Here is a 284,828-nt window from a genome sequence, read left to right as displayed (position 1 = left end):
CCTCTCCTCTTTTTACGGTTCCTGTAAGTCAACCGAAAACTCTATCAAAGTTTAGTTTCTACATCCGCCAGTTTAGCGAAAGGGAAGATGCATGTAAGAGACGTTAAAACTTTTGCTCCCGGGAGGGGTTAAACTCTAACCCGGCACACACAAAACTTTCGCGTGTGCATCTTGTACAGGTGAAAATTCTTTTCGCACCGTTTCCTCTGTTTCTTGTTCCGTTTCAAGAGGTAATTCTTTAACATTTGCGCCATTTATATGCGGGCAGACGCGACACGTTGCAAAACTGTCGAACGTTGAAGGGTAGTTTGTTGGAAAAGTGCGCTGTAACTACCGAGCCCCCATCCATTGCCTTTCTCGAGACCCTGATTGGCAAAATCAATAGCCATTTCCAAGTAATCTTTTGTGTTTCTTCGCCACCATGATTTCGTCAGCATAATTCTCGGGACAAGTTTTGCGAACCAGCCCCAAACTTGATCGCCAAACTACGCCTTGCAATTTGAACAGGAAGGGTAAGGAACAATCAATAGTTCTCCTCTGTGCTCAGCATCTCCCAGCACATCCTGCCGAGTACAAAGACTCGATTGAGGAAAATATCGATTTAACCCCTTTTGGAATGATTTATGACCTTTCATTACGAGTGCACACAGCACATTGACCATGCGGGATGTGGGCACGTGTTTGCGTGTGTTGTTGTTTCATGCTCTCCATGGCTTGAGGCCATTCCCCGGGGCTTGCCCTCGTCCTTCCAGCACCAGCCGGAGAGAATGTTGATTGAATCTTCGATGGTGCTGGTATAGTCGACGAGAGGAATTTTAAGCCGAACCGGCAACAGATTCCGGAAGATATTTGGGCTGTGTTAGAATCTGGCTCAGCACATACCGAACTTGCCAGCAGGCCCTGCTCATGGGAATCCGAGCTCCACCCGGGGTCCGATCAATCTCCGACACGAGCAATACTGTCTGTCGAACCGGTATCGATCTCAAATCATCAAATATGCAAAGGCTATAACTTTCAAGCCACACCATCGGTGGGAGGGGGGGGGGAGTTGAGCAGAGCACGCATCCAATCGGTGGTGAAAGCATGTGGGATGGCAGTTGACAAATAGAAGGTGCCATGTTTTCCTTGCTTGCTTGATTACTACATGGGGCTTTGTTTCTTTTGCCCGTTTCCCCCGGTCCAAACGGGGTGTTGTTGGGGGAAGTCGTTTGTTTCGTTTCAATAATCAGGATTTCCAATGACGTTTTGAATATGTAAGACAAACACGCAGATAGTGAGAAAGGATTAGCATGGGACATGGGTGATGGAGCGTGTGTTGTTGATGGAAGCGATCTAATATACGGTATGCATACCTTTTGGTAGTGGCTCTTTTCTGATTATTTTACCCTGGTACCGTCATCGTTTGTTTTTGGGATTAGCACTTTGTGCGTTTCTAAAAGTTGATGTGAAGGTGGTCATGAGTAAACTTAATATAGAAGCTGTAAATGGGAGACAAGTTTGTAATTAGAACAATGTTTTTTTTTAAACCTACGTGATTTTTAAACTTTTTTATTTTATTTGAGCACTCTAGTATTTTGTTTTGTGTGAACAAAATATAAGAAAAAACACAGAAACCAACCGTTCATTGACCTGTATGAAGTCCCAGGGCAGAATGGTCCCAGGGATCGGCCATTAGGCAGTTTGCCAACATTGACACATTGAGCCATAAAATCGCTATGGTTTGTGTTGCAGACACATAGGGAGAAGTCGTTGTACCACGTGAAGGTTGAAAATAGCATTGTAGAGGAACCCCGCATTTAGATGGTTGAACGCTTTTGAAATAGTGTTTCTATTTTATTCAAATGCTAGTCTATAAGAACAAATTTAATAAATACCAATTATTGCGTATTTTCCTAGCTCACTCATAACCACGGTTTCTTCGGTTTGTGTAAAATGACAATATTTTCCACATTCGTCATGTTTTATTCTTTTCAAAGTTGAAGGTCACAAGATGGAGGGTGGAAAAACAATGCCTTTTCTAAACATCGGAAACAGGACGTGGTTTGTAGAACAGATTCTCTTTGCGCTTCAAATTAACTCAGCCAACGCAATGGAGACGCATGGTACGTCACGATCAAAGGCACGGAACGGAACCAGCTACAAAACTTATCGCAGCAATGCATTCTTTGAGTCACGTTCAACCCTGAGGCTACTCCGTTAACCCGTTCATGCGAAGAGACCGGTGAAGAAAAGCACCGCTCATGCGTTATTGCCTCAACGAAGGTAGTGCCTTGCTTACACCCAACGACTTGGGGTCGGCGCAGAGGACGAATGGAAGCTGTCCCGTTTTTCCGGCCCATTCTTAGCCAACGGGGAAACGAGAATGCCGGTCCTCAGATCAAAGATCATTCGTTTGCACCAGAACAATAACATTATACTTCAAGCCAACATTGTAGGGATGGAAAAAGGGGACCGTTTGGTTCGGCTACCACGGCAAGCAATTAAGGTGAGCAGTTATAGTTATTTCTGGGTTATTTCATGACCTCCACTGGGTTTCATCGTGTTGTGAGGCTGCAAAAGAGAAAGATAAAAACAAGAGTAAGGGGATGTCTCCCGTAGGCTCGTATTCGACCCTATCCTGATCGTTTTCAAAAGGGAACAAAGTGGCCATTGTTCGCGCTGCCATGTCATTCGTACGGATTTATCTTGCCTGCTTTTGGAACAGGCTTTGAAACGGTGGCGGCTTTCGCTGTAAGGATATGTTGGACTATGGTTTGCTTTTGGCACGACTCATCCGTACGCTGCTGAATGTGTGCAGCTCTTTTCAAGAGGAAACGGTTATTAGGACAAGCAGTAGCAGCAACCATAGCTGTTCACTAGGCCAGCTTAAAATAACAAGTCGGTTCATATTTATGTGACATGCGGCAGTTGAGAAGGGTGACATAGAAACATCGTCCAAATTACGTCATAATGGCACAAGGTTGAGCTGTTTTTTGGCAATCAAGAAATGAATGCAGTCTACATTGTTAGTGTCACTATCAGCCAAAAGCAGACGAACAAAACAAGGGCGGCAAGAGAGTGTAAGAGGGATGGGCGCTTTAAATGAGTTGAGTACACTTAAACTCTGAATAAAATGTTTTATCATAAGAGTTTTAATTGATATTACGATACAATATTACAAAGATACGGAAAGAACTAAATATTCGAAACAGAATATTCCTTTTCAAATCTACTTGTACCGTTCTTACCTTTCTTGCTATTGGAGATGATACCTCTCTTGATGAAAACCGGTGTCGAGTTCCTCACAAAAAAATAAAAATAAATAAATAAAAGGCCAAGGCCAAAGATTCTTTCACAGATCTTTTTGAAAATTGAAACCAATGCAAATCCTCGCTGGCAGACGTCGTTTTTCTGTTCGCGTTTGCCAGCTTATCGCACCTGAAAACACCTGAAGCACATAAAGCATCATCCTTAATTCCTCTATCGTCGAAAGGTCATCGTTTGACTGGAAGAAATGTCGAGAACCCCCATACCAACACACCGTGGATGGAACGAAAATCAGTTTATCACAGCGAATCAACATGAATTTGTGGCAATAAAAACGACTGAATGCGAAAAACAAAGTGAACCCAAAGCAGCACGACGACGATTGATATCGTAGGATATCAAGGGTGGTAGATAAGCCAGTTTCTTTCACCAAGCAGCGTACCTGCAATGTGGGATAGAAGTAAAAAAAAAAAAGAACGCAACAGAATCTGCCATAGTGGAAAGCATTTCTCTCGCGTTGGGTTTGTGGTTTCATGTTTGTCTGGTTTGAGATAATCTCAAGTTTATTTCTCAAATAAATAGCTTTAATGCTGCTATGCTGCCTCCTCCTCGAAAGAAAATATAAGGATGAGGTGATGGGTGAGGGGTCCTGTACCGAACTGCAGGTCTTAAAAATTCTTCTACTATTTGGATTTGAGTTCAGTAATGACAATCGAGGGTATGGAAAATGAGAGTGGTTGGAAGGAAGAGTGCTAAATACCTTTTCGTAAAGTCTGGTATCATTTCTAATGACGATTCAAATGTACACGCGTTAAGCGAGCTTTCCTCTTCTCACTCTTGACTCCACTTGGCTTTCAAACTCGGTATGGGTGTTGATGCACTTGCGCTTAAATACTTGTCACTCATGTTCTACCACTATAAGTGCAGACGGTTGGTTTGATGAAATAAAATGTGTGTTTCGTATCGTTTTCTGTCAAACTGTTTTTGTTTCAAACACCACATGCAGATTTCGCTCTGCTTGGCGCCTTGTTTGCTAGTACCTACACTTATCCCTCTTAGTACTATAATCGTTCTAAAGACGCCTCGTCCGACGCTTATTATGTTCTGGTTGTCAAAGATGAACTACAATCTAATGATCAAACGCTGCAATGATGATTACTAAACATGATTTCCGTACCTTTCCATTCCATCTAACGGTCTCATAAGTGTCAACGAAGATGAACAAATCGACGGATATTTCACCTCACAAAAAAAAACGTTTTGCTGTTTTTGTCCATGTCATAAAATCAGCTCAAGTCGAGCTTTTCTCGTACTGCTGAAGAGTAAAAACTTCTTTGAAGCTTTTCAGCACTTGCCCAGCTCGTTTTATTTACCTTATTGCTTCCCACCATTTCAGTCACTCGTCCTACCCCTTTAAAACAATCAAACTCCAACGTCAAATCGGTTCGCTTTTGTTCTTCCGTCGGTTCGTTGCTACATTGGATCCGGTTGGATCTCGGTGATTGTGACGTGTTATAACTAGCTTTTGCACCGGAATTGCACCGGAACACCGTGGGAGTGACTCTTGCTCGAGCAAAATCCTTTGAGATTTTCTCTCCCTTCTTTTCAGTTTCTTTCTTTTTTTCTACGGTAAGACAAAAAGGGAGGAAGTGGAGTGGTATCCGGGTAGCGCATCACTTCATCTTACACTATTCGTTTTTATGCGTTCTTCTCTTGCATCTACGATTGGTGCACTTGGAATACATTGCACTTGCAACGAAACGAGAATGTCGCCCTTTTTTCGGTTTTCTCGTTGCATTATGGAAAATGCGTTAAGAGTCCTTTGCTTCCTTTGCTTTGTATACTCCATTCGGTGTGACTGTGGTTTGGAATTGATTTCTGTAATCGGTGTCGTATTTCTCACTACTGGCTTTTAAACGTCGATCCATCTTCTTCTCCCTCATCATCACACCCGTACACACACAACATCACTTTCATAACTGCGATGCTTTTGTAAAACATTGTACAAGTGCAAAGTGATAACTTTTAACCAGCGTTTGTGGTTTCAAGCTTTTCTACCTTCCACCCGAGAGTATCTTGTAGCACCTGTGAGTTAAAGTATTTGCAAAGTCCTGTCGTCTGCCACTGTGTTGGCCTGCCTCGCGAACATTACGAACAGCAGGAAGACGTTAATGTGCCGGTGGGACCGTTATCCGTTATCACCGTTCGCTGTGCCCCAGTCCGCTCGAGGGTGGTTGTGCTGGGTCGCCGGCTTGAACACTCCACCGCTCGACCGGGTGCTGTCAGGCAGGTGTTGAGATCGGTTCGATGCCAGCCGAACGTTAGCAGCACCAGCGCCAGCATCGTCATCAGCAGCTGCACACTCTGGTGTTGATCTTTGTCAGCGGTCGTAGCGCAGCCACGTTGCATTGCCGCAGGATGCTCTCCTAGAAGGAAACAGAAAGCGGGAAGAGAAAGCAAATCGAGATGGATGAGTGGCGAGGATCGAGAATAATCGAAAGCAAATTTTCGCTTGTGCAAACTGGAAAGATAAGACGCTTTTGTTGCAATGTCCCGCGGTAAGGCAATATCCTCCAGGAGCAAGCACAACCGTACCGTTAGTTGCTACACTGGTGTCAGCGAGCTTAAAAGGCATTCATCAATCAGTGCGGGAATAAAGTGGTGGTGAGCTTTTTGTTGCGAAACAAATCGATGCAAATCCCCAACAAGCAGAAAGAATGTTTGAAATGTAATCAATCGCTGCAGCAGGATCAAAAGACGTTAAGTTTAGTTTTGATTAAAATGTAGATGTTTTTCTAGCTACTACTCAAGCTAAAGTAGATAGCTTTTCCATAGAAAAAATCCTACCTTAAAATCCATTTCTCAACACCTATAATTGCATAACTTCAGGCGTACACTTCCGGAGAGCCCTGTTACATTTGTATAGTTCCACAGAAGCACATCTTATTATTGTAATGGTGTTGTTTTGCTGGCATAAGCCACGGTGAAAATGCCCTCTCCTTAACGACGTTGTCGAGTATCGCGCTTCTTTCGCATTAATGTTGCATCTGTGTCCTGCTGCAGTGCAACGAACCGGTACCAATCTCTTGCCTTGCTCAACCCCAGCGCGTGCATTAAGTACAACCGGCAGGCACAGATTGCAGATGTAAAGGATTTTTACCCTCCCGGCCGTTTCATTGCTCCAAATCCCTGCAAAATCCCTCGGAAAAGTCATTCCTCGAAACGAAAATCATTTAGTGTTGTGAGTGCGTTGGTACTGCTATCTACTAGCAGCATTCTCACCCACAGCTAAACAACGACATTCTTTGCGCGTTAAAGAACGCCCGGCGTTACATAAATATGTTCTTACTTAAGCAGCTCAACTTTGCATTGACTCCATACACTGTTGCCTCGCTTTCGCACTCGTCACATTCATGTGCAGGATCGTACGGTACTGGGAGATAACAATTATGGATGTTTTTTTATCTGCGTTTTGCAACTACTGCTTGTAGAAGCCAACTTGTAGGTTGCTGAATTCGCCTCGCTTCCTGGGTGTTCACCGCCCGAGCGCAAATTGCATGGGCATGGGGCTTCTTAACAGTATCATCATCATTATGAAGCCTGATGCTCGGGCGTACAGGACGACCTCACTCGACCATTTTTATTAGGCAAAAAAAAAACCAGCGAGAAATCCTTGCTCTGGCGCTCAAGTTCACCGTTCCACTTCGCTGTTGTTAACTACAAAAGATATTATCATCTTTTCAACGATGTGTGTCTCGGAGTGCTGCTTGTGAAGAAACAGCCGTGAACAAAACGCCATCATTTCACGGTCTGCGTCGAGTACGGGTGCAGAAAGCTGTGCATTTTGTAGCTCCCAAAAGATGGATCATCAAAATTATTCAGTTTCTAACAAAAAGGCATGAAAAACTGTACTGCTCATTGTCTCTTGAAAGCCATCAGCATTCCGTTTGTTTCTATTAATAATGTCAGGTTTCACGTTTGTTAAGAAATGTGAACCGTTAAAGATGATGTGGTATGGGCATGGCATAATGAACCTAATTGGCAATTATTTGGCATCGCTTTAACACGTAGAATCTAATTTTCGGTTATTTTTTTTAACAAAATGATCTATTTTGGCACAAAACACGGCATATGCTATGCAAATGCACAAATATAAACCAGTAAAATCAATTTAACGCATTACAAGCCGCGACACAACGTGTAATGCAGTGATGTATGCGGCATTAAGCTTTTAATTCGACGAAACACAACATCACTCAATTAGCTTCGGCTGTCTGCTGACGAGCAGATAGAACTGGCATGAGCATCAATTTCAATCGACGAGTGTAACAGAGAAACACCAATGAGCAGCATTTCCATTCCAACGTGTTGGATTAATTTTCACCCTTAACTTTGCACAGTAAATAATATGCTCAATTGGGTGAATTCAATTCAAGCTCCTTTCAGCGTGTGTAATGTTATTAAACTTTTGGCAGTTGGGCCGTGCTCGGTAGGAATCGGGGAAAGCAAATATGAGCAACGGGAGCTTTTGATTGAAACTTACCGTTTATCACATGCACCATCACGCTCGTACCCTCTGCCGACGTCGGCAGACACGTGTAGTTGCCCGAGTCGGACAGTTTGGCATCGAGGATTTTCAACCTGTAAGCAGCAAAAACAAAAAAAAAAGAGCAGACACGTCCGTCGTTTCAAAGGCGTTTCATCAGTGTGAGTTATTTTTGAACGGTATTTTCCGAACCATCCATCACAGCGTGGTGATTGATGGTGGGGAATAACAGATGCAATGCATGAAAACGTAATATTATTGAGGCTACCATCAGGAAGGCGGAGCAAGTGCCAGGTGGCGAGGACACACTTACCGTGACGTGAGGGCCTCGGTCCACTTCAGCTCAACTGATATTCGATGTGGATATGCTAATGAAGGGTCGTTGGGGTGCAGCTCTATGGGCTGCACGAGATTTGACCCTAGGATGATAAAAAGGTCAGTTCGAGAGAGACGGAGTGAAAAGAAGAATTGAAATTGAAATTAATTATCACGCATGATAGGGCGCGTGAAACGTTATTGCTTTCACTGTCCTTCGATAGAATGGAGAATGCAACATTGAGCAATAATTAGATCGCCATAGAACGTGACCTGCGTCCGCATACTTACCTCTGTACCAGTATATTGTCCCTAGATCATGTGGTCCCTGGCTAATTATGCACGTGAGCGTCACAACACTGCCCATCTTTACGTATAGGTCCGTTGGTCCGAGGATAATCGCTTTAGCCTCTGGTGGAGCGCGTGGAGAGAGAAAGGAAATAAAAAATCATTATTGAAGCTAATTGCATATTGAAAGCTCAAAAGTAATACTATGTTACTTACCTACAACGTTCAGTCGAAATGCCATTGACATCTTTGGTTCTGTGTTCACCTGACACTCGTATATGCCCGAGTCTCGCTGCTGGGCGAACTTTATTTGCAGTGTCCAATTTTCTGCCTTATCTGAGCGTATCACCTATGCCGAGGATGAAGGGGAACATTTCGTGGAGTGGATAAAAATACGTTACCAATCGGTTTTTTTTTTCTCGGAAAGCTTTTCCTATGGAATTTATACCGTGAACAAGGTTTTCAGAATGCTTTGTCCGTTACTTCATTGTGAGGATTTCTATATATTTGCTACGACATTGCTACGTTTTGGCCGATAATTTGGAACCTATTCTTTAAAAAACAAGCTTTTGTCTGGCGCTTGGCTACATTTAGTTGTTGGTTTTTTAGAAGAAACCACAAGTTAGTATTTATTTCTAGCTAAATTATTACATTAAATACATTGTCTTCTAGACAGCTTCTGACAAAAAGTGTTTTGTGTGTCAATTTGTGTAAAAGCGTAATAAGAAAATCATAAAATATTCCTTCATCAGCTCGTGCTCCCAGTCAAAACAACAAAACAATAAGAACGAATCGATTGCACAACTCAAAATTCACCTGAAATCGTTCATCCGACGTGTAGACTGCGGTGCCCGCCGACAGGATGTGTAGATCTCGTTTCCGAATCCAGGAGACCTGTTGGTAGCAGCAAGCGGAAACGGTGTCGAAGGTTTCGGGTCGTTTTGTTATTTCAATGATCGTTCGTTTGATTGTGTGAGGTCGTATTCCCAAAATGGAAAACCAAGAACAGAGTGGAGAAGAGAGAAATGAGAACAAATTGAAACAGAATTTAAAGCGAACACGAAACACGATCACACCAAACAAGTGAGTAGAACACCATCGAAAGACGATTGTCGAGGCCGGTCTGTCGGTTGGAACGTGTTATGGAGGGGCATGCTATCGAACCGTTCATTGAATTTTATTTACACAGAGAAGCACGAATAAAAGCAAGACAAATGCAAATCAACGCACCGAAGGAGACCTTGTTGGTCGCGTTGTGTCACTGTCTTTTGCACGTTTTGAGGATTTCAGAAGTGTTCCATACCACACCCGAAAAGCGATACAATCTGAAAGCTTCCCCCGGGAGGTGCGTGAGTGTTTACATGCTTTCGCGGCCCCGAACACATCATCACACACCGTCCTGACAGATAAATACGTGCCAGTGATGATTGATGTGTTTATAAGAGTTGATACATTCTCTCTTTTCCTCCGTGCTGCCACCAATTTGCTGTCTTTAGGGAAATATTGAGAAATGTTTGGTTTGGTTCAGGGAGATCGAAAGATAACTTTTCCACGAATGTCGGGATGTAAATTCGTAGTCACAAATGACTTTGCGTAGCGAAGTTATGTGCTTGATGTACGTCATTAATTATCCGCCACAGTGGTGAAATGGTGGATGTGGAGAAGCGAGAAACGCTCATTTGCATTTGATTTGGAAAATCACTTTAAATTTACATGATGCACATAGTCCTTGTATATCATTTTGTTGAAATTGTGTGTGTATTTAGCCAGAAATTATGAAAATACATCTTGAACATGTGTGAATGGTGTAGTTGAAAGACACGTCAATTAGAATCGTTTTTATGATGGAGTCATTATCGTTATATTTCTATATACAAACAGCCTGCCGATGGCTGGAAAGTGAAATTACTTTCACAAAACGCCAATTCGACATGTGCTCTTCCACCGCAGAACATCAGCGTCACCTTTCGGAGGCAACAAAGCAAGCAAGGCAAACAGCCGCCATACTCACCGATTTGTCACCCATTTGCTCGACCCGGCAGTTGATGAAAGCGGTCTGACCGACGCGGGTCGTTATGTTCCGAGGCACATCGAAGTCAAAGTAGGGATGGGGTGAGAATTTTTTGATGATTCTGTTTTCCTGCGGTGCTGGCAGATGATTAGCTACACCTGCGAGTGGGGAAGAGGGAAGAGAAGAAAAACAGCATGGTGAAAACGAGCAGCAGAGCTAAAAAAGCAATCCTGTTGAATTCAATAGCACGTGTAAAAAAGGTAGACAAATTCCCCTCCCGAGAGTGTTTTCAAAGAGGAACTCGTTAGGATTTTGGAGGAGTTGAGAAATTGGATTACAGGGGCGTGCAACTCTGTGTGTGTGTGTGTGTGTGTTTGCGTGTCACAATAACTTTTTCTGCGAATGACAAGTAGAATAGGCCGCTGCTACGAGCAATTTCAAAATTCACTTTCTATTATACGGTGTTTTGAATACGCTTCCTGGATGTGATATGAACCGTACCTGTACGCAAAACAAAACAAACCTTATCATTCTATCTCGTCCTTTTGATGGGTTGAAAAATTGGTGTTTTGTAATTGACATCTCGACATGACGCGCAGCTTGAGACAACACGTGCTGATTAAGGTGTGCCAGTGCCGTTAGAAGGCGTGGAATACTTCAAAGAAATTGGATTTAATAAACATGGAATTTGGGTAATGCGTCATTGACGAGTCGAGTAAGCTGGAAGTCATATACTTGTACTATTTTGAATTTATATTTTACCAGGAAAATGTATCCTATGTACAACATTTAAACGATACATAATACGATACAGCATCGATTTTCACGTGCTCAAAGTAAATTTGCTTCTAACGAAGTGATTACGAAGTGCGTCCTTTCACAATCACATTAATCAAACTAGCGCCGCTCTCTGTGTTGTACTCTCTCGCACATTCACAAATATATTTGATCAAAACAAGCATAACACCACAACCAAACTATGCTCAGGGCTCGCTGCAGGCTGGTTGCGTACTGGAAATTTAATTATCCTTGCCCCTGCCGTTACCACCAACCCCTGGCATACTGCCAACGGTGCCACCATCGCCGGGGAGCTATCGATCTCGGGAGCAATTTATTTTATCATGTTTTGTGCCTAGCTACGGGTCCAAATTAGACCCTCTACCACTAGTGCTTGTGTGATTTTGAGGTGCGGTGCGGTAAAAGTTTCTCATGCCCGAAAACTCCCCCCCCCCTCCGTCTCAAATTTCCCCATATCCAAGGAGAAGAACGCTTTTAAAGCGATGGTAAGTGCCTTGAGTGTAGCATCTCTCTCGACCAGATAAATGTCCACTGCAGCGGGATTAGGAGTGAATGCTTGATGGTTTGTGAAACTTTGCTCAACATAGGATAGGATGAGTAGAAGTAAGAATGTTCGTGTGTGTGTGTGTGTATGATGTGGTTGAACTTTGTCAAGAAGCTGTGTTGCTATTAGATGAACTCTGAAAAAGTCATTCAAACCGCTAATTAAACGTACTTCAAATGGGACAAAGTTCAAATATCACATATTCGTGGTCAGCGAGCGAAGCATTGAAATTAGTTTTTTAACTTAAAGCACATTTATTTAGTTGAATTAAACTAAAAGAAAATCATTGTCGTTCATTTTCCAAAAACAGGAGGCTTATCAAAAAGCTAGAAAATATTTCATATTTTTCTGGTTTCTTCAACTATAAAAAGAAAAGCTATAAAACATTCGCCTTATACATCCGCGGCTGAGGTTGCAGCTGAGTTTATTCCGTACCAGTTGTCTCATGTTGTGTGTGTTTAACATTTTTTTTGCCTGACCGCGCCGGAGTGAAGGAGCATTCCGCAGAATCTGTAAGTTATGTTCGTGCAGTGGAATTTTATTCGCTTGTATTCGCTTGGTCATAAACCACTTAATAGGCAAACATGAAATGGAAGCGCACTGGCGCGCTAAAACCAGTTACTTTAGCGCTAGACGAGCTGAGGTTCATTTCCCGACATTCCCGTCTGCTTTTCATTGAGTGGAATTATGGGCATTTCTCCTATTTCTTTACATGATTGGGCAGTGTGTTTTATTGCATATGATTTTTCCTTCAGCCAATCCTCTCTGGCGTGTGTACAGGAAACAAATTTCAATCTGATTAAATGTATGTTGGGTAATCATCGGAAACAGAATAAAGGAAACAATATTTTTAATCTACATTAACTTTGCTCTAACGAAACTCCAGTACCAAACGCGGAACACATCACATCATTGCCCTCGACATCGTTCATTATAATTTCACAATCACAGCGAGAGTTTTAATGAAACTTCTGTTTGGACTTAATCTCACGCTCGATTGACGACAACTAATTGATTGATGATTATGAAAAGTAAGTAATAATGGCACAAACCAGCCGCTACTATAAATCTGAAACGATGACAGAGTAAACCACTGTTTCTGCAAGCAAATAAGACAGCGCACAACAAGATTAGATTGATTGATACAATTAATTGATTAATTTTCCAAGCCATTGCGTCGCAGTCTCTCGGAAAATTTGCAACAAAAGCACTGACCATTGCGAATCATTGATAATGGTTTATTTCTATCTGTGAATGATGACGAAAAATGGTATTTAATGCTTCAAATTGTGTTTTTGACAACTATCTAGTCTTTCTCTAGTTATATGGTAAGATATTTGTTTCCTTTCTTGTCAATCTATAAAATCTATCGGATGAAAGGAAGCTTTATTCACAACCTTTTTTATAATTCATAGAACAAGTTACCCGTGCGGATGTCCTATTCAGAAACCATTATACCGTTTCATTAGATATTGCTGTAAGTGATTGCTTTTAGACGATTGAATGATCAAACTTACCATGAAAAGCGTATCAAAAAGCATGTCTATGGAAGGATGGTTTCCCATTTTCTTGACATTGAAATAACATCCCTTCAAATCACAAGAAAGAGTTTTTAGTAGGTAAATCAATCGAATCTAAAACAGTGGTAGCCTGTTTTTTTTATTTTGCTCTAATGTACTGGTAATTTTGTAGGCAATGTTTTTGTTACCTCGTCTACTCTAAAAACACGACGCTCTTCCTAGCATGTGTCACCAACATTACGAGCCACTGCGTGTGTTTATGGTTCCACAAAAAGTAAAACCCCCCAACCTCATTCACAAGATCTTACTCTAATATGCAAAATCCTCGCCAGACGATGCTTGAGACGAGGCTCCATGTTAATGTCCCGTGACGGATGGTTCTCATGCAATAAATCCTGCTGCAGGATGTACCGGGTCGGTGAAAAACTCCCGTCCATCCACACAACCTTCCCATCCAAACGGCACACTGTCATTTAGCCGACCCCTCCGTGTTAAGGGCGTTGCAAGACAGCATGCTACGCAGCAGACGAAACCCATTACCACCCTACACACCAGCACCACCCGAGATGATGCAGCAACGGTGCTTTGCGCCACTAAGCTTGCCCGGCTCGGCTATGGATGGGCTTGAATGAAATGCACTCCTCAGTTGAAGGTGAAGGATGTACTTTTGAGCTTTGAGCCACTTGCTTCTTGGCATCTCATGGCAGCCCGGGCCGCGTTTAAGCCCCGGACTCTTTCGAGCGAGGAGCTAAAATAACACTTGAGCTGCTGAAGAGTACTCGCTACTGACATGATGGTAGCGGAAATTCCGTCAGCCCAGTCGCTGGGACCGAGGATGAAATTTACGATGCAAAGTAAACACAGGGCAGGAGTTGGTTGATGCATTTGTTTATATTTATGTCTGTAGTATTTTGGCTGGTAAGGAATCTTCCTCTGAGCTTGAAATAAAACAAAAACGGAAAGAAAAATATGAAAAAATATGAGCTGTCGTCGTACATTCGGGATAGGAAATTTTTATGTTAAGCCTATGTTTTTTAGGTTCCATTTTGGTATTAAGCATGATGCTTTTATACGCACGATATCGATAATATCAATTGAGAGAACTAACATTGCGGATATGACAATGCGTCAGCTGGTCGACACAGATTCATGGTTCAGAAGACGTAGAACTGCCGACAAAATCATCTTCAATAATGCTTGAGTTAATCGTGTAGACAACCGTGTACTCTATTAACAACCACCGTTAGAGATATATTGTGATAGGGTTACCACTTTAAGTTTGTTCTCCATGAATGTAAGACAAAAACTTTCAAAGACTACAGCTTTTCAAAGCTTTTCAAACTCCTTTGTTTTTCTCACATCAAATCATCAAATACCATTCAATTACATCTTATTGGGGCTTCGTTAACATTTATTCCGATTTGGTTGCGATATCATCTTTAATTTGAATAGAACAGCTTTAGGCAAAATCCAATCGAATCCCTATTTACGACGATTGTCGCCTGGCTAATGGATTTTAGATCCTATCGGCAGTCGATAATACACCGAACAGCTCTACCCTGCCAAATGCGGGTTTTGCTGATCATAGACCAAAAATGGGATGAATAATGACAATTGGGGGGATGGAAATAAATATTGGAATGCTTATGGTTTGGAAGGTATTGGCAATAAGGCAATCAGAAATTTTCAGAAAGTCAATAACAATAGCTTTTGACGTTTGATCCGGAAGCTTTGTGACACTTACCCATTGCGTTGTGATGGTTGAAATGTAGATTTGCCAGTACGAATATTCCACCAACGATGATAAACTGCATTTTTATCTTCGATTGGACACTGTACGGATATTCATTTTACTATTTCACACACACACATACACACGCACATGTACACAAACATCTAGTGAAGCTCAGGCGCAGGAAATCACTAATTCCACCTAACAGAGAAGATTACCACTCGATCGCTCGGTAGGCTTTTGTGACCACTAATTTGAAATTATGTTAACAACTTCACACACGTTTCACTATTCATTGTAGCGTACGGCATTCCATCACCGAGTAGTGAGTCCAATATGCATCCAACCGTGTAGAAAGATCCGATGATGCAACATACCACAGTAACAGCTCTGCACATCCTCTGGAATTCTTGAAAAAAGACAGAAAAACACCACACATGCAGTGGTTAGATGTGAGTACAATTAGTGCGGAGGAAAGATGCGCTGGGATTATGATCGTTTGGTTAATGATTCATAGCACAATGGTACTGTGTTATAAATAATTTAAAATGAATGACACCTCGGCTCGACAGGTGAGTGTAAACATGTTGTTTTGCTGTTTGGGCACATCAAACCGGATTCGACAGCTGGCAGCACGATGCAGAATTAATCATCCAGAGCAGAACAAAAACATTCGTTTGAATAAATTATAAAGCAAGAGTTCCTCTCCTGCAACCTGGTGAGATGAAACATGCTCTCCGAATACAATGGCCTCGATTGTCGGAGAAAGAAAAAAAATAAACCAGAGAAATGAGAACAGTGTGAATCTCTGCATCACAACAAGCAATCAAAGAAACAAAACTTTCTACCGCACTGAATTAATCAGAGCATGCAAAAATAGGTAGCCTAAGATACAACCTTGTTTTGGCTCTTGCCGTTCGTCTCGAAAACATGCTCGCCTTTCGTTTTGTTTGGAAAGATCTTTGCTTTCATTCCTCGTGGACTTGTGGGTCGTCGGTCGATGCGAAAGTTTGTGGAAAGGGATTATCGGTTGCTAGGATACACTTCTTGATCACTCAGCCATGTTTGGCTAAGTGTTGATCGTCGTTCATATAATTAGACAACTTTTGACCATTAACATAATGCAAAGAAAAAGGGAAATAAAACGAACACAAACAAAACGGGCACAGTATCGCCAAGGGCACTATGTCGCTATTTTCAATGGCTTTGTTTTTGCGCCCAACTTTGCCCACGATGTGCAACCTTTGGCACTGCGACTTAGTAACACAACGGTCTAAACAAGCCTCGAACAGGCGAAACATTCAAATAATTTCGAATAAACATCGGGAAAGCTGGCTCCAGGGCAAAGGGATCGGTTTTCTATTCTGTTTTTTTTTTTATACATTATGGACTCTAAACAGACCGAATTTCTAAGCTGACCTTTGTGCCTTCTTTCTTTCCCTTCCATGAGCACAGCACCATTCGCACCTTATGACGACGCCAAAGATATGCACCCAGCTCTAAATTAGTACTTTTTATAGTAAACTTTCTCCAACACTGAAGCGGCAAGGCGTACGAACACATCACACACACACACACACAATATGCTCTGAGGCGTTTTGGGGGGAAAGGGTGTGTTGGATTGTGTTTTCTGGGCAAGAAACTTTCCAAAAACCGTTATCATTGCCAAAACAACACTCACACACATAGAAAAACACAGGAGCAAAGTCCCAGTGACGGTTGGAAAGCAATACTCCAAATAAGTTGTTGATTTTATCACTCCCGAATCAGCGCACGTGGGACTTGGCGCATTCGTTTGTCCTGCGGTGGTTCGCCGTTTCCTCCAAACTTTCGATTGTTGAAGTTCCGCTTTTTTATTGGTAGATGGCAAAAATTTAAAACTGTGATTAACGGAGGAAAACCTTCGCAACCTGCCCCTTTTAGCTTGGGGCGAGAAGTTTACTTCTGGTGGGAAGGGGTATCTGTCTCTTCCCCTTGTGCTTCCAATCAGTGGCAGATTAAAACACCACCAATGAATTGATAAATTAATGCCATCGATTCTGCGGAATAGGACTGAAATGAGAGTTAATCTTTAAGCTCTGTGGCGCTAATCTTCGCATCAACTTTGATCACAGCTGCAGCTTAAGAGATGACGGCAGTTATTAATTTCCCATTTTGCCAGTGTTTTCAATGAATGCTTGCTGATGGTGTTTAAATAAAGCACGAATAAAAAGCATGAACTCTTTGATGCAAATGATTTTGCGCAAGACACATGTACTGAAACACAAAATTGTATTTTTCGAGCACACTTCACTTACGATGAATTAAAGATTAGCACATGCAAGCGGAATGATTAAACAACACTCTCATGTGGAGCAGGCAACAACTGTCATACCTGGCGCAGTAATTCGAGAACCGGGACCGAATCCTCGACCAGCCGTGCGGTCGTAACGACTACGCTGCTGTGCGTCGGGTATCCACTAGTACATGGTTTTCGTCGTCCGCATTTGCATATGACTGCAACGTACTGGGCCGGTTTGATGCTTTTTGGGCGTCTGTTTCGCCGGGTTTTTTTTGCACTACCCCCTAGCCAGCATCAGCGTAGTGTCGAGGGCGCCTGCTGGGTAGACATGCCACATTTTATTCCTGCTGTCGGATGGGTAAGACAGGCAGGCAGCTGGTGCTCACACGATATCCGTAATTCGAGCGGGAAAGAGCTACCATACACACAGCCAGAGAAAAAGGCAGTATAATCCATTCATGGAAAACGCACCGAGAAAGTGTATCCGAACAGAAACAGATGTGAAGCTCGTTTAAGTGGTATGTGATAGACATGTGGATGGGCAGTGTTGTGCTTAAGGCATCGATCGAACATATCGGTTACGCGCAGAGGGATCTGATTTCTTTAAAGTGATTTAATGTTTAATCTTATATTGAATCTTTAATAGAGAAATAGAAACAATCAAGAAAAACGAAAAAATTTAAGGAGTTGTTTGTTCAATAAAAAAAGCCAGTTGTTTCAGCATACTATACCATAAACAAGCATGCAGTGGATTATCCCAAAATATTACAAACCATATACGGTTACGGTTTATCGTTCGATAATTTATGCTAATTTGATTCCTCACAATTTCCATAGCTTCATTCGCCTTGTTGAAAATCATTTGTATCCAATCATAACGCCCACGAGCGGCACCTTTATCTGTCGCATAGGACACGACAGCCGCTGCTGTTGCTGCAAACAAATAGTAGTTCAAACTGGCTCATACACACACACACACTCACTGACAAACATACACATCTACACGCTCCACCTTGGAATTGTCCTTCGGCTGGGAAGAAACATCAATAGAAACTCTTATAGAGTACGTGCCCGCATTAACATAACATAATCAATTTGCTCTTTCAGCGAACTTGTAGTTTCCGTTATCCCACCGAATGTTTCGGATGGATGCTTAAAGGGACGGGAGGGAAAATTTCATCGAAAATATGCTAATCGAAAAGAAATAAAAGTTGAACATCAATAACAAATAACGCTGTTAGACTTTAGTGTCCTACTTAGTGGATTTGACGGAAATTGGTTTTAAAATGGTTTTATGGGATTGTTAGTTAGCGCTACTTACTTGCTGTGTGTTATCCAATATGTTTTCCGTCGTTGAAACTATGTTTTAGTACTGAAAATCTTGCATGATTTTTATCTGTTGCAAAATACAACACGGAGTCGAGAAATTACTAGTGCAAACGTAACGCATTCTGTACAGATAGATTGTCAAATGCGGACGATTCAAAATTTATCATTAATATATCAATCCTGTTGTTCAATGCGATTGTAAAACTTCAACACAATATAATCACTTGGTACAATTATTAACTGGACTTTTCACGTAAGCACAACACTGGAGTACGCTTTTATGTATTTATAAGATTAGGTGTGAATTTATAGCTTTTTTCATGAAGTAAATGAATTGACCTCACCTCACCTCACCAACACTGCTATTCATTGGTAAAACAATCCGCGTAAAATATTGCACGAACTGCTTGACAACACTGCCTCAATTGTTGTTGTTTATTCCATCGATAATTTCATGCAGCTCATCAGCAATCCGCGACTAGACGCTGCTGATAATTGATGATCTAGTAACCTTAATGTATTGCCTTAAACCGTTTTACCACCGATATCGAACTGATGTTTGATCCACTTTAACAACGATTTGACAAGACAGTAATCCAACATCAATGCCAGCACCACCGTTTCCGGTAAACAACCTTCGCGCCGAGGACAATCGTTAAGCCGGAACCGTAGCAGCTCACCGCTTTCACCTTCCAGCGCTTTAAGCCAAACCGAAAAAAAAACAACCGCTCGTTACTATGCCGCTTGCTTGAAGGAATACGTTGCGTACGGAGACCGAATTTGCAAACATCGACAGAAACCGCTCGATTCGCACTGACGGTACTCTGCGCTAGGATCAAATCGTTTAGGTACCGATTCCTACTTCACTGGGTGCTCAACAGGCACTCACGGTAGGTCCCGCGCATTTTCCACGACCACGGTGAGTGTCGGTGTTGTACTAAAAGTGTGTGAGTGCGTACCTTTAAAAATCAGCTGACAGTTTCGTGACGGTGGTAGCTGGGGCTTCACGCATAAACACTCACGAGAGACACGAGGCAGTGTTTTGTGGAATAGTTGTACTAAACATAAATGAGTGAGCGTCAGCTGACGATGATGGTTTGTTAGCAAAAGTGCTGCTGTAGCACGTGCTGTGTAGCGAGTAAAGCTTTCAGGAATAGACATGTAATGGGGCTTGATGGATGTTGATTAAACGAACTCGCTGTTTGTTACGTTTTCTTCCTTTTTTCGTAAAGGCAAAGGTATATATTTTTATGAAACAACATTAGTTCAATGTACCTGGCGTCTCCATCTTCTTTTCCGCTGATTTTGAAAATTATTATTCCCAGCACTCGTTCTCGTTCTTACTGTAAATTCTCTTTTGTTCTTTCCGTTTTTAGGAAATAACCATTTACCTTTTTTTTGCTATTCATGCTCTATGAAAGAAAAGATCATAGGAGCATTCAAATCAAAATATTCAAACCATGACACAATTCAACGAATTTCAAATGCAGCATCGGATTTTTTAATCAGATAGATTATGAATAAACCGCCACGGCATGGAAATGATTATCCTTATTCCCTTTTTTGTTGTTCCCGATAGCAAAGGTCATGGGTATATTAAAAAAAAACACAGAATGACTGTATTTGGAAAGCATAATTAAACAGAAACATTTCTAACATATCAGTATGTGTTAAGAAGACGCATTTTTTAAATATATATTTGTGATAAGAATTGAAAATAAAGGAAAATCTCATGCAACACCGAATCAATTATCGCGCAAGTATGCACAACTGCACCAAACACAACCACAGAGATGTGCTCGAAGGAAGTTTCCGGCACTTCTAGCGTTGGTCTTCATCCGCAGGCTTTTCCGTGTTGGCCAATTTCATAAAATTGCTTGGGCGAAACCACATCGTCATGTCCCCCGGGGCGTGTAACGGAAGAAAAGAAATGAGGCGAGAGAAAGAGAGAGAGAGAGAAGAGAGAGAGAGAGAGAGAGAGTAGAGAGAGAGAGAGAGAGAGAGAGAGAAAGGAAACCATTCCCATCCTGAGATCGACACTTACAATTCATAACGATGGTCAACAAACACTTCGGCAGTAAGCAGCAAAATATGGGCCAAACAGCGACACACGTTCCGTGAATACCGTAGCGCCGCACAGACGTGGTCGTCGAAATAAATCACTGTTTGACGGTTTCCGCCTCACTGGGCAATATTTCGCATTTCATTTCGACAGCGCTCGGGCAGCAATGGTGAATCGTATTGTTCTCGTTTTGCGTTGTGTCTGCGGTGTGATTTTCGGGAGGGTTTACAACCGCACAGGAAAATCATCACCAAAACAGTGAGACGAAGAAGAAGAAGTAGAACAAGGAAGCCGAAAAAAACCCAAATGTGTAATCCCCTTTTTTTCGGAAGCACATGCTAGTGGCGACACAGCAGTAGCAGTATCGATATTCTAGAAGGGACGTTTCGCTCGACTGAAGTCAAGCGTTCAAGCTGACAACGGTAAACGCGGAACAACAGGGGCAGATCTGCCGAAACCGGAAACCGAAGACGATGGCAGCCGCTACTGGAAAGGCGACAGATGGACAGTTACTGTGCTGGCTATCGAATGCGCACGTCATGTCCGCAGTCACCAGTGGCCTAGTTTTGGTGTAGGGGGGAGGAGGATCCAGCATACACGCTCGGAAAGCCTACCAGATCGCACTCGAAACTGCTGACGTGGGCTAAACATGAACCGGGAGCTACTCCGCCAGACCCTCCGAACGCGATCCCCCTTAACGAAGGGGAAGCCAATTTTTATGCCACCAGCACCGTAATGTACTCCCGGCCAATGTCCAATTGGATTAGTCGGCGTCAGTTCTGGCTGATGTCCGAAGCTGGCGGCAGAATTGGGAAACTCGGTACTCACGCGGGTGCCCTCAACAAGTTCTGACTTTACGTTCGGCGTTCGTGGAACGATGCATCGTCCCATCCTGTCTCGCAGTCTCTGATTAGTATCGGTCGATCACATTGCCCATGTGCTCGCTGAACTTTCCCGTTTCGCTGTCGCTCGACTTTCGCTAAGCCAGCGAATAAAGTTTTCCCCCGATTGAGGGAGGGTGGCTTTGATACTGACGTAGAGCTGTGCCAATGTTCCAATTACCCTTAGGAAGCGAGGGACACCGGTTCAATTGACTGAGAGATTGTTGTTTAGTCCCGCAACCAAACGGCGATGTTTGGACAGACGAGACCTAGGTCCGGACGCGTAATTCTGTGATTGTAGTTTGGCCTTCATAATGTCACACTCCCGGACATCTGGTGTGCAGGGCAGTGCCAAGTCGGACACCTTTTCGCGAGCAGTTCAAAGTATCCAGATGGAAGGATGCGTTATTTACAATTCTGTACTGAGGGATAACTGTGAGTACTTCAATTTGTCATTCAGGTTACCTATATTTAGATGCTAAGAGTGCATGAGCTGTATCGAGAGACACTCAAATGTATGCTATGTACATTGCGTGATGGCATCTGTTAATAACTTTAATAAATGGCTTCTGAAGCAATGAACTACATCGATTATGAAGAATAAATAAATGAATAAATGAACAATTCTCTCAAAAAGTACGACATTATTCTTACCACGAAATTTTCATCTACTAAGGGCACTTATTAAAAAGCATCAACGTCAACAAAAGAGATAAAACCATCTTTATCTGAATCACTTTACTCACCTACAAAAATATTTTCTCTGCGAATGTTGATTTATCAGAAGCAAACAATCAGCCAGACAAGAGGTTCAGCTAAGAGACAATCAACCAATTCAACAGAAACACTCGAATGTTTGATTTCATTGAGAAATCGTTCTTCTCTAGCAATAGCAATGCAACCCTTGATAGCCTTTATTTCCGCGAATGCAAATGCTTTCTCAACATGGCTAGTGTTGCTTTCGTGCCCAACTAATGCTAATGTTCACACTTTTCTTTTGCTTACCGGAAACATTATCCCTAAAACCAAAGAAGAAACTTTACAGACAACCACAACCGTCACACGACACGTTTGCATTTGCGCCTACAAATGTCGTTCCGCGAGCAGCACATAAATAATAAATAAAAAATTAAGGTTCGCGGCGAAAAGTCACCGAGGAGCGCACAAACGTCGGTGGCAGATTTTCATAAAGCAAGTCCTACGGATGATATATGCCACACGTTCGCTCTGCCGTTTTCCCTTTTTTTTGCTGTCCTTTCTGCCATTTTGCTCGTACCTTTCGGCTTTTATTCAAATCTCAACAGGCCCAAAACCAGCCACTGTTACTGTTATTTCGGTGTTTCGCAGTGACACCGGTAACCGTTTGATTGCGTCACCATGATCATAGGGAAGAGAGGTCGGTTTGTCGCGGTGCCTGGGTAAGAGGCGAAAGAAAACGAAACCCAGTCCTGGGACCGCATGCGAGCAGGGAATGATTCCCGGCTCACATAAATGGTGGTTTTATGCCATCGAGAGACCGCGGTACGCGTTTGGGTACGCTTAATTAAATGTGTTAGAAATGGCAAGCAAGAATATATGTTAGTGCGGTGTCGTACTGGGGGAGAGAAGGACCCGGCCACTTTTATAAGGCGAAATGTGTTTTTGTGCACGAGTGTTTTTTCAAGCGCTCAACAACGAAAAATCACGGACTATTTCCTCCGATTCGGGGGTCTCGAGTGGGATAGAGGAAAATTAAATGGCCCGGTTCACTTCACGTTCACGGCGTTCGGTACTGGATAGCTGGCGGAAAAAATGTCAATGAATCTGTCGAGTGGGGTACACAAAGTGCAAGCTTTCGTGAAAATTAATTTGATGCTCGGGACAACATTTTTATGACACAGTGGGACGGTAGTGTGCACGGTTCAGAGCGAGGCAATGGCAAATGGACCAGTACCGGCGAAAGATATGTTTAGAGTTATTGCATATTCTATGCTTGTTTTAATTTATGACGGTATGGTTGAGGTTTTGGGCTGCCGGCGCTCGTAATAAAAATGGGAAATAATGCATGGGGAAAGGGAAGGGCTAGGTTTATGAACCTGTTAGACGTTACTTTCTGCGCGGTAAGGTTGATCTACAGTCATCACTTTAATTTGACAATGCTTTCATGATGATTAATTATGTCCATTCATACAACTTTTTTTTAAAGTATCTCTCGGCTCTTCTTCCATGCCTTTTCCGTATCTCATATGTTTCTAATTGAAACAAATCTGATTCATCTAAATTACCAATAAATACATATAAGCACAAAAAATGGCCACTTATCTCGCCGGAATTGATTTTAGTCTAGCAAAGCTAATTAAGCTGGTCGTTTTGCTGAGGAAAATATAAACTTACACACACATGCACATACACGAGCTCAAAACGGACTCAGACTTCGTAAAAGCGAAAGCTCACATTGCCCTTTAAGTGGCATAAATCGTCTTTATGGAGGAAATTTGTTGCACAGCTGCTATTGTAATTTGCCATTATCTTTCCCTCTCTTTCCCCTTTTTCCTTTGCCGGCCTTATCGTTGTTGTTAATGCCTTTCGAGAAGCGGAAAACGCCACCACTTGGTGCCGTCTTAATCGGTTGTGAGTGCTCTCTTGCTTTTGCGCTGCTCGCTGAAGGAATTTTTCCGATGTATGTGTAAGGTTTTTTCTCGCCTCTTTCGCACTTTGCATAAGACGCTTTAATGGGCGTTTAACCCGTGGAGCGGTACTCCAAAAGCGAGCGCTAATCCGAAAACACTTGTCGTGCGGCTTGTGAACGTATCGAAGCACCGGAATCGCCCCAAGTGGGAGGACCCCGTTTTCGCCCCCTTTCGAACACTTCTTCTCCCTTATCCCCTCGCTCTATTTTGCAGAATGCTGTCGTTAAATGCCTTTGCATATTTAATGCTTTTCAATCGATTCCGTCGTCGAACGGTGCTGGTGGTAGTGCTGCTGCTGTCCGATGCCGATATTGAAGCACGCTCCTGCCTCGTTGATCATGGATGGCAAGTGATGCGATGGATGGTTTTACATTTTCGCCCGTCCTCCCAACACTTATTTCACCGTGTTGGGAAAGTTGAAATTGTAACAAAAGCACAGACACACACACACGCGTACCTGACACTGCGGTCCTCTGTCGAGTTCGTGGAGTCGTTCCGTCGTCAGGAGATGTTTTTATATACACTTCGACAAGCATTACAACTCCCTTCCCCTGCCAGAATCGCCATCGCTCAAGATTAGTACGATCAATGATTTTTCGATTACGTATCGAGCGTCACACGTCATTAAAGGGAAGTGAAGGGAAAGGTTGCAAGGTTTGGTTGCAAGGTTGCAATAAAAAAAACACACGCTCACTCATAGAAATGGCATGGTGGATCGATTTTTACTGTTAAACGACGCCTGAATGACGCCAAAGTGGGTTGAAAAAACTTGGCGAAATTAGTTTTGGGTTCCCTTCAGACGGGACAAACGTGCTTGTGAGAATGAACGATCTGAGTGAACGTGTTGATTTTTGACCAAAACGTGTATGGTGTGATTAAATTTGTTTACAAAAACTCATAAAACAATATTAGCGAAAGAATGAGACGGACACGAAATAATATTATGTTGCTTTCAATTCCCGAACATCATCAACAAAGCTAATAAATGGTCAACGTTAATATCGCATCAACATATCACTCATTGGGTCGACTTAATCCAACCAAACACGAATTGGGAACCTTTCTTACAATGGCACACGCTTACAACGTGCCCATTCCTTGCCTCAGATAGGTTGACACGGTTCATTGGAATAAAGGAACATTGGTCGACGATTGGATTAGGTTCCACTCCCACCGAAGTGAGTTCCGGTTCGGTTTCGGGCCGCATGCTATTTGTTATCCATTTAGGGCTCACCACATAAATGGCTATTGAGTTGTTGCTTTTACTCCACGCGTTGTGAAGGGAAAGGTTTCCACAAACAGGAAAATTAAGGGCAAGCAGCAAAAGGATCGTTACTTCAAACAAAGCATAACCACACTGGGCATAGGAATGCTTTGACAGGGTATCATATTTGTGTTACTCCTTCCCGGTACGCTTATGTAGCCGAGCGATGTACACAATGATGTGCAAAGGAAAAGATGGATCTGGAAACCGTTTCGACTCGATGACAAAGCTAATCCCAAGATGCATGTTATGAATGATGTCATTCTGTAGATAGTAATAACGTCATATTAATGTGTCACACAATAATGATGATATAAAAATAGGCTGGAAATTAATATTGTGTTTTTATGCTTGACTGGGTCCTTGTATTGTAAACTTAATTTCCTTTGAACAGTAAAACTCCTCAGACTAATGCGATATCAACTTGATTGTTTCCTTAAATACTATACGGGAGTATATTCAATAAAATGATAAATTGAACATAAAGACGGTTCTGCGAAAAGACTTGACAAAGTACGGCGTCGGTTGCACACGTGGCTGCTCGTCAGATTATTAAAATTAAAGGCAAAATGCTTAGCAATAAGCTTTATATTCTGTTCGTCTTTTGTTCGGTGCGATTTACTTCAGCGTCTACTATGTACAACCCAACAAACAAAGAAAACTCTTCTGTAAAGAGTCGGTAAAAAAACTGTACTGAACGATTCGGTTCGTGGTAGGATAACATTTTCTGTTAGTAATTCACTGAAATACCATGCCTTCTTGTTAGTTCAAATCTTGGAAGGATTTTGGTGGTTATTCGCGAACGTTTGAAATCTGCAAACCATCGCTTCTTGGAACAATGTTCAAACGATCGATCTAGGTGTGTGCCTTAAAAGAAAGCATTTGATTGAACCTTTCCAATTTGTATCAACAGTTCTATCAATTTTGCAAGCAATCACTTTTTTTTATTCAGGAGGAACCGTTCAAAAAGGCCGTATTGCTTACAATAAGATCAATATTGTGGATGTGTCTAATGAACAAATGTTTCACTTAAAGTATGAATTTAAAGCTTACCCTGCTAATACGATCGTTCGTCTTTCCCCTATTGTTCCCATTAATGGCACACTTCTTCCGGCTGTAGTCCGGTCATGGTCATAAAGTTGAAAAGTTAATATTTTAACCATTGGAAACACGGGTTCCGTTCGTTATCGTGTTTGCTTTTGTGTTTTGTGCACCCTGCCCGGGCAGTGTTACCAAGCAATCGTCTGCAAAAGATGGCAACAAGATGGCAAACAAACCAGTAGGCTCACCGTTGCTCCCCCTTCAAAGGCTTGTCGAGAGCTTCCTGCCCGTGAGGTTCCATTTCCTGCTCCCGAAAGACTTGCCACCCACCCAAAAGCAACCGGAAGCAATGCTGTTATTGAAATAAATTGCGCCATTTTCCCTCGCACTTCTCCGCAAGGGAGGCACTGACACTATTTATTTTGCCCCATGCCTTGGGGTTGGAGGCTGCAGGTTGCAGGCGAACGAATGGTCGTCACATCCCGGACGAAAACTACCAAACTCAAGTGGTTGTTTGTTGAGGCTGTATATTTTTGATAGCACCAATAAGGGAAGATGCCGACACTGTGATTAGGGGTAGGAGCGTTTCCCGTTTCGTCGGGCGGGAATGATTACGCTTTCCTGTCAATAAAATCAGGTCGCCAAATCCGAATGGTACACACAGACGCTTCCACCGAGCTTTCCGATGGACAAAACAAACACATCGGCTGGCCAGCTCGAGCAAACATGCGAACGAAAAGATGCTTTGCCATTTTCTAGCGTCGGTTGGATTGTTGGCTAGTCGTGCTGGAGAGCAGTGGGCGATAGGAGTTTATTGTCAACCAAAAATGAGCTGAATTAGTGTTACGGCAGAACAATAACGATTAATTTGTGGATAAACTTCTGACGCTTGCAGTTTGTGTGAGAAACTCGTTTTGTTTAGGGGGAATATGTTGGGTAGTTCTGATGTAAAAATAGATCAAATCTTGCTTCATTTAGAACATTAGCGCTTAGAACAACATATTTCATCAGTTATATGAAACTAACGATGTTTAAAGCTATAAGCTTGTTTCTCTTACTTTATTTTTGATCAATATTTGTCATACTCATTCTTCACCCCGATCAATAACAAGAACATTCGCAAATTCCCAAAAGACGAAAAAAGTGAAAACTCATCCCGGTTCACTATCGTACGCTTTTCGCAATCAGAGCTTCCGCTTCTCGATGTGCGAAGAATGTTGTGAAACTTTATTTCGGCCCTAACATGGCCAGACTTCCAGTACCCAATTGTCGTCCTATAATCATTGAAATATGATTCGGCTTTAGTTCAATGATCTACGGAAGATCTCTTTTTCTCGTGCTCTTCGGGTGTCACGATGGAATGAGAACATCAACACAACGACGCATTCACCGAAATGCTGTGTATCATTGATTGGCCTCGCTTTCTAGGTTTCCATGGAGGATTTGGTGAAGCCAAGTGAATGAGTCGAGATTTTTTCGCCGAATTTCGTACCAATTGCCGGTCGATCATTGAAAGCTATCGATCGGACTATGCCAAGAAAGGGCACGGTGTGCGGAGAGCAACGAAACGAAAGCGAGACATGACGTTCGTGTCATAAATCCATTATGCTCCAATTTCCTAGTTGTCTGGTCTATATCTTTCTCACTATGGATAGCAAACATATGGCGCAATGTAGATTGATATGAAGGGTTTTCTACATAAAAAAAGATTTGCAGCTTGAAAAGGTTTTCTTGGATTGCTTTAACGACATCGTTCCATTTCAGGTGTCATAGAGAAAGGTACGAAAATAAAACCAAATTAATATACTTATTGCGTTTCACTCAATCTCATCAGACTCACGTGCAGAGCTCGAGGTGAAGTCAATTTTAATAATCTTTCTAAATTGGACCTCCTTGCCATCACTCAATCGATGCAATAAATCTTTCCTCATACATTACACATCTTAAATCTCGCTGACGACTGTCTGAGACTTCTTCTGTCAACGAGACGCGTTTCGAAGCCTCGGCAAATCGATTGACAGCCACAATTACGATACACCGACGACGATGATGATGTTGATGATAACGATAAAGTTGATTATGATAGTAATAGCGATGGTGCTGCCGTTGCAAACTGACGATCTGTGTTCTCGAGGAGTTCGCTCTGTTCGGCTTCCTCATCTGGGGACAACCCAAGGCGAAAAGGGGCAATAAAAAGTCGCACGTACCAGCCAACCGAAGGCGTGCTTCTGATTTCATGAATGGAACGCTGACCGAGAGAATGTCATCGAAACATGTTACGTGTGGCGAAGAATTGAAAAAAAAACACACACACACACACACACACACACACACACACACACACACACACACACTTTTGGCCATTGCTGGTCAATGAAGATAGAACGGAACATCGGTCCAATCGAAAGCCGGAAGGAAGCCGGAAGAGAAAGCTAAAAGGTGACCATGAAAAGCCAATCAAAGCGTACCTCCCTTCGGAACAGAGGCAGACCAGGCTTGAGCAGGACGAACTTTGACCATAGTAAATAGATAGAAAATTGTGCACGTTGCAACTAAAAAGAAGAACGACAAATAAACAAGTATCAAACGGAGCTGGACTGTTGCTGTTGTGGGTTTGAATGAGATCTTTTTACCCGCACCGAGGATAGTTGTTTTCTAACGGTTTGTTGAATATGCAATGGAAGTTTCGTTTCACTGAAACTCTACTGCAATGACACTGTAAAGTGGTGTTGTTGGTAAGTTGTAGAGTTTTAGCAGCATCAATGAATTGGTGTGCAAATGTGTATATAGGTTGAGTTGTGTTTTGAGTTACGAAACGAAGCTAAATAAACATTTATTGCAAACCATATTTACTCTTCATAGAATGCTTTATGAGTATCGTGAGTAATTTTATTTAAAAGTGAGCTTCCCCAGACTATTATTGTGGCATGTCGGTACAAGGACAAAGTCCGTCCCATTTAGTATGTATTACAGCTGCAGTTTTGGCTGTGGATATGTCTCAGACAACATAAAACCCTTCCGTCTTGATCCATCATGCGCAAAAAGGTGCAACATGGACGACATTGCTTGCGGGTCACGCATAGGTTAGCGCGAAGGAAGGCCGTCCGGGTCCTAATGTTGATCGTGCCCCACAATGTATTTCCACAGCACCCCATCAAACCCCTGCTCCTAAGACATCAGACACATGTACGATTGATTTCCGATAATGGTTTGCAAACATCAGCAGTCGTTTGAAATCCTGTCCTGTTCGATGGAATAAATTTCGACGAAGTAAACTCCTACTTTCTATGGTGCTGACGCGTGTCTCGTGGAACTGAACCGATCGGCTGAACATAGAAGAATAGCCAACAAAGGTATCGTGTCGAATGACGTCCCTCGGAAACAAATGTGCCGACCTTCTACATCCAGCGTCATCGTAAAGCTGTATCACTGAACAGCGGGTGGTGATCCGGTGGCGTATAGCTCGAAAGGTCATCAGCGTTAAGTTAGGTGCAAATTGTGGATCTGACACTTCCGTGCATCGGTGTACTACAATATATTTGCTGAAAATTGTGCGGAAAGGCGTGAAATGGGAAGCTGCAATTTAAATAAATATTCTCGGAAGTATGATGGTTTGATGAACGTGCAAAATGACGAAATCCAAAAGGCGTTTCAAGAGGATCTTGGTTGAGTAAAATGAGATACCTTCTGAAAAGTTCAGTTATAATATGTGTACGAAAGACTGGGTTATATTAGTGTACGATGAATAATTGTTCTTTTACTAGTATATAAGATCAAGTGGTATTTTATTAATTCCAATATTTATTTTAAAAAGAGCAATGATTTATTTTTTCCTCATACGTTAGTAATATGTCTTCAGGACCTGTTTTATCTTTCAAAGATGTACTTTTCTCAGTAGTATTTTCTCGTTCATATCTCTTCAGTTCAATCACAACCTTTCCATCGTTATTCTCAAAGCCTAGCCCGTAGCACTTTTCCAATCCCCGGAAGGATTTATCATTACTGACGAATGAATGTCACCTGCGTCAGAAACATACACAAGCACACGTTAAGGGCCGAATGCGTACCGTTCCGGATCCTGTGCGGTGAAATTTGTTGCTCGACAAATTAAACCGGTCCCAAAGCAGGTGAAAAGGACCACCGACGTGACGATAAATCTTTACCGACCCGACTGTGTCACGTTCCGGTCTGACGTACCGGAGCCCTTCCGCGCGAGAATCAGGGACCGAAGATCCTAAACACCACGAACACAAGGCATCCCCATCTCTGACCAAAAAAGGGGGTCGGAAGTGATGGAAAAGGATTTGCTTGCACCATGTCAACGCAACAACTCTGTTCGCTCTTGCAACAACAACAACAACAACAATGGCTTCGTAGCCACGTACGGGGGTTTGTAATCTGCAAAATATTCTATCGATTTCCTGGACTCAAAACAGCGGACAGCTCAGCACAGACTTTGGCAAAGGTAAGCGGCCATTGTGCGACGCGGTGGTATCACACATTTCATTATCATCCTTTCCGGTTACGTCGGTCCCAAGATTGAAGCCTCGTTTTACGGAAAGGTACACAGATTCATCTCACAAAAGCGCAGTATAATCGCTAGCAAGTTCTGAGCAACGGGGTCGAGGGATCCGAGGGAAGGTAGGCACGCACCTAAGGTTAATTAATAAACGCCATGACGCATCCTTACGGATGTGTATGCACCGTTCTCAACCATCATCGTTCGTCAGTCAGCCTATCGGTAAGTTGTGATCAGTAAAGTGTGGTAAAGATGAAAGCTTTTCTGTGGGGTGGTTTGTTTAGGACTGTGCAATGGGAAAGACCTTACATCAGTAGGTAAAAATTTACTGTGCAATGCATGAAAGGTGCTCAGGAAAAGAGAATTAATGTGTGTATAGTTATGGAAGGAATTTGTACCCAGAATTCTCTATTTTATTAACTCGTTATAAAACGGTTTAGTTCTCTAGTAATAATTAAAAATTGGCAAACAACCACCATCTTTAAAGCTGATGGACAAAACGCGGAAGTGAAACGAATGCCTGAATGCCAGCAAAAGAATGAGTCTTATTTATGTTAATGCTAGACGAACATCTTGCTGAGTGCGTAATGTGAACCATCCGTGACGACTGTACGTTCCACTGCCATCGTCCATTATCTTTCCCACAGTGTGTGAATATGCTACGTACGCATTTTCACCAACAATATCAAGCATTCTGGGAATGTCTGCCGGAAAGTATTCTGTGCCAAAATATTTTCCTCACCTATCATATCCCTCCCCACCCTTTTTAATGTGTTTGAGGCTCGATCGGGCACCTTAGTTTTGGGCTGGAATCACACTAAACTCCATTTGTGCCTTTTGTTTGCACAATTATACAGCCGAGCGCAACGTGCCGGAATACTGGAAAGACGTGTTTGCCTGTGAATGTTGTTGAGTCGTTAAGAAGTGTCGAGGCGTACGTGAAGTGAAAGTCATTTGAGTATTTTGAACGCAAGAATGTTAGACTCCACATGGAACGCTTCCTGTGCGTTGCTTGAGCGTTGCTCGAATCTGGTTAACTGTTTTGCTGCTTAATTCTTATCTAGAACACCGATGAAAACGTTTTGTATAGTCTTGTTTTCATGCTCATAGTAACAAACGCGATAATACATTTAAAACATAAAAACCCACCCATAATGTCAGTTTTTTCTTCCCTCACTCATATCCGGACAATTTTCCACCTGAATTGATTTGCAGTTTGTTTTAATTAAAATTAAACGTAACCTATCAACCTCTCTTTTTGTATGCGCCCGGCATTACAAATTGAACGGTAAAAAATGAGCACATAACACACAGCTGCTGATGCGTTGCTACTTTCGCACGTTCGTAAATGAAAAATTAGCTAACGATTCCAATTATCAACAGCGATCCATCATCATTAGCCATGCACAAAACCGTTTCGCATATTTAAATGGTTGCGTCCCATCATCACACTCGATTTCCCCGAACGCTAGGCCATACAAAACTGAATCCAATAAATTCGTGACAAATTGCAATCATATTGTCGATTTCGATTTTTATCTACCCTTTCTGGCAAGCATACACATACCCAGTAATTGATACGACTTAATGGAGAATATCAAACTTGTCATCGCTTTAGAATAGGACTAATAAACATTGTACATAATGAAATTAATTCGTGGAAAATGAGGTAAAAGTAAATCAGATCATACAATTTCCTTATTTTTAATACTACCGATTAATTTAGCTCCATTCCACAATCGAGCTCCACACGCTCACTATTTCTATCAGCTAACTCCTAAATGATAAACGATAGGAAAAATCGATCGAAAACTTTTCGTATTAGTCCACGCTGAGCCGACCGTCGCATGGTCTTTCAGAGATTCTTCTATTTTTGCTCCCTTTCTTTTCCTTCATCAGCGATGAAATCATTTGAGGTCAAACTTACTACCCAATCCTGAATATTGCAAGATTGATGGAATACATGTGAGTTCTTGTAATTAGTTTAGCTATCTGCAGAAAGCAGTTCTGTCTATTTTCTTAACGAAATTATTGATCCTATTTAAGATGGAAATGATTCCATGAGTTTTTGGATGAATCTCGTTCTTTAGCTATGGCCGTTTAGAAGGGCAGTATAGATATAATTAATAGCTTAAGCTAACACGATATATACCCAAGAACCTGGAAATACTATAAATATTTAAAAACTTTGTCCAAAATACATCCATTTCTCTAATGTGTTTACCATTAATGGTAAAGGTATTTGTCACTATAAATACCTCTACCTTCAAATGATAAACAACTTTACCGAACAAAAAACCTTCACCACCCACAATGGGGCCCAGCTTGATGATGCTACTCTGGTCCTTGTGATGAAACTGTTTGATTTATCAATAAACCAGCAACAGCTCAATCATTGTAAAATGAGCCACTGCGGCTGGTCCCACGTGTAAAAACGTCGACTTAACAAACAGAGGGAAGGGAAAATTAATGTCCCCATCATGGGGCATCCGCATCGACGGTTGGATTGGACTATCCGTCAACGCACTGAAGCAGTTGCTGTCTTGTAAAACCACGGAATGAATGAAGGAATAGCGGATGTTTGCCTTTTTTTGGACGTAGGTGTATTTATCAGCTTGAATTTCACAACTCTATAGTATGGACAATGTAATATTGATCAGGTTTGGATACTAAATTGCTTGTTTTTGGAGAAAAATTTTCATAGAAAACCCTTAGTTAATTAGTTACAGAAGTCAAATAGCATATACCGTATAGAAACAAGCTGAAACCAGCTGTAAATGAACGTAACATCCGAATCGTACAAATCAATATTTCATTAGCTCGCTACACCTCGTTGCCAATGGAACGGAAAGAGACACACTCACACACAACCACACCAATACCGTGCACATGGGTGCCGTGATTTATCTTGAAAGATGATTTATGAAAAGTTCTCCAAGTAAGACAAATTAAGTAATATTCCGCCCCGGAATCCGATAATGAAACGCGCTGCATCATCCTCTGTCCCAAACTCCAAACCTCCCTCAGCCCATCCCGCTCGATAATGGATGTTAATTTTATCGGAAAAGCACACCACGACAAAAGGACCAGCTTCCAGCTTCCATTTTCCACCACCACTCGGTGAGCGTAATTTGAGTCGTTAGCTACACACAATGTACGAACGAATCCGCCTCGGTTGTGGAGCCGATTTTAGATTAGCCTGCAGCTTCGAAATTTCGCATGACGCGACAACTTTCAAGGTTCGAATCTGATCGACCGATCCAAATCGAAAAGGGGCTCCGTTATCGATGCGAAAACTCAAGCTGCCAAGCCAAACCAGTTTGCTTCCGCTGCCTAATTGAATTTTCATTTTCATATGTAACAGTGCTTGCAAGAGGTTTGGGGCGGACGATGGATAAAACATTGACTCCCTTGAAGGTTATTTTTGGATTCCGGACGACACGAGCAACAAACAAACAAACAAACTGTAGCCAAACTTCCGGCAGTCCGAGCCCGAGACTGATGATTGATAGTTTTGCGTAGTTGGGCCGGGAAGTTCTACAGCAACTTCCATAATTCCGCAGCAGCGTCGTACCATAATTTCTTGATCAAATCATGGTCAAACCGTTTATTAAACTATTAGCCTCACCGCACCGGAAGTAGCAGTTCGCCGAACAGCGGAATGAGTCGGTCAAATTTTACGGAGCTTTATGTGGGGGTTTGTTTCGAACCATGTCTCGACAATAGTGTCGGTTAGTGTCGTTAAAGAACGACCAAACGACCGACACTAATTTGGTCCGTCTGTGGAGAAAGCGATAAAAGCATGGCAATAAAAGAGGGATGAGCAAAAGCAGTACCAAATGGGTTTGCTGTTTTACATATTTTAATGGTGTTTTAATGATTTTCGATGTACTTTCGATATTATTTTGTACATGTCTTGATGGCTTTTTAATAATCACAAATGATTCATATGTGGTAAAGACTATCTGCTAATCAACAGCTTCAGGATTACTCACAAGCCACTTATTGGAAATGAAACAACACTTCTCTCTTGAACAATTGATAAAACTCTCGCTCGCTCGATGCAAATTGATAAATGAATTTTGTTTAGAAATTTCTAATTAACTCCCAGGCACATGGCATTTTGTTACAAAGAGCGCGTCTTTATGTACCTTTTTTGCCTCGTCCGTTTGTACGCATTTTTTTGTTCCAGGAAATGCGAATGACACTTAGCATAACTCACTGTGAAGCTTTCGGAGAAAACAAAAGTTTCCTTTAAAAGCCATTACAAATGCATTGTGCCAGCTGTGATGACGGTTGAGTAGAAATTTAATTAAGTTAAAACAAAACGTTCGATTGCTGCCAAACCAGCGTGTGGCCGGAAAAGTTTAAAAAGTTTATTCAAAGCAGAACGATGGAGATTCATAGAGCAGCCTAACAGTTCAACCCGGGTTTTCCAACATTTAAAAAGGATTTCCGTTATTTTGGCAATTATTTGTCTTTTGAATGAATAGTTCGTTTAAAAAAGTGTTAAATATAATCCCCATCATTAAACTCCGAACCGCATTTGCGTTTACTCCGAACCGCATTTACGCGCGCATAAACGAACAGATCACCTGCTTTTTTATCCAGTTTTACGACCTGAAACCTTTATGTCACTGTCAAGGGCTTTAGAGCTATGGAACAAAATGAACTTTCATAAATAAAAACAAACTACACTTCCCACTTCACTTAAAATCAATATTTATACATTTCTGTTCCACTTTGCATAACTATTTACACTCGCGCGCGCGTCCCGCACACTAGGGCATTAGTAAAACCCTCAGGATTTGGCCGGATGATGGCAGGTGCGCTGTAATGTTTATGCATTTAGCCGGTAACGCTACAAAATACTGGGTTTTTCGAGCTGCACTAGTTTCAGGGAGGATTTAGTTTCCTTTTTTTCGTGGAATAATTTCCACCGTACTTGACGCACACGGTGTGTGCACACGGAACGTAAAAATGTTGCAGAAAGTTTACCAGCTGCCTTGTGGAAGAAAATGTACCGCATTACGCAAGGGAAGGTAAGGACGGCATCCCCAAAGGCACAACCCCATTACCAGTGTGTGTGAAGGAAAAGTTGCGTTTTTCCTATTCCCAAAACGCAAAGATACATTTTCAAACTAGTGCACAGCTGTAAATGGAATTTAATGTTCTCTCTTCGTTTGAAACAATTTTCTGTAATGAAACGCTCCTGCTCTGCTGTGCTTGTGATTGAAGAGCATCTTGTTTTTAAATAAATATCACAGCCACAACGACTCGTAAGCGCTTGATGAAACAAAAATTTATTCAATTATCAAAACAACCAAAGGCGCTTAAGTTGTCGACACGGTGTGCCGAAAAGCTAAACCGAAAAGCTACACCTCCACCGTTCCAAGGCAGCCCGGACTCATCAGCGCACTAGTTAGGTGGTTTCCTTCTACTGGCCGGTGCAGTAATACCGTCCTGAAAGTGTGCTTGTCTTTGCATTGCAATAACATCACCTCAGATGCCGAAAACCTTCGAGAACGGCACGAAGCTTTTCGTCAGTTTTTGGGCCGAGTGGCCGAAATATGGGCACAAGACAGAGATCCATTGCAAGAAGAATGAGTACCGGTTAAGCAAGGAGGGAAATTTATGGATTCAATTAAAAGTTCCCGGGCAACTATCGTTACCTTGTAATGAGGTTGGAAAGTTTTTGCGGTAAAGTATCACTTCGTTATAGGAACGTTTTGTGTGAACGCACGAGGTTGGAGATGCGCTTAACCTGATGGCTGAAGGTTGCGGAGATTCTCTCTTCAATTGTACCCATTCCAAGTGACACGCGAAGATGGTTCGATGGCATCTATACAGGTGAGCATGCGAATAGTTGGTAAGTGTCTCTTTCGCGGTGTGCCCCAGAAGTATAATAGATTTAAGCTTTCTTGGCTTGACAAATTAAAGCACATGGCCAGGAAAAGTGCTGTTTGTGAGATAAAGTCTATTTTTGGAAACATTGTTTACAGGAACATTCAGGTATGGGTTGGACCCTTTGTAAACATCCCGAAAGTATCACTCTTCAATCTCTGTAAACAACAGGAATCGAGCATCGCGTCCTACCACTTCTTAGGACAGTAAAGACGAAAAGTCAACATGGAAAGTGTCGCAGCGATCAAACGACAGACAAAAGGGTTAAGGAACGACACGGCATTTCCCATCTTTAAATATTGCTTCATATGACACTTCCGGATGGCCGCAGAACGAGTCACTGATCGCTCCACTCCGAACACAAACAACAAATCCGCCACGCCCGTTGGTAGAAAATGGCCAACGTGGCAGTGCGATTCTCTCTCTCTCCCCTTTCTTGAAGATTGTTTGCACATTCCACCCATCATATCTTTGTTGGCCCTTGGCGTCAGGATTGTGTTGTTTTCTTTTAAAGGCACATTTCATCTTACAGTCAGCTTCCAGCGGGCGTTCGAGCGCCAATAATCAATTCAAGTTATTTGCACCCTGTCACCCATCTTGACGCATTCAAACCCGTCCCGAGGCTGGTGAATAAAGGTCCTGCAACACACACACAAACGTCGAGTCAATGTGGGAAAATGATAATTTTATCACGCCCGAGGCTAGATAAGCTTGTGATTATGTTTATGCATAGGCTCATCCTTGCTTCATTGCGTATTGCTTGCTTCGCTGGAATTCGATCCTGGTGTGGTCGAAGGTGTTCAGGCAGCGTGCCAATCCTTTAGTAGAATGGACAGAATTAAGTGTAGATGGATTCGTCACACTGAATAGCAGAACGGCTAAAATGAAGGTTTTTTATTTCTTCTATTTGTTTTGCGCTGACCAGGAAGGAAAAGCTGTAAATTGGGCTCTATTACCTTTCCTGCATGCCATTATTGTACCTCCTTTGAAGCAATTTTCTACTATTTATTAAACCCTAAATGAATTAATTTTTTCACCCTTCTCGAGTGCTTTTCCAACTTTCCACTCTGTTGCAAAATCATCTTAAATTCCACTGTTTCCACTGCAATTTTCCATCCGTTTTTGTGCTTGATGCAACTCTCGGACTACACGTGAGTGGTTTTTCTCTCTATTTCCTCCCACGTTTTCTTGAAACAACGTGTGCATCGCAGGACTATCATTTCCGCATGCCAAGCCAATTGTATTAGTAGCATTCCGTTGCAGCCCAGTGGTACGTTGGGCTCAGCTTCGTGGAAGAATTTTTCATCTTCTACGCATCGTCCGTTGGCTGGAATTGAAATATTCTCACTCTCTTTCCCGTGCACTGGCCTCCGTGAACTCTTTCCGAGGGCTGCAACGGGCTGCGTATGTTTGTTTGTTATTCATAGAACGGCGTGCGGCGTGTCGTGGTTGACATCATAATGAAAATGTGTTTCTTTTTTCCCGGAGGGTCGAGCTGGAATAGCCCAAAGCCCCCCCCACACACACACACACACACACACACAATCCCTTCGTCCTACGTTGGCGAGTACGAGGCCAACAGGAAAAAGGGGGCGCCACTGTGCTTGGGATTGGAATGTAGTTTTCGTGCAAAGCGTGATGTCATTCCGACCGTTTGTCTTTCAGGCGTTTCTTTTTTAAGCTTAAAGCGGCTGAAGAAATTGGAGTTTTCAAAGGAGGGTTGGCTTTGGCTGTGCAGAAAAGCGATCGGAAGACAATAAATAAGAAATCGAAACTACGAAAAAGAGGTTTGTTTCATGCTGAGGACCCCTTTTTGAACTAGTTTTAGTAAAACACCATCATATAACTAGTTCTAACCTTGGAATCGTTTGTATGAAAAATACAACATTGTTTCGGCAACACCGTTTTCCCTATTCACCTTCCTTCTTTTATTAAGAACACATGAAAACTCATAAAAAACTTCTAACGAAAACGGATGAATTTTCACTCACACATCCGTAGCACTTTGGGCTCTCATTTCGGCTCGCTCCTGTTTGATAACTGTCTCGCATGTCTGGCCATAAATTCATCTTGGAAAGTCATCACACTCCTCCTGCTGCCGGCACATGCAGCTGGCAAGTGGAACTGAAAGGCTGGTTTAATTTTACCTCGCAAGCAGGATTGTCCCTTTTTTGCTTCAATAACAACCCATACACTCTAAGAGCTTCCAGAGCTCTAGGTCGGTGCAGGTACTGATGAAATTTCTTCTAAACTTTTCCACACAGGCATCTGAATGTGTTTGTGTGTGATCGCAAGACACCTGCCTGCTCGAAAAAAGTCTTATTTTCCTTGTCCGCTACTTCTCTTCTTCAAGTGATATATTCTGGGAACTATTTTTCCACACTGTCGCATACAAACAGCCGCATCAGCCACATGCTCATGGAAAGCTCTTCACCAGTGAGTCGCTGAAGTGCTGGTGAAACATATTTGTCTATCGTTTTTTCCTCTGTTTACTGCCCCGCTAATTTTCCCTCTATGCTAAGCGCCTTCTTTAAGCGAAGCATAATTCACAGCCGACCGGGGAAAGTGACAAAAACCTGGAACAATAAATGCTTCAACATACACCATCACAGACATACAGACTTTCTACTTCAGAGTTTAATCAGCTTTTCGGTGCTTAAATACTGCTAGTGCTCGCAAAACTCTGCATATGATAGATTTAAAGGTCGATACTCAAACACCGCCATCTGATCATGCCCAATAGTGTGTGTGCGTGTATTTTGAGTCGCTTTGCAGTCATGATGCTGTTGCCCATTACCCTGAAGGGACAGCTGCTCCAACGGGCTAGAATGCTAAGTGCCAAAAAGTAATTTTCCACTTTCCGTTGAGCACTAACACATGTGTTTTTATTAAACAGGCACAGTTTTGAAAGTTTTAACGCATTTTTGCTTCGAATTTGATTTGAATTTGATTCGAGATAATCAATAAGGATAGTTGAGCCTAGAGCACATTATTCATTAGCTTTATGGTTGATTTTAACAAATTGTATTAAAGTTAGAAACAATGTTCAAACGTTTTTATCGTTTATTCATAAGCTATGTTTTCTCAACAAACCTATAAAAAATTAACACTAAGTGACACTATTGAATAAATCCGAAAAATTAAATTGATTCTATTAAGCTGAACAAAGGGCGTGCTTTCAAATGCGTACTCTTTTTCTATTTGTTTAACCAAAAAAGGGGAATTCTCCGTGCGATTTTATTTTCAAATTTTGAGTTTTACGCTATCCGCACACACACACTAATAGCACCGAATCGAAAGGCATTTACATTCGCACGCACACATAAACACACACACACACACACACACACACACACACACACACACACACACACACACACACACACACACACACACACACATAAACACACACACACACTTAACACAACAGCAACCAGCAGTGAATAATCAGCACGATCGCATTGCCTTTTGCGAGCAGCTCAATCCAGATCCCGGTACACTTTTTCGGTGCGGTTGATAATCTTTCAATTTGTGATATTATTTTATCTGGCAGACCGATTCCAGGCAATCCGCTCACCTATGCATTCATAAAAAGTGGGAGGGAAAAAAGGGCCTTCCACCTCCGACCATTCCCGATTCAAACTCCATCCGAGATAATCGACCGGAAATTGAAAATTGTATTCGTTTGTAGTGTGTCGCAGTTCTTCTCGTCGGTAGTTTTTGTTTTGTTTTCTTTGTGGCCGGTTAAGCCAGCGACAAAAACTGATAATCTTTGCACATTTGCAGATGCAATTCAATAAATGTGATTAATGTTGATTGCATTCCGAGGCGGCTGACACTAGTCGAGCAAGAAGAGTTTTTTTTTGCGAGCTCATTCGGTAATTTGAAATAAAATGATCTTTTATGATTGATTTTGCAAGGAATTTGGTGGATAGAGTGAAGTTTTATCATTTTTTAAATTACTGAAATTTGTCAAACATTGTTATTTGTATTGAGTGGTAATGGTTCTACAGTGCAATAGCTCGTTCTTCATTCGATAACAATCTCGTGTTGGAAATCGTCTTTACAATCTCATGCGTAAATATATTTCATTTGTGATTTGAAGGTGTCTAGATGCGACCCTATCGAATCAAAGTCATTTGATTGTAAAATTTATCTTTAGAGCACTCGAGTATGAAAATAAGTATCAGTCAATCGTCAACGAATGTGAAAAATGGTTTCCACATGAACGCAATTCACTTGACTCAAGCATTGCTTCATACGAAAAATAGTTAGGTATTTTTATATGCGTTCATATACGATCTAATGCTGCACATTGCGTCTACCGAATTGCTCAGAAAAGCTAAACGTGTACATCTCCACTCGCTTAGCGAAGAGTGATGGCATAGGGGAGTTTACACAGTTCCCTCAGTGGGCCACCAGCCACTAAGCAAAAGCATCAGGAGGTACCGTTTTTTGTCCTCATCCCGTAAACAGTCGTAAACCCTGATTATGATAAATTATAATGGCGAAAGAAAGGATTTTTCGCACAGCACCGGATGCTTTTCACTTCGGTCGGAACCACCCGTAGAGTGCTTTTGTGTTACTGGACCATAAAGGCGGAACAATGATGAGACTGAAATTCACACATGAACGTACCCCTTAATCTTTACCACGGAAAACCGCCGGGTGCATTCGACCCAAACTAACCACCAGCTGTGGAGGCTACTTTTCGGCATTCGGCAGATCCTTATTTTTATGACCACAACTTAAAGAGATCCGGCCGCTCTACACTCGTCTCCATTTTGCTGTGTGGCCAGGATTGGGTGAAAAAATCAATTGTAAGTAACTCTGGAAACGATCCTCCTGTGAAAGGATACTGCACAATCTATTCATCGTTTTAGAATCTGGAAGAGCTAGGATTATCTAAGCTTGCTTTAAGCAAACCATACACGCAAACCCATATCCAAACACCGCCTGTAACCGACCAACGAGCTCAAGTGCTGTCGATTTCGACAGTCCGTTACCAGTAGTTCCGCCAGTATACAGGTTGGGGAGATTGCTCCGGCGGGATAAATGAATAACTCGAATTAATTAGATTCGATGATTATGGTCGGTGATAATCCAGGGTTGCCTCCAACCATGTGGTCTGCAACGAATACTTATATGTCAAATTGGGCGGAAATTGTTCTAGCGTATAACAGTGTATGCGAGGATGTTCACATACGAGTCGCACAGCTTTAACAAGTTCACCTATTGCTTCGCTTCCGTTCGTAACCGTTCCCATGCGGCAGAGTGTATGTGTGTGTTATCTTACCTGCCGGCGTTGGAAATTACCATTTCTAAATTAAACAAAAGATCGTCGTATTCCACAACGTTCCATACCGCCCTTCTCCCTCCCTAATAGACACTCTCGCTCAATTGCCAATATCGAGATTGAACGGACGCCCCAATCGATATGCTTCGGAATCCGTGGAACTGTGTGTTGGGAGGAAAGAGGAAGAAAGGGAGATGAACAAAGCAACAACAAAAAAAGACGACCCTTACCCATCATCCCTTCGTGACTGAGGCTTTTTTGTAACTGTGTAAGCGCACTTATAGTGTAGGAAAGAAACAAACTTACCCTTGAGCTCTAGAGCACACCAAATATTAGGCAAAAAACGTCCTTTACCCCTTGGGTAAAATGGAAGTGAAGCTGGCAAAAAGGCACACACACACACACACACACACACACACACACAAAGAACACCAACAAGTCCCATATGCTTGTTAGAGTTTTCGTATGTGTGTGATGCTATTACTGTATTTACCCCATGAAAGGTAGGAGTCGAGCGCCCAATCAAAGTTTATCGATTTCTGTATTAAAGTATTGTAGGATGACTAAATTCGTACAGTCTATTTATGCAACAATTTAAGAAAGCGGTTTGAATGGACAACTATTCAACAGAACTTGCAAAGGAAAAGTATAGCCACTGCACACACGCAAAGCCGGCTGTAAATTTTGGCAGGCCTAACGGAAATGGACAGGAAATTGAATAATTTCTCGTCTAGACGCAATGTTTGGATTGCATGTTGGTTTGTTTTTTTTCTTCATCACTTCCCAAATAAAGTTGTTTATTTTTGCCATCACTATCTGCCATCTCTGTTTCAAAATTGAAGTAATTCCTACCTTTCCTATCTCCTAATCGGAAACAAATGGATAAAATCGGCTCTTGTCAGGTACTTCTCAAAACATGCTAGAATCAAATATAGCTACGCCTGTCATCTCAAACTCTACTCCAAACGAAAGGGTTTGTCGCGGCGGAAAGCATGAACACGACATATTTGTCCTATATCACATAATACCGTGCTGCAGTTCGATTTGTATGTAACTACCTGGTACGTGCGCCCATTACCATAATTTTCAATTTTCGGTACCCTTTTCGCGAAAACTAGGACGCTTGCCTGCCGTACGGGCATGCCATTGAGTCGATAAAAATGCACTTCACGAAATCGATACACCGCCCAACCGGCGAACTGGCTACACCTACCATCCCTACACCCGTTTCTAACTGCATCGCACACACAATTGCACTTCCGCGTGAATGATTATACCCATTTCCCTGGTTGTGCTTCATTGCATCCAGTATCAATCAAACGCGTACTGCTTCATCCACCACAGTTTGGTTCCCTTCTTCCCAAACCAACGATTCTGGATGCTGGTTGGATGCTACTATTTATGGTCACAATGCCGCCGACACCACCACCACCACTGAAACTGTACCGAATCTTCCATCACTCGGTGCGATCGGTGCAAACCGACTGACATCTCTTTTTCTGCACCAAAGCACGCCGCTCGATTGTCAGGACAGGATGGTTCTATTTCTCCACCGGGATGGAAACTACTTGGCCTAGCCATCCTAGAAACTCAAGGCCTGGAGAGCGGTAGGGTCCGAGGGTTTTGTGGAAGCGTTCACTTCATAAATCCATTATGAACGAGCTCCAATTTCCTACGATGGTGCAACGATTTCCGATACTTCGAGCAGAAACCAACTGAAGTCAACACCGGAAAGAAGGGATTTTCGGGAAAGGGAGCTTCAGCCTTGATTTTCCTTGATACCAGAACGGGGTGGTATTTGCTTGTTGCAATGTACAGGTAAAGATCGAACCTTCATTCATTGTAGGAATTGCTTTACTCGTGGTCGTGGGATGAAATAACATGTGGTGCGGTTGTAGTTGTGTTTCACATTTCATGTAACTGATGACCTGTTTTATAATGTTTGGCTTTGCGACAGGCACTTTTAAAACTTGAACCTTGACTGTTTCATCAATCAAACGAATAAAAATCAATTAACATAGCAACTCAATTATCTTTGTATAGTTTTTTCTCCACCTTCTACCATATACCAAATTGTTGTCCACCAGCAAACCGATGCGTCACAGCTATTTTACAATTTCTTTTTCTTGTGATTGACACTTAAAACCGCAGCTTACTGCACTTTTTCTTCTTCTTTGGCACAACAACAGCTGTCGGTCAAGCCCATACGATATGATGTGAAAACAATTTCTCAACTTTTTTATCAACGCCGAGTGTATTAGTATACTAAAAATTACCTTAGTTGAAGTGACTCGAGCATATTCAGAACGTTTCGAGTGCACATTCTCCCCTTAAACTCATACAAACACTTGCAAAAAAGCGACTGAGCATTTAGGCTGGCTGTACAGTAACTTTTTGGACCCTATTTCATTGAGCATAATTTATAGCTAACTAAAAAGCACCCACAGCACAACTTCTACGTGAATGCACGCGCGTAATGTGCACTGAGTGCACCAACCAATCATACCCTGCAACCGAAACGATGATGCATGGGGTGTGCATTTTCGTACACTGGTAGAATACAATGAAATCCATCTTCGCAAGCTAGAGTTGCCAAAAGTGCCTTAAATACCTTAGTTTTGCCACAGAAGAAGAAATAATTTCTGCATTTCTGAACAATTTTTTGGTTAATGTTTACTTTATATTGCTTCTTGCTCACCTTCTCACGCGTGCATGTAAGTGTCGGTTGAGGAATTGAAAAGTCAATTATTAACATCCTTCTTGGCACCGTTCACCTTCTCTAGACGGTAACAGCAACCGACACCAAACGCATGAAATAATTTAAACTAGTAAGGAACCACCCACTATCTTCCCGGAACTCACACACACACACACGTTACCAATTTTGTAGCTCCGTCGTTGGTGAAACTTTATCACCTAATATCTTCCGATAACATTACCGCATAATTAGATTATGACGTTGTTGCTGCAACGTCGAAGTGCACCCTGCTTAAAACAGCTCAGCGGAGGTGGGCCACCAACGAGACCGCCTGCCACCAGGCATAAATTGATTAAAACCACCACCACCATTTCAAAAACGCCGCGTGCAAGCTTCAGGAAGTTGTGTTCCCTGATGCACGCGATAAGATTTACGAAACGGACACTGAAGGTGCGTAATTTGAAAGTCCTTTAATGGAAAATAAATGTCAAACCTTTAATTACCAACGCAAGGAGAAAAGCATTAAAAAGGAAAAGATTTCTTCTCAATATTTTACAAGTAAAACATACAAACTACATGAAATAAGTTTTTACTTTTAACAGTCATGATACAGCAAACTCTAAGCAACACAATGCTTTTTAGAATTAAATATCATTATTGATTATCGTTGCCATGCTGCTATCTCTGTTGGCATAGCGCCTTCGTTCAACACCGTACGATCGCCGGTGGAATTTTGCAATAATAAACATAATCATTCCCATCATGAGACACATCACAACCAACATTGCAATAATCAGCCCATAGCCATTTCCGCTGCTAACTTCAACTTGTGCTGCACTCGGATGGATTGGCAGCCTATCATGACCCAGCATACCAGCAGCACCTCCCGAGCTCACAATGTTGCTGATCCACTGCTCGACTCGTTTCGCTAGAACTACAATCTTATCGCTATTTTCCCTTGCCAACTCCAACGCCTTATCCACCTTGAACGTCTGCTCGTATATCTTAAACTCGAGTGTTTTGGCACTCAGCTCCTGCTTGTCCAGCGTCAGATTGTTTGCCGTCTCGATCATACGCCGTAGCTCGTCGTTATCCGCCCCAACGCTTCCGTTCGTACGGTTTGCCATCAATGCAAGCCGTATCTCGAATAGTGACTGTCTCAAACTGTTCACATCCTTCTGGATGTTGAACTGATTCTTCGTCAGATCGTACACAGCACCATCCAGCTTGCTGGTTTGATTCGCTACGTCCGCATGGTTCTCACTAAACCGTTTCACGTCATCCAGCACACTTTGCAGCAACGTTTGCAGGGCACTATCCTCGGTGGTGCTGTTCAGATGAGGATGCAGCGCCTGCACATGTTGCAATGTGTTGTTCCAGTTGGCCAGCGGATTCTTGTCGTCGAAACAATAGATACCCTTGACGTTGGTCTGATTCTGTACCGCTTGGGACTTGAACAGTTCGATTGAATGTTCGTTACAATAGCGCACAAGCTGGATCAGATATGTACAGTTCCAGTTGTTTTCCGACAAGCCGATTTTTACCAGCGCCGGGAACGTTTTCTTCAGATGCTCATAGTTCAGCGACTTTAGCCGATTACCGTCCAGAAAGATCTGCTGAAGCGCTGCAGATGACGTAAGAATGTCAAAGTCAAACCGATCGAGGTTGTTGTAGGATATATCCAACCATTTGAGAGATTGTTGCTGTGCAAAGGTTCCGTGCTGGAGGTTGGAAATGAACGTCCGTTCTAGTCCCAATTGCTGAAGATTGGCTAGCTTTGCAAGGCTAGTGATGTTCAATGGTCCGATGTGATTATTGGACAGATCCAGGTCGACGAGCGAATGGAATTGCTGAATTGATTCTAGAGATGTGATCGAATTATTTGCCAACCTTAACGTTTTTAGTTGCATGTTTGTCACATCACTCACTGTAACATTCGATATTATATTGTTTTCCGCGTAAACCGTTCCAATCCACGGCGATAGATTAAGAGTATCCAGCGTATTATTGGTGAGATATAAGTGAGTAACTTTTATCTTTTCCAGATTCAATTTCCTTAGCTTGTTATTGCTTAAAGAAACTATCGACTCTGTAGATATGAAGATTCCTAAAGCTCCCTCTTCTACCATACTGATGTGGTTGTTTTGCAAAAGCATATTTTCCAATTTAGAATTTTCGACAAAGAGACCTGCTTCAATGACCTGCAGCTCGTTGGAGTTGAGATAAATCGTATGTAACGATTTAAGCGGTTCAAATACTTTGTTATCTAACGATCGAAGCTTGTTTCCAGTCAACCGAAGCAATTCCAGATTTGACAATGTATTGAACGCCATTCTATCAATTGAGCTGATTTTGTTGAACGAAAGATTAAGCTCAAGAAGGGCAGTCGCTCCCGAAAAACAATTTGCATTGAGCTGTTCGATTGCATTGCTAGACAAATCCAGGTTTTGAAGATTTCTTGCCCTGTCCAGACTGTATCGATTGATGAATTTGATTCCACTGCTGGTAAAGTTTACCAACACCAAATTAGGAAATGTGTCGAATAACTGTTTGGGCACCTCTTCCAATGATGACATCTCAAACTGCACATATTGAACGTTATAATGGTAATTACATGAAAAATTAGGCACTGTTGATCCATTGAGGATTACATTGGCAAATGAGGTTTGTGAGGAGTAATCAGGATCGCAATAATACTGGTCTTCATATCCATTTGTACCAACGATGGACCATCTGTAAGTAATGTAAATATAAGAGATTGTGAGGAAACAAAACTACAGTATTCGAAACATTCTACTTACAATAGAATTAAATAAAACACCCGCTGCCCTTGCATAATGTAGCTTTAACAGAACCACACTCGTACACCGCTGAAGCAAAACTGAGTCAAATCGGTTCGAAACAGCTGCTGTAGACCGGCTCTTGAGTGTGAGATAAGGCTTGATAAAATGTTTCCGCTTTCTTTGCTTTCCGCAAGTCAGGTTAGGTCAATTACATTTGCTACACCAGTAAGCCAAGTTAGCTTGGCAAGTTCCCATCACTGCGTGACGACGAACCGCGATTAGAGAAAGACAGTAAAACGTCGCATAGTGCAAGGCAAATTTTGCATATACAACAATTCCCGTTAGCCCAAGAATTCGCGGTAATAACTTTCAGCTATTCCTGACCAAATGCAAAATTTAAGAAATAATCTTATCCTCTAACTATAAATAAAAATAAAAAAGCAAAGCAGTTGCAAAAATGAGTTTAATTATAATTATAAAAAAGCATATCGTCCCATATGCCCAAACTTTACTCTTCAAGCAAATGATTAAAATTTTACTAGAAGGACTCGCGTTTCAGATCAGATCTCAATCAGATTTAGACTCAAATAAAAATAATCATTTTCACATAGAAATAAATATTCATCCAAAACAGTATATGATGAAATGACGCAATATCATGCAAATGTCATGTTTATATTTTAGTTTACTATCGCATTTTTTAGATCAAAATAAACTATCGAAGCATAAAATACATCTGTATATTGGATCCATATCATTATTCAATGATCATTCCCACGCTGTTGTCCCTGTTGTCATAGGGATTGCTTTCAACACTACACGACCTACGATGATATTTCACAAGGAAATACACATTCACTCCCAGTATGAGACACACTATAACCAATACTGCAATAATTAGGGTGAACTGATTCCTTGTAAAGTCATGTATTATCCAATCCAGCATGCTGGTTTGGTTCCCTACGTCTGTATGATTTTCACTGAACCGTTTCGTGTCATCCATCATACTTGGCAGCAACGTTTGCAGAACACTATCCTCGGAGGTACCGTTCAGATGAGAATCAAGTGCCTGCACCTGGTGAAGTGTGTTGTTCCAGTTGGTCACCGGATTCTTGTCGTCGAAACAATAGATACCGTTGATGTTCGTCTGAATCTGTATTGCTTGAGACTTGAACAGTCTAATTGCGTGATCGTTACAATAGCTTACTAGGCGAGTCAGATATGTACAGTTCCAGTTGTTTTCCGACAAGCCGATTTTTACCAGCGCCGGGAACGTTTTCTTCAGATGCTCATAGTTCAGCGACTTTAGCCGATTGCCGTCCAGAAAGATCTGCTGAAGCGTTGCAGATGATGTAAGAATGTCAAAGTCAAACCGATCGAGGTTGTTGTAGGATATATCCAACCATTTGAGAGATTGTTGCTGTGCGAAGGTTCCGTGCTGGAGGTTGGAAATGAACGTTCGCTGTAGTCTCAATTCTTTTAGGAAGACTAGCTTTGTTAGACAAGTGATGTTCAATGGACCGATATAATTATTTGATAAATCCAGTTCGTTTAGTGAATGAAATAATTGTATCGATTCTAGAGATGTGATCGAGTTATTTGCCAACCTCAATGTTTTTAGTTGCATGTTTGTCACATCACTCACTGTAACATTCGATATTCTATTGTTTTCCGCGTAAAGTGTTTGAACCCATGGCGATAGGAGAATTGCCTCCAGCGTATTGTTTGTAAGATACAGCTGAATTATTTTAACTTTTTCCACATTCAATTTCGTTAGCTTATTATTGCTCAGAGACAGTATGAGCAGTGCTGTCGATGACTCTGTAGATTTTTCGTCTCTAAATGCTCCTTCTTCAATCACACTGATGTGATTGCTATGCAAAAGAATATTTTTCAATTTATGGTTTGCGACAAACAGACCTGCTTCAATGACCTGGAGCTCATTAGAGTTGAGATAAATTGTACGTATCGATTGGAGTGGCTCGAATACTCTACTATCCAACGATCGTAGCTTGTTTCCAGACATCCAAAGTACCAACAGCTTGGACAGTGTATTGAACGCCATTCTATCAATTGAGCTGATATTGTTGAACGAAAGATCAAGGTCAAGAAGTGCTACTGCTCCATAAAAACAATCCGCGTTCAACTCTTGCAATTCGTTGCTTTTTAAATAAAGATTTTTAAGATGTACTGCTCTGTTCAGACTGTATCGATTGATACGTTTGATTCCACTCCTGGTGAAGTTTGCCACCACTAAATTAGGAAAAGTAGCAAACAACTGTTTGGGCACCTCTTCCAATAATGACATCTTGAATATAAGATCTGCAATGTTATCGCTGTTACTACACGAGAAGCGAGGCATTGCTGATCCTTCGACGACTACATTGGAAAATGACACAACATGGGAATAGTATTCAACATTGCAATGGTATTCCTCTGCTACACATCCATTTGTACCAACGATGAACCATCTGTTTGTAAAGTAAATGTTACAGCTTGTGTGGAAGCAAACTACACCATTCAAAACATTCTACTTACAATAGTATCAAATGAATCACACATTTCCGTTGCATGATGAAGTACACGATCACAGAGCCACACTCGAATACTGTTGAAGCAAAACTGAATTTAATCGATTCGGCATAAGTAATAGACTGCTGCTCTAGACCGGATTGCAAATGAGAGATAAGCATGCATGATCAATTGTTTTCGTTTTCTTTGCTTTGCTTTCGATTCTAGAAACTGTTTGATGAGGCTACGGCAGCTATGTTTATTACCAGTAAGTCAAGTTCATGGCGATCAATCTTCAACGAAGTTTACTTCGAGGCGTTATTGAATAGCAACGTTAATCACTGAATCCGTTAGCATGAATCTTGATACCAGAAGATCAACATCTTTTAGACGAAGTTAAACATAAAAGAACGCAGTTTGATTCTTGGAAGCCTAAACTATGTAATGAGTAGCATATAATTATATCACAGTGAAAAAAATCAAATGTCTCCAAACGACTTATCTTACAACAAGTCACAATTATGGATTCAAAAACGGCCCTTTATGAACGTATAGTCTTTAAACGTATAAACGTTTCAATGTATAGTCTCCCATACGTAAGTATCCTAAAATGAAATGTGATTTTAAAAGAAATGTCATTTTGTAACGCCTGTTCCATGGTTACTGTCATTGGACTGTCATTGGAGGGTTTTTTGCTGCTCGAATTCCCCTTTAATAGGGTAAAAGGTTGCTGGATGGTAGATTTTTGAGTCTATCTATGATTGCTATCGATCGCGGCTTATCGACCGAAAGCAGTTGTAAAACAAATAAAAACAAATCAATATACAAATTAAAATATCAGAACTCATGATGAAATGACCTATAACAAATGTGTGTGTTTTTTTATTTATAAACGCGACATGCTACTCTTTGTAACGTGTTTGAAAATAGAGTTCTCATGCGTTGATATTGATTGTTTCTTCGTCATAACCGCACAGCGTTTTTCTTCTCGGTGGTGCTGTTCAGATGAGGATGCAGCGCCTGCACATGTTAATGTTGATTGGCAGCGTTCATGCAATCGGTAACAATGATACCCTTGACGTTGGTTCGATTCTGTACCGCTTGGGACGAACGGTTGAATGACTAGTTTCAATAGCGCACAAGCTGGATCAGATAACTCTTCAGTTCGTTGTTTTCCGACGACGTTTTATCCAACGCCGGGCATTTTCTTCAGATGCTCACTTGGTTCAGCGACTTTGGCGATTACCGTCGAAGATCTGCTGAAGCGCTGCAGATGACGTAAGAATGTCAAAGTCAAACCGATCGAGGTTGTTGGCAAGTATATCCAACCATTTGAGAGATTGTTGCTGTGCGAAGGTTCCGTGCTGGGTTGACCAAACGTCGATTCCCATTGCTGAAGTTGGCTAGCTGCAAACTATTCAATGGGTAGATCCAGGATCGACAGATGGAATTGCTGAATTGATTCTAAGTGTGATCAATTATTTGCCAACCTTAACGTTTTTAGTTGCATGTTTGTCACATCACTCACTGTAACATTCGATATTATATTGTTTTCCGCGTAAACCGTTCCAATCCACGGCGATAGATGAAGCGCCTCTAGCGTATTGTTCGTAAGATACAACTGATTGACTTTTATCGTTCCCAAATTCAATTTCGTTAGCTTGTTATTGCTTAAAGAGACAATGGTCAAATTTGACGAAGATGCTTCCAAATTTTCAACTAAAAATGCTCCTTCTTCGACCATATTGATGTGGTTGTTTTGCAGAAGAAGAAATTGCAGTTTAGTATTTTTAGCAATTATGCCCGACTCAATGACCTGCAGCTCGTTGGAGTTGAGATAAATCGTACGCAATGATTTAAGTGGTTCAAATACTTTGTTATCCAACGATCGAAGCTTGTTTCCAGTCAATCGAAGCAATATCAGATTTAATAGTGTGTTGAATGCCAATTTATCGATTGAGCTGATATTGTTGAACGAAAGATTCAGCTCAAGAAGGGCAGTCGCTCCCGAAAAACAATTTGCATTGAGCTGTTCGATTGCATTGCTAGACAAATCCAGCTTTTGAAGATTGACTGCCCTGTCCAAACTGTATCGATTGATGTATTTGATTCCACTACGGGTAAAGTTGGCCACCAATAAATTGGAAAATGTGTCGAACAACTTTTTGGGTACTTCTTGGATTGATGACATTTCGAATTTCACTGTTTGTTTCTGTGATGTAGAATCACATGTGAATAGTGGTATTGTTGATTCGTCGATGATTACATTGGAAAATTTTGCTTCAGAATAATAATAGCCTTGTGTTGTACAACGATAGTGTATTTTATTGGCACTCGATGAGGGTGTTGTCGTTTCAGCTGTTGTGCAATACACACAGTACCTGTTTGTAATGGAAATTAAAGAGCTTGTTCATACAAAACTATAGCTTTTCGGAGCATTATACTTACAACAGAGTCAAATAAATCACACATTTCACTTTCATGTTGAAGAACTATTTTACAGGACCACACCCGAGCACTGCTGAAGCAAAACTGAGTTTAAACCATAGCTCCCTTAGACCTGCTTGTGGTTGTAAGATAAGCATGTTTGATAAATAATTTCCGCTTTCTTTCCTTTGTTTCTGTTTTTTTTTTTTGCAGAGATGCAAGTATAATGTCACTGAAACTCTCAAACGATGGCTTATGTACGACTTGGAACTAGTTTATCTAAGCTTTAATACTTGATAGCGTATGAAAACAAAGCAAATGCACCCTTGACTTCAGATTTATCTTACGATTCTTTTGTTGGCATCTATTTATGAAGATATTATAAAGAGATCACATCACTATCATTTGAAGATCAAGCAGATAGAATGATTCTTTCAGCTGCTTAGCTTAGTATGAACTTTGAGCATTAGTTATTGCCTTTTTCATACAACCCTAAATAAAGTGGGCCTGCTTGCAGTAGTATGTGATTATAATATAATCAATTAATCTTCTTCATATGAAATGACATATGAGGGTACATCAATTCTTCCAATGAAGTCTTTTTATTTATTTCATTGGTTGTAACTCTTGGTTGCAATGCCTCGTCGAAAGGTATTCGCATGGAGCATCAGTCTACAAAACGCCATTATACCGCTCTATATCATTTCCAAAGTGTGCTGCTTAAATGCTTTCACATATTTACCACTTTGTCATTTTCTCGATACGTATGCTGGATGTAAAAGTGACAAATGTGTTAAAATAGGAACAGCAGATATTCCAGTTAAGCACCTCAAAGGAAAGGATGGCAAACCGTTGGCATTTTCTTTTATTGGTGTGCTGCATGCTTTGGGATGCAGCTTAGCTTATGCTTCGTATCACATCCTGTCCTCGCTGAGCCAGTCGGGTAAGCTGACCGATTCCAACTTGGTGCGTGTGGCGATCGACCTTAAGAATCAGTACATCGGTTGTATACTGGTGTTGGGTATAGTGACGGTATCTCTCGTTCGTCAGCCAGCATTTAGCCGCCTTATTCAGGTGTTGCTGAATGTCGATCGGGCAATACCGGAGATGGTTCGAACTGCTGGACTATCGGCCATCACGAAGGTTAAAGTCAACAATATTGTCTGGCTACGGTAAGTTATTCAACAACTTTTTTCCAACATAATTCAGCGTTACTTCATCTCTCCCACTAACAGGAACGTACTGCTAATGCTAATCCTGGGTGTCGGTGTGAAGGCAGTGCTGGAGGTAACCAACTGCCTCATGTACATCCGTGACAGTGGTTCCCCATTCTCTTCCAACTGCCTGCTGCTTTGCATCATACCTCAAACGCTTTGCGTTATCAGCGAGCTACAGTTTGTGGCGTTTGCGCTGCTAATCAGCGAGCGGTTGAAACTGCTTAACCGCTGGCTGCTACATCGGACGAGTCATCCGTCAGATCCAGGCTTGCTTAACTGCTGTTTCGGAGTGCAAAACACGATCCTGCTGCTTTACCAGTTCGTGACACTGGTGGAGCTGGGGTATAACACATGCATGATGTCCGTCCGGTATGCGGAGGCCGAGGTTCAGCAGGGCGACAGTACGGAAGACTTTCTTGAAACCGTGTACTGGGTGGTTTGGTTTTTAGTAGAGATATTTGTACTGTGCTACTTCAGTCACGATACAGTGGAGGAGGCACGTCGGACAGTTCATCTTCTAAGGATGCCAAATATTTACGGACCATGCCAACGAATCAACTTTCGCACGGTAACATTAGCTCTCTTGTTTTCCACATTTCTTTTCTATTCGAATTCCAATGCACTTTTTATAGATTTCTCAAGAACAACTAGTGTTTCGGAATGTCAAGACGAGCATCTCCTGTTGTGGACTCTTCACCATCGATCTGACATTATTCCATGCGGTACTGGTTTCATTTCCGCGCCAACAGCTGCCAGATCTAATTATGTGTTGCTCTATCTTTCAGATTATTGGTGCTACAACAACGTACCTAATCATTTTGATTCAATTCGATCAATCGTTTAACGGTGATTAAGCCGTTCGATTGTTGTACACTCGGCCATAGCCAAACGCCTGCCACACATAGGTTTTTCAGGAAAAATCATACAAACAACGTTGTTTCGCATTCGACGCGTTTCGGCATTGCCCTTTAATTACCCGATTTAAATGCATATGCTACGGAATTGCCCATGTGGAGGACCGAACGTGGTGATCAGTGAACGGGAAATTTATGCAATCATGATTATAATCATCGCGCTCGATGCCAACTCAGCGCCCCAACCCGGTCCTTCACTGACCGTCCGTTATGGTACCATTGCGGGCGCAGCGGGGCGTTCATGAATGTGAATGATCAATAAACGCTCCGGGAAAGCATCATTATGTGACCGAATCGTATCACGATGAGTGTCATTTCTAGCATGGTTGGAGCAAATGGTTCTGAATTGCCGTACAACAAGCGCTTAAGCACCTTTTGTAATGTCAAATTGCATAACTTCAGAGGCATGCAACGCTGTACAATCATCGGGAGAAAACCACCGTTTCAGTAAAAGTAAAAGAGCTAAACTTTACCTTCCCACTACATCTCTACAATCACTGCTCAACGGTGCCAGAACCAATCAAATTAACACTTACGCATGTATTAATAAACCATCCCACCCGAAGCGTGAACTGCGTTCTAACACACGCTCAATTATGACTCACTTTACTTTGAGGTTAATTGCAAGCCATCAGGCAAGAACATTAATCATGTTTGGTTCGCGTCGGAGTGGCTTGTACCAATCGCTATAACCGTACCAATCGCTATAACCAGTCCAGTAACACAGTGTGCCGTGCTCGATGAAAAGAATTCTCCTCCCGCTTCGAAGTTGCAAGGGTGCACTTTCTTGCTTGTACTTGAGGAAATAAAGTCTTTTCGCAGTTCCACTCCCACTTCGATCCCACGGCTACGACTGCACTGAAGAAGCTGCTTATCCGATGAATGGAATAAACACCGGAAAGCCGCCAAGTGCCGCCTCTCCCCCGGACTACTCACGACAGCAGTTCCTGCGATGCTTCCGACCACTTCACATTCTATCAAGCACGTTCGCTTTGTGGCCGTTCGGTGGCTGGTCCTCACGTTTTAGCCGTTGCAGCACACTGTACGTGCTGGCAGTCGTGACAGCGTACAGTGCGTTTCATCTTTACATTAACTACACGGACGCGTACAGCGTTGGAACGGGCGAGGATGGTGGCAAACCCGGGCCCGATTCAACGCCAACGGTCGACCGGCAGCAACAGGTCGAAGCGAACTTTGTATCGATAGTCATCGATGTCTACAACCGGTACTCGGGCTTGATACTGTTTTGGTTGCTCACTGCTGACGCTGGATGCTGACGGCCATTGTGTTGCGACTGTCAATTCGCTGTGTGTGTGCATTCAATCACGCTTCCCCGAAAATTTGCCAGATTTATCTGCCTGCACATGACATTCGTTTTTCTCTGCATCGGATTTGCCGAATGGTACAACTGCATCATGTACATGAGCGATTTCATCCACCATTGCATCTTTTTGACAAAAACCGTCTCCAGCTGATCAACGATCTGCTCGTCGAGCTGACCGCTTACGGCACCGACGAGGAGCAGGCCCATTACGAGCGCTTTCGACGTGACGCGAAGCCTCCGGATAGGGGCGAAACCGTCTCCACCACGCTGGAGCTGTTGAGTGAAATCAGTTCAGCCACCGCCAAGCCGCATCATCAATCGCGAACCGGCCCAATCGAACGCGCGGCCAATGCAAACACGACCGCGCCGCATGAACCATCCATCCCTCGGGGTGGTGGGCGATGGCATAAAATCAAGCGGCAGCAGCATAAAATAATTACGGTCAACCAGGCTGCTCCATCGGTGGTGATGCCGCCGCGAACGCAAAAAACACCACTACCGGACCAATTTCCGCTGCTCGTTGCCAGCCTGCTCCGAGCGGCGGACCACTTGCAGCCAACAGCGTGCGAGCGCCACATCAGAGCGAAAATAATTAATGACATAAAAAATTTATACACACATTTGCATTTATTATCGCTGAATATTAATAAAGCGTACGGGGCGCAGTTGATTTTCATCCTGATGACGCTGTTCGTAACGCTCACGACGCTGCTCTACTACTGCACGATGAAACTTTTTCGGCAAGTATTGTAGTGTGTTTCTTTTATTTTCATTTGCTCTTCTCTTCTCTTCAGCCATTTCGCTTGCATTCGCACTTTCTGCTGCAGTTGCATTCCCACTGCACTGTTGCTCATTAAACCGTGCATAATGGTTCAACGATTAAAACTTCAACTTTAGCCAGCGCGCTCTGTGAGAGAGAAAATGGGAATGGGAACCCTTTACAGTCAATTTCTTTTACTGTGGTGTGGAGGCAGGATAGGTTTATGTGGTGTTTAATGTCCATACACACACTCACACTTCAAGAGATGAAAGCGGTACAATTTATTTTTATACTTTTGCTATTGCTTTATTAATTGCATGTTTTATGGGGAGGGGGGATGTAGTGAGTGAAATAAATTAAAAATTGCCATAATACAGATAAGGGAAAATTATGAAACTTTGGTAGTTTTATTCTCCTTGATTGTAACAATTATATAATATTAAATTCAACAGTGAATAGGGTATTAACTACTCTTGCCATGTCACTCGCTCGTGAACTCATGAAATAGCTCCAGATAACAAGAGAATAAAAAAATTCAGATATATTGCAAAAGTTTAATTGCTATTCCCCATTACATTAAACAATATTCTGGCAAATTCTTGCTGTGGCTGTGTGTTGCAAATTACATAACTGCCTATCTCCGAATCAACGTCCGTGCGTGGACGTGGAATCTTTCCAAAAATCCATAACTTATTCGCACATACTCTCAAATCACCCGCGTTCATACCAAGCGATTGATTTTATTATTTATTTACATTTTAAAACGTGTGTATGCGTGATTACCCGTTACTGTGAAAGGCTCGATGGCGTTGCAATTCCCAACCATCTGACCATGGCACACCTACTCTCTAACGCTGTCCATTTGTTTCCCTTTTTTCGCATTCCATCCCACCAGTATGCTGTGGTTGGGTCAGTGGGTAACACCGGCCGAGCTGCTGCCAACCTTCTGGGAGGTCTTGAGTACGCTCTCGTGGGCATTCATATCGACGTTTCGCATTCTGCGCATCTGCAACGTGTGTAATTCGGCAAAAAACGAGGTAATTGAGGAAAAACATTCCACGCAGAAGGGATCCCTAGTCCGTTGCTGGTGTGATTTTGTGTCGTATTTTTTCCAGTTTCTGCATACGTGTATGTGTGTCTGCCTAATCCTTTCCCTTTTTTGCGATACCCCTACTCCCCTATCCGACCATGTTGAGATGGATGGATATGGTAGAGCACGGCAAACGGCATGATGCATTTTCCCCCCACCCTTCCATGGACACACACACACACACACACACACACACACACACACACACACACACATACGCTGGGCTTTATGCACATCCTATGAAGAGGATGCACTCAGCTGCAGCTACAGTTTTTTCTTCTCTTTCACCGAATGCACAGCAATCACAGCACTTGGTTCACAGCATAAGCACTCATCTCGCAGGCACAACCACCACGCCACAGGGTTCGACACAGCACAGACAAACGTTGTTTCGATCTATGCAAAGATATGCTAATTAAGTGACACCCCGGTTTTGGAAAATAGTTGCACACTCGGTTACGGATGCACAATTGCAAGCCGTTTCTCTTGCTTCCGGTTGCTTCATCGCTCTAACAACAAATCCCTTGCCACACTGGAAGTCTATTTGATTTGTAAAACAGAATGCCCAGAGCACAGTTTCACTCTACATATTCTGTGGACCAGTAGCAACAAAGCAGGTGGCTTAGCATGTTGGTGCAAATGGTCACACCAAACTTAGAAGAAGATAAAACAAGTAGGTGAAAGCATTCTGCACATTCGCTATCCTGCAGAAATGTAGCAAAAGCTTTTTTGTAACATTGGATTTCAATCAAATTGGTATACACATTTTCCACGAAATTCGGTATCTCTACACGAGTAATTATTACGGAAAATTCATCAAACTTAATAATTATTATTCCATACCATAAATTCTACAGCGCAAGCAACCAACATACCCATTAAAGGGTAAACAGCATTTTCCTGATGCCAAAGGCGTGGCAGATAATGATCGTTACGATTTCCTCTCGAATCAATGACGACGCCGCCAACGATGATGATGATTATTATTATGAATAATATAGCATATCTTTTGCAATTGCACCAATGATTGCACGTTTATTTCACAAATTAAGTAGTGCTTTCCTTCCCTTTCGCCACACATTCATCTCTTTTAAGCCCAAAAGCACTTGTCTTAACGTTATTTTTTCTGGTGTACGTTCAACGTTTTTTTTTTTTTTTCATTATAGATCAGACACATAGAGACTCCCAAAAATATTGTTTCTGGCATTTTCCTCTCTTGCTTGTGTTGCTTGCTTGTGCCCATACACCTACCGATGCCGTTAAATGATTGCACTTTCGGTACGGCACTGAAATTGCGGCACATAAAATCCTGCTTTTCACTTTTCCACCCGGGGTGTTTTCCGTTTGACCACTGGGGTGCGCGCCCAGGCTTCTTGTTTTATTGTCGTACGTTTCATTATCGGTCACCAACGCTCTCTCTCTCTCTATTTCTCTCTACAATGCTCCAACGGCACATGGCAGGCCCAAAAAATAGGCAGCCTCATACATGGACTGGGCTGGAAAACAAATTGCCCCGACACGAAATCGATGGTAAGCCTTGTTCAGTGGGACGAGGTGTGAAAAGAGGAGGGGGGCGGGAGGGTAGAGTAGAGAATGCGTGAGTACAAAAGTGCGTTTTAGGTTGGGAGGTAAGGCTCCTGTTTTTATTTGAGCGTCATTCCGTTTTGTTAATGGCGCATTGCACTCCCCTTCAAGCGATGGATTTTTTGTTTGTTTTGCCCTTCACCCTTCCTCTTTCTCCCATTTGTCACTCAGGAGGAAAAGTTATGTTTTTAATATGCCATACTATACTGACCCGGATCTGACAGACCCTCTGCTCCCTTTTCCTCGTGTGCAGTGCGCGTTTGCATATTTTGTGGTTTTCCCACCCATAACACACACGTACACGTACGCACATTCGATTCAACTGCCCAATAGAATCTCTGGTGTGCGTGGTTCTGGTTGTCCGGAACGCACAACCGCACCGCGTGATCGCGTGCTGGTGGTTGGACGCGAAACTATGACACTCCAGCAGTAGCAGCAACAGCAGCACCGGCAGCATCACCAGCAATTTGCATTAGAATGTACAACCACCCCGAATGTGTTATGAATTATGTAACGCCCCATTGTTGCAACTTTCCGGTAAATTGATTCGATATCCGTCTTTTTGTGTACAAGCATGTATGTGTGTGTGTGGGTGTGCATGTGTGTTTTAGGCCGAAACTCTTCTCACAGAACATAACCGGTCTGGACCACCCGAATAGCCGAATTGTTTCACACGAGATGGCGATGATTTGTGGTCAATATTGGGACTGCCTGCTAGGTCCGGTTTTAGTAGACCCACTACGCGCAACACACCGGATGTGAAGCAGAACCATTGGCTGCAGCAGTAGCTACGTTTACGCTGTCCGCCTCGCTTGCTAATGAATGGTCATAATTTCCACCCTCCTCCGGATATTTCTATTTGAACGCAATCGCTTATTTCTTAGCACGATGGGTGTTCTACAATTCGGACATCGTTTATGTGTTATTTTTTCGTACTTGCTTTCAGGTCCTTTGGGCACAATGAATGTAGGCACTTACCGAACTGCTGGCCAATTATATGCAGCAGTTTTGTTAAAGGCTTATTTTGGAGCATGTTTTCGAGGTGCACCCGTATAGGGCGAGCATCCATCCGACCATTTTGATTGTGTTTCGAAATTTGCATAATTGTGATACGGAATGAGGATTCAATTATGTTTCAAACTTTTGGAGTGTATGGATTTGTTGGAAGAAAATCCAACAAGCACATGAGCACAATTAGAACTACATGAAGTTCGAAATCGAAACCGTCCAGTCTTAGTTTATAACATTCGTTTGGAGAATAGTACAATCCTTTTGAGGTTAAATTCCTGTACATGAAGCTTCTTGTCTTATCGACGACCATACAGCACCATGTCACAGAAACCTATATTTATGAGAAGGACCAACTATTTGAAACTGATAACCACTGTAAAGTGGATATTAATTATAATAACATTCGAATCCAATTCAATTAATCATCGAATAACAGACTGAGGAAAGTATCACACTCTTTCTATTTCCTGGATAAAGAACTAAAAAGACTTTGACAGGATTGAAAATGCCGTATTATGAGGTGGAAATAGTATTAATCATCCATACTGTGTGATTCATGGAAACAATTTGATTTAATCCTCATGTAATGCAAATTATCGTGAACCACTCACTGTTTTCACAAACCAACTTGTCTACCTTCCCAAAACATCGCTGGCGTGGGTTTTTTTCAAACACGTATCGTCGTATTGCCTGGCGTATGTTCTCCCCATAGCCTTCCTTCACACCATAATCGGAACGGAATCGACTAAATGGGGCGCGCTAGCAAAACATCATAATTTATAAACGCTCACACTAAAACTAATTACAAACTACAAACACACGTACACAACTAATGCATCTCCTATCCTCCTTCACGATACACGTGCTGCCGTGGCCGTGGATGCGTATACAACAGGTGCGTCTGCTTTCGCTGCAGCTACATCAACAGCGGATCGAATTCACCGCCAGTGGTCTGTTCACCATCGATCATGGGCTAATGTTTAATGTGAGTATTAGATGCTATCCTCCAGGCTTGCCCAGTCCTTGCCACAACCACCGGGTGTGTGGGGTAAAATATTTACCATCGGTAATTGTTTCTATTTGCTACACGCCGTTGCGCCAGATCGTCGGGTCGCTTGCAACGTACCTTCTGATATTGATACAATTCGATATCGCACAAAACGGCGCCAAATGGAAGACGGAACTGCGGGCTCCACTAGTCTGAAAGCGGCCACCCCTCGTCATTGTTTCGGTGCAATACGAACATTGGAGATGTTACGAAGCTCCCCAAACAGTACCTCCCTATCCCTATCACCACCTGTCATTGTGATAAACGACACCAAGGATCAAAGCACCAGCCGCATCGGAATTCATAATCCATACCAAACCTCCGGCCACGGGATCTTTGCATTGTATGTGTACTTGTACCGAAGCGTGTACCGTACAAACTATTTGTTGTCCATCTAGAAATACCAGCGCAACAACGGCGTTTGCCTTTGCTGGCAGCGGCAAATACTCCAACGTCCGGATAAGATGCGATTTTATCCAGCCCGAATGCGCACTACAGCACACGCACCCGCACACAGGCAAACCAATGCACATTGTGGCGGATTTAATCTCGATGATAAACGTTTGACCCGTGGTACGTTCGCCTTTCACCTCGATTCCCGCACTGTGCAACCAACTGCCCTTTGGTGATATTCTATTGATATTCTCTTCTCTCTGAAGCGTTCCCGGTGACCGCCAAGCAAACGCCAGGGCCAGGGCCCTCAGAGGGAGCTTCGTGGGGTGTTTGTGTAAACTGGCGCAGCATTGAAAGGAGATGCCCGATGTTTCAAGCGACACCAATTTACGAGGAATGTTTTGAAGAAGTTTGCAAACGCTTTGTGCTGTCAACGGTATCACGTTTTATAATCGTACGATTTAGGACGTGTCAAAGGTGGAACGGGAAAGTAGATAACTCTTTCTAACAGTTTGTTATTGTTTATTTTATTGCACAGCTGTTTGCAAATGGGAATAATATAGGCGCTTTTTGCTTAAAATTTCATGTGCATTGGTCGTAATATGAAGGAGAAATATATTAAATTTGCTAACACCAGTCTCCTTTCGTTGTTTGCTTTATGATCCCCCACTTTACCTCCCTTTATCCTAGTTAATCACATCTTTACATACTAGAATGGCCCATCCTACCTTTTTCGACGTGAGTTAATTTAGTTGCCCTTTTGCTGCCACTCGATCGAACACACGCAAAAACACACACAGTACACGCCCGGCTACTCTTTGCGCTCATAAATCATCGTGTGAATAACACACACTTCCGCGACGATAAGAGCCTACCGCTCCCCCCGAGTTGACCTGTGCACAGTCCAGTATGCCCGGTTGCCATCGCCAAGTGGTGATCCGGATCACGACCCCGGGGGCCCTCCCGGAAGTTGTCTCCGTAAGCTTCATCCACCCCCTCGTAACCCCTTGCGCAAGACAAGAACATCGAAAAAGCATCATAAAAATTAGCCCTAACGTGCGCTTTCTCGGTAGCATAATTAATTATGTTTTATTGTTATTGCTGATAGAAAACGGACTGCCCGGCTCAGGAGTGCACGCGCGTACTCTTGTCTTTCACACCCCGTTGATTGGATCCTATGTTCGTGGCCGGTGCCTCGGAAACTGTGTCCGAGATTTGACCACATCTGTACTCTTGTCTTTCACACCCCGTTGATTGGATCCTATGTTCGTGGCCGGTGCCTCGGAAACTGTGTCCGAGATTTTACCACATCTGTGAAGGATCCATTGCCGCGGTAATTAAGTATTTGGCATTAAACCATCTTCGTAGTTAGGTGGCTGATCGTATGCACAATGATGGTGTAGTTTTAACTAGATCAGTAAATTTACTATTTTGGAATGGTATTTCCCAATGATGTTTCCTTTTCGGAGCGTTGACGTCCAACCAGTTAGCAGAAAAACTGTTCCACATTGCATGAGATATGGTGCGTTTTTTAAATAATTTTAAACTTATTGTTATTGATGCAAGAAGTGTAATTATAATTGTTTATGGTGTATCACTATCAACACATGCAAAAACACAACAAAATTCGACCGATTTAATCACAAAGAACAGGCGATAGCGGAGCTATTCAAATATACGCGCTTTAGCTATCAGACGCTAGATGGCGGCATATGCCACGGCGAAGTCACTGCCACAGGGTAACTCGCTGCTTTTAGTTTATTTGGAAATTATTTTTGTTTGCCGTTTCATAAAAAGTAGCCCATTTTAATATAGTAAATTACAACTGACAAATTTTACCATCAACTTAAGTGTTTATTACTAATACTAATTCATCCGAAGACAATGCACAGAAACAATCAAACAACAATCAAAAGCTCTTTGAGTGAAATTCAGATTTCCAAAACGTTCATCAATAATGTACAGCAACTAAGCGGCTTTGCGAACGTCAACATACTATCCCAATTTTCCTTTCCTGTTGGTGAAGTATTACGCACAAACTTCCTAAAACAGAACATCCCGATGCGTTTACCGGATTCAAAATCCAGCACACCTCTCCCTCATCACTGCCACAAAGAGACACGAACACACAACCCCGCATAGAACAACAAATGATGAACACACACTTGCCGAAATCGTTAGGCACCCCAAACCCCCTGCTAAAGGCACAAAGCCCTGACGGATGGCTGATGCTGTCCGGTCGTTGCCGGACGGTGCATAAATCAAAACCCAAAGACAGTGTAAACTGGCCACACGGGCCGCGCGTAAGCAGAGTGAACAACTCGGGCCCTGCGGCCAGCTGTTTATCAGAGTAAACACCGCCACAGATAGACTGCCAGTGCTCGGCAAGACGGGCTGGCAGCCTAACTCCAAAGCTTCATCGACGACGCGGGTGTAGTAGCCCGCGAGCGCACCAGGACGACAGAGCAGAACAGTGAGACCAACCAGGGCAGGTTCATTACCTCCGCGTGACAAACTACCGCACCACGATGAGCCGTGTGGGTGTGCTGCGGCAGTATATGGCCACCGTTTTAGGTTCGTTAGTGTGCCTGGTGTGACAGGAACAATTTGTGATTTAATGGGCTGTGTAATACTCATGTTTTGGGACAAGGGTATGAATTGAAATCGGCACATTTTCGGAAGCTGATGGTGTCTGCGTGCATGTTTAGTGAGCGATAAATTTCCCACCTTTCACATGCATGTGGAAAACGCATTCAACGTGTTGTAAGAAATTATTCCTTTCTGCCATACTTAATTGAAATTGCTTTTTTCCTTCTAAATCTAACAAAAAGGCAACATAACCGAAAGCTTACTTCACTCCAAACACTATGATTTTGAGTGTTTTGTGCAACGCCAAAAGATTCCATTAAAGATATGCTTTTAACAAACGGCAGATCTGGATTCGGATGTTTCGACCCTGTTCTTTACCTAGTTTAAGTGAACTTTAAAAAAACGCACACACATTCGCTCGGGGCTCGGGCTGTTGGAAAGAAGGTATAAATAAACCAATTTGCTTCCCGCAGGGCAAGGCGAGCTTTTTGGCGGCCATCCCTTGCAAAAACCCTTGCTCGAAACGTCAAAAACCGCCACAACTACTTTCAAAAAGCATCACCAGCGAGGGAAAATCGCACCGATTTGGAGTGTTGACGAGCTCACGAAAACCGGGTTTTAGCCTACTTAAGCTCCGTTTAATATCGGTGATGCAGATCTCGAAAGTGAACCCGGAGTTGCATAAAGCACACAAACAGTACCAATCTGTGTTGCAAGCTGTCTCTAGTTTGTGCCATGCACATGGATCCAACTACACACACACACACACACACACACACACACACACACACACACACACACACACACACCGGAAGCAGGCATAATCACGCACTGTTGCTTTTGTGTGCATCTTGTAGAGTTCCAAAGTTGAAGCTTGCAGTTGATTGAAGCAGTTTGATTTTCGACCCGAGATTCGAAACTGATGTGCATTTTAATTATTTGGTGCTGCCACACGCCCGCAAGTACGTTTTTGTGCGCCCAACCAACAATAAGACAGCTTTTCCAGCATAATTGTTTACCAAAATGATACCGTTGCTAGGCGACGGTCGCCTCAGCACACTGTAATTTAAAGCCCGTGATAAGTGAAAGCAACTGTGTCCAGCAGTTATTTACTCACCACACAAAGTGCGTCCGTAGACTTATCGTGCCGCTGGTTCTTCCTTAATTTCTTTACTTCCTGGTCAGTGAATCTACTCGGTGTTAGCTATGGCATGATCAGTGGCTGGTCCTCGTCCGCTCTGCCCACGCTGCAGACATCCGCCGGTGATGAGAGGCTGCTAGAGTCGGGAGCCATTACGCTGCAGCAAGCGTCCTGGATCGGTGGCGCCCTCTGTCTGGGTGGGATTGTCGGTACGCTCGTCGGTGGTGCGATTGTGGACCGGCTCGGACGCAAGTGCACGGCTTGGATAGCGGGACTGCCGTTGGTCGTGTGCTGGGTGCTGGTCATCGTGGCCAATCATCCCGGCTATCTGATGGGAGCTCGCTTTCTCGGTGGGCTGGCGGGTGGTATTGAGTTTGTCGTAACCCCACTCTACGTGTCCGAAATAGCCTGCACAAGGTAAGGACAAATTCAAATACGTTCGTTACAACCGATAACATTGAAATACAAGCGGGCTCCGAGATACACGGTTAATGGGGACCGAAAACGGCCGCAAAATATCGCGTACCTCGAATTTCCGCGTAAGTCCAATTGCCAGCCAAAACATCACTAATCTTAGTGTAATTTTGCAAGTAGAGGGTGGTTTTAGATGTGCGAAATCAATTCAATTTGTTCAAAGAACTGTTAAATTTAGAAATCCGCGTATCTCCGAATCTGCGTATAAGAGGTACCGTGTATCTCGGGGACCGCCTGTATTGTTTTTTTTCTCTCTTTTCTTTCCAACAGTCACCGAGGTACGCTGTCCTCGTTGCTCATCCTTTCGTGTTGTTTGGGCGTGGAGTTTGCATATCTTGCCGGTGCACTGCTGCATTATTACACCATCCCGTGGGTCTCCGTCAGCGTTCCAGTGTTTTTTCTCGCAACCTTCTGTTTCCTGCCCGAAACTCCGTCCCATTTAGCCAAGGTGCAAAAGCTTGCGGTAAGCTTATCAATTCTCCTCCGCTTTACTCTAGAAGACTTCCTTAATCGAGTTTTTTTTGTAACGCCCCATCGTTCCAGGCTGCCGAACGCTCATTGCGCTTCTTCCGTGGCATCCGGTCGGAAAAGGACACTATCGGGGAGGATGAGTACGTCCGTGAGCTTCAACTGCTACAGAGCGTACACGCCAAGGACGCAACCGTGCTATCGTGGAGCGATTTCAGTTAAAATTCCCAATATCCTTTTCTGTGCCTTTTTTCACCAAAACGGATATTAAAACGGGCGGGGTTTTCTTTCCATTTTTGCATTCATTTTCTAGCGAGCCGCCATGCACAGCTTGGCTTGCTAATCTGCCTGACACTGATGGCGCTGAATCAGTTCTGCGGTTGCTTCTACATGATGAACTATGCCCAGTCGGTATTTGCCGAGTCTGGCTCGGTGCTGAATCTATCGCCCAGCCTGTCGGTCATTGTGGTCGGGTTGATTCAGCTCATCGGGTGCTACGTCTGCACGCTGCTAGTGGACCGTATAGGTCGAAAGGTATGTGCTCTTCCAACACGGAACTCCCAGCACCAAGCTCCAAATTCTGGAGCAACGGGACTACGTCTTCAAATGCAATCCTCTCTTATTATTCTTTCATTCTGTGAAACCCCAAAAACTGGGCCAGATCCTGCTACTCATCTCGTCCTTTGGGTTGACACTCGGACAGAGTGTCTTTGCGTCGTACTGCTACGGCCAGGAGCTTGGGTACGATCTAACGTCGTTCAGCTGGCTGCCTTTGGTTTGCTTCTCCGTAATCGTTTTCATTGGCACAATAGGCGTCGGAACGATGCCGTTCGTTGTGCTGGCGGAAATCATGCCACAAAAGGTATGATCTATGAACGACTGTTCAATTCTATTGCTTGCTTTGCGGTTTTCAAAACAACCTTTGATTACTTTACAGATCAAAGGATTCGCAACCACCTTATGCATGGTGACGAACTGGACGTTTGCATTTATTGCGCTGAAGGTATAAAAGGATTTTGATATTTCTTGGTAGAATTAGTTTTCAACATCAACTTTTCCGCTTTCTCTTGCAGTACTTTTCAACACTCAGTATTGTTTTTGGCATGTATGGGTTGTTGCTATTCTTTGCAATCTGTTCCCTCCTGGGCATGTTGTTTGTGTTGTTGGCAATGCCGGAAACTAAGGGTAAAACCTTCCATGAAATAGAACGCATTATGGAGAAGTAAACGACACAAAATAAACATTCACGTGAAATCATTTTCTGAAAAATACAAATCTACTATAAAAACAATCCTCTGACAGACGATAACCACATATAAAAAGCTTAATTTTATTCCCACAGTACACAAGGTCAAATGGCGGTTGCCTTCCGTTCATTACCATTTGAAGGGATTCTCCAACCTTCCGCCTGGAAGCAACAACCGAAAAAAGTATTCCATGTCTACAAAGCAGATACTGCTTACAACGATTAACTGTGCGGTAATGAGTACTTAATTTCGTTAAAGCCCATAATCGTTTACGAGAACGTGAGATGAATGTACAATTTCTATTCCAACAAACACATCCCTAAAACCGTATCTATTTGTAACGGATATTGTAATACAATGCTCATTTCTTTTGCCTCGTGGCCACGTGACAGGAAAGTACCTAAAAGCCCGTTATTGATGTGTCTGTAAAAATGTTGTGTTCCAGAATATCTTTAAACATTTCAATAATATTACCTCCTGTCTGCTCTAGTGGTTAGCATTTTATTGAAACCTAACGCCATGCTAAGTTACAATCTACTTGTAACGCATTTTTTTTTCTTTGCGATCGACCCTTATATATTCAACAATGTTAGCAACAAGCTGTACTGTTTCTCTTCGTTAAGTCCTTTCCATAGACATCCAGCACGCGCAATGCTTGCATCTCAAAATTATCTAGCGAAGTCTCGACAGGGCGCTAGGACAACATTTGATCGTGATAAATACGTGACACGATTCTCAATGTACCGTTCATTTTCACATTGACATAATTTTGCACTCAAACCAAACAACGCCTTCGGAGATGAAGGACCATCCGCCTCCATCAGTTCCCGTTTGAAAAGAAGGTCTCCTATCTTAGGGCGCGATTTCAAAAGCGAACATCGTCAACTACGCGTCTTGCGCAACGTCATGGAGCTTTCGCTGCTGTCTACAACACTTTTTCCGTAACCATCTTTTTTGGATCAAAAACAAAACAAAAATCATTACATTTCAGTACAAACGAGATGAGAAATGGTGTGGGCCCATGCTTTTTTGCACACCGTTCAGTCCCGTTATTGTGTGCGGCAGTAAGTGTTGGCATGAGTCAACGTACGGATGTAGAAGAACGACCGTACCACTGCAGTACATCGAAACGAGGCCAAACCGGCGATGACCTGGCGATATTGACGACCGGAGCCATACCACAAGCGGGTCACTCTTGCAAAAAAAAAAATGGTAATATTGGACGTTAACAGAGGAGTAAATGCAGTTCAAACGAAATTTTGTTGCTGGTGCTTTTTCTTTTTCGACCTTCCCCGTGCAGCGGTTCAAATGAGCGGTTCAAACGTGCGAGGGCACGCGACGGTCAGATGGGGTGTTGAAATGCGCATGCCTTAGAAGTAACTCATTTGCTTCGTTCCAAATTGAGTTCGGTGAGAAAGAATTTTTAAACACTTTTTTTATTAATAATTCAACAAATTACATATGTTATGAACAATCGTTTCTCTTTATGAAGTACCACATATTCGATAGTAAAACGATAAACTAACACAAAAATGTACTATGCATTTCTAACGCACTCACAGTTAGAACACTCCCTTAGTGTTGTTTTTTTTTTGCATGAGAACACTCATTCTGCTCATTCGACGTGCACTCACGAACTGTCAAACTGTGAAAGAAAGTCGTTTACCAGTTGTCGGCTGCTGGCAACAAAAACAATCTCTGCACAATGCAAACGTAAACATTGGTCTCGCTGTCTATAAGTGAAAGTACTGATAGTTCTTATCCCTCCTTCGGGTAATAGTTGCACCGTAGATGAAAGAGTGATGTGATAGCACTAGCGGCACTAGCAAACGGTAACGGAATGTGCGTACGATCTGGGCTGCAATGCTGCAATTAGTGTTGTCTAGTCAAATGGACTACGGTTTTTGTTGCTGTATTGGTGACTGTATGTGCGCGTGCAGCAGTTGGAGCGAGTGAGACGGCAAGATGTAATTTAGATCAACGCATACTGAAGGTAAGTGGATAGGAGGGACGGTATCGATTCAGTGTCCCAGTTTTGGCAGACTGCCAACAGTGCGTCCAGACGTTATAAATAACTAAAACGGAAAAGACAAAGACAAAAGGCGCAGCGGATAAATTTGCCTGTTGCAATTCGATATACTTTTCAATGTATGCTTCTCGCAACATAGTACGACTGTATACGATCTTATCACTAAATTTATTGATATTACAGTGGCGTTCCTTTTCTGCTTCTAATATCATATTAGTTGCCACCATATGCGTGTAAACGGCATCAAAAGGGAACAGAGTTTGCAAAATTTTATTGATGATTATTAGTGCGGCTGCGGCTGTCTGTCGAGTCGGATACGATTGGCAATTGGTTGGGGTTGAGTTAAAATGTTGCACCACGGCATCATCCCCTCAACTCTCCCACTCCCCCCACCCACGGTTCTCCGAGGCGACCAAATGGTTCTTTTATTGAAGCCCCGATTCGCTGACATTAGGTCGCCGGACTACCCCGTTATCTTCCTCCCCAGCGAGAGACGATCGTCCTACCCGAAACTCACCACCGGACGCCGCCAGTCTGCTGCAACAAACGTCTACTGCAAGTGCATTCTATTTTAGATTGTTACCGCTAACCGATGTTCAGACGGCGTACCAAATCAACCAAATAGAAACCGCACCCTACCAAACCCGGAGCAAAGGGGAGCGGGAGATGTTAAGGTTGATGCCCATATGGCAGTTGCGAAGCAAACATTTTTATGTTATATGGGAAATACGTGAACAGCTGCGCGAACGCGCTTGCAACCGATGCATTCGACAGCATGTGTTGTATGTGTTTGTGAGTTGATATGTACATCATCGATCATTAGATTGATCGGAATGGAACGCCCACCGCCCCATGTTGAATGCGGTCGTTGAAAATTAGAATGAGAGGAAACTGGGTGTTTCGCTTTCGGCGCACACAATATTGCGATTTGGTTTCGATTTTCTAACGATATTCTAATTGCCCGTTGATTGAATTGATAAGCCACACAAATTTTGCCTCCAGACGAGCCGTGACAGCCGTGTGTTAACGTCCAAACGAGCAAACATGTATGAAATGCGCCAAAAAAAAGGCATCAATTGATTAGGTTGTGGAAGTGATGTTTCCGATGACTTATGTTAACTGTTAGAAACACATCTGCATCATTGTATAGCGCAGGGTATATTAATAATAGCAATGGAAAGCTAGTCGTGATTAAAATAAGGAGCAGATCGTACTACCGGATAGGCCGACCTACCCATTAATGGATGACAGCATTTGCATACATTGTCCATCATTGATTATAAATAAATAAGGCCACTGAATCAACATAAAAGCGTTTCGTTTGACCTTTTTGACGAATGCATACAGGATGCAGGAGAAAATAGAACTCTGCAGCTACATAATACAGCCTTTAATTAGGACCAGTTTTCCTTTTTTAACTCATTATTTCGGAGCAACGACTAATGAAGCGGAACGTGCTCTACCAGATTGCATTGATTGCAACTGCTCCGAATTAGGCCATAGCAACGTCCAGCTAACTTATCGGCATCTGCCAGCTACGCAAAACGACCAAAACCGATACAATACTTATACTGATTATGCATGCTGACCCGCAGAATACATAAGCAAGTGTATAGCACTGATTTGAAATTTCGTAAGACCAGCCAATGCTCTTTTTGAGGAAAAGCATCTTTTTTTGTGTTGTAGCAATAGACATTCCGCTGCGGTGATACGGACAACAAAATAAAGCAAAACTACCCAGCTCGTTAATAGATTATTACGACCGATAGCACAAATCAGTGGAAAAACGATTGGCTGTATTTTGAACGTTATTAAACCGCGTTTAAAAAAGAACTACCCGGTGTTGAGCAAAGGAAGTACCGCTCTGATTGTGGAGTGTTTTTGTGTTTTCAAAAAAGGAGCAAAACTTAAATTGGCTTCCGCTGCGCAACAGCGTTCGTTTGATGCGAATGAGATGTAACAACCAGAAACAGGGGAAACATTAATGCGTCCTTCAATCCAGAATCAAAGCCTTGTTTTTAAGGAACTAACAATGTAACATCAAACAATATGGATGTCTTATAGCATCATTTCTTCCTGTTTCTTGTTTATTGTTCATAAATCATCGTGGACATATTTTTAGTTCAGTTCAGTTAAACGGTTTAAATTATGAACAATGTCAGATACCCCATAACAAAAATACTTCGTTAAAGCTACGTAGGAACAGCAACGTGACTTAATCTTCATATTATTTTAGAGATAGAAACAAATTTCAAACGCAAACGAACCCATTTAAAGGTTCATGAAAAAGGCACTTTTCTATTAAGTTTGTAACATAAGTGCCAATAAACTTAAATGACCAACGTGATTATCTTATTACAAAGTCTCTAATTAGAAGGCAATAATAAATAAATTACCGCATTACCACTCCGACATAGTACGATTTTAATGATTGTTAAATTGAAAACCTACATTGAAATACATCGCACAAGCATGTAACTCTTTGTGCCCCTAAGCCCATTAGTTTTCCAACGACAAATTGACAACAATCTGCTTCCCGTTTTCGTTTGCACTTGTCCACGTCTGGCCGTCGCCGAGTGCGTGCGAGAAACGGAAAGTGCTATCATACGCACCCAACCAACACCCAATATCTAGATTTGTTATAAACCTACGTTTTACTGTATTGTTGTCCTCTTTTTCGTTTCCTAATTCCATCATTCCCGCACAGACATACCCCAGCGCAGCAGAACGCAGCCCGCTCGATGACGTCACAGCACGACGACACGCACGACCCTTCCACCGGACTTCCACCGAACTTCCCCATTATCTTTTCAACATGCTAGATGCTGGATAGAGTCTCGCACCTCACTTCTCCTATTTTACTCTAGTATCCAAACTTCCCTCCTCAATCCTCTCTCCTCCTCCCTATCCTATGTAACTCTCTATATCCATCTCTCTTTATCTCCTTTTCTCTCTATCTCTATCTATCTCTTTCTCTCTTGGCACCCTTTTCCATGCGCAAACATACCCCAGCGACAACGTGAGTGACTCCGTATGGCCGCGCAACCCGAGGGGGTGCAGCGGAACCTTGCCAGCGTTCTCTTCAGTTCTCGCGGCGCTCTCGCAACCGATTCCAACGCTCCAAAGCCGCCGCCTTTGCCGTACTTCGCTTGCGTATATGTGCGCGTTGCGTGTATACGCGAGAAGACTGAAAAAACGCACTGAGAATACGCGAGAGCAAAGCGCGCAATTGCGGCCGCGTGTACTTGGAGCGCCACAGCCAGACGGCGGCGGTGGCCGGCTGCGTGTAGTAGTACTCAGTCACACTCGCTGGGAGAAGGTTTTTTTAGTCCACAAACGATAGAGAAACGGTGCGGATATAGCTCCCGCTTGCGCGTGCGGTTCCGCGATCCACACAACCCTATGCCCTGTGCGTGCAAAGTTCGCAGAGTGAAACGCACAGAATCGACGGGAAAGTGCAAGTGGGAAACCAAGAGAAGCGTGAGAGTGTGAGTGTGTGTTAGAGAAAGGGAAACCGTGCATTGAAAGGTGTTCTTATAACCAGCACCAAACCCACCCAACAACCATGTGCTCGGCAGCCTCTAATCGGCCTCCATAAGCTTCGCGGTTGGTGCAGCAGTGGGACTTAGCTGATCATTAGCAACTACGAAAAAGAGCAGAAAAGAGTAATCAAGCAGTGTACGCACACCGACACAAACGCCACAAGTTCTTGCGCGTGTTCATGATCAACAGTTGCGCGATTGTTGCCTTTTACACTTGCTCTGCTAACAACAGTGACCGAGAAACAGAAAACAAAACGTCCAAACATCGTTGCAGTCCGGCCGCAAAGATCCTCGAGCCCACGAGAGGAGCAGATAGTGTGGCAGCAAAACGTAAACAAAAAACAACCTCCTCATGTTCTCACAACCATACGCACACACATGCAAAGAGGAACAAGCGATACGGGAAAATGAGGGAGGAGGTAAATAATGTTAAAAAATACCACACATCATCTTCATTAGCGGCCGTCGAGAGGAGCAAGATTATCAGCGGCAGCAGTCGTTGGTCGTAGTATCACTCCAGCACCCATTCCGAGGCGCGACGGGAACGGGTCGTGTGGGTAATGAGCGGTGGTGGTGGTGGTGGTAGTGCGGCTGCGGTTTGGCTACATCTGTCCCTGCACGGTCGCGTACGATCGCAGTCGGCATCCGTCCTTCGAGCGGCCACGATCGCGATCATCATTCAGCGCAAGAGTTCGGGGTTCGTTCCAATTACGCGGTTTAAGTGCTCCAGTAAGCAGTGTAGGAAGAAACTAAAGTTTAATGCCGTTTGCGTGAACGTTACTGTAGTTTTCCGGGAGTGTTATACCGGCAAACACTCAGCACGATCGATTGAGCGACGCACAAAATTCAGAGAGAGAGACACACACGCACACAGTGAATGATTAATTCTTTGTTTATCTTTTCTGTTCACCCCCTGGGGTCACCCCCTCAGTGCAATCGGAACTGCATTGCGTGCCGTACCGTGCGGTGCGTGCAATCGTCCTCCTCGGCAAGCGGCTACGCACGTATGCGTTACGGCTTCTCGCCCACGGCTCGATCGTGAGTAAGCAGCACGCACGTCGGTTCGGTCGAGTCGGTCGGTTCGGTTTCGCTCTCACGACGCCCTCTCACATAACACAGAAAAAGGCCGGCTCACGCGCGGTTCCAACGCGGTGAGCAAACGCAACAGCAGTACGTCGCCTCCGTCTGATTTGGAACCGAGTCCGGTACCGTCGGCACCTTCAGTCTCGTTTTCAAACTCGGAGACCAAAGGTGACGAACGCTCCCGAGTGTGTGTGTTGGCGCACTCGTCTCTGAAAAGTCGTCAAATACGCACGACGCACGCACAATTGTGCGACTGAAAGGGGGGTTGGTTCACTGTTTGAAATTTAGAGAAACCGTCTATCACTGTTCAACCCAGCAAGCCCAAAAGTGAAAGTGAAAGTGAAATTTGGCCACCAAGAGGAAGCAGTTTTGGGGGTGGTGCTCGGACGATAAGCAACTCCAAGAACCAACCCTGAAAAGTCGACCACCAGGCGTCACGTGCGTGAGCGCAGCTGAAGAATCTTGTATGTGCGTGCAACAACGGTTCGCGTTGCACCAGTGTGTTGTTGCATAATTTTGAACGCTTGCAACCAGTAACACACACTCATACGTGGCAACCTCGTCCTCGTTTTCTACGAAACCGAAACCACCAAAAGGGCACCGGCAGGTTAAGGTGATGTAGAAAACGGCTGCCAGCCAGCCAGCCAGCTCGGTGCATCGGTTTGATGGTGGCAAACCGAAAATAGCGGACAGAAAAAGTTTTGGCGAAAAATAAAAAATAAACTACGTTGGCAAATTGGTGTCAACCCCTCAAAGAGTGTTCGAGTGTGTGGCTGTGAGTAGTGAAAGTGTTTTTTTTTTTTGTTATTTGGGGTTGAAACTACTCAAGCTGGATTTGGAAAACCCCCAGCAGTACTAGCTGAAAATTATCCTCCCAAGAAAAGGAGTTTTTGTTGGAGAGCTGCCAGTTGTCTGCATTTGATCCGGAACAAGGTTCCGGAATGTGAAGCAGTGTAGAGTGTCGATAGTTCCTTTGTCGCTCAATTTAAGGCTTATAATTGAAGTGTCAAGTACTTCGAACGTTGTTCAACGAGTGATAAACGGGTGTGTTTGTGTGTGTGTGTTTTGTAATTTCCTTCCACTTGGCGTCGAGCACAGCAGCAACAATGGTTGCAAAAGGCGTCCGAAATCAGTACCTAGCGACGTACTGTGGTAAGTGACCATTTGTCCAACCTTTGTTGGAATTATTTATCTAAATTATTTTTTAATTATATTTTAATGTCTTACTCGCGCTCCTAAGCCCACCCATAAGTCCCTAAATCATTAAAAAAAAACTCTGCCAGCTGTTTTATTAACGTGTTTTGAGCCGTATGCATCTTCTGGCCGTATTCTGATCTAACGCACACGCGCGCGTACGCACTCACGACGGAACGCCGAGTGCGTACGCGGGTTTAACCGTTCCGGCACCAGCAGCAACCCGCAACCCGGTCTAAACGTTCTAGATTGGAACCACTTTCGGTTTTCACTCGCACTTTCATTCATCTCGCTGCTCTCTCTCTCTCTCTGTCTCTGTCTCACTCTGCCTGTTTTGCATCATCGCCCGGTACCGAAACGAAATAGGTCGCCTAGCGACGGTCCGTAACATGTTCACAGCCAACCAACCACCGGAGCTTGTTAGTTCAATGAAGTGGCGTTCGAAAATCGTTTGTTTACCGATCTCGATTGCTGGTCGATCGCTTTGGAATTGATGGAAATCGACGACGAGAACAGAATAAGGCGGCGGCACGCATGCATGAATGAGGGAGCTCTACCACACATGATCTGACACAAGAGGCTGCTGTGCTGGGGCGAACAAAATTTGTCCACCACCAATCAGATGTGTGACATGTGCGCTTACGCACTCAACGCACTAGAGCCGCAAGTTCTTGTGTTACAGGGAAGCGCGAACAAACGAATGAACGAACGAAGTAACCTTTCCAGTTAACTGCTAATGGCCCGAGTGGCTAATGAAGTTCGTCTTCAACTTCAGAAGGTGGAGGAAGTGTGATGGAGGTGGGAAAAGGCGGCTTAACACGAAAATTGATGACCGCCCGCGTCGTTGCGGACCAAGAACAGTGTACAGTATACATCAATAATTTACTTAATTTAAGCTACCGAACCCACTTCATGGCGCACACGCACACACATACTGGTAGCTGTTCATGTAATGGCCTGCAAAACTGTGGTTAATTGTAAAGTGCGTATTTATTTCAATGATTGAGCGTCGGTCCCAAAATTTGCTGGCCTGCCGTTGAAACGGTGTCTAATGCGTCGTCGTACAGGGAATTCTTCAAACATCCCAGACACGTCCGCGCAAAACAAGAGACAAAAAGTGAGGGAAGGAAGGAGATATGGAGAGAGATGGACAGAGAGAGAGAGAGAGAGAGAGAGAGAGAGAGAGAGGAGAAGAGAGGTAGAGAAAAAGAGAGAGAGACAGGCTAAGATTCAAAAGCGACAAATAACATTGAAACTGGTTTTACAGAAACAGCACCTAGGGGCCAATGCAGAGTGGCATACAGATATAAATAAATGGATTCGAACATACACAGAGAACCGAAACTGGAAGGCGTCTGGCATGGGCTTGGTGGTGGAATTGGTCAAGGAAAGAACCACACACGACAAGGCATCTCCGTGGGTTGTGCGTGTTTGTGTGTGTGTCTCGGTGCATCTCGTTGTCCTCGTCCTTATTGGTACGATCTTAAAAGACCCCGTCGTGCGCCCGGCAATGTATCCTTTTCCTGGTTTCTCCCCTGGAGGAGTGACATGGACATTGATTGATCTCTCACACGCAACCTGAAACGGAGACTGCTGTACCCACTGGGTACATTGTATTTAGAGTGGGTAAAGGCATCACCACCAGCTTTGAATCGATACATTTTATATAATTAAACAATTTTGCATCCTCTCCCACACAAAGCATGCACATTCCAGCTTCAAGAACGTTTTAAACCCCATTCACGAACGTTCGTTTCAATGCAACCAAATGCAGCAGGAGCAACACCAGTACTCGTTGCATTTCCGACTTCCTTGAAAACGTACCGTGGTGTCGGCTTACAAGGGCTGCCTCGACACAACCTCCCGGAGGTGGGACGGAATGCAACCGAACCCGATATCAAGAAGCCGCCAGAGGCCAGCCCAAATGACGCTCTGGTTTCTCGTTCCGTCATTCAATCGTCCAAAGCATTAAAAAGGAAACGAATCGATGGAAAATCACATCGAACCACCAAATCGATCGTCTTGCAAACCCCGATCAAGTATAAGGATCAAAACTTAAGATTCAACGAGTTTCCAGAGGGGGGGGGGGGGGCGGAGCAATGAAACATAAAATAGCGAATCCCACCGTGGTACGACCCTTCCAGGAAGCACACACTCACTCGACGTTGGGGCCGGGCTGGAGTAATACGCAATTGCGCCACGGCGCTTCAAATAACGAAAAAATTGAACGATCGAATTCAGAAGGGAGCGTCGCATCGGGGAGAATAGGGGGAGCATTCCCGGATTCCGGGTGAACGGTATCAATTTTCTGTCATATCACCAAATACTCTTTTCGGTGCAAAACGTGCTCACACACCGAACTTTATCGTGCGCTAAGGGTGAAACGTATAAGAAGGGGTAATGGGGGTGAAGAGAAAAGGTCGCGCGAGGTAAAATGCACCCTGTACTTTGGGTAATGTGTAGCTGTACATGTTCTCTTCTTCTTTTTGTTACTGCACCGTATGTTTCGGAACGGGTAACGTCTCAAGTAATGATTTTACAAGCGCAAAAAAAAAAACGAAAAGTATAAGCAGGTGCATCGGGTTGGATACGTCGGGGTATGTATGTCCCGCGGGTTTTGGCCGGAGTTTGGAAAGCGTTTTTGCGCTACACACGCGTTATGCATATCAACGAACGGGTGAAGGTGAAACTAAAGTTTGTGCAATTGTCGGCAGTTTGGACAATTTTTGGAAGGGACTTGTTTCGTCGGGTTTTTTTGTGTTTAATTAAATGTAAACATCACCCGGCTACCGTGAATTTTACAACCGATCACGTAATAAGCCAACCGATTTTGTTTTGGAACTGTTTTGGTGATTTTACGGAAGAAAAAAACACTCAAAAGAATGCGATTGAAATAGACATTTCAGTTTTTTTTTCCTTTATCGAGTCGCAATTGTAATGCTCTAAGAAAACGAAAGTACGTATAGGCAGAGTGAAATATATACAACACTTGCGTGAGTGGTAGATTTGTCGAGGAAAAAGAGGAACAAAACCATCACAAAACCAACACCATTCGAATGTAATAGACAAGCGTGGAAGCGATGAAAAAAGGAAGCTTGAAAAAAAAACAGGTTGTTACCAATGTTGGTAATTGCCACACGTACCAACAACAACAAGAAAAAACGACACACTCAAGTAACGACTAGCAGAAGCAGGGCAAGAAAAACATTGAGATGAAAAACACACATCATACTGACTAACAACATCATCATCAACAGCAGCAACACAAGGGTGCGGGAGAGCGAGCGCAGGAGAGCGGCCGCGGGGGAATGATCGCGAGCGAAAGAAAGAAAATACAATAAATAACAGATAAAGCCCCTAGAAATAGGCTATATTGCCTTTGGGTCATGGCTCTGCCACCGTCGCCCCTCCCGCCGTGGGGCTTAAATCCCACCATCTGGGATTTGAAGGTCAGAAAGTGAAGGAAGCGAAATAGAAAGGAAAAGCGAACTAGAGAAAAGCGAACCGCTTGCTCCGCATGGCAGGGAAAGATTGTACGAGCGGGGATATCAGCGTGGAAAGTTACGCTGTTGTGCGCGATCATCGTCATCGGTGATCATCAATCCCTCTTGAACCTGCGTAAAGTAGCCTGCCTGCATGCCCGTTCAACACACCCCTTTGGGTTGTGGCCCAGCATCATGAAACAGTGGGGGAAAAACATGCAAAGTGATAAAAAGAAAAGGAAAGCAAATAAAAAGAGAAGTAGAAAAAAGTACGATTTAAAAGAAGAGAAACACAACAACTACGGAAAGAAGAGAATGAGAGGTAAAAACAACGAATAAATGCACGCACAAATGGGAGAAGCGAAGCAATACCAAAACGAAACAAACAGCGACTGACGAAAGCAAAAGCAAAACACCGTGACTCGCGGATAGCGAAAGGAAGCAATTGAGAAGCGCACGGAAGGAGACAGCAGCAACTAGAGCAGCAGCAGAGAAGAAGAGATGAGCGTTAGCGTGTGATACGCAACGCAACGCCAGTGGAATGGAATGGAAGACAGGAAAAAGGAAGCGTAAGCGAAACGGAATGAAAGAAGGAAATCGGAAAGGAATAGTAGTGTGCTCATACGCATAAATGTATATGAAACCGTTTGTGGATGGCACGGAGAGAGAGCACACAGGGAAGGTGTTCAATTGATCGGTTGGCTTGCAACCCTTTCCTCCCCTTCCTCTTCCTGCGTTCATTTTCCTTTCATTAGGCCGCGGGCGAGAAGGAAATCGAAAGCAACCGGAGGATATGGAAGTTGTAAGATCGTAACGATCATCATTCGATCAGCAATCGTCATCTATTCTGTGTTTTTGTGGGTTTCATACTTGACTGCCTTTTGCGTTACCTTCGCGTATGTCTCGTACTGTATGCCAGTAGTATTTTCGACGACCTCTCGAGTGAGGAAACGGCTCGCAACGGATGGATTTAATTATTTCGTTTAGCCGCGGAGGGAATTGCTTCCGTTCGCTCGCGGTTCCAATTGATGATGATCATCGTGAAGGTTTTCCTTTCCAACCGCACGGCCACCGTCAATTCAGGTGCACCGACACAACCTGGAAAGGTCACGTGGCACGTGGGGACACTATAGGAAATTCCACAGAAAGCGAGAGGTTCCAAGACACTCCAAGATCTCTAAAAGAAATTGGAGGTCCTCTTTGCTTGCTTGCTGGTTGACATTATCGTTTGCGATCTTCTTGATCGCAGTTTGAGTCCCCCTCTTGTCATCTTCGAAACTGCTCACCTTCCCCCTTCTTCAGCACGTTGGACACACGAATTTCGCCAACAGAAAAACTTGTTTCCAACGTAACCAGTTTCTTTTAGTCCGTATGGAGGGATTTCGCAGGGAGGGGATCTAAGTGATCAAACTTTTGGATAGTACGGACGGACGGGCGGAATCTGAAGACACCCCGCAGGTCCAGACTGGTTCCAACAACCAGCCACTGGGACGGACACAAATAAACGAACAAACATACATACACTCAACAAAAAAACCGGTAATTTCGACATCCACACCACTGTCCACCGGCGCTGATCCCATCTTGGCTGAGACTCTTGTGCCACCTGAAGTTTCGATGTCTGGGCCCCCTCCAAGCATATTTAAGCCATTCTCCACCAGACATCAGCACCACCGGCTTCATAAGGCCACAAGCACGACACAAGCACGACGAAGATTGCAAACCAAAGGAGATAGCTAACCCAGCAGCTTAGCCAGACAGCTGGCCTCCGTGTATCTGTGCCTTACCACCTTACCGTACCCTTTTCGCCTCTTTGGAATGAACCTCTGGATTGGTTCAATTTACCGAAAGTTAATATATTGCGATATTGCCCTACGTTGCGTCTCTTGCCACCGATCGAACGAAGACTTTACTCGGCGAATGAAAGTAACTTCAATTCCCCTCGACAGTGTATTGGATTGGGTTGACTCTAGACTGAGAGTATCCTACAGAAAACTCCAGCCTTTTCTTCGTCTTGAGATCTCCTCTTGTTTCATCCACAAACTACCAAACTGCCATAAGGTGGTGATTTAAAGCAGTTTGGGGGAACCTACAGACTACGGTACCACTATTTACCATACAATCGATCTGCCAGCGCCTATAAAGTCCAAGCTTTCCACCTACCACACACGACCACATTGGATATATCGGGCCAGTAGACCTCGTTTTTCGTCACTCTCTTCTCTCTTGATCTCTGACTCGATCAGATTCAAAACTACACCTTGCTTCCTCCTACTCACTAGCAAGTGCCTGAACGGCACGCTTTATTGGGTCAAAGTTAGTACTCCGCATGAGACACACGATCAATCGATCAGGTTGGAGAGTCGTCGAAGAAACGGTCTGGGGTAGGGTTCCAGAAAAGAGTTTGGCTTAAGATTTGTGAAATCGCTCGCGTGTCTGACCATTTTTCGCAAAGCCTCAATTTTCAAAACCTACCAACCTAACCGGGCAGGCTGGGGAACGAGCGAACCCGTTTTTCCTGGGCTCGCGATCGCGCTAGCCCGCGACCTACTATTTCGACGCGACGGGAAAGGGTCTGCGTCTCCTTCGAACCAGTAAGGTTGACGGAGGTGTTCCTTTCCGAAAGTTGGAGAGGGGGAGGAGAAGGCCTCTTGCCCGACCCGAATGTGCAAAAGCAAAACTTTTCCTTTTCGCTAAACCTTTGGTGGGCCTTCCGAATGTGGGCCGAAAGATTCTTTCGGTGTGGAGTGCAAAACCGGTGTGTGTAGCTGTGTGCTCTTGTTTTCTCTGCCAGTATGTAATGGGGAGTGGAATTTGCCCTTCTACCCACTCTCCGTTTGGTGTTGCCGACCCATTAGATGGGCAACGACGACTAAGACGACGAAGACCACCGCGTCCTGCCACTACTATTAATTCCAAAAACCGACACGGTGAGTGAATAATGCGCTTATTAACACATCACATCACGCTGTGAGCATGAATTATTGCTGAGGGGCCTCTACACTGATTGGGCAATCACCACCCAAGCCCGGTCCAGCCACTCGAACGTCAGGAGCATAAAGCTTTTACAATCACATTTCGCATTTATAGTAGCTTCACTGTACAACGCGCTGCCGGAGAAAAGCACGACTAAATAATACAACGACAATAACGCACACACGAATAATAAAACAAATCTCGAACTCGCAGCCGGGCATATAAATCCACTGATCGAGGAGGGCTGATTGCGTTTTAATAGAAGAATTATACAAGTCATCGCGACGGTTCCTACAACCTAACCACAGACCTGGCGCAAGCGATGCGCTCCATAAATTTACCACAAGTTACTACACCCCTTTTCCCCACATCCTCCCATGCAAAGACACCCAGTCAGCGACCACCGGAGTCTCATAAATATTCTCCTTTCGGTTTCGTTTCACGCGCTTTGCTGTGCGCGAAAACGTTAAATCAAAACGTACGAAAAATAGCACCACCAACCCCTCACCAGGAGCTGATTTTTTGTTGTTGTCCACGGCTATCCCATATAGGAAGCTTTCGATCCGCACCACCTTCCCCAAATCGTCACATCCAACACGTGTGTGTGTGTGTGTGTGTGTGTGTGTGTGTGTGTGTGTGTGAGAGTGTGCGTACATAATGTTGCATTTCACGAAAAGGGGCACGTCGTAGAACTGAGGTAAACTCCTTTTTCCCGAGTTTACGCGCTTTCGATGGTAAAAAGTTTCCCCGACTACCGAAATCCCTGCCTGTCCGGCATGCTGATTGAAAATTAAATTAAGCGTATATGTGTGTGCGCGTGTGTGTTTGCTTATTAAAATTCAACTCTGCCAAAGTAAATTAACATATAGTCCAGAAAAAACACAACAAAACACCGGACCAAACCAAAAGCTGTGTTTGAGCATGGGTGTGCTGTGTTGTGTTTGCCGGATTAGGTTCCGGACTGCGCCGGCGCTACGTGAACACGCATTCACGTTCGTTTCCTTTTCTGAGGGTGTCTCCAAACAGCACCTAACCTGTGACTTTTGGGGAGCCACTGATGAAGCGTGTGACTTCAACTTCAACGATGAGAGAAGATGCATCGCGTTGCAATTTCACAGCAAACGTCAAACCTGACTTACTGCACACGAGAGTTAATGCCTCAAATACACCTGATAAAGCATTTGAAAATAAAGCTCATATAGAATATATAGCTGAATATAAAGCTTATACGAATGCTACATTCTTAAGAAAAGGAATAGAACGTGGCCAAGATCTCTTCATGTGATGTAAACATGGAACCTAAAAAGGAGCTTTTCCAGAATGAATTGACGTCCCAGGTGAGGTTCTACTTACACCAAGACGAATCAAATACGAGATCAAAAGAAAATCGTACCCATTGCTTTCAAAATTGTTTTCAATTGAATTAACAACATTCAAACTAGACGCTTGACACGTTTCATACTCTTGTCGGGGTTGCAAAGTAATAACCACACGACTGTTTTACTTTTCTTATCGTTTGATTTCCATTGCAAGTAGTGCAATACTGTCGTTAACCTCTACCAGTGCCAAGCAAAACCCTTGATCCTTGTGGTTAGTGTATTGACTTTTGCGGCTCACACCACAATCAGTGAATTATTAACATAAAGCTTTAAGCCTGACAATCATAACTCACTCCCCCACGTCTTGTTGTAGAGCATTAACTGGCTTTATGCTGGACCGACCTGTATTTTCGGTGGTCATTAAACCCCACGACGACCCCCATTAGCTTCTTGCACGTTGCTAAGGTAACCATGGGCACCACAACAGAGCAACACAAGCCAGCAGGATCCAAATTTTGGTCACCGAACGGCACCCACAAACCCCTTTATTCCGGATCGATTTTCTTCTGTCTTCAAAGAAAAAAACGGGGCCAACTCTGTATGGTGCACGACAGCCCCATGTCGCACCGTGCTGTGAAGGCGTTAATGAAAAATGCCAAAGATGGCACACACACTTCTCTTTTTGCCCCCAACTACCCTGCGTGATCTCACCCCAGTTCATGCATCCTTACGTGTTGATCCTGCGTTGGAATGGAGCGCATAGTGGCGACACGATCGCGCGCGCACAGCCATATTTAACCACCCGATAACCCGTCGTCCTCGTACCGTCAAAGCATCGAGTGCAGGTTTCACATTAGCTGCGAGTCGCCAGGAAATCACCCTGCCCCTTCACCTCCACCAGCAGTGTCTCTTTTAGCAGTGTGTGCTCGCACAAGAACGCAAATATTTACGAAAACGAAACCAACCGCGGCAAGCAGCCGCGCGGCGTTTCGCGATTTGTTGTTATTTGTGGGGCGAAGAGGGAAGAGAAGACATGGTAGATTTTGAATCACACACACGCTTGCGTTTCCGCTCGACCAACCATTGAACGGAGCGCGCACATAAACCTTCAGGGGGTGGGACGTAGGGTTGAAGAAGAAAAAAAAACGCTCCACCATCACCATCAATCCCTTGCCCAACCTGGTCCTGGCACGTTTCGGGAGAACGGAGGGAATACCAAACAACCCCACCGAAAACAAAATTGCCATCCCCCTTCTGCCCGCCCTTGTCTACCTGCCGGGCCCATGTGTGTGTATGCTGTGTTGTGTTTGGAGCCACCGCGCCTTGTTTGAATCTTCTTATCGAAAATAATGCTCCGTTTTGTTTTGTTTTTTTTTCACCCTCACTTTACCTGCTCTCACACTCCCATTTGTTTCTCCAAACCTGCAGGAATGATTTCACCTTCAGGGTGACCTTCGCGCACCGGTCGGTGCGTATATTTCATTGAACCTGCGAAAATATGCGCTCCTGCGGATGGAACGGAACCGCTTTGAACCCACCCCCACCCTTCCCTACCATTACCATAATCACCCTCTTGGAAGGATAAAAGGATGCTCGATTTGTTGCTACACACACACGCTCCATTTGGCTGTACGAATGTGCCGGTAAACGGCAGAACCGTGGTGCACGAAGTACGCCATGTTTCTATGGGTCCCTCACATTTATGAGGCACACACATCGCGCCAGAGCTCCCGGCCCCAAGGCAGCAACGAAGCATACTGATGTACCCAGCAAGAACACGCACACACATGACCGCGAGACAAGACAAAAAACAGCAAACAGAATTACAAACGCCTCCTCAATCTTCCATCGTCCGAAGGTGATCGCAAGATAGACAGGTTGCGTCGAGAATGAAGTCGGCTGTGGAGCGAGAACTGCCACGTTTTTGCACCGCTTTTCGCTTCACTGGATCGTACACGAATGCGGCGGCACGATCTTTTTCAAAAACATGAAGTGTCTGATCGTTGGCCCCCTCATGCCTCATGCACTCCAGGAGCGAAAAGACTTGAAACATGGAAGGAAGACATTTTATAACTAATTATAACAATCATTTCTGGACCGCAAACGTAAGGGGCTCTTCCCATGTGTGGATGGCACGCAGCGCGAGGTTGGTGTGGAATTGGTGTTGAAATTGCTTACCATTAAACTGAAGCGAACGTCAATGTGATTGGCCGCACCAAAAGGCTCCGGTTTTTTGACCGATCGCGAATTATAGTCGACCACGAGAGAACAAGGGGAAGATGATAATTTTGGCAAACCTCTATTCTAGCCCATTTCGGGTGACGGTTCGACTTGGAGCGAGATAATCAATTAGCATCCTTTAAAAACCCGACTTCCCAATGTGGTCAATGCACCTTTGGCTTGCGACGATCTGCCACAAAATCAATGCTCATTTTGTGTCATTAAACAAACAACAGCTCCAAGTTGGTGCCACGTCTGGACGGACAGGTTATACCACTTTCGGTTGACGAGCGCCTCGGTCCATCTAGGCTGCAGTTTGGCGATCCTGATCAACGAGATTGCGCTTTCATCTTTGTTGGCTTCCTTCCTTCCTTCCCTACCTGTCTGAATGCGTTTTGCGAAACTTACTGCTACATCTGTGTGCATCTTTCGGCCCCCTGAAGGCAAATTTTACCGATTGCGTGGAGCTTGGATTTCGGTTTCCTGGATTCTGCCTGCAGACAACTAATCAACGCTAATTAATTGTACAAAAAGCTTCAACTTTTCATTTATTCTTGCCGTATGTTCTTCTCCAACAAGCAGACCAAGTATGAACACGTTTATGAAACAGAACATTTCGTTCTGAGCTATTGAGACATCTGGACAGTTCAATTCCCTTGCCTCTGTACAATACACAATCTACATGATCTACAGGGACTTTAGTCCCACATAGTGTGCACATTGTGCCATGGGAACCCCTTTTTTCGTAAAAAAAAATACACTAACTGTTACAGATAAATCGTAAAATGCAAATTTCGCAAACCATAAACACGGCCGCAAAACACATCATGTACGCGCCCCTACTGGTAGCTCAGGACGCTTAGCAATTTGCGGTTAATGCAACAACCTTCGGCACTTGACGCTTATCTTTATTTACTAATGCCTTGTTTTACTGCTTGTGGCCCAAAGCCGCCTCCATCTCAGACCTTCGTCTGGGTACCTCCGATACCACATGACATCTTCACCCGACGATCGGAGGATGGTTTGCATTGTCGATAGGTGGACATTCTTGACCATCGATTCCTTGCCATCGGCCCCTGATCACATCATCTTCGTCTGCTAACGAACGCGGTAAAGACGCACCGACAACGGATGACCGAAGCGGATAGCAGAGTTTGACAGTCATGCGTTCATGCGCAACCGCAACCGTCTCACGGGTGTAGCCGTTGTTGACTTTCCACGCATAAATTGTCACCCCTCCCTGTCACCGTGTTGGCTTGATGTGCGCGCGGTACCTATAAGCATCTCATTTGGAAGTCCAAATGCGTTTATCTTGTGAAGTTTGAATTTGCATTTCCCACAGGATGGACGTCCCCGCGACACCCTCCCTGACTCGATCGTCCGAATCACAGCCAATGACAACCTAACTGTACCTTGGTGCTTGCGGAGTTGTGAAACAAAAAATCCGGTAGCTCGTTTTGTGGTCGGGCAGTTTCGATATCGAGCTTCTGTTTCGATTGCCAACCAGTCTAAAAAGCAGACCTCAGGCAGCAATCGAAACTTTCTTCCATCCTCTAGCGCGTACGGGGCAGTGGAACAAAAGTGAAATTATTATTACTAAATTGCAAACTGGTTCACGACGCGTGCGCCGAATGCCGGGCCCGTTTGCAGGATAGGCCTTCGCTTGGCCCGCCCGGCATTTCGATGGTTTGACTTCGTGGAACCGTGACCATGTAGGCGCGACCACCACTCGTAAACATGCCTGATACGTGTACATGTGTCTGTTATATCCATTTCACCTTGTCACCATTGGGGATGAAGTGGTAGTAGTGCTGCCAACAGTAGTAGCGAGTAGTAGTAGCCGTCACCAAAGGGCCAGCGAATTATGAATAACATTGAGTCTCGTGACCACGCGACCATGCGGTGTCTTCGTCTCTTTGTATGTGTTCGATTTCTCTCCTCTCCAGATTCGCCATTAATTCTGCTAATCTTCTCTTTCCGACTTTCTGGCCGTCGCCATCGATCGGTTGACGGTGGTTGGGGTAGATGAAGGTGCACAAGAGCTTCGTGGGCCGCTCCATCGCCATCGCTCTACGGCCGATTTCTCCTGGTTGGCGTTGTGTTGGATTTACATGTTAAGTCCGCCCTGTCTGACATCTTGTCTCCTCTCCTTTTTCTCTACTAACGTAATGTCTTAAGCGGCTGGTTTTTTTTGCAGATGCTGAAGACATCCACCAACATACACACGCTCCTGACAAGTTTCCTTACATATTCCGAGACGCTCTGCTTGGACTCTTTCCCAATTTTGGAGTCCAACTGGTTAAATATCCTACAATAGTTGTCATAAAATCACCTGTTTTTTATGTTTTTTATGTAAATATTGCTCTCGCCAACGCTCGGTTTGCAATGTTAAACACAATTGTGATAATTGAAAAGCGAAACAAAATGCATAGGGCACAACTAAACGGCTACAATTAATATGTTTACAACGTCAATCAACACGGATGTGCGCAATCAAACATGCATTAATCCTCATCGCAACACTCGATCGACGGCAACAAGGGGAATCGAAACGGGAAGAGACACGTCCCTAAAGACATGTCACAAAAGCTATCAACAGCCTGCACTACATTGTAGTGCCAACACCAGTCATTCCTTCGCCTCTACGACTACAGCTCCAAAGAAGGTGACCAACAAACCCTGCCTGCCGGCTGTAAGATTATTGGCCACCCCGACCGGCTCGGCTGACTCATTAGCGTGAAACTAGGTCCAGCGGCCTTCGCTTCTCTCACCTATGCCCGTGACATATTTAAATTATGCTCTCGCACACACACATACACACTCTCGCTCTTTTCTATGAGCAGCTGGTCACAACCTTTCATGCCAGATTGGAGTAGCGCGAGCAACTCGTTATCGTTTCACTTTCATCTTCCACTTCTCCGTTTGGTTGGTTCGCTTTGTTCGTAGGCAACAAAACTACAACCAAGCACAACTTGACACTTGGCAATTGTCCCTCATACCCGGGCTGGACACACTAGTACCCTGAATTTCCCACTTCATTGGTCCAATCGATCAGTTTTGACGCTTTACAATTGCCAACATTCGTTCCGATGCCGGCGACTCAAAAAGCGAAGGGCCTAGACGTAAATTGGTCCCCAAGTACGCAAAACGGGTAAAAGCAATCTAGACTAGATCGCCGATCCGCGTTTGTTATTCAATTGGTTTGAAATTCGCGACTCTAAGCAAGTAAGTGGGCCGCCTTGGAACTGAGAACAGCTGCTACTGCTGCTGCTCCTTCCGCACAATTGCTCACACTTCAAACCAGTAAGAACCAAGGGGCTGGCTTACATACAAAAACCCCGAAAGCGGTGTCAGTGCCTTGTGAAGAGTTGCTCAACTTTTCCTTTTTTCGCGTCTCTTCTGCATGCTGCGGTTGCATTCCGTGCGAAATTCCGACCGACCACATGGCTGACGTTGAGGTTCACCAGCAACAGCGTAAACATCTATTGCTGCGCTACACGCAAACGCTAAAGCAGGTGGGCGTGCATTCTGTCAAACACACACAGCCCGCTAAACACGTTGTGCGTGTGTGGGTGTGTGCGTGTGTGAGTGTATGTGCATTTGTGTTCAATAATTGCTGATAAACCCGAAATGTCGGCCAAATATTTTGTGGTTCCTTTTTCTGTTGCACACTTACACGGTTCGCTTATTGATGGAGTGAGCTGACGGGAGTGGTGACGGGAGGTTTATTTTGCTTTCGATGTACAACGATGACAACGAAAAAAAAGGAAATTGCAACGACATGTACGATGAGTACCTTACGGGACGGAACGATCTTTTGTTTGCCCGTTCGTCATAATTTGTTTTGTTATTTTTGGGCCACCATCGCCACACATCACCGAAATAAAAAATTGGCTGGGAAGCAATAACACATCCAAAATAATGTTTCCTCCTTCGTGCGCAACACACCATACCCTTTTCAACTCCTACACACATACAGACACAGCCCTCACCCCTCTGTTACAGCTAACAGCTGGCTTTGATCGAACGTTACCGATGGCCTAGTTCTGGTGAGCTCATCACTACCATCGCAAAGATAACAACACAACACACAAAACGTACCGTACACGCTTAAGTGCTTGTGTCGTAGGGGTGAGGGAAGCTGTTGGGGATAGGGATTCACCCCCTGCGACCTTCGGTTCGGTATGCCAACCCCTGTCCTACCACCCATGTACCACCCAATCACTATTCGCTCATTATACTATGCGCTTAACTGCTCTTCCTTATGACACAGAGGAACCCTTCCTTCCGTCGGGTTCAATTCAACGTTTCCACGGCGCGGCTCGTCACTTCATCGATTCATCTGAAAATCATTCACTTCATTATTTTCTTCACACAACTACACCCTATTCACCTGTTCTTTCTATATGTTTTTCTCTCTCGCTCTCTTTGCAAACCTTCTCTCTGTATTTCTCTCCTTGCTCTCGGACATGTTGCCTGCTCAACCAACTAGATAAGCAAACTCACACTGAGTGCTCCTGTCCCCTAGTGGTGAGTGTAGTGTGTATTCAGGGTGTGCGTAATGCGCGAACCGCCCGCGAAACACGATCCGTTTGCGCAAATGCGCACCAACCAAAAGTTTAACGAGGGATACGAGGATCTACGGGTGGTCGATCCGCTTGGATTTCCCCCACCCCTGCAGTGCTAATGTAAAGTCATTATTTACAGCTTTATTCTTCAATTTTGGAAGATCATTCTGTCTGCAGCTCACAAACAACAGCAAGACAACACAGGTTTGATGGCGTGATGCAACACAAAAGTGCATGGGTTGGAATGGGGGATTTGAGGGTTCTTTTGGCCGGGGATCCTCCAGAAGATCAAGAGATGTGCTGGGCTTACCTGTCCCGGAATGTTTCGTTTTGAAAAGATGCTATCGACAACGGGACGAGTCCCTGACTCACTGTTCGCGGTCTCTGGGAATTTCCAACGCGTTCGAGAAGCTTTTTGGCATGGAAATGCTGCAATACTTCTCGCATGATTCAGAGGACATTGCCATTGGGTAGTTGACCAAGTGCTTTTATGACACCCTCAATTCTTCACACCTTATCAGCTGGCACTTCATCTCTCTCTATCTATCTCTCGAAAGTGGCAGTCTTCTAACAAGAATTTACAACCATTATCCCCAGACTCCGTGGACTGGTTTCGCTCCCTTCTGGCCTATCAGGCGCAACCTAGCAACGCTTGTCACTGAGGCGTGTTGCGGTCCGCGATCAACGTTTGCCATGGATGTTTGCACTTTGATTAGCGCGACGAAACCGCCAGGGCTAAACATTCTGCGAGGGAAAAATTGCCCCAAAAACACGCTGCACCACGTTTCACACCTCGTTTCGGTATACGGACACATTCGACCCCTTGCCCATGAGCCGCTCCTTCAGTGCGATATTGCAGTCTGTTTATTCGCCTTATCAATCGCCACGCTTAACGGGGATGAAACGGCAACTACGACCCCGACGACGCCAAGAAGCCTAACCCAAACTCAGGCTGGTACTTAGCTCGTTATAGCAACTTCAGCTGGCCTAAAAGTCAATCTCCCTCTCCCTATCCCTTCCAATCCTGCGAAGTTGAGACTTCTCGGTGGTGGCACAGACTGCATTTGATTCGATTGCACCACGCCATGAATGCAGCTTGATTGAATCTTCTCGTTTTGATTCCACTTACGGCGTGGGGTTGCCGACATAACACTCAATTATTCTCTACCGACTTGGTGCTACTTTTCCCGACTTGCGCAGCAAAATGGTTGTTGATAGCGGACGATGGCGTTGAACCGAGGGTCAGAAGCACTCGTGCGATAGACTCGTTCCGATTTTGAGAGGTACAATCAGCTCTTCCAGATTCATAGAAGGCAGCGGAACAACTCAAAATATTTCAAACAATTCTGCATGGCCATCAGCCAGCACCTTTGAAGTTATCTTGCATAAGGGTGCCAAGTTTCACCAAGATCCCTACATCCCCTGGTATAGGTGGCCCTCATACCACTATAAAGCAGAATCAATATTAATCAGACCGAATTACATCAACAACATCGGGGGCTTTGAAGCGTTTCGCGAGGGGCATGAGATAGTTGTGCTTCAGCAGCACAAGTCAGCTCGTCTGAACTGTGGGGACCGAGGAAGGCTGAACCCTTGAAAAAGCCATACACGGGAATGGTTCACACTTCCCCCACCTCGCCCTTTGCAACACACTCAAGGGCAAAGTGATAGCGCGTTATCAATCGCGTCTCGAACAAAACAGCGCCCAAATGGGACAGAACAACGCTAAATAGTGCCTAACTAACGAGGTAAAAAAACCTTCACCAATACTACAACGGTCCAGGTGTCCTCCGGTCCAGATGGCGTAGGAAAAACAAACACTCTATCAGAACTCTCGATTCATCAACTTTTATATGCATTTTACTTTTCTGAACTTCTGAACAATAATTATCACTCAGACGCTTTCCCTTGGACCTCTCTTTACAGCGAATCTCGCCACACTGATCTATGGTCTGTCGATAGGATGGCTTTCGCCCAACCTGATCCTGATGTCGTCGGACGACTCGCCGCTGACGACGGGCAAAATCACCAGCGAGGAGCAGGGCACGGTTGGTTCCATTGGTACGATCGGCTGCATGCTGGCTCCGCTTGTCTGCGGCTGGGTGGCCGAAATTGCTGGCCGAAAGTCCGCCCTGATGCTGATCGGTGTGACGCAGCTGGTTAGCTGGGCCGTGATGCCGTTCGCCACCAATCTGTCCGTCATCTATGCGTCCCGCATCTTTGGTGGATTTGCCGGAGGCGGAACCATGTCTATAGTGCCATTGTTTGTGTCGGAGATATCGGAGGATAGGTAAGGCAGAAACAGAGAGGAATCACTGAGCCTGGTGTGTTATAGAGCTGTAATTTTTACATACTGGTTTTCTCTCATTTTCACTCGTCACAGAATACGAGGAACGCTCGGGACGATGCTCGCCATATCGTGCAACGTTGGTATCCTGCTAGGCTTCATCATATCTCACTATGTAAACTACTGGGCCGTCACATACCTGGCACTGCTACTATGCGTCGTTTATTCGCTTGGTTGCTGCTTCTTGCCAGAATCTCCACAGTATCTGTTCATCAAGAAGAAGAAAGAGGTAGGTAGTACGTGATTTCACGCCAGGCCACACAGACTGCGTAGTTGCTTGCGGATGACAAAGTTATTCTCGGCGTCACGTAACGAACACTACCCCAGATGTGTGGTATTTCAACAAACTCTTTCTGTGTGTTTTGAACTTAAAAGAAAGAGAAAATGTCACGACAATTAGATTTTTTTTTCTGAGAATTATTGTTTAAATTGAGCAGGAATACAGGCTGGAATGTGAGAAACATTTTTGTTAAAACTTCTAGAACACATGTGCCGTGATTATTCCTAACACATATAATCACATTTCTCATTCTCATCCGTTATTGGTTTAGGCTGTTCAAGCCGGTTTTGTTTGTTTACTCATTAGTGCTGGGTTTTACCAGAATTATTTGGAAGTAATCTTCCTTCCAATTATTCAAGAAGGTAGTTTTTTCACAACTTCAAGCTCTTCCTTCAACAATTTATTGCCTGTTACTAACTCTCTGTAAATCAATTCGCTGTAAACGATGTTCGAATGCTTAATTGGTACCGCATCAGTCGTAGCAAAAAGCTACGCATCAATCCCATCGTACAGCCACGACCCAGACAAGCATCCGTTAGTTATGTCATGAGCGAGACCTCCCTGACCTACGAAATTCTTTTTTTGTAAAGAGATTACTTGAAAACGTTGATAGCTGGAGTTACCATTGTATAATTTTTTGCAAAAGTCATTTTACTTTTTCATATAAAAAATCATTAGACACGACTCAAATATCGCAGTTGAATGGTAGAATTGAAAAAAACAGCCGAATATGTCTCATTAGAACTACATTCAGCGTGGTCAGGTTAGAAAGGTTAACGATGCCCGAATCGCCGTTACCTTCCACTACGCTTCGTTACCAATCTCGTTCCTTTTCTTATCAAGCTAGCAGAGAAGCACAAAGTGCGTGTTCAGCAATGCCGCGACCTAAGATAATGCAGCCAATCTTAGTATAGGTTAGTTTAGGATGGAACGAAATTTGCTAACGAACGGGAAAAAAAACTCTTAGCTCTGTTACGTACAATCATTTTCCGGTTTTCCCTTTTTTTGCATAATTTCTTTACATTCTTATCATTGTAGAAAGCTATAAAGGCCCTGCGATTCTACCGCGGCGAGGAAGCCGAAAGTGAAACATCACAGTTTACCGCCGAAGTGGCCCGCTTTAAGGACATCCACAACGTTGGTACACCGAAAAAGAAGGACTCCAACCAGATTCACATCAAAGACTTCCGTAAGTCCCGATTCCAATAATTCTCGTTTTAAATGTACACTTCCCTATGAACACAGCACAAGTACTAATTGATGACGGCATTCCCAATCCCGCTTTCCCCCTCTTTCTCCAGTGACACGATCGCGCTGGAAGCCAATCCTGATCTGTGTGATTGTGATCATGTTCCCAGCCGGTTCCGGTTCCATACCGCTAATGACGTACACGGAAAGGATCTTCCAGGAGTCTCACTCAAACCTCAGCCCGGCCATATCCTCGATCGTGGTGGCGATGCTGCAGCTCATCGGTTCGTACGTCTCGACTATGACGGTCGAGAATGCGGGCCGCCGGGTGCTGCTGGTCGTATCGACGCTCGGTTGCGCCGTCTGCACCACCACGATGGGCACATACACCTTCCTGCAGGCGATGCGCGTCGAGGTGGACTGGTTCCGGTGGGTGCCGGTCGCCAGCATGTCTGCGCTAGTCTTCATCAATGCCATCGGCATCGGTATTGTGCCATTCATTATCATGACCGAGATCCTCGATCCAAAGATCCGCGGCTCAGTCGTCACCTTTTGTCTGCTGGAGTTTTCCGGCGTCGCGTACCTAGTCGTCAAGTACTTCCCGATCGCGGTTGAGCAGCTCGGGATGCACTCGTGCATGTGGTTCTTCTCCTGCTGCTGCGTCGCGTCCGCCACCTTCGTCCTCACCTGTATGCCGGAGACGAAGGGCAAGAGCTTCGAGCAGATCTCCGAATCTCTGAATGGTGGCAAGAAATCCGGCCACAAGGATGTCGCTCCGACGGCCGTCTGACACACCGCTTAACGCGTTACGACGGTGAAGTCGCCATCGTGCACGCTGCGTGTGTTTTAAACGCGTTTGTTTTCGTTATGTTTTATATACCCTTATTAATTACCTCCCACAGCATCTTGAATTGTATTATACACTTTATTCATGACATAAGCATACCTTCTGTCGTTTATATGTATGTATGTATGTATGTATGTATATCTGAATCAAAGCATACAAAACCGAAAAGAAACAAACACTCGTGTATTCGGAACGTAGCAGGAGTCAAAAGGAAGGTTGCTAGCTGTGTGTAACTGTCGATTGATGTTCAATTTCAAGTGAACAAGAAGACGACAACCACACCTTAACAGCAGCATATTCTAGAATCAAAAACCTATATGACTACGGTACAATAATTAAGTAGTAACTAGTGAAGCATTTAGGAGGTGTGAAAGCTGAACAGTAACAGGAACAGCCACAAAAAAGGATGGAATTTCGTTGATAGGAGCAAATACGAATTCGAGGAAATTGAGGGAAGGGAAATAATTTACTGTAGGGCATAGAGGGGAAAACGTTGGAAAGGTAGACGCAGATAGGAGACGCATTTTGCAACCTTTTTACTAAGCTTTAATAAAGACTATTTGTTAACCGTGCTCGCGCGACTATGCGGGCGAGAAGTAAAGTTATACACCAATAAACTAATCGATCATTGGCGTTGTAAAAGCAAGAAGTTCTTTTTACTTTATGAATATCGGAGTTTAAATACTTGTTTTTCTTAAATTAGTAGCTACGTAAAGATATATCACACATTTCAGCTTAAGACAAGCATGATGAGACGAATCTCTGAACTGAGTATCCTTCGAAAACGGCTTAGATCTTGGCCAAGTCAGTGCGACGTAGTCAACTGTGAGCGGGTCATCAATGGTCCTATGACCATTTTTGTGGTATGATCTGGGTTTCATCCTCATTATTCGATGCTAATTTTCTATACCTACACAATAGACTGGGTTGTCATAAATATTTTCTAAATATCAATGAATTATGAATTGGAAAGATCACGAAAACATTCGAAGGAAACTGGCGATCATCTGCTAATAAAGATAAACAAATACATTGCAATATAGGTGCCACCACTGTTCTTTTTCTTTCTTCTTTTGGCACAATAACGGTTGTCGGCCAAGGCCTGCCTGTACCCACTAGTGAAGTGGGTTTGGCTTTCAGTGACTTGTTGTTACCATAGCAGGATAGTCATTCCTACGTATGACGGCACGGTCTATTCGGGGCTTGAACCCATGACGGGCATATCGTTGACGAATGTGCCACCAGACCGGCCACCACTGTTCCAAATTCACAATATTCTACAATTTATATATCATGGTATCCTACAATTATTAGGCTATCTTTATGGTTGATTAGCCCATCTCAATGAAGGTTTGTCTTTACATGGGATTGTAAATACTAATATTCTATTCAAATATTTAATTCTTCTTCTTCTATTTGGCGTAACGTCCAACGTGGATATGCCGGACTATGGACTATGCTTGGCAAATATAACTTGTTTTTCTTTGTAATTTGAAAAGTGCATTGCGCTATTTACATTTACAGCGTGCTAATAATCACAATCTGCATTGTTAACACCTTCTACCTGTCACCAGTTTGGATAGTTTCCTTTCGCAAAGAGGATATACATTTTATTAAGCTGTTTCCAGCTATCCAAACTTTAGCCTTCTGCTTATCTGGAGCTATCAGGCGGCGAGAACAAATCTTAAAGATCGTATATCAACTGCCGCACGCTGCTGTCTTTATGCGAAACATGATATAATAAAGATAATGGCGGCACACATCTCAGTGACCTGATGCCACGGATCCACCAACCACAGCCACAGCTGGAAATGTGCCGGAAGCCTACCAGCCAACCAACCAAGCCGTACCCAGGTGTGGTGGGTGGTCAGTATCGCAACGGTGTGTGTCCGAAGCGCAAGCGTTCTCCGTTAGTTTAGGCTCCGTGAAACCACCCGTCTGGTAGTAGTGGCCGTCGAAGCATGTTTTTGGAATTTCTATCACGCCGATACTGGAAACAATTCGCTGCCATCGCGGCTGGTAAGTAAGCGATTTCGCGACAACATTGGTCAGTGTGCCTGGTAACTGGTGGTGGTAACGGGGAATGGTAACGATGATGACGCACTACACCCACTACCCATTCAGCGGGATCGTAGTTCAATGAACTGTCCTCCTTTCCCCTTGCCCCATTCCCTTTCCGATTCCCATCAGCTGTTAGTGGAGGTTAGTGCCACCGGGATGTTGGTTATCCAGTGTCGTTAGGCACCTGCACACCCTGCCAGTAGAATCCACCGTGAAACATAAAGCAATAAAAGCAACAAGATGGAAAAAACGAAACGAGCTCTAAACTAATTGGTAAGGTGCGAACATGTCTCGATGGTTGGGACTCCCGGTTTCAAATCAGTCAGACGTGCTGTCGTTCTTCTGAGCCTGTGCCATTCTTGAGCGACAAAGAATGCGTTTGTGTGTGTGTGAGTAAGCACAAGTAAGCAAACTCTTGGCAAACAGTTTATAATAAATGGACAAATAGACTCGGCCCAGCTGGAAGAATACAGACACACCGAGATAGACATGCCAGTCCGTCGATGATAAGCTGCATGCGAATGACGTCAAAAAGAACGCGCGCATCGTGTCCGCCGTCAGCACACAAACAATCATTTACATTAGAAAGCTCTTGTAACCCAACCGGAAGAGACGAATGGTGGAACATAGACTTTGCTTACGCTTTATCACGCCCGCTTTCCCCTCTCCTTTGCGTTTTGCGTTTTAACGGTCGCGTTTTAAGCGCATGTTGGCTCTATTCTGCCATTTAGGAAAGAAATACCGTGTATGTGTGTGTATGATCAGTTCATTAGACACCCGGTCAAATGTTTCAGGGGCCCCTGTAGATGCGTTGTTTGACTAGTCCAAGTATATTCTGCTCCGACATCCAAACTCGATAATTAACGTTTCGTGGCAACAAAGTTGTTGTGAAAAACAACAACAAAGTTGTTGTGAAAAACAACAACAACAAACACTGCGCAATATCTGAACCCTGGAGAGGGTAATGTAGTCGCAAAAGAAAATCAAATTGCAATATACTTTGAGGACAGTATTTGCATCGCTCAATATTGCAAAGTATACAATTTCCATCGAGGACGGTATATATAAATTCATGAAGAGATGTGCATTATTCATCTGCAACCAATTCTTCCTGTGAAATGTAGATTAAAACGGTTCACTGGCCGCGACTGTCCCGGCCCCGTTTGAGTTACACCATTTCCATACGATCAAAGTCCTTCAGGCGCCCTAATCATCGCCCTCGATGCGATGACTCTGATTGCTCAACGCTGATGAAGACGAGAGTCGACAATCACAACAATCACAAAGTAACGCCTGTCCATCTCTTCGATGTTTGCAGGCCGGGCTAATTCAAATAGATGGTAGCCGATTAAAAGCCCACCAATAAAGCGTTTGACAACCGTCTGATTTGCAAATTGGACGTCTTTCGAACGATCGGCCGCTCGAGCGCATGCGTGATTCGTTTGTCGCCCATCTGGGCGTTTAATATTAGAATCTGTTAGATAAGTTGTCAACGTTTTGCGTACCAACACCGAGCTGTGTGTTTTGATTTAGCGATCTGAGGGAAGCGTAAACAATGCAGGTTTGCAGTCGCAATGGAGCAGGAGCAGCAAGGTCCGCCCGAACGTGCGAGTATTTGGGCACGGAAAAACCTTAACCAGGTGCTGGCAGTGATCCGAAGTAATGTGAAGCGCTATCAATCTTTCTCTATATGGCTATGGTTCGTAGAATAAAGTGCGATTTTCTGTGCCTCTTCTTTTAGTTCACATCATCACCGCCAGCTATGGAGTGACTGTTGGATGGCCTGCACCGATTATCCCACTTCTGCGTTCTCCGGAGACTCCGCTACCGAGTGGACCGGTGACGGTGGATGAAGCATCATGGATTGGTTCGACACTGTGCATAGGTGGCACAATCGGAACGATTCTGTTTGCCATCATTCATACGTATTTCGGGAAGAAGATAGCACTTCTACTTACCTCCGTACCACACATCATCCTGTGGACGTTGATCCTCGTCGGGGACAACGTGTGGTACATCTATGGGGCACGCTTTTGCAGTGGACTGACCGGCGGTGGTGTGGTCAGTGTTGTTCCGCTTTACATCGCCGACATTGCGGATAAGAAGTAAGTCTCCAAAGACAGCTTTCCTTTATTCTTCGTTAACCACCACCACTCCTTTCTTTCAAGGATTCGCGGCACTTTGGGATCGCTTACGATTATTTTCATCAACATTGGACTGGTGTTCATCTACGCAGCCGGAAACTATCTTCCTTACGATCTCATTCCAAAGATTATGCTAGTGTCTCCGGTAGCGTTCATTGTGCTGGTGAGCTTCCTGCCCGAAACCCCCTACTGCTTGCTAAAGAAGGGGCGTCTACTTGAGGCGGAACGATCGCTCATGTTCTACCGTAACATCTCCGACCAGCAATATCAGACGGCCGAGTTTACGACGGAGTTTGACGAGCTGAAAAACTTCGTCCACACGCAATCGACTCAGTCGCGAATCTGTTGGGCGGATTTTAGTATGTAACCATTGCCGAGGCAAAGTTCTGAAACCTCTTCTTAACATCCTTCAATCATTCATGCTTGTCATTTCAGCTACACCGGAAGCAAAGCGAGGACTCTTTATTGGCGTGTTTGTGATGGCCCTAAACCAGTTTAGTGGCATCTTTGCTATCCTTACGTACGCTGGTACTATCCTTCAGATGTCCGGTACTGGCATTGATCCTAATGTGGCACTTGTGCTTGTTGCCATCCTTAATATCTGCGGCAATCTTACTTCATTTGCCATCATCGATCGTGCTGGTCGGAAAATAATGCTACTGCTCTCTGCCACCGGTGTCGGTTTGGCATTGGCCGTACTTGGTGCCCACTCGTATCTGCTCACGATCGGCTACGACCTGCAGGGTGCCGAGTGGTTGCCCGTGTTGGCACTGGCGCTTACACTGTTCCTGGGCGCTATTGGCATAACGAATATCCCTTTCTTCATCGTCCCCGAAGTGATGCCGCCGAAGGTTAGGGGACGAATAATTCTGGATCGTTTTATCAGCAATGTCACTTATTTCATTCCTTTTTGCAGCTTCGTAGCATCGGAAGTACTATCAGCGGGACACTTCTTTGCATGTTTGCGTTCGTCACCGTGAAGCTGTACCCGATCATGATGGTGAACATCCATATCTACGGGACGGTGTGGATATCGTCCGGAGTCTGTGCGATCGCTGTAGTAATTATCATCTTTCTGATACCGGAAACAAAGGGCAAAAACTTGAACGTACAAAGTGACAGTAAAAAGTGATTCTGCCTTACGACGATTGGAGCATAGTACAAATAATATATCTTCTTTATCTACATGAGATTAAAACTGTTAATCTAAATAAAACTTAATTTGGAAATGTAAATGTTCCATTCTCATTCACTAGATCTATTAAATAAATCACACCACCTTAAACAAAACACCGTAAAAACACCGAGCAAATTTAATTTGTTTCTAAAACTTATAGCAGTCAATTCATTTATGCTTTGCATAATGTTGTAAAATAGTCGGCAACCTTACAATTACACCATCCACGTGTTCCAAACTAACGCTTTGCTGCTGTAACAATTTCATAGTTTCATAATAACAGTCAATCGCTTCCTGCCTTATCACCACTTTGCGTTGAGATTACTGATTCATTTCCACCCGCTGAGCGGATGATCATCGCGACTATGACTGGAGCTCGCAGAACCTCATCTCAGCCACACTGTCAAGACAGATTAAGCACAGTATACCGGTATCGGCCAGTTCAAGTTAAGTGGCAGAGTCTACGTCACAGGATAAAACAAAAATCGTCCATTATCTTTAATGTCTGCCCACTGCTAGGCAACTGCAGAAACAGGCGGTGGCCATTCCCACTGCAACACGCGACTAGTGTGACATTGTTTACTATTTGGACGTGGTGGAACGTCCACACGCCAGCCTTTATGCGGATTGATTTACGCTTATCAAACAATGCCATCAACAGCATCTCTTCTCTCACCAGGGGTAGAAAATTCGCCCAGAAGATGATCACTATAGAAAAGATGTTAAAGCACTGTATGGTACATTCGAATTCCCAAGGTGCTCCCAGATGTAAGGCCATTCGCTTCAAGGCAACGAAACCATCAGGATCGGACGACCGCGCAACGACGATGGCTTCTACCAGAGGTGTTAGAAATCAAATCTTCGCTACCGGTGTTAGTAAGTACAGTGAACGGTTGGCAAAATTGTAGTGCTTCGTAATTTTGAATGATCGTTTTTTTAGTGAACCTCATCAACCTATCGCATGGCGCGGCGTTAGGATGGGTATCGCCGTACTTGCCTATTTTGATGTCCCCGGATCAAGACCTTCTCTCTACCGGACCTGTGACGGTTGAGCAAGGATCGTGGATAGGATCGATCCTCTGCCTTGGTGCACTCTTTGGAGCATTTGTGTACGGATACTTGGTGGAAAAGTTCGGCATTAAGCGGACTCTGCAAGCACTAGTTATTCCGCACTCTGTGTGTATCTTGTTTTAAAAATTCTTTTCAAGGTGCTCATTCATTTTTCTAATCTGTGTTGATAATTTGTGTATAAAACAGGCTTTTTGGATTATCACCTATCTTGCCACTTCCGTCCATCAACTGTACCTTGCCCGCTTTCTCGCTGGTCTTTCCGGCGGTGGAATAATCGTAGTCTTTCCTCTGTTTATTGCTGACATCTCGGATAAAAAGTATGGAACGAAATTTTCCATTACATGGGAGACAAGCATTGATACTATTTCCTCCTTCTAGAATCCGAGGTATTCTAGGCTCCTTCCTAGCACTGACCAGCAATGGTGGATTCCTGCTCATGTACGTCATTGGTGACGTGCTGTCCTATCATACCGTCGCCCTTACCATGCTCGCGTTTCCCTTGCTCTTCACTGTGCTGATGTGCTTTGTTCCAGACACTCCGCAAACATGTCTGAAGAAGGGTAGAACCGCTGAAGCTGAACGTTCGTTTATGTTTTATCGTGGCATTCGAACACAGGCCGAAAAGACAAGTGCCTTGCGGCAGGAGTTTGATAATATGGAAAAGTTTATCGAGCATAGCTCAGGCCAGAACTTTCGAGTAACGTTGGCTGATTTTAGTGAGTCTGTTCTATGTTTGTCCTGACCATCCCGATATCATACATGATCTTTTTTTTTTTCAGAGTCTCGCGAAGCAAAGCTGGGCATCTTTATCGGTGTATTTCTAATGTTCATCAATCAATTCTGTGGTATCTTTGCGATCCTCACATACGCTGCCACGATCTTTGCGGGCGTCGGCTCCACACTGAGTCCCAATACATCCGCCATTGTCATGGGTACGATCCAAATTGTTGGAACGCTCTCGTCGTTCGTGTTTGTTGATCTGGCCGGCCGGAAAGTCTTGCTGATCATTTCCATCTTCGGTACAGGGCTAGGGCTTTTCGTACTGGCAGTGTTTAACTGGCTCACTGTGAATATGTCGACTCACTGGATACAGGATTACAGTTGGTTCCCCATCGTGAGCCTTTCCGCCACGGTGTATCTCTTTTCCATTGGATTGTGTAGTATTCCTTTCTTCGTGTTACCAGAATTATTACCCCAAAAGGTTAGTCTTGGTACTCGTGGGTTGCTTTTTTTTCAAATACCTAATTTGAGTTTCTTTTTATCTACAGATATGCAATGCCGGAAACACATTAAGCATGGTTTCGATCACAATATTTGCGTTCATCAGTCTTAAGGTGAGAGAAAACTTAAGTTACAATAGGACCTTGAATGATCATATGACGTATGTGTTTTTCTTACAGATATTTCCCATAATGGTAGAGGTCATAAACATTTACGGTGTACTAGGGCTATACGCAGGGATATCTTTCGCTGGCGTGGCTGTAATTACATTCATTGTTCCGGAGACGAAGGGAAAAAATCTCATATCACCTCAAAGCGTGTGATGTGGAATGGGTCTCAAGATTGTTTGTGATAACTGAATTCCAGAATAAGTCGCTGGAAAGCATCTCTCGACAAAACAAATAAATAAAATAGGTGATACACACATACCATGATCTATAATTGATTTAATATTGCAGTTATAAAACAGTTTAACCTCTTCAATGAAGAAACACGCTTCACAGAGGCTAATTCCTTTACGAGCGACATCGAATCCCAATGGCCTAATGACCTTGCAAAATAAACCTTCCTTGGGGGAAATTCTTCCTTCGATTGCAATATCTAAGTCCAATCTCAACCTTTGAGATAGGATTAATTCATTTCCTTTGCGTTACAATGTATGGGTGGAAATGCCCTGCATCGGAAACGAACCACGTCTGACCTTTACAGACTAGGTCACTTTGCCAGTCCCATGACCCATTATATCATAACCCAAATAAGACGGAGGTAGAAATAACCGGACCATGTTTCGTCTCTCTGTTTTATACTTTAAGTGCGATGATGTTCTAAACGAATGAAACTTCTCACGCTTCTCTACCATACACTATCAAACACAATATTATTACTATTTTCATTTCTATTTACCCAAGGAATCCTTTTCCTCTAGCCGCTGACACGTGCCAGTGTTTAACAATGCGGATTGCACTAGATAACCACAGAACCTTGACTCGTTTCGCACTGAAATGCACTGCTGTACGGGATGCGGTTGTTTGTTTTCCCAACAAATCTTCAAAGTCATTGCTAGTTTACGGCAGTTTGGTCCGGCGAGGCGTCAAGCGTCATCTCAGTAGGCGTTGCATGGAAATCATCCGCATAGTCTACTGTGATCTGCGTCGTTGCGAAAGTTGTTGTGCAAACCAGTGGTGTCCCAGAATGCAGCCTCCACTTTCGTTGCTATCAGTGGTGAATCAGATTTTTGGAACGCTCATCGGTAGGTGTCATTGACAAACTGTTGAATATCAGTTAATACAAGTATCGCACATTTTTCGTATCATAGTTAATCTCATCGCCCTTGCCCATGGCATCACGCTGGGATGGGTATCGCCATCGCTGGAGTATTTGCGTTCGAACGAAACACATCTCGTCGGAGGCCCAATGACAGTGGAAGAAACTTCCTGGTTGGGCGCTTCCCTCTGCATCGGTGGCATGATCGGGGTGACACTTTACGGATATCTCGCCGATCTGATAGGCAAACGACGAGCCATGCAAATCATCGCGATTCCTCACGTGGTAAGAATTTACAATGCCTAGAAGGCAATTTTGCAAGCTTTAACTTAGATTTCCCTCCTTTCCAGGCATTCTGGCTGTGTGTCATCTTCGGAAACAGTGTCCTACAGCTCTGCATTGGACGAGTGTTGGCTGGCATTGCCGGTGGCGGCATTCTGCGTATCGTACCTCTCTTTGTGGCTGACATTGCCGATTCACGCATACGGGGCATGCTCGGTTCGCTGCTGCCCGTGTGCCTTAATCTCGGCACCGTGCTAGCATTCATCCTTGGTAGCTTTGTGTCGTTTAGAACGCTTCCTCTGATCGTGCTCGTACTACCAGCACTCTTCACCCTCGCCATCGCCTTTCTACCAGAAACACCACCCTGCTTATTGCGTGCATATCGAAGTGAAAAGGCCGAACAGTCGCTCATGTTTTACCGGGGCGTTCGAGGACATTTTGCAAAGTCGGAATGTTTCCGGCACGAGTTCCAGCAGCTGAAAGATGGGATCGAGCTCGAAACGACGGCGTCGGACGCTGCTCTGTCGTGGACAGATTTCAGTAAGTGTGCTTTTTTCATAGTGTTACGACGATGACATCAATCAGCGAATGATTCAAACATTTGCACTATTTCCCGATATAAGACACAGAGGACAGACATGGAGTGAAAAGGGAACCAAACTTACATTAGACTCTACTTGCTATTCCTAGAACGCTCCCCATTTTGGGACAACCCTGTCGATTCAATCGTCAAAGTCTCCTATCTCGCTTCCACACTCATACATAGCGTGTTATCATTATCCTGCCACTCCTCGGACTGCCGGTCGAACACCACGGACACCCACTGATAGGTACATCTACTTAGAAATACAACAAACCTGACCTTGAAAGATAAGAGACCGCATGGGGACGACTATTCGCCTGTGCCGAAAGCAAACAAATCAACTTCTTCCCAGCATTGAGTTGTTCTTTTCTATGCGTCGGGCTATTTCGCACAACTTGCTTAGACGCCTCATTGCTCATACGCTCTTTACCCGTCAACAATCGCACGTAGTGCAGGTGTGCAGGTGTGCAATCTAATAACACACTGCTGCTCGTAGTACCAGAATGCAGCAGAGAGGAGGTAGAGCGGAAATAATCACGAGCGTTGTTTTCTTTTCTTTACTGTCCAAGTTTACCCCTCAGATGCAATCTTTGGGCCGCACACGATTACCGGTGATTAGAGTGCGCCGAATTGCATCATCACCGTAATACACACGGCGCGTAACATCAGCACAACATGCACCGGCCAATGCACATCCAACCGGCGCACCACCGAGGCAGTGTGATGCGATACGGATGGTTGTGGATGGATGCGTTTGACTGTTGGTTCGTTATCTCGGGGGTGGGCACATCGAAAAAAGCCCCACAAGCGGAATGTAGCTCGATTAGTTATCGGTGTTTACGGTGCGAAGTTTGGGGTATTGGGCAGCGTGTGACGAAGAATCGGAACGTGGCATCTCGATTCGTAATATCGAACGATTTCTTGCTCGTTTTTTCGATTCTATCAGTTTCTACGCCTCGAATTCCTTGCGTTACGTAATCGCGGAAGGGAAAGATTAAGTAACTCAGCATTGGAGGAAGATGATGTGGTATGATTTTAAACGATGGATAAAGCTCCAGTAATTGTATACGAGCAATCAAAAACAGACAACATCCTTAATATCTATTTCATCATATGTGAAATTCTTGGGTTTTCATACAAATACAATTAGAAACAATGGATTGAATTACAGATAATGTCCGGAATCAAAATATGAAAGACTTAAGAGTACTGGGCTTATGTGCAATATATGTGCAATAAGATCTTATGACCAAACCAATCTGTTCGAAGTAACAACCTTCATTAAAATAAGGTTATTGATGATACAGCTTAACAATAGTTTACACCTACTTACCGTTTGTCTCAAATCCTTTTTCCCCCAACCAGCCACGAAACCAGCCCGCCATGGTTTACTGATGGGGATGTTTCTAATGCTGCTCAATCAGTCCAGTGGCTCGATGGCTCTCATCACCTACGCCAGCAGTATCTTCGAGCTGTCTAATCCACCGTCGGCCACCACTGTCGGTGTCCTTCCCGCATCCATTTCCTCGATCGTGCTGGCCACGATACAACTCCTCGGAACTATCATCTCACTGGCGCTGGTCGATCGAGTTGGACGCAAGCTTCTGTTGATCGTGTCCTGTCTTGGTATGACCATCGGATACCTCACCCTAGCCGGCTATGTGCACTTCCTACTCCCAACCGGCTCCTCCCCGTCAGACAACGCAGTTTTTGACGCGGTTCCCAGCATTACCAGCCGACTGTTGCCCATCTGTAGCCTTTCGTTCAGTATCCTGCTAGCTTCAATCGGACTGCTGACCGTCCCGTTCATCGTCATGGCCGAGGTTTTGCCGTCGAAGGTCGGATCAATTTTTCCATCGTCAACCCATCTTCAACAGCTCTCCAACACCACTCGCCCAGAGGGCCGTGCCATATGATCTGACTCGATCACCCCCTCCCCCAAGCTGGGTGACATGGCGAATTCTTGCCAGAGTGCCAGTAGGTGCTGCTGGAAAGATATTCATCTCTCTCTCTCTCTCTATCTCTCTCTCTCTCTCTTCCTGCCCGTTAAGTCTGTTCATTTTTCGTGCGCGTGTTGGTTTATCTAAATAGCCTTAACCTTGACATTGGCATTCGGCGTTCGCACCCGCCGTCCATCGACTTCGATGAAAAACGGAGCCGGGTGATGTGGGGTTGTTGGTGTCGGGCAGCCCGGTTATGCGGTTATGTCGCAGTTTTGTCGCCGCACGTATTCGGAGTCTTCTCCGGTCTACATGTTTATTATTCTTGCTTTGTGTGTTGTTTATTTTTTCCTCTTGTTTTGTATACGTGTTTGTGAGGCCATGTGTATTATAATATCGTCTGGATGTCAGTTCGCATGGACAAATGTTTTTATGCTTCTTCTTTTTCGCTTTCTCACAACGATTTATTCAACGCGCCAAATGCGAGTTGCAACCACATGCAGTCACAGCATCCATAACCATCATTGGACACGTTTGCTTATGCGTTCTTATTTTCTACCTATAATCTTTTTTTCATCTCTCTCTCCATTTCATGCTTGAATGCAACTGCAGATAAGAAATATTGGCAGCACAATCTGCACGACGATCGTTGCTTTGTCCGCGTTCGCGGTGCTGAAGGTAAGTAAGAATAATAATCGCGGCACACTAAACACTTCGGCTCCCGCATTAGAATTGTACCTTATGCTCGGTTACATTTAAGGTATTTCCTGTCCTACTCGATACGATTGGACTGGCGGGTACGATGGCAGGTGTTGCGGTGGTGTGTTTAGTCGGTGCAACGGTGGTCATACTGTTTCTACCCGAAACGCACGGCAAGTCACTGGTGCCGATAGCCGCAGAAGTGGAGCAAAACTCGGAAATAAATAGAACGGAGGGAGTCTAAACGCACAGCGCGAGGCACTCCATTATTTTGAATACTGTTTGTACTTTTGGCACATATCCAAATGAAACCATAGGCACACAAACGATAACACTAAACTTAACCGAAACCGAAAGTACAAATAATAACAAACAAGTTTGAATTAATTGACTTTTTTAAAGTGAGAATTTACTTTTACTTTTACTCAACGTTCAATTGTTTACAGGTAAACTATTTTAGTGGCATTTTTCGTGGTTGGTAAACCGTTGAATCCAATCTTCTTCATGTTATTGTCAAAGCTAATCCAATCATGTTTTAATATTACTTTTCCGTGCTGGAAAACTTTGTGAGTTTCCATGTGATTGTTAAGTTATTCCTTTTCAACCTTCTGGTCACACAACAGGTACTTTTCCGTCGTGTGTCCGTTACAGTGACGCTTAAGCATTGTTTTATTGTACAACGTTCGAACACACTCTTCGCAATCACTGGGGCTCCGTGAGTTTCTATGTGATTTTTAAGTCTACCCTTTTGAACTTCCTGGTCAAATACCGGACACACTTCCAGTCTTGTGTCGATAGCGGTGAGACATAATTTGCGTTTTATTGTAGACCGTCCGACCACATTCTTCGCACCTAAACTCCTCCAGGTTCGCCGATGGATCAAAGATCGGATGAACCAAATCGGTGTGCTTCCTCAGAACTTTCATGGTTGCAAAGCGTTTTTCACAAAGACTACACTTATACGACCGCATGTGCATTCCAACATGTTATTGATAGCAGCATCGCTTAATATTCTTTTTACAAAATGGACATGTTTTCAATTTGTGCATATACCGGTGCTGTTGCAGCTGTGTTTTATTATCGTACTGACGTGAGCATTCTTCGCAGGCAAACTTTTGGTTCTATTCCGATGCAGCGTGCATCAATTCATTGTGTGTGCGTAGATAATGCGGATAAAAAAATCTTTTCTCACAAACTGCACACCGATAGGCGCCCCAATGCGTGGCAAGGTGAGTCTTGAAGCGATGTTTGGTAACAAGCTTATGACAAATTTTGCACAGCATCTTAATATGATTCGTTTCGTGTGCGTTTAATGGCAACTTCACGAAGAACGATCGTTCACAATAAGAGCAGGAGTATTCGTCTGCATTTGGGAGCCCTTCCGGACGGTGCTTGGTTTGCATATGAACATCCTGAGCTGATATTTGTTGCAAACCGTTACTTCACAAATATCACACCGAAATGCTCCTTGGTGTACTGTAATATGAACCTTTAGCGAACCTTTACCGGCGCATCAACGTCTTCTTGCATATAGGACACTGTTCTCGCTCGTGTGATCGTTGATGTTCTCTCAGTTGCATCTTCGTGCGAAAGACTCTTTCACGTTGATCACATGGATGCTCTTTGGCGGATGAGTGCTTTAGACTCTTGTGGCGCGTTAACATATTTTTTTGTTTTCAAAGATTCCCCACATACATCACAGTCGAGCTGACTCTTTGCTCCTACTTTCCTGTTTTGTGCCTTTTTTCGTCCAGCCGATTGGTCAGATCTTGTACAATGCTGTGGCCCATCTTGGACTGTAGCATCAGTTTCACCATTTCCTTCGGCTTCATTTTTAGAAAAAGCCGCTTTGGATTCATCGTCATTGAGCGATATAATTGGCACGGGTACATCGATACACATCAAGTCGTTCTGATCGACGAGATTAGTAATGTCTTCTGTATACAATTCCTTTGCAACATCGCATAAGATCGACTCGGAAGGGTCGATTCCTGCATCACTTCCATCGGATTCTGGATCCAGTTACTCTATTTCGTGCAGGTGCCCAACTTCTTCCGTCGGTTCCATATTGATCAGCGTGTTACCATCGGCTGATGAGAATGAGTTTGCTAGTTCGATGCAAAATGCATTACTGTCTCCCTCGCAATAACTGGTATCTACTGGCGGGTCGCGTTTCAGAAGCAGCTTTTCCTGATTCATCAACACTATATCCCTGTAATTATGAAAGTTCCATATGGTTGATGCACATTCACTGCACACATACAAGAGTAGGCCATCCTGGATTTTAATCTGGAAAGAAAAAAAACAGTTGATAGGCATACATTCATCAGCTCTCCTCAATCATCTCCTCGAATGAAAACACTCGCTGTAATGCGCTCTGAATTTTATCTTCAAGTATGAAATGTTTAGTGCCTTTAGTTTGGCAAAGGCATAGACGACAATCTTCCATATCCATTTTAAGCTGTAACGCCTGTTGCGGGACCGCTTTAGATGAAAATCACTTAGAGCCTTACTCACTTACGTGTCTTAAACTTTTTGTCAACCTTGTGTTGCCTTGGAAAGTCATATATCTTCTTGCCAAAATATGTATCAAAATTTTCAAAAATGCTTAGCAATTCTTTTCAATTGCCCATTCCGGAAACAACAGGAAACCGCGGTTGCATACAGAGTGACCAGAAATACCGATTTGTCTGTACAGGCGGTCCCCGAGATTGGGGACCGAAAACGGTCGCTAAATACCGCGTATCTCGAATTTCCGCGTAAGTCGAATCTCTGATTTCCAGCTAAAATATCACTATTTTTCACGTAGTTTTGCAAGTAGGGAGCGGTTTCAATCACTTCATGAATTATTTGATATGATTCTGACTGAATTTAACAGTTTTAAACCTTTTGAAATGGTTTTTAACATTCAATCAAAACGGAAATTGTTTGGCAATTTAAAATTGATGTGTCAAATCAGTACAATTTTCTCAAAGAATTGTCAAATTTAGAAAACCGCGTATCTCCGAATCCGCTTATAAGAGGTACTATGTATCTCGGGGAACGCCTGTACTTGGTGCTCTTATCGAAATCTGCCAAAATAATCTGGCCACACTGGTTTAAACAACAAATCCGTCAACACAATTCTGTCAAACGGCCAATTCCCAAAGAGCAATTATCTACTGTGGCTTCGCATGATGCAGAAAGACGTTAGCGCTACCTATACCTCAAACATTGAAGCTCATGAGCAAGCCAGCGAAAGACATGCCACATAAGCCTGAGATTAGTCTATAAACTAGCGAAATGAAAGAGTCCATTCACAAGTAAAAAAACACAAATATAAAAATATTACACATGGTTGTTTCGCAACAAACTAACTTAAACACACACGTTTAATTGCTTCCTTTGCATAATTAAATCACATTTTAACACAGGTGAAACATGTTGAGCGAATAAATTACCCGTGCATAAAAACTGATTTCAACAATATTGAAGTGGCCGCTTATGTGGTCGTGTGGCTTAACCCACCAAACTGATTGTGTTTTGGCTTTTTTAGATGGAACTGGATTTTTAGTACAAGAAATTGGTGACGTTTTCGGTATCTTGGTTATTTGGGAGCATATTGATTTTGTTTGTTTGTTTATTTTATAGAGACTTTAAGTATATTGCCCCCATATGCCTCTTAAAGCATTTTGATATTCGTTCGATGTGAACGACAGGACGTTCCAATCAAGGCGTCTGCTCCCAAGATACGCGGTTTATGCGTTCCCAAGGCATCCGCGAAACTTGAATGTCCGCGTAACTCGAATATTCGCAAAAGTCAACGTTTTTTGCCAAAATATAGATGCTTAATGGATTAAATTTTGATTAAATTTACTACTTGTATACACTATATAACGTATTACAGGGTTTCCCACGATTTATTGGTCAGTTCCCATGATTTTTTGGTGCGTTCCCACGATTTTTTGGTCGTATCCCATAGATTTTTGGTTCGTTCCCATAATTTATTGGTATTTTCCGATTGGATATCAATACAATTGCACCAAAAAATTCTGGGAAACGACCAAAAAACCGTGGGAACGCACCAAACAAACATGGGAACCCACCAAAAATTGATGGGAACCAACCAATAAATCGTGGGAAACCCTGTAAATACGAATCATACTGATTTTTTTTATGTTTCTGACTTTAAAGCGATTTGAGAATTTTAGTAAGAAAAACGAATAATTTTGCGTTTGATAATTCTGGGAGCAAATTGTACTGATTTCACACATAAAATATCTCATTTAACAAACCGCATATCTCCGAATCTGCGTAACTCAAGAATCGTGTAACTCGGGAACAGACTGTAGTTCATGGATTGTCCTCTGCACTAAAAATTAAAGGTTACGCTCATCACACAACAAATTCAATTCAATTGCAGGAAAAATAGTCAGTTTTGTTTTACATAGCTTGTTTTCCTTTTATTGTTTGTGATTTTCGATATCAACATAACTCCTTCTCATCAAACCACAAAGAAACACAAAACAATTTATATCATTCATACGAATATGGTTTTATCCGACTAAAGAACACCTTACGCCTAGTTAAGCTACTAGCATAAAACGATGTAAATAGACAATAAGCTGCAAATAAAAAACAAAATCTATGCTCTTATTAGCATACTCCAGCTTCTGGTTTGGTGGCCTTAGTAGACGGTGGCATATCACGGTAACCCAACGTGCAAGGGATATAATATCAAAATTTTGCAGTGAAAAGAACAATTCTAACGAATATTGTTGACTCTTTTCACATGTGTTTTCTTTTTTTTTTAATAATATAATGTTGCTCAGAGTTGCCTCAGAGTTTTATGCACACCTTTTGCCATCTTCTAAATTGCATACCTTACCCACTATTGTTCTGCTTCCCCTATCCTACGCGAAATTTTAATAAATGTCATGTTTTTCACAGAAAAACATACTCCTCTCATTAAGCTAAATAACGTACGACACATTGTTGCTGTGTGTTGATAGACGATCTGATCTGATCATCTCTCTTGATATTGTTTTGCTACGGACTTCGGACTTCAATGGTCGATTTTGAGCGAATGGATCTATCACATGGTTTAAAAAGATGGGGGACACTAAGATTGTACTAATTTTGAAATCCTGTACTACACCTGATGCCCTGTATATTCGGGGAAAATAGTCTGCTATCTGCTGTGAAATCTTAAACGTCCGATTGTAATATTCGGCCGGAAGAAAAAGAGAAAATCGCTCAAAAGCAAGAAGGATACGGTATACGTATCAAATGCTATCATAATCATGTAGACTCTATAGCGCGTCTTTGAGAGAGGTTTTACTCCCTGCTCCTGCCGGTTGATACTCAATATCAGTAGGAACTCATATGCCCAGTAAGCAGATAAAACACTCCATCTCTTCCCCCGTTATGCTGGAAACACCACGCTTCCTAATTGGGTTGTGCGACGAGACCGCATGCATATAGGTTACTACCGCCTGAGGCCTGATATCTCATGCAGCAGTTGGTGCTCGTCTTCTTCCACATCCTCTACGTAAACTTAAAAAAAAAACCTACACCCGGAACCGTTGCGTCGGTGATGGATTGCGCAGCAGACGCTCTACGAATGCGCATTAGCGGAAAGCTTCTCGAGCCGGGCGCACAGTTCTTGCTGCAGGAAATGCTGCTGACTTGCAGTGCTTGCACCATTGTTGGCTGCCGCCGCAGCGGCACAACCTGTAAGCTGGTGGTGGCTGCCGAAGCTGGCGCAACTGCTCAGCGGTGCGGATGACTGCAACTGAATCATCTGTGCCGGGAACTTGGTGCACACACCCTGCCAGCGTGATTTACCGCAAGCATGGCTCTGTAAAGGAAGAAGAAGAGAAAGAGAGAGAACGGGAGTGTTAGAACATCTGGTAGAAGGGATGAAGAGACGGGGGAGAATAGTAGTAACACCTACCATGGTAAAATCACGCTTCCACAGTTGACCGCAGATACCTTCGCAGATGAGGCACGGTCGCTCTAGGCTGTAACCGCCGCACTCCGTGCAATCGAGCGACACCTGATCCTCGGTCCAGGACACGCCGCAAGTGTAGCACGAGCCGAGCTGCTCCCGCAGCTCCTCGATCGTCAGCACCGCGTCCGACGAGTGGAAATCGAACACGGCACCGAGCGACGGGCTGCCGACCAGATCCGACAGCGACGACGACATACTTAAACTAGTACGACTGCAAGTGAAAAAAAGAAGAAAACATTTGCTCAATGACACACTCAGCAGAACTTGCGTAAAACCATCCCACATCACATGCCATGCGCAGGGCAGTGGGTTTTGACGATTCATTCTTACTACGCGGCTACGCGAATGAACGACGCATCTCTCATCAACAAATAAATCTTGCCTATCCCTTGTTCAATGAACAAGACCGGAGCAACCAGCACAACTACGTCACATCTCAATCCATCAAGGTATTTTAAAATCAAACACATCAACGAGACGGTTGCTGTTAACGCTCAAAGGAAGGTCTGTGCGGGTATTTTCAGGCACGATAGTGCCGACTGGATCGATTTAAACCACGTCACAATTGCCTGCTAAAGACCTGGTTCCAGGTGCGTAGCCGAAAGGATTTATGAATGAACGATTTGTGGGGCCTATAATTAGACTAAAAAATTTCCAACTCGTAACGCACGCCTACCAACCTTTCGCGCTTACTTGCCACTTGTTGCCACTCACTGGACTCTGGCGGTGGATACTAACTGAGATTAACCAGCAGCTTTTTGGAAAGGTGGATGAGCAATGCATGCTAAAAATAAACGAACCCCGTTAGGGGCAAGCGGCAACATCCTCGTGTGCCGCCGACCCACCGCACCCACCACAATCACACCAGAGGAGGACGTGATGGAATGTAAATAATTCGAGGAATTCGAGGAGGCCCAACATGAGCCCTGAACTCCTGGAAAAAGGGGGAAGGAGGAAACAGTGTACTCCACAATTGCAGCCATAAACGTTTAATGACCGCTTTTTAAGCTGGCCGGAGAGACCACTACCAGGGTGCGGAAGAGCTTGGGAAAACCCATTTCGCCACTGGTCGGACGTGTTCCCATTTTCCCCCAAGTGTTGTTTTGGAACTTACCTTAGAGAGCTGCACAAATCCGCCAGATGGGGTGCTTGTACGCTGGCCACCGACATGCTGCTGTTACTGATTGCTGATAGCTTTGTACTTGAAGATACTGCAACAACAAAACAGAAACCAGAAACAAACTATTAATAATGGATCAAGTATGCATTGTATTAACGTAAGTGGAGGATTGTGGCCTTGTTTGTGGTGTTGCTCGCGCTCTAATTCCCACTTTATGAAAGAAAGGTGGTCAAACTAAACACACCTAACTGGAGGATATCGAACAATGTCACATACATTTAATCTCATTGCCTTGTCTAGTCCGGGGTCGCTGATGTCATGCGAGATTAGTCACACACTGGATAGACATGCCATCGAACAGAAAAGAAGCGTGACATTCCTTCCCACCCTTGTTGCGCATCCGGTCTCGTACGAAGGTGCCACCCACTACTATTTCCAAGGGCTTCCCGTGACGGAGACAGGATAGCGATGCAGATTTTTTGCACGTGCCTCTCCATCACAGCAGAAAGTGTTATTGATTTTATTTTCTTTTAGCCTACTACATGACTAACGGAAGCAGCAAAATCAAGAAGGCGTCGGCGGCGAACGATGTGACGATGCTTCAAAGCCAACGCGGATGTGTAATCACTCGGAAGGCTTCCACCCCGATGCCGTTTGACCCTGCAATCTTCTGAAAGACTGGGTGAATGATTTCTACCACTCTGGGTTACGGGAACGGCAAAGCGGCCCCGAGATAAAGCACACACCACTCCAGCATCAGCTGATGCATGATTTTGAGGGCAGCAGAGAGGAACAAGAGATCGTCCCTTCCCGAACCTTTGTGAATTTCGCCCATTACATCATCCAATTTCTGAACCGTCCTCTTATCATCATCTAGCGCGGGCTCGGCTTCTTCCCGATCATCTAGATCTTCTAGCCACTATTGCCCCGAATCGAAATCACTGCCGATGCACGTGTAGCGACAGAGGAGATGACCCTCATAATAGAAGGCACACACGATCTACACGCATACAGCCTAAGAATGCCCGTGATTGAATTCGATTTAGGTGTGTTTGACACGGCAGCAAGTTCCGTGTGTGTACTGTTTGTCACCCGTCGTCACCCTTATCTGCATAGCTCCCTGTAGTGCAGTGTAGTGGGACATTTGTGGAGTGGAGCGCATGGTACTTACAAACACAATTGTGTTCTAACGATGCCAGTGGGTTAGTGGCGGCAATTGCAGCAAAAGACTAGCTACAACACCGTTCTGGATCGTTCAAACCCGGGGCAATTGTCACCACTAAGCTTGGTTTGGTTGCGTTGAAGGGTGTGTGTGCGAACGCGCTGGACCGATCGTTCTTTCCAGAAGTTGATTAGCAGACGCCGCAACATTACGCAATGGTTCCGCAACGCAAACACGCGATGGGGAACGTACGCTGACCTTCTTCATGGCAAGAGAACTCTGCCTCATCCTGGACATTCGAGTCGGCTTTTGCGTCGAAATGTATGCCCTCTTCAGTGGGTGGTAAGCTCTCTTTGTGTGTCTTACTGTCCATCACCAACCAGAAGGCTTAAAGGTTCTTCTACATTTTATTGCATTAAAATCCATATCTTAAAGCGAACTTTGGAATGGAACAAACGGTGGCGGTGTTAGTTGCAGTAGCTACACCGCACACACACACATCACCATGCCGGAAAGTGGGTCGCACTAGTGTGGTTCAAGGGCAGCGTTCGTTCGCAGACCATCTAACACCTTTTAACCACAAGCGGCACGAGAGGCTGATGGGTGGATTATTTGCAGCCGTTTCCTTGTTGCATTGGAAACATGATACACACATGCCCCTCCAAAACACGATTCCGCAACCAATTGTGTGTTCGAACAGTTTGGAATTTTCTATGCCCTCCCTTTGCCCCTTCCCGGGACGCATTCCGATCGAGAGATATAGACCATTTCCTTCCAATAAAAAACACAAAAGCTTCTTTTAAAAGCACCAGATCACACACTATAAGGTGTTTGTTTATGTACCCTTTACTGCAATGTTTGAGTGTGCGTTTCGTGTTGAAAAATTCAAAGTCTACTCGGCGGATGTCATTTTGAAAACAAGAAGCGGTTGCGTACGTAGATTTCTCCTCCAACAACGGTGGCAAACGCCGTGGAAAAAGCGTGATGATGATCGATCTGATGACGCCGTGGCCTTGCTACATACACGCAGACATGGTGCTGTGAAACGACATTCATCACAACTGTTACTGTTCATGGTCCATGTTTAAGCGAAAGTGCAGAGAGAGAGAGAAAGAAAGAGAGAGCTGGAAGGAGTGCATGGTCGCTCCGGCCCCAGTGTGGAAAGGAGTGATCTTTCCAAATCACCATATGTCCCCCTTTCATGCTGACCTACTTCTGTGTGACACGCCGTTGTAAAAGCTGCTGCAAGATACAACCCTTTGAATTCAAAGGGTGGAGATGAATTCATACAATCTTTTCCGTAATAGATTTTTTGTTTGCTTGAATTTCATGCCACATTGATGAAACGGGAGTATTTAGCAATATTCAATTTAAAGCGTCTATTCATTATTATATAAAACAAATCTTCGTGTTGATCTGTGAAGCTCCCATCCCTCGCCTCGGTAACCAGCCAAAAAAATTTCACGAACAAACGACTCCTTCTGGCACCATCTTGTGCACACCTCTCGACGGATTGCATTTGCCGCGTGCACACAAAGCTGTAATTTAGATGCTGAAGTTAGCCACAAATTTCATATCCAGCCTCCTTCCTCACCCCCTCCCCCCCCACCCACCTCTGCGGAAAGGAGCTCAATTTTGCCACTAATTTTCTTTTTTTTTTGTTATTCTTTTTACACACACACTACTCAATAGTGAAGTGAAAGTAAGATGCCCGTTTACTATTATTATCCCAGAGGGCTGACGTCTTCACACTTCTTTCCCCGTCGATTGCTTCAAGAGGATGGAAAGCGCAGCGAAGAAAACTTCACCACCAACAAATCCAAAACAATCGAGCGAACACACCTATCAGATTTCGGTTGCAATCATTTTCGGTGTAAAAACAAAAGTACGAGGTGAACGTGGAGCTCTCTCTTGGTGCTGTTGATGTGGCCATATTATTATGCTAGAAATTCACTGGTCGTTTAAAGCTGCCTAAAAGACAGTTCGTGACTAACTTTGTTGATTGTCTCCCAGTCCTTTCTTTGTGTCTGTTGGGGACTAAAGTTTGTTCGATTAGATATTCCTTCCTCACGGCTCTGTAGAATCTTGTTGATGGATGGGAGGTAGTAAAATACGGCTAAGGTCTTGGGAGTCCTTTTTGTTGCTTTTTACGACGCACTTTACCTTTGAAACGCAACACAGCCAAATCAATGACCCTGATAAACGTGTCAAGGATGCGCGTCAACAGTTCCCGATATTCCAGAACCGTCCGCGATTGTCCCTGGGGACCTGCCTCCAAAACGTGGGAAGCCATCATCATTCTTCCCGTAGGGCGGAAAACTAAATTTGTCAATCAAACAGTAGTAGAGGTTCTCCCCGGTTCAGGCCAGTGTCAACTGGTTGAAACTCAATTATCCACCAATAAACGCAACAACACCTCCACCGTGTACTGTACCAGAGGGGGTGCTGCCAAGTGGAAAACCGCACAGCTACCAAGCAATACTACGGAGGTGGTGGATGCCAGCGAGAAGTCACTGCGCGCCAGTGTAACTAAATTGGCACTGATTGAAATGTTTCCAGCGCGTCTCGATCGGGCAAGATTGCGTCGGTATGATCCGCCATCGATCGGATACGGTCAGTTGGCCACCGGATTTAATCGGGCAGGGCCGGAGACTACGATCAAATGCATTGGTAAGGTTGTTTCTCTGTGGAAAACTTTATAAACGTATTTTATTCGTATGCAATTTCTCGTTGGATTGGAAAAATGGGAACGAATGAAATGTGCAAGAGATCTCGTGTCAGGTGTAATAAACAGGGTCTTCTGCATCTTATTCTTCTTCTTCTTCGTCTTTTTCTGTCTCTCTACCTTTGTGCTAATTATTGCACCCAGCAAGGTTTTACATTACATTCCACACACTCGGCGACTGGTTCTGTAAACGCCGACACATACAACAACGTGTTCTGTATGCAATTGTTTCGCTTTTGCCATTTGATGCACTTCTGCTGTACACGGTGGCGCCATTGACCTATGTGTACAGGTAACTGCCCTTCCCGTCATCCAAACTCCAGCAACGTTCACAACATTCCCCCAAAATCCTTCAGCTCCCTTCTTGGGTTCGACGTTCCTCTGGCAAAGCGATCTTACACAGCGAATTTGCGTCAATCGCTAAGTCCCAGAGACACTGAACGGTGTACTGAGTGTGTGAGAGAGACTGGTTGCATCTTTGCTTGCTCAACTTACATTTCAAAACAATGTTCCACTCCACGACGGATGCTGCTGACACGATAAAGCTTTGTGAGCTGTTGGCAGCTTCGCTTGAATGTTTATGAACCGATTGTCTTTCTCTTTTCAAAACTCTTACTTCAAAGAGGCGCTTCTCCTTCTTGCTGCCTCACTTCTGTAATGCACTTTTCTGTTCTTGTATTTTGAGCGAAACACAGCGTGAAACACGGGGGTGATTTTCACAAATGATTCAAGGCACACACATACACACACGGTTCAATGACAAACTGTTTTCAGTTGCTGTTCTCTGCGTTTTGGTACGCAAATTGCACGACCTTAGTACGTATACATAAACACACACACACACACACACATACACAAAACACCCTTCTGAAGTCACCTCGAATCGACTAAGTCACTTGGATTGGCTGACTCTGCGGAGCTCCAAGTATTCCAAATCGACTCAACAAATGGTACTGATATTAACACAAGTTGCCTCCGTGCGGACGAACGAACGACTGACGATCGGCTCCAACCGAACCAACGTATTTATAAACTAACAAAACGAAATCGACGCGCTTGAGCTCGTACACACAAACACACACCTAACGACCGACCGCACGGCGACCGACACAGGCGCCCTCTGCTTCCGCCCGCAGTAGACACTCCATTATCACCACCCCGCCCCTGATCGCCACCACCACCGGAGACCGAACCATGCGATTTAGGGGAGGCTTGGCGCTTGCCAGTGAGATGTGAAGGCGAACGCTCACACAAACAGCGAGTGAACGCAATGAAAAATAAACGAAACATTCAACGGTATAGAGGAGACGACCCTCACTTCACAGAGGGTGGTTGGTTTGGGGGTGGTGTGAGAGAACCGTAGACGCATTTGTGTGAATTGTGTGTTAGAGTGAGCTCGCGAGCAAATCGTGCCATGGTGGTGCTTGGTAGTTTGATGATAGTGGGCGACTTTGGGAAACCCGCGTGTACAGGGGTTGTGAAAAACATTCGCAGAATCACCCTCTCGACTTTCGGACACATCTCGGATGCGATATTGGGGGGGGGGGGGAGGTGATGTGATGATGGTGTAGGGCACAAAGCAGGCGATCGAGCTGAATTCGGTGTAGAAAGTGAGCATAAGGCGATAAATAAAGCCAAGGGGATGATGTGATCGTATGATCGCACCGTAATTCCAAAAGTGTGTTTTGAACGACAAATCAGGAGGGGGTTTCTTTATCCCTTTTCTTATGATCATTTCCTGAGCATCAATTTAGAGCGGTTATGTAATCATTTGCACTGTTTTTTAATTTAATCTTTTAATAGGAGGCATATATTTACTAGTACACAATTATATACTAGTGGACAGCAGATAGTAGAAACTAATGTTTCAATGAATTATGTTTGTGCCATTTGAATGATCTCATAACCTACAATGCTCACACTTGCAGCACACACTCTGTCAAATTGCTAATGTGTTTCCAATCGGATATAGTCAATGCGTTCACGACAAATCGCTAGACCCACTCCTTTTCAACTATACAATTAATTGCTAACCATCAACCAGTCTTAGACACCTCATTATTAGCGCCACCCAAACCACCTTGCCTGCTTGCCTGCTTGCCAGATGGAAAATTTGTGTCGTGACAAACTGATCTTGAGATTTCTGCGGAACGATGGGTGAGACATTCACACGGGACCATTGATAAACAAAAGTAGTCCATTAACAATTATGATTCTATCACGTTTAGTGGCCAGGTGTGTACAGATTTCGCTGAAAATCGATACGTATATGCGACACACACATTGCACATTGCCCCCATGCGCCCTATCGCACTGATAATGGCTGGACGTCCTCTCCTCTTTCGTATGCGCGACCCAAAGCAGGAAATGAATGTGGTCATTAGGGGTAATTTGGATGACACGGCTATGGCAAGGGCGTGAAGATGGTAGAGTGAAATGGCCGGTATCCTCACCAAACGATTCTTTTTTGGTCATCGCGCATATTTTGTCATCAAAATAGGGTGGTGATCATAGTAGCGTTCCTAAGAGAGCACACACACATACATACCTACGGTAGTGTGATACCCTGCACTGCGTTGAAGCGGGTCAATGTTTATTTTGGATGCGATCCGATCGGTTCGGTACGTATGCGACGGATAAACCGACCATTGAACAGGCCGTTGAAGGCGAGGCCGTCGTCCGATTGAAGAAACGATCGATTGATTGATGCGTGTAAAATGCGCAGCTTGCGATGATCGTACGTACGCGATCGAACGATCGACAGATTCGACAAATTGTGCTATCAAAGCATCATGGAGAAGCAAAAGAAATAGGGAATACGTTCATCCGATCATGCTTTGAAATATTTTGCTAAACAAAACGCGTTATTTGGTAGCTTAATGTGACAAAGCCATACAATAATGACAGTATTATTACCCTAAAGGAGAATTGAATTATGTCTCCAACGCTAAACAAGACAATCGAACTTAACGCTCCATTCCCCCCATTGTTTACGCACGTAAGGCATTGTTGACGCAAATTCCCCCGTAAGTGACACTTTTCGAGAGCCACTTGACTCGGCAATCGATTCTGGAAAATTTGCCCCTAATCCGTTGCATCCATTAAACCATTGGCCTTTTGTCTGCTGATGCACATCAGCACACCTTGTCGTACGCAATGCGGACATTTCACTACACAAAAATCCGTTACCACATTTCGCACACTTTGCGTTTAGACGCCAATTTAGATGTCCAAATTAACTCGGACTCAACGGGCGCGCGGTTGAACGAACGATCCCACCACGAATTGTCTGGCGAAAGCCTCCCAAACAAACCACGGAAGAAGTCTTGCGAGTGTTAGCCGACAGCAGTAGTAGCAGCAGTGCTTTCGTTGCTAGAAAGTAGTCGGGATGGTTATAGCGTGTGTGTGTGTGTGTGTGTGTGTGTTAAGAAAAAATAATTTTCCACGCCGATTGGGCGCAAAACTGGGCGTACGAAACACGCCAGCTCCAAACAGTGAAAACGCTGTACACATGAACGAATGCATCACACACACGCAATACACGGCGAGTGTGGGTTGTGCAGCAAACAGGTGACGGCGGGAGGTTTTGGAAAGGGGTCTATGCCGCCGCGGCACGTGGATTCGTCGACCTTACATTTCATCCTGGTAAATAAATACGGCCACGGATACTGCACACACGTACTACTGACGACGGCGGAGGCCCGTAGCCGTTGCTTTTCGACGAAGAATTATCCGCTCACCGAAAGGGGACGGTTGGGGGTTTGTTGGTTTTTAGCAATAGAAGAATGGAAGAAACAGAGAGGCACCCAATCGCATCATATTTTGGCATGAGGTGAAGAGGAAGTTTTGGTGGGTTATAAGGCGGCAGCACGTGTGGATTTTAACGAGTTTTTATTAGTTTCAGCAACACCACTAGATATTTAATCCCTTTCGAGGGTGCAGCTGTTCAATGTCGCATTATTAAAAGAAGGTCTGATTATTTTAAGAAGCCTTCCTGCCCCTTTCGTATGGCTTTGTCGGAAGTCATTCGCTTTTAGGGAGTATGGACCATTTAAAGTGAAAATGGAAATTGCGGTGCCCGTTTTCGGGCTGATACAAACTAAAGGAGCATAATTCGAAACAACTGTTTGATATTTTAGAAAACCGCTACAAATGTTTTTGAGACAAAAAAGTAAGTAAAAAGGCAGCAATAATTTAAAATAAAAATGTCACTACGTCGCTATAGCTATAAATCAAAGTAACGAGAGATACCCCTCCCCCCTTAAATCGTCACTACGGACAAATGCCATACTCAAATCCGTATCATCACGCGTAATCAGACTTGGGAACAACCGCCATCTCTACCACCTTAGCAGTGAGCCCGCAACCCGAGAGGTAAGTGTGCGCCTCTGGAAAAACGAGGCCACGCAGCAGGATGAAATGATTCAGTTGCCCTAGTACGTCTCTCTCTCTCTCCCTCTGTCACTTGACCTCCCGAGATTCAAGATCATGGCAGAACGCGATAGAGCGCGATAGAGAAGCAAGACACGGCCGTTGCACGCGGTACGTTGAGTGATTTTAGCCACACCACACCTATACAGGGGTTTCCAAGTCACTTTCGAATGTGCACATTATTATTCACCCCATCCAAGATGTTTTTCAATAGTTTTCACATTGTGTATTTGCTTCCAAATGAAATTTCAGCTTCGCCACATGATTTTCAACACATAACAAAGAACTGTAAAACTCAATCCAACTTGAGTCGTGTTTAAAATCATGCTGAAGAAATTAAAAATTATTATGAAGGAAATGAAATATCAGATTGATGTGGATTAACATTTTGCACGCGCTGAATAACAATGTTTACATTCGAAAGTGACTTCGAAAGCCCTGTAAAGGCTGCCATCACCCATCGCACACCCAGTTATCAAATTCGGATTTGTTTTGACTGGTGCTTGTGGGCAGAAAGACGGCTGGAGCATGCCCGGGGAAATGAAGATGTAACGGCAGGAACATCATGCTCGTGGCAAGTGGCTAGCTAGCTATATTTGTGCCTGCTATCGTGTTACATCCCTTCAGCGAGGCCAGACTACCCGTTCGCTACTATTCGTGGAAAACATTCCCACACACACGAACACAACCGAGAAGGAAACGAAACACCAGACGCGATGCGATCCCTTCCCATAAACCACATGCTGTACAAACACACCAGACCTACAGCAACAACTGAGTAACAATTACCTGAGACCCGGCGTTGAGAATGCGCCACGCGTCGATCACGATCGCGCATGGACGCACTAGTGTTTCAGCACCTCCCAAACGACGACAGACAATTTGCCACCGTCATCATTATGATCACTTTCACCCCCCCCCCTTGCTTTCTAGGTTCATTATAAAGCAATTAATAAGGTGATGCTTTTAAATTGGCGGGAATTGCAATTCCTGAGATTCTACACGGCTGCCCAGTCGTCATCATTTAAAGGGGCGTACAGCTGTCGCCGTACGGTATGAGCAAGTGAATGTTTTGCTACTAGGTGCTAGTTCCCGGTCCACGCCGTCACAATCGTTGCCATACTGGCGACAGACGCCAAATGTACGTTTCGGTGAATGAAATCGAGACGGCGGCATGTCATGGTACGGTTCCTTTTTTTTAATTTCGCCACAAATTAACCTTGTGGGAGAAGTTTTTTACGTGTGCCAAAACAAACGGATGCCAGAATGCTTTGTCGATTAATCGTTCAACTAGAAGGATCGCGAGGATCGGCATTCTTCAGCAAACTGTACCATCGCCTCATTTGTTGTGAAACAGTCTGAGCCATAATCATACTGTTACGAAAAGGGCAGCAAGTAATTTAACCAATTATTGTCCATTATTTTATCGACAGGTGTGTCTATGGTCATAGCACGTGGTATTATGGCGCATCATGTTGTAAGATAACCCTAAAGGCCGCTCATAAACGCACCATGTGTCGATATCCTGCGCTACTGCCGCATGCGTATTGGCCAAAGCAAGCACGCTTAATTGAACATCAACCCGGCGTCTTTTCTTTGCGCTATAACTTTCGTATCACTTTCAGTTTCTTCCGTTTCTCCCTCGTGCTATTATAATTTCGACTGGGAAGTGTGTGTGTGTGTCTGTGGATCCCAACGGCCATAACTAACGGACACATGGGTCTTATTGGCTGTCGTTTGGTTCACTTGTCTATCCACTATTGTAGCACAAGCTATCCGATTTCGAATAAAACATTTATTCGGCCGTGTGTAACGAACTTCCTCAAACAGATCCGCTGCTCTTGCATCAGTGACCAAAAGCTGCATTTCCTCGGCTTGTTGTTACCTCATGGTGGTGTTATCTTTCACCCGAGGGTGTGTTCCGATCGGCTGGAAGTAAAAACGAATTTCATTAAGATGAAATATATTGAAAAACTTCACCTCCGCCAACCGTCGCTATCCTCTTCCTAAATCAATGCAGGAAGAAGCTGAGCTCTTAACACGATTACTCAATCGATTACACCCTCTCGTCAAGTTTCGTAACTTTAAGCATCAGATTGACTTGGAAAAGTGACATTCTTCAAGTTCATTGTCCAAATTACTAGTAGCAGGTGCATTCTGGAAAAGTATTACAGTTAAATGCCACCCTGGTTCATCGTCGCATGACACAGAGGCCTATTGCTAAAGTCTGTCAGTGACGTAACAACATCCTCGTATAATCCATGTAACAATAAACACTATTACTAGCCCATTAATTAGAGTAACTCAGCGAGAACTCGCACAACCTCCTCCTCGATCACACTCGCAGTCTATTTCGCTGTCAACACACATACAGGTTGTAAATCATAAAAAAAAAATCCATAATCCAAGACAAGGGCGATAAACCACCTGCAGCATGCATCACAGCATCCTCCGAGAACGTGATTGAGCACTGAGAGCAACTCCCATCTTTCACGTTGTTGTGTTACATCCGTAATTATCGTTTGCGACATTTCTGGTCAACCTGGAACCTCGCATCTCGTATGGGACGAGTTTGAGACGTGGGAAGAACGGTATAACCTGTGCACTGGGTGGTGCGAGAGGATCGATGCACGCCAACAGGATGGTTGAAGCGTGGCACGTGAGTGTCGCTTCGGTATTGAATGGCTTTAATTGACCAAAGTCGTCATGTCGGGACGTCTTATCGCTCCTTAGCACTACCGGAGTAGTGTACGCAAAGGGCGGTTCATTGATGAAAGTTCATTCCTACAAGATACCGTTGAATAGCTTTCGTAAGAGAGGTCCAGCAGATCAATTGGGGCATATCTGGCCACACCTTTTAAGGTATTCAAATTTGTCGCATAGAATGTTATTAATTACAGCATTCGGAGAGGAAAAAATATCAACCAAGGACCCGGTCGCCGCACACTTATGCAACAATTGCACAACGACCGCCATCGGATAACCATTACCCAACTTACACACACGGGCCCAAGTGGGCCTCATACAAAGTTGTAGAGTCGTGTTAATAATCTCAGGCCGCTAAAATCCCCATAACACACGGGAACTGGCGTGGAAGCGAATGGTTGAATGATTTGCTATGCGCTCTGGAGCTCTGGAACTCTGGGATTTTGGGTTTACGAGGCAGGATTAAGTATCGGTACTTCACTACTTGGCTATGGGTCGTGTCTTCCCACACACAAACAAGCACCCACCCGGTCGTTTAAGAGGGTAATTCGTAGTGAACAGTCAATAAGGAAACTCCACACTCGCCGGCTGGGAGATGGGAGATGATGTAAAACACCGCCACTGCCAGCATCAAACGCAAATGTGTGTCGTTCGAGTGGCTTACACCATATTACAACCGATTCCTGTAAAATCTATTCGCATAAGTGCATGCAACACACACACATGTATCCACGCGGTAGGCACACGTAGCTAGATGCTGAGTTACTTTCTTCGCGGCAAAAACGCTTCGAGTGCAAATTAAACGACCTGACGTGCTCGGTGCACCTGAGTTCCATAAATCTTGTCTCCTGGTGCCAGTCGCCAGCCAGCCAGCCAAGTTGGAATGAGGATGCTTAAACTGCATCTCTAGGGTAGCCTCGATTACTTGGTGCGACGAGTAGTGCGAGCGCTTATAGCCGGAGGATCGTTAAATGGTACCACTTTCAAATCGACTGCTGCTCGTGTCCGACGCCTACGGAAAGCTTCGACGCGACACAAACATTAAATGCCAATCAATCACAACAAATGGTGCTATTTGGCGTCGCCGACCAAATTGGAACGGGAGCAAGAGAGAGAACGGCCCTCTACACCTTTCCGGGAGCAGAAATTGTATGACTGAATGTAATTTTCTATTTGTTCAGCTACAATGATTAATAATATTCAACCAACGTGGTCCGGCCAACAAAGTACAAATCCCTTTAGAGGAAAAATATAAATGAAGCTTGTCCGTATTAAAACACTACATTTAAAAGCGTCCATTTATAGGTCTTAGTGTCACACACGAGCATTACGTAACATCTAATTCTAAAGCTTTCCAAACACATTCCTTCCCTTGCGTCAACCGGCATTCATAGAATTGTACAGGCACGGATCACAATGCGTTTTCAGAAATTCTCGTCAGACTGAGAAAACAGTTCCATAAAACATTACTCCAACCATCCGGGATGCGCTATCTCTGTCTATCCTTCTTTTGAGGTACAACAACTCTCATCCTTTGCTATCTATTAACGATGGATAACGAACCCCCGTCAGAAATAACTCACTGTCGCCGCTAATAATAGCACGCCTGAATGCAGCTGCCTGCTATCCGGCGGGCGTCAAAGCGCCGTTTTCCATTGTCTCCTCCGCATCGTGGCAGAGGAGAGAGAAGGGAGTGCCTTTAGTAAATCCATTCAATACACATTACCTGCAGCCGTCGGACTCAATCATGAATCGCGGATTCAATTGGAACCGATTTTCGTATTTCCACGACGTCACCGACACGCTAAGTTATCAACACACCGTCTGGTTGGTACTGACCAAGGTAAAATCCGGCGAAAGAGGTGTGTGCAAAATATTTACCATACCTTCTCCGTTCTTGTGTTGAACTCGATACGATGATGGATATGATTATTGTTATACTTTTCCTGATCAAAAGTCGCAGAACCGTCGTCGCGTTCTTCACTGCGCCACGTCTAGTGTCTCGCTGGGAAGATGTGTGAAAGATGCGAACCTCTTTTTTTGCACAAATCCCGTGCCATTGGTTGACGGACACAGCCGGATATAAAGAGCACTTCTCCTCCTATACTCCTGACTCTCCATCCTCTCTTATCCCTTCAAAAAGGGTGTAAAAATAGCATATACGTACCCAAACGGGGGGTGTGCTGCTATGAACCGATAGTTTAAAAATATTCTACATCATTACGATACGAACCAACGTCTCAACCCATTCACCCCACCATCGATCGTTGGCATGGCTACACCACTGCACGGTATGTGTTCCGTCTAACAGTGTCATATGATGTACGATGAGATGTGCCGTACCTGGTGCTGCTGATGCTGACCCATGCCTGTCTCCTGTGCGTCATGAACGTCGGGTGTCTACACACCAAGGGATGGACAACGCCAGGCTACAATATCATGTGACCGTGACGGATTTCGCGGTCACGCTTTGTCAACCTTGGTAATCTCTGGTTTGTTATTATTTAAAGTTTTTTTCTGCACTTCGTTGATTCTGAAAAGGCCTGCTGATTATAAAAAGAAAGAGTCTCTTGGATGCTTACGAGAGATTATACGCAATGGACATCTTCGACTACTTTGTCCAACCTCCAGTTACTTTCAAGACACAAAAGCGTGCACCTGTCCCAATCTCCATACCTAATCACTGATAAAAATGACTCAGTCAAACTTTAAACCTAAACTACCGTAGCAAACCTGCAACTCCGTATCAAATTGGCATATATTTATAGCTAACGACGAGCTGCTGCTCATCCTCGTGCTTACTGATTCGATGTGCATGGAACTTGTACACTGGTTCACGCGAATACTCCCCTCATCCACATCTGCCACCCCTTGTTTCTCGTTTGCAGGGAAATCGGACGACACACGACGTTTTCTCGCCTAAGCTGCAACCCTAAACTGATTAGACAGACGAGCGGCGCGCGCGTGTGCTTGAATCAATTGTTGATAGTGCGAACATCACTCACACATACCACAACCTACACTTTTTCTGTCTTGCTGTTGTCGTTGGAATCGTGGGTGTAGAAGTGTAGCATGGTGAATGCCACCCTATATGACATCGCCCACAATCCGCAGAAGGAAGATCTATTTGAGTTAAAGTCAGCGTCGTCTTTACTGTTTTCGTGGTCAAATTTGGATGATATTTTCACAAGAAGTAAGACGTACGCATCAGACCAACAGATCGGGACCGGAAAGTGTAAATAAATTACTAACTTAACCTTACCGATGACCGAATCTTGGAATAACTAAATGAAAACCAACTCAACGCAACATCTGGACAACGGATGTTGTTCGGCGAACTCGGGGATGTTATTCCGATCGAGATTGGAACGCTAACAATAATGCTGTTTTTATTGATTCTGAAAATTTGCGACCAATACTAACGCAAGGAATTGCTAGTGAAAGACATGAATATCGCCCACAAATACATTTTAAAATTCAGGTTACGTGGAGATTACATCCCAAGAGTTTGAAACAACTGCAAATCCCTAGATGGTCTCGTGGATTTGGGTTGTGCTCCAGAAATCAACTCCTTTGTCATCTTTCCCTCTTTTCGTCTTTCTTACTTGATTTATTCTGTTTTAATTCCACAAAAATCAAGCCTTTTTCGTTTTTATTGAACCAGTCCATAACCTAAATACTTTCTCTAGCTATATAAAAAAAAACTTACAACGAAACATTGTGCCTATCCCATCAAGCACGTTTCTGAGTGGGCCTTTGACAACTTCCAGATCAGTCGACTTGATTCGACCGGGAAACGAATGACGCAAATCGTGTGTGTTTGTGTATATGTATGGCCAAACAGGGAGATGCTTTGGCCAAATGTTTTGGGGCATGTTCAATTAACAATATTCACAGGTGAGAGAAAGAAAGAATCCACCACCAATAAAAAGGCCACAACAAATTGGCCAAACAACGAAGGGCTTTTTTATTGCTTGTTTGGTACTTCTTCATCGATCACGCACAGAGAAAAAGCTAGACTTTAAGCGATTACCGACACAAGCCCTGACACAGGTGTATGGATCTGCTTCTTGAAGGAAGACTGCCACACACAGGCGCCGGGCGGCAGCTGCAATGTGTTTCCTCTTAATGAATCGGTTTTATTGCGAATCAATCGTGATCACTGTTTGAGCCGCACAGCCGAGTGGTGATCGAGACAACGTGGAGCAAACAAGCCGGTACACACAACTAATAGGGGTGCATGAAAAACTTTGATCCAAATGAAATATTTGTGGCTAAACACAATGGTTTATAGGTGAAGTGCCGGGGGCCACGTGGAATGCGGGTGCATACAGTAAAAAGAAAACTTATTTTGCGCATGTGACGGACAACGTGAGGATTATGCAAATCGCGTGCAACATGGGGATGTTTTGCCTTCTACTTGGTCGCTCCAATCTCGGATGCTGGCGGTGAATGTGAGGGCAGAGAAAAATCTGTCATAACCTGACGTTTATCGTATGCTGAGATGGACGATTTTCCTCTCACTCTCTAGTTACGCGTCGATCAAACCCACGATCTGCCAGAAATATGTTTGAGTTATACGCCTATGATTTACATACAATTGGCCTCGAGTAAAAGTCAAATCTCGTCAGCAGAGGCTGCAACTGCGAAATTATATAACAAGGACGCAGTAAGGGGAGGAGGGAAGGGAGAGAAACCGACGCTTTATTGAATAACCTTCAGGTGAGATAATATAATTGCAACTGGGAGGCATTTTTTCGCCAATGGCGCCCAAACATCCATCCTCTTCTAATGATGGCACCCGCGATGACATGCATTCTAAGGTGGCATTCGTAGAGGAGGTCGAACTTTGACTCACTTCAAACACCTTCGGACTCGATGATCAGTGCCGACTAACGTGCCCAAGGTGTGCGTGTGTGTGCGAGCGTATAAAAACGATCCAAGCAATCCACATGTAGAAAAAGCACACCCAAAGGCGAATATGCACATGCGAACTTGGAAATAGCCTCACCAGTCATTGCTTTTTGCGTTCACATTTAAAAGCCTGCTGAAGGTAATGCATGTTTTTGCAAGCCAACACATCACTACCCTGCCGTTCGCGCTGTAACGATTTCTTTCACACGTGACCGATAATTGTGCCCTGAGCAGGACACTCACACATTTGGCAAGAAATGGGGAGTGACATATCGATGGGAGTGCTATGCTGGCTGGAAGGAGGGGCAATTTATTGTGATGTTTTAAGACAAAACGAACGAATCACGAAATCGACACGACTCATGGGATGATCCGATCATTGTTCATGTCGGTTTACTTTGAAAGAGATGAAGGCTTCAAATTATCCATATCGGATGGAGAGGGGGTTTCCGATCATTTTCCGTAATCAAAATAAAATTTTAATGAAAACAGGATAAATATTCAATTATAACAAATTACAAAAAAAAAAAATCATCTCCCGGAAAAGATCGAGATGGACCAATATCAAACAACACGTTGAGATAAAAAGTATGAACATTGATAATAGAATTAAGTTTAAAGCAAATTTATCAGTCCTGATAACCTTTTGCCCTCACAGACACGATTATCTTTCCATGTAAAAAGAGGAATGTGCTACCAAAGGGCAAAAATCATACCAGGTGAAGAAGAAAAATACCCCAACACCTCAACATAACGTCGCGTTAGTACGGAAATAAATGACACTGCAAATGTAAATTCACCCACAAAAGCGATATCATTTTTCAGGGAAAGCCATCACGAACCAGCTGGCGACACACCGACTTTTCAACTTTTATCCAATAGCGAGTGCAACAACCAAAAAAAAGCCATCCCTCGGACTTGGTCCGTTATCGATGAACCCGTTCTGCTGAACCTCTTGTGTGTCGGCCAGGAAATAGCGCAAAAAACAGGTGCAAAAATCTTAAAGGCACACACATATTCGTGTCAGGGCGGATTAACCAACCAGTAATCAGCTATAAAATGCACACACTGGTTGGACCAAGGGGGAAGGGGTTGTTGATGGTGAAGGGTCGACTTGTCTTGTCGGTCTGAATGCAGCACCACACGAGGAGCAGCAGATAAATATAAAAGCAAGCCGTTTGTGTAGGATAAAATAAAGCAAATCCCAATGGGAATGTATGGGGCAGTGAGGCAGATAGCTGATAATATAGAGCAAAAATTTCACACCCCTCTCTCAGGGCCATTCATTATGGAATGGGGGGGAGGGGGGGGGCGTGTTGAGTCGCCTGGCAGTAGTGGCTAGCATTCGATTAAACATATTTATTTAAACACATACACAGTATTAGACGCGTGCGGGCTGATAAGATCCCTAGTGGGTTGCATGTGGTTGGTGGAAATTGGCCGACATTTGATTCCTACCAGTGTATGTGTAGCACACATATATAAGTTAAACAGTGTCAACATTTGAGTATGAATTTGAAAAAAAACACACACAAACACAACACGTTACCGAATCACACACCGTTGCTAGGCACACACGAAAAATCATTTATCACAAAATTCCGCCAACGCCCCCTCCCCCTCTCTGGTTGTATACACAACCATACCTTGTTGAATGGCAAAATGTATGTCCGAACCCCCCCCCCCCTCAATCTCGCTAAGCTTCACACCTCCATCACATCGGACAGTTTGTGGGTTTGGCAGTTATTTTTCGCATAGCACCTACACGCTTTTCTCTCGCGTAATTCGGCAAAACATCGGCAGTTGATAGAACTAAAAAGAAGCAGAAAACAAAACGAGAAAAGAAGAAGGAAAAAAATAACTTTTTTAAAAACAATTCCGCAGATCAAGGGTCGGGCCATGTTGAAGTTCTAGTAGTATCAGGCCGCACCGGGTGTAGCTGGCACTTGCCGTGCGGCCAGACCAGTAGAATAGATGCATAGTTTTTGTCTTTCACCCATACCACCCAACCATACACTGTTCCGTTCACTTAGGATACTTGTTTAGCCTACCATCCGCATATGTGTGCTCGTGACAAGAGAGATGGCAGAGTTGCATCTCTATCGCTAAGCTCTCGTCTGCTCCATGCTCGAAAGGTTCATCCCAGTTCGAGCGGGTAAGGCGTCAAACTCGGCCATTGCTCATATCATCATCATCATCATCACGCGAATGCCGGTGCAAGCAAGTGCATCAGGCAGTTTGCTGATGCAATGGCAACCGACCATCCCGTGGCATTGCTGTTGCTGCTACCATCTCAGTTGTCAGTTGTTGGTTACGAAGTAGCGAATCCCGGTGGCGGCATTATGCTGAGATTGTTTACAAACAATTTGTTACACTAGTCTGTTTACTTGTGAGATTGTTTTGCAATTTGGCGGATTAGAATCAAAATAGAAGTTTCATCTATCAAACAAATAAATAGAAGCAAGATTTACATTCAAGTAACCGTAACCATGAACCTTAAACATCATAAGATGGAGCATTAATTTTAGTTTAATAAACCAAACACAACACAACGTTACGAGTTTCGTAACATTTACCAAGAGACACGCTTTACTTTTATATTTCTAGGAACGGACGTAGTACCCATCTTTAGCGGGAGGTGTTAGATGGTGCTAATCTTCGCAGTAACATTACAACGACCATATAATCATCCGACACCCTGAGATTGTTCGCCAGTATGTACACAATGACAGTGATGGACAGGATTTATCTCGTAAACAGTGTGAGTGAATGTATATATGAGTCATCCGGCATCTTCATCTAATGGTTTAACCTACAAACGGAGACTCAGATGAATGAACTAACGAAGGTTTAAGATGAAAATCATTCAAATGAGCCCTCCTGCTATTACTAGTGCGATTCAGACCCATTTTAATGCTTCGTAAAACATCTTGTTGGGCGATAATGATACTTTGGCGTTGTTTGCGTCGTTTAGAAACAGAACGACAAAAATCCCCGGGAAATTCTGGGTCTCAAGAATTTCCGGCCGTTACAAAACACGTTCAGTTAAGAGCGTAAACAAACCTCACACGAGACCAAACGAGACCGACCGCTTGTCGATTACAAGCAAAAATCAATTCAACTAATGTGTATTGATATTATCGCATCGTGGTTTGTTTTTCAACGCAACCTCCTCCCTCCACTACCCCACCTCCAGTGTTTAGGAATCACGATACAAGTACCGAGAACCGCACTCCCACCATCCGCCACCCAAGGACGGAACGTTTCCACTGCTCGATGACCCGTTTTGCATACAAAAGCAGCCATTACATTGCCACCGGCTCCAAAATTTGTCAATGCGCACATCACCCCCTAACCTTCGCCACCACCGGCTACTACTAGTTGCAATGCGTACGGACAGCTTTGTGGTTGATAGTCCGGTGGACGCTCACAATCCAAACCTACACCACGGGCATTCAAGCTAGAGGGGACACGACCACATGTTTACGCATGCGACGTCACCTGTAGATTGACCGGGTCGAAGGTTGAACCCACCCCAAATAAACGACGCGCAATTTTTTGAATGTAAATTGACGTCACTAGCGCCAACACCGATCCAAAAGGATGCTGTACGAAAGCTTTATTCACTTTTTGTTAGGTATGGAAAACCCCAGACCAAGTAAACATAACCGAAAATTTCGGCTGTTATGATCACATGTTGTGAGATGAATGCAAAACGAAAACAACGAGCCGAGACGGTCCGAATCTGAATCATCAAAACCGCATAAACTTTATATTAGAGTCTGCCTGCTTGGGTTGGCAAATCCGAACCGGTAATCGAACTGGTTAGAACCGGTCCATGCCGCATCACGGGCGGTGGCGTCGCCGCTTGTGCAACGACGCCTCTTGTTTACATCGCACAAAAAACTTTGGCCACTTCGGAAGGTCTTTCCCGGGCACGCACAGTACAATGATCATGATAAGAAGAGGTGGTGGTGGCGATGGTGGGAAGGAATTTCCCGACCACAAACATCCGGAGACGGTCACCATCACCGTCTATCAAATGCACGCGCGCATCCCGTACAAGACATCAAATGTCGCTTACGACGAAATTGTGTGTTAAACCAATTGTTGGGCAGTTGGACAAGGTCACATCAACGCATATTTTCCATGGTGCAGTTCCTTCCGCATTCCATCCCGCAGGGCTCGAGTCACTGTCATCAACTGACTCCAGAGCAACTCACGCGTGCGTACTTGTACTGTAACAAACCTGTCCAAACAACGCTCTTCTAGACTCTTCGGGGATCTAGCCTCGAGGAAGGGGAAGACACCATTTCACCACCCGCTAGTAGTTGCAGCCCCTGGCTGGTCACGTGACGATGGATGCCATTGTTTGTTATGGGAATTTTGTCATCCTATCGCCCGTTCCATCATCGCCAGCCAGATGGGCGGTTGATTCGTGGATCAAGAATTTGAACGCTACCGAAACGGGTTTTACTTGGCTGTCCCCACTAACGTGGCAAAACCCCACAAAAAAATCCCACTGTATGCTAATTTCTATCAACGGTAAATCAAATACTGAACTAAGCAGCAGCAGTTCATGATCAAACTTCAATACGATCAAGAACCACGTAGGGGGGGGGGGGGGGGGAGGGCTTTTGTCGCAACGGCTATGTTAATTAAACGTGATTTTCCGTTTCATTGGTCGTTTGTTATTGGGAATGGTTAAACGTGTGAATTAACTCACTTTGGTATCCCCACAATTATTGCAACTCGTCCTGCTGTTCGGTGGTATGTGCTCTCGGATTGTTCCCGATGATCATTTTTGGTTTACAAATTTAATTTAACGCAGTTTGGTAAGTAAAACCGTCGCTCAAGCCTTATCTTTTAATTTGCTTTCCAACTGAATTGACCAAAACGGATTTAAAGTGGGTTAGCATCAACAATGCGCATATTGGTCGTGCGGCAATGAAAAACATGTTATTCCTATAACAAACATCCGTTTCAGCTTGCCAAAACAACCGAAAATTTGGATGCGTATAATGCCGCTATCAGGTGTATAATAAACGTCTAGCCAACATCGTAAATAGTTCTTCGGAACAGGCTGTAATTTTTTTATTCAGGAGGAACGGAACTGTACAATTTTAATCAATACCTGATAACCGATAAAGTGATAATTTCCTTTTCAACTTACCCTATAACCTACATACCCCCAAGCAGCACGAGACCTCGAGCAATGCGTCATCCGCCGTCATGCGACAAACGTAATATCACGATTCATTTTGAGATCCAACATCTTATCTTTGGACAAAACGGAAGTAACTCAACGCCACCGTTCCATCAAACCCATTCTTGTCTATCTGTTCCATAGCATATTGACGGTGGAAAAGGAACATCGATTAGGAAAACAGCCAAGCACTCTGGACAATTGTTCCCCCAAAGTACTACTACCCCCGCTGCTTGCGTAGGTTAGCTACAGACGAGATTCGTAAACAGATCATATCACCCGAAAGACGTCATTGCTTGTGCAAAGTCTCGCGCGCACCCCTATTTCATCAGCCAATGACGACGAAGAGCGAGTGAGCAGGAGCGATGGAAATTGAGATGAAAAAGCACAATAATAACAAAATCAACATCGACAGTAGAGCTCTGGCACATCTGGGAGGCAGGATGGTGCCAATTGTGGGTGGATGAAGTAAGGAAAAAATACTTATTTTAGGAGACACCACGAGGTGGTACCTGGACAGTGGAGAGTATTTAAGGACCGAGAAACCTTTCCTCTCCTTTTTTGCAAACAAAAAGAAAACACGTCGAACACACATGAGCACTTTGTCGTAAGTGATGGGACTGGAGAAGACCAAGGGAAGGATGTGCACGCACACGCTGTGTTTCATCTTCATAATCAGGAAAGAGGCTCGTTCCATTGCGCCCGTTGCCGAGAGCTATCAATCCCATACACCTCATTGAAGCGAGTGTATGCAAACAAACACAAACCACAGTGAGAAGGTCCGTCGTCCCAATCACCTCTTCGCATCGCTTCTTGCGATCATGAGCGAGGGCTATCTCTCGACACGGCCTCGAACCTCAGTTCGGTTCTCCTGACGATTAGATTATGTTTGCACCATGTCATCCCACTGTCCTGCCCGAACACAGGCGTGGAGGCGTGCAATTTCCACCACTTTTTCTGATTCGATGGGTGCAGGAGCAAAAAAGTTACTGAAAAGATTGTATGTAAAAATTACATAAATATGTTTTTCTCTCCTCAATAACTAATAATTCATCTCCGATCCAATGAGGTCGATTAAGACCTTGATCTGTCTTGAACCCCCCACCCTATTGCAAACATTCTCAAAGAAGCTGAGAGCAAAACAAGCGTCTACACGCTTACTGCCGATCGGACGATTGGTGTTTGTGAAGCAGATTATTACCGCAATATGATTTTTTTTTTCTCTATTTTCACTCCCAAGAGATAGGAACGAAAAAGCGGCACACATAGCCGTGCAAATCGTCAAAAACAAGTTCCTTATTTCTGTTGACGATTCCGATTAGGAACATCAGGAAAATGGATACGATCAATACTGCAGCAGCAGGACCGCCGAGCTGAAGCGTCACCGAACGCCAGAGCGCAAGTGAACACATAAAGCATACCATAATCGACCGAGAAAAGAAATGGTGCACAAGAGAGAAATATATCTCGCTTGGCTTACTGCCCCAGCAAAGGGTATTGGCGTGGGTCACGTATCTCCGCGTTCAAGGAAGGATGTTAGCCATAGCTTCACAGCAAAAAAAGCTTGTTTACTCCAGAGTTTGTGTGCGGCCAGTAGCCCGTCATCGAGTAAACTGTCGATAGTTTTGCATCGCGCAGGAACTGGGGCAGTGGATAATTAATGCAGGATAGTACGTCATGTGATTGCTAGCGTCACAGTAGTGCCTGTTTACCGGAAGATTTATGTACACCCCGACACGAAACGCTTGATCCCCGCCAGAACCATCGATGAAGCGGTAGGGCGATTATGGATAAAGCGTTTGCTAAATAATTGCATAAATATGTCGCTCGACACCAATCTACAACATTTCGCACCGATCAATAGGCTTTAAATAGTGCTGGGATACTGGAAATAGTAAACAGAAACAAAATTAGCACAGCACCATACGTTTTTGCTTAGACATGTTGACGACTGACTGTTTGCTTCCTCTTCATTTAAGCGTGTAGCGGTTTTTTTTATCAATTTAAATTAATCCAAATATTTAGATCACTTACCCTTCATTAGCTGGTTTAAATTCGACACAATCGAGGTCGAGTTTAGCCCGTAGTAGGTCGTAACTGAGCGAGTTAGATTCGAGGCTGCCAATTGCCGCGCAATCTGTTGCGATCCGGCCGTTGAGCGCATCAGCATATTCGCGGTTGGTGGACCAACGCCACCACCACCGACGGAAAAGTCGGGATCGTCCGCATCGAACATCACGTTGTCCTCCCATTCGGACACAATGTGTCGGGAAGCAAAGGTGCCATTATCATACGGTTTCATTGTAGCAAAGCCTTTACACACTCACTATAGTACGAAGGATACGGAATCGTTCGTTTTGCTTCTTCTAGCTTTGACGCTCGAATGGTACGCTTCGATTAACTCTGCCTGTGGTCTGTGAGGAGGTGTGGTTTGACCTAAAACAACAAAAAATTCATTAGACAGAATAAAGACGAGTTAAGGGAAGCAAAGGCGCATCATGATTATTCAGAGTGGTTAATTAGCTATCAACGGGTTCAGCCATAGAGTGGGACTTTCTGCCGACCCCGGAGACACAAAGAAATCCCTTCAGTTCCCGGTTTGGCCGACCAGTGAGGTCTAGCAACTTACGCACACGCATATCATTACTTAACACGGCCGACGGATACATGTCAGGAAAGGTGATCTATTCAAATCAGGTAAGAGCATGTGACCGGGCTGGCTTACGAAGGATGTAACGGTCCAAGGCTGTTGTTTAAAAAAACCAACCCGAAGAAAAAGTATGAATTACTACATTAATTCCATTCTGAGCGTTACTTCTAAAAGCTAAAACACCGCTTTCCCATGTCGCTGCGGCGTGTTGGGGTGCGCTACCCCATGCGACGCTTATCGGTCAATGTGACAGGATCTGGCGATGGGTAGCAACAACAACAAAATCAACAAACGTGTTCGCTATAAAGCAGGTATCTAGCAACTCTAATGGAAAGATTAGACAAAACCGGTGCGTACACGTGCATGCCAAATAAATTGTCTGATGGTTTGCTTTTTACCGGCCAAAGTACGTCTTTGACGAAAATAGTTTCCCGTTCAAGGTGCAAAATGGAGCTTATGATGCCCCCAGATAAGCAGCACATAAATTTCCATTTGCAAAAAGATCTAATTCTGTCGTGCGGAAACGTGCGCACAAAGCATTCCATGAACAGATCCTTCAAAAGAAATTTACCGGAAATACCAGCACGAGAAATTCATTTCCTTGTCGCTCTAAATTTACTCACACCTTATTTTTCCATAAAGTGGTTATAAGTAAGAAATAGCTTCCTTCTTTGCGAAAGTCTCATCGCCGCCGATAGCATTACCCGCATAAAAACGGCTCGCAACAGCTGCTAGGTCGGCAAATAATCACTGTTCAAATAGACTGACACAGCTAAACTGCTGAAATCGTGACCCTACTGCCGCCCGTGTTGTTGTTAACTCGAGGGTCGGACGTGTTTGTGTGTCGCTGGGGCCAAATTATTCGGTACCCGAGTCGGTGATAGCAAAACCCCAGCCGCTTTCAATCCTAGACACTGTGAGCGAAATGAATTGAGGTGGGAGGGTTGAACCAAAGAGCAAAAAATAAAGGTCGTGCAGAATAATAACAGAGCGGAATTAAGCGTGGTAACAAGATAAAAAGGGGCTCACCTGTTCAGCTGGTCGCTGCGGTTCGATGGTTTGGAAAAATATCCAGGCGCGCAGGGCGCAGAGATGTTCGTGCCCCTGCTTGTTTGTTATCAAGATTATCACCTCATGCGATGAAAACAAACTTCTTTTTTCTTACTGTTTTTTGCTATTCCTTCGTCAGCATCGCCCAATGCACCCCGTCCAGCATGTGCGGCGTATGCGTGTATATGATGATTTTATTGATTTTTCAATGAACTGATACGGACACCGAGAAATGCATCTGACGGTTCAAATGCATCAGAGAAAACTAGGAGAAAACGAAAATAGTTCACAGCAGCGAGTGTGCTCCACTTATAAGCCACCGAGAGGCCAACCAACACACAGACATACGCTCGCCACTTTCACTGAGAAGGCTCGCTGCCAACGGTTTTCCCTGGTTTAAATTTTTATCACACTAATTTTCCACACGTAATGCAAACTCGTCCATATATTTTTTTCCAAGTGCATGCATATCGCAGCTAAAAGGGTGTCAGTTTTTGGCCCGATAAGCCCAGCTTGCTTGCCGAAAGCGAGCGGGCGCAGCGAAAAGGGGAAAAGAACACACACACAAGTTTTCCCTCGATTTTTTTGTTTTTCAACAGTATTGTGACATTTCTCTTGCGTGCACGGTGTGCGCTTCTGTCGGTCATCACGTTGACTGTGAAGAAAAGCTTTTTTCGATGCGTGTTTTCAAATTGAACGTTTCAGCAAAGCAAATATTATATCAATATTCTTATTGGGAACGTAGTAATGAATCCTAAGAGTAAAGTAAGGGTTGATCTCATTAAAAATTCACTAAATCATACAGTTACATCGGTATCTTTCGGATGAATGGTACTAATAGAAAGAAATATTATATTTACGTTTGAATTTTAAAATCTTAAGTAACAACACCCACTGCTTAATGCCTACCTTGGGAAGGATAAACTCTGGGTGAAGATTGGTTTTTTATTTCTATACACAAGTTTCTTCGCATGTTCTTCGCGTGTCACAACGTCTCACTCTACTGAAGGGAATCAAATGGAAATCTCGGATTCAGTTCACTTTGCTTATATATATATTCGTCTTCAGGGTTAAGGTAGCAAGGAATCAGTTTTCTGTTTATCGACAATCGACACAATATGTTCAGCAACATTTCTAATCGTGCTACAATATGTGTGTGTGCAGCTATACAAAATGCTACGAGTGCGTGTGTGTGATTTTCCCTACACGACGAGGATAAGTAACGGACATAGATTGGGGCGCACGATATTAACGACGATGGACTTTTAGCCTAGTGCATGCATGATGAAAATAGTCTCAGCTAACTAAATAGACATAAAAACGATCGCAGGTAACGATTAAAATAAAAACGAAATTTTCAAAAAATCAACGAACATAACAACGATAATCATACGAAAAAGATACTACATTACTTCTTGACTGCTGATAAGCACTGAGATGATGATGGCTGCCGGATGTGCTGGTAACAAAACCAAAACGCTCTAAACGCTTAGCGCGCGGGGAATAAGGGACAATGCTATAAGGACGGACTAGAAGCCCTCACTGCGTTTCCCTCGATGGTTCACGTCTGCTTGATAATATGCCGCGAGATCAGATCAGTCACTTCGCTCGCGTTCGGTATCAGAAAACGATCCATATCCGTAATGACCAGGTTTTCCTCCTCCGGGTAGCCGTACTTGAACGTGATCAGGTCTCGATGTCGCTTTTTGGCCGTAATTTTTACAATGCTCTGGAGTTGCCGACGTACGATGATTCGGGCCCGATCCCGTCGAGTTTCCAGCTCACGCAGCACTATCATATGCTTGGCCGTTACCAGCAGGTAGCTGTCGTACATGTATCCATTCAAGTGTACCTCCTGGCACTTGAAGTACCGTATCACATCCGGCCCCTTCAAGAAGCTCTGTATCGAAACGATCTCTTCCGTCGGATCTGATTGTTGCTGAGAGTTCGTTTTAGCGCCCCGCACCACCAACGATGACTCACTGGCAGCGGAATTCAGCTCATCCTCATCCTCTTGATCCTCCCCGATGCTGAACACCGGTGGAACGTTTCGGTATCGCTTCCCATTACGATCATTCCGAGACACATGCTTCTCACCACCATTACCCGTCCGGCTAGAACCAGGCTCGTTGGCATTCGGGTTGGAAATGTAGTCAATAAGCTTTTCCTTCACCTCGGCCGACTTGGTTTTCATCGCAAGCGACAGTTTGCTGAACAAATCGATGGTCGATTTCCGGTCACCCGCAGTGCCATTGTTGTTGGCCGTATGGCCACTTCGTTGATTGCCTCGCTTGAGACTGTTCGTTGCACTGCTATTAGCACTGTTGGCACCGCTGTTGAGGGATTTCGGGTTGTTATTGTTTGCAATCGCCTTTCCTCCCCCATACCGTAGCTGCTCCTTGTTGCACAGCAAGCACTTAAGCGGATCGTGATCCTCCAGACAATCGACCATGCCCTCACCGAAGTACTCGTGTATCGCTTCGTATCCACCTGTCAGCAGCGAGACGTATTTGGTATTTTTCTGCAAAAACGACGCCACCACCATGTGCGTGTACTGGTCCTCTTCCAGCCGTCCCGATCCCAGAAAGCACAGATGTTCGCCGCCCGCATTGGAGTTGGCATCGATAGCGTTTCGCTGCGAGCGTAACAATCCCTGCACCGCCGTCTGAAACGCTTCCGGTTCCTGTAGCATTAGATTACTGTCTAGATGGAAGGCGGTCGACAGGTGGCCCGAGTTGTACTGTTCCGCTGGCCGACAGTCAACCAGGAAGAACCGGACCGCCTCCGGGTGTGGGTTCTGTATCGACGCGTTCTCTATGAGTTCGTTTACCGACACCGGCAAGCAAAGGGCTTGCGACACGACCGATCCTTCCGGCTTACTGCTCCCGCCTCGCTGAGCACCGAATAGCACCTGCAGCAGGTCCCGCTTGAAGGAGGCCGGCGTTTTCACGGAGTAATACTGCGCAAGCGAACAGAAGTCGAGCACATCGTCCGCCTCGATGTTGCACGGCATATTGACTAGAAAACCGATGAGCTCTTCTTTGGTAGAAGCTTTCATCGCAAGGATTTGATCGCGCTGGTTAATCAACACAATCAAGCTGAGGAAGAACACGAGGAATGGATCGGACTGCTGGAAGTACAGGTCCCACATGGATAGCACGACCGGCAGTGTACAGGTGGAAGCAAACAGCGTTTGGAACCATCCCATCGCATAGCAATCGGGCGTGATGCGCTTCGTGTCCAGGATGGTACATAGCTCCGGATCGTGATATAGCAGCAGCAGGCGGAACACGTTGAATACGGTTCCATTCTTACTGCAGCCCTTTGGAATGTACGTATCACGAATCGCTTCGAACAGGTTGTACGTATCTGAACGTATCAGCTTCAAAGAAAGCAACGGCAGCATCAGCTCCACCCATCCGTTGTTTGGCTCGTACACAAGGTTGCGGTTTTTGCAGTAAAACGTGAGGATCGATTCGAGATCACAAACCACTGACACCTTATCCTCGTCCTCATTACCGAGCTTGCTGACAAACTCCTCACAGTCGGATCGTAACAGTGCCTGGAAGGGAAGGTCGTAGATTTCGTTGAACTGTGCCAGCTGGTCCGGTTTGTTGCGTACCCCCAGGCACACCTGCCACACGTCTAAGCGCAGCGCTTCGGGGAGTGTCTTTCCGTGACATATTGCGTAAATGTCGTCCACCGTACAATCATCCTGTAGCGCTGACTCGAGCTCGATCAACCTGCCGCGGGGAGACATAGAGAAAAATGATGACGAAATAAACACACGAACATGATCGGAAAGGTGACAGAATGTAAAGACATCGTGGTGACTCCCGTCTAAAGAATGAGTCAGCTTGCGCAAGGGGTTCGCTAATCACAACTCCCTTATCACAATGGTAGGGGGCTAAGGGAACCACCTCACGAAAGCGGGGCAGTGTACCGTGACCGAAGAAGTTTTCTTACCACAGTCCGTCCTCCATCGTGCCGTGCAAAAGCGCACAAGGGGGGAGTTTGCACAATACGGGCAGCAGCTGTACCAGCTTTCACGGCACCACTGGATCTATGTTGTTGTTTCGAGCAGGTTCCGTCCTATTACGTACGTCTCTCTTTCTCACACGGTGAGACGTGGAAGCAGATGCATCGTTACATACGCTGTCAGCCAGAAAACAAACAGTTTGCACTCCTTGCTACAGCAAACAAGGCAAACGCAAATGTTGTTTGTTCTTAATCCCGTGGTAATTGACTTCACTTTTTGTACAGCAGGCAAAATAAGTGCCAACAAATTTAATTTTCTGCAAATGACAAATCGTCACAATCGAGCTGTCAAAACGGAGACTGTCGATGCAGGGTTCGTCAGCCGTACATCGTGCACAGTGGGTGTTCCTAATCAGCTGATTTGACAGCAACACGAATGAAAAGCTTTTTCGAATTAATTTTCAGAATTAATATGTTTACTAAGCATGCAGCTCCAAACACCGATGCTTCTTCTGAAGATCTTTATGCTTTTATTTTTATAACCAAATTTCTTTCCTTTATCTCGAATACAACCCAGCAATAGCAACAATTTCATCAAAGCAGCTTTCCGGTCTGTTGTTGCAGCGTGAAGCTTTTCTAGTGAAAATATCCTTGCCCACAAGCGTTACTTCCAAAGCTTCATTGGTGGTGGCATCGTTATCAGTTTCAGGTAATACACGCGCGTATCTTTGTGTGCGTGCGGTCGGGAAAAGTATATATCAAACGAAAATGTGACGGGAAAAATCAGTTGAACGGTGTTTTTCCACCAGTTGACTTCGAATTCCGTCGGAGGCACCGAGTGTGACTCCGTCTCGACAGATCAGTGTCAGTACCGCGCAACAGAAAAATTCATAAAATCTTTATATCATCCGTCGTATACTATCTCGAGGTTTAAGAAAACAGATAAAGTGAATCTTACATGTGAGCTGTTTTAGTGATTAAAATTTAGTTTAGGCTTAGCTATTTTGAAGAATTATTTTTGTTAGTTAAACTGCTCTCTCTCTCTTTTCGTTTTACTTAAATTAAAGCCATTTTTTATTTTAATCCTATATTCTCTCTAACTTTGTTCAATTCTGTGCATTCAATACACTCTACCAGGGTGAAACGCAAAAGTTTCAGTGCTGTACAAAGGTTTTACCGGGTTTTCGTTTGAACTGATGCGACCGCCAACCGCCAAAGCCAGCGTGGCCACCGGCCAGGCGGCGATACTAGCCATCCTAGTGTCGCTAGCCACGTTTTCCGGTGCCGTCCCGACCTCGGTACTGGCGGACTCGAAGGAAACGAACGGTAAGTGAAGCGAATACCATGTGTGTGTGTGTGTGCGGATAAATTATCTCATTCCCATCCCTACCGTACGTAATCTAATAACTGGAAGCGTCTCGGCAATACTGGAATAATATTTGCCTTTCTAAAGGAAACCCAGATGCTACTAACGGGGCAAGCTTTCGTTGTAGGGAACGCAAAGGGTAGATAATAACAAAATAACAAATTCCTGTGAAACAACGCGACCTACTGTTTGCGCAACAAACCACTACAGTAAATTGCATTTTCACGCTGATTTCGCTGATGGCCTGTTGACTTCGAGCGTGCGGGTAGTTTGACAGAGGATACTTGTTAAACACTGCACAAACCTACACGCAAGTTACATGCACGCGGGGCCAGACAGGAGCCAAATATCTTAACAAATCAACCGTCCCATGTGTTTCCTTTTGCCTACTTGACCACGTGTGAAATCCTTCAAGATAAAGTAAAATAATAAAGCTAAAAATTAACGCAAACTCCATCCTATTGTGCTCGTGAGCACCCTCAGTTTAGCTTTCATTAAGAGTCCAGAAAGGCGTCGGCAAACTTGTCACGTTACCTGTCTGGTGGATGATTTGCTGGTGGTGGTAGTACGCGCGGCCAGATAGATGCCCAACTTATTGCGGAAACTTATGGGAAATATGAGTATGTTGGAATGTGAGCGAACAGAGAAGAAAGGGAACAATGGTGACCTATATTAATTTAAAAGGCTTGGCGAGCATAAAAACTCATCTGTAAAAAAGTCGGAGTCCTCGTTTCACCGATTAGTAGTGAAGAATTGCAACCACAAATCAAAGAATAATGTTGAATTGTTTAGCAGTTAGCATAACTTTCATCCTGGTTGACAACTTCGTCATACATGACGAAGAACGTTCGCTTACAACGAGAGGCAAAAATTGAAATCCATCATACTCACACGTTCAACGACCGCACCGGTTGGTTGAACTGGTGGAAATTAAAATCATCCAAAATTTCATCGCGGTTTGGTAAACTCAATTACGGCTCACACAACTGGCTTTGGTTTTACCGCCGTAGGCATCAAGCACGCAATGTGCTTTCCGGTACTCCAAATAGCTCCTATACCACAGATTAGGACAGCAAGTTGGGGGTGGTAGCTGAAGAGGAAGAGAGATTGCCAGCAGATTATGCCAGAACCCACACTGTAAAGTGCATACCTGCACTAGTGACTACCTTTTTTTTGCTAGCTTGGAGCGGAAAAGGAAACATATTAGCTTGAGGTTGACGATGGTTCGGTACCGGTTCGTGGTTTATATGTTGACCAACCAGGACACTGGTCGACCGCCAGACCGTTTGCAACTGTATACAATCCCCGCGTGTTGAAGAGTAGGTCCCGTTTGACCGTAATGATTTAGCGCACAGAATATATAAACATGGCAGGGGCATCCTGCCATTGGAGTTTGGAACCCAATCCGGTCACTTTACGATACCCCTGTCCGGCAGAGATGAAGGTTCATACGCAGCACATGGGTACCACCACCTAACAACAGGTTGCTCTAGCAGCATGATAGCTAGCAGCTTGATATCATCAACGCGTTCGTTTGTACCGGGATGAACGCCATTTTCAGGGCAGCGGAGAGAAAGAAAGAAAGAGAGAGAGAGAGAGAGAGAGAGAGAGAGAGCGGGCGAAAAAAAGCAATGAAATAATAAAATTTAATTTACGACACTTCACTCCGTTCCGTTAATGGACATCAGATTGTTCGCATCCTTCCTTCCAACACCGGACAAGTGGGTCCCATCCGTTGGTCAACTTCCCGGTCGAGGAGCGTCGAGTCGTTAACCGTCAAATGTCGGGAATTAATAGCGACGTTTTTGTCCTTTTCCACCAGAATTGATAGTACTTACGTGGAGTATGTAGGAAGAGTTTGTGTAAAATGAGACATTTTTAAATGTAATGTCGCAAATAACACAAATGAATGACTTTCGGATGTGTCTATAGCATAAAGTGTGCTGTAAACAGATCTAATATAAATATATCATTCTAAAGCTAAGCTAACAAAGATATCTTCCAAGTGTACTGACTTTTTTTTTGCTGTGAAGAAATCACCACGCTGCACCATGTTAATATTTACCCATTTCGTGGCCAAAATCCGATAAGAACAATAGGTCTTTTAATACAATATTGCAGTTCATTTTGGCTTGGAATCTGAGCATAAAGCTGTAACTGTGTTGCATCTAATGTTAATGTCAACTTACGGATAACCGAGATTTTTCAATTTCTCATATTTCCTCTCAGCAAGAGGTTAAATTTTTCCCAACATTCTACTGCAACAAAACATGAAAGAGCAGTTTGTACTACGATACGGGCGGTTACGTGACAAGGTACAACACCAACCCTCGTAAAAATTGCCCCGACTGTGTTATCCATAGACTAAGTGTGGTTATCTTGTTTTGGAGTGCTCAACAATTTACCTGCATCACTTTTCTATCATGTTGTATGTGTATATATGTTGGATATTTGTTTAGGATACATGCTCCTGAAAAAGGATGTTCTTGTTCGGAAACTACTTAATTGCTCTCGAGCCCTACTTATTCCGTAAATTACCGCCTTAAACCACCCGAAAACCTGAGAGCGTAGACTGCTTTTGTCTGCTTTATTTAAAGTCGCGTCAAATGTGAAACAAATCTTTTATCCACACGGCGTGCTTAGCTTAAAACAATGCACCACAAATCATTACCAGCTGCGAGCGAGCCAGCTCGATGTACGAGCGAAAGGATACTTCGGCCACCGTCATGCAGCCAATGTAAGTCCCGCGGATCTTGGCCAGGTCGGCTTGGAATGCTGCTACCTCCTCGCGCATTTCACCAATCGCAGTTGAACTGTTGTTTGCCTTAAGCTCGCTTTCCTTCTGGCGCAGCTTTGCCACTATTCTGTCAGGCGTGTAGAACACATTATCACCCCGAAACACGTCCAGCAAACGTCCATCGACGACCGATTGCTCCAGCTCACCGATCGTACCGTAGTAGGAGGAAATGTTAGCGCTCAACGCTTCGTCGGCCGCATTAATACACGTCGTGTATGCCACACCGATCACGTTGACCGTTTGGTTGAGTGCCGTCGAGACGAACTGCATGCACTGGTCATCCGCAACCGAGCGGTTCTGTGCGTTCATCAGCTCGATCAGCGCATCTTCCTGACGTGTGACGGACATTACGAATGTTTCCTTTGCCAGCATCATGTCGGTGTGAAACTGGGCGATGGCGTCCGTTCCTTGACGCTCTAGTGTGAGCAGCTGCTGCTGATCTTCGCTCACCGCTGACAGGTAGCTGGGGACGATGGCCCGGAACTTATCGATTACTTCCTGGGCACCGGGACGGCCAGCATAGCTCCCCCCGGCAAGTGCCAGTACATAAACACAAACGAGTAATTTCATCGTTTTAACTATTTGATAGCTCTACTATACCGGAAAACAAAACCGGGACTGACACTCTGGATGCTGAAGCACTGTGTTAATACTGGGAGCCACAGTGTAAGGCTTTAAACAACTTTTTTCGCCACTAACGCAAAAGATAAGATCAGCGGTCATATCGGACGTACGCAACGGAATGATTTATCTTACTGACGGATATTCGGATTACAAATATCCGTTAAAAAAAAAAAACAACAAACAAACATTTACAGAGCTGGTGTTATTGTCGTTCTTTTGGAAGGCCAAATTCATCCGCCAAACGCATTGTTTCCGAGAAATGTCTAAAGTTAATTTGTTCTTTCGAGTTTATTTTCGCGTTAAAAAGCATAAACATATTTAATGTTTCTTCGCACTGAACTGACTCTCTGTGAATGAATCTTTTTCTGGTTCGAATTTAAACACACGTAAAATGTATTAATTTCAAGAAAAGTAATTACTTGTGATTGGTATAAATTGGTGAAATCTAGTTGCAATTTATGTATTCATTGCAAAGGGATCCTTTAAAATTGATATACAATTCCATTTTTTCCTTAGTTCTGGTGTATTTTATGAGTTTTTTGTGTAAATGCGAGTGGTATGCTCATCATTTCAGCGTAATGTATGAAAAGAATTTTTTGGCACTCCGATTGCATGCATCAAACGAACTACTTAACGCAATAAAAATAGAATATAACCGATACTTGGTTTAACTCATCAGACAATGAGCAGATATTTATTCATTCGTAATCAGATATTACGATAAGATAACTTAAGATATATATCAACTTATATCTTCTTTAGCTACTGGCTATCCGCTTACTGACTTGTGCACAAATTACCCATTCCTTTGCCAATTTCGCATGTCAGTGCTGCGCCACATATCATCGTCAGCTGCAACTCACACATGTTTAATCCCTGACCCAGCAAAGCGTATGCATTTTCCATACATATGCCGTAAGCATCCTGGATTCCCACCATATCCTGGGTCACCTGGTCGATCATGAACTGCACCTCGACGTCCGTGATCAGGCTGCTACTATTACGCAGTGCTTCCATTTTCTCGTTCAAACGCGCAAGGATTGGCTGTGGGCTGTGGAACACATTCTCGCCCCGGAACACGTCTAGGAGGCGTAGCAGCGACAATTGCTGTTCGTAATCGCCCAGATATGAGTAGTACTCTTCCAGCTTGGTTTTGATCGCATCATCCGCAGCATTGATGCAGTTGGTAAATGACACACCGGCTAGGTTGACGGTCATCTCACTACTCGTACGTACGAAGCCCATACACACCTGGTCTGCTTTACGTTGCGCTCCAATTTGCTGCAGGATGTATTCCTCGCGCCCAATTACCTGCTGTACGTATTGCTCCTTTTTGCCGATAATGGTTAGATGAAGCTCAGCCAGCTGGTTGGTCGCGTTGGCTTTGATCGCATTGATGATGATTTGCGCTTTCTGTATAGAAGGTTTGTACAATGGAGCGATCTCCTTAAACGTCTGGATGACCTTTTCCGTGTCCGGGCGACCGGCGGCAGCGATACCAGCAATGGCCAGTAGCACGATGATGCTCTTCATGGTTTAACTTTAGGCACAGTATGAATAACACACTAAATGAGCAGACTGGATAAGAGATGATCTTTTATACGGGCTCAACACACACGAATAGAAAACGAGGTCTGTGTGTACATAAGATTAATATTTGGGCGTATTTAACTGTGTTTACTGTTTATTTTAGTCACAGTATGAGCTGCTACAAAAGAGGGGAAGTAAATTCGTACGGAAGCATTCATCTTCTTTCTGAAATTTTCTGGTTTTGTTTTGCTTGAGTCGCGTGATCATTTGTGGAAAAAACACATGAGATGGTGCGTATAACAAACCATTCAGAAGCATTTAGCCGGAAGTATTTCATTAATGTATATTTGTCATATTTCATTTTTGTTGTTGCCGTGTTTCAGTGTCTTAGATAACGACCCCCCAAAAACATACTGTTATATATCTATCATTCTCAACGCATTTTAAAGAGGTATAAATGAGGGTTTTGAATACAGTAAAGTGTGATAACACGCTTTAATTATCGAGCTTATCGTGGGTGAAAATATGAATTTCACGAAGTACATGAATATATCCATATTCGCTTAGATACATTTTAGATATTTTTGTCATATCAAATTTATCATTTTATTTATTCGCAATATTTGTCATTTTGTATGATACACCAAACTTCACTACACATACATTCCAGTTAATCCTTGTGGCTGGATTTTTAGAATAATTTATTACATTCGAAGAACCAAGCAGTGATAAAAGTAAAAAAAAAAACTTCACACCTTACTCCAGCTTTTTCGCACACACATGCTTGTACTGCTTCGAAGTGCCTTCGAGCGAAGTATCCAGTGTGGCCCGTGCCACCCTCATGCACTCTGCAAACTGTTCTTTCACCTCACCCAGCTCACTGCGAATTTCCTGCAACAATTCCGCAGTCAACGTCGGCAGCTTGAACGTGGCACGCATTCGCTCCTGCAGCTTGCCCCGAATACGGTCCATGTCCACAAAGATGTTCTCACCCCGGAAAGCGTTAAGCATGTTGGCCTGATCGTACTGTTCGCGCGATACCACACCATTCGTTGCATCGTACAGCTTTTCAAACAACGCATCATCGACACGGCTCAGGCAGGACGCATACGATACACCAGCTAGATTCAGCATCAGTGCCGTCTTCTGGCGGATAAAGTCTACACAGTTCGGGCCACTTGCCTGTGCTTCCGCGGTGGACAGCTCCTGCAGAATCGACGACTCCCCATTTATGGACGAGCGGACGTACTCTTCTTCGGCCAGCAATAGCTGTGACTGGACGAGCGATACAAAGTCCTCATCAGCACCAAGCATGCGACCCTTCTTCACGCGCTTTAACTGGTTGAAGAGATTGAGCGTCTCTGCCCGATCAGCAACGGTGGCCTACGATAAGAAGAGGGAACAGACCTCACATTTCATCAGCTGTTTTAGAAGTGAAGTGGTTCTACTCACCGATATGGCTACCGACAACAAGGCTGCTAGCAGAAGCAGTCCCTTCATTTTGTCTTGCAGTTTTACACCCTCAGCCGAATGTTTGTTTCAGCTGGTCTGCCTTCTTCCAGTGGCAATAAGTGAATGAACCAACAGGGGGCTGCGTTCAGTTGTTTTATATAGCCGTAACGCGGGGCTGCTTGGTTTTTATTATCTCAAAAGTCAAGTTCAAGTGATCAACAGCTCCCCTTATCTCTGAGGCAAGCTGATGGTATCGTGAGGTAGAATTAGCGATAAACTGCACGGTTATAGAACTCGACGAAATAACGATAATTGAAAAGGAAGTTTCGGAAAAAGTTAAGGAATTTTATTGCGTACTTGAAGAAGGGTATTTTTCCCAACTGCACAAGCAATTTCCGAGTGGTGTAACCCAAATCATCGCTTGCTATGATCAACAAAACACCAAACAAGTATGCAAAGTTGATCGATAAAGCGGAAAACAACGTTCAATCATCGAATTGAATGTATCAATCATGGTGTGGCGTGATGCACGGTTGAGGTTGTTGCAAGTAGAGGTCATATTTATTTTTAAATCGAGCGCATATCATTACGATGCACTTTTAGTCGGAATGCATGATGTCATACGAAACTTATGTTAACACACGCTTCTTTTTTATACTACAAAAACATACATCAATAGTAAACAATAGTTTTAAGCGCAATATTTAACTTTTATTTTTATTCTTCTTTGGCACAGCAACCGCTGTCCGTGAAGGCCTCCCTGTACCCACTAGTGAAGTGAGCTTGGCTTTCAGTTACTTATTGTTACCATAGCAGGATAGTCAGTCCTACGTATGGGGACACGGTCTATTCGGGACTTGAACCCATGACGGGCATGTTGTTAAGTCGTACGAGTTGACGACTGTACCACCAGACCGGCCCATTGAAAATTTATAGATGTCAGTTAAACCTTTATTATGATTGATTATTCTACAATGTTTGCTGTTTTCGTTCAGCAGCTTCAAAAATCACACAATTAAAACCTTTTTTATTGTTGCGAAAGCACTTGGCACGTGCTGTATCGTTGCGTATCGTTAAAAGACGTTTCGCTACGTACAATGTTACAGTCTTGGCATACTTATTGATAGAGTATGTCAAGTGTATTACTACTGCTCCACTCTAGCATTGATAATCTCAATCTCAAATCTCTTAGCGAATTCTCAACAAAAACAATCGATGTAGAGCTTACAAACCTATGTATATTTAAATGATGGAATGGCTTAAGGATCTCTAGGATATTCTAATCTCATCCTATCAGAGATTCGATTCGATTCTCAAAAAGTCACCGAGAGCCAAACTTCTAATGGTTTTGAAGGCAGATCGAAGAGTGTTATGGTTGTTTGGGTAATAAAAATCAAAGAAAGTATTTAGACTAAACAACACAATTCTTTACTATTATTGGTCAATTTCGATGAACATTTGTTCCCCTTACAATGCATTTCTATAAACTACACCTGGAGTAGGTGGTTCCGGTTCAGCCACTTCAGTGGGAGGCACTTCCGTTTCGGTTGGAATCTCGGGCGCTGGTTCCGATGCCGGTTCGGTAGATTCTGTCTCTTCTGTTGCTTCCGTTTGCTCGGTTTGGTCTGTTTGTTCCGTTTGCTCAGTTTCCTCCGTTGGTTCCGAGGTAGAAGCAGCCGGCAGTAACGATCCGAGACAGATTTGTTGCAGTTGCGTAAGCACCGTGCCAAGTGTGGTCTGTAGCAGCTGGTCGTTCATCGTCAGGCAACTGGTGTAAGCCGCCCGAACCTCACCCAGCCGACCCTCGAACGCTTCAACCAGAAGGGTCAGCTCCTCGGTCAATTCGGTCGGAGCCTGCTGCAGCGAGGACAGCTTCTCCACCAACCGATCGACAATGGTTTGCGGGTTTACGAACACGTTCTGCCCACGGAACACATCGTACACGCTCAGATTCACGAATGATGTTTCGTTCACTTGTAGCTCAGCGTACACGCGCGTGATTTCTGATGCAAGCGAAGCATCAACGTTGTTCAGGCAGTTGGTGAAGGACACACCCGCAAGATTCATGTTCACGTCGATGCTTTGGCGCAAAAACCCGAGACAACTAGTATCGATGTTGATGCTCTGTCCGTTTACCTGCCGTAATACGTTCGCTTCTGTCTTGATGGCGGTTTGCATGAACGATTCTTTGCGCGATGCAATGTCTATGTTGAACTTGAAGATCACTTCTGAGCTGTTCAGTTTCGCTCCGGCCACTGCCTGGACGACGACATCGCGCAGCTGCTTGTAAGCAGGGTGGAGGTCGCGTAGCGCATCGATGACTCTAAGAGATGTTTCACGTTGTGCTAACGAAACCTGTACCGAGGAGCAAAAAAGCGTTTAACGATTTGTATCTAGTTCGTTCAGAAATGGAATGAAGAAAAACTTACACTGAGAACGCCCATGAATAAGGCAACCGTAAAGGTGAAGGCTTTCATTCTGAAATTTATGTAGTGATGCCTTGTGGTCGATCGCTAGCGTAACGAGTTGCTATTACACCTCCTGTCTGGCTGGTACTGTTGGTCGAGTTCAGAAAGCTTCGAAGTTTTTATACCAACTTGGAATTAGGTTTCAAGTACTTCATCATCCTCTACTATCGCGTGCGTTTGGCGCATAGTAGCCCTTCGAGTACTGTCCACGCGCGATGGCCACCGTGCTAGTGTATGCAAGCCTCATTGCCTTCCTACCTTTCCTTTGCCACACACTGACGTGGAATTCTAATCAACTGTCACACGCCTCGAAATCGTCGAAATGTCGTAAGGTTTTGCAGACACGGGAAGAAGTTTTCCCTCGGATCGAGAAGATAACTCCGTTATCGAATTGCTATAGTTAGGCGATAAGGGTGACGTAGGAAAAAAAGGAATTGCACTTTTGCATAATTAGAAGTTAAGTGGAGCATGATTGATGCTCCATCGGGTCTGGGCGAGAGCATATGGTCAGAAAATCGATAGCAAGGTGTCGACACGCGAAAGTGTCACATATCACGATAACCGATCGCATCGAATCTAACTCGGTCAGATTAGATCACTGCCTATCAATAGATTGCTTTAGACACCTTTATGCCAGTGTTTGACCGGCACGAGAGATGTCATCTTCCTATTAACAAACACTCTTCATCCAATTGAAAACGGGGATGTACTAAATCAGAGAGCGCCACTTTACTGCCACCTTAATCTTGTATGTCTGTTCAATCGGTGCTTTTTAATTCTAATCTATAAATGACTCTCTCTAACCGGTATAAGTAGAATGTGGAGTGGGCTCACGTTACAAGCCGTCGTTCCGGGCTACGGAGTAATAAGATTTGTTGCCATTCAGTGCCGAAAGTAGCGCGCAATCGTAGAGCGATTCGTGGAATCCCGGCACTATGAAACAATCATATCACAGTCAAGAGTTTACGATATGTTTTATCGTATTTGCTCAATCGATTGTTGCGGTAAAAGTTATAGTGCAGCCGAGTGCTGTACGTTGTTCAGTTGCCGCATGTGCAGTTTGAAGTGGCTGTAGAGTCGAACCTGATACGTGTGTCTGCGAAGCGTAGGAATCCTAGAACGTACGGTTTGTTATTCGACGTGTCATGTTCTTGATTCTGATTGTCTTCGTGATAGATGTTGATATGTCGTTCTGTTCTGTATGCCAAAACAATTACATTTCATAACTAAAATGTTGCTCAAAGCTATATGTATTGATAGCATATCTAGGATATATCGTAAGAAAAACATTTACGTTAAAAAAAACACTTATTTTTTTCTCAAAAATCTACATTTCCCAACTGATTGAAAATAAATTCGCATAGACATTTGTTTTTATCAATTATCTCGAGCTTCAACGCTCATCCTCAATGTTGGATTCATACACTACGCCCCTAACAAACAAACGTAAACTAGAAAAACAATCATCCCAACGACTCAACATCACCACCGCAAACCACAACTTTGCTTCATGATACCCCTCACTCATCCAGACAATTTTCTCCGGCTGTAACTGAAAGTTGACTCAAGCTGCTCAAACAAACTCGAAGAAGAAGCACCTCAAATGACACCACTGCGGGTACTGGTGTGTCGGGTTTGGGTCAGTTTTTTGTACTTAGATTTTTCTTCCTTCTGCCTTGTTTATTTCTACGTGTTTTTCCGGCCTCTTTTTGCCGTGCAAGAATTTCGGTTCATGGTGCAAACTTTCCCAATTTCACAGCAATGTGCTTGTCGGGCTCTCCGCGCTCATCGTTGCTGCGATACTTTGGCATCAGTCGTTGGGGCTTTGTGGGGCTCCGGTTCCACGTTTCACGGATGGCGGAGCTGGTCAGCACACAAACGGTACATGCTGAGAAGTACAGAAGACGAAGTAATTTACAATGACCCAGAATTCAAAAGTCTGCGACACCGTCAAACTATCCACGGTGCAGTAGAGGACGTAGCAGGATTCAGACCTTGTGGAATGCAAGTACGAGCTCAGATGATAGCCAGCTTTGTTTTGGCTTTATTCTGCAACATGTTATGAAACCATGTAAAACCTGGTGCTGGAATAAGTGTGCATAATAAGCTTTCTTATCTTGTTACTTTTTTTTCTTAAGTACAAAGCGACATTTGATTATATGACAAAAAGCAATTTAAATATATAAATTGTTTGATATGGTTTTGTAATTATAGCATGAATAAGAAAAAAACATTTTCCTGGAATTTCCTGGAACCTCGACTACGCGGTTTAGTCTGACTGATAAGCTCAACCTCCCTCACTTAGATCTGCTATCAAACCGCAAATCTCACCACGACCGAGAACGGTACAGACTTCAAGATCCCTCCGATTGTGAATCACGACGACGGCCAGCCTAGTTCCGGTGATTTACACAATTGGCTTGGCTACCTTATCGCTTATCGCGACACTTGCCGCGGTGTTAGAGTAAAGCCACCACCATTGCATGGGACCTCCCACTGCACTTACGTTCCAATATCCTTGCAATCGTACATGATTTCAAAACAATCCAGAAGGGAGATCTGAGCTAATTGCAACTGACACACACAAAGATGGTGGGGGTGTTATTGAACTGAAGCCGGAGCGTGTGAATCAACTAGACCTTCCTTAAGATTGCACGTGTCAAATTGCAAATCCCACATGACAGCAAGGAGCGATACGGAAGTACAAATTGACCCAGAAACCAAGCCCACCTGTCCGATCTGCGTCTGATGAATTGATAACTCTGTCATCCTGATAAGTCGTTGCATCTGAATACAACTGATTGCATTGATTGAATATTGCACAAAGAAATTCAATTCCATGGGAATTGAATAATGCACGATAGGCCAACTGAGATGTCCGATATTTGACTATAAAATGAACTGTAGAACGATGATGAACGCATTATAATCCAAGTAGACATCATCGAACGCTCACCATAACGCTTTATCAGTTTCCTTGCGCACAAATTCACTTCAGTTCAAAATGTCGGTAAAGGCAGTGTTTGTTTTGCTAGTTCCGTTGTTTGGATTGGCCCTAGCCCAGCGAGAACCTTCGCTCGAAGTGATGAGCGCGCTGAAGGAGCTGCAACCGCGCTACCGAGAAATTCAGGACTACGCCATCAACCAGCTGACAGAGGCACGGCTGAACAGCTCCCAAGTTATCTTTAACTTCCATACCGATGTCCTTACCTCAAAAGATCAGTACGTAAGCAACACGATCGAAGAGGAGCTGGGTGTGTTGATGATTCTCGATCGGCAGCCGGAAACAGTGGATCGAACGTGTCTCGGATTTGTGCGCAGCAGCGTCGATATGAACGTGAACCTGGTTGGCGTTTCGTACACTAACTGTATCGTACGGGTGGACGATTCGTTGGCTGGTATTGTGTCGGAGTTTTACAAGACGATTCAGCAGGACGAATCACAGTATACGGGCAGTGGACTGTTTGGGGTGTTTCGAGGAGAGAACATTTTCCACGCTCCGGCAGAGCTGATGAAAAAGTTGTCCGAAAAGTTGGAGGAACTTCGCGAAAATCCGACCTTTATCGCCACCGAGCTGTTCGATATGATAGTCGAGTTCGAGCAGGAGCTAAAGGAGGTAAAGACGGGCTACGACGAATGTCTAGAGGATGGTATGCAACTGCTCCGAAGTGTGCTGGAGATTGCCCGCACTCAGGTTGCTCAGGTGTGCCTGGGCCAGCTAGAGGAACCTATTCCCACGACGACAGTGGCTGCGTAGATAGAGAGCGCTTTAAGGAGCACCGAAATTTGATTCCCTGTATCATTGAATTTTATACTAACCAACAGGCAGCTGTCATAAATAAAAGGAAAATGCTTTGAAGTCTTCTACATATAGGTGATGCTTGATGATGGTGATGCATAAATAGGCTTTCAGAAAAAATAGAGATCCATCATGTGAAGCGAAACAAAGTTTACAAAAGTTCCATTTGATCTTTTTTGCTGTTTTTGCCTTCAGCCGTTAGCAACTGAAACTTTCCACGCTTTCAGGTGGATTCCCGCTGGACCTAAAGCCACACCGGGTTTGAACCCACCTACTTGCGAAAAATTCTACCATACATGCGTTCTTTACACCTTTCGCACCTTGTTGGAAATGTGCCGAAGGTCGACATATGCAGGCACACATGTTGGCGCATAATTCAAAAATTGTGATTGATTGATTTTTACAATTGGGCGTGAGTGTGCGGCTTCCCTTGATAGAAGAAAGCAAGCTATCGAGAAGATATTGTAAAATTGAGTTTGGTCTGTGTCCTCACTGAGTGAATTATTGTTTTTGTTCCATTTATCTTTAGCAATAGCGCTAAAACAGTCCATTTTCAGAGCACCCTGGCAACGAGTGCAAGACATTGCCATAAAGATGTCGCAACATTGCCGTCCAAATATCAGGAATTGATTTGCAAACCTCATACTCTCACTCTTGCAAACGTTGTAATCCGCGACTTCCTGCCTTTGGATTAGCAGACATCCGTGACCAGGTCTCCAGTGAGGGCAGAGCATGCTCGAGCATGACCGTGTGCAATTGTAAATAATCCGTGTATCGAAAGCTGTAACATCGTGGTGTTGTGACTGCAAAACACCTTTCGCGACTGGTTTTTGTTTTATCAGTCAATAAAAATCTAAAATGCAAAGATTAAACCCAAATTGATAAGCGCACGATAATTCGTAAACGATAAAGTTGTTGATTTGGATGCCGAATCTCTAAACCTACGGCACCGTATAAAGCGCCTGTTTCACTAGACTGAGAAAGTTATTCACAGATATCCATTCCTAGAAGCAACAGGTTGTTGACGAGATTTTAAAACATTCAAAATGAAGCTTCTTTTGGTGGTGCTTTTTGCAAGCGTAAGTACTTTGAGTGGCAAGAAATTGAGTTAAACTTTAGTTTTGTAACATTTTTCCAAACATGATGCTTTGCAGGTTGCTTGGGCCCAGCGTCCACTAACGGTGGCTGTGATCGATAAAATGTACCAAGTGTACCCGATGTACCGTCAAATCCAGGACTATGTGATCAACCAGGTGGCGGATGCACGTATGGCGAGCTCTGCACGAATCGACGAATTCCACAGAGACATCATTATGATCAAGAGTAACTACCTCGCGACCTCCATCAGGCAGGAGCAGGATTTGATAACCCAGATCAATGGCCAACCGCTTTCCGTCAATCAGCAGTGTCTGAGCTTCCTTCGCCAGAGTGCTGAGGTTAACATGAACCTGGCCGGTGTGTCCTACAGTACCTGTATTACCAACGCCGGTGATTCCCTCGTAACAACCGTAAAAGCTTTCTACGAGCTGCTAGACACGGACGAGGCGCGTTACGTCGGTGTCGGACTGTTTGAGGAGTTCCGCGACGAGAATGTGTTTTTCGATCCTCAGCGCATCATCTCGAAGCTGGAGAACCGCGTGTTCCGGCTAGAGGATTACCCAACGCACATCGGTAGCGAAGTGCTTGATGCTGTCGCTGGGCTCTCCAACATGCTGGAGAACATTCGCCTGAACTACATCAACTGCATGACGTTGGGCGAGCAGATGTTGAGGTCCGCGCTGCAGCTGGGATTGCTACAGCTTGAACAGACTTGCAATGGCAATTTGATTCCGGTCGCAGAGGAAGCCCCAGTACCACCTAACGTGGGTGCTACACCCGAACCCACAGAGGAACCCACACCCGAGCCGGAGACACCTGCACCAGAACACTAAGTTCTTTCCACGAGAGAATTATAAAATGGAACACAGTTATAACTTTTATAATATTGGTGCGTCATTGGTAATAAAATATGGCTGCTTGAATGATCGATATATTTATTACTACTTTTAAAATGTGGTAATGTGTAATTTTCCCCATTTAACCGCAACCAATCATTCTTTAGAATTGCTGCTGATATGGTCGAATGTGATAATAAAATACCTTCGAAGATAACACGGTGTTAAAAAAAACAAACATTATCAATGAATAAAACCTATAGCTTTCCCTACAAGCTTTACAACAACGTCATGGATTTAACGACACCGCAATAAGCCCTCCAAAATTAGACCACAAAGATGGAATTATCCATGTTCCGGAGGATAAAATTAACTTAATAAAAAAAACAATACAACGATGCAAACACCTTTCGCTACAAGCTGCCCTTGCAGAGCTTGGTTTCGTTACGATGTTTTGACGACGTGCCGTTCTGCTGACTCTGACCTTGCCCCTTGATCCTGGGATAAAATATTACATTAAATATGCATTAGCCCTGCAGCATCTACAGTGGTAGCTTCCCGCCTTTTATGAGCTGCAACCTGAAGTTCCAATCTGTGCTTTGTACTAAAACAGAAAGCGAGTATTTGGAATTGAAATGAGATTTTTATACCAAAGTCTTGTAATACTTGTTTGGTTTCTATTTTACTAAATACACAATCCAATTCCAATACACATCAGTTAGCATGATTTTATCGATAATGAATGAGTCAAACTCTCCATGGAACTGAAGTATTCTCTCTTACTTCTTATACTCCGAACTGCATTGCAGGCCATCGGGAAGTTACGGCTTCCCCGGGACAGAACCGGTTGACCACGGACGATGCTATGTACGGCGACGATCGGGCCGGTCCATCGAACCCTCAGAAACGTGGAGGTAGGCGAAGATTTAAATGATGATTGTCTAGCGAAACTTCATTCAAAGTGTAACTCACCTGCCGGCGCTCGGTTTGCTTCCTGTGCAATTCAAACTCATTTCCATTCGTCTCTCTCCCGCTTCTTTCTCTTTCCAGTGAACCCGTTGCTCTATCGGGAGGCCGAACTTCGGAACGACTTTTCCGGTAATTCGATTCCCCAGAACGGAGTGTGGGAAGATGTGGACGTACCGCTGCCGGGGATGCCGTATCCGTTGGAACTGTTCGATGCACCTATCGAGCCGGGTCCTTTCGACCGGTTTAACCAGCAGCAACAGCAACAGCGGACGTACGACGTACTGCAGAACCTGCTGAGCCGTCAACCTTCGCCGTACAATCCTCTGTTCATCGGCAGACCAGTGTCCGGTGGGTACCCGGTGAGAATGCACGGCTCTGGCGGTGCCTACGGTACGGAACGGAAGAAGCGTACTTTGGCAACTGGGCCGGCGAAATCGTATTCCCATCAGATGCGGTAAGTGCAGGTGGTAGTATTTATCTTGCGGAGTGAAAGTTTTAAACGAATTTTTAACAATAGTTCGAATTGGCTGTGGGTTTGCCTGGTAGTTGCAAGATGGTTTGTTGCTCGAGTTAAGTGATACCGCTTGCCGAATGAATGGCTTACTTTAGTGGTGGAACATTGGCTTCATATAATTAATTGCTTCTGTTTGTAGTTTTGTTGAATTATAATTAATGATTTGATACATTTCGGAATGGATTTACTTTATTTCTTTAAATTGAGTCATAACTATCCTTCCTCATATAACTTACTAACATATAACTTCTTCATAAATAACTTGCTGATTTGTTAGAAAAACAGATGCACTAAATTACCGCATATTTGCCACTACCATAGCATATTTGCCACTACCAACATAGCTTCATTTAAGTGGAAAGCTTCATATCCCATGGATGATAAAAATAGTTATTTAACCAATCGTTAGCTTCAACCTCAAGAAAATAGCTCTTTCAGTTTCTTTTTCCACGTCTCTTAACCAATTTCATCGCATTAAAGAAAGCTAAGCATCTTGTTTTGCGTAAAGTGACCGTTTTCCCACAGCCACTTGAATTGAGTTAAATTGATTTTATACGATATTCTTCCAATCTTTAATGTCGTTCAAAGACAATGCCAAGAGAATTATGGCTCGCATCGTGATGTAACATTTCCTATAAAGTCAGTAATCGATGTTGCTGTACAACCATCCTGGATTGGTCTTGCCTGTCTTTGCTTGTCCTTAGCATTAGTCTCAATCAGTAGCAAAACAAACCTCGACCACTGGGACATAGTAGGGACAAATGGTACACAGACGCCCTCGTGCGGTACGGCATCGTTTGTCAATAAAGTGTACGGTGCGTTTGCTTTCTCGAGGGAGGTGATGCTCGGTAGTGAAAGAGGCATATCGGAAACAAACATAGAAGAAACTGTGCAAAAATCGCCAAACACAATTCTCGAGTGGCATCGTTGTATCTTTCGATTTCATTACAAGTTCCTTAAGTCACAACTCGATGGCGTACACTAGCTTTTTCCTGGACTGAATTGCTTTTTTTGCTGAAACTATTTTTCTCAATTTTATGATAATTTAATCGTACTAGTCGTATGTGAGCTATGCATTTAAACTACCAATTTAAAGCTTTATTGCTTCAATGCGTTTTGCTCACTGATTTTCCACACAATCAGATTTGCGTGTGTAATCGTCCGATGTGTTATTTTCGGGAGAGCCCCCCTCCGATCAGGCGGCATTGGGTCACCAAAGGACGGCGAGAGAGGTTTCATAATACTCTTTTTCTTTGCCACCCTGTGTCATACTGTATTCAATTGACGTCAATCATTTCACCACCTAGTTGCGGGCTGAAATTGTATTCTTTTTGCTGCTTTCGTTCGTTCGTAGCTTTCCAAGAGCAAAATATGTCAAACGTCCTTTCGAACAAATGTGACCGAACAGATCGCACTCACCGCTGTCCCTGTTGACTGACCCATGAGCTGACACTGTTGCTAGCTCGTCGAAAGATTGCCGTTTTCGTATTTTTTATTTCATACGCCCCATTGAACAAAATTCTTTAGAAGAGTCTGATTTATGCTGGATTGAAAAAGGAAAGGGAAACATATTATCTCCCCCCTCATATGCCCTGCTCCACATTTCGTCAATGTTATGCAGAGCTGTAAGATGGGGGATGGCCCCATGATGGCAAAATATGGGATGCAGATCGCATTAATATTAATAATCTTCCGAGCAGCGCACAGTAGGTGATAAGTGTGCTGCCCTAATCGCTGTATATGATGTGGTGGTGAAGTGCGAGACGAAAATAAGAAAACACTATGTTTTCTGATTCCCATCTCATCTGATGGGAGGGAGACAAAACATATGAAAAATGTTATGAAATTCAAAAACTCTACTCCAGCGGTGTACTAAGAAACCAATTTGCAGCCAACCTCCCGTTTCGACACGATACAAACATCCGGACGTTGATTTATTCCGTGAAACATCATTAGCAAGTAGTGACGCTGCTTTCGCCACGTGGAAGCGATAGTTGATAGTTATTTTATTTGTCTTCTGTCCTATCCTTAAAGCTTATGGAGCCAACCGAACCGAACGCGACGGATAAGTGATGCAAATTGATGCAAATAATCGGCATCTGAAAACAGAGCGAGGCACCGATTTGTTGATGCTCCAGCGCAATTGTTTAGAATCAATCAATGCAAACGAGCGCGTGTCAAGCGTGTGTCATGAATGCAAAATGGTTATTGCTGTAATTTAAGCTGTCGACAGCGTGTTGCTTTCATCAGCAAAGCATTCGGAGTGAGGGAGCTGCAGCATAAGCTTTTTTAAGTTGTTTAAAGAAGATAATATTCGTTTCGATGCGATATCACTGCCATTATGCTGATGAGTAAGCATTTTGTACCAATTACCAAAAAAACAACTGTCCAAAAGTATGTTAAAGTGTCTCCATGGCTTTCTGTTTGTGTATGCACGTTTGTGTGTGTGTGTGTGTGTGTGTGTGTGTGTGTGTGTGTGTGTGTGAATTTGTTGCAAAGCCAAGATTTAAAAGTCCAGCATTCCTTATCCATCGTGCGAACGAACCCGACGCTCGAAATCAGCGATAACTGCCACTCGAAAACTTGGGCTTCCTCTTTTTCCTACTTTTGGGACCATTCAGCTGAAGTAAGGATAAGCTTACCGCACTCACTACAGCAAAGACAGAGAGAAGAAGAAAGAGACATAGATAGATAGAGAGAGACAGAGAGATTGCGAAAGCGTGACGGGTTTTAAATATTGCTCCTAAATGTAAAACGAATTGTGTCGGAGGGCAGGAAAGGTTCCATAAAATCGAATTCTTGTCATCGGTAGCTTGTTGCCGCTTGCGATGCTGTGGCTTTCCTACAAACTCATACGCACACACGTATATATGGTAGGCTGCAGCAAGTAAAGAGGCTTTACGGATGCTTCGTTTTTCCAAGGGAGTAATGTTTGGATGGCAGCGGTACCAGCAATTCTTCCTCTATCGCTTCATCGCTTGAGAACCATTTTGATAAGCAACAGGAACCTTCTCGCGCACATGCTGGTAAGCTGGAGGGGGAATGAGAGAAGAGACGCAAGTGCCTGACGTACGCTTTGCATTCCGGTCGCATTCCACAGTGGCAGCCATATGGTACGGTAGCAATAGCCTGGCATTGGTAGAAGAATTTAAAGGCTTCGAGTAAATCGATCCCAAAAACGTCCGATTTTACAACATGTCGGTGGTTGTGTATGTTTTTTTGCCTCTTCTCTTCTTCTTCCTGTTGATATTGTTTGATCGTGAACGGATCTGTTATCAGCCCCCCACTCCTCCCTACCTCATGATTCATCCATACAGGCTTTAAGCTTCGTCTCCAGGTGCAACTTATCCTTATACGCAAGGATTTTTGCGAACATGTTTCGTCAGTATCCAGCATCACCGTAGGCATCCGATCTGACAAACACGAACCTTGTGCTCTAAAACTTTCCTCGAGGGTATTGAAGATTTTGGGGAGCATTTCACCGGTGCAAAGCTTTGTATGACCGTCAAACGCACCGATGGGGTGGAATATTTCGTCACAATCGTCAGTACTACGCCGCCGAACACGTCAGCAGTTGTTTGGGCAACCCAATTACAGCACCTTCTGTGTGCCAGTCTCACATCACGGCACTAAACTTGCGGATGATTGACTTTTATATCCGTTCCATTGCGTCATGACCCCATTGTGTACGCACCAGCTGAATGTTTTGTTGTTCCATTCTCAAGACTGCGGACGAAACAGGAAACCTTTCGAGTAAATTAAAAAAAAACACACTCACACACACACACAAGGAACATTAGCAATGCTCCACGAAACAACTATTATCTCTCCCTTTTTGGCTGGCTGGGTGATGATAATTAAGAGCTTCATTTGAATTCATTAAGTGATGGAAAGCTGCAGAAAAAAACAGCCTCCCTGTTAGCAAACGCGAAGTCAGAAACAGACGGTACGAATTAATACAACTACTCGTAAGCTGCGAACGACAGGCGACAGGAAGGATGGAACTTTGCTGGTAGTCCGATAAAGATATGCAAAACACAGCCCCCGGAATGGCTGCACAAAAGGCGCACAAACGCACCATTATCGGTAAATCCTGGCTCGAGCAGCAGCAGCACCACAATCACCAGGCGTCTCCATCCATTTCGCAACAAGCTACTGGTTGTTGTTGCTGGGATAGTAGTTGTTGCCGCTTTGCATGACCGTGCGTTAGAAACAAAGCCGTGCTGTAATTATGAAACGTGAATGGAATCACGTTTACCTGTCGGTGTGTAATTGATTAGAAATATTAATATTATTTTCTCCTGACATACACGGGTATAGGTTGAGGTGTAAAATGAAACTGCAATGGACAGGGATGAGCGAATTGTTGAACAATGAATAATAGCTACGCTCAATGCTCATACTTTATGTTAGTTAATGTGTTGCATATTGTTGTATTTTTTCAATAAAATCTCTTGCTTTCCTTTTTGAAGTCGTATCACTTTGCAGATGCAAGCCTTTATTATCTAATGGTTAGTGCTATTGTATTCATGGTTGAAGTGTAAAGTTTGTCTTTACACCAAAACTCAACTCTTCTAGAATGTATCCCTTATGAATTCCCAATTGCTCCTTTTCGTTTGGTTTGTTCAACTATAATAGGGAAAAGTTAACACGCTCCCGTTCCTTTTCGATGCCCCATAATCATCATTCGTTGGAAGCAAATGGGACAAAATTAGACACCTCTGTCTGTCACGAAGAGGGTGTACATGCAGATGCACCCAATCCTGTCAAAAGTCGTTGCCAAATGTTCGGAGGGTTATTTTTTGCGGGCACTGTTTGTCGTTTTTCTTCCCAAAAATGCAAATCACACAAAACAGTGAATGCCTTTTTTCTTTTTTTTGACCGACAGTATACTAAAACTTCCTTTCTCTGTCTCTGTCTCTGGGGAAATCAACAAAGCAACCGACCGCAAGCCAAGCGCTCCTCTCCATTGGTTCCACTGCTTTTTTGTTCCTTCCCACTGGTCCCACCTGTTGTTGGCGAAAAGCATCTCGAACGACATACTCAAGGAATGCAACAAAATAAAGAGAAAACAGAAAGCACAGTACTACGTCCTTCTCTATCCACTAATGGTGCTACCGATGGCGGCTACCATCATAACTCGTGCACAGTGGTGTAAGCAAATGCATTTTCTCTTGTTGTGTGTGCTTGGTGCTTGGGGTGATTTTCCTTTTATGCCACTACACCTCCTCCTAGATCCTAGATCCGGGTGTCAATCCGAGACAGTGTCCACACGCTCGAGTGTCTTTTAGGGCGTTGCAGCATGTACATAATGTTGTTTATGGTAGTCACATAACGTACGCAGCTGGGCGAAATGATGGATGTTGGCCACATGGTTTCACACTTTTACACAGTGCCGGGATATGTTATTCCCGATAGTTGAAGTTGATGCTCTCTTTAAAGATATTTGTGCATTTTGTTTTTAAATGCAGCAAATATAAATTTATAGACCCTTCCCACACATACGGAAACATGATTTTAATCTTCTAGTACGCCACAAATTTACCCCTAAGGTACTTGCGATCGATTTGTGCCCTCTTACTGGTGCAGTTTCGTACGTACAAGAAGAGCGTACTATAAGCGTAAGTTCACTCTCAAATAGGATTACTATTCCCTGTTGCTCTCCGTTTCTTCCTTGCTTCACCCATCATAACATACCCGGCAAGATCCAGTCAAGTGGAATACAAATATTTACATCCCCTTGTCCCCCCGAGCTTCGATCGATCGTAAATTATGATTCCCATCAACGCCAACGATCCAAATCGAGTGCACTTGATCTATCTGACCGGATCTTTCAGTTCAGTTTGGTTTACGTTTAGGATTGAGACCGGTTGTGCCACTTGCCCATAACCAAACAGCTTTATCGGCACAAGCGTTGAGTCTGATGGATGGAAGCAGCGTAACCAAACAGTACGATTGCATTGCCATTTGTTTCCTTCCCTATTACCCCATTCCAATGTCGAACAACCAGGCCTAATTATTCAGCCACCTGGTGATATATCATTTCTAATTAGCGAGTTAGTTAATTATCCATTGCCTGGCCGAACCGTTTCGTTGACGAGACCGTTCGCGTTTTTGCGAATACAGTGCAGTATTCCCGCTGCGAAGAAGCGCGCTGGCAACCGATGATGATGATAACACGGGGAAGAAGAAGGATGTTGGGGTTGTCATGATGGAATGTAGTTCGTACTTTCTGCGTGGTGGCTGGGCAGGAACCATTAGCGTTCGGTAGTAGCATCGCAACTCGATTACAGGAGAAAGTGAGCGCGTAAATTATGTAATTAGCAGCAACAGGTTGACAAGGTTGAGAGAGGAAAAATGGATCAGGGGGTGCGACAGGTGGAGGTGGGAACGAACCGACAATTCTGAGTCACATTTCCATATGGAAATCCTCAAGGGAATAACCTCGAAAGATGGTTTCGAAATTTCCAATCCGCTACGCTTGCTGTGACGATAACCTAAATTAGCTTCACATCCTTCATCGGGTTTAGAATTTAAAACACTTTTCGCACAACAAACTACCGAAGCTGCTAACGCGGTAAACGTAATCGGGGCAAAAAAGGAGGGTGACACGCGCTCAGAATACAATTAGTAGCCACTCTTGATCAAATCTTGTGCCACAAGGTGGAGCTTTTGCGCCTCTTAGTCCCGGTTTGCGTACCTACCTGTGTTCCTGTTTTTGATAACGCTTTGCATAAGTGGTTGAAAAGAAAACCCGCCATAACCCAAAAGCGTAATTTCGGTTGACGCCTTTTGTCTGCTGCTTGCTCCTCGAATTATCCCGTAGGGAGCTATTGCAATTAGCTTTGCCGGATTTTTTATGGGATAAGAAAACGTTAGAACTACTGTTTTTGAAGTTATGTAAATGTTTTAAGTTTTTTGTAGAAAGTGTTAATTCAAAAGCAAAGCATAATTGAAATACTATACTTAACTAAATGCGAATTTTAGTGTAACGTGCCATTTAGTTGGAAATATAATACCTACATGTATTTTTTCAATGTACATATTAATAAGAGAAACTAATATTACTTTTAATTTAAATAGATTGCTTCCATTTTATAGTACAACTAAGATTATCGTTCATTACATAATTGTCTCATTTGTCGTGCTCAAGCTAATGGCAGTTTAATACATCTACACTATATTCACAACAAAAACGATTTAGACATTAGAAAATCGCTTTGTGTTTTTGTCGTTGGTTTCTTATGTGCTTTACTACCAGTGCCGGATTACTGAGTAATGACAAATGCAGCACAAACGTGAAGTGGATTACGTTTTGTTTTTGCTAACGCTCAACCAATGTCCTTGCCTTTGATTTGCGATTTTTTGCTTTTGATTTTCCTATTAACGGTTACATTTTATTTTTATTTCGCACAAGAAACAATTTTAAGCAATGCGGACTGCTGGCTTTCCAGATTATACCACAAATGACCGTAATTTCACGACTGATGCTCGTTTTTATCGGAGCATATGCCTGAGAAACTCAAAAAAAGAATAATACAATAACTCCCTTGAGGGATATAAAATAAACACCATACGACGGTAAACAGAACCCGTCGAAAACTAACTTTACGGCATGGTGTGTTTGCGCGCGCGTGTATGTGTAAGGAGTTTGTGCAATCTTTTCCCTTTTCAATTGGAAGCAAGCACAAGCAAGAAACAATTCCACGTCGGTTACCTCGTGGGTTTAAATTATTCGTTGCGAAACGATTTTGCTTTTCGCGTTTGTGCGTTTCTCATGCGTAACGGTTCGGTGCGGTACGATCGATGATACGGTGGGCTTGTTGTGAATTGATTTTTTAATTGAATAACAACCAGTTCCTGGTGCTCCATTAGGATGCAGACATTCGAACCCTGTACAGGTGAAAACATTGCCATGGGAGGTCATAGTGGCAAACTGCCTACCAACACATCGGACGGACAAGGACTATCGGGCGCGCGCGCTCATTGTTGATGCATCTCGTTGATATCGCACGTTCTGGTAATTGGGTTTCATCAATCTGTTGATAAGTGAGGTCGTTAACAGGACACTATTGGCGTCGGGGCTAGGCAACAGACCATTGGGCTTTGTGTAAGTAATAGCGGTGTCCTGAGATGCGACAAGATTGTATATCCCGCAAGGGGCTTACGGTGCAATTATTCCTGAATCAATGCACTGTTTGAGTATCGAAGCTTGAATGTGCGTTTAGCAGGAAAGATACCCTCAGAAAGCTGTTCCGATGTTGTATATCGGTCGGTCTAGTGGCATCGATTCGGGATACAATTAAATGACAAATCGATGTGCTTTGTATTATGAGCATGAGTGTTTCTTTTTGAGAGCGAATTAGACAATGTAGTATAGTACAAACATCCTTCGAAAGATGTATAAAATATAAAAACTACAATGCACACTTACATCTCTCTATCAAAATGTCTCATCCTTATTATTCTAGGTCCAACTTGTTGTCGTTCACACCACATCAAAAAAGATACAAACAGTTCAACCCTAAAATCCAAGAGCTACAAGAGGCTAGACAACGATTTCTTGATTACAGTGACCGAACAGACGTTCCGCATTGTATGTATGTGTGTGTGTGTGTGTTTCATGGAGAATAACACACTTGTCATCACACTAATGAACCTCTATGGGAGACACGAAAGGGTCACCCATTTCTTCTTCGTCATCCCTCCCTGATTGTACCCTACAATAGCTAGCTTTGTGTGTTTATCTGTAAAGATATCATCCTCCATCACTACTGAATTACACAGTACAGTAATTAGATATCTTAAAAGACATGTTATCGTAATGCATGACGGCAATGGTGCTTATGGGGAGAAAGTTTGTTATTGGAAAAGGTGCCATTTTTGTTTTGCTTTCCGTATCTCAAGACCCAAGCTTCCCCTTGCATGCATCCAAGCTGCCCCTATTGCTTCGAGTGCAGACAGCGCTGTTTGCACTAAACCCATTAACCTTTCAGCACTTTTCCAAGGATTGGTTGGCAAGGTGTGTATTGTGCTGTGATCAATTATCACACCAAGAAGCGTCTTAACTGTTGTTTTCTAACACCAACGCCACAGCACGATGTCGAATGTCCTAATTAAAACGGAGTCAACTTGCAACAGAGCAGCACGCGAGCACACTTGAGTGAACAGATATCCAGCTATTAGTTTGTTGCTAACGAATCAAATGATCGGCTGTGCTAACTAGGCAGGTGCTTTCTGTCCAACACACTGCCCATTTTCATGTGTGGGAAGGGCGTATGCCGCGACCCCTCTTCTTCTCGTTACGGATCGAAGACGATTGATCCCATTCTCTGCCCTGATTCGCTCCCATCATTGCTCCAGTGACAATGCCAGTAGATAGCTGGACAGCAAATCTAGAATTGAATTAAGGTACGGCCATTTCAGTCGGCCTCTGGTCGGCCCACCGTTACACGACATGATAACGCTGCGGGATTCCATTATTGAACCACACTCCACTCGGCAATCGAATTAAATGTTCATTTCGGCAGAAAGGCTACCAGGTTTTTAGTGGCACGTTGCTGCTGCTGTTGACGTTGTGCCTTTCTTGTGCCATCCATTGCAAAAGAGAATGTCACTTTTATCGATGAACTCAGATTGAAGCTAGGAACCATTTGGAAGATGGATTTTCGAGGGATGAGAAGGACAGTCGAGAAAGATCACCTGTGGAGTGAATTGATGGATTGCTTTGCCCAAGGCGATGAAGATTTTTTTTTACTATATGGAACGAATTGAACGAAGTGCTAAAGCTTAGCTTAGGTTACATTATTCCATACATACACATATTCTCGTACAGAAGCTTCACACATGTCAGCCAGAAACACATGTGGTTGAAAGATTCCTCACACGCCTGTTGTTCGTAAAAATGAATCATTTTTGGCACAAAATTTTTAAAGCAGCTTTGCAATCCACGTCCAATGTCCTCCCGTTGTCGTTCTCGTCGTCCAAATCCAGTTTGCGGAATTGATACCTATGTGTGCTTCCTATCAGTGATTGCATTACAATGCTGGTAATTAATTTCGACGGTTTCAAGTGGAGCTGTAGTGTCAGTATAAGCTCATGTTTTCAGGAACATTAATGCAAACCCAAGCTAGCATAAAGCTGAGAGAAGCTCTTGAAAGCTGTTCGTGATGTGATTTTATTTAACACACAACTGGCGCATCCCTTCCATCTTCAAAAGGCTCTTTGAATCCCCTAGTGGGATTAATTATTAATTATAACCAAAAGCAATACCACTCACGTGAGTTTTTTTCCCTGCCATTTTCTCGTTCCAGCTTAAAGCGCAGCACGGGTAAGTTGTCACCAGCCGAAGTGTTCTCGCTGCTTGCGCTGATGGATTCACGCGATCCCTACCGACCGCTATCACCCCTGCCCGAGTACATCCCGGACGATCAGACGAACGATGTGTTGGCCTACGCCCCAAATGGAATGTATCCGGACGTTGCACTACCGCTGGCCCTGGAGCAGCTGCTCGGAGCGCGAGGTGGTGGCAGTGCAGGTGGCGATGGTTACGCGTACGATGATGCTGGCGAGTGGATGAACGGTTGGACGGAACCATCGGTTGACTACATGGGTATTCCAATGGCCGATCTGGATGCGCTTGGTGCGCTTAACGATGGCAAAACCGTGGGCTCGATCAATGGTAAGCGTTGTTACTTAATGTAAGCAGCAGTAATGGAGCAGAGCTAAGTAAGTGTAGCATATCTACAATACAGAACTTATTATAAACCACACTATCAGCTATAGACACATTGTAACACACTTCGGAAAGCCAATCCACACTATTGGAACACATTCATTATAACTTCTTCTTCTTCTTTGGCACAACAACCGTTGTCGGTCAAGGCCTGCCTGTACCCACTAGTGAAGTGAGCTTGGCTTTCAGTTACTTATTGTTACCATAGCAGGATAGTCAGTCCTACGTATGGGGGCACGGTCTATTCGGGGCTAGAACCCATGATGGGCATGTTGTTAAGTCGTACGAGTTAATGAATGTGTTAATTCATTATAACACATTCAGCAAATCAGGTCATACCATAACAACATACCCGGAAGAGTTCAGGCCACACCGTACATATAAAAACAATTGTGACACATTTATTGAAAACACCCGAAAGACACATAATAAGTAAATAAGGCGTTACTGCAGAAAATTAGGAGAACCGAAACGTGACAGGATTAAAGAACGTGTATGTACGATCATCATATTACACAAGCTAAATCTGATAAAGTACCAGATTTGAGTTATCTTTTGAACATTTTGTTGCGCCTATAAACTCTTAATAATATACTTATTAATGTTGTTAATTAAATCAGTTATCTTAATATCGCGAATAGGTGAACCGCGCTGGGATTTATAGCTTTTTAGAGGCGCTTTTTTGTTGTTTTGTTACTCAAACCGATCGTTTTAATCGTAACCACGAGTTAATTGATTATGTTGAATGACATACGCAATCGCATGGTTTTGTTCTGCGTTTTGCATACATTTAATCGTTTTCTTTCACTTTGTTCTTGTGTCCGCCAAAGTCAAAGCAAATTTCCTCTAATTACTTGTTTTCTTTTAGCATACATGCCGCAGAAGCGCTTTATGGTGTCGAAGAAAAAGCGTAGCGTGACGCAGGCACCTTCTCCAGCAGCCGTCGTCGGTTGCAAGCCGGGCGCTGCATCATGTGGCGATCAGTCGCATCAGCAGGGAGGCATCATTCAAGCGGCCGCCTAAAGCATCACATCCCCGATACCGATACATGCGCATTTTGAGAGATAGGACCCGTCCTGGACGCACACAAAAAAAAACATGCACAACATGTCCCAAGGCTCACGAAATACCGGATACTACAAAAATCAATGTACCATATGTGTTAATTATTATTGTACTTACCAATTATTGTAACGCAACCAATCATTTCTAACGATACACAAGCAAAAATCAAAGAAAACCCCTTTTTCCCCATTGATGAGGCACATCACACAGCGCTGCTTTTGATAGAACTCGCTGCTCCAGGGCATCTCCCGCAAAACGGATGACACGACATGAGTAGCAATTCCATCTTACCTTTCACCGCTTTGTCTAAGTTGCACCGCACTGTTGTTTTAGGATAAAATGGAGAGGTACATTGGCAGGTTTGAAAGTCACGCTTAGGCTCACACATTAAGCATTTGCGTGTCTTTCGAACAGCTGCCGTTACGTTCGGTGGACATTTCGTTTCGTCAGTACCACTATGCAGCACAAACAGTTTTCAACAAACGAGGCGGTTAATTGCTGTATTGCTCTTCTTACTACTACTCACTTTTCTAGACGTTGAATGGCTACCATTGCAGAAGACATCCATGTATTGCTCGTTGTAAACTCGTATACATTACTACCACGATTTAAAAAAAAAATGTGAAAGGCACAGCTAAATGATGATACTGATGATGATGAAGAGAATTTAATGCATTGAAATATTCATATATTTGAGGTCTATATTCATACGAAATTTAATAAGCGCATATACATGTACTACACAAAATTGAGGCTCCATTATACAGCAAGGTCGTATCTATGTAGGAGAGGCTAATGCACGTTTGGCATATTTCATCGTATAAACTGCTTCCCCTAATTAATCGACGCGGATCGGCACAAACCGCGCACGCATGATAACATGACAAGAAACTGGCTCAGAGGTAAATAGTTTTTTTAGGTATAGTAAGAAATCCATACCATATATATATATATATATATATATATATAACATAAACATCTATTATGAATGCATACAAAAACAAGAGGCAAAAAGTTTGACAAAGTGTCGCACACGACAACACTAAACTGCATATTTATCGGACGGTGGGGAGAAAATTCCATTTCATCCATAGTATACTATCGTAGCAAATTAATTACAAATACCTTTACATTAAACGAAATAAAATAAATGAAATGATACCACAAAATGCAACAAACTACCACAATTAAAGTGTAACCATATACCCGTTGTGTGTACAACGGAGGAATAAATAATACAAAGAGAGAAACAACAAACACAATTTGCACCTGACATAACATAACACACAACAAACAATCAAACAACCAAACAGACACACACTCCGTTGCAGCAGCAGTACATACTGGGGCTGGAGTAATACAGGATACTTAGTCTACCTTGCATTGAACTTTTGTTAGTCCGCCGAGGACAATTGCAGAAAGAACAGGCGATAAAATGGTTGAAATGAATAATGAAACGAAACAGTAAATAGAACAAACTCGAGGAACAAGGAAGCGTAAAGAGAAACGTACCCTAACATCAGCCACGTGACTGAAGAAGGAAGAGGAAGACTTCAACTAGAGCGTAGAAAAGAAAATTTACAAAGCATGGTTCATTGTTTTCAACCCCTTTCGCTAGGTTCGGCTGGGAGTTAGCGGGGAGAAAACTATCGATGAGAAGAAGAAGTCTAACAAAATTGAGAAAGGAAAAACCCATTAAAAATAAAAGACAACAAAACCGATGATTGATTAATTGTCGGGTTACTAGCATGAAGGAGGTAATTTTATTTGTCGTTTTGTCGATTTATTTCCTTTTCTGGTCTGAGTCCTGTAGATTTCTACCAGAAACTGTCTTGCGGTTTTGAGTAATTTTACGGTACGGCTCTGTTGTCAGTTGTTATCAGTTGTGTTAGCTGGTTGCGTTTAGAAAACATTTTCGAACTGATTCTCGATTGTGATTTCTAATTGTTCTTACAAATGTTCTGCATTGCAATTGAATTATACATTTTTTTATTTAACATCTACACCATTTCTCTACATATCTTGAATAGCGAAACGAAAGAAAGAAATTCAAAAAATTCAAAAAAGGGTTCCAAAGAATTATTTCCTATCAGTGTTTAAAATTTACTTCAAAAAAATTTGTAATCCAATTTTTTTACGGAAATACGCGAAATGATACAAGAATGAAAAAAAAATGTTACAAACAATCTCAGCGACAGCCACCTTAGACACAAACCATAGACAGTAGCGCCATCTATTGCAACTACAAGTTATTGATTCGACGAACCGTTAGCAGTATGCGGAAAAATCCACGTGTTGTATACTTTTTTTTGTAATTTAAAATACCCCTTGTTATGTTTCGGATAAGTGATACAACAATTAGCCCAACAAAATTACTCTGTACTACAGTAGCTTAAGATTCGATTTAATTTCCTTTCCACGCACTAACGCTGCGCATGCTGCATTCAGTTTGATTAAACCCCTCTATCCTAAAAACAAAGAATCTCGTTTTCCCTGTTAAAGAATAACATCCTATTTACTAAAACATAAATATTGTACAAAAGCGTAACTCTCTCTCTCTCTCTCTCGCTCTCACTCCCTCTCTCTCTCTCTCTCTTTCTATTTTGCTTTATATATATATATATATATCCTCACTCTGTCTCTCTGTCTCTCTCTGTCTCTCTCATATTCTCTCTATCTCTCTCTTTCTCTCGCTCTCTCTCTCTCTCCCTCTCCCTCTTGCTCTCTATCTCTGTGTCTATCTCTCTATTTTTCTATATCTGTACCTGGACCGTGTATATTATTCACGAAATGCTGCATGCGAACATCATCCGGCTATGCCGTGACCGATCCACACATTTTGGCTGCATGTAAGGGCGTGCGCAGGTAAACATTTTCTTTTATATTTTGGTGATATTTCTGTATCTAGTCACTGTATCTAACTATCTACACAAAATTGAACAATGCGCGATGTTTTTTAATCCACTCTGGCACTTCCTACATATGGTGTGAAGTAACAAACCCGTCTTTCGATCATACGTGGTATTGCGCGCGACCTAGAATTGCTTCTTTACAAAACATCCTGCAAAACCATGGTTTGCGAGCTAGTTAAGCCCTGCTCCACCAGCGAACTATCTGGAACGGGCCTGAGGCTGGTGGCCTGATCGCAATCAGCACAAACACACACACACACACATACACACACACCCAGCCTAACCCGTTTCATTTTTTTCCGCTGTGAGTGATTCTGGAATAAAATTCATCCAAAAAAGTGAGGCAATTAAAATGGTGCTTATCATTTTGTGGGGAATATTTACAAAAGATCAACAACAACAACGGCAATACGTAACCGGAATAATATAGTAAGACAAAATAAGACAACAAATACAAAGCAAAACAATACAACAAAAAACGCAAATAACGAAATTAAACAAAAAACAAGCGGAGCTACAAAGCGGAAAACAGTGAACAGATAAAGCACTACACAGTGTGGAATATGTTAGGCAAGGTTCTCGGGAGCCTTGTTGTAAGATAGCACTCTGTTTACACCAGTCTGTTTATACTCGGTACACAGATGCATCTTCGATGCTGCGATGTGCCGCCCCAAAATGGTTAATCGCGCTGACCGCAATCCCGCTATCTACAATACGCGCGCGGACGGAGGCGTCGGGGTTCTGCCTGCAACGTGCGGCTCAATGCCTGCAGCCGCGTGAGGTAATCAGGCTTCCGTACCCTTTTACCCCATGGTCAAAGATCATACATAATACTGAGCCTTTCGCACAAAACCCTGATCGGTTGCCTTAACAATGCGCACTAGACGCACCGCGCGGAATGTAGGCTCTGGAAGCAGCCGAAAAATGTTCTCGATCCTGCCCGGAAACGATAGCGCACCCTAATCAACAGCGACAAAAGGTTCAGCAAAAACTATTGAACCACCAATTACTACCAGGGACAGTTTACCGCCATCTCACTATCGCTAAAACCCAATTGGACAGACTGATGAACACAGAACGGGGGGGGAAAGCAAATGCGAACTAAAAGCTTAAGATTAACAAGCAAGCGAATAGAGACGAAAGCGCTACACTGGTTTACGATTATGGATGTTAGCACACGAAGCATATTGCAATCACTGGTAGCCGAGCTACGGAGGTGCGGCGGTCAGAGGATACCGTAGCAGTACTTGCGTTCGGCATACAGTCGAAACACCGGATTGTCCGCAATGTAGGCTTCCAGTATCAGGGACGACACAGAAGCGTGAGTGAGTAGTGGAGATTTTGCATTAATACCTGAACTGGCCAACGTTGCCCGACGCTCGTGATGTAGGTGTCCATTTATCGGTTTACCATCCGTTGGGTTTTCTGGAGGAGAGGGTTAGAGAGAAAGGTTAGATTATAATGTTTTGTTATTTCTCTCACACATTCCACATTCACACATTTCGTTCCTTACCGCAGTCCCAGGCAGTGTGTGCCAACGGTTCCAGCTTCGGTTCCGTCGTCATCGTTTGCTGTTTCGAGGCCTCATCCTTGACGCAGCGTATAAGGAACATGGTGCTAGCACCGAACAGCGGTGGAATACCGGCCAGAATGAAGGGCAGTTTGTACGAACCGGTCTGATCATACAGCATGCCCGCAACTGGCGGTCCAAGCGTCAGGGGCAGTGAGCACATCCCGAGCAGAAATCCGATCGCTTGCGTTGCGCCGCGCGGTCCACAGATATCGTACGCGATCGGTCCTAGTAGTGAGATGAAGCACCCATCGAACAGACCCATCGCCAGGGCAATGGCCAGCAGCAGCGGGAACGAACCGGTCGCCGGTAAACACATCGTCAGCGTACCGATCAGCACGAACGACATTTGCTGCAGCAGCACTCTGTTTACGCGTGGCATATCAGCAATGAATCCGAACAGCAGTCGTCCTAATCCGGACGTGATGCCAATGCACATTACCGGCAGATTTTCGCCCTTCCCTGGGAAATTGTCCTGCACAAACTTTCCCATATGGACGTACGGCACAAAGTACCCGAACAGTGCGATGGGGATCGAAACCGCCCAGATGATGTATCGCTTCTTCTTCCAGTTGTCAAAGTTGATGAATGAACGTAGGAACGTGTTGACGGCCGAGCGGCCCGGTTTTACCTTCGGCGGTGGTGGCGGAGGTTGTAGTGGTTTGTACAGCATTGCACAGAATATCACAAAGCTCGAGATGACGGCCAGTATGCGGAAGGACGTTTTCAGCCCGGTATGTTCGACCAGATAGTCGAGACAGATGGGCATGATGGCGGTGAACACGCTCGAGCCTGCCGTTACGATGCCATTCACCAGCCCTAGGTAGCGCTTGAAATAGTGACCGAGAATAGCGAGGGACGGAGTATAAGCCAGTGCCGCTCCCAACCCAAACATGATTCCGTACGTGAAATACAGTGCGGTAACGTTATCCGTGAAGAAGGACGACAGGAACATGCCGCTGCATGTTAGCAGCCCACCAATGAAGGTTGTTCGCCGCAGCCCAATCTTGTCCGTCAGGATACCGGATACGGGGGATAGCAGAAAGGTCGTGCCGATCGTCAACGAACCGACGAGTGCTGGAAACGAGAAAAGGGATTAGTGTGTAAATCAAGAATAAAACATAGTACAAACAAATTAATAAACCATATCCGTAAGCTTTCCCGGAGCCTTCCACCATAACCCCAATTGGGTCTGTTTGCTGCACCCGTGAAGAAATGAAGCCAAATCAACATAATTGAGCGGCAAACGCTTCTATAGAAAGAGGAAGAGAGATCATGTTTGTCCAAACAACGCACACACTGCAGCTCAAACAACCTTCGGTACGCTTTGAACCTAGAACCCACACTCCGCGGCATATGAACTTAATTGCTCTCAATAACAATAACAACAACCATGCGGTTCACCCGCTCCAGCGCCTAGTTCTGTATCATTATCATGGCTCACTTCCTCCTTTGTTGTACGTCCCACTGAACCACTAAGATCGCTGACATCGAACAAGTTCGCTTTCGTTAAGTTTCGTTAATTTGAAGCATGTGTACTTCAAACAAATGGCTCCAGCGCCTAGTTCTGTATCATTATCATGGCTCACTTCCTCCTTTGTTGTACGTTCCACTGAACCACTAAGATCGTTGACATCGAATAAGTTCGCTTTCGTTAAGTTTCGTTAATTTGAAGCATTTTTACTTCAAACAAATGGCTGCCACGTAGCAGTGGGTCATCAACTTTTGGGAATGATTTTTTTTTGCCGCTGAGACCAAATTTCCTCAACTTCTGATCCAACCAAAAAGACATGCCTTGAGCATCGTGTGCATAACAAGTTCGTTGAAGCATCTCCAACTCACAGATTGCGGAATGAAGAAATTATGTTATGATTTATTGATATTGTAATTGGATTTAACGTTCAGGAACCGACCGACAAAGCACAACGACAAATGTACGGATTCTTCTTGCGCGTGTGTCTCTTCGTTCCAACCATAGTATGTCCCGGAGGGCTCGTCACTTTGTACGAATTAGTGACATTTCCACCGTTTTCCATACGACCAGACGGAAATGAAACATAATCCGCACCACCAGTACCGACCGGGACGCCAGTATCGGTTGATTTTACCATTCGGGTCGGGTCACTGGTGGGAGAAAAGGTGTAAAATGAGCTATGTAATATGTATTCTTGCAGCAAATGATTATTCTGTGCAAGAGTGGCTTCATCTAGCAGCGAACTCACACCAGCCAATGTGCTGTTGTGGTTTTTGGGTGTTGTTACTTCAACTTCCAACACTTTCGACTCTAGAAGCCATATAACTAGAGTGAAAATACACATTGAAACTGTTTGGCCGCATGCAAGCAGGTAAACAAAACGGGCGGACAGTGCATCAACGGTGAGCTATAAATATGGTACAACCCCATACACTTTGTGGCCACGGTGGTCGATGGACACAACAATGTATGATGAAGCCGGTGGGACACTGTCCCAGGTTCAAAACGGCGTAACGAAACGGAAGTGATTACAAGATTTTCTTGCCACGTTTAAAAATCCATTCGCATTGGCAGGTGCGTACTGCAACTACACGTCATGCGTCTTGCGCAATTGTTGAAATAATGTTTAAATGGCTAAGATAAAGTTGGAACGCTTTTTTTGGAAGTGGAATTTAAATGAATACACCTAACGGCGTAATGTTTCGGAGCGAGAGGTATTCTTCCTCCTTATCATACAACGTTTAGGGAAACATTGTGTTGCTTTTCCTATTTCAAACCAGAACCACCCATTCAACATCCCGCTCAATCGTCAACTGAACTGTTAGCAGCAGAACGCCCATTGCAGCGCCCCACTCTGTCAACCACATTCCAATACAGAACTACCAGACACCTTGCTGGCATGTAGGAAGTGCAGCTCGTGATATAAATTGTTTAAACCACGTGACTAAATACGCAATACAGTGGCTGTGGCAGTATCTGTTGTTCCACGCAATGAATTATTTAAAAGATCAAACATGTTTAGGGCAACCGGCTCAAAACAAATACCGGACTGCGTGGTGGTTAAACGTTTGCCAGTGCGCTCTTTTTTTTGCTTTTTGCACAAGGTTGCAAGAGGTTGTTTTGCAATCGCTTAGCAAAAGTTGTTATACGCAAAGGGCGCAGCACGCGGTGCGTGCTTAGGTCGCGGTAACGAAGCGGTAGGCGCAGTGACATTTCCATTGCCATTTAAGGGGTGTTTTCTTTAAAAACAATCTGAAAATCGCTTCATTTTTTTTGTTGCAGACTATATTGTGGGGTTTCCATGTTTTTGTAACCGGCAGCTGGCTCGGTGATGCTTTTGATTTTCCTGCTTTTTTGCAGCGATGTTTATTCCGGCGCGCACGAATGTAATGAAACGAAACTAACCAGCTTCGATGTTTTAAAATATTATGACCTGTTAATGAAAATTAAAGGAACCAAATTTAGACAATTGTTAAAGTGACTCGGGTATGCCATCAGGCATGTCTATCGATACCATCATTGAAGCGTATACGCTAAGTCAGAAGGAAAAATCGATCAATCGAATAATCTTTCAATTGAACTGTCGCACGTACGGGGCGATGAGGATGCTCTCATCTGATCAATCGAAATGAAAAAGCGAGAAGAGATATGGGTTTGGTTGTTAGTTTTTTTCTTTCTCATTCTTTATTTGTTGCACAACATCAATACAAGGGGTGAAGGTTGCGTTATGAAACGGTATGAGACGTAGAAGCGTGCTAATAGATATGGAGTTTAGGCAGATAGCATGAAAAGTCGTTGTTGAAAGTTGGAAAAAGTTGAAAGCCGATTACATCCGCCTTGAATGTATCGATCAAGGCATCATAAGTTCGAAACTCTATAGAGCTCAGTTTTTGTAGTTCCTTTGTTTCGAAGAACACAAATACTTTAGACACACACGATTAACGAACGTCAATGGCGAATGATGACGTCGACAGCAGCAAGCCCCAATCGTACCATGATTGACACTTGTCAAGAAATTCCTAGCTTTTCCTCTGCTCGTTATTTTCACCACAAATGGAACGAATCTGCGTACACAACATTATGGCACCTTATGGCAACCATTAAAAACTGCGTCAACCTTTTTTATGCCTTCAAGATCATTGTAGAAAAATGGAAAAATTGTGCGAAAATTTGTCAACCATGGAGAGTACACAACGGTTTGTTGATTGAAGTGCTCGTAACATGCTTGCTCGTACATACTCACCGTCTCTCTCATCTCTACCCACTCCCTGGGTTAGCCCAACGACCCCAACGTGAGACGCAAAATCGAGAGGAATCTATTTTTATTATCGGTTTGCAGGGGTTTTTCTTGTCTGTTTGCTTGTCTGCACTTATGCGCTAGGTGGACAGCGGAAATGGACTCACCGTAGGCGAGAAGTAGATGTCTTTCTTCTTTTTGAAACATTGATTTTGTTTGCTTTGCCGAGTCGTGTTCCCGGTTGCGCGTTATGATGCGCGACGCTAAGAATTATTTTTTGGGGGCTCGCTCTCTTCACACATTCTTGGTGTACGCGATATTTATTATGCGCTGTGACAAACAGGTAATGGAGATAAAAGTAGGATCGGATTTTTTTTACGCCTGAACGATGCTTCTTACTCTCTCTTATCTAGTCGAATAAAGCGCATATCCCTAGTCTAGATCCGTGTCTCGTTAAGTGCATTGTTTTGTGGGGGTCAAATTTCGCACTCACGTAGTCGCTCTTTAAATGGCCGATTGAAAATTGACTACAAAATCAACAATGATGATCGATCACTGTCAATCAAGCCAACATCAACATCGTCACCGCCCTTCGAAGCCCTTGACGCGGTCGTCTAGCTAAAGCTTCCAAATTGTTAATCTTCTCCCTGTAGCTGGCCGTCAACAGTATTCAAAGTGGCCGCGTGTGCCTTCCACCAGACCACTCGAGCGATAATCTCGTATCTACTACACATTCTACAGGTCTCGTTTGTATGAGATAACAATCGGACGGAGAGACCAACCGGTGCAATAATCGTAATGTAACCAACAGTAAGTGCAGGATGTGTCCTCCTCCTTGGCAACACACAATCACATCTGGAGTGCGCGTGAAGTGGGCGACAGCACAAAAAATAGTTGTTTACACCATACCTGGCTCAAAGTCTCTCCTCCCCTTTAGGGAGATGTGCCTACCAGGTGAGTGTTGTTGCGTGTGTAAGTGTGTGTGCGCGCATATTTGTTTTAATTTGATGCGAATTATATTTGCATAAAATTTTGCGCACCAACAGCAATATTTCTCCCGCTTGGATGAGCTGAGAGGTGGGAGAGCCGCCGGGGAACAAGCTTTTGCAAAGGCTTGCGCTTTAATGCCTGTTACAAACGGAGCCATAAAATAGTGATCTTGCCCCTGGTGAGCCGGTGTGCAAACTGAGTAGCCGTGAAGATAATCTGTCACTCAATTCATCCGTGGCTGGTCATTAAGACGATTCAATTCAAACAAATTATCCCTAGTAACTGCACTAAACGGGAGGTCATTTTTCCCAGCCAAAACTTACCCCGCCGTTTCGGTCGTTCAACTGGTCCAGTATTTATGAAAGTGTTACAACGACCTACCCGTCGTCTCGGGTTGGTTCCCTTCGAGACAGGCCTGTCCCTATCGCCCCAAGACCCATTGTGTAATGATGGAATAATCAGCAGTTTACCTCCTCAGAAGAACCTCAAACCATTGCACGCGCCAACTGCCGTCTTATCATCAGCACAAACGACACAAAGGCAGCAACCAATCTGTCTGAAGTGAAGTTTTTGTTTATTTGGGTTTCGAGCCCATACCCAAACTGCCTAGACACTGCCGGAATGCATGACAGACACACACAGGTCATGTCATTTGTCCATAAACAGTCGCTCAGAGACACAAAAACACGTCCCACAAATTAGTTAACGTTAATCAGACTCAAAGAATACGCAACGGAAGCAGATTCGGCAAGTCGTTGAAATCATTGCATCAGCAACGGTTCACCTTTCAAAGCGAAACAAAACAAAACAACAAAAAACAGTGAATTGTGCGCGAAATTCCCCCATCCCCTTTCCCCTACTAACCTTGCCCTTGCCAACTTTCCAACTGGTACGATCACGCCATCACGGCGCGCCAAACACACAGACGACAAGTGGTTATTTTCGCTACGCTATGTGCGTTACAGGCACACGGTCCCTTACCAGCCGCACAAACCGCACACATTTAACCAATGCGTCATTTTATAAACAAACCATCGGTATTGGCGGTAGCTTTTCCTTCATAACTTGAAGTTCCCAAACCGATACCGTGGTAACGAATAACGTGGCTACACATGAATCACCATCCGTCTCCATTGCACTGACCACGTGGTTCAGAACTCGTTGGCCAGCTGCACTTACCTGCTTTGCTGGATGCTTCATTGTCTCCGACCGCCTGTAGCTGCTTCTGAAGGCTCAGGTACACTACGCTGTACGTGTTGATCACACCGAACAGGACACCGTTGCAGAGGAATGCACCGATCATCACCAGCCAGGCCCGAGTGCCACCGTCTGGCGGTTCGTGCACTGCGTGAGCATCGGCCTCCAGCAACGGTACGATCACCTTCTTGCCATCCTTCCCGAGGGCGGCGTGACCACCGTTCAGCTGCGCGTGATGCCCATTCGTGGCCGCTACTACTCCTTTCACGATCACGGGCGTTACACTATCTTTGACGATTCTCGAGTTCTCGGTCATTGTGCGGGGAGAACAAGGTTCACTGTGCCTTTAACGAGTCTGTTTTCCACAACTATCGATCGGTCGCAATCGCCTTGATCGTAATCAACTGTCCGTGGCAGATCAAGATCGGGACACTTGACCTGGCAACAGCCACGGTTATCACAATCACTCTCACTGCACTTCCTGCGATCACGCACTTGACGACACTGGGACGACGGATGGAACCGTCCTGCGATGGGACCTTTGGGACATTATCACCACAATCAGTTCCGATTTCGATCGTTTCCGTCACGTCGCCGTTTCTCGACACGCAAAAAGCGATAGGAGTTGGGATGCGAAGGAAGCAGCAGCAAATGGTCCTCCGCCGTTAACCGCAACGACGACGACCAGAGCGCAAATGAAGCGACGGTGCCGTTATGCGATCGGAGCATGTCCCGGCAGCAGCTTTAAATAGAAGTAGAAGAAAGTAGAATCTCAGCTCGGTCGCTCGCATGCCACTAGCGATGTGCGCGTACGCGGTGTCGTGACATCTCGGTCACTCGATTGACCGTCTAACATAGCCGCAAAGGGAATGGGGAGAGGAGCGGTTGTGAGTTCACTCGCGTATGTGTGTGAGCGCTTTTGCTTGGTTGAGTTACTACAGCGCAGTACACATGCGCAAACAGGAACGCACACGCGGTCGGTCGGGTACATTCGTCTTGCCGAAGGAAGTTAGCATGGTGGGCGTAGAACGTAAACCATCGTACGCATGCAGTGCAAACGCAACAGTTGTCCAGTGGGGTTGGGAGTGAGTTCCACCACCGGTAAGCAAATGATAAGTGTAGGGAGTGTACCGAATAATTGCAAATGATCGAGTATCTTGTTATTTGTGAAGTAAATCTAAACCCTTACCAACTAAACAAAACATATAACAAACATTTAAAAGAGTTGTTTTTTACAAAAAAACTAGATAACTTCTTCTTAAAACTTATCATACGAAACCCCTGAGCAGAACTAAATCTTCTGCAGAGTGCTTCAAATTCTACTTCTACTCCTGACCAAATCTATTGCAGAAAAGAAAGAGTGCGTTAAACGCATAGAATTCGTCACAGGGAGGGTTTCTCTACTTTGAGTTAAATTTGCTCTCGTCTGATAAACGCAAATACGCACACCTTCCCATGCATCTTTATCTTTTTTTCTCACAGTGCAAACCAACACTTGAGTAACAGCAAACTCGTCCGAACGACGCCCTTTGCCGGCCATGTTTTGCCGAGGTCATGTTTCTTATATTCGTTTTGTTTATGTTTAGGTTATCCGCCATACTGTTCCAAGTCCCGGCAGAGGTGTATTGAATCCAAAGTAGGTAACCGCTAACTGAGAGGAAAAATTTGTTAAAAAATGCACATTTACTATGAATTTCTCTTCGTAAGATTCCGGATGTTTCATGTTTTGACATTTATGTAATTTTTAACTACCCCAGATAGAGAGAATCACCCCAGTTAGCGAACTTCCAATTACAAAGCACTCCAGTAAAACACATCGCGGTCATCTAATGTATTTTTAAACCACCTGTGCTGAGGAAGCGAGTGAGTCAAAAATTGGAACTAATCATGTTTCTTCGGCACATTTATATCTTCTTCTTTTTCTATTTGGCGTAACGTCCAACACGGTCTATAAAGGCTTTCGAGACTTAGTTAGTACCACGCAGCCGGGTAATCAGACCTTGCCACTAGAGGGATGGTTCATATGAGGCTTGAACCCATGACGGGCATCTTAGTCACCACAAGATGACTTTACCACAGGACCTCCCTTGGCCCATATATATGCAATAGCGAAATATATATAAGCAATAGCGAAAATCCATTCTAACAATGAATAAGCACTTATTTGTTTGAGCTTTATTCTGACATACAACTTTTTTTTTGTGACATGCAACGCATTTCTTGCCCGAGGCCATTGTTTTTGTTCAACCTTGAACGTGAGACGCAAACCGTCCAAGATCTGCTTACTTGCCCTAACAGACGCTTATCGTGACGTATAAATCATTTTGTAAACCGCGAGCGCAACACTTAACTCATACCAATAATCTCCACCACGCAAGATATCTTGCGCCCCGCTTGCGCACCACGGAAACTTTCAACGTGAACGATACTGCATGTGGAGTTAGTAGTAAATAGCGCGAGAACATCCTATCTGCCTACTTGGATCAATCAACGTATGGTTTAAATCGATATTTTAGAAGTTTAGTTTAGGGGGAATTACCAAATCGTACCCATTATCTAGCAGGGCACGGCATTGAAGCAACCTGAATCCGTTACCGTTAAACTATGCACGTCACCGATTTGAATCTGTTTTCCCTGTGTGCCGGGTCGTTTCGACCACGTTTTGCGGAAAAAGGGCAACGTCATTCCGTTTTGTTTACGTTCTCACACACTTACACACTGCATGAAGGGGGGGGGGGGGCGCTCTTGTGCACAACTTCACGTACTACATCACACCATCGTTCTTATCGTCTTTCAAAACGAGCCCCTCTCTCCTCGTCAGGGGGATGGTTCGGATATTATGCAAGCGGCCGGCGCCTCACACTGAAAGACAACCTGTGCATGTATGTATGGGAGGTTTCATTCAACACTACTCGCGTGCTATTATTATCGATCGGGCTGGTCACGTACACAGGAAACACTTTCACGCGGTTCCCCTATATTTTGGGTGGGCGGGGTGGCGTCAACTTTTCCGAATTGATTGGTTACACAGAAGAAGCCAACGAAAAACGCTTCACTTATACAAATGCCACACTACTCATTCACACACACACACACACACCCACAGTCGGATATCGATGCGTTGGCGTGTTTCTTAGTTGCGCAAAACCGGGAAGCTTCTATTTTTATGTCCAGAATCACGTGTAGTGGGGTCCCCTTGCCGTACGCGTACGATGGCACTGATGTGCCAGTGACCGTGAAAATCAACCGAATGAAGAACTAGTGTTGCTCACCCTGCAAACGCACCAGTACGTGAGAAACCTGGTATAGAATGAAACACCACATACGATAACGTCCATCACCGTTCGAGAGCTACGTGGACAGCGTTTTATCACACCTAAAAGAGCGTCAAATATCGGCCCTTTGCGAAAGTCTTAGATACTCATTACGCACCGAGCGGGAATTCCTACGCCAAACCACGATCGTTGTTAATCTTATCGCGCGATAATCTTATCACCAGCGAAACGTACAGCGAACACCCGGCGTTGGGTCAGCTTGTCGCATTTCGGGGCGGAAATTCATTGGAGTTTGGTGCGTGTTTCGTTCCTTGGGCCGATTGAGTGCACGGGACGCGCTGTCCACGTGTCGGGAGCGATAAGATAGAAATGCACGGCCTGCTGCCACCATTTGCTTGACATTCAACACACTGCTGTTCAAACTACGCTACCAACGCACACTACGCACACACACACCGACCATTCGATACGGTGGGTTTCCCTTCGACCATTTGATTTCCTTAGCAACCGCTCCAAGAGCGGGACAAACAACATTTAGCCATCGCAGTGAAAACTCGTCACCACCGTCAACTAAAGCAACTCGATGAAAAAAAACGCGAAATTTAATGATACTTCAGCACGCCCTACTAACACAAACGAACCCGGATTTCACGATACCGTGAACGAGGAGGTTTCACATTTGACCCCTAACGTTGATGTGCCACTAACAGAAAACTGATGTAACATTCGCTTCCGATTGAATCAGCTGGTCCAAATGCGGGGTTGAAGCGACCGGAGGCTTTTGCTGCATAAAAGCTGCGCATTCCACGTGATGACAAACACAGGGAAGGGGGGGGGGGATATGTCGCCCGAGTGCCTCAATTGGGTTTTCACACTTCTATGAACTAGTCCCGCCCGCACACATACACACGCTCACTAACAATCCGAAAGACACTGAACCCGTTACGGCGCTGTGCGCTACTATTTCCGAACCGAAAAGTGATCTCTCCAAACGACACACGGGTACGACTAGTCCGTCGCATTTGACGTCAATTTCGGTCTGGGTTTCGGGGCGCTTTCTAGGCTTCTTCTCTTTCCATCCCTCTGGCTCTAGGTCTATTGAACCACCATTTAGCGACATAATAGTACGCGACCACTTGTGAATCAATTCGTACGCGCTAATTTGCTCACAAAAGCATAGATCGTATGCTAGCGGGCGGTGGTGGCGTCGGCAAAACACTTTGACACGAGTTGGAACAGTTGATGGTGGAAGGTGCAATAAAACTGCCGAGAGATTGAGGGACGCTGTTTTTCATCACTGTTAGATTGACGAGATTAGAATTTAACACTTTTAGCGAAGACAAATGCACGTGGTTGGTGGGTCAACACTTTATCACGCTGACATGAGTGTGGGCCAATGTAATTATTTGCCAACCGATAGAAATGATCAATCATGATACTTTTGTTCGTTCAGTATAAACTACGGACATTACAGGCGATGGTACATTATGCCTGCTTAACTAATAGTGACTAATACTACAGAATACATAATGCTTCAATTGCGTCAATGTATTGATTAGAAACAATTAACAAGCTCGGGTTTTATTGACGCGAAAAAATAAAGAATATTAACCATACTTCCAGCACACAAGTAAGATCCCACCCAATTTAATGCACTAAGGACCTAACGACCGATCGAACGACCTCTCTCCTTCTTTACTCTACTGGAGTTACGCCAGCTTTCTTAAAGTTGCCAGCAATGTTCTTCACAACAGGCGTCAGTTCACCCAGCTGCTTCGTAATATCTTCCGCATTTGCCTTGGCTTCTTCCGTGGTGGAGCTTTCCGTACTTAGTAACTTCAGTACCAGATCTTAATAAGGAAATATTCGTTAGTATTACAGCACTTTAACATTCATAAAGTACATCCTACATACCATGGTAGTTGTTGAATACTTTTGAGTCGTCAGTGCTCAGCACCGTCTGCAGGAAGGCTAAAATAGCGGACACGTGCCGACCGGAAGCGTGCAGCATGGTTTGCGTTGAGATAGTAAAGATAATCAGTACGGCCAGATGAAGTACCAGGGCTGGATCGGTACAGTTGGTCAGCTGCTCCAGCAGACCATGCTTGTGGCAGAGAATTAGGTTTCTGAAATTGTAACGCACCGTTAAGAATTGAAGCATTCCTTAAACTCTGCCGAAGATAGTTCCACTAGAACGGGTAGCACACATCGCAGCACGACTAATTTAACTTAATTAATGTTCAATTTAGCAACATAAGTCAACCCGAACTGCTGCCATCGATGATGTATCGAAACATCCGTGGGATCGGTGAGTGGCACAAATTAAAATTCGTTGTCTACACTTAATTGAACCTAATCGACGACGGCCGGTTTCCGACACAAGCACCCTCCTCTCCTCCGTGTACGTACCTATCCTTTTTCTTGTCGATCTTTTTCAGCATCATGCTGCACGCCTGCATCGTCTTTTCTGTTTTGTCGAGGAAATCTTCGACCGTTTCGCTGGCAGACAGCGCTTTGCAGAGCGTCTGCAGGTGGGACCGATATTCCGGCCCACTGTCGTTCGCAATCTTGGTCCGCTGTTCAGTAGTGAGTGGTGCGTTAAAGTTAGTGTTTAGATTACACTCGGACGCAACATACAGGCACAACTCATTGCATGCATCCGTGCCGAACGTTTTCAGCAGATACTTGAGCAGCTGTCCCTGCACGTCGGCTGGGAACAGTTTCAATCCCTTCTCGTACAGCCGGATGTCGTTGTATAGTGTGTTGAGCTTCTCCTGAATGCTGGCATGAGTTTGGCGACGGTTTTGATTGTTCTTCTGGAGTGATTGCTCGTACAGCTCGTGCGCTTTGACGAGTGCCTGTTTGCTTAAAATTCTATTACAAAAGAGAGATTAGTTGAAAGTTCATCATCGAATGTGACAATCGTTAACACTTACGGGAAGTAATGATTTGCCACGTCCTTTGCCAACATCTCCAGTCCTTCAGGCTCGAGCGTCTTTTCCACCACCTTGGCGATCTCCTTGGCTGTGATAAGCTCAATGTGTGGATCCTTTCCGCCCTTCTTGTTGCTCGCATTCGTCTGTATCTCTCCGCCATCGTCCGAATCCGACACATTGCCCCGGGTTCCTCGGGCATGCTTTTTCGTCGATTTTGTCTTCGTCTCGCGACCCTGGGCACCGCCACCACCCTTCCCAGAAGATGCCTTCTTGCGTCGCTCCTCGCGCTTGTCAGCCTTTTCCTCTTCCATTACACCGTGATCCACCTCCTGATGCTTCATTGACTTCTCTGCTATGTACTTTTGATAGCTACCACTTTCAACCGCACGCTTCGCATGTTCGTTCACCAGCTCTAGACAACCTTTAACGCACTCGTCCATGAAGTTCACCGTCAGAACGACCATCCCGAAGACGTTCGTTTGTTTGCGTATTGTCGGCGTTAATATGTGCGTAAGGATCTCTTCAATGTTATCGTCGCTTAAAGACGACGGCAGTATGGTTGAAATGTCCAGGTACGAGTTGCTCGTTACGCACATATCCATCGAGTCTTTCACCTGATCGATTAACCGTTTACCGATAATGCAATTCTTCAAATGTACCAGCTTCTCATCTGGCAGCTGCGCCTGCACAAACGAACGCACGTCCGAAACACCCAGCTTTGTAACGGTCTCGTACATGATGTGGCCATTCTGCTTGAAATAATCTTTCACCCACTGCGCCTGCATGCGCTGGTACACGTGTGGTATGTACTGACCGGCCGGCGATTGCACCGTAACCGAGCCGAGCGAAGACATTTCATTCAGCGACATGTACAGTATGCGTGCCGGCACATCCGTCAAATTGAGAATGACGGAAATCGGAGTGGGTTTCGTAATCGCTGCCAACGCTCCACGGATTTTCGCTTTGTTCCGTGCGATGTACGATTGTGTGAAAAATATGTGCGCATTCGTTGGATCCTGCTTGGCAAAGATGACCTTGTGCAGATTGGCCAGCACGATTTTGTTCAGAATGAAATCGGTCGGCAGATCGTACGTGGTAGTGAGCTGTCCAATGTGGATTTCACCGTACTGCACCAGTTTCTGGTTGATTTCCGATGCCACTCGTTGCAAGTAGGACGTCTCAATGAGCTGGCCAAGCAGGAGATGCAAATTAGGATCCTTCTCGACCAGCCGCTTGGCCGTATACTCAATCTTTCCGAAGTCGACATTGAGCACCCTCGCCAGCTCAATTAAGTTCACCCGACCGCCACGCACGTACAGTTCATCTTTCACCTCCTGCTTGAGGTGATCTTGCGTGAGATACTCCTTGCCATCGTTCGTGTAGATTACGTCGATGAGCCCTTTTTCAATCAACAATCTCACAATTTCGATGCAATTTCTCTCCGATAATCTGCCACAGACGGGAAAGAGTAGAAAAACGGATTGTTACAAACTAGTGCCACATCAAACATCCGGATGGGTAGTTTACCTTTGAAGTCCTGTGGAAAGCTGTGCCTTCTGGAAATCGGCAGCCAAGCGTTTTATTTCATCCCAATCCGCCATGTTGCCAGATTGGAAATAGCTGGCACACGAAGAAAAAACGCACTTGCGGTTGGCTTAGTGGAAAGTTATTCTTGCAAAAGATTCGATTTTCCACACGTAATCCAAAACAGAGTGGAAAGAGAACCGCAGAAATATTTGTTCCACATATACAGACGAACGTCAAAGGTGTGTTGATCTGTTGTCAATGAATTAATTTGTCACAACAAATACAGTGCTGCCAGATTACATGTAGATTCTATTATTAAAAATTTTATCATCTTTTTTTCGTAAATAAACGAAGTGTTTGAACACATTTTAACTTAATTTTTTATGTTTTTAAACAAAACAGAACAAGGTTGACGTTGTCGCTCTATGTCTATTTAAACGGTCAGAAAAATTGCCCCAAACATTCGTTCGTTTATAGTGTTGGCAACACTGCCGTACAATTGTTCACGAGTTTTGCGCGGCAAATCATTAGTTTTCATTTGTTGTTCTGGACACAATCCTACTTGCAAGCCAAAAAAAATGGGCAAAAAAGTGAAGCAAGAGCCTGAAAGTCATTCGGATGTGAAGCAGTCGAGAATAGAGAACCTAGAAACATTGGGACCGTACATTTTGGAACAGGATAACGCTAAAAACTTCGTATACGTTTCCGACATCCCACAGCTGTGCAAGGATGAACCGTGTATGCTTGGTGTCGATGAAGCCGGCCGTGGACCAGTGCTCGGTATGGAGCAAAGGAATCTGTTAAATTTTCCTGAATTGAATAACTTTCTATGTTTCTACTACAGGCCCTATGGTGTACGGAATCGCTTTCTGTCCGCTATCGAAAAAAGATATTCTTAAACAGCTTGGATTTTCCGATTCAAAGCAACTGACGGAGGAAAAACGTGATCAAATATTCGATGAAATGAACCGCAAGGATTTTGCGAAGACAGCCCTCGGATGGGCCGTCGAGGCCATATCGCCCAATGTGATCTCGATGTGCATGCTTAGAAGAACGAAGCATTCGCTCAACGAAGTGTCAATGGACTCTGCTATCGGGTTGATCAACTCGGCAATTGACGCGGGCGTTAACATTGCGGAGGTATACGTGGATACGGTAGGACCGCCGGAAAAGTATCAAGCCAAGCTGAAAGCCATCTTTCCTAAGTTCAAAATCACCGTAGCCAAGAAAGCCGACAGCACGTACCCAATCGTATCGGCGGCAAGTATTGCAGCGAAGGTGACGCGCGATCACGCTCTGAAGGTGTGGAAATTTCGTGAACGACCGAACGAAGAAGTGACCTCTTTCGGAAGCGGGTATCCGGGCGACCCGACTACGAAAAAGTTTTTGGGCGAAATTGATCTGGTGTTTGGATTTCCACGATTGGTACGGTTTAGCTGGTCCACTGCGGGGAATGCGCTGGAGAAGAAGGCATATGATATGGAATTCGAGGATGAGACAGACGCCAAGGATGCCGAGAAAGCGTCGTATGGCAGTGAGAAGCTGTCCAAGTATTTTGCAACATCGAAAAACGAAAACAGAAAGCGACACGAATACTTTCGGGAACGTTGTTTGGAGCATGTAGCGGATATTTAGAAAGAATAAAGTTGGTCGTATAACATAATTCCATCCGTTTAATTGACATTCAATTTATCTGCTTTCAGTCGAATGTAGCGAAGTAGAAGCACATGTGTTATACGAACATCACACGAAGCGTAAACTTTGGCGTAAACTGAATTTTAGCCATACAACCCTATAATCTTTTGACGAAAAGTTTACGCTATCCCATACAAATCTAGCGTAATCTTTTTGAGTTCACGCCTCGTGCAACGACCGTATTACGTGCTTAGACTGTTCAGATCGCCGCATCCGACGGGGTACTTACAGCACGAACCATAAATTGTTTTCGAATACACTTTAATCAACTGGCCGAATGGCGAAGTTCACAAACTTAGGTATTTATATCAATGTTTTATTCATATGTGTACAGAATAGTTGTACAAATACCGGTACAGCAAAAAGAGATAAACTCTCTTTTGCGTTGTACATTCCAGCACGGCGAGAAAGATCTAACCGAAGAGACCTGAAGGAAAGAGAAGTAAGAAACGATGACGGGGGGTCAGAACAGTTCAATGAGACAGGATGCGTCTTTTAACTTACCGAATCCCATGTCATCATCGGATTCCTCTGGTTCTTCTTCCTTCTTCTCCTCCTTCTTTTCGGCGGCAGCCGGGGCAGCACCAGCACCACCAGCGGCAGCAGCTGGGGCACCACCACCGGATCCCACACCTGAGCCGATGCTCGTGATCAGGCTCTTGACATCAATGCCTTCCAGGGCCTTTGCGAACAGACCAGGCCAGTATGGCTCGATGTCAACGTTGGCGGCCTTCAGGATGGTTGCGATCTTCTCGTCCTGCAAGAGAGGAAGGATGACACGAATCGTTAGATAAAAAACGCGATGTAAACATATAGTACAGCCGAAACCATAACCTAAAAAAACATCCAGCCAGCGGCAGTGTGCTATGTGGCAATAAAGGTTTCACGAAAGTGCTTGACGCTTTATGTCTCAATAGGACATGTTGTTAAACTGTTTAATGAATTTCATTACTCAGCATGCTCTTTAACATACATCAGCAGAGTTCAAACAACGCTCTCAAACATTCTAAGCACATCACGAGCACACACATACCGCCGGGTTGATACAGCATCTAACCCCCGAGAAAAACTCGCCTACTTACCGTCACGGCAACATCATCATCGACCAGAATCAGTGCCGAGTAAACACAGGCTAGTTCAGCTTTGTTAAGAGCCATTTTTCAGGGAGGTTCTTTTCAATAAAACCGTGCAAGTCGTCAAAAATTGACCTTAGCTCGGGAGAGAACACTGCACAGTTTCACGACAAATCACAAAAGAGGAAGTTTACGGGACTGGTTCCGCTAGGTCCCCCCACTCATGGCATTTGACAGTTCAACAAGAAAATTCGAACCGCCATCTTTCAAGCAAGATAGAAGGTGTATTTATGAATCATGTATTTCGGTAATTTAGTACCGTATTACAGATTATGTAGTTTCTTAACATGTACTATTGTGTCTTGAATGTAGTGTGAGTGAGCATTCAATTTTTGAACTGCAAATATACTAGATTTAAAAATTTCAACCTGTTCGGAATGCCCATCCCTACATATTTCTCTTGACAGCTTTGCAAGAAACTACTGCAATGCGTTGTACAATCAAACAAGTCGGAAAAGCAACATAATTTGTGCCCAAATCTCCTTTGGCAATATGAAAAGATGATTCATGTTTATGTTAAAATAAATGACTCAAAAACTTTTATTTAAATTTTTTTCATAGAAATTTGTATAATTTTCCAAACAATTCCTATCATTTTCTTGCATTTCCTGGCGGGGTTGGTGTCTCTGCTAGACGCCAAGATAGCTTGGGTCATCTGTCAATGGGGGAAAAGAAAACGAAAAACAACCCTTGTGCGTAAAAACAAATCGCATTCCATTGTAGAATATTGTAATTTATTACTGTGAATACGACACCAAATCGCTTAACAATAGTATTTGCTCAATCTACAGACCTAGAAGCATTCGCATACGGGTGGATTTAACCATCCATCGTGAGCAGAGCACATCGCACGCAAGATGAGTTTCTCGAGTGATGAGGTAAACTTCCTGGTTTACCGCTATTTGCAAGAGTCTGGTAGGTGTATACTGTGTACAAACAACAGATTTGTCCTTACGTTGTGACGCTACTTTTCCTTTCCCATGTACTATTGTAGGGTTTTCTCATTCCGCGTACACGTTCGGAATCGAATCGCATATTTCACAAAGCAACATCAATGGAGCGCTGGTGCCACCGGCAGCACTGCTTAGCATTCTGCAGAAAGGGCTGCAGTACACGGAAGCCGAAATCAGTATAGGAGAGGACGGTACCGAGCAACGGTTGGGCGAAAGCTTAAGCCTCATCGATGCGGTGATGCCGGAAGTGGTCGCCAATCGGCAAAATATGCAAAATCAGCAAAAGCAGGCCACGAAAACGGAACCACCCGAGACGAACGGTACGACCGAGGAACCGGCCCCTCCACCACCGACTACGACGACCACTGCTACTACCACGCCGGCACCAGTAGAGACGATGGAAGTGGATCAAAGCATTGAAATACCCGCCTCGAAGGCTACGGTTCTGCGCGGTCACGAGAGTGAGGTGTTCATTTGCGCCTGGAACCCCAGCACGGACCTGCTGGCCAGTGGATCTGGGGACAGTACGGCACGAATTTGGGACATGTCGGACAATCCCGCCAATCCGAACCAGCTCGTACTGCGCCATTGCATCCAGAAGGGTGGCACGGAGGTGCCGAGTAATAAGGACGTTACGTCACTCGATTGGAACTGCGACGGTACACTGCTGGCGACGGGCTCGTACGATGGATATGCCCGTATTTGGCGTACCGATGGTCTGCTAGCCAGTACGCTTGGTCAGCATAAAGGACCGATTTTTGCACTTAAGTGGAACAAACGGGGTAACTACATCCTCTCGGCGGGTGTGGACAAAACGACCATTATCTGGGATGCGGCTACTGGTCAGTGTACGCAGCAGTTCAGCTTCCATTCGGCGCCAGCACTGGATGTAGATTGGCAATCGAATCAGTCCTTTGCCAGTTGTAGCACGGATCAGTGCATTCACGTGTGCAAGCTTGGTGTGGACAAGCCGATCAAATCGTTCCAAGGACACACGGTAAATACTGACGCAATTTCACGCTGGAGTGTATCATCACCATTTTGTTATGCATTTTCCAGAATGAGGTGAACGCCATCAAATGGGATCCTCAGGGACAACTACTAGCCTCCTGCTCGGACGATATGACATTGAAGATTTGGTCGATGAAGCAGGACACCTGTGTGCACGATCTTCAGGTGAACTATTTCTTATAACTATACACTCCAACTTGTGGTGGGCATTTCGGTTCTTTTAAGTGAACGTGAATGAACTGAGTCGTTTATCACAACCAACGTGAACTTGATCTCGGTTCTTTCGTTCATTTACGAATAGCAATACCTGTAAATCGGTAGACTATTCGAAAATCGATAGAACTACAGATTATTCAGTAGCTCTGGTCACCTGAACAGCAGATCCATATTGGCAAAATGTCATATGACGCTAGAACGCATTGCGCAGTTTAAAATCGACCGCTTCTTGATTTGCATATAAATTTGCCGATATTAAAAGTTTTTTTTTTTTCAATTTTTTTAAACGTTCATAATTTTTTGTTTCAATTTATCAAAAGAATCAAAGCGTTCTATTCTTGTGAACCAGATCATTAATATTTTCAGATGAACTGAATTTTCATTGTCATACCTCTAATTCCAACACGTATAATTTACATATCTTTCCATCCCTCCAGGCTCATTCGAAAGAGATATACACTATTAAATGGTCACCCACGGGTACGGGCACGCAGAATCCCAACATGAACCTCATCTTGGCGAGTGCGTCCTTCGATTCTACCGTTCGCTTGTGGGACGTAGAGCGGGGCGTTTGCATCCACACGCTCACGAAACATACGGAACCGGTGTACTCGGTTGCGTTCAGCCCAGACGGCAAATTTCTTGCCTCGGGTAGCTTCGACAAGTGCGTCCACATCTGGAGCACCCAGAGCGGTCAGCTGGTGCACAGCTACAAGGGAACGGGTGGCATTTTCGAGGTATGTTGGAACTCGCGCGGCAGCAAGGTTGGCGCCAGTGCCAGTGACGGCAGCGTGTTCGTGCTGGATCTGCGGAAGTTATGAGCGACGGCAGCGACGGCGTGCGTAGCAACCGGGACCGGATCGGTACCCGGACCTCCACCGCCGCTGCTGACTGCAGCTGAGAAAAAATCCTAACAATCATTTACTGGCGCCCGGCGAGCGCATCCCAAGTGAGAATCTGCACCGATACTCGTGGAATGTTCCGGAAAGGCGCTTCACTCCGTTATACATTTACCATGCTCTCCACGCTATATAACGACGGAAAGTATGGGCTCTATCGTGGCATGGTGTGTGCGTATTACAAGATTAGTACGCTTAGACTATAGTCTAAGAGACAGAGACGAGCTCGCTACTTGAGTTAGATCGATTTTAGCATTTATTTTATTTGAAGACATATTATCGTAAAATCGCGTCGACGAAGTGTGACGGTAGTATGGAAAAAGGTAGACGACATCCACAGTGGATTGAGATGAAGCAAGAATTAAGGGTGAATATTCAAAACAATTACTAATCGCTTAACAGAAAATACGTGCAAACTAGTGATAGGAAGTTCGAATTATTTGGAACAAAGCTGACCTAGTTTTTTGATAAAGAGAAAATAGAAAGGATAATGTAGCTTCAATGAATCTACGTTCACTACTCAACAACATCCTACCTTTAGTTTTTATTGCATCCTTCATACGAAGATGACGCAGAACGGCTTTTCCTATTCACTAGTGCACTCTAGTACATTTAGTGTTCGCGTACGAGAAGAAAGGAAGATAAAAGATTGCATTTTCGTCGTGCTCAAAATCCGTTTTATGAAAGCAACAATAAACATGTCCGCTGTAAATGCCTTCAAAAAGTGTTGCGTTCTGGAATGTACGGAATAAAAAAACCCAAGAGAAGGCAATGAACACATTTTCTTCAGAAAACTAGCGCAAGTTCGGAATCGAATCGCACATTTCACAAAGAAACATCAATGGAGCGCTGTAAACGCCAGCTGTATATCACTTTACTTCGTTAAGTATTCACAAATTCGCTAGTCTATTTAAAATTAACTTAAACATATGCATTTACTATTTACAGATGATCTTAGTGTAGGCAAAACTCGTCCCTGCATCGTAAACGAAGTTATTAAGAAGAAACAAGATTAAGGTTGGATCTGCAGTTCTGTTGTCGCCGTCGGAAGAAGATAAAGGCGATTTTCTACGTTCTATGGTTTGTTGTTGTGTTCTCTTCTGTGTGTGTGCTGATCAGTTCTAGTACATCATGTCCTAGCAGTATATATGGCCGTATGGTTTTGTTAGAAAATACCAGATAAGTCTGATCTAGTTCTTTTCTACGTGACTTAATGTCCGACGCCGACATGCCGGCCTAAACAGGCTTTTGAAATTTTATTCAGTACCACGTAGCCGGATAGTCAGTATTTGTTACGAGGGGACGGTCCATTCTAAACTTGAACCCACGACGGTTGTATTGCTAAGTCGTGCAAGTTGACGACTGTACTAGTGTTGGGAGACTCGGGACTTAGAATATTTGAAGATTGAATCCACTTCTCGGAGATTTAAATCCCAAGCAAGATTGGCATTCGAAGATTCGAATCCCTCTTAGAATTCGTATTTCCCAACACTAGACTATACCAAGGGACCGCCCATGTCTGATATATAGCAACTATTCGCTATACGCGAAAACTCGATATACGCTAATGTGCTCGGTCCCGTACGATAGCGTATACCGGATAATGATTGCAACGTATAATCATTAAAAAAAGAAAAAAGGAAAAAAATACATCACGGCCGCTCGAGTCGGTAGATCTGTCGCGTCACGCGCACATTTCGGCGCGTCTTGCTGTCCTTGCTGACGGAATTGGCCGTACCATCGTCCAGGGCATTTTCCGGTGCTTTCTCCTCCTTCAGCATATCCTCGAATGAGCTTTCTTCGAGCAGTGTAAGTAGCGTGTCGACGGACGACTCGTATTGCCGCTGCTGCTGAATTCCGGCTCCATTTTTCTTCACAGTTCGCGGTGCGGCTTCCGTGTGAATTTCGTACACTGGCGGGCGCTTGGTAGCGATGTGTGTGACTGCCAGCTCGGCACCAGTGTCAGGATCACGGTTGACCACATGCCGTACGATCGGATCTTTTGTGCTAGTGACGGGAACCATGCGAGGCAACTGCATTAGTGTATCGTTCGTATTCAGTCCGTACGTTTTCACCTTCGAGTGGCCCTCTATGATGAGATACGGTGACCAACGTTCCGATGTTGCCGGTTGTTTGTAGTGGGAAAAGACCGAATCGGTCGTCATTGCCATTGGAGTAGGCGGCGTCGTTACCATGGGGCTTGCCGTGCTGGAAGAGCTCGGTAGCGTGATTGGACTGCGCATTGTCGTGGTGGACATCATCGTGGTAGGCAGGTGAGTAGTGCCCGGTGTTACGAAGGGACCGACAGGAGTGTCGTATTGCTGAGGTGTGCGGGTGTCTTTACTCATCTTGGGTACCGTTTTGGTTGACGGGAACGACGGTGATTGCGATTGAAGGTATTCGGTGGTTTGCGGAGGATGGAATATCGTTTGTGCCATGGCGTTAATGTTTTGTACGTCGTAGAACCCGCCGGAAGTGTACTCGGTAACCGTACTGGTCATGGCGGTTTTCGTGAACGGGTAGGAATGTTCATTCTGTAGTATCGTCTTGAGTAGGGGGCGCTTCACAATGTCTCCGGCCGGAGTCGTCAGGCGTATTGTTGTGACGTACGGTTGCTGTTGTCGGTTGAATCCGCTGGCTCCTTGCAGCTGGGGCTGATGGTGATGATGGAATTGTGCCGTAATAGGCTGCGACAGAGGGGGCTCGGAGTGCTTTACATCTGTTACCGGAAGATAATTACAAAGATAATGAAGGAGCATATATTATATTTATACAACATTTCATCTTACCAGAAAATTGTTCTTGATAGGAACTTCCAGGCCGATATTTGAAGCCATTACCAGGCTGTGTATCGACTCGCTGGGAGGCGGATGACTCTCTACCCCAAAATCCGGTCCCTTCCGCACCGCCGAGATAGTTGTTACGCGGCGGTGGCATTAGAACGGTATGAGGCTGCTGGTTCGGGCTGGTTGCTACCGAGTGATGCTGATGCCCCGTCGAGTGGTAGTTACGGCGCAACGGGATACTGTTCCATTCTTTGCTCATACCGACCGTCTTCTTGGAGGGAACGCCCAGCAGCAGGATGTCGTTGCCCGACGACTTATCCTTCGTACCGTCGGACCAGTAGCGCACACGGTCCAGCACCGGTGGACTGTAGTCGTACGTTGGATCGTTCTTGAGCGGATCACCACGGCCCACCGGTAACCATTCGTTGTATTCCAGCCGTGGCGAGTGAAAGTTGCGAGCTAAATCTGGAACGAAACGATACGACACGGGCAAGCGGTTAGCGATGGCAGGAATTATCGCTTATGGCTTTAAGATATGTTATCTTCTGTTTGAAGTTGAAATGACTGAAGCTTCAGGCTTAAGTTCATTAGACTATGCTTAGCAAAAATGCATTGTGTTTCATGCCCCCTCATGGTTCAGTGTTTTGGACAATGAATGGCGTTGTTTTGCTTCTTATAATAGTACTTCTTTATTGCCTTGGTTGGTCGTGATAGATTGGTGTAACACATCAATTAGGTAGTTTGTGCGCTTAATTAAAACCTTTAATCGTTTGCGCGCGATTCCATTGTCATCGGTTTATTACTTCACCGGAACCATGATGCACCGCCTGTGTTGATGAGATGAAAATTGAAAGTGAAAGCAAAGCATCAATTCCTCCGTCTGCCGAACTCTCCCGCAAGCATGCACGAAGCGAGTGCCTTGAGATTTCATTTTCGGTACCGGTATTTGATCATCTTTTGTAAGGTTTCCATACACCATGACCTTTGAATTTGCTATCAATTGAATGGTAAAAGGCAGTTCTTCTACTGTTTTCCACCTGTAGAAGGCGGTTCCTGTTTGCTGGCGGACGATATACGACACGGTACCGTGTTGCGCACTGGTGGAAGTTACACACGCAAACGCAGCTGCGTCTCCTAACCCAAACACGTGTACGATTGCGCTTGGTTTATATCGCATTCAAATTTCTGCCAATGTGTTGCTTTTGTGCGTGATTGATGTGAAAATGGTTGTCTCGCTAAATGCGTCGCCCTTTCCAAGTCGTGCGTCGTCTTTCGGTGGAAAATTTAAACCCTCTCGAGCAGGAGAAACAAAATGATAAAGCAGTGCATAACGGCAACCAAGCAACAAACCGTTCCTATAACCTGCTTGCTCATCGTGTGCACTGCAAGTTCCTTCGATAGAAATTATCCGTCCGTCGGTGGAGGGAGGGTTGGGAAGATCGACACACACCGCGAGACAACAATGGTCAATAAAAAATGAATCTTACACCAGAAAGGTCCGTATTGCAACGCGTTACTGCACGTGTACTGCGCAACTGCATCTGCTTCGAAGCACCTGTTGGTAGGCACGATCTTGGGTGCCTCGTGCGGTACTTGCCTTCAAAAGTGTGCCTCCAGCTAGCACCATACACCACGGTATAAAGTCTATTGAACTCGTCGTCGGCAGAATGATTACAGTGCAGGCTGCGTGTTGAAGCACGTGGATGATATGTAAGGAGGAAAAATAGTTCTGAACAGAATTTTGACAGGAAATTGTTATGAATAGTAGGGTTCATTTTCCAATCTCATGAGATTCTGTTAAGTTTGTGGAATTAGGATACTGGTACATTGTTTAATTATGCAATTGATTAATTGAAACGCTCTGTATGCATAAAAACTACATCCCTTCAATAGGTTGGTTAAATATTTCAATGTCTCTCTTCCATGCATCCGCACCTCTAGGTCAACTATACGGCCTTTCGTGGCTACTGAATTGGCTGTTAGATCTCTACAGGATGAGCATCGATGGCCGGTGTACGGAAGCTATGTTGAGCGATCTTGGCAAACTGTCTCCACACGACGGATGGCACTTTTCTTGCAGTGAACCATGTCGTCTTTTCACGTGTAGCAGTTGGTCTTGCGAAGATACTGCACAGTTTCTCCGTCCAGGCCCCGCCGTCGTACGTGTGCCACCCAGCTGATGTCACAGAGCCTAAAGAAGTTTGGGAAATGCATTATTCCCATCATATGTTTGCTGTCGTTCAACGAAGGCAGCATCGACAACGAAGTATGTTTATTTTTAAAGTGTGTCTTCCTCTTTGCCGGGTTTTTTGTCTTTTTTGTGTATATAGAGGGGCGATGACGATAGGAAAGTACACGAAAGAAAAGTAGGGAAAAACCGAACCCGTCGGCTTGGTAGTGTTACCTAATTGATCGTTTCATCTCCATTTCACCATAGTGCTGCCGGTGGATTGGCGTTTTCTTCTCGGCGTACTTCCGCAAGACGTTTGCTCGGCCGTCGCAAGAAGACAAACGCAACACAATTGATCAGTGCCATTGCCACCTGGGCGAAGTAATGAGCGAATTATGGTCTCTGTTAAGTGATAGTTGAATGATAAATTTTCCCGTTCCCATCCCGGAAGATTTTGTTAAGGTCTACCTGATGTTTGGGCGAGAGCATACAGTCAAGGACACGAAGGGGTGTGGAAGTGGTGATGCTAGAGACGATGTTGAAGATAGAAAGCGGTAAGCGCATATTGTGAGAGTAAATGTGTGTGTTGTGGAATGGGATGTCAGACGTAGGTTTATTGGCCAGTAACGGCGGAACGGGTTTTACGGCCTGTCGAAATGCAACCAGTAATGTAGACATTTATCTGGGGTGATAAGTTGGCGAAAAACAACCAACTGCACAACTCGAAGCGATTTGATGAATGGGCTTGGGACGCTTGCGTTCATCAACTGGTCAATTAGAAAAAAGGTCATTTAATGTGATTTATCAGTCAGCACAGCATACCGTGGGATCGGAAGAAGCTCTTTGTGGAATTAATTTTAGGTAAGGGTTAGTTGCTGTGCGGCTATTGATGTTTTTGGAAGTTAGTTGCTCGGAACGTGCTAAACAATCGCTTTCAGTCAAAGGAGAATATGCCCTCCATTACCATTTTACTAAATGGTTGTTTGTTTGGCTTTGTGCAGCAGTTGTCAGCCCATTCATGTTCAACACACTTGCGATTAGCGATACGGGGCAACATCTGCCTGTCATTGAGACAGCAGATCATGTTCACTCATGTCGCAATCACCATCCATTCGTAGCCAATCGTCGTTGTATTCGTCTTGGTGGATGGTCAGTGTGAATGAAGTACAAACAGAAAGCACATAAATGGCTAAGTAGCCTAAACGAGTCTGTAACCGTCGATTGCGAATCCCGATCGCGCTCGGTTGGGCGTTGGGAAAACCGAACGACACAAACGGACAACGGGGGCTGTTTGATAGCGTCGCTCCATTGGCGACCGGTGTAGTTTCACTAATGAAATCAATAAAATATTTTAGTTGATTATCACGACACCCGGTCGGCCAGCACAGAACAGGGCATAGCGGTTTGCGTCGGACTGTGTCTTGGCTGCGACGGGGTATGCTATGCCATCCTGTGGGAACCAGATCCCTCTGTCTGTGAGCATTCAATCTTCTTCCACCCCGAGAGACCTCCAATGGTCCGACCGGGTGGGTTCAACTCTCCCAAAATGGGCCTGGCCGTTGTACATGCATGCTCGTGTGACACCTTAGGCCCTGGCGCGATGACCGTGGCCCTGGCAATGAATGTGGCGAAGAGAATCTCACCAGCTGGTCGAGTACGCCTTTATTTTCATTATATAGCTGGGCACACGGGCCAAATGTTGCGCGTTTGGGTGGCACAAATTGGTACGGTCGGCTATATAGTCGCGAGGTTTGGCTGTATTCCTCCCCTATTGCAACATTGTATACCCGAGGACGGCTGTGCTAATCGTGCGTGAGTCCACCCCGACCTGCCCATGTGCGGGTTAGGCCGTGTTTTGAGCTGCCCGATTGAGTTTTGCCATAAAAAAAAACCGATCGTTTAATCGTTCCTTTCGAGTAAGCAGTTGGTTCGCTTGAAAGAGCATTAAGATTACGCATCTAAGAGGAATTGGCGGCACACTACATCGGGCACCGGAGTCGCTTGGCGAGAATCGAAACTTGATTTGATTATTTTATTGCACATTTAATCCCATTTCAATTCTCAGTAACCAGTAACGTTTAGGTTGGTAGTAGAAAGTTAAAAGATATAAAAGCAATCTTTTTGTGACTCCCTAGGGCTGGCTATGAATAAAGTAAGTAAACAACGAAGAAAAAGTTTCGAGTCGACCATTTTACTTACCGTTATTGAAATCATCCCTTGTAGCTTCGTGCGATGAGATGTCATGTGCCAGCAGTGCTTTCAAATTGCCGTGTGCATGAGCAACGGTCGCTTCCGCGCACACAGCTATCAGAAACACCACACATGGCCACACTCTTCCTTCTCGGTGCATCTTGGCGCGCGGTTCGCGGGTGCCTTTCGTGGAATCTATGCGCAAGAGAGTGTAGAAAATAAACATATATTAGACTTAATGGAAAGAAGCGCCCTTACCACATCAACATCTTGGCCTATTGCAAAGTGACCGTATCGATATTGGAGGCCTCGATTTTGAAACTCGGACTCTGCAATCAGCTGTGTATCACTTGCCACGCCGAGTGCGTGTGTTTTATGTGGATGAGCTTTTATTTTTGGGCGAGGTTATGATCGATTACCGAGCTGTCATCGGTACCCCTCTCCATTGACCAATGTTGCCAACACCCGTGCTCAATGCTTTATGATTACAAAAGCCCTGTGCTGAATTGTTAAATACAACACTTTTAAAATGCCTGCTAACTCGAGGAGATCATGTTATGAAAATACATAATGGTACTACACATGAAGTGTAACGGCAAAATTTCCCTAATGCAACGAGCGTTTCTATGGCAGGGAGGAAACATAAAACTGAAACACTTTAAAGGCGCTTGCGAACATTAATCAATATTACGTAAAGCTCAGATCCTCTCCATACCTGCGGTTGGATATGCTTTGATTGAATTTTTCACACTGAACAAAACAGAACCCTTCAAGCTGTTGCAATAACAAATCTGTGAAATCTACTTAACTAGCAGTCACTGCCTGCTTCCTGCTTGACCTCATCTGTTGTGGTGCGTTTTGGGTTCGATTTTCTTGCAATTTCGACGCCACTCCCCTCCCCCTTGCACTCATAATTTAATGAAAGTAAAAGTTTTCGTTTGCACGTACGCCAAAGTCGCTGGAAGTTAAGGTTGGTAACAGCTAGTTAGGCCGTGGCAAATGTGTGAATGTGTGTGTGCGAAGGTGGTCTAATAATGGATCCAAATGTATCCGATAATCAAATCACGTGCAGTGTAAATTCGTTCCATGCTGATTAGAGTTAATCATTTATGTACACCGCTTTCGGTGCCCGGAGAAGATGAGCCAATGGATAGTGGGCGAGAGAGTTTTCTTCGATCAACCTGGCAGGGAGGCGAACTTACTTATCCTACCCAACTATGCCGGAAGCTTTTGCGCTTTGCAAAGCGGTGATTAATAGGGTTGATACAAACTGCGGGTGTGTTTTACATGCGCCACCATGGAAGGGGCTGCAACAAACTTGCTATTCTCTGTGTTTTTCCTCACAAATGGCCCTCGCGATACATTAAAGAGCTCAAATTGCACCTGTCTGTTGCGGTTTGCGGCCTGCGCTTGTTAACCGAAAACGGCCAGCTAACAATAGGGGCATGCCAAATCAAACGGATGGCTATAGGCTTATCCTGCTCTCAGCACCGGCGATTGGGGTGGAGGATGACGCTAAAGAGTTGGTTACGTTATTGACAGGAGAGCTTTTCCACCTCGATCAGTCTGTTTTCCACTTTGGCGAGATTGATGATACTTCGTGTTGTTTGGAAAACAACTGAGGAGGTGCTATTGCTATGGAGGTAGCAAATGATCCCATCTTGAATGATGCTATTTTGTTTTCAATTTCACAGTGGAAGCTGGTTAAGTATGTCTACTTTATTTCATAAGATATGCGCATGTTATGGTGGAGCTTATTTGATTGTAGAATTATAAAACTGATTTTAAAGCTAGGTAAAAAACGCTAGCAGATAATTGTAACAAACTGGAGCCGTGATAAGGATTCCCAATGGAGCATAGCTTTTATTATCATACAATTTCACTACGGTTGTTGTGGACCCGAAGAACTACTTTAATTTGTTTCTAAATACTCTGTATTAAATATTAAAACTTACCTTAAGATAATCGGTTTTTAACCAACAGCTTCGATACTCTAACTCGTCGGCTAGCCTCTTTTGTGTGGGCAATACTCTTGACTCGGCTATAAAGTATCAAGTTTTCGCTGGCTGAAACATAACGCTCAAACCCGTCCACACTGCAGTGACACACTGGCCAAGTAAGGTAGTCACAAATCAGTGAACCAATAAATATCACATCATCCGGACGCGGGATCACCGGTAAGACGGGGTAGCCGAAGAAAGCGAAGTAAAATGAGAAAGGAACACCAGAGAGGAGGAAAGTAAGTACAGGTAAAAAAGTGCAGCTCATGTTAAACCCTATTTAGGGATATATGCGTTCGGCTGGAAAGATTGAATAAGGGCTGGGCAATATATGCAACAGCGGGCGAGGTAAACGAAGGCGCGAAGAAAATGTGTACCAGCGGAGCCAATGAAAAAAAAACACTTCATTGAAGATCTCTTTGAATTTGACCGAAATCAATATTTTCTGAACAGTCAACTGTTGTCCACCGCTATCGAATAGAGATGCGAGTGAGGCAAGTTGTGTTTGCCGTGGTCCACGTTGTGGTGGTAGTCGTTGCTGTCGACTCAGGGCGAGAGCGCTTAACGATCGTTTTCGAATTGTAGATCGATCGATGGCTAACATGCATTTATGCAAAGGGATGTCATTTGCAGAGGGGGGGGGGGGAGAGGGGGAAGCGAAATGCCAAAAAAGAATAAACTGAAACCCCCATACTCACTCACGCACGCGAGGAAGAAAGGGCTCTACCATGAACACGTGTGTTTATGTGTGTGTCTTGTAGTCTGTCCTGAAGGATAACACGATTTCAGGCGGGCTTATGATGCACACGATTTTTGAAGCAAACGAAAAACAGAGCGTCGGTTTTATTTAATGTTTTCCCATTTGTTTTTTTTCTATATGCGTGGTAGTGGGAAGGGAAAGAGATAATTCCATCCATCCTCTCGTTGGCACACCTCCGTTTTTTTGTCGAGGGCTATACAAAGATCATTCTTCGTTCATTGCAACAGTCTCACCATTTCACAACCCATCTTTAATGTTCTTTTCAAATTTCTCTTTCGTTGATGGGCCCCTCAAACCCTCACTCACTCTTCCGTCCCTCTCTGGCTTGGTTTGTGATGGTAATTTTCCTTTTCAATAATGCAATGTCTTTACAGCCTATCGCAGCCCTTCACTTCTGCCCTTCGCTGACGCTGCTACGTTACAGATTCTCGATTGCACGGCCAGGTGTGTGTGTCACAGTTTTAGGCGCGGGAACGCATTTCAAATTTTCATTCACTTATTGCACATCACACCACGCATTGCCGCAGCTCAATCAAAGAATTTAATTAATACATCAATCAGCCGCGGTTCCCTGTTGACAACCCGTTTTATGTTTTTGTGTCGATTTTTTTTTTCATTCCAGCGTTCGTTTCTGTCTTTCCTCCCGGTTTGGAGGATAGCGGGAGTTCCTGGAATGAATTTTGAAGACTCAAGCAGAAGCAAAAGGACCGTCTTTACACTGCAAACCGGCGGCGGTGCCTTATAGGTCGGGGCCGATTTGTTTTTTTTTTTTTGGCGGTGTTGGTTGTTTGTCCATCGATTCTTTTTGTTGAGTTCCAGCCGATATTATGCCGGAAAACTTGTTTTGGGGGCCATGCATTTAGTACGTTTTTATACTTTTGGCTATTTTGAAACAACTAGAAGAATTAAGTTTGCCAATTGTGTTTTATGATGGGGTTTTTGTTTTGTTTTCACTGCTATGCACCGGAACCAAAGAAAAGTGAATGATTTTTACACCGAAAAAACTCTCACTAACATCCTTAAATTGATATCAAATCACCTGTTTTGTTGAACTTTTAAATTGTGTTAAATTTGTTTGAAATCGATATTTTATCGTTTCAAGGAAAAGCTTCACCCACGTCACCAAGTACAAAATGCATTAAAGTCACTGATTTCCGTTGGAGTACGAATGCAATTGGTTACGTTGGAAAAGTGTTTTCCAAAATAGCACGACCCCTTGCCATCAAAATCAGCACAATACAATCACTGAAAAGTCACAATAAAACCAATAACCTCCATCTAACCGAGCCAGCACGACACTGGGGCACTATTCCAATAAAACCAACCTATATTTGTTTTTTATTTTTGCTGCACAACACAGGACAACACTAAAATGTAGACCGCAATAGATAGACAATGGCAATAATGAAAGCCTTCACACAACAAATCACAAACCACACAAAACAACACACAGTGGAAGCAAAATACACACCAATTTCAAACGCACAAGGGTTCACGGGAGGTACACTCTCTTCGTTTTGCGCGCCGTTTTTCGCGAACGTAAGAAAAATTTCTGCTTGCGTATTGTTATGCTGTTGCCGATCGAATGGTCGCTCGATTTGAAAATGAATTAAATTTTAAATCATGATCATCATCGCTCGCCATGGTAGTTGATGGTGAGCTGTGTACATTTGCCCCTTCCCTTGGCGGGCTTGGGCTGGCAATGCCGTCTTTGCGCGTGTTTGGTGTCTTCTCTTTCGTGCTGAGAGGAGAGGGGGCTTGCTGTGGCTATGGATCCTACACCGTTTTCGTTTTCTTTCGCGCTCTTGATGGTTTGACTAGTTTGTGTAAGGAGAATGGGGAAGTTTTGCTGAATGGGTTTGTTTTTTCGCACTTTAATGACGTTGCCCCTACAGGGTTGGAAATTCATATGTTTGCTCTTGTATGCTCTTCATTTTCTATTCTTGGAATAAATCTTTAGGAGCTTAAAAAGAGCTTCGAACGATTACTCTAATTGAAAAAAGATTCATTAAGGTTGCTTTAACATACTTAAATTCACTTATCGGATTTTAAACTTTTCTATTTTCCATCGAAACATATCTATTGAATTCTAAGAATACAAAAAAATAATAATAATAAAAAAATAAATAACATTCCACCAACTTTTCAACTGGTCACTCGGCAGGCTTTCTCTGCCTATGCTGTTCGGTTTTCGCAGTTGCTTTCTTTCACTCTCTTTCGGGTTGAAGGCTTTGGCAGCCCGCGCGTTGCTCTCCGTATTGCTGTCATCTTCCATTTGTCTCAGCTGGCAGCGGGCGGGCGCTCGGTCACATTCGCTCTCGTTTGCCATCTTTAGTCTTGTTGTATCAGGTCAGGGAGCCCGGGGTAACCGAGCAACCCGGGGCGAGGGCGAGTTTGTTGCTTTTATGGTCGTTTTCGCCACGGTCTACCCCCGGTCGTCGGGTGGAGTTTCCCGGGTTCCTTTGGTCGTTGTCGCTCAGGTGTGTGTTTGACGTTTCTATCTCTCCCTTATCTTGGTCGCATCTCCCGGGAGGGGGCCCATGTTATTGTTATCGGTATAATTCGGTGCGGTGCCGGTCGTAGTTTTGTGCGCGGTGATTGTTTCACTCCTTCCTCCCCTGGGGTAATCATATTTTTTTGCAGTTGTCTAACATTGTGGGTCTAACACACGAAGAGTCTGTAGGCCGCAACCATAGTCCCCGTGTGTGTCTGTCTCATCTTCAAAACCCCCCTCAATTCGGCTCGCGGCGACCGGGGGTGGGCAAACGAAACACACGATCAGGTTCGCGAAAATGTTGGCGACTTGCTTGGCCAGGCCTATAACAACATGCGTATGCCGACGGGAGGGGGATATTGTTGGTGTTGTGGGTGGTGAACAATACGTGTGATCGTTTATCGAGAGTCGTCGTCTGTGGGAACGCCTTGCCTCGGGAGTGAGATTGTTCCCAGCGTTTAACCAGCGTGTTTCTTCATTTCACACAATACACACACAAACAGCCCAAGTTACGTGTGTGTTTTTACTACATGTTTTGCGGTGCGTGCGGCCTCTTGTAACCTTACCGATTGAATCTGTGCCAAAAGTGGCTCGATCACAGTTCAATCGCGCTAGTTAACCTTTACCTGGAGCCCCGGTAACCCGGAGAGCATGGAAGACAGTGTCACGATCGCTCGGAAGTGCCCGTGCGTTGATAGCAGGGTAGGGATCGTTCAGGCGAATTAGGCGTCCGCATTTAAGCGGACTGACAAGCCGAAAAGGTCGCGTTTCGGCTTGTCAGCCGCTTTCTTTGCGAATAACACGAACGCAACTTTGCGTAGTATATTCTAAATATCTTAAAAATATGAATATTTATGTAGTTACAGTGAAATCTCTCTAAATCTTCAAGGAACCGTCAACTTAGAGAGATATTCATGTTGAGGAAAACTAATGAAGTTGTTGCTATGAAGTTTCCAAGAAACCACCGAAAAAACCGGGCATCCTTGGACCAATATTTTTGCAAACTGTCGTTCAAAAATTTATCTTACAGAATTGCAAACTGCCGACAGAATTTCGACTGCCAAATCGCATATGCACCTTATATAACGTTCACCTTAGAGAGACCTTCATCTTTAAGAGACATAAAATGTATGGAATATGATGGGACCGTCAAAATATTCATCTTAAAGAAACAATTAATCTTGAAGAGACGACATCTTAGAGAGATTTCACTGTATTTTCCATACATTTAAGAGATGTTCTCAACAGGATAGTTTTGTTGGTTTTCCCTATACATCTACTCACCTCATTAATTTTGTACTCAATTCTGTGTTTGAGCTCTATCGAGATCGAATAAACAATCTTAATACGCAACAGAAGAGTTTTAGTAAATCGTACTAATGTGGGATTAAGATATCTTTCTTTTGTGCCTAATCCGAGTACCCATCATTCACTGCTAATTGTGGCACGTTTTTAGCTAACGTGATGTGAGCTCACTTGCACATTTGTTTGATGATGTGGATTCTTTCCTCTTTAGAAAAAACCATAATCGTTTGCCCGATCTGAAGCCGGCAACGATCCTCAATGCATCTTCGATGGTGATCTTCTCGGGCAGGAATTGTAACATCTCGCTTGTTTACACTGCACTTGTATGGTATGATGATCCAATATAGTTGCGCTTCAAAGACTTACAAAACTAAGTGCTTGTATAAAGGGTGTCTGTGCTCGCGCACCATAATGCCGTTCGGATTCATTTGACGTTCCTCCAGCAGTATTACGTGCTTGGTATTCAAATTTTACAACATTCGTTTGGTCCGGTTAGTGCAACGTTTTTAGTACGGTGATCGTACAGACTAATCCATAAGCGCACACACTTGTTGCAAATGAAACGAAAGCTTAGTGCTATAATTTTACCGACGAAATCGTTGACAGTCCTGCGATGGCCTTTGATTGACTACACGCGTGGCAGGGGCTCTCCCTCGATGCTTGGGATGGATAAGTTGCTTCAAAAATTTATAGAAAGGGAAACCCGGTACGTGAAGCAATGCACCATTTTCACCAGCACCATTTTCACAGTCGGTGGAAAAAGCAAAAGTCCTTTCTGGGACACAGCATGCTGGAACAAACAAATCACCCCTATCAATTGACGGCAGTTTAGCCTGAAATTATGAGAGGGGAAACATTTTTGCATAAATCTATGAAAGTTCCATCACCAGGTGACCGTTTTGCATGCGGTAAAAAACGTTTGTGGTGGCCAGTAGGTGAAATTGTTTCCCATAATCACTTTCATATGTGCCCCTCCAGATCCATGTGGTCATCGGCTTCTCCAAATGAAGAGTCCTGGCTTAACACAGCAAAGCTCTGTTTGATGCACCTAACCGCCGAGGGGGGATGCAGATAACATTATGCGCAGCACATGTGTGGCGACGGAATCGGTTAAACGACCGGGTGCTAAATTCCAACCCTGCTGTTCACCGGGTTAGTGAGATTTGCATATTCGGAGTCCGGGCAGCTTCATCAAAACCGGTGTAGAATGCCGATCACGTAATGGACTGAAAAAGTGGCGCTTTCTATTGTTCGCCTACCGGGTAGACGCATTGGCTGTGTTTGGCCAGGCTCTGGTAGCTCATATTGCACCCAACGCGTCTAATTCCGAGTTTTTACTAGCGTTTAGAAGCACCAAGTTGAGGTAGGATTGCGTTTCGGTAAAGATTTGGCATATGTGGGAGCTAAACTAACTCGCGAGTGACCGAGTAATCTAGATCCAGAATGTCAGATGAACTTATATCACGTGGGATGGGTTGCATCAGCGTTTTGAGTGCTCTCCGATGCAGGTTAGGTCAACAAACTAGTCCACATGGGAATCTAATTTATGGAATTCGTTTAATGTAGATATTCCGATTTGATCTTTCGGTGTTTTGAATCACAGATAGAAAGCTGCACGTATGTTTCATCAAGGCCATCTTATATACTTGCAAATTAAACTATATCGACACAATTCATTAAATTACTACTCCTTGCTACGAGGGATTGTTATAGATTGGATGCTAGAATACTGTCTATTGTCTATACTTACCAAGCGATGCATCATACACTTGACATACATTATACCAACGGCAACATCATTCACGTTTCAAGCACACTAAACGAATTGTACTTTTTATTTGCGCAATGCTAGTTCTGTTCATGTGTTGTTTTTTGTTTTGTTTTTTGTTTTGTTTAAATACTACATACTAACAGCTAGAGTTTTAATTTAAAACAATACACACATACACACAAAGTGAACTCAAATCACAATACCGACACCGTGCTTCGAGCAGGGTCGGATAGACTTCAGAAGAAGTAGTCATAGTAGTTGTTGTGGTAGCTGTGGAAGTACTAGCAGCAGCAATCAATCGATAGAGAGTATAACAGTACCTTATCGCTTAGCCCGCCCGAATAGCTGTACTGTTGGTCTGTTCGATCAAAACCCGCTGCCACTGTTGTGTTGTTATGTGATGGCGTGTTCTGACGGGTATCTGAACAGGAGACTCAATCGAATTAAGCTGCATCATTTCCTTTTTGTGGAGTTGCTTCGATTTCTACAATAGCACAATTAGTCGCATAACACCGGGCCCTACACGAGCACAGCCTTTACCCCAGTGACCTGGGGCATCTCCTTGACCGTACGGCGAAACTCTTCCAGCTCACAGCAAAGTACGAACCCGGCTCGAGCCTCCTGCCACGCGTCATTTTCGTGCAGCTTCTTCAGCCATGAGATCTGCTCGCACTGGCTCATGCAGAAAGTGCGCCGCTCGCGCTCCTGCTCGGTCTGTGGTGCCTTCCCAAAGACGGCAAAGGCAACTGCCCGCTCCTGCGAACGCACCACCGTCCAGTGTAGCTGCGGTACCGGGAAACGGTTCTCGCGCACTAGGTACACCTCCGCACTCTGGTTGTGCTTGTCCTGCAGCGTCATGACGCCATGCGCTCCGGTGTAGATCTCCACCTCGGGCACCTCGAGGCCGCGTATGTCCTGCACCAGCCGGTCGAGGTTCAGAAGCTGATCGCGATCCTTAACGATCTGATAGTTCCAGGCCATCTTTAATACTGAAAGATACTGTCGGTGGGTGAGCAGCGCCTCGTTAACGTACCGGCGTGCCTCGATTTTGGGCGCATTTTTCGGCCCGAAGACGGGTCGGAAGCGTTCTGCTTGATCGTTGATGTTCAGCGCCTTGCTGAGGTCCACCTTGTAGCGCTGCGTCGGATGGTAGCCATGGAAGTAAGTCACGTTGTCCTTTACTTTGAGTGCTAGCTGTTCGATGCTGTTGGTGCCGGACTTTACCTTCGTGTGGATGAAATGGGTGCGGCCGACTTTAACGTCGTAGCAAGCCTCGCCGAGAATGTAGGATTTGTTGGTGACAGGATTGGTGAAGCCGTACTCGATCGAGCGTAACGTTGCCGGACAGCCACGCACCGAGACGATGATCTCCTCAATTGGTCGCTCCTTGCATGACAACGCCGATACAAAGTTCTTGTCCGCACCGTTGACTACTGTACAAAGCAATGCATGTGGTTAATGTCATCCACATCAACATGGATCTTAAGGTGTCCACTACTTACCAAACGTTTTATCCTTCTTACACCGGGCCCACAGTACCTTCTCGGAAGAAAACTCGCGAAAGTAGTTTGGAGAGCAGGAGAGCACCACCTCATCGCCGGTGGCCAGCGTAATGTCCTCCACATCGTAACTATCATTCTCGGGCGAAACCAACACTCCGTTCTGTGTGAAAATCAGCGGCGAAGAATAGGACCAGTCCGGCTTCAGAGGTACAACACAGTTGCGTTCCACAGCTGTAATGAGAAATTGTCGCAATAGAACTAATAGTTCGCTTTAAAATAATGGCTGCGTTCTTCGATCAGGCGAGAACAAGTTAGGGCTAAAGAAGTATTTTAAATAAAGATCTTAACATGTATAGGAACTATGTGGAAGAATCAAAAGTTCTGACATATCTGGTAAGAATGTTTGAATAAAACTATCATTTTATTAGGAAAATGTGTTGTTGGTTGGGTATTTTGCTCGTCGATGGAGATGGCTGGTTAAAACACAAACAAAATATTATGCCGGGGGAAAAACGTGTCCTGTTTACATACCCAACTCCAACCGCGCATCGGTGGCGGTGGTGCAGCAAAACATATTTGCCATACGGCGATTGCAGATCGCATCAGGATTGAAGGTCAGCGGGCGTGTAAATATCGATCGGTTTAGTGTCAGTAAACGGTATTGATGGCGAGAGATGTGGCGCTTGAGTAATGGCTCCACACTGCTTGCAAGGTACCGGTGTGTGAAGGTGTTTGCGTCAAGATGTTATCAAAGCGCACGGTTTCGCGATTTATCGCGCAGACCAAGTGGAGCTTACAGCGGCGTAACGAAAAAAAAAAAACATGTACCCCCAGAGAATGTGTGTAATGTAATCCAATAGTGCTTAAACAGTGTTTCACAATCTGTGCTCACATTGTGGTGCGTGACCTTTGCATAGACACTCCTGAGAACAGTGCCATTGTTCATGTGGGTGATCCCTTTAAAAGATGACCATTAATTGACGACATGATTTGCCCCCGCTAGCGCGTTGTCACGTACACCACTCATCGGCGGTCCTTACACATGCCCCTATCATCATGATCATCATCATCATCATCATTACCCTCACTAATATCATCATCCTCATCTTCGAGCTATGTGCAACACTCTTTTCTTTGTTATGTTTAAACATTTCAATTGCGATTTTACATAAATTGTTTTTCATTTGACCTTAACGTGACAGCTTCTGGTTCTCGTCAACGTCGTTCCCTACGACGACGATGACTGGATGCTGCCCGAGTATAGGTTTCACACACAGTGACACGCGCGAGGCGAAAATAAGGGAGTTCACTATACTTTGTCGCTTGAGCTAAAAGCTAGGATCCGGGAAGTCGGAGCCGGGAACTACAGCGCGCGCGATTGTGGCCCGGCTTAATCGTCACCGATTTCGTCACTGCCCTTTTGGGATCGGGCAGATCGTCGCGTATCGCCGGAGACGTGGCGGCGCGCGGTCACTTTTATTTGATTATTTTGCGCCCACTGACGGCCTTCTTCTTCCCGACAAATCACACCTCTGCAATCTCGCACATACTCACGCTCCCACATAGCAACCAGCTGTTTTGAAAACGTGGTTTTGGCAAACCTTGTTTGCTCCACTCAGATTGGTTGTACGGTGTTGTGTCTAGTAGGCAATAGCAAAGACGTCCTGGAACGGGTTTGAAATCCCCTTTTTTCAGGGAGCGAGCGAACGAGAATGCTTGTAGTGGAAGACGACGTAGCTGTACTTAAAGCACGCACGTGTACTGATTGAGCTTGACGAGTCGAATGGAAGATGTTTAGCTTTGGGTTCTACCAACATAAGAGGGATGAATACGAATGCGGGAACCGAATGCACATTGCCCCCATACCAGTGCCCGGGGCAGCAGTGCTCCGAGAATGGCGATTGGCGTTGCATCAGTGGTGGGTGGGTGTTGTGGCAGTGAAATTGCTCTGTAACATACCATACCGACGTACATACAGAAGCGGCAATGCGCAATTGGATAAATGGATGTTTGCGCTTGTTGCATTTCCTGAACTGATCCGTCCGGGTAATCGGACCCGGGACGATCCGACGATCGGGTTCGTGACGTACCGTTGGAAATTCGACACGGACAGCGTGAACAAACGTTCTGGAACACACCCACTTTTGTCGTGTGGTCCGTATGTATAAATGTGTGTGTGTTTGTGTTAAACGTGAGTGGAAAGAGAAAATAGAGCAAAGCAATAATAGAACCGTACCATTTCCGGCCGCACGATGGTGCGCTATTTGCAGTGCCAACAGCAATAGCAGCACTATCAGCCTGTGCATGATGAGACACTTCGAGGGGGCGTATTGGGATCACCGATATCTATGGCTAGAATCCAGTGACCCACTGAATCCTGCTTTAATGCAATTTCCCTTCACTATCACTGGCTTCGGGTTTAGTTTCGGTTGCCGCTTCCTGTCGGCTGTCACTTCCTCAGGCGATCACCTGGAACACGGAGGCCTTAGTCGCACACAGCAGACCCACACGCAAGCGAACATCCGTTCTAACAAACCCCCGAACAATGCACGGGGCAATCACGGGCACTGATCGAACTCTGCGTCGTTGCGGGTAGCGCGGAGAACTTTCGCTGTACTTAATCGGTTCACTGATCCCCCTGGAAGAGCGTGCCAAAGAATTGGGCACACCACAGAACTTTGATACACAGGAAACACAATCTTGCACTTAAATGTTTTTTGTTGTTTTGTAGCAGCACAGCATAGCACAGCACATCATCTTCTGACGCACACAGCACAGCCGAGAAAGGTTCGTTCTTCGTAGCAGATTGTCTCCAATCGTTCGTATGAAATATCAGACTGCAACTAAATTGCCAGATGTCGGTTGATCAGAATTTATACAGCTTGCGCTGGTGTAAGTGTGACTGCCGGTGCCTTGGGCGACATCCACTCGTCGACGGCTGAGCGAGCGGGAATCCGTCAGCAGCAGGGTAGTACAGCAGGGCGCAGTGCTCCAACGGAGCGGACGGTGCATATATGAATGATGATCATTGCGATCGCGGCTCCGGTAGTAGTGGTCCAAAGGGATGTTGGGACACAGTTTGTGTGAGAGGCTGAATCCCGCTCGGAGTTCTGAACGATGCACGATGCGGCTTAGATGCGAGAGCGAGAGATGACTCCGCTGGGTTGAGCACACTAGTCCGATGGACAAGAATACTGGATTCCAGAATAGCTGTGCAGTGTGTACTACCATCACTGAGAACGCTCTCAAACTCTGTTAACTTATTAGTGAATTTTTATCTGGGAAATGGCCACCCTGGGTAGAAATTATCGATAGAATTCTCAAACCAAAACATCCACCCATCGCCTTACTAACGACGTTGGTGTTCCAATTGTAGTGCTCTTGGCAATGAACCTACATACACATTGCAACAGACGGGTGGGCAGTAACTCACGCGCACAGTTACTGATAACGTAATCCCTGAGAACAGGCTGACTCCCCGGGAGAGAAATTCGACTGGTCGCTGTATAGAGCTATTCGCGCCATTTACTGCGAAGAGGCTGGTTAGCGGCTTCCCTATCAATCATAATTTCTACCCCAGATCGGCGTGCTGTCGAATCGCGACGAGTCTGTACACCCAGCAGAAGGTAAAGGAACTTTGATACATACGCATCGGGGTGAATATTAAGCCATCCGACCTGGTACACGTGTGTGTATAGGGCTCAGTTTGAGTTTGTAGAGTTTTTTTACAATTGCCTTGAACTGGCATAATATGAGGCACCTCTCTAATCACGACCAATATTCATCTCACCTCAAACGCTGCCTCTGTTATCAGCGCTACTAGTTGTTAACTCTGTTATGGAGTACGTTGACCATGAATGGTTGACCTAGCACTGTTTGGGAGTAACATTTCTGGAAGTAGCCGAACTATTATCTCGTGGCATCACGTCTGGCACAACCGGAACAGGGTGCCAAAGGTGTCGAAGCTGCTGCAGGAAGTAAGGTGCAAAAAAAGCAAATGCAAGAATTATAAACAATGGTGCTCAGAGCAACTTGCCTGATAAGAATTTGTTCCGTTGGTCGGAGGTGGAACGTAAAGCCGCCAATGGTGAACTGAGCTGTGGCCCATTTGGTTGGACACATGTACGAAATACATTTATTTAAATGTAGTGAGCGTCCTTGGGAAACTCATTTCGGTGTCTCTGGTGACATATAATCGAGCGGCTGATTGTCCTACTTGATGGATTTGTACATGCTAATCACCCTCAAGCAATGCACCTCATGTCATCTGCATTTCTAAACGAATCGGTTTCTATGGTCCTTGAATTTAAACATGGAAATCGAAGCATCCGAAAGATCTGAAAGTAGAATTGCTGTGTCGAGATTTATCGAGAGCTCTCCCGACGTCCGTGCAGTTTCAAATGTAATACAATCGGAGATCCAATTTAAGCTTGTCTCGTATGCGATCACTTTTGGAGAAGAATTATGACACTTGCCGAATGTGTGTTCGTTGAGCAATCAGGTTGTTCACCATGTTTAAAGCTCGATTACACTCACAATTGTATGACATTTGCAATGCGTCACCGAAAACAGTGGAAAGTTATTGGTTAGGAATGTGTTTCTCTTTCTCTTTGCCGGTTCTTCTAGATTCCACCGTCAACAACTCGTCCTTTTCCTGACAACTGAACTTAAGTTGTGTAACGCAAACGTTTAATTTGAAAACGACACAAACCACCTTCTACCGTGTGCTCTTCACTTTCTCTTTAGCGTCGAGCTGTGTGGGGATGACAGTTGCTTATGCATTACCGGCACGTCGTCGAAGAACTTTAATATACTTTTTGTGCGATCAGTTCCGGAAGCGTGTTTGGTTCCCTCGGGTCTGTCAACCGTGCGAGGCACGTAAACTCGACGGCGACAGTGATGATGCGTATTGCGCATATCGCACGATGCGTTGTGCTTTTTTGGTGCGCCTAGTACCGCCACACTACGTTGAGAAGGGCCCTTGTCATTTGCCATTAGCGTCAAGTCGAGTTATTTCTTCACTTTCATCGCACTGCGCGCTTGGTTGTAGCCGACTTGCGCATCGATCGCGCATAGCTTCTCACATGCCGTGGACGCTATCGTCCGAAATGGAGCCGATTGTTACAACTGGACAATCCGACAAACCGTTACGGAACTGGAATGGAAAAAGGGGGTGGTTGGTACTGCGGGACAAACGATGAAGTACATTTTCTCCAAATGGATAAACAGTAAGGGACGCGCGCGCTTACTCATACGCTCACGCGGATGTGCAGGAATAATGGTGGTGGTGGTAGTGATTGCGGAAAAATGAACGATGTAGCCGCCGTCACCAGTAGCCAGAGTCGGTACCTTCAGGACAATCAAACGAATGCAAACCGATTATGAGCTTGCTGGCCTGCGAGAGGCTTCGATTCGATTCTGAGGCTCGTTTCGGAGCAACCATCAATTCCAATCACGCCAATTTGACACTCAATAGACTCTATTTTTGGTGCGACTTCCAATGATAACTTGCAAGATGACGAAAGATAGGAAGAATTGATAAATTTTAACAGGCTGAGTATGAAGCGTAATTCTGTAAATTAAATTTACTTACACAATTATATGTATATCTTTAGCATACTTTGGTCTTATCAAATGATTTCGTACAAGATATTTTTTTCCAACCCTTTTTTATGCGAATGAACTATTATGCCAAGAAATCGTAAGAAAGGCCTAGTCCCCAGAGAAGAAGACTTTGAGTGAGATGGAGTCATCAGTTCGTGAAAAAAAGTCAGGCGTCAATCGACGTTTTTGCATTAGGGGTACCACTTCGCCTACTACCCATGAATGAATGTATCACTTCGCTTTGCATCCTGTACGTCCGGCACAGAACAATGATTGTACCGCATCGTACCGGATTGTACTGCTTTTCCGAATAGTGTGCCGTTTCGTCGATCGATTGAACTATAGAGAAGACCTGGTAAGTAATGGGTGGGGAGAGATAGTGATATAGAATCTAAAACTATTTCTGATACTTTTGCAGAACGATTTCCATGGGTCGTAATACTCTGGTGGTGTTGGAAGAGGAGTTGCTCGTGGCGTGTCGAATTGATAGTTTATGATTGAAACCGCACACTACGCTCACACACCCCATCACTATATTCCTGGTAAAAGGGTATACGAAGAAGCATCACGTGTAAGCAGTTTGTATCGGTCAATTGAAGATGAGCTAAATTCTGCTTAATTTAATAGACGCGTCACATTTTCAGTTCGCAGCTGTATGACTGCTTGATTTGACTGACTGGCAAGAAACGTCGTATTATCGCCGGCATCAACTCATACCGGATCACATTTGCTGGATGGAAGTAAGAAGGCGACCGTGGAGGTCTGGTATGGGAATTGTTGTAGCAATAGGCTAAGGTGATTCACTTCGGTCGGCGGAAGCAGACGAAGATGCTTTCAGTGCGGCCAATCGATTCCGGATGAAGGGTAGAGAGAGGGCATTCGGTTTGCCTGGAAGGTGCGGTTTGATTGATAATGATAATGATAATGACGTTACCTCCAGAAACCTTGTAGAAGGAATGATGCAGTACTAGTTCTTTGCATTTAGGATGTCTTTTTCTAACATTGTAATAAGGAAGCATAAAGTTTTCTAGCCTGCCGTGTAAACTGCTACGTATTACTCCATGAATGAATTGATTCCAAATCGGCTGTGCTATTAGAAAAGACTACTTCATCCATGTTTGTCAATGTTAGTGATGTGAACCCGAACCGAGGAGATGGTGTAAATTAATTGCACACATCGGTCATCCTAATAGGGTTGCTCGTGCTAAACTTTCAACGACGCAGCACATGTGCACGTGAGATTCATAGAAGTTATTGACCGAATGCTGCCCCTTTCGTCACTCATTCCAACCATGGGACAAGCATTCGAGGAACGATCGAGTGCCATTTACACCGTCACATCATATCGCACGACCCTAAACCAGCGCTACGTTCCAAAACCGGATGGCGTGGTGTTGGTTCTTCATACGGCCCATTATGGAGGCAGCTGACCGACTCCCGGTTCCCGGCCTGTACGAACCCTTTGGTACAGTTCTTGGAATTTGAAAAAGTGGGTGTTTTCCCGCCACATATCACCGGCCCAAGACACCTTACGTAAAATTGTGTCCACCTATGGCATTAGCCACATGATCTAAGCGAAGAGTTAACCGGCATCTCCATCTTTGGACTGTCACCACGGTTGCTGGTGATAACTTCGGCAACTGTGTCCTCAGTATGCGTGTGTGTGTATGAGATGGAAGTTTGCACTTTTTATTTCCCAGTTTTTCTCTATTTTGCTCCTTCTCGCTTCCTTTCCTCTCGAAACTGTCGCATGATATGTCGGGCGGCCGGTGCTCTATGAGACCATGCGAGTTGACCGTCATCCCTCGGGGGTGTAGCTCGCCAGTAGTACGGCCTGCCTCGATCGATCGATGACAGATTGATGAATAGACCACACCGATAAGGCAGTGATGTCACTCTCTTAAAGGGAACGTGGCGTGAAAATGTCGCTTTCATTCTCGCACTATTTCGCTTGAAACAACAGTTACCTGAATCGTGTGAGCGATTTTGTGTGAGCAAGTCATGGGAGGATCATAAAAACTGAAAGTTGCACCTAGCTTGTTACGTTCAAATGATCTCCTCCGAATCTTGTACCGCTGGCGACGTCCACCTTCGCCTACTGCTTCTAATGGTACTGAATACCACTTTTTACAACTGTCAATGGGATACAAGTGATGCATCGGAATGTGGCAGGCAAATGGCCTATGCGTGTGAGTATGCTCCACGATGCGATTTTGTTTGATATTCGACGCTTGCTGCACTTGTTTTGTAAGCAGGTAGAGTTGTGGTGGTCAAAGCTGTAAAATTATATTTTAACAAAGCAAACATTTGCACGACATAACAGTAACTGGATGGTAATCCTTCGGGTTGGCATGAATCTCTAATTTTACTTATTTGCGTTAAAATACCCGAGCTCTGTTCACCATATCCAAGAACTGATTTACTATCATATTATTGAAAAAGTCTCGTTATTGTCAATAAGACCTTTAGTTGTAGAACCACTTAGGTTTTTAGAACCAGAAAAAAAAGCAGAAGAAGAAGAAGAAGAAAGAGAAAAATAAGAAGAAAAAGAAGAAGAAGAAGAAGAAGAAGAAGAAGAAGAAGAAGAAGAAGAAGAAGAAGTAGAAAATAGGAATAGAAGATGGCTTATTAAGGAATCGTAAAGAGTGACTTGTATACAATTTCGTCGCTTGTGCAGTCTTCGTTGCAACATTGTATCATGTGAAATATTTCAATGAACGAAATATTTCACTTCAAAGTCGATCGACGTTTCTTGCAAGTGTTTTTAGTTATAACCCACGACACAATTGGTTAGATATTAAAAAGCAGTTTGTGCACAGAACTGTATTAAATAGATTTTTTAAATCTCATTATACAAACTTCTATTGCAACTCTAGTGAAGAAATAACTCATGTTCAAGTTTATATTCAACCTGAACAGGGCTGTGAGAGATCCTATATTGTCTTAGGAGTTATAATAGTTTTGGGACACTTTCTTGGCTCTTTCTTCGAAAGAAAGAGTCAAAAAAGTGTCCCAAAATTATGAGACGCTTTTTTAACTTATTACATGAGTGTCCGATACATTAATGCGCACAATACACAAAAAAGTTCTAAAACCATCCAAAGTAACCACTCGTCTTGTTTCGTTCGAGTTTGGGAAAGTGGCTGTATTTCACGTTTTTGACAAAAGATAGCAGCCCTTTAAGTAATAAATGCACAATCAGTCGTTTGATAAAATTTAAGTTTTTTATTTTCAAACTACACATACGATTGTTTGCAAATATTTACAGCAGAGTCAGAGAACTATTACTCGGCATCCTATCAAATATATTTATCAATAGAAAGCATCAACCTCGCTACCACAATCGTTTTGATGTTGAGAGAGTTCATATCAAGTTCATCTTTGCTCTAAGCGTCTTCTTTGTGTACAAATTATTTTTGAAAACATCATTGTTATTAAAGACGGTAATCAGTACAGGTATTCTCCGATATACGCAAATTATGCGGAATAGCGGAGGCAATAGCTTTTCTCGAATATTAGCGTATGTCGAATTTAGAGGTTTTCAGTCAAATTATAGCTAATTTTCGTATAATTTTGCTAGAAGTGGGAGGATTTTAGCCACTAAATTAGTTATTTTATCTGACTTTAACTGAAGACTACAATTTTATACCTTTTAAAACTTTGGTATTTAAAATTCGACCAAAAGAGATTTTTTTTGTATTTGATTTGTATTTTGTATGTAACAATTTAGTAGAATTTTCTCAAAGAACTGTCAAATTAAGAAAATAGCGTATAGCGAAATCGCGTATATCGAGTATGGTGTATATCGCGGAATACCTGTATGCGCTTGACTTTTCTGTTGGACTGCTTGGATGGGAACTAAATAATCAAACACAACGCCGATTGTACACTTAACATTATTCCTTCAGGTGGGATCGACGCTGTGGCAAGGAGCGAAAGTACCAGCTAGTTTAATGTGTGTTTGAGTAGAGTTTATGTTTGAACTGATGATGGGAAATGAAAAATTTCATCTAACTTATAAAACAGCTAACATTTGCTCATCATTGGTCATTCCAATTCCCCCTCCCCCCCCCTTCATTTTCTAGTGATCGTTTCGACCAGCGCTCACATTGTACGATGATGTCTCGTGTGTTTTAGTTTCGTTTATCACAGACATACATTTTTATTCAACTGACCAATCTTTCAATCCGACACCGACGTATACGATGATAGTTGCTGTACCTATTTTCTATACAGCAACCATTCGTATTCTTGATACAATTCCTTAAATCTAACCTGTTCTTAAGCATCTACGAAATGTGGCACTCCAGTCTAGTTGTGTTTTTCTATTTTAGCACTGGCGCTATATTATTCCAATAGCTTTGCAGCTGTTGAACTATGTATACGTGTGTTTGTGTATTCATTCATGTGTTACATAAAGAGGTGTGAATCTAATGTCTAGTATAGATAAAACCATCGATAATTGAATAAATAACCTAAATGGTTTTTGAGGGAAGAGAGTTGCTTAAGTTTTGATTAGGAAATGTTTTATACCCTATCTCTCCACACGATGTTTTATTTATTTTCTTCGAAAAGATGTAAACTATTGAGATGTAATTGAATGTCATACAATCGCGCTACTTATGCTCATTAGACACGATTGTGCATATAGGGTAAAAATCTATATCCTTGATTGCACTCCGTTCCTACAAGTGAAACGCATGAAGATAAGTGTTGAGGAACGGAAAATAAAATGGCTTAAATATGTGTGAGTTTGAAAATAAACTCCTACTTCCTGTTGATGCTGATCGGGTTCACATTTACTGTTCGTGTCTTAGATCAGTTTTCGAATTTCATTACGTGTGTTACGTCATTCATTTCGAGTAACGGCTCAAAGGATCGTTCAGCTTGCTCCCAAACTGTGTTCTGTCTCACCATTCAGCTGCTTTATGGACTGCGATGCTTGACCGGAGCGGAAACGAATGCCTGGAGACTGAAGTAACGCTGCGTGTCACTGGTCGTAACGCTGGTAACATGATTGAACTGGCACGGTTGCGAGATTTGTGATTTCGGTGGCAGCACGATCGGTTTGGCGCGCTTCTGGGTTTTGCGTTTTCTGCCCGGCGCCGACAGGGCAATGTTTTCCGGATTGCTGGTCAACTCCTCCACCCGCACCCACATTTCACGGGCGGCCTGATTTGAGTCGAAGCTGAAACCGATCACTTTTCGATGATCTGAATGGGCGAGAAAAGTACGCAGTCAGTACAAGCGATTGAGAGGCGCAATAGTGCCGCGAAATATCATACCTGCTGATAGACACATCGTGTGGAAGGCTGCCGCTGCCACCTTATAGTCGGACAGGTTGTCGATGGTATCCTTCCAGAGGGCAAAGCACGTACCACGCTCGGCTAAAACGAACGACACCCTCGGTGTGCAGCGTGACCGTGTGCTGCCCTTGTCGTGTAGCAGCACAGGAATGCCAGTAAACACCAAGCGCCAGTCCTCCTTACCGACACGCTCGTACAGATTGGCCAACGATGAACTAACGTACACCTGTGATGAAAAAATGAAGCAAAGGATAACATGTGAACAAAAGGATCATGTTTAGGCTGATCGCCGATTGTCGTTGGGGTAAAATGTTTGCAAATTATTATTCATCCTCCAAACACATGAAGCAGATAGAGCTGTAGTTCGTGTTGAGGATTTTATTGGCAATTTATGTAGATCGACGGCGTGTGTTATCCGTTTCGAATGGCACCGCAGCAGCATATGTCAATAGTGGACACAGACTAGAGCTCATTTCTCTGTTGCTAAAAGAAGGGTTTCAAAGATCGGGAGATTGTTCTGCGAGTACATTCCTCCACAAGTTGCTTGATACGTGTCTTTTTACTTTTTTCATATTCGTTCGTTGATATGCTGCAAACTTGAACGACAAATGATTGGAAATGTTCCAGCATGATGGAGTGGTATCTTGTGCGTTTCTTTTACATCCAGCAAACAAACAGTTATCTGCTGGGGTTAAACTTTGCTGAAGTAAGGACGATTTCCCCATAAGGTACCCGACGAAAAGTTTATGCAAAATGTGTTTGATAAAGTTTGCTCATTTTGCCCTTTTATATGGTACTTTATTTGTACCTTATGCCTCCCACCACATGGTCAAAGAACAACCCCCTCCAGTGGGTGTGTGTGAGTGAGCGATGGCTGCCGCATATTTAGACGTTTTCCGGATAATTTTACAGTGTAGTATACGCAGCCTCCGGGAACGTTATATCTCTACAGTAAATTTTCTCTGTCGCTCTACTGCTCGTATGAACATTTTGTGGCTTTTCGATGCTAATAAAGCGCATATTCTGCTGCGATACAAAAAAAACGGAACCGACCCCGGTAATGGCGCAAGAAGTTTTAGCGAGTTTTGTTTGTTGAAATTGTTATGATTCTTTAGTTAGTTGGTTTCGCAGCTATGTTTTCTTTCCAACCCTACTTTTCGCGTAATCGAGCGGTTTTATTACCGCGTTGACTAAAAACAGTAATCAATTTAATAGCTCATTCGTCTGCTTTTATAGTTTTCAATTAAAAATGAGCACATTGTTAAGAGTTCGTCTGATCTTAGCATTCGTTTAGTAAGTCAGTTTAGTGCCAAAGTTTATGTTGTAATAAGCGATATAATCAACCTACTAAAAAGGGTCACAACTGGGCACCTTTAAACCATCGCCCAAAAACCAAAAAGATATTATCAAGACGCTTACAATGAAATCAAATGATCGTCATTTGAACCATAGTGCACCAGTCAAGCTCTTTATCTATATGTATACGTGTATGTGATGATTCCCCAAAACTATAACCCAGCTGTTAATTGGTTCCCAAAAGGGGTGGTGTAAAATCAGTGTCTCTTTTCTTCTTTAACTTTCCCGTTTTGCGAATCGCTATTATCTTTCTGTGGTGCAAATTTGAAGCTTCCCCTATAGCCGCTTTCTTACACGGCATATTCTGGCAGCCTGTGGCGAATCTTTTTCGGGCAATCCATGCTATCCATCGCTGGATCGATAACAAAAATAGTTGCTTGGAATCTTATGATAGACCGAGGGAAATATCGTGTTTTAACATACTTTTTCTATCGCTCCCAAGCCCTAGTGTTCTAATGGTTGTTATTGTGCATTTCTTACAACAAGAACCCGTGTTTACGATTTATTTTGTTAACTAACGATTATTATATGCAGCGAAGACTCGTGGTGTGTGAACGCAACAAAAAAAATGGCGAATCTTTTTTGACAATTATTTCAGGTGGAAGGAGAAAGATTCGCGAAGAAATATATGGTTTGTGAACGTATGTACCTTGAAACAATCAGCGAGCATCTTAAGGCTATCAGTTATCTGCCGAACTCCTGCTATTGAGCGGTCTTTGCCGCGTACTGTTTTTTTGTAGTCTTAATGCCATCTTCTCCAAGCACCTTCATACTCTATTGATCATAATTGACGCTGAAAGGCAAGGTTTGGTGGAGAAGGTCTAAAAAAACACCTCTTTGGTCCTGCGTCAGCCGCCAGTAAAAATGCTTTAAAGTCACAAATCATCATTAACAGATGATAACTTTTCGATTTAAGATGTAAAATCACCTTTTCTTTGTTGTTCTCCAGAGGGATCGTCCGAGGAAAGGGGGGGAGGGGGGCGTTTTAGTATGTTTCTGTGTGTGGAACGGCACTGTTTGACAATCTCTCTAGGACCGTTGTTTGTCCTCCTGTCTGTACCGAATGTTGTTTTCTTGCTGTGCTTTCTGGCATCCTCATGTGTTGAAGGTGAAGGTAGTGTAGGGAGGGGGGGGGGGGAGGGCGGTTAGGTGGATGGCAGAGAGAAAGCACGAGGCCGTGGTATATTGGCCTGGTTTTGCGCCTCTCTTGGTTCTTTCTTTTGTGCTTCTCTCAGCATGGGTGCAAGTGTAAACGCCATAAAAAAGTATACACATAATTCGCATTTAAGTAAATTTAACATATTTCGCATTTAAGTCCTCCCCTAGGGAACTAAACTCAGCTAAAGAGCATACAACACAACAGTAACAAACTGGTGCTAATCGGAGGAACCGGCGAAAAAAGCAAAGCACCGCACCCAATCATTTATGCAAACGATGTATCGCAGCAGTGGCAACAGTGGGAATATCAAAGTGGCCAAACTTTTTGCTGACTCTCCAGCATTTCTCCTTGAGCTTTGCGTAAAGGTTGAAACCTAGATCATGTATCCGTAACGTGCACGTGGTTCATCACCTTTCTCCCCTTTTCCCGGTCAGGGGGATAACGAGGTTCCTTTTTTTAATGGAAAAACACGTTGACACAATTTTTCCGTGATCTCTCATGTGATTAGAAATTCCAGGACGTGTATGTGACTCCCAAAAAAAAAAACTACTGGCTGTCATTCGATCGTGATTATTTGTATGATGGTCGGTCTGCTTCTTTCGCTTGTCAAACTTCCATCAGAAGAGTTGGTAGTTCGTGACACTAAATTTTGGACACTTGATGCTTGAGTGTTTTTTTTTTCTTTTCAATTCATTTCATTTTGATGCGTTACTGTATTGTAGCTGACAGACACGCTCTATTCTTGTTCAAAATTGCCCCACGTCCATAGTCTTCCGGAAACACGTGACCCGGATTCACCCGGTTTTCAACAACAAAATGACACTGACTCATGATGTGGCAATCATAATTGACATTAATTTTGCCGCCGGCTGAGAAAATTGAGCACGCCTTCCCATATGGATCTACCTTCTGGAGAGTGGCGTGTTGGACGAACGCGTCACACTAATGACTCACTATTGTTTATCTCTGTGTGTTCGCCAACGGCCAGGCCAAAAGGGGGTAATTGTTTGTTGACAACTGACCGCACACCGCTCCTTCTGGAGACTACGCTTACGGCCACAGCGATAAGCACACCGGCATACGTTCAATGGTGCAAAAGCTGAAGATGACAAACTGCTTTAAGGGTGATATGCTCTTTTGTACTGTAAACACATCAGCATTCTGGGCTTAAAATCTGCTCGAACGACAGTCATTGGTGCTGCAGAAAGTGTGAATATTCCATAGTGTATTTCAAGTGGACTGTTATTCCCAGAAAAAAAATTAACTTAACTCTCTCATCTACTTCAGCCTATTCCACGGAGGATAAACATTCTACAGCATGGATGGAAATCAAGCAACTTTATAGCAACACGCTTCATGCAAGAATGCCGGAGCTGGCAAGTATACGAAGATGTGTGCATTAACGTTCAATTATATAAGCTCCTAGCCGGGTATGTTGTGGTCATTAATTTTACAATTAATTTTTTTTTGGAAAATCGAATCGATCCAACATTTTCAGGATGCCTAAAAAAACATGTTTATTTTCACACTGATCCAAAAATCAGAGTTTTAATTATGTTCAATTTAAAAAAAACTATACAACTATAAAACAATAAAGTTATAACATAAAACAAGAATTGTTATGTTTATCATGGGAGCGGCTTTGTCGTATTGCTTATAGAAATATTGTTATTATATAAACATAAAATATGTTTAAAAGATTCATAATATTCCCGTATAAAATGTATGGCCTACACGGGTAGGTCATAGAAGTAAAGGTGCAGTTTTGGTTATTGATACGAAGGTTAAACAAAGAATTCATCGATTCCTCAAATGCACTCATGACGTAAATTCGATCCATCCGTGCAATCAGCACCATCAATTGAGTTTGTGTCTGCGTATATGCACACTTGCTGCAATTGGGGCTGTTCACGATATTAGTCAGTTTTTTGTACGGAGTTTGACAGTTGGAGGCTGAAATTATGTAAACACTCCATAAAAAACCACACACAAAACTAGCCTGCAATTTTCAGTCTAGATTATTCTAGCCTCAAAGCTAGAATTAGATTCGAGTGCCTGCTCGAAAAAACAAGGTGTTGTTTACATTTATCCCAAGGTGCATTAAAGAGATCTGGTGATGGAATCTAAAATCAAAGTGTATGTAGTCCAGGTGATCTCATAGCATTTTTTTTATAACCAAATTTGAATATCACTTTTTGACAGGATGGATGAAAACTTTTGTTCAAACAAGCTTTCTGGAGGCTTGACCAATACACAAAACACTCTTAAAATCTTCATTCAGAAGCAGAAGCGATAAAAATCAGCCTTCTAAATTCATACATCTTGGGATAAGCCCACCTGTATGTTATACCCATTGAGATAGCTGTTCGAAAACTGCTATACAATGCAAACAGCTGACAGGCTGAAATTTCAGCCTACCAACTTAAAACGGAAAGGACCCCATTATTGCCTCGACTTCGACCGACGGTGCTGACATCATCATACACTCTTCCACCACACTCTAATTGATGTATCGACGCCCTCAAACTCACCTCAGTGCCGAGTCCGCTGAAGAAGCTCTCGACCTGGGCCCGTTCGTAGTCGGTGATGACGCCGTTGTCCAGACTGATGAGGTCGTGCTTGGTGTACTCGAGATCGTCATCCTGCTCGTCCACGTCCTCCTGCGTATAGCTCGAGTTGGGCGAAATCATTCCGCCCATATGTTGCTGTTGTTGATGCTGCTGGTGCTGCTCCTGTGTCTGTTGGAGATGGTCGTGAGTCGAAAGAATCGAAGTACGGTGGTGTGGCTGATGGCGATGATGATTGTGATGATGATGGTGATGCGGATTATGGAGAAGGTGGTGCTGATGGTTGTTGGGATGGTGCAGCTGCATCGGATGTGACTGGGGGTCACTACCGTCCAGGGACCAGTCCTGCATTACCTCGCAGATCTCCGAGACGGAACCGTCCGAGCTATCTGATTTGCTGGACGAGCTGGATGGGCCACTATGGTCACTCACTGACTCCAACCGGTGCCGCTGGAGGTGTGTCATCTTTGTTAATGAAACAAAAAGAACAAGAAAATTAAAATTTGTATTCCTCCTCGCGGCAACACTCTTTTACTTGAAATCACATCAACAGCCGATTGCCAACTTCACGCAAATACGTGCACCATTTCGACCACTTCGGCTCACAAAGCAAACTGCAACTTACAACGAACGTACGTCGGTGAATACGGTCTGTCACTGTTTGCGCTGAGTTCTAGCAAGAGCTGTGATAGCGATATACTAAAGATAAGGCTTTAACAGCGTGGTTCTATCGGTGTGCTACGCATATGAGTATGTATTTGTAGAAAGTTTGCGAAAAATGTGCTAGAATTGAGTGCTTCTGGGCAGTGATTTATTTGATAAACATTTGATAAAGCATAAGGTCGTATGTTGGTAACATCAAGTAACATTAAATCTCTCATCTGCTAAGTTTATTATCCTGATATGATTCAGGTTTCTTAATACTTTTTGGCAATAATGATTCCTCTATCGAAACAAATAATTAAAACGAAGTGTGTCAACCATTAGCGCAAATATTTTCGAAAATGTACAGCCATGATTGTTAACGTTTAATGTTACCGTTGGACTGTTGGTTAGCTGATAAGAAAGTCCCCCCCTACGCGAGCTCAATTTCACCCTTTTTCCTCGTATTAAGCGTCAGCAGTTTGTTTATGTTATGAAGATAGCCTATAGAGGTGGGAAGGTAGACTACAACTTCGATTAGATAAATTTCTTTCTCCTGCAAGCGTTGCTGCCTTCATAAAGCACACTAAACCCTCTTTAATAGCACATGTCACCTAGGTAAAGAAACGTTTTTGATTGACCGGATCCTAGCGTTTTACAATCACAACTCTGTATTCAGCTCTGTTAAGTTTGAGTTGGCCTTTATTGTTTTTATCATAAGAATAGAATTTGGTTTCGTTATCATGATTGTTGGTATATTCTCAAAGATTTCTGCTATTTAAATGGTATTATTTCTTTTGGTAAACATTGCATATACCCAATGAAATATTTTCCCTTTAATCATACAGATGGGTTCTTTATTATTTTTATTCAGGAGTGACGGCTTTGCCGTATTGCTTAAGATGGGTTCTTTATGACACAGGGAAAAAAATAAACGCAGCTTTAGCTAACAGCTAACGGTTTGCGATACTTTGCACTTGTTCGGTCACTTAGCCTGGTACAAAATATACCACCTCCATGAGCTGGAAAGGAAAACATTTGTTTTGCATCATTTCGCTGAAACGGAGAGCATAAACGAAGTAAAACAAAGTAAAAAAAGACTTTATCCCACGCAAACAGAAAAGACATCACTGGACGATTATCCTTCGTTAAAAGGATACCGAAATTACGTGAAGCGTATATTGTTTATCGTCCAGCGCGAACCAGAAAAGGGGTGAACGACATGAAAAGTGAAATGATTAATCAACTGAAACTGGGACACCAACAACCCATCTTGTCTCGCGGACAAATAGTGCGGTTGGATATGGTTACTATCAACCCGGGGATTGCAAACGATGTCAGAAAAAACAACGAGCAACTCATCCACTGGTCTAGCCATCGTACTTCGGTATTCTAGTAATGCTGACGGGAAGCTTTCAACCAACCGCACACGGTAGAGTCAACTATCCACAGCAGTACCTTTAAGTCATCAACCGCAAATTATTCCTCTCTTCGAGACCGCATTGAAGCAATCTAAGGAAAATTAACGAAGAATAAAAGAATCGCTTGGTACACATCCACGGTACACGGTCAAAACATCTTGTTCCTCCTGTGACGCTTTTACATCATCATTTAAGTTCATGATGTTCAGGGTACTATAGTGCAGTCCTGGCACTTTTTGCTGCTTTCGCAACGTGTCATTATGTATACTTCCTGGTCCTTTGGCAGAGGAATTGCTTTCACATGACGAACGATTTTCATCCATCATGCCGGGTACTGCCATCCGTGGACGATAGAGCCGGCAGTGTGCAGTTTCCCTTGTTTTCACAGAGGATCATGTGGTTATGGGAAAGGATGTAATAGCGGACGATTTCTAATCAACATACTCTTTCGCAAACACGTTTTAATAAGGACAACAAATATTCGTTGCTTGGTGAGTTCTGATCCTCCTGATCCTTCTGAGAAAAACTTGTTTAGTGAATAAAACCGTAGAATTTTAGGTTTGTCAAATCAGAAAAGTAAATTTAAGTGATTTAATCGTTAAGACACAGGAGTATAACTAAAGTTTAAAAACACCGAGTTTCATAGGTTAGTTTGTGTACATTTTTGTTTTAATCATATTAAAAGTTATACTTAAAATTGCCCTAGCCTTTGTAATACATTATCTGTCCCACATTGGAGTAAATTAAAAGTTAGCATTAATGTCATTACAACTCTGTGTTTTGCTCGGTGCTGCCACCGTACATACACATGTATGATGAACTAAACAAATGTTCATTTATCATTAATTAACGGAGAGAGGTTACAGCTTAACCATTTCGCGCTCGGCGCAGAGTTTGGTCTAATGGAGCTACTCCCATCAGTGGGAGTCCATTCAGTCGTAAGGAAAATTTAATACCTTGCTCCTCCAAGCTACCTGTAAAAGGCTGGTCTGTGTCGTAAACGCCAGTACGGTCCTATAAAAGGATATCGCAATTGGATAAGATATTTCCTTACAGGACCCCCGGGTGCGTTCGATTCTAGTCTCCAAGTCTCTAGTCTCAACAGACAGGCATTGGGTTGGAGTTCGTTTGTGTGAGTTGGTTTTACCATTTATTTGCATACGACAAATGAGCGCTCGGCACGACTTTTTAAAGGCTCTGATAAAGTTCGATGAGCTATTGTAAGTATACGCTAATGTAAGTAAAAATTGATTGCAAACGTGACCACGAAATGTTTAGCGCAGGCTGTCCAGAAATCGTCGCTTCTATGAAAGCGCTAAATCGGTCTGGGTGTCTGGAAAAAGGATAAACAATCCTTAATGCAAGGTAACGATGCACAAAAACGCTGGGTATACTAGCGGAAGACGCATGTCTGAGAGCAGGAGGAATGAAAGTGTGAGATAAGTTAATTAAATCAATGTCTCTCCGGTGGTCCAACTTCTGTGGTAAGATTGCACCTTTCGTAGGAAGTCAACGGTGCATTCGAGGTGAACAGAGGAGGCCTGTAAGATGGAGTGGTAAAGTAACTTATCTGGAATTCTTGAACGAAAGAGAGAAAAATCGGGCAAATAATGTATAACAGTCACTACCGGCTGATAATGGCCGCCGAGGAAAGTAAAAGCACGTTCCCAGCGAGACCACATCCTACGCAAATCGAAGCCATTGATGTCGATCTCACTTGTGGGGTTGGATACTCGATGGGTTGGTGTGACCGGTTGGTTGATTCTGACTATTTTCTATTTGTTCACTTACTGTCAGCGCCGTGTGCATGCTACTGGAAGCAGACAAACGTCCTGCAGTGAACGGAAGCTGCTGCTATCGTTCGTGTGCAGTCGGCTACTCTGACTGGCATAAACCGGGTTATCGGTCTAGTCTAGTCTGTTTGTCTACGCTTCGGTTCAAAATGGAAATGCAATTCAATTACTTACGCGCAAACGACAGAATGTGGCGACATTCAGTGCGACATGTGCTGGTAGGGAAGGTTGGGGACGCATAAGTGTACAGTTTGGTTATGCTTTCCTATTGCCGTTTCCCGTTCGTGCGTGTTTTCTCCGTTTAGTACAGACAACATCCAAAGAAGTGTTCATGGATTTGTTTGTGATTGACTAATAACCTTATCGTGCTTTAATGAATCTAAATTTAAAACATGGTTTGTGAAGAACGGCCTGATAAGAGACATTAAGTCGGTATGCGATGCATGGTATGTTATTACTAATAGATTGCACCTATTTTATCATGTTTTAATGAAAGCGTATGTACAACTGTTATGGTTTGATTAGCTCAATACATTTAAATAAAAGCACTTCACACACATTGTGCAACCAATTTTGGGAACTTTTTTTCTGCTTCCGGATAAAGTTTTCCACGCATTGCCAATAATTTAGCGGGCAACTAATTGGGTCGAGAGGGACTTCCGCAGAAGCTTGGGGAAAATCGAATATTACCGTTCAACCATTTACGACAAACTGCACAAACGCCTAATAGAATTGTTGGAGTATGTGACATAAAAAAAAGGACTAAACTTTATTCGTTGGATCGCTGTCGCCCGTTGGCTCTCCCTCTGTGCTCTTGGCCGAATGAATCCATCGATCAACCGATGTCGTTTGATGATATTTTAATTTTCGTTCGTTGCGCACATTACGGATACTGACGTGGCGCAAAAATCATATCACGTCATAAACCGATGACAGCGCGGATTATAAGCTCTCTCGATCGGCCATGCCGTCCCCTGGGGTCATTTTTACCACCATGTGTGTATTCTACTCTGGTGTCATCCCATGGGAGGGAGCAGTGTCATTTTTTGCGCCATGTGTGTATTCTACTCTTGTGTCTTACGTTTCGAGAACCGTTGACAGTAATTCTTTTCGCATCAGATACAGCTGCAGCACTGCTTCTGGTCTCCAACCGATCGAATGTTGTTAGTTTGCTGTTGGCGCTACTGAAGTGCTGGTTCAGGGTGCACCGAGCAGCACATACATTCGAGCATGTGGGGGCAAATTTAAATTATCATGATGCTGCTCGTACTCTCAGTGCATCTGCCTGTACAAGTTGTCTCTAGAGAGAGAGAGAGGGAGTGTGTGTATGTATAGCGATGATATTTTGAAGTGTCGTCTATTAGTCACGTACACTAACGCTTCTCTATTTGTCTCGTGTGTATTTTATTTGCCATCTGAAACAGACAGATGGTACTTGCATAACGCCTGGAGAGTATATCCAATACAAGGCTTTCAGCCCCAAGGGAAAGACTGAAAGAACATCGCAGCAAAACCTGCACAAATATCGCGCTCTTTATTAAGATACATTACCGACGTTTTCAGGCGCACAAGTGCAGCGTGAAACGTTGTCTACAAATTAAAATCATCATTTCCAAACTTCCGTGCAGCACGTATGCTGCTAGTGATCGTGATGTGTGTGTTTAAAGATGTGTTGCTTCCCAACAGCAATGGATAAAGTTATGTTGCGATACTTGCTGTCGAAAACTTAAGTCACACCTTCGAGTGGAAATTCATGTAGCTTGGAGATGTTGTCTCTTCCTTCAAACCGTTACATAAGCCGTAAAGGATCCACGAAGAAAAGGACTTCACTTGAGCTTTTGAAGAATGGCATACAAAAAACTTTGCGACAGGGGTTGGGTCAACCAAAACGGCAATAAAGAAGCCCTATGTCGTTATGCAAAAGGGAATTTGTCAAGCGACTCCGTCTTCAAACTTCACATCATCATCGTGAAATTTTGCTGTTTCTTTTCTTGCGTTTCTTAAAGGGTACTCCTTACTTACTTACTTATCTTAAAGGGTACTCCTAGATGGTGTTTTTTGGAAAGTTTTGAGTCTTGTCTAGCGCGCCCACCGCAAACGGAACTTGTGACACTTCGGGACATAATTGAAAAATGAAAATGAATCGATTTAGTTTTACACATAAAAACACATTTACATTTAACACATAAAAACAGAGAAATGGGGAATGGAGAGTTCCGCGTCACGCACCGATACTGCGTCCAATAAATGGCACGAGGGCTTCAAAACCTTACCGCACCCTACATTACGATGTGGTAAAATTAATTACGCCAAAATATGGTAACTTGGCGAGAGAGGAAAAAAAATAACAACACGTGACCAAATTGCGTTGCCCACCGCCTAGTCAATTGAGCGGTTTGTGTCTCCTAAATGCCCTCGAGCGGGGGATAGCTGTCGTTGCAGCATCGCACAAGCTGTCTTATTTCCCCTCGCTGTCCTGTAAGCGTGCAACTAGACATCCCGCCAAAAAGCGTCGCGCCGTGAAGCCAAATTCTTTGACATTCAATGATATTCAATCTTGAAAATTAACATCATGTAACCAAGTTTTGGAGTACAGTCGTTGCCACCAAATTTTGGCTCTAAGGCAGCGGTCGGCAAAGTCCGGCCCGTGGGCCAAATGCGGCCCGCCACAACATTCAAACCGGCCCGCGTGTGTGAGGTGCTTTTATTTAAATGTATTGAGCTAATCAAACCGTAACAGTTGTACATACGCTTTCATTAAAACATGATAAAATAGGTGCAATCTATTAGTAATAACATACCAAACAATACGTACACAAATTACTGAAGATCTTTTCGTATACCATATTAAACTATCGTACTTTTTCAACTTTTAATTAAAGTACTATGGAATGACGGACCGTTCAGTATGTTCGAGCTCGAGGTCAATATCCCCGTAACTTTTGCATGATAATGTAAAAAACTTTAAAATTTTAAAGTGCAGTTTGTCGCTTGTGCTTTGTGAATTGTCGGAGCTGGTTTTAATTAAACTCTACAAGTTTCAATCAACCATGGTTTGTGGTTCGATTTGCACCGCCACCGTGTACCTGATAACGACTGTGACGAAAATATGCCATTTTCGGCTGGCTGTAGAAAAAAACTAGGAAAGATAATTTCTTTACTTTTACATCTGTTGAAAGGGAATTATTTCAGATTACTTGCACAAATAAGTTAAAGACTTTGCGAATTGCCTTTCGTCAGTTATTAGGAATTTTCACCATGGTGGACGAAGACATGCATGATTTAAGTTCTACCTTCGATTTTCATCAATTCCTCCTAAGTTTTTGCTACAAAATTGTTAGAGTAGAGTTTTTGCATCACGTTACATTGAGTTTTTGCGTAATTGTTTGCCACTGCGCAGCCAGTGGATGCGATTTCTAATTCCTGATCTGTTTATTCATGTTTCCCAGGTACTATATTACTATATTACTGTTTGGTGGGTTGCATCGATATCCCGGTCCTGCTAACGCAGTAATGTAGCCACTTATCCTTCTGTCTTCATTTCAGCTTCTTTTGAAACCTCAAAAATGAACCTGGGCTTTCTTTCGATTATTTGATTGTTGCCTAACAGTGCCAAGATGTTGGCGACCAAAATGCCAAAACGGGTATATACGACGTCCACAAACTTCCGCACGGAGTCCATTTTGGACGCTACGGGGTGCCATTCTTTGATCGCGCACGCTTTTGATGCACTTTTTTGGCCATCATGGTTAGAATTCGACTGATAGAGGTGTCAAATTTTGTCTGCTAACTAATGGGATACTACTACTGAAAGTGCAATTAACGTTTTGTTAGTGCAGGTTAAGATAAACCCATGAAAAATCGACAATTGTTGTCCATTTTTTAATGAAACCGTTATGTAATATTAACAATATTTTAACACCACAATAAGACTATCGAAATGAAGGTCGTATACAAAATTTTATGATTTATATTTTTGCATATTATTTTTTTTTAAAAGTAGGTATTATCAATTTTGAACCATACTTGGATGACACAATTATAGGAAAACAGCAATAATACCAACCGCATTACTTGATATAATTAACCAATTATTTTGTTTCTAAAATTATATAATGTAATAATTAAACCACAATAATAGGAAAACCGCATTCTCCTGGCCCGCGGCTTTACATCATTTACTAAATTTGGCCCTTTGCCTCAAAAGTTTGCCGACCGCTGCTCTAAGGCATCAATTTTTGACAGTGCGCATCAATTTTTGTCTCTAAGGCAGGGGTCTCCAAACTACGACCCGCTCTCAAACTGTTGAAAAACATCTCGCAATCAATGTTGTAGACATTGGAAATTGACTCGGAAAACCCTGTATCGTGCTGTTCCAGCATAAAACTTCAGGAATAAGATCGAACATTGATAGTCCGCGCGAGGCGAGCATTTGCAGTTGAGATTTGCTTTTTCCGTTGCCTTTAGGAGGGATTACAACAATGTAAACGGCACGTTTAGATCCTCTCGTTCTCTATCCTCTTGGAGAGATCCTCTTCGACGGTTTCTCCGCAAACAAACTGTAATAAAAGTGTAATTAAATTCATGCGCCAGACCGTAGTTGAAGTTTAATGCAGTACGTTTCAGCGAAAGTACACCAACAGTCAGTGGCGGCAGGAGAGCACACACCTTCGATAAGGCGAATATCAGATGGTGTCGGTGTACTAAAATGTAATTAGCACACTTTATCCCGCGCAGCGACGAGCACTTTGTCCTGCTGCCCGCATTGGTATCACTGATTGGCAGCAGGGAAGATACCGAATGGTAAACGCTATGAAGTTTCAGCAAGGAAGCAGCAGTAAACTCTCAACAAGAAGACACAGAAGGTTTGTACCTTTTTGTAGGTTTGTAGCAGTGAGACAGCAAAGGGTACATTTTTAGTAATTCAACAAACAGCTTGTGGTACTTGAAGAGGGTGAGAATTTTGTTTGCACAGATTTTCAATGGAGAAGCATTTAAATGCATCTTGGGAGGCAGAAGAGAAAAAGTATTGAAAAAATATAGCCACCGATTAATTGGCTACCATCGCATGCCAGAAATTGCACGTGAGTGTGGGTAGCTGTGGTATCAGTGTTAGAGGATGTCTGTTTGTGCTGTATGTGTTTCATTCTAACATTTATTTTATTACTAGCATTGAGAATACTATGATTTCATGTCCTTGTTTGAGTCATGCTCACGTCCTGAATACTAGTGAACTGATTTTTATAATGCGACATCCGAGAAAAAGTAAATTTTTATTTTTTAAGGTCGTTTGCATGATATTCGGATTTACTAGGCAAGTAATAGAAACAGATTAACTTAGAGTATGAGTTTAAACGTGATTAGCTTTATTTCTATTCTACTTTATCTAATCAGCCACTTTCCATCTTCTCATCTGGTATCGATTCGTACGGACAACTTCTAAATGTTCATCATCCTTGTTATGGCCCAGCGTCTAGTGGTTTGAACACACGATATCATGCTTCTGATCCGACCATCCAATCTGTCCTAATAATGGACACTAATGGAAAAGATACTTCGTTCGTGAATAATTCTTGTACCACATTAGCATTGATTGATATGCCTTCCCATTCTCCCATTCCCCACGTGTCAAACGCAACACGCAGACACAAACTGGCTATACTGCACCATGACTTGCTTCACTCTCCATCCACAACAGACGTAGTGGCATGACGTTGCTATGATGCAGAACAAACTCGCAAAAAAAGCATGAATCATGTCAAGGCTCTGATCGACCATTTCTATCTTCTTATCAGGGCGCGATAGTACAGGTATTCTCCGATATACGTTATTAATGCGGACTGGTCGCAATAGCGTATCTCGAATATTAGCGTATGTTGAATTTCGAGGTTTTCAGTGAAATTATAGCTACTTTTCGTATAATTTTATTTAAAGTGGGAGGTTTTAGCCATTAAATTAGTTTTTTTATCTAGCTTACATATAAGTGCCGATTATGTGACTCAACTGCTTGAGAAAAAGTATCAAAAATGCTCATTTTCTATTATGATCCGTGTTAGAACACTCGATTTGTCTCTGGTTTGATATATCGAACTGACCGAAGGTCATTTGCATTACCTGACTCAAACGGAGACCGTTTTTTGTCATACAGCTTTCCGTCATGTTAAAGCTACGGAAAGCGTTTTGTTTTACGGTTTAACTACTAAATACATATATTTAAACCACATGAATTGCATGTAATTAAATTCAAAAGGGATTTTTTGTAATTATTCACTACAAAAAGGGTGGGAATTACAAAATACACAGAAATTAGAAAATCATACCACAAGCGCTACATTTCATGACATTGCCAAACACATTTAAAGAACAATAATATGCCACTCGTAGAAATAATTATAAACTGATACGATACTTCCTGCGTTACGCGTTGCAGTTTGTTTTGACAAACAAATCCATTTCAGATCAATTTGGTAGCAATCTCTCGAGTCAACGAAAGAAGTCTCTAACAAGCTTGTATAATACCGATTTCGTTTCAGTTCGTGTAGCGCGATTTTGTTTGACACATTTCCGTTTGAATCAGATAATCGACACTATAAGCTTACAGCTTACAGATAGCTTACAGAGAAATCGAGAATGGCGTATATCGGGGAATACTTGTATAGCTAACCAAAATTAGCCCGTCTATATTTTTTGATCTCCGTTCTCCTTCCACCCCCATTCCCAGCTGAAATGGACATCAAACCCAAACAAGACTGACACATTGAGGTGAGTTGACATTCGACCCCACGGTTCTAATTTACCCGATTTCCGCCACGACGATGTTTATTGGCTGCGTTCCCTCTGCACAAGAATAAACCGACCAAACGGGCGACCCGCCACACTCGATCCGCACCATCACTATCCTCACTTTATTTGACCGCAAAACAATGTGCCACAATGACACAGTTCCCAGTGTGTATGCCTTCCCTCCTTCCCCCCCCCCCCTCCAAGCTCTTCCAGGGGATCGGCAAAACGGTAATAAATAGCAATGCACCGAATCGCACACAAAGAGGGAGTAAACCGTCTAGCGCAGTTGGCCTGCAATCTTGTCTCGAGGTTGCAACCGTCAGCCACCGTCAGTTTCCGGAACGGCGCACTTTTCTTACGCCGGTGCTAACTGGGTGTGTGGCTTATATCCCCTGCCAGTCTGGGATAATCTAGAAGTCGGGAATTGACCTGACCGACTTTTACCAGCGACGTGTTGTTATATAAAGCTCGGGCTCGGTTCCGTTTATCCATTCCTTTTGTTTGCTCTACGTCTCGATAGTTCCGTGGGAGTTTCTATAAATTAGCATATAATAAACCATTTTGCCACAGCCACAGATTACCCTGGCGGGTGCTCGCTGACGGGTGGTCTGGTTGGTACGTGTCGTGTACGTGATGCTGCCCTTGGGCGACCGATACCGGAAGCAGGTCAAGCGTTGCCACCCTTCAGGCTCATCGCACCTGTGCGAACCTGTAGAACATCATTGACAGTCGTCACTCGCAGGGAAATATGGAGAATCGGTTTGGACGGTACTTGGTTAGATATTTCTTGTCGGTATTTTTATGACCATTTATGACCACCTCTCGACTTTTGGCAGTGAGGCAAGGAAACTATCACGTTGCTTTGTATGGGTTGGGCTTGTCAAGCAGGAACTGGCACAAGCAGCAGACCGCTGTCTGTGCCTCAAACATACCGGAAGCATCAACGTAGGACCTGTCGGAAATGTTTATGGGGAACATTTTGCAAGGAAAGAGTGTAGGTGTGAATATGAGTGTGCCATTCGCAGGATTTACGTTTACTATCGTTATTAACTATATGTGTGTATGTCGTAATGTAGGGATGTCTCTGGCGGGTTGGGGGAATGTTTTATTGGCAATGCTGGGTTCTTTGTTCTGGAGTGCTGGGGCGGCTTTGGAGCCACTTGGAAATGTTGATTTTCGTTCCATAACTTGAAATGTTGTTGGAAAGAAAAGCAAAACATTACCTAAAAATACAAAGAGTTTCAGCATGATTTAGTTTAACTTTAATGAAACCCTTGGATATTTGTGTCTCTTTGCACATACCCTCAGAACTTACTCAATCTAATCGAAACTCCCTTACAACGTGGCACACATTTTAGCACGTTCTAATGCATTTAAACAGTCAGCTGTCAGCGTAATTGCCACTGAAGTCTGCTTCTAGTCACTAAAAAAGTATCGCTTCTTTCGCCGTGTCTTTGCAACCGGAATAAAGTCAAGCATAATCTCAACAAGGATAAACGGACTTCAAAAAGGGAGGATGATCGTGGACATGACACGCGTGCTGGTTTTGGCTAATGGTCAAAGTTACTCTCGTAACCGGGACAATATACGGTCGGACGTTTGTTCCCTTCCACAGCGTTATTTCACCACAGACCGGAGTATCTTTGAATTTGACTACAGTGTGCAGGAAGAAGCGGTAAAGGAACGAAGCCAATTATGGTGCAATGAGCTTTACCGAAAATCCACTGACCGAAGCCAAAGCCGCACCATGGTGGCCAGTAGAGTGTGGAACAATACTGGAATGCTGCCACAAAATATTAAACGGAAGTGTGCACGATGACTATCTATCCATTGGTGTAGTAGGGCAAAGATATTCTCCCTACCATGAAGGTAGTGCACGCCACATGAAAGCGTAATGCTTCTTGTGTAGCATGTTTATCGTACATTCGGTACGGTGAAATCGTACCTGGGGGTGTTGGTATACTGTAAATGACCAGCAGAACGTTAGCAAAGATATGTCACTTACTGGAGCTACGGACGCTACCGGAGACTATGGCTGGAATGTGTAATAACCTTTCACCGGCTGACAGGAGGATCTCGTGTGCCGCACAAGGGAAAAGCACACAAAGGCAAATGTCCGTAGGTAAATATCGTAAATTTATGCATCAATTGGATAACAACGGAATCATTGCCCTGATGAATTTGCCAAGATTATGAGTTGGGTCCATTAATGAGCTCCTAGGAGTAGTAAGCGTAGCCAGCATAGACAGGACTCACTTGGTCTCTGTACAAGTAATTGTCTACAGTATCACCAGTTTTGCTACGCCCAGTACAAGTTCGGAACGCACCGATTAGAACGTAACCTTGTTTGCGCAAGTGTGCTACACGTATGCGGCATTCGGATGCGTATGCTAATATTTGTGTGAAAGGCTCGGCCCATAGTGTGGTACAGTCAGATGGTGTATCGGTGGTGAATAATTTAGTGGTGGTTATATGAATTGGTTGTTTTTAATTGATTATTTCTTGTGCTATTGGGTTATTTTAAGGACTACAGAAAAATGTGTGTAACGAGTTTACTCTAAGTTAAGTTTTCATTTCCTATGGGGAGGGGGGGGCTCTTTTATTCATAGTAGTATGTTTAAAAGTTTTAACTGAAAATAGTTTCATTGATACTGAGGGAAATACAACTGCTAAAAAGGAACGGAAAAGGTTTAATTTTGGATTTGCGAGAGTTGTTTCTTCGTTCGCCTCAACACAAAAGAGCATTTCTCCCAAAGATAGAATTATTATAGAAACAGTGTTCTGGGACGCAGGCAGGGTTCTGGGACGCAAAGCAGTAATTATTTCCCGAATGTATCAATTTGTAAAACACAAATTCCAACCAAATTGGCAACGACGGAAGCAGACACTCAAATTACGTAAGCGTCTAATATATGTCCGGAAGCTTTTCAGTTCCATAGCGTCCATAGACACTCGTCCCTTACATCACACAGTCAAAACAGGTTTTTTGAGAACTGGAGAGGGGGACTGTTAGATATTTCAATCGTAACCAACAGCGAGCATTTTCGGCCAACACACAAAAATTCCCATAACCACTTTTACTGTCTCCCATGCCCCCTGGGGAATACAGGAAGAATTGTGTTGAGTGTGAAAATTGAATAATCCCCGCTCTTTACGCTTGTGGTTCCCGGTTCCGATTCGTATCGAAATGTTCCGCATGCAATGGAGAGAAGAAAAAAAGGTTTTATGCATACGACTTTTTTCTCTTTTTTTAGAAGCCATCGTCATCGATCCTCCGCTGCTCACTTTGAGCTAACTCTACACCACCTGCTATCATCGCTTGAAACAAAAGTAGATTCGGTGTGGCATTTATGGATGATTTCCAAATTATGTATCAACAGGAAAGAAACGTGAGATAGATACAATGGAACTGGTTTGGACGGATGAAATCCTCGGGCTTGCTATAGCAACTTTTACTTATCGGAAGCGATTGATCGGAAATGGAACCGTAAACAACTGTGGCGGTCAAACATAATGTGGTGAAGGTATCGGTTTGGAACCAAAAGCAAAAGATTCACGCTTTTTTTGTTTTTTTTTTATTGAGATTTTGAAACGTTCACGCTTAGACGCTTGACGTAACAAGTGAATATTTATATGTGGTTCACAGCGTCGTTCGTTCGTCACAGCCCCGAGCAGCAGGCCAGGAATGGAAGAATGTCTTGGAAACCGATATTGCTTATTAATTTACTATCTATTACTAGCTTTTTCCAAACCCATGCTGAATGAGAGACTTTCTTCAAAACTGTTTTTGTTTTGATTTGAGAGACATAAATGTATACTGTATTTGTATACCCCCTGTATTCTCCCAACTGAAACTGTGCAACATCTAACCATGCCATGAAGTCACACAGGCAAGAAGAAAAGAAATAGTCACGTACGACTGATTTCGATAGGAAACGGTGATACTGGAAATCGATACCGAAGGAAAAAGTCGATGATGTAGTAATCGGCCGTAGGGTCACCGTCGTCGGCAAAACAGTGAATTTTCTGTCGTAACCGATCACCGCCGTTTAATCTGAAAAAGAACCGGCTGGCGGCTCCCCTCTGGGTATTGAAGGGCGCGCGAAGACGATTGACCAAATGGTGTGCTAACAAATCTTTCGATGGATTTTATTGTGCACAATCAAAGAACCGTGGGGCCATACGATACGATGCGAGAGAGAAAAAGAGTGAAAGTCGGTCATTTCTTTAACGCACCTGACGTCCGCCCTTAAGGCGTTTCGTGTCTTGCACTGCATTCCATCACAGTTCCTATTCAGTCAGTACGCTTTCAAAAAATTAATCAACTGACATTTAACCAATGCATCTTGCCAAGGAATATAGCAGATTTTTGTATTTTTTCACAAATTGGGTTTACGGCAATAAGGTCAGCAGCACCACTACCTGGGAATGTTGTTAACTGGATCAGCTACAATAAATTAAAATTGTTTTTCATGGTCTTGGGTGGGTAAAAAGAGTCAGATTGGATGATGTTTTCTATTGTTTTTTCATACCTTTAACATTTTTCGGGTTCGTGGAGCTCGTGAGCAGCGTAGAGCTAAGCCCGTAGGAAGGAAAAAATCCAACAAAGGGGCCCTTCACGATGCTAGTTAGTTTTTGGTATAGAGTTTGGCAGTTGGAGGCTGAAATCATGTAAACACCATAAATCCACACAAAACCACACATAAAACTAGCCTGCAATTTTCAGTCTAGATTATTCTAGCCTAAAAGCTAGAATTAGATTCGAGTGCCTGCTCGAAAAATGGCAAAACAAGGTGGTCTTTACATTTATCCCAAGGTGCATTAAAGAGATCTGGTGATGGATTCTAAAATCAAAGTGTATGTAGTCCAGGTGATCTCATAGCATTTTTTTTTATAACCAAATTTGAATATCACTTTTTGACAGGATGGGTGAAAACTTTTGTTCAAACAAGCTTTCTTGAGGCTTGACGAACACTCAAAACAATCTTAAAATCTTCATTCAGAAGTAGAAGCGATAAAAATCAGCCTTCTAAATTCATACACCTTGGGATAAGCCCACCTGTATATTATACCCACTTAGATAGCTGCTCGAAAACTGCTATACAATGCAAACAGCTGACAGGCTGAAATTTCAGTCCACGAACTTAAAACGGAAAGGGCCCCAAAATTGGACCCGAACCAACCGTTGCCTGAAGGAAAAGTAATATTTTTTCATCCCGCGTACCAATTTCCACGTTCACTCAACCAGCACATCAGATCGGATTTCGGTAAAAAGGTGGCAGTCTACAACTTTTTCTATGAACCCGTCAAATGTGCCAATGTTAGGGAATTGTTAATAGTCGGAAATTTGGAATCTTGCCGATAAAGACGCAATAAATTCATTGGATTGCACCAATGACACACACACACACACTCTGGGGAAAGGTGAAATTGAATTCGATGGGCTTTGTTGGCCACCATGAACGAGATACAGCGTATGGTGAGAGTATCGAACTTGACGTCGGAAACGTTTGAATCTTACAGGGGTCTAAGGCAAGGTGACGGAATCTCCTGCCTGCTCTTCAACATCGTCCTGGAAGGTGTCATTCGAGGCGTGGGGCTAGACAACGGGGGGAATTCTAGAAGAAAGTCGTATTTTGGTTCAATATTGTTTTCGGTAGTATATTCCAAAAGAGCGGAAGTATTTCCGCCCCTTTGGGAACAGCTGATTTGTTAACGTTCGCAAAAAAATATTTGTGGTTTTTTTCGGTAATATATTTTGTTTGCCCAAAAAAATAAGATCAAACCCATGGGCTGTAAAGACGGTTGTTTTATTTATGTCCTAAAAGTTAATTATTCAAAACGCTCCACATTAGCAACCTTTTCTTAATAATCGTATCTACGCGCTCTTTGATCGAAGAATGCATCTCTCTTGCTGGCAACCGCATAGTTTAACTTTTCTACGCAGGAAAAACGCTCGGTGCCTTCTTTTAGGGCCATCAAATCCCTTTTTCCTGTGCCGAACACATAAAACTACGCTCAGAAAGATTTTCTTTAATTCTACCGTTGTTTTTTTGCATCTACCCTAGGTTAGATACCCCCAGAATACGATATTCATACACCAGTGCAAGCAGTTGTTGTGTTGCGGATAAAAGTCGTAACGTGAAATTGGCGCGAGTAGCAGCAGTGCGGTAGATCCATAACGCACCTGCTTAGTTTTAATTCCCATGTTTATCCGTGCCCCATGGACGACCAACCTTTGTTTTTGTTTTGTCTCGATCTCTCTTATTTGGCTACTCCTACAGCTCAACCCAATGCTAAAATGGCGGTGAACGATCGTGCGGGCAGACTAAAATCTCGTGTAATTATAAGAGAGGTAATTAATTAGCATTGTGCGATTTTCCCTCTGCGCCAAGCGTAGCGGAACAACTGCCGTGGTAATCAACGGGGGCACTGGCATTTGAAACAGGTGGGCAGAGAAATTGTGGTGGTGTTATTTAAGTCTCTCCTCCGCAGTGTACGGAGATGTTACCAGTTTTTCCCCCGCAACGGTAAAAAAAGTTTCTAAACATGAGACGTGCACCGATAAAGTTTTTTTTTCCGAACTAGTTCCGTACACTGAGCTTCCGACGAAGCTGTTTGAACTGTTGCTGCTGTTGATGGAGTGTTTTAGCAGTTGACCTTCAACGGCATGCTGCCAACGTATGCACTGTTCTATTTTTAATGGCTCACCGCTCGGTACGGAACCGTACCTAATTAGACATAATGTTCCATACAAGGTTTGTCTAGGGCAGGTGTCTCCAAACTACGGCCCGAAGGCCGCATGCGGCTCTCGAGATCGTGTAATGTGGCTCGTGATGACTTTGTAAAGACTAAAACTAAAAGTTTAATATTTTGATTATTTTAATAATAAATTCAATGTTTATTTTTATAAGTTTAAAAAGGAGCTTCAATAATATGAAGCTGTACGATTTTGATATAGTCAGTTGATATTTTCTAAAAAAAAAGGAAATTTCGATTTAAAAGGAGAACGATAAATATCGTTCATCCATTAGCTAGGTACAAAAATCTAAAAAAGTTTAAAAACACCTTTTTTATGCTCTAAAAAATGCCTGATAACGTGAGGATAATTTCATTGCTCCTTTTATTCAAATTTTAATTATGATGATAGATGTGAGTAATGAAACAAACCTCACAATTTTAAGGCATTTTCTCACCAGACATTGAACCGTTTATAACTTTAAACTTATGGTATCCTGAACATGGTTATAATTTAGATACTTAGATACGTATATAGGGGCCCTTTCCGTTTTATGTTCATAGACAGAAAAGTCAGCCGATCAGCTGTTTGCATTGTATAGCAGTTTTCGAGCAGCTATCTCAGTGGGTATAATATACAGGTGGGCTTATCCCAAGGTGTATGAATTTAGAAGGCTGATTTTTATCGCTTCTGCTTCTGAATGAAGATTTTAAGAGTGTTTTTAGTATTTGTCAAGCCTCAAGAAAGCTTGTTTGAACAAAAGTTTTCACCCATCCTGTCAAAAAGTGATATCCAATATGGCTATAAAAAAAAATGCTATGAGATCACCTGGACTACATACACTTTGATTCTGGATTCCATCACCAGATCTCTTTGATGCACCTTGGGATAAATGTAAACACCACCTTGTTTTGCCATTTTTCGAGCAGGTACTCGAATCTAATTCTAGCTTTTAGACTAGAATAATCTAGACTGAAAATTGCATTCTAGTTTTGTGTGTGGTTTTGTATGGAATGTTTACATGATTTCAGCCTCCAACTGTCAAACTCCGTACAAAAAACTGACTAGAATCGTGAAGGGCCCCGTAGTTAGGTTAGGTTTCAAGTGCATTGCGGCAAATTAAATGTGAAGAGAGAAAGATAAAGAGCAATCGCGAAAGAAGGCAAAATTTACATTAGCAACAAATAGAAACAGGGGAGAAAGCAATCTAGAGCGTAAGATGCATTTGAAAGAGTTGGTGAGTATAATGCTCGCAAAACACGGCAATGTGAATAGCATTACGATGGTGTTTCATGAAGTTTGTCATATGTTTGATTTTGGAACCTAAGGATTGGAAGTGCAATTCTTTAAAAACCGCCTTCGAAACGAGTTATTAAGTTGATCTATTTACTAATTTTAAACTAAGATTAGACTTAAGAATATTCACACAGATCACTGTTATCGATTGAACGAGAAATAATCAATTAAACAATTAAACAAATTACATTTTCATAACCAAAAGTAAGCGACTGTAATAAAAAAACAATATTTATGTGTAATCCGGCCCATGAAGTGAAAAGTTTGCAGAACCCTGGTCCAGGGGATTGTATCGGTAGACGCGTGAAAATCAAATCGGTCAGATCATTAATTGGAACGGTGGGCTCACCGGAGAGTTCAATATACGGCGCCCTATATTAAGGAAGCGGAAGCAAAGTTCTGTTTCCAAATCCAAAGCAATGCCAAAAACAAGCTCAATGCTCGTTGCAGCATGACATTGAGGGTCACATTTTGGAGGCTGTTTCTAACGTGTTTTTTCGTGAGTCCGCCATCATATTTTGAAAAGCCGTTTTTATTGAATGCATGTTGCAGCATATTTTTTGCCCAGAGGGTATCATAAGTCTGAGAAAAAAAGAACATTAGCACGGCAACAAGCTCATCGTTTGGTCGCTGTGAATGTTTAAAGTATGATTTTACCTTCAACCAATTTCAAACGCTTCGCCTCGAACATATCAATAGTAGCAGCATGTTGCTTATGTAGTAAGAGGAAAACAAAGTTTAAGAAACCGGGAAACAGCATGGCTCAATGTTAACCTCCAACCGTCTTACAACCACTATAACCATCGGTGCCTTAAGTGCTTTGATCGGTTTCCAATCGTCAAATATGCTGTCTTCATCGATCTAGATTGTAGAAGAACACAGTCATAAAACAAATTTTCGATGCTATGTACTATGTTTTACATTAATTCATCTACCGGTAGATTTGTTGTGTTTCAATTGGTTTTCCATGACTTTCTACCGGCGTTAAACTTAAGGTGTCTTTATGCAGTTGTTTTTTTTTTTCGCTCTGCTTCGCCAAGGGTGCAAGACCACTATTGGAAAGCTTCTGCCGTCTAAACTTTAACTAAAAACTTACCACATACTCGATATGCAACGACCATCGCGGATTTCTCCGATGTAACATACAATGCGTTAGCAATTGTTGCTAAAACACCCGCCGATGAAACGCAGAAAGGCCGGTGAAAACATCCTTCAGTCCGGGCCTGCCAACGGGTACAACACTAGGGCTACGTGTGGTAATAGATTTTATGCAAGTGCCACTTGACGGATTGGGAAGCATTTGCACCACTGCATAATGCACTGCAGTATGTGCTTTTTCCATTCTACCGGTTCAATTTTTTACCTCGCTGTCGCTCAAAATACGTAAGCATTTTCCCATTGTTTCAAAGGTCTGCAATTTATGTTCAGTGAACACCACCATTCCCATAATAACTGGTGGGTCGTTCTGGGCGAGGTTCGAAATCGTTTACCACGTGCTTGCTTGCGACCTATTGCAGCGATAAAATGTAGCTATAGAGCATAATCGAGTAGAAATGAAATTTAGGAAAAATAATCTCCCAACTAGTACGTAGATGTGTGCCCTGAGTATGGAAAATGCGTTGTTTTGGTTGGTTGATTGTTTCAGCCTAATACGTAACACTGCAGTTTGTAGTCTTTTATCTCTTGATAATTATAACCATTAAACTCGAGGTAGCTCTGATGGACTGGAAAATGTGGGAACGGGTATAAACGAGAAAAGATTTACGCGCGGGTCCAGTTTCCAGTTCCAAAAATATAATAATAGCACACATTTCTGTGCCATGAGAGTAAGGTGACTGGACCTCCAAAAATAAAATTAAAAGACATACAGACAGCTGGGACAAGATTTTAGTGATTTCCATACGGTAAAAACAAGTGTTAATGTGTACAGGCGTCCCCCGAGTTACGACCCCCTCGAGTTACGACGATTCGCAGTTACGACGATTTTGATTTTGACAGTTTAAAGTTGTCATTGAAATGAAATTGATAGATTTTTTTAATTTCTGTGCTGTTAACCGTTACAAACACATTTCCACAGATTTCACAACTCCCCAGTCTTGAATATCTATATCGTATAAATTTTACCCAAAAAGCCGTTTACAAATTATCATACATTATTTGAAATTAAATACTCGATTTCATTGATTCTTACTGTACAATTTTGATTATAAACTTTATTTTCACAGATATTCGACGTACGACTATTTCGACTTACACCTTGCTTTGGGACATTTTTTCGGTCTCAAATACAGTCGTAACTCGGGGGACACCTGTATATGTGTATAAAATCACCATTTTTGAATCCACAGAAGATTCGTCTCATGGAAACGCAAATCGGTTCGCGAATCTTTTTTTTGACACTGGAAGGGGACAGATTCATCATCAAACAGTCGTTCCGTGGAAAATTACCCACTCAGATACATCGAAGTGTGTATCGCATTATTAGACGATGTATCGCCGTTGTGTAATCGTCAATTCGTATGCCTAAACAACATGCCCATTTTGAGTTCCAGCCCGTATGAACCTTGCCCCCCATGCGTAGGACTCACTGTTGCCCACAAGAATAAGATAACCCAGCCAAGAAGTGATATAGGGCAGGCCTTGACCGACAATGGTTGTTGCGCCAAAGAATAAGAATAGAAGTAGAATGTAAAGCAGATTTGTAGCGTTTTGCCAGTAACAACTAGAGCAGGTGTAACGGGTTTGAATGTTTTGGAAAAAGTTTTCATTTGTTTGACCGTAAATTTAATTCACACACAAAAACATACACACACATTCGCGCGTCGTCATGTTATAGATGCATATGGGCTCCCTTCTTTCTACTTTCCTCCATTCGCTCTGTATACATTGTTCTCTGGTATGCTGCATGCTTCATACATTTCACACGTTATTCATATGTTATCAGAATTGACTGTATTCGTGTGTGCTTTTGGGTTTTGTTGCTGCTGCTTCATCCACGCACACACTCGTACTACTTAGACCATTGTGTGCCTGGTGCCTGGAATTTTGCTGCATTAGTGAGCATTAATTACCGACACATACTCACACGGTGTACGGTCCTATGACCCGGATTCTTGGTTTGGTGGGACACAGGGTTCAACAGGAGACGGCGAGATCCTCTTATGAACACACACAAACACGAGAGAATTCATTGAATCATAGCATTGTGATGATGAAACGATGTCTTTCTTATAAGCGCCAACTTCATCGGTGTGGATCGTCATCTGCATCGGTGCATTCAATCGTTCAGTGCACACGGTCCGTCTCAGTATGTAATATGGGGGAAGCGATCCGAATTTGTGTTGCATCCAACACGGCCCGAGCGAAGTCATTTTTTACATTGCGCTAAAACATGACACCCCATTTCGTTCAGGGCAGTGGGACATCAAAAACATGCGCATGCAGACGTCTGTCAAAAATAATTGCGCGGTGGTAGGATGGAAATTTCATTGGATTTTTGTATATGTGTAATTCTGTCCTGAATTGATCCTGCTGTTGTGTCAGCAGCATCAGTAATGCTGGTGCTGGTTTTGAGGTGCTGTGTGAGTTGAAAGTAAAAACCAGAAAATCAGAAGTACATGCACGATGCAGATTTGCACCTCTCCACACAAGGTGAATGCATAATAATTGTTTTGAGCCTGGCATGCCTGTATTTGGTCGAAGGATGCTTAGAACTGGATCATGGAATCCCAGTTCAGTAAGGAGACTACAATATACTAAATTTATGTAATAATAGATGACTATAGTTTGAGCCAATGAGCTTTATACCTCGTTTGTAATCATTTGTATTGGATATCTCATCTTAAATATTTCGTCGTTTTGTCTCTTCACATAGAAATAATTTAACGTCAAAATTAATGAAAAATAATATGACGCCACTCCACACTTTCCAAACGTGACATTAATTACGCCACTTGGATATTTCGATCCGTTTTCAATGTCCGTGCCGTAAACCCAAACTAAAAAGGTTATTCTCAATTTGCGTCGCTCCACAATTGTTAATCTGCTCATACTGCTATGGTATTGTACTTTTTTTTAAATTCCCGTGCGATTTTTTTTCAATGTACTATAAACACACTCTGGTTGCTCTCTATCGCTTTATATGAAACGGATCTCCTTCGGCCGGTCGTGTTTGATTTCGCTTTTTTTTAATTAGCACGTTCTCCAAGGGTCGATGCATCGAATGATTATTGGGTACATATTTTATACGTTCGGATAATCTCCCCCGCTTGGTGCGTTTCGCATTATAAACGTTTTCCGAAAATTATACAGTCGTCTAATTTTACCAGCAATACGGTGCATCGGTAACAGAGAGGCACTTGGTTTTTGTTTTTAATATACGTAAATAAATAACATAATCCGTTGCTGCTGCTGCTACTTCCTTTTTTGCTCATTCGCGTGTATGTTTACACTAACAGGGCACCCGGAAGACGTTGATTTTTAACTCCGATGTAAACATTTCACGATCACGATTCGATTCGCTTTATGTTTCAATGCTCGTTGTTCTTGCGCGTAGATCAATCACCATTACCGTTTCGTCGTTTGTGTACGAAAACAATGAAACGGAAATCCCTCCGACAGCATACACCCAGCGGAAAATAAATGAGAAAGAAATTGGCAGAACAAATTTCCAGTCTCTATCCAGTGTCTGGTTGGGATGAGTTTCGGATCGTACATGTGGTTGTTCATATTTATGGTTTATAATAAGTAAATTTTGCTTTCTGGGAATTCTGGAGATATCTGTAGACTGAGCAAGAACATGCAAGGTGTAATGCATGTCCTTGCTCAGTCTACAGATGTCTCCATAATTCAATGTTTTAAGTCGTTTTTCTTCATGTATTCCTTCCTTTTTATTCGCAGTCTTCATCATCACCAAGAACTCTTCTACACGGCTCACATTCCCACCATGATTGAATGGCATCGTCAATGGTTGCGCAGCCTGAGAACACACCGCTAATGTGCATTATGCATTAAGGCATAATTTCCATATGTGCTCATTTTACCTAACAATAGCGCGTTCGAGCGTTTTACACCACTAGCCCGACGAAGAGGGGCATCATTGGATGAATAGAATGCAAATCGGAAAGCCATAGAAAATGGTTCTAACCGATCATAAATTCCCCACTCTGCTTGTCACTATAACGCCTCCCCCAATGTTCACTGGTTCGATGGTATACCTTTGCTGCATTGTCTTCTGGCTGACCTGAATGTACGAACAAGATGAAGAACAAAAAAAAACAGTTCAATGTGGTGGTTGTTGACCCAGACTCCACTTGTCTTTTGAAACACAGATTCCATTGCTTCCGTGTATAAATGTGAAAATTGTGATAAATGCTCGCTATGTGTCCATAAATCTTCTCAGTTTTGCGGTAAGTTGTGCTTCTCGGGGCAAAGATCTGTCCCCTGTGGCAATGAAGCATCAGGCTTTAGAAAGCATTGACGTGTGTTTGCGTCAGTGCAGGGCTTTCGTGTAAAAGATACACACCGTCCAATAGTTCATGACCGTCGAACGGTATTCGATGTAATTGCATCGAATCAGATGCAGCTCTGTACGGTTGCAGCTGAGCTACTCCTTCTCGCCTCGTTGCCGATGCATCAAGTGTATGATTTAAACTTTACTTAAAAAATGTGAAAGCTGCGTTTTGCTGAATTGAGCTGAAGGTAAGGGGGCGCCCTGGCAGTCATCAAATGAGACAAACAAACACGACTCTGGTCGATAGGTGCTCTGTCATCTGTTGAATGTTTTAAAGACCATGCAGTGCATGATGCACTGCAAAACACCAATATTTTGTACTGGAAAATAAAATAAATTATAGTTTAAATTAAATGCTAGTAATTCACATCCATAATGATCAAGAAATCATTCAAATTTGATAATCATTAATGTAATCAAACGTCCATGACAAAACATATACAGTGGATAAACTTGCATTATGTACCCATAATATTTGTGTACGTTTTATATTTTTATAAATCAATAAAATTCAAATGTTTTATAAATTTTACAATTTGATTGAGTGTAAAGCATGCCATTAGTTAAGAAAAAATATTTATTGAAACAATAAATATTTTAAACGCACTTTTATGGAGAAACAGAGAAAAATTACGTACATAAACTTGGAAATGTCCCGGATTGAATTCTGCATACTGTAGCTTTGACAGTAAAAGTGCGCATATCATAGGAGGGTATCGAACATCATAGGCAGAATCAAACCGACAGGTTTGAGACGATATATCTCTTGTTTGTTCGAGAGTGACCAACGGTTCACCTCCATATAGCTCTAAACGTTTGTTCGAGTTTGATGTCTTGTTTGATAGTTTCCAGAGCGCCGCCTAACTAATACGTGCCGAGAAGCTTTATATTTGTCTGCAGAAGATAAATGTATCTATTCAACAACTGTTCCTTGCTCTCTCTCAGTTAGTTGGAAAAAACGATAATGATAGTTTCGTGCAATCATATGACACTTTCATTTGCATTTTCACTTCACCGACATGACAAAGCTTTCCACCAGAGCCGAAAAGCGCTCGTGTGTACTGTAAAACTGTTTGCTAGCTATCTTTGCTGTCGGTGATATCTCCATCGTTCAGATATCATACTTTTTTTTCAAATGTCTTTCGGCATAGTCAAATACAAACGTGTATAGAATTAACCATCACCACTACTACCAGCAGAAGTTGCATAAAGTGTGCCAAAGATAAAAATTCCCGCACCCGGTAGGTGGTGGTTAAATACTGTGTGGAATGGAGTGAAAGATGATCGCAAACACGTCATGAACCGGGCTAAATCGGGCCGGCGGTATACATGTGAATGACGGTCGGTTAACGCCTCGCTGGATGTTGTTTTGCGTGGTGAGTTGCGAGCGTGTCACATGTTTATTGTTTAGGACGAACCAGGGGTAACAGTATAGCTCGTGCGTAACCAAAAAGAACCACAGAGGCGCTGGCTATAGTCGGATAAAAATAAACATCCTCTGCACGGCAGGCGCCATCAAACAATTCGCTTTATACAAACATATAATTGAAACAATTTGGTATTGATGTTTGTGGGCAAAAAAAACTGCAAGCCGCAGACGTTTATCTTAAGGTCAGTCACGCGTAGCGCATTTTCTTTGCGGAGAAATTTTTTTTTATTACAATAGCAGCAATTATCTCATCACTTGGAGTGACTAAATATGGCGATTATTTTGACACACCTTAAAATTTGCGTCAAATTTGACAAGGACTTTTATTTGTCCAAAATAAAATCATTCCCAAACTCTCAATACCTTTGTGTCGGTTTCGCTTTGGTGTGCAGAGACCGCACGTTTATTTTAAGCTGTTTGTTTTTTTTTTTTTGAATAATTTTAAAGATCGCGGATTGATCGGTCTCGTACTACATTGTAACATTTCCCTTGCAATTTAAACCATCAACAGACACAATAATGTATACAAAATAATAATATTGCCACTAGGTTAGCTTTCAATAACACGTTTCAATCACATTAAAAGCAACCGTATCACACCTCTCTCTACAGCGCTCTGCGTTTAATAACGCAAGGAGAAAAACGGAACGGCGCTTTCTACCATATGATGCTTGATTCGATTTGAATTAAAATCCTATCTCGGTAGACGCTCTGGAACATATAGGCAAACATTTCATCGCAACAATAATCAATGTATTTATATCGTCGCAATGTAGCGTCGCGGCCGGAGGTTCGCGATATGCAATTCCATTAGCATAATTAATACGGGGAGCAGCGGCGAGTAGTAATGTGCCATTTTATTTGACTAACCGCGAATGACCATTTCAGCACCGGTGTGCGGATGGTAGCCTCATCCCATCCACACCCCCATTATGTAGTTCACATATGCAGAGATGATCGCTTTCCATCCATTCGTGTTCACTCTGTAGTGTGTCTATCTTAATGTTCGGCCTAAAGAGTGTATTTCAATTACTTTCAATTGACCTACGGTGTTATTTCAGTGATCTCTGTAATCAACAATCGGCGATGCTGAGGGAAAGAGGAGTTTTACACAATTTGTATGTGTGTGTCGGTATGTAAATCAATCGATGATCGTTATTTATCATTTAAATTAGCTCGTTCAAATTGGTTGATCAATAAATAGAGAATTAAAATGGGCGGTGGACACGAATGTGTGAGTCGATGGTGATGTATGGTGAGTTCGATACGGCGTTTTGCTAATTCGAATTTGTCGCCAGCAGCTAGACATAATTAACTGAGGAGATGCTTTAAAAGGGAGGGGAGGGGAGTTATGAATGAAATATTATTATAGCTACCTTTGGACGCTCAGGAGTGTTGCGAAATGCTAATTCGTTATGAATCCTGTAATAAATAAAGAAATCGTAATTTTAGATTATAAAATTTGGAAGATAATAATGTAATTGAGTCTTAGTCGATTGGTAGCAAACTTTTCCGTTATCTTCCTTTATTACATTCTTATAAAGACTCATCATAATTCACATTCAATATGGTGCTTTTCAACTTAGTAATCTTCCACGAACTGTGAGCAGTATTGTGCTTGAAAAAGCTAAACATCCTCTTTAAATCGAATATCCCAGACGAGACGTATTGCGTTCGGAATCGCATTCACCAAACGCCAGACGCTGTTCACTGTGCGCTACTCGTGCATTTGTGCGGAAAAAGCATATGCGTTCTTAACTCTTAGTATCTTACTGGGTCTTCACACGTCGCGGGCTAGTCCTTCTTCTTATCCGGCGCTACAACCGCTTTGCGGTCTTGGCCTGCCTCAGGTAGTCCACTATAGTATTTTTCAACTGAGTCAATTTTGTCTTTCCATCAGTCTGACAGACTCGCGACCTCGCATACCGTACCATCAAATATTGTTTTGTTTTTAATGCGAAAATTGTAAACAAAGTTCTTACCCTTTGTAAATGTTCATATTTTATACTTTCAATACAAATGCAAGTAAAAATATAATTAAGTATGCGATAAATAAACGAAAAAGTATATTGGCATACAACAGGGCCTCCACACGAACCGGGCTCATAATCTACATACAAAAAGAAACGGTACGGTAAGCTCCGTAACGTATGGAGGCCCGCTTAGCCACATCCACCCATCTCACCAACGTGTACGCAAGACAAAAACAGCACAAAGGAAAACATAAAATATTAACACCAGTACACACCACCACCAACAGCAAATGGGAGCAGCGTTCTGTTCGCGCACCGGTAAAGGCATCAGCGGATCCCGTATGGACATTTACGAGCGTACATCCGAAGTTATCCGTTCTACGGTCACCGAAGTTATTCGTTCTATGGTAAAATTGTTATCGACATTGGAGAGGAGAGTGGATTGTTTGAGGTGAAAAGGCCGCATCAGCGTCCGACCGTGGAGGGTGTGAAAAAACGAACCACCTTCCTCCATGTGGAGTTGCCACCTCGACGGCAGGCGGGAGCAAAGAATCGTGTTGTGTGCCATTCTCTCGCTTTCTTGCGCGTTCACGACGAGTATTTCAAAATAATAATAAATGGAATGGCAAAAATACAACGTAAAATGACTACCAAGCGACCAACAGTGTAGACAAGGAACAGAAGGAGATTGCGAGAATGGTGGGAAACGTTATGCAAAAGATGGAAAGAATTGAAAATTGCGAACTGCCGTGCGAGCGAGCGCGCGCTCTACAGTTGATTGCCGGCAAAAAACCTGCTCGCCGGGTCAATGAATGCTTTTGCTTTCTTGAACCGAAGCGGAACGCAACGTCTCTTCTCATCTTTCTTTGGGCAGTTCATTTGAATAGAGAAAGACTTCCACGTCCGTGTCATCTTGGATCGATCATTGCTCCGGTCGCGGTCGAGCCCATGATGTCGCTGGGATTGTATATGATAGCGCTTTTGGCTTTTATGTATGGATATAATTTAGCAAACAAAGCACGACTGATAATGAACAAAGAAACATATTTATACGTGTAATATGTTCATACACAATTATTTACAAAATTGTATATGCGCAAATATGTTCTGTTAACTTTTTTTCAAAAAAAGTTTATTGAAAATGGCAAAAATAGGTTTCATAACACAGTTAAATTGTGTGGGCAATTAACTTGAAAACTCATGACTGTCAACCATAATGACAGTCAACAACCAATACGCAACACATGGTTTTTTCTATGCTTCGGCAAATTAACTCCTGGTTCAAACCTATTTCGTCGAACGGAACTGAAAACATGTCGAGAAAAATCTTATCACGATAAGCATATTTGCTAGAGAATATTGCCAAATGTATTCGGGAACCAGCTATAGCCTATGGCTTTTCACCCACAAACACATACCGAAACTGAAAATCATACGCACGTTTGAGAAAATACTAATCCCGTTACGGTATCGATTTTTCGTCGCAAACAGAAATTGTTATTTTTTGTTTGTAAATGGGATTTCTAGAATGGTTGTCTGACGATGACGATCTGACGACTTTCAGAGCTTTATCTTGCTTCATTGCGAGGATTTGAAGATTCCAGCAAAAGGTCCAGGAATAATCGTTACGCGCAATTCTTTAAAAGATTCTGCACTTTCCACCAGCGTCTCGAACCCGGTCTGGCCGGTTTTTTTTTTGGTTCCACCATCGCGCTCACCATTCTCCAACTTATCGTTTGTATTATGTTGCAGAATATTTATGAGAATCGAAAATTGCAAACACGAAAAGAAAACCTCGACGATGGTAAAAATTGGCAGCACGAAACTGGTCAAACTGGTTGGTTTCGGCTCAGCTGTGTTCAGAAATTTGCTCGGTTTAGGGGCTCCAAAAATCCATCATGCTGAGAATCATGAATTTTGTGTTTGTGTGTATGTTCATTTGGAGTATGGAATGCGAGACCAACAAACCGAGACCATGATTTTAGCGATTTGGGGTCGGGAATCGGGAAGGTAGCAGAGAGAAGCGAATACCATTGGCTTGCTTTTTGCCCTGTTGCACTGCTGGGTTGCTCAGTGGAAGCTTACCGACCGGGCGAGTGCTCAAGGGAGGTCAGGGACAGTTTCAAGGCGCGTGTTCGTATGTAATTTTGTGCCATCATCATCGTATTCTTGTGCTTCTCTAAAGAATATACGGTGTATCGCGGTGCCACAGTGTTTTTTAGATGAGAGATGGAAATGAACAAAAATAATCTTTTACCAGTTGGATTTTGTGCTAAGTTGTAGGACTTTTTCTATGAATTTTGAGGGAATATTCATTTTTACTGAGGGAATATTTTCAACACAACAGGCTCTCTGATTGCTAAGATATTTGAACCTCAAATACCACCAAAAATATATCTGATTATTATGAAAACCATGTTCCAATTCTAAGCGACAATTGTTACCTTGCATACTTCCACAATATCAAAGAAGATGAGGACATATTTATCTTTTGCTAACAATATTTTCACAAGAATATTTGGTTTAAATGGATTTTTTGGATTTTTTTTATTCACAATGTATGGTGTATTAATTATTAATATCGTATAAAAAACTTGTCCAGACAATAAAGAGGATTTCGAGTTGATGTTAGAATTTCTGTCTCAAGCAATAAATTTGCCCATAAAAACTATGTCTGCTATATGTCGTTCCGTCACATGTTGGAAGGATTATAAAATAAGATACATGCTAACCAACCCACAAAAGACTTTGCAAGACTCCATAAACAAAGGATTCACTCGGGCTTGGTATGTGTTGTAACTGAACACTTCTTCTTCTTCTTTGGCACAACAACCGTTGTCGGCCAAGGCCTGCCACTTGTGACTAATTGATTTCCCCCCATAGCAGGATAGTCAGTCCTACGTATGGCGGCACGGTCCATTTGGGGTTTGAACCCATGACGGCCATGTTGTTAAGTCGTACGAGTTGACGACTGTACTACGAGACCGGCTCAACTGAACACTGTCGCCAAAAAAAACAAGCCACACACTTACAAACATAGAAGAAATCGTGTCATACACCATTAACACCCAGAGCTTCCCTTGTAAACTATCCTTTATTCTGCCACATTTTGACATGTTGTACGCGGATATGTCGGCGAACGATGAATGCAATGAATGGCCCCGATAATACAACGACGTTGAAGAAAAAGAAACACACACACACACTCACACACACACACACACACACACACACACACACACACACACACACACACACACACACACACACACACACACACACATACCCGCTGCAGATGGTGCAAAGGAAATTAAGTAATTGGTTTTATGGCAAGGACACACACACACACATACCCGCTGCAGATGGTGCAAAGGAAATTAAGTAATTGGTTTTATGGCAAGGACGAATATTTTTACACATGCAGCAGAAGAGCGTTCTCCTTCTCTTCCTCTTTCTTTCTGCATTTTAATATGCGGAGTATGTCATCGTTTTCTTGAGGTGTATGAGTTCAATGTCCGATAAATGCGATTGCTTTGCAAAGAAGACTCGTGAAACAGAAGAAGTCACATTGTCTATGGCATGTGGTACGTAACTGCACCCGGTGCAAATGTAGGTGAATGTAGACAATTTTATGGAATTATGCTGCAGCAGCAGTCCCATCTTAACTTGGTGTTTGCTTTTGTGGACCCAAGATAGCAACGTCAAATGTGTTTTTTTCGATTTATGTTTTCGTTGTTTGCTATCGAACAAGCAATTAATACATTTCGTCACCTCTGGCCGATTTCACAACATCTTGCGTTCTTAGATAGCTTCATGGCAATCCGTATACGTCTCTCAAATGAACAAAACTAGAGGCTATCCCCAAAAACGTAACCCTAATCCAACATAATCCATTGGCACTCTCCCCCTCCCTCAGACACCTAGAAGATGGTGTTATTGGCAGTGAAAGTGAACAAGTCATGTGTCCGACCGGATGCAATTCCCCGGATCTTGTATGTCCAATCTTACCTTACCGGAGAAATGGCAATGGGCAAGGTGTCTGGATACTCCACGATCAGGTCCCAAACTTCGTCCAAAACCAAACTTCTACCCTCCTTCGGTCACCGTTTTGGGCGATTGGATCGAAAGTGTTTCCGATCCGGAAATCGTAAAGCGTGCAACCGAGGTGTTTGAGATCTGTTTTGACACTTTGTTCGGTCGGTTGTCTGTCTTCGATTATGGCGTGTGCTGGGAAGCTGGCAGACACATTCAATTCTTTTGCTCTCTAAGGATGAACGCTTGGGGTAAAGAAAACTCCGCACGAAAGTTTCAACAACTTCCTGTGCCGGGCAGTGGAGTTCGTTTTACGTACGGTTGTGTTGCGTATTCGAAATGTGTTGCTTTAATGTGGTCTGAATCGGGCTTGAAAAGACCGAATAAGTAGTGTAGCACGTGAACTTCATCCTTGTGTTTGCTTGTGTTAAGTAAAAGCTGCTTTTAAAGTTGTTATGGGGAATTCGGTTGCTAGGAAAGCATTTGTTATAGTCAACGTTTGAGTGATATCAAGTCAATAAGCGTTCAGGCTGCATGATGTATGATTGTCTGTAAGCTGATTTTTCAGTCACTGAAAGGTACTTGAATTGGGAACCCAAATTCCCACAAATATTAAAGCCACATATCCAGTATGAATACATCATAAAAATGCATAATGCGATCCGTTCATTCTGGGAGGAGTTTTAGCTGCATTATAAAATTAATTATATGAGGCTTAAGGATTAGTCTGGGAAGTAATTTTCATCCCAGCAGTTCCCTCATTCCAAATTTCCAACCGTACTCTTCTGTGAATGTGTGTATATATTTCATGTGCTTATTAGCTATCGACGTTAGTAATAAATTATGAAACTTTTAAGACCTTATAAATCTTGCACGAGTCCAGACGCGAATTCCTCCTACCAGCGCCAGCATCAAACTTGCATTGAACATAATATAGGTCCAACATAGTCAAACCATGCGAAATGGCACACAAACAGAGGATGTAGAAAAGTGTAGTGCAGAATTCACCATGCAAAAAAAAAATGCTTTAGTTCGTCTGTGTGTATATGGTGTAATGTAAAGACAAAGGGAGAAGCGACAAAAAGATCGCACAGACGTTCCGATACCATGGAAATAACAGTTAAATTTGTAGCTTCCAAGAACCGTCCGGTCCTGTGAAAAGTGCATTCGAACCCCTCTATGTGTATGTATCCAGCCCTCTCAAACAATCAGAAGTCAGATAAGAAGTCCCATTGAGGACGATGATCATGTGAACGCAATGACCATTGACAGTTAAGTAAGAAGATTAATGTTTCTCCACCCCCGGAGCGGCCGATGAAGTCAGACGAAAATCCGTTAAGCATCTCTAAGACCAACAGCACTTCAAGGATGAATTAAGTGCCCTCGATATTTGAGGTTCATGATCAAGGTCCATGATCCTTCGCTTGGTTATATCTGTTAGTGTGTGGATCCCGAGTGAGTGGTTTAAAATTTTCTATGAATGCGTCAAAGTTAATGTTGCTTTTAAAAACAACGCTCTGCAACGGCACGCATCATATTCATGGGAGCTTCTAATGAAATGAGCCCCCAATGTTCAGTGGCGGTTTAAACCTTGTGGAGGTCCTAAGCGGTCACACGGATGTAGGTCTGTTTCAAACGCAGGGGGTTATATCAAATATTCTCAACTAGATTGATTAGCAATGTTACTTGTGGTTGGGGGTAATTTTATGTTCTGGGCCCCTCCAGATCACGGGGCCTCACGTAGTCGCTTAGTATGCGTAGTGCTTAATCCGCTCCTGCCTATGCTGCTGTATATGCATTGGACTGGCCGAACGCTTCTGCCTCGTGCGGTGGTTTTACTCAATCGCAGCACGATTACTGCCAGGACCATGCCTCATCATTGTTGATAGAGATGCCAGTGCCATTTACGCGACTATGAAGTGGTGGTAGGCTCGAATTTGAGACTCTCCGAACCACGAACGCTCAATTACGTAAGACATGGTGTGGGAAGCGAGTAATAAAACTTTCCCTTCATATTATAAAGGCAACTCTCTTTCACTTGCTTCCAAGGGATCTCTCGCGCACCGTGTGTAAATCAGCGGATTGGAATGTACCATAAACGAATTGTACAAGATTTGTGTGATCGTATAATGAACGGTTTTGATGGGTGTATGATTATTGGCCGTACATACGATTCGTCGTTTTTATTGCTTTTCAATAACAGTTTTTTTTGAGCAGAAAGAAAATGAGATTGAGCTGCTCTTTTTTGATGATTTTTTAAATGTTAAAATGCAGCTTACTACGTGAATATTCCGATGGATTCAGATTTAAGAATGTTTTTCTTACCGCCTGTGCACTGTTTCAACTGTTTTTCAAAGGTACATAACGGACAAAATCTCATCCTCGAATACTCAATCGTGCTGCAATTTTAGAAAATTGTATCTGGATAAAATAAATCGCGATTTTAATTCATTTTCCACAGCAACCGCGTGCGCATTACCATTCCCACCCTTCCACGAAACTCCCATTTTATTGTGGAGGAAATGCTTAGCTAATATCTCAATTCCCGTTTGAGCTAGATTAAAATGACAGCGCATATACAAAGTAGATTGGCTTGGTAGGACTATGATGCGCTGGGATAAGAAAGCGTCTGACAGCATTTTATAACAGCCCAAAACAACCCAAAGGAACAAACATAAAAACAACAACAGCGATATAGCACGGGCTCTACATATCGTTGTTGGTAGCCGGCCAAATAGGGAGCGAGATAAATTTACTAATTATGTGCAAAATTTATCCAATTAATTTCAATCGTCGGCATTCGCTCGTTTGGGAAAAGGCTGGGAGAAAGATTATCGCGCAAAATACCGAACACGGCATCAACACCAACGCGCAAAGCATGATGAACCAAGCGTATTTTTCTTATATGTGACTATTAGCCGTTTCGCTCTTAGCTCGTTGATTGAATCATGTTTTTTTTACCAAGGATTATTTGCCAAAATGAGGAATCGCGTACTTATTTTCTTTTTCCTTCGTTCACTCTCGATTGATTGACTTATTTTAAATTTTGGAAAACATAAGTCAATAATTACTAATTGATTTCGCTGCCATTTAGAGTTAAAAGCCGCCTCTCCTCGAAAACCAGGTTAATCTGCTTTCATCTGTTTATTTGAATTTGGGATTAATCGATTTCCGCACACTTTGACACATGGCTTAATGAGCAAACGAGAGCTTTTTCTTTCGTTTGCTACTAAAATCATGCTGCCTAAAATCCGATTTTCGTTAATATATGTCTCGTGCGATTCCGCGTCTGTTCCTCAATGGCAGTGCCGTTAATGTCCAACTGCTCCAGCAAACTCTCAAACAGCAAAGAAGCTGCGAATTTCAGTCAAAATAAGGATGTTATTCTTTAAAATTAAATTTTAAGAATTGTTTTCTAGATAGAAAAAGTAGTAGAAAAGTTTTCTACCTAGTTCTAGGTAGAAAAGTAGACCCCACTACAAGTACATAGTGTTGGCCGTCAAAGCGATGACTCCAAAATGATAGACTATCTGCTGAAAGATCGTATCCCAGTAACGACTTCAACAAGCACTTTCATCCAACACAGGAAGAAAGCTAGAGCGCCCAAAAAAAATGTTGCTCCATTGAGAGAGAAGAAGCCGAAATGAGACAGCTGAGATAGATTGTGCTGCATTTGACTTAGGAAGCGAAGAGGGAGGATTTATTTTTCCAATATAAATTTCAATTTATTTTCCACTCACTGTCACTGTGCGGGCCACCGATTACACGCTCCACCGGAAAGATCTCCATTACACCGAATGGGAAAGTGATAGGAGTGAGTCTGTATCAAGTTTGAGTTTCCTGGAATATCGAGTTGAGGGTTTAAAATTATTATACTTTTTGTTGGGTTTGTGTATTCATTTTTCACATTTTTTTATTTATGTAATGACATCTTCCAAGAAGTTAAGATTCGATGTAACAAAAAAATAATTTTGACAAGTGTCTGCCTCTAACTATCCGGCAAACAGTATAGCACCAAGCAAAACAGTATTGGTTTGATTGGATTCCGGTCCGTTTTGTCTCACGCCGTGCCCGATTTGCCGGAAAACGCTTTCCAATCACGTAGGCAAATGTCCCGCCAGGCAGTATCCCTTACCCCCTACACCACCCCCTTCTTCGGATAGACAAATGTCAATCGCATTTCGCCGAGTTTTCACCACCACGGACTGTCAAAAGCAAAGATGCGATAACATCTGTCTATGCTGCCTGTACGTTTGGGACATCTTCAACGCGACGCGTTCCGTGCTGTTCGCTGATTTAGTTTAGTAGTGTGGTGCTAATGGAGGAGGGTTGGGATTATAGCAGCAGACAAGTATGTAGTATCTGTATGAACTAGATTGCCAAACCAGTGTTGATTTCGAAGCGAACACAGAAACAGATGGTGTATATTTGGCACAAGGGTTTGGCCAGTGGGTTTTGTCGAATTCAGAACGCTTTTCCCCCTGGGAGGTGTAATAAACAAACATTCCCCGCCAATTTTTGGGTCTCCGGCTCCGTCACCGGGTGGTGCTTTGGCACCTCTTCCGGAGCACTGGGAATGTATTTCAGGGTGCGTACTTGTGACTTGACGCAAGTGAAATTTATAGATTCTGTCCCGATATTGCGCACACAACAACCCCTCCCAACTGGAGGGCGCTGACTACTGCTGTTGACATATTTTGTCAACCACCGCCGCACGCTTCCGTCGAACACAAAATCCTGGCCAACGGATTCGGAACGGAGATTGAATAGATTTATTTGTTTGTTCTACCCCACTAGGTCGTTCTTTTTGTTCGGGAAATGTTTTGCTACAGAAAGCTATCAAAATCATGGAAACATTTTTCAAGCGCTTTGTTGCGGAGAAGTGGACATTGTGGTAATAGTGTTTTTCGGGGCTACTTGTCCGCGGCGTTAACTTATGGGGTCCGCAAAAGAGTTATGTTTTATAGGCTTTTTACAATAGATTATATTTTTTACTTGCAGAATACTTGCTTGAAGTGGAATACTTTGATACAGTATGTTTTGTTTCAGGAGCAGCCAGGCAATGTGTTGCGAACTGCAACAGGATTCTTTCTTTCAGCCCAAGTAAATTGTTTTTATCAAATCAAGCGTTTTTTAAGCATCGATATTTTTATTTGCGAAGCTAAAAATCCGTCGCTTGTCTCGGGGTTAGGAGAAAGAATGAACTTTGTTCTCTCCTGCAGCTCCGATCGTAAGCGTTCGGGAATACTCGGCCCGATCAGCGTTGAACGTTGACCACACTAAACGCGGGCCGTGTCGCCCTCTATCGATAATTACTGGGAACAACACCTTACGATCGAATCGGTCGTTAATAATAATTAACACTCTCCCCCAGTGTTTGCAAGCTATAAAAACACTCTGATTGTTCCGATTCGGTGTTGTCTCTCGTTGCTTACTTTTCTTGTCCCAACGCAATTTTAGCCTATTTAGGTGACCACCTAAAGCCGAAAGTTTCGCCATTGTGTTAGCACAATTTAGCACATCTAGATTGTTCTCCGCTAGCTGGTTGCTCTGCCCTGTTAGGTTGCCCACCCCTGTCTTATTGCTTTTCTTTGTGGACAAGAATGGCGGTTCACTTCTCGCTGAGCAAATTGCCATGACTAGCATTAATATTCTCACTAACATTAACACAAATATTAAATATACTTCACTAATAGAACAAAGTGTAAATATTTTAAGTATGCTTCTACAACCCTACGAATGTGGTTCCTTTTAGTGTCACTTCTTCTACTTTACTTCACTTCAGCACGGCCTTATTCCGAATTTCCTCAAGAACTATTACATCGCCGGCAACGGGTGAGATGTACAAGAAAACGACACGATGTCCTTAATCCGTAGCTCTAGTGTAAGCACACACACAAACTATTTTCACTGCACATTTCCTCACTTTGTCTCTTTTTTCATCTTTAACTCCAGCATAGTGATTCCGAATCGCCTCAGGAACCATTTTTGCCTTGTTTCTTACCCTGCTCTGCTGCACAGCGAATCCGAATTACCTCAGGAAACTTTCTAGGCTGGCAACGTGTGAAAGTAAGAAAGAGTTTAATGATTATAGACGAGCTAGGATTTTTAGAACGTTGCGAACTGCAACAGGATTCTTTCTTTCAGCCCAAGTAAATTGTTTTTATCAAATCAAGCGTTTTTTAAGCATCGATATTTTTATTTGCGAAGCTAAAAATCCGTCGCTTGTCTCGGGGTTAGGAGAAAGAATGAACTTTGTTCTCTCCTGCAGCTCCGATCGTAAGCGTTCGGGAATACTCGGCCCGATCAGCGTTGAACGTTGACCACACTAAACGCGGGCCGTGTCGCCCTCTATCGATAATTACTGGGAACAACACCTTACGATCGAATCGGTCGTTAATAATAATTAACACAATGACTAAATCTGGAAATAATGCGTCCAAATGAGCAAAAGACAAAGAGGTGGTGCCAAATAAATTCGACGCGTTACTGTCGACCTGCCACTAAACATAACACCATAGCCTTCGAAGGAAGCCAACTCCATAGTCGCAGCAATAGACCTGAACAACCACACATCGCTACAAAAGACAAAACACACCAGAAACCAAACGATTTCCAGACAAGAAGTTCACTGTATCAACAACCTCACCATCACCAAGCAAACAACAGTGTAATTATTATAATAATACAACCGAGTATGTCCGGTATAAGGCAAAACAACAAGGGGGAAATACCTTGAGAATTATGTAAACCGTTAGCACAAGAAGTGTTAACAATACGGCTAGTAAAAAGCCGTCATACTAAAAAATTAATAAATAAAATAAATGTGTAGATGGTTCACTAAGCGTTCACAGACACCACTAAAATTCAGCAAGCACAGTGGATTGTAGCAAAGATACACACCAACACAGCTGCCAATTGTTTGAAATTAATACTGTTGAAATTAATAAGTCGAAATCTCACCTGAAATTTTACCAGTGTGTCTGTATGCGCCTACCAAGTTGAGTTTACAAACATGACAAATCGATACCAATTTTCATCGGCGAGCGCGTTCGTGGTGGCTGAAAACTTGCACACATATACCTACTTTTACTGTTGTGGTTGAAGGTCGTCAACATGAACGCTCACACCGAAAAGACCCGCTAAACACTCCTGTCTCTCAACTGGCCTACCATCAAACCGATCAGAGTGTTTTATTAGGTTTCGGGTGAAAAATGAAGAAATTGGTAATATCCGGATATTGGCTAAAGGTTGGCTGGGCGGTCGCGTTTTCAGTTGCGGAAAAGCGTGCGCCAATAGGGGACGGTGTGAGGAAGAAGAGGCCAAACAAAGAAAAAAAACACAATCCCACCACGGAGCTGAACTGTTTGGAAGCGTTAATAAGGTTAGATTTGGGAGGACACGCACCATTGAGAGAGAGAAAGCGTCGTAGGAGAAGTTTACTTCATTAAACCGATTGTTTCGTGCTTGGTCGGTGGGCGCGGGAATGGATTATCGACAAATTATGGGGCCCAGAAGCTGTCAAGAAGTTTGGTATTTTCATGGTATACTTTGCGTGGATTTACTCTTCTGCCTCTTTCGGGTTTCCACCCAATGCATAAAATGCGGATGTACTAATGCGCCAGGATAGCTGGTTGGATCACCCATGTTCACTGACTTTATTGTAATCCTTCACAAAATAAAAGCTTAAATAATACTCATAATCTATATCGCATTGTGTCCTATAGAAGAGCCGACAGAGACTGAAAGGGGACGGAAAACACACAAAAAACCCAAAAAGAAGGGGCGTTTTATTTATCCGTTTGGCTATCATTATTACCCGAGGTTGACTCGACTTTTCGGCTTCGTCCGAGCAGGTCTTATAACCGTGTATACGCTGAAAATAAATGTCGTACTACTAAAACAAGGCACGTACAATTCGGAGAGGAGGATGGTTTTTTTGTAAAAAGGATTGCCGAATAAATAAGCCAACCAGTAGTGAAAGTGGGATTCTCGTACAATGTTCATCCTTCGTGTTTGCTCGTACCTATGGATGCACAATACGAGCAATTGTTGTAAAAATGTCCAACAAGGGGATTTTGGGGGGGCATGTTGAGGACTTTTTTGTGTGTTTGTTTTCATCGTGTAGGGGTCAACACGAAAAAAAGAAAATTGTCAAGCCGTGTTAACCCTTTTATTTGATAAGCCATCCACGGCATTAGGTTGATGAAAGAATAACCCAACCATTCCCGTTACAATTGTTATTTTGCATGTTCTTTTAAACAGTAAATTTAAGAATCGCCTAAAGACAGTCGACGATGCTCCTTAACAAGATGGCAGAACGTTGTTCTGTTAATATTTGGGGCGGGTCGAAGGTATAGGAGCTCCAGTGTTTGTCTTTCTATCCGCGAGATACTGAACACACTACCAAGCGACGGATTGACATCATCGCAACGGCGAACCAATCATGAACACGTGCTGAAACATGGAGGCCTCCTCCTCGGATAGCTTCTACACAATGCGTTGCGTGTTCGCACAAGGTGAAGCAATTACGTGAAACATCTTACGGACACAGTTACAACGAACAATGAACGATAAAAGTAAAAACTTAGGCGGCGGTCTGGGACCAATCGAACACGACATCCGACTCGAACAAACCCATATAATCATATGGAGGTGCACTGTCAGACACAAACAAACAAATAAGACAAACGTCGAGTCGAACGTGTCAGATGATTCTATCTGTGATGTTCGATACCCACCTGTGCTGTGAATACCTTGGCTGTCAAACGCTTCACAGCTACAGTAGATAAAATTCAATCCGGGACATTTTCAAGTTTGTTTACGTAGTTTGTCTCTTTTTCTACTTAAAATCGCGTCCAAAACATTTAAAATAGCTATCAATAATGATTTTAATGCTTCACAATCAATTATAACATGAAATATACAGGTTTGAAACGTATAAAACTATTACGTGTACATAATACACGTGTATGCACTGTATGTGTTTTGGTATGGACGTTTGTATGCATTTTTAAATTGAATGATTTTTATATTATTTTTGATGTGTATAAGTAGTGTTGGAAACATTTGTAAGGTTCCAACATCTGTCAGACCAGGCGATGTTTTGATCCGGTTCAAAACATATAAAAAGGGAGAAAAACCGCGAAATCGGCCCTTAACGGCAAAGCGAGCAAGTGTACAAACGATTATAAGAGAGAGAATAAAAAATACTAATTTTTTGGCACTGCGTTGAAGTAGCCTAAAGAATTTAATTCTCTCACTTTTTTACACGGGAAACAAACGTTTTCCAACAAGTAGTAAATTATTTATTGAATCTTCCCTCTGCAGATAGATATTCATTAAACTATGAAAATGCTTCATGTTAGAGATGAAAAAATAGGCGTATTGCAGTGCATCATGACAGCTCTATAAGACATCGAACAGCTGACAGAGCACCTATCGAACAGAGTCGTGTTTGTTTGTCTCGTTCGATTGGTCTCAGAGCACCGCCTTACCCGGCGCTCTAGCAGCAATCGAACACGACATCGAACATCAAAAATGTTAGCTTCCCTAAGTTATGCTTTTTCAAGTTCTTGGAATAGTTCAACCACACCTTCACCATTAAAAATACACACCTTCACCATTAAAAAGAAACGTAAAATCGCCCTGGGACGGTTATAAATACAATTATTGTTTGCCATTTCAGTTTCAATGCCCGTTCAATAGTTGTAATCATCATACCACAAAACTTATAATGCCATTATACCATGCCGCATAAAAACAGCTGCTCCACTAACGACCTGCTTGCTGCTTCACTGATAATCCAAGTGAATATTAAGGACATCGATCGAGAGGACCCTTATGAAAACGCTTTCTTGGAAAGAAGGGCGATCTCGCTTTTACCGAAGACATAAATCCTCTTTATTTTTCATTTTGCTTTAAGGTTTATGGCGTTTCTTAACTTGAATGGCTTGAATGACTTCTGTACACTTTAGTTTCAGTGTAGTGTCCTCCGGTACTAAGCCCTCTTAAAGCATTTTTTGCTTGAAGGCACAGTATAAAAATCCATCCTAGTTCTAGAACATTACTATTAGCGATGCTGTGCCCGCGTTGCCTTGTGCTCTCGAGGATGTATTGTGACCACCCGTGATAGGACGTGATAGGGCACGGATTTTGCAAAGTGGTCAAGTACGGTACTGCCCATGCAGTAGTGCCTGTGTAGTGATACATTGTGTGACACAAATCCATGAAATTTTGCTTTTGTTTGTTGCGTGCTAAAGCACTCTATCGATTTTGATCCTCATTCTACTTCGATTGTGGTGAGGAATCCTCGAATTAAAATTGCTGCTTCACGCTCGAGTTCAATTATTTCCTGTCTATTTCTTTCTCGGTGTTTCCGCCCAAATTAACAGAAAAACGAAATGCTAGCTCGTCGAGTGGTGGACACGTGAATGCCGGTGCATAACTGATTTATGCAACCGCAGAACGGTGGGATGGGGAGTGAGAGTGTAACGAACACAAAGAGCAACTTTCGATCAAATGCAACTCATTGTATGTTTGTGTGTGTTAGTGCTCGACGCTTGATGCAAAATTGAACACAGTACAAAGGGAGCAAAATTCGCTTCACTCAATGATAAGCAAAATGGCACGTTCCAGCACGATCTACGACGGAATGGTGTGTGGTCTTCTCCCTTATGACGAACGTGAGCAATCAATCAGACCGATGTGAACTGCCGCGCGATGTTAGTTGGCTCGTGCTAGTCGTTTGTTATGCGTGCATGTTTGGTCTGTTGTTTCTGGAATGGAATGGCACACTCTTCTACCTCCTGGCTGGTGCCTCTTTATGTTACACATTGATGTTTCATCGCATGAAGTATGTGTGTGTCCTTTTACGATTTATTGTGATTCCGAATCGATTTGCAACATATTTTGATTTATTTTATCGAATTGCATTGAAAGGCTTATGACGGAGCTTTGGGTTGAGTTGGAATTAAAATTGCATTTTAGTAATGCAATTACAGGCCCATATTTTACATTGTGAACGTATGATATTTTATATAAGTGCCTTGGAATTCTTTGGGTTGAGTTGGAATTAAAATTGCATAGTAGTAATTCAATTAAAGGCGCATATTGTACATTGTGAACGTATGATATTTTATATCAATAGGCGTATATATATAAACATAAAATGCTTCTTAAATTGTCTTTCAGAAGCAAATTATCATGCAAAAGCATTTCGAATTGTTTTTATCTAATTGTTTAAGTACTCACAGCGAACGAATCATTCTGTCATCATTCTCTTCCGTTTTGAGAAAACGTTTTGCTTTTGCACATACGTCAACATTCCAATCCATTCTTTTGCTGTAACCTTTCCACATTAATACCCGCAGTCGCGCAAATATTATGCAATTATTTAACAAACCACTTTGCATGACAACGCACCCAAACGAACGTATCCAAACGACGTATCCAATCGAAAACAATCGCTAAGATAGGACTTCGCTGTGTGCGGCATCGTGTATCGCATAATCGAAACCATTGTCAACGTCATGATTTACCAACCCTTTCAAGATACTGACATTTTTTCTCACGGAACTAGACACACGCTAGCACATGACGATATTCCTGATGGTTGGTATCAAGAAGCCCGAGGGAGCTACACGCCTGAGCTTCTAACGTCCTTTGCGGTCAATGACATTCCAGGATGGAAAAAAGTAGTTGCTGGTGCTGCTGCATCTCATAGGTTTTGTAGCGACTGTCGCGAATGATTCGTACCATGCTCCCTTTGAACTTTTTTCCTCTGCTCATGGCATGCAAACACTGCGTCACACTACGTACAAAAAAGATGTTTACACGATTGTTGGAATGTAAACAAAGGCATAAAGAAAAATTCCCATTCCCGCGTAACGAGCGCGCAGGAATGACTCATCTACTTTAAAAAGAGCAATGGGAAGAGACAGAAAAAGGCTCAATTGTCACGTGCCACACCACTAGTATTCAATTATTTTGCCGACAGTTAATGAACGGACGGCAACAAAATGTACGTGCAACTACGGCGATGTACGACGATGCTGACGCACCATAACGCACATGGCTGCGTTTAAGAACTGCAACAATTGAAGCCAGACACAAGATAGGGCTGACAGTATTAAAAACCCGGCTCAATCGAAGCCATGAACCGAGTTGGCTGAAATAACGGACATGAGCACACCGAGAGTTGCGATACAACATCAGATTGCGATAGTGCAACGTTTCGGTATTAATAGTGGAAAGTGGAGGAAAACAATAAAAAGCTGCATAGCTGGAGTATTCAAAGAAAAAAAGAAGCAGCTTAACCTCCCTTTGGATCGTTCTAACTTCGTCCTGATGCCGACAACAGATGCAACAGATAACGACGCTGGCTGGAAGAAGCTCCCCGTCTGCATTTCAATGCATTCCAGCGGTGACTTAAATTTTTAATCATGCACACCACGTTCTCTCTGCCCACGACGTTGACGTTGCGTGACGAAACGTACTCTTGTTGCAAATTGGCACCACACGAAAACCACCATGATGCGTAAAATAACCCATAAAACTAATATTTGAAAACCATTTGAACGACGTCACAAAAGTTTCAGAAAATATAATAACAGAAAAGATACCACAGTACCATACTGTGCAAGGGAAGTAAAAATTGCTCCTGTTTTATTTCCTGAATGTTTTATTTCCGGAAAAAAGTCCTGTAGAAAGTGTCCCAAAGACTTCGCGCGTTAGGTCTTTACGCAACAGAATTCTGTAAAAGGAAAGTCGATTGACATCATCGTCGTCATTCTGACATGTGGGACTGTGACATGTATAGGGATCGTAATTTGATATACCATAACGCAACGAAGCTCGTTAGTGTGTAGATTATAGTGCGCACAATAATAGGTAACAAACGGTACACTTTTAAATCCCACTACCAAGCATATGCGAGATCTAATATGGTATGAGGAATTGTGTTCACTACGATTTTGTGTTACATCTACACTGTGGATGAATTCTGGTTATTGCATCTACACTGTGGATGAATTCTGGTTATTGCATCTACACTGGGGATGAATACTGGTTATTTGGGAAATTTATGACAAAGCGGGTATTTCACACAAACATACGTACAAGTTTCGCACTGTGACATCATTTCGTTCCAATTAGTGTAACATGGCATAGAGGTAGAGAGAGTACAGGATTTATGATTTATTTATTTATTTATTTATTTTTAATCTCAAAGGTAGGATTAGATTCGAATACCTGTTCGAAAACATGTCTAAACAAGGGCGTGTGTTTTATTCATCCCAATGAGCATTAAATAGATCAGGTGGTCTCGTCCCATAAAGTTCCATATTTGAAGTTCCATAAAGTTCCATATTTTTCAAAGAATATGTACAGAGTTCAACTTGTTTCGGCAGATTTGCTGTCAGCCAATAGTTCGGCATGTTTCATTATTAAGAGAACCAGAGCAGTAAACCAATCAATGTGTGGTTTTTATGAAAGATTCTAGGGTTGCAGAATTTATTCTAGCCCACTTGGAATTTTAAATTCATGAAAAACAAATAATTATTCACTTTAAATGCTGCCGAAAATAGGTACATGGTAAATGTTGATTTTTGACACATCAATGTTGTGGGCTCCTGCCGAAACTTGAAACAATAACACACTTTTGATTATGCTGCGAGACACGCGCGCGTATAGTGGACTTTGAAGATTATACCCACTAATTGTAAGATGATAGGACTTATTGGCACCCTATCGGATTCATTAATGAAGTTCGAAAACACTCAATCATCCACTCGAGTTTTATGTACAAATACTACTGTCATTTTTTATACCTAAATATCTTTAAGATGATTTCGTCCTTCTCGAACCTTTGAAGGTGAAAGTGGAGGGACCATCATCACCAGCTTCTTCTTAAAAATCGGTAGTTTTAGGGTGGTCATCTGTGAATCGGTAGGCATATAAAAATCGGTAGGAATACAGATCAATCGGTATTTCTGGTCACTCTGCGTACCGTTCCGTCAAACTCTCCATACTAAAAGGAACGGTACGGTACGCTATAATCTATTCCAAAAGTTTTCTAGCTTCAAATATTCTTCTAAAGTCATATAGATTGAATTGACAGTCGAGATGACATGGCGATGTATTAGTGTCAGTTGAACTAATTGCTGTGCATTCAATTTACGTAACTAAAAGCCATACATCATAAATGTATGACATTAAAAGAAGTATTTTTTTAATAGCTACATAAAATACGTTAAATTAGACATTTTTTCACCAATAAAAATACAAATTCCCTTATAAAATGTATAACCTACCCGGGTAGGTGGTCATAAAGATGAGGGTGTATGTTTGATCAAAGAAACGAAGGTTAACGATATCTCGTTCGAATCACCGCTAGTCTGAAGGTTTTTTATTGGTCGTCTCGTTTGAAAGATGATTTTTCTCTCAGTCCCATCTTCCACAGTTCTCTACATTTTGCATGACATCATCGACGTCGTCACCGCTTGCAAAGACGTGTGTTACGTTCATAATAATTGTGGTACCCCAGTCTATGGGAGCTATGGAGTGAGAGGAGCGGGTCCATGCTAACCATTAGGCTAAGAACTGTGAAAGTAAATACGTGAGAGAAAAAACAACAACACACATACAGTTTTGGGACACTGAAAGAAACGTAACATGTTACCTTCGACCCGGGCAACCCAAAGTTAGGTTTTGAGTGTCCTCGTTTTTTATTCGTTTTGTTGAAATAATTTGCTGAGGGTGTACATTCCAAGCTGTTGTTAAGTTGATAGATACCTTCCACCGAACCGAATGCTTGCATGTTTTGCCCTTCGTTCCAAGGTGACCAATTGGTGACTGCAAGAAGAAAAAAAATGACCACTTTTGACATCATTCATCTCGTACCCAACATGCGTACGTCAAATAGTTTTCCAACCTTATTCTCTTTCACCTCTTCAAATAAAGCAGTTTGAAATGTAGATTGTCCAATGTTCAAGCACCATGATTCATTTATTGAACTACCACGTTGCGAAAAAGACAAACAACAGTGCGGATATAAAACCTTTTATCTGATCCAGCCAGGTACGGCGTCGGTGGAGGGGAATAAAAAACTGGTCCATTCCCAATGGCACTCCGCGCTGTACAAGGAAGGAATCTCGATCACCAGGGTTCGGGTTGATTGTTATTGTTTCTTGCACGCCTGGCGAATATTGAACGCACCGAACGCAATTGCCCGCAGGGGCGTTCGTAAGTAATAAACAGTCGTGAGATCGCGACTGTGAGAGGTCGCGCTGATACACCCGAACCAACATTACAACCTCACAACGGTGCCGGCAGGTCAACAGCGCACGATCCTTGTTTTGAGCTTTGGTGTTTTATTATGTTTGCCTTCAGGTGAAGTTTCTGCGTTGCGATTAAGCCCAAGCCCGTGCCTATATCCGTCGTGTATATTAGCTTCGGAACACAAGGGGTCATGGATTGCTTGAATGCAGCAAACGCCTCCCAGAGCGTTTTTCGACACCATTTCTTGGTGGGAAGAGAAACAGTTTAGATTCAACTTTGGAATCAACCCAACACCCAACCGTGCTTAGGGATCTTGAAAATGAGCATAATATCTTGCTGTCATGCCCCTTCATTCTGAAAAAGCTCTGTCTCTCCAGAAAAAACGAAAAAAAAAATTATGAATTACTTTTATCTAAACTCTCAAAGTGCTCTCCTATTTTATACTACAGTTTAGCTCTAATTGTGCAATTGGGATCATCAATCATACCAAATGGATGACAGGGTTCAGGTTTTAACATCCTTCGCATAAACATCCCATCAACCATCTAACACGGAGTCACGGCATCCTCACCCACCAGGCTAAGGGGTTTATTCCAGTATTTACTGCATTCTTTATCGGATAACATTTTCAAGCTCCATCACCACCATCTTTCGCCTCCGTTCGCTTGACCGCCACGCTCTAATTGTGATAAATTATGTGTGCAAGAAAATACTTCGAATGTTTATCATCATTATGTTTGCGCGTTACTTATTATGTTCTGGGGCTGGTTGGGTGATACCACCGTGTAGCATCGTATCTCGTTCTGGTGCTTTTCGATATCATATTTGTAGGGATTTTTGGAAGAGAATGTTATAAACAAATATTGTAATGTATATGACTGGCATTGTTAATTTCGAACAATCAGAGTTGGTTCAATCAAATAGCATGCGTCGGCTACGGTCTAATGAAGGTAAGCTGCTAGACATATTTTACCTATTTCGCTTTATTTTCGTTTAAAATATCCCCCACAGGAGCACAGGTTTGCTAACGTAAAATGTAACGCCGCTGCCTCCAGTGCCGACTAACCGATTGTAACCAGTGGCGGATCAAGGGTATCGGGGGTCCTAGGCGGAACGACGAGTTGAGGCCCTCTGTAAATGGTAAATGTTGTTGGGGGGGGTGTAGCGGCACTAAAGTTGCTGTTGGGAGATTGAACAGTAAACTTGAAATGCCGTCGGGGCCCCCTTCGATCATCAGTCGCAAACTCTTCATTTTTTGCTGACGGGGGGATTGTAAGTTTATCTTAAACATGAATTTTTCACAAATATTTTGCACATCGCCTTCCTATTATTCTGGTAAACTTTTATTTATTCGAATTACTTCTGCCCCTGTCCATGAGCACCACACACTTGGTGAATTGGCAAAAATGCGCAAAAACTCATAAACGGAAAATTGCGCTTCATCAATAAACAAACGTTGGCACAAGGGTGGAATGTAATCCCTATAAAACTATCAGTCGTTCCAACCAGCCAAACAGCCTACACTCTTGTGCTTCAAAACTCACTTTCTAGCTCGCTGACGACGCAAATTCCTTTCTCATGTTCGATTACTTCTCAAATTGAAAGAGGTCTTGCACGTCCATGAGGAGAAGCAAGAAACAAAAAACGAATTCATGCAAACATTTTGTTAATAAACCGTATTGCTGTCTAGAGTCTCTGCTATGTCTAACGACTACCTTTGACAACCCGCATGGACTCTCAGGCACGTCCTCTAGTGAACGGTTGTAATCGAAGCTTAGTCCTAATCGAATTCACCTCGTACATTGCAAAACATTTACCTACATCTCAGCCGTATCGGAAATCGTTAATGATGAACAACATCTTAAATGATGCTGCTGCTGCGGTGTACGTCCATCGCAAGCCGCTGGTCTCTAAGGTCAGCGCATCTTATTCAACAAACTCGACTATTGTGATTCCTGTTCGACATCGAGGGGTTGACGGTAGCCGGCACGAAGATGATGTGTGTTATTAAATTGACCTTTTTTGGTACCTTATACTCGTTTCGGTCATGTAACAACCAGCAGTAGACCGGCATACCTTCGGTAACAGTCATCTGTCGCCCGGACGGCATATATCCATGTTGCCAAATCAATCACGAATACACACACACACACACACTAAATAAAGACGAACAAAAGTGACTACTAAGATGCGTGGGTCAACGTTGAGAAAGGATTACTGTTTCCTTCTCCATTTTGTAGATCACACGTAGCATGATGCCGAACATTACGCGCAAGTTCAGAATTATTTGACACAGAACACAAAAGAGCAACGAATTCGAATTAAATTAAAACCAATTAAGCAGATTGAGACGGAGAACCTGCGTACTTCCAGTTACAGTTGCAGTCGTGCACACAAGGGCAGCGACTCCGGCGCTAAAAACACCGATTATTTGGAACGATAAATTAATACGGTCGGCCACAGTGGTTTCCCTCCCCTTTAGTTTTGTGATACATGCTGGAAAGATGAACCGATTGCGTGGCCTTTTATGTTCTCCTTGCCACTTATCTGTACCGCCGGAGAGATCTTGGCGATCTTCGCGAGATGCTAATGTCGACTGGGAACTAACGGAACCCGTTTCCCGTGGTGAGAACGCAACCGATTAGCAAATGACGAATTAGAGACACAGTTTGCGTGCATTCAGCACAACGACGACTGATTAGCGTGTAGCGCGCGATACGTGATCACTCTGCTGACATCAGTAGTCACGTGTGAGCCGCATTCTCAGGAGTTTCACATTCGTTTATGTTTTGCGTAGCCCCTCCGCTCCCCCTTCGTATCGTTATATATTATTCGTATAATACAACATATTATTATTTTAAAAAAAAACCCTTCCTTTAGCGGCACTTGCTGTGGTCGGAGGGGCTGTTGCGGTACCGCTGCGCATTGTGCCTGCTCAATGTCAACCTTCGTTGTGGTCGTCGACTGTGCCTCACCGTCGTAACTCCAGGCAATTGTGGTGGTGTTCGCGGTCGAGGCTGGAGTGTTGTTGTTGTTTGTTCGGATTATGTATTAGATTTCGGTTCGCTACATGCTCCGCTGCTGTAGTGGATCCCGATCTCGATCACAATGCAAACATTATTGGAAACTAGAGGGGAAGCTTTAATCGACCGCAGATCACAGGAAATGAAGCATCGTAGTGGAAGTGTAGCGAATTTTATTTTCAACTCTGTTCAAAGCCTATCAATTTTTCTCAAATATCTTTGTGGTGGAAGACTCTTCTCATCGTTTGATGTAGAATATTGATTTTGTTTAAATTTTAGTAACGCTCTGCAGAGCACGATTCAGCAATTCATGAGCTCAAAATAAAAATACGCAGTAAAGAGCTAAAGACACATCATCGTGATGCAAACCCGTGCGCCTCATGTAGATGATTTATTTTCTATTCCATCTCGCCAGCCCCTCTACCAGATGTTCATTATTCAGTTAACAGCTCGTGGGTCCTCCACCACCCTGTTAGGCCTCTGTCTGACTCAGTCCATGATGTCGGGACCATGAGTGATGTAAAACCGAGATTGAAGCTCAATAACGGATAGAGAAGTCTCTGGACTGGATCGGGAATCGGTCAATAAATAAATTAACCACTGTTGCCGTCAGCGCACACTGGTGCTGCTACCGAGAGCGCATCTACACGCGAATGAAACTTTTCACCTTCGCCGTTTCGAAGGCAAATAAGGTATTATGGCCCTTCTTCAACCCCATCTCCTCCTGACTTCCTGGAACCATATTTTATTTCTCTCCCTTAGGGCGATCAGGAGGGCAAGATGACCAAAATACCGTTTTAATTCTCCTGCAATGCACGCCTGCTCGTAAAGCTTCCGAGGAGACTCTAGACCAGGGGTCTCCAAACTACGGCCCGCGGGCCGCATGCCGCGCATGGCCGCATGGCCCTCGGGAGCCTATTATGCGGCCCTTGGCGGCTTTGTTAAGGTTAAAAGAAATGTTGTTGTTGTATACAGTACTTTAACACTTGGTGTAAGATCTGGCGGTTTACACTCGACGATCGGATACTGTTAGGATACGGGCACGGAACAATTATCCCAAAAAGGAAAGAAATTATGGATTTTTTTAGGTAGTTTGTGAATAACTAAGTTTTCCGGGCCAGCTAATATCTCATATATTTACCTTGAGTGGGCTTTGCTCGAAAAGATTTCAATTCCTACTTCCAATCTCAGCTTCAAAAAAAATTCAATAGCACTATACTATTTGAATACAGCTGCGACAACATATCCTTTATTCTCTGCCCTAACAACACACCCAAAGGGCAATTTATTTCCACCACACTTGGCTCACGTCACTCACACAAACTTTAAACGAAAATATTTTTCGCATTCTTTTTACTCTATACCGAACTCTTCTCTTTACCACTCATACACCATCAACACTGGAAGTCCTGACAGGCTGGCTGGCTGGCTGGCTGTGGTGTGGACCACCACGTATCACCACCCTTATCACCTTGGCCCCTGTGTCCGAAGTGGGAACACGAGTGGGCCGTGAAATATATGGCACTTCGGGGAGAACACTAACAATGAATTTTCGCTATTTATTCATTTCAAACTGTGATTGAATCTTTTTGTATGCTGTGGCGCGAATGCGCATAGACAGCGCATCGAACAGTATTTCACTTGTCACAATGAACAACGACGGACGCACGACAAGCACTCGAGCAGGAAATTTTATTCCCTTTGCTCTTGGCACGATCTTTTTGGTTTTGTTTTAGAAACGGCGTTGATCCGAAAAAATAAATCGTAACATAAAATGTTGTTAGTGATCAACACACACACTCTTGGTGATGATACAATCAGACGCTTTGTTTTGTTTTCGAAAGAAACGCAATCGATTTGCTTTGGGTTTGGTTTTCTGCTTCCAGAAGAGTAGTTACTCTTCACACAATTAGCTATTCCCAACTTCACACTGGCCCAATTATCTCTAAATAATCCAAAAGAGAAACAAAAAATGCACACGGGGAATGATCGTTAGAATAATACTTCAATCAATTTATCACTTTCTCACGTTTTACCATACTTTTTCTGTCAAATAGAAACCGATGATTATATTGATAATGCTGCGATTTTTACAACCGTGATAGTATCAATTAAAAAAAGCTGGATTCAATTACGCAAACAAACCCACAAACTTCACTTTGCACAAACACATCAAGAAAAACTTGAAATTCGACAACACAACTGAAAAGTAGTTTTGGAAGCCAGTCACGGGCAACGAGCGCTTACAAAATCGAAACTTGTCCGAAGCACTAGGCGGTCACACTAAGAGTGAATGGGGATGCTTTTTTCCGGTACGTGTTTTGGAGCGCCTTGGAAGCTGCAATGTTGTTGTTTGTTGGGGTCCGAGGGAGTGAGAGAGTTAGGGTTTCTTGTGTGAGCGAAAAATGGAATGGAGCGAAAATGTGAGCTAGAGAAATTGTATGCTGAGGGGAGCATGAATAGCACGCGAGAGTGGCATGCAGCGTTGGCATACAATGAACATAGTGCAGTGCATTTTAATGAGTTTGCTTTGAAGCAACCTATATGTTTTTTGAGAAATAGAGTTCGATTTCTAGTTGAAAAGGGAATTATTTTACAGAAAAACTAATACAAGCTTTAAGTACATTATTTTCAGAATTAATAAATTTAGCAAATATTTGCTTCCAAACAAACAAAAGTGAGCGAGTAAACAGTATATTCTCTTTTTCAAAGCTAAACGTTGCTCTCCGCCGAGTAGGAGAGAACGAGAGCGAATGGTTTAAAGAGCTCCGTTCAGTTGCTTGGAATAACAAATAACAAAAAAATAATAAGAAACCAAAACCAACTGGCGTGAAGTAGGGGAAAGCGGGGCAAAATGGGCATGTTAATCAGTTTACTGAATATTCCTTTGAATATTCCACAAAATACAATTTTTCTTTCATTAATGTATGCCTCAACCATTTATCTATGGATTAAAATTGCCACATAGAATAAAAACAACTTAAACACATGAAACTAATGTAAAATAAAAGTTGATGTTTTACGAGAAGCTATTTTGACACGCGGGGTAAAATGGGCATAGCCCTGGGGCAAAGTGGGCACATGTAAACAAAACGTGAAACGTCTAAAGACTGGGGCAATTTGAGCCACAACAACTGCGCTTAGGTAATGGTGTATGTTTTTGCGCACGTTTCGTGAAATTTCGTGAAAGCGTAACTGCCCATTTTGCCCCACGTGAAGCATTTTTGTATTTTTTGTTATATTAGTAAAAATACGCATTCAATCGCCTTGATTTCTTCAGACAAATTGTAAAGAAATATCATATCTTTAAAAACATATCATGTAAAACATCAACACATCCCTGTGACAATGGTTTAAGCTTATTTTCGAAGTGGCAAAAATTACATCAATATGCTGCTAAACCTTATTTTGCATTTTTCTTGGTTATTTATTATGTAAGGGTTATGATACTTACATGGTGTTCATAGAACACTCTAATGAATACATTTTGAGCATTGGAAAGTATCTTTGTAGTCAAAAAATGCTTAAATAGAGGGTGCCCATTTTGCCCCACATGCCCATTTTGCCCCGCTTTCCCCTATTATCAAAAACCATCAAGCCAGAAAAAACGTCGATTTTGTTCTAATCAAATATTGGTCTTCTGACAATTAGTATCACCTCATAAGGCCTTTTGTTTATAATACAAACAATCGTCATGCGCTTGCGATTTCGTTCGGTATGAGATGGTTTAAAAGAGTGTTTATTTTGTTCCACTTTTTTATTATTTAATTAGAATTATCATTGGAACGTCATACCACGACACACAAACAATGCAGATAACTGTTGTTGTTGCAACCCTCCAAAGCATTTTAGAGGCGTTTTTTTTCGTTTGAATATTATAATTTCATTCAACTTCACGCTGCACAACAAACTGACTAATCATGGCATTCAATATTCATTTGAACACATCCCTTTATTCCGAAAAATAAAATAATTACCTCATTACGTTCATTCATTACGTTGAAACGAGTACCGCAACCGGCAATTTTTAATCGGTATCCTAAGGAAAATGTTGCATGCACCGATAAATGCAGCATTCCAAGCCAACCCAATCCTGCTATTAATAAGGTTCATGGCTGCGCATTAATTTGCTTCCAACATTACCCGTTGCCAGGAGCGATGACGCTATGATGTCGTATGATAGCGCCTACTTTACAACCAACCCAACCGTACTCTCACACAACATCATCGTTGCGTTCTGATGTTGATGAGGGGAGACGGAACTGCAACATAGCCTCAACATTATCTCCAACGACGTTACAACGGACAGAGAGAGAGGCTTCTTTGTCATTTTTCTGTCATGCCAGAATATTCAAATCCTCCCGCGATCTCTCGAGATAATGTGGCCTGCTGCACGAAATTATCTTTCAAGATACGTTAAGATATGATTTTATGCTCACAGAGGCACTAAGAGACCGTAATAAGCAGTCTACCGCCTGGATTAGACAACAGAAACCTCCCAATGGTTGGCTGCTGCACCATTGACATGCGAGGATCGTGAAGATGCAAACAGATTAACAATACATCTCTTATGTTTTTTGCGTGGTAGAGCATACACGATCGCACGGTCTCATTTACGCTCTCATAACATGAAATCATCTTAAAGCCATGCGACTGCGTTTTGCAATATTGTCGTGCGAAACGATCGATCAAGGACAAGGAAGGTTTTCCTCCTTGCGGATTAAGAGCACATAAGCGTCCTATTGTGCTCGCCGTCGAGTAGGATATGAAAGGTTTTTATTAT

General features: G+C 43.5%; 23 protein-coding genes and 1 long non-coding RNA gene across 58 annotated transcripts; 9 read left to right on the top strand and 15 right to left on the bottom strand.

Annotated features, from left to right (window-relative positions):
* Window positions 1–3,768: 3,768 nt before the first annotated feature.
* LOC120900083 (zwei Ig domain protein zig-8-like) lies at window positions 3,769–19,867 on the bottom strand. 3 transcript variants are annotated; one of them, XM_040306665.1, is made up of 10 exons: window positions 18,603–19,867; window positions 17,375–17,599; window positions 15,013–15,409; window positions 10,407–10,564; window positions 9,212–9,289; window positions 8,612–8,744; window positions 8,399–8,518; window positions 8,106–8,211; window positions 7,790–7,887; window positions 3,769–5,672 (listed from the first exon to the last, which is right to left on the bottom strand). In XM_040306665.1, exons 3-10 carry the CDS (start codon window positions 15,080–15,082, stop codon window positions 5,395–5,397), a joined length of 1,041 nt encoding a protein of 346 aa, XP_040162599.1. In that variant the 5' UTR covers window positions 15,083–15,409; window positions 17,375–17,599; window positions 18,603–19,867; the 3' UTR covers window positions 3,769–5,394. The 3 variants fall into 3 exon arrangements, with proteins under 3 accessions (XP_040162599.1, XP_040162598.1, XP_040162600.1); XM_040306664.1 differs by lacking the exon at window positions 17,375–17,599; XM_040306666.1 differs by lacking the exons at window positions 15,013–15,409; window positions 17,375–17,599; window positions 18,603–19,867 and adding an exon at window positions 10,930–11,127.
* A 25,650-nt stretch (window positions 19,868–45,517) lies between these two features.
* On the bottom strand, window positions 45,518–51,166 carry LOC120900082 (toll-like receptor Tollo). Of its 3 annotated transcripts, none has more exons than XM_040306661.1 (3): window positions 50,266–51,166; window positions 48,951–50,198; window positions 45,518–46,450 (listed from the first exon to the last, which is right to left on the bottom strand). In XM_040306661.1, the coding sequence occupies exons 1-3, from the start codon at window positions 50,418–50,420 to the stop codon at window positions 45,589–45,591; spliced, it is 2,265 nt and encodes a 754-aa protein (XP_040162595.1). In that variant the 5' UTR covers window positions 50,421–51,166; the 3' UTR covers window positions 45,518–45,588. The 3 variants fall into 3 exon arrangements, with proteins under 3 accessions (XP_040162595.1, XP_040162597.1, XP_040162596.1); XM_040306663.1 differs by having other exon boundaries at window positions 48,951–49,165; window positions 50,266–51,156; XM_040306662.1 differs by lacking the exons at window positions 48,951–50,198; window positions 50,266–51,166 and adding an exon at window positions 47,746–48,473 and having other exon boundaries at window positions 45,518–47,677.
* Window positions 51,167–54,170: 3,004 nt separating this feature from the next.
* On the top strand, window positions 54,171–62,640 carry LOC120904957. The gene is made up of 9 exons (XM_040315498.1): window positions 54,171–54,450; window positions 54,515–54,604; window positions 54,668–56,061; window positions 56,145–56,872; window positions 57,776–57,917; window positions 59,432–59,500; window positions 61,461–61,550; window positions 61,668–62,186; window positions 62,273–62,640. Exons 3-8 carry the CDS (start codon window positions 55,675–55,677, stop codon window positions 61,767–61,769), a joined length of 1,518 nt encoding a protein of 505 aa, XP_040171432.1. The 5' UTR covers window positions 54,171–54,450; window positions 54,515–54,604; window positions 54,668–55,674; the 3' UTR covers window positions 61,770–62,186; window positions 62,273–62,640.
* A 1,724-nt stretch (window positions 62,641–64,364) lies between these two features.
* LOC120903048 (facilitated trehalose transporter Tret1-like) lies at window positions 64,365–69,182 on the top strand. 3 transcript variants are annotated; one of them, XM_040312241.1, is made up of 8 exons: window positions 64,365–64,580; window positions 65,781–66,153; window positions 66,481–66,673; window positions 66,754–66,821; window positions 66,992–67,212; window positions 67,340–67,540; window positions 67,616–67,681; window positions 67,752–69,182. In XM_040312241.1, the coding sequence occupies exons 1-8, from the start codon at window positions 64,535–64,537 to the stop codon at window positions 67,859–67,861; spliced, it is 1,278 nt and encodes a 425-aa protein (XP_040168175.1). In that variant the 5' UTR covers window positions 64,365–64,534; the 3' UTR covers window positions 67,862–69,182. The 3 variants fall into 3 exon arrangements, with proteins under 3 accessions (XP_040168175.1, XP_040168173.1, XP_040168174.1); XM_040312239.1 differs by having other exon boundaries at window positions 64,366–64,580; window positions 66,754–66,895; XM_040312240.1 differs by lacking the exon at window positions 64,365–64,580 and adding an exon at window positions 64,614–64,769 and having other exon boundaries at window positions 66,754–66,895.
* A 409-nt stretch (window positions 69,183–69,591) lies between these two features.
* LOC120904956 lies at window positions 69,592–100,506 on the top strand. The gene is made up of 11 exons (XM_040315496.1): window positions 69,592–69,918; window positions 72,662–75,731; window positions 92,265–92,628; window positions 92,722–92,914; window positions 94,004–94,154; window positions 94,267–94,940; window positions 98,603–98,720; window positions 98,803–99,166; window positions 99,230–99,564; window positions 99,641–100,056; window positions 100,122–100,506. The coding sequence occupies exons 2-11, from the start codon at window positions 75,686–75,688 to the stop codon at window positions 100,335–100,337; spliced, it is 2,877 nt and encodes a 958-aa protein (XP_040171430.1). The 5' UTR covers window positions 69,592–69,918; window positions 72,662–75,685; the 3' UTR covers window positions 100,338–100,506.
* Window positions 100,507–100,771: 265 nt separating this feature from the next.
* LOC120904955 lies at window positions 100,772–107,717 on the top strand. Its single transcript, XM_040315495.1, has 13 exons — window positions 100,772–101,258; window positions 101,323–101,558; window positions 101,640–101,770; window positions 101,832–102,169; window positions 102,233–102,654; window positions 102,722–102,787; window positions 102,854–102,994; window positions 103,521–103,923; window positions 103,990–104,222; window positions 104,288–104,759; window positions 106,168–106,640; window positions 107,355–107,420; window positions 107,503–107,717. Exons 1-13 carry the CDS (start codon window positions 101,003–101,005, stop codon window positions 107,683–107,685), a joined length of 3,420 nt encoding a protein of 1,139 aa, XP_040171429.1. The 5' UTR covers window positions 100,772–101,002; the 3' UTR covers window positions 107,686–107,717.
* Window positions 107,718–107,825: 108 nt separating this feature from the next.
* On the bottom strand, window positions 107,826–110,125 carry LOC120903050. Its single transcript, XM_040312242.1, has 2 exons — window positions 109,963–110,125; window positions 107,826–109,730 (listed from the first exon to the last, which is right to left on the bottom strand). The coding sequence occupies exons 1-2, from the start codon at window positions 110,005–110,007 to the stop codon at window positions 109,464–109,466; spliced, it is 312 nt and encodes a 103-aa protein (XP_040168176.1). The 5' UTR covers window positions 110,008–110,125; the 3' UTR covers window positions 107,826–109,463.
* A 1,731-nt stretch (window positions 110,126–111,856) lies between these two features.
* Window positions 111,857–139,926, bottom strand: LOC120899673 (protein pinocchio). 4 transcript variants are annotated; one of them, XM_040305772.1, is made up of 5 exons: window positions 139,377–139,926; window positions 137,732–138,133; window positions 114,548–114,644; window positions 113,377–113,644; window positions 111,857–113,280 (listed from the first exon to the last, which is right to left on the bottom strand). In XM_040305772.1, exons 2-5 carry the CDS (start codon window positions 137,997–137,999, stop codon window positions 113,038–113,040), a joined length of 876 nt encoding a protein of 291 aa, XP_040161706.1. In that variant the 5' UTR covers window positions 138,000–138,133; window positions 139,377–139,926; the 3' UTR covers window positions 111,857–113,037. The 4 variants fall into 4 exon arrangements, with proteins under 4 accessions (XP_040161706.1, XP_040161708.1, XP_040161709.1 ...); XM_040305774.1 differs by lacking the exons at window positions 137,732–138,133; window positions 139,377–139,926 and adding an exon at window positions 118,936–119,449; XM_040305775.1 differs by lacking the exons at window positions 137,732–138,133; window positions 139,377–139,926 and adding an exon at window positions 119,318–119,449.
* Window positions 139,927–140,258: 332 nt separating this feature from the next.
* On the bottom strand, window positions 140,259–143,734 carry LOC120899672 (TBC1 domain family member 23). The gene is made up of 2 exons (XM_040305771.1): window positions 143,364–143,734; window positions 140,259–143,140 (listed from the first exon to the last, which is right to left on the bottom strand). The coding sequence occupies exons 1-2, from the start codon at window positions 143,378–143,380 to the stop codon at window positions 140,959–140,961; spliced, it is 2,199 nt and encodes a 732-aa protein (XP_040161705.1). The 5' UTR covers window positions 143,381–143,734; the 3' UTR covers window positions 140,259–140,958.
* Window positions 143,735–144,152: 418 nt separating this feature from the next.
* Window positions 144,153–174,631, top strand: LOC120900331. 3 transcript variants are annotated; one of them, XM_040307179.1, is made up of 6 exons: window positions 144,153–144,335; window positions 144,513–144,701; window positions 160,155–160,259; window positions 160,396–160,768; window positions 171,142–171,509; window positions 172,432–174,631. In XM_040307179.1, the coding sequence occupies exons 2-6, from the start codon at window positions 144,572–144,574 to the stop codon at window positions 172,584–172,586; spliced, it is 1,131 nt and encodes a 376-aa protein (XP_040163113.1). In that variant the 5' UTR covers window positions 144,153–144,335; window positions 144,513–144,571; the 3' UTR covers window positions 172,587–174,631. The 3 variants fall into 3 exon arrangements, with proteins under 3 accessions (XP_040163113.1, XP_040163116.1, XP_040163115.1); XM_040307181.1 differs by having other exon boundaries at window positions 144,165–144,239; XM_040307182.1 differs by lacking the exon at window positions 160,155–160,259.
* LOC120900335 lies at window positions 147,310–148,169 on the bottom strand. The gene has a single exon (XM_040307186.1). The coding sequence runs from the start codon at window positions 148,106–148,108 to the stop codon at window positions 147,386–147,388; it is 723 nt and encodes a 240-aa protein (XP_040163120.1). The 5' UTR covers window positions 148,109–148,169; the 3' UTR covers window positions 147,310–147,385.
* On the bottom strand, window positions 148,822–149,799 carry LOC120900334. Its single transcript, XM_040307185.1, has one exon. It carries the CDS (start codon window positions 149,693–149,695, stop codon window positions 148,940–148,942), a length of 756 nt encoding a protein of 251 aa, XP_040163119.1. The 5' UTR covers window positions 149,696–149,799; the 3' UTR covers window positions 148,822–148,939.
* LOC120900336 lies at window positions 150,274–151,281 on the bottom strand. Its single transcript, XM_040307187.1, has 2 exons — window positions 151,145–151,281; window positions 150,274–151,075 (listed from the first exon to the last, which is right to left on the bottom strand). The coding sequence occupies exons 1-2, from the start codon at window positions 151,190–151,192 to the stop codon at window positions 150,449–150,451; spliced, it is 675 nt and encodes a 224-aa protein (XP_040163121.1). The 5' UTR covers window positions 151,193–151,281; the 3' UTR covers window positions 150,274–150,448.
* Window positions 152,550–153,716, bottom strand: LOC120900332. Its single transcript, XM_040307183.1, has 2 exons — window positions 153,574–153,716; window positions 152,550–153,499 (listed from the first exon to the last, which is right to left on the bottom strand). The coding sequence occupies exons 1-2, from the start codon at window positions 153,619–153,621 to the stop codon at window positions 152,612–152,614; spliced, it is 936 nt and encodes a 311-aa protein (XP_040163117.1). The 5' UTR covers window positions 153,622–153,716; the 3' UTR covers window positions 152,550–152,611.
* LOC120900333 lies at window positions 158,361–159,447 on the top strand. Its single transcript, XM_040307184.1, has 2 exons — window positions 158,361–158,490; window positions 158,566–159,447. The coding sequence occupies exons 1-2, from the start codon at window positions 158,458–158,460 to the stop codon at window positions 159,340–159,342; spliced, it is 810 nt and encodes a 269-aa protein (XP_040163118.1). The 5' UTR covers window positions 158,361–158,457; the 3' UTR covers window positions 159,343–159,447.
* Window positions 174,632–175,281: 650 nt separating the features above from the next.
* LOC120899933 (monocarboxylate transporter 10) lies at window positions 175,282–184,260 on the bottom strand. Its single transcript, XM_040306301.1, has 4 exons — window positions 183,491–184,260; window positions 177,054–178,187; window positions 176,894–176,965; window positions 175,282–175,854 (listed from the first exon to the last, which is right to left on the bottom strand). Exons 1-4 carry the CDS (start codon window positions 183,822–183,824, stop codon window positions 175,820–175,822), a joined length of 1,575 nt encoding a protein of 524 aa, XP_040162235.1. The 5' UTR covers window positions 183,825–184,260; the 3' UTR covers window positions 175,282–175,819.
* Window positions 184,261–184,365: 105 nt separating this feature from the next.
* Window positions 184,366–192,909, top strand: LOC120899938 (ribonuclease H2 subunit A). Of its 2 annotated transcripts, none has more exons than XM_040306326.1 (3): window positions 184,366–184,609; window positions 191,649–192,026; window positions 192,091–192,909. In XM_040306326.1, exons 2-3 carry the CDS (start codon window positions 191,825–191,827, stop codon window positions 192,879–192,881), a joined length of 993 nt encoding a protein of 330 aa, XP_040162260.1. In that variant the 5' UTR covers window positions 184,366–184,609; window positions 191,649–191,824; the 3' UTR covers window positions 192,882–192,909. The 2 variants fall into 2 exon arrangements, with proteins under 2 accessions (XP_040162260.1, XP_040162259.1); XM_040306325.1 differs by lacking the exon at window positions 184,366–184,609 and adding an exon at window positions 191,374–191,485.
* On the bottom strand, window positions 188,333–191,357 carry LOC120899930 (E3 UFM1-protein ligase 1 homolog). Its single transcript, XM_040306295.1, has 5 exons — window positions 191,247–191,357; window positions 189,720–191,168; window positions 189,193–189,657; window positions 188,698–188,909; window positions 188,333–188,633 (listed from the first exon to the last, which is right to left on the bottom strand). The coding sequence occupies exons 1-5, from the start codon at window positions 191,318–191,320 to the stop codon at window positions 188,479–188,481; spliced, it is 2,355 nt and encodes a 784-aa protein (XP_040162229.1). The 5' UTR covers window positions 191,321–191,357; the 3' UTR covers window positions 188,333–188,478.
* A 327-nt stretch (window positions 192,910–193,236) lies between the features above and the next one.
* Window positions 193,237–194,209, bottom strand: LOC120899939 (60S acidic ribosomal protein P1). The gene is made up of 3 exons (XM_040306327.1): window positions 194,024–194,209; window positions 193,446–193,698; window positions 193,237–193,368 (listed from the first exon to the last, which is right to left on the bottom strand). The coding sequence occupies exons 1-3, from the start codon at window positions 194,096–194,098 to the stop codon at window positions 193,355–193,357; spliced, it is 342 nt and encodes a 113-aa protein (XP_040162261.1). The 5' UTR covers window positions 194,099–194,209; the 3' UTR covers window positions 193,237–193,354.
* Window positions 194,210–194,722: 513 nt separating this feature from the next.
* Window positions 194,723–197,947, top strand: LOC120899934 (F-box-like/WD repeat-containing protein TBL1X). Its single transcript, XM_040306302.1, has 4 exons — window positions 194,723–194,989; window positions 195,069–196,024; window positions 196,087–196,203; window positions 196,692–197,947. Exons 1-4 carry the CDS (start codon window positions 194,932–194,934, stop codon window positions 197,073–197,075), a joined length of 1,515 nt encoding a protein of 504 aa, XP_040162236.1. The 5' UTR covers window positions 194,723–194,931; the 3' UTR covers window positions 197,076–197,947.
* A 44-nt stretch (window positions 197,948–197,991) lies between these two features.
* Window positions 197,992–212,542, bottom strand: LOC120899931. Of its 5 annotated transcripts, XM_040306298.1 has the most exons (6): window positions 208,531–212,542; window positions 208,385–208,426; window positions 206,255–206,407; window positions 204,309–204,494; window positions 199,943–200,404; window positions 197,992–199,872 (listed from the first exon to the last, which is right to left on the bottom strand). In XM_040306298.1, the coding sequence occupies exons 4-6, from the start codon at window positions 204,457–204,459 to the stop codon at window positions 198,806–198,808; spliced, it is 1,680 nt and encodes a 559-aa protein (XP_040162232.1). In that variant the 5' UTR covers window positions 204,460–204,494; window positions 206,255–206,407; window positions 208,385–208,426; window positions 208,531–212,542; the 3' UTR covers window positions 197,992–198,805. The 5 variants fall into 5 exon arrangements, with proteins under 5 accessions (XP_040162232.1, XP_040162231.1, XP_040162230.1 ...); XM_040306297.1 differs by having other exon boundaries at window positions 206,255–206,394; window positions 208,385–212,542; XM_040306296.1 differs by lacking the exon at window positions 208,385–208,426.
* Window positions 212,543–212,657: 115 nt separating this feature from the next.
* Window positions 212,658–217,164, bottom strand: LOC120899935. 5 transcript variants are annotated; one of them, XM_040306305.1, is made up of 3 exons: window positions 216,368–217,164; window positions 214,132–214,389; window positions 212,658–214,059 (listed from the first exon to the last, which is right to left on the bottom strand). In XM_040306305.1, the coding sequence occupies exons 1-3, from the start codon at window positions 216,435–216,437 to the stop codon at window positions 213,149–213,151; spliced, it is 1,239 nt and encodes a 412-aa protein (XP_040162239.1). In that variant the 5' UTR covers window positions 216,438–217,164; the 3' UTR covers window positions 212,658–213,148. The 5 variants fall into 5 exon arrangements, with proteins under 5 accessions (XP_040162239.1, XP_040162238.1, XP_040162241.1 ...); XM_040306304.1 differs by having other exon boundaries at window positions 212,658–214,062; window positions 216,368–217,159; XM_040306307.1 differs by having other exon boundaries at window positions 212,658–214,062; window positions 214,132–214,362; window positions 216,368–217,157.
* Window positions 217,165–217,648: 484 nt separating this feature from the next.
* Window positions 217,649–220,833, top strand: LOC120899940. Its single transcript, XR_005739126.1, has 3 exons — window positions 217,649–220,090; window positions 220,154–220,313; window positions 220,380–220,833. It is a non-coding gene; the product is annotated as an uncharacterized LOC120899940 (long non-coding RNA).
* Window positions 220,834–222,937: 2,104 nt separating this feature from the next.
* LOC120899936 lies at window positions 222,938–282,323 on the bottom strand. Of its 15 annotated transcripts, none has more exons than XM_040306311.1 (7): window positions 281,187–282,323; window positions 276,424–276,596; window positions 276,056–276,344; window positions 257,115–257,160; window positions 230,088–230,588; window positions 225,021–225,267; window positions 222,938–224,948 (listed from the first exon to the last, which is right to left on the bottom strand). In XM_040306311.1, the coding sequence occupies exons 5-7, from the start codon at window positions 230,586–230,588 to the stop codon at window positions 224,662–224,664; spliced, it is 1,035 nt and encodes a 344-aa protein (XP_040162245.1). In that variant the 5' UTR covers window positions 257,115–257,160; window positions 276,056–276,344; window positions 276,424–276,596; window positions 281,187–282,323; the 3' UTR covers window positions 222,938–224,661. The 15 variants fall into 15 exon arrangements, with proteins under 15 accessions (XP_040162245.1, XP_040162255.1, XP_040162246.1 ...); XM_040306321.1 differs by lacking the exon at window positions 281,187–282,323 and adding an exon at window positions 276,676–278,494; XM_040306312.1 differs by lacking the exon at window positions 276,056–276,344.
* Window positions 282,324–284,828: the final 2,505 nt, after the last annotated feature.

The sequence above is a fragment of the Anopheles arabiensis genome, chromosome 3 (assembly GCF_016920715.1).
Source record: "Anopheles arabiensis isolate DONGOLA chromosome 3, AaraD3, whole genome shotgun sequence".
Lineage (NCBI taxonomy): Eukaryota > Metazoa > Arthropoda > Insecta > Diptera > Culicidae > Anopheles > Anopheles arabiensis.
The sequence above is the reverse complement of the archived record's forward strand: the minus strand, read 5'-3'. Positions and strand labels throughout refer to the sequence as shown.

Excerpts from the sequence above, each read along its gene's own strand:
- LOC120904955 (XM_040315495.1), top strand. The coding sequence starts at position 101,003 with ATGCGGATTGATTTACGCTTATCAAACAATGCCATCAACAGCATCTCT. Across the intron at positions 101,771-101,831 it reads GCTGACATCTCGGATAAAAA|AATCCGAGGTATTCTAGGCT; the intron begins GTATGGAACGAA and ends TCCTCCTTCTAG. Across the intron at positions 104,223-104,287 it reads TCATCGCGATTCCTCACGTG|GCATTCTGGCTGTGTGTCAT; the intron begins GTAAGAATTTAC and ends CCTCCTTTCCAG.
- LOC120900335 (XM_040307186.1), bottom strand. The coding sequence starts at position 148,108 with ATGAAATTACTCGTTTGTGTTTATGTACTGGCACTTGCCGGGGGGAGC.
- LOC120900334 (XM_040307185.1), bottom strand. The coding sequence starts at position 149,695 with ATGAAGAGCATCATCGTGCTACTGGCCATTGCTGGTATCGCTGCCGCC.
- LOC120899673 (XM_040305772.1), bottom strand. The coding sequence starts at position 137,999 with ATGAAACCGTATGATAATGGCACCTTTGCTTCCCGACACATTGTGTCC. Across the intron at positions 114,645-137,731 it reads TTTAAACCAGCTAATGAAGG|TATCTTCAAGTACAAAGCTA; the intron begins GTAAGTGATCTA and ends TTGTTGTTGCAG. Across the intron at positions 113,645-114,547 it reads GATTTGTGCAGCTCTCTAAG|TCGTACTAGTTTAAGTATGT; the intron begins GTAAGTTCCAAA and ends TTTCACTTGCAG.
- LOC120899936 (XM_040306311.1), bottom strand. The coding sequence starts at position 230,588 with ATGACACACCTCCAGCGGCACCGGTTGGAGTCAGTGAGTGACCATAGT. Across the intron at positions 225,268-230,087 it reads TCAGCGGACTCGGCACTGAG|GTGTACGTTAGTTCATCGTT; the intron begins GTGAGTTTGAGG and ends TTTTCATCACAG. Across the intron at positions 224,949-225,020 it reads CACGATGTGTCTATCAGCAG|ATCATCGAAAAGTGATCGGT; the intron begins GTATGATATTTC and ends TCGCCCATTCAG.
- LOC120903050 (XM_040312242.1), bottom strand. The coding sequence starts at position 110,007 with ATGACTTTCCAAGGCAACACAAGGTTGACAAAAAGTTTAAGACAC. Across the intron at positions 109,731-109,962 it reads TGACAAAAAGTTTAAGACAC|ATTAAAATCCAGGATGGCCT; the intron begins GTAAGTGAGTAA and ends TTTTCTTTCCAG.
- LOC120899930 (XM_040306295.1), bottom strand. The coding sequence starts at position 191,320 with ATGGCGGATTGGGATGAAATAAAACGCTTGGCTGCCGATTTCCAGAAG. Across the intron at positions 191,169-191,246 it reads CTTTCCACAGGACTTCAAAG|ATTATCGGAGAGAAATTGCA; the intron begins GTAAACTACCCA and ends CGTCTGTGGCAG. Across the intron at positions 188,634-188,697 it reads AGTATTCAACAACTACCATG|ATCTGGTACTGAAGTTACTA; the intron begins GTATGTAGGATG and ends TTCCTTATTAAG.
- LOC120899939 (XM_040306327.1), bottom strand. The coding sequence starts at position 194,098 with ATGGCTCTTAACAAAGCTGAACTAGCCTGTGTTTACTCGGCACTGATT. Across the intron at positions 193,699-194,023 it reads ATGATGATGTTGCCGTGACG|GACGAGAAGATCGCAACCAT; the intron begins GTAAGTAGGCGA and ends CCTCTCTTGCAG.
- LOC120900336 (XM_040307187.1), bottom strand. The coding sequence starts at position 151,192 with ATGAAGGGACTGCTTCTGCTAGCAGCCTTGTTGTCGGTAGCCATATCG. Across the intron at positions 151,076-151,144 it reads TGTTGTCGGTAGCCATATCG|GCCACCGTTGCTGATCGGGC; the intron begins GTGAGTAGAACC and ends TTCTTATCGTAG.
- LOC120900083 (XM_040306665.1), bottom strand. The coding sequence starts at position 15,082 with ATGCAGTTTATCATCGTTGGTGGAATATTCGTACTGGCAAATCTACAT. Across the intron at positions 10,565-15,012 it reads CAACCATCACAACGCAATGG|GTGTAGCTAATCATCTGCCA; the intron begins GTAAGTGTCACA and ends CCCCACTCGCAG. Across the intron at positions 8,745-9,211 it reads CGTCGGATGAACGATTTCAG|GTGATACGCTCAGATAAGGC; the intron begins GTGAATTTTGAG and ends TCCTCGGCATAG.
- LOC120899938 (XM_040306326.1), top strand. The coding sequence starts at position 191,825 with ATGGGCAAAAAAGTGAAGCAAGAGCCTGAAAGTCATTCGGATGTGAAG. Across the intron at positions 192,027-192,090 it reads CGGCCGTGGACCAGTGCTCG|GCCCTATGGTGTACGGAATC; the intron begins GTATGGAGCAAA and ends TTTCTACTACAG.
- LOC120903048 (XM_040312239.1), top strand. The coding sequence starts at position 64,535 with ATGAGCCGTGTGGGTGTGCTGCGGCAGTATATGGCCACCGTTTTAG. Across the intron at positions 67,213-67,339 it reads TGGACCGTATAGGTCGAAAG|ATCCTGCTACTCATCTCGTC; the intron begins GTATGTGCTCTT and ends AAACTGGGCCAG. Across the intron at positions 67,682-67,751 it reads TTGCATTTATTGCGCTGAAG|TACTTTTCAACACTCAGTAT; the intron begins GTATAAAAGGAT and ends TTTCTCTTGCAG.
- LOC120899934 (XM_040306302.1), top strand. The coding sequence starts at position 194,932 with ATGAGTTTCTCGAGTGATGAGGTAAACTTCCTGGTTTACCGCTATTTG. Across the intron at positions 196,025-196,086 it reads AATCGTTCCAAGGACACACG|AATGAGGTGAACGCCATCAA; the intron begins GTAAATACTGAC and ends TGCATTTTCCAG. Across the intron at positions 196,204-196,691 it reads CCTGTGTGCACGATCTTCAG|GCTCATTCGAAAGAGATATA; the intron begins GTGAACTATTTC and ends CCATCCCTCCAG.
- LOC120904956 (XM_040315496.1), top strand. The coding sequence starts at position 75,686 with ATGGTTGCAAAAGGCGTCCGAAATCAGTACCTAGCGACGTACTGTG. Across the intron at positions 92,629-92,721 it reads TCGGAGATATCGGAGGATAG|AATACGAGGAACGCTCGGGA; the intron begins GTAAGGCAGAAA and ends CACTCGTCACAG. Across the intron at positions 94,941-98,602 it reads ATGTCGCTCCGACGGCCGTC|GGGAAGCGTAAACAATGCAG; the intron begins TGACACACCGCT and ends TTAGCGATCTGA.
- LOC120900082 (XM_040306661.1), bottom strand. The coding sequence starts at position 50,420 with ATGCTTATCTCTCATTTGCAATCCGGTCTAGAGCAGCAGTCTATTACT. Across the intron at positions 50,199-50,265 it reads GTGATTCATTTGATACTATT|ATGGTTCATCGTTGGTACAA; the intron begins GTAAGTAGAATG and ends CTTTACAAACAG. Across the intron at positions 46,451-48,950 it reads GAAAACAACTGGAACTGTAC|ATATCTGATCCAGCTTGTGC; the intron begins ATATCTGACTCG and ends CTGGAACTGTAC.
- LOC120899935 (XM_040306304.1), bottom strand. The coding sequence starts at position 216,437 with ATGCACAGGCTGATAGTGCTGCTATTGCTGTTGGCACTGCAAATAGCG. Across the intron at positions 214,390-216,367 it reads CCATCGTGCGGCCGGAAATG|TTCTATTGCGACAATTTCTC; the intron begins GTACGGTTCTAT and ends GCGAACTATTAG. Across the intron at positions 214,063-214,131 it reads TAAGAAGGATAAAACGTTTG|TAGTCAACGGTGCGGACAAG; the intron begins GTAAGTAGTGGA and ends TGCTTTGTACAG.
- LOC120904957 (XM_040315498.1), top strand. The coding sequence starts at position 55,675 with ATGAATGGAATAAACACCGGAAAGCCGCCAAGTGCCGCCTCTCCCCCG. Across the intron at positions 56,062-56,144 it reads TTTGGTTGCTCACTGCTGAC|ATTTATCTGCCTGCACATGA; the intron begins GCTGGATGCTGA and ends AAAATTTGCCAG. Across the intron at positions 59,501-61,460 it reads GCCCCGACACGAAATCGATG|GTGCGTCTGCTTTCGCTGCA; the intron begins GTAAGCCTTGTT and ends CGTATACAACAG.
- LOC120900331 (XM_040307179.1), top strand. The coding sequence starts at position 144,572 with ATGCGACCGCCAACCGCCAAAGCCAGCGTGGCCACCGGCCAGGCGGCG. Across the intron at positions 160,769-171,141 it reads TCGTATTCCCATCAGATGCG|CTTAAAGCGCAGCACGGGTA; the intron begins GTAAGTGCAGGT and ends TTCTCGTTCCAG. Across the intron at positions 171,510-172,431 it reads AACCGTGGGCTCGATCAATG|CATACATGCCGCAGAAGCGC; the intron begins GTAAGCGTTGTT and ends GTTTTCTTTTAG.
- LOC120899931 (XM_040306297.1), bottom strand. The coding sequence starts at position 204,459 with ATGCACCGAGAAGGAAGAGTGTGGCCATGTGTGGTGTTTCTGATAGCT. Across the intron at positions 200,405-204,308 it reads AAGGGATGATTTCAATAACG|ATTTAGCTCGCAACTTTCAC; the intron begins GTAAGTAAAATG and ends GTTTCGTTCCAG. Across the intron at positions 199,873-199,942 it reads CTATCAAGAACAATTTTCTG|ATGTAAAGCACTCCGAGCCC; the intron begins GTAAGATGAAAT and ends TTCCGGTAACAG.
- LOC120900333 (XM_040307184.1), top strand. The coding sequence starts at position 158,458 with ATGAAGCTTCTTTTGGTGGTGCTTTTTGCAAGC. Across the intron at positions 158,491-158,565 it reads TGGTGGTGCTTTTTGCAAGC|GTTGCTTGGGCCCAGCGTCC; the intron begins GTAAGTACTTTG and ends GATGCTTTGCAG.
- LOC120899933 (XM_040306301.1), bottom strand. The coding sequence starts at position 183,824 with ATGACCGAGAACTCGAGAATCGTCAAAGATAGTGTAACGCCCGTGATC. Across the intron at positions 176,966-177,053 it reads ACACACTGCCTGGGACTGCG|AAAACCCAACGGATGGTAAA; the intron begins GTAAGGAACGAA and ends CCTCTCCTCCAG. Across the intron at positions 175,855-176,893 it reads GGCAACGTTGGCCAGTTCAG|AATCACTCACAGCGGAAAAA; the intron begins GTATTAATGCAA and ends ATTTTATTCCAG.
- LOC120900332 (XM_040307183.1), bottom strand. The coding sequence starts at position 153,621 with ATGAAAGCCTTCACCTTTACGGTTGCCTTATTCATGGGCGTTCTCAGT. Across the intron at positions 153,500-153,573 it reads TATTCATGGGCGTTCTCAGT|GTTTCGTTAGCACAACGTGA; the intron begins GTAAGTTTTTCT and ends TCCTCGGTACAG.